A 285,528-nucleotide genomic window follows, 5' to 3' on the forward strand; every position below is an offset into this window, starting at 1 on the left:
AGGGCGTAAGCAATGGAGACCTGGAGACAAAGCCATTAATGAGTGAAGTGCCTGACGTCCTTGGCCACAGCTGTGATTTGTACCCACTGAAGCGGACGAAAGCAGCTCTTCTCTCTCCACCTCCCCAAAATAAAGCTAAAACAAGGGAGTCAGATGGGTTGAGAATCAGGGAGAAAAGTGGCTTTTTGGGCTCAATTTTCACTTTGCACTGGAGCTTGCTTGACTTCAGAGTCATGTACCATTTCTTCTGTGTGCTTAGCAAGACCTCAGTCATGTCTTTCATACTGATACTCCTAACACACAAAAACTGAGGGAAAGACAGGGCTGAGTCAGTTTGAAGAGAGCCTGATGCCCCTGATCTGCACCCACATCTCTGCCTGGTGAATCAGGCAGTCTGCAGACTGAATGAGAGTGTGTTCCTCTACCACAGAAGGCCAGTAAGATAAAAATAACCCCCAAAAGCCTACATTCAGCCTGGAAGCACAGTGCTGAGCCAGGGACAATGATAATAGGAAAACACAATAGTTCCTCAGAGCAGTCCTAAAATAATAGATTATAAATGGCAAAAGGGGAGGAGAAGGGAGTGAGGGCTATTTTGTCACTATTCTAAAAGCATGCAGAGGAAATAAATTTGGATTCACTTGACAGTTCTTGAAAGCCAAAATGTGCTAAATATAATGCTGAATGTCCCTAAACTCAAAATATGTCAGCAAGAGTCCCTTGGCCAGGGTGTTCTTTTTCCCCCCCTCCCCTGGTTTAGCCTTTGCCCCATGATGGTTATTTGCCTTTCTGGAGAGCTTAATCAGGAGCTATTAGAGACAGTGCTCTCTAAGCTGTATAATGTTAAAAGTCCATTAGCTCACCCCAAGCAAGGCTGGCAGGAGGGCGATGATGTACTTGCTGAAGTTGAACAAGCTATTTGCATGCTGAATACTTCTAATCACTGAGCAATGCCAGGAGAATGTGAACATTATTACCCTCAGCTGCCCAGCAACCTTTTGAACACCCTCACTTTAATACAAGACAAAGTGGCAAAATGCATCCAGCACTGAACCCACAAAAAGGGACAAGATGGATGTTTTAAAGTAATTCTATGCATGGATTATGCACACCTTTAAAAAAAAAATATAAGAAATAATCATTAGAAAAGTCTATCTTCCTTTCCCTCTGCCACAGTCACTTGAATTGTGCATGGCCACTTATATTATGCATGGGTTTAAGAAAATATGAGAAAGGTCTGCCTACTTTTTGTCTGACCACAATCAGCTTTTAGCCAGCAAAGTACACATGCTTTGTTTTAAGCATATTTTCAAATCTCCCAATGGAATTTATTATGACTGACACTTTTCAATGCTTGTTTAGTCAATTTTTAGCAGACACAAGCCTGTCTCACAGCCCTCCATGGGGAGACCAAGCAGTGGAAGGGCACAGAGCTCAGGTGTTCAGCCCAGAACCACCATAGCTGCCAAAAGAAGGTTGCTCTCCACTGGAAAAAGGCAATCGGGGAAAGTCCAAGAATCTAGCTCAAAATTAGTGCTATTTGTCACAATGACAACAGAGAAAACACACTACTAAAAACCAGCTCTTTCAGAGGCTTTTGAGGACTAGCTTGTATTTTGGGCAGTGCATGGTTAAAGTCCTGCTGGTATTTTGCTGCAAAGAGTGACTCTGATGCGCAGTTGTAGTTTTCTGGTTAGAGCACCAACACTTCTCCAGGCTAAAGTATTGGAATATGTGCAGAAACCAATTTATCACAGCCAGACAAGAGTGACTGAGACTTCACACAACATGCCTGAAGGAGCAGAGACTGCAGGCTGACACAAAGCTCTAGGTCTCTTGTTCCCTTCTGCCCTCAAATGAGTTCTCCTAACACAGCACAGAGAGTAACCCCCATTAGCTGGTGGTTCTGTCACCTCTGCAGCAGCTCAGGTGTCCTTCTGAAGAAGTGACAGCTTTTTCAGCACCTCTCAGAACTTACAACTGGAACCAGTCAGATTAGCTGCTTCTCCCACTGCCCTACTGGAGAGAAACCCTATGGAAAGAGAAAAGGCAAAAGCATGTTCAAAGAGTAGGACCAGAGCCAAGATGTCCAAGGAGGATCACACTAGGAGGTGGAAGTGGAGCTTCTGAAGGGCACTTTTCCTTCCTCCCCACCTTTCTAATGCCTCAAAACCAGACCCTTTTGGCTGGGACTCCCTCCCTTTTAACCCTGTAGTAACTCACAGACTCACAAAGGATTCATCTGACATGCCACCAACCCCTCACAAACTGTCTCAGTCTTTTTGCAACATCACTCAGGACAGGGAGAAGTCAGCAGAAAGGTGGCTAATGGGCAAAAGGAAAAGAAAAAAAGAAATCTTATCTGCCATAGCAGTGGGTGCAGAACTGAAGCTCCCAAGGAGACTCTGCCTCACAGCAGTGATTTGTCTCCTCTTGACATCAGCAGGGAAGATGCCTACATTGCTAGTTTAAAGCAAATTCCCTCTTATTTCAGTGTTTGTCAGATTGGCCAAGTCTCTAACCCCATGGGGCTGAGTGCTCTAAAATGCTTGTGTGAATGACTTTCAAGAACTCCCTAATAGGAAAAGCACCACGGTTTCCTCAAAACTTGCAGAGAGAAGTACAGGGTAAAAGGTCATTGGTATCTAAACCCACTGACTGCTTTGAAATCCCACACAGAGACTTCTGCACTTCACAAGTCTGTGCCAGTATATACTCAAAGGCAATAGGGGACAACGGAAAAGGAAGAAAATAGTCTTTTATATTCTCTAATACACAAAACATTTGTCACCTCTCGGCTGGCAGCTTGCTTCATTAAGTTAACTATAGTATGTGGAGAGGAGCAAATACTAGACAGACACAAATGTACTGCAGATTAGGATTCTGTCTCCTGGGAAGACAGATGATCCAGGTAGAGCATATAACATTCTCACAAACCTACCTGGAAAACTGCTTTTCAGTCCAGTAAAAAGTCACGCCTCCATTCCCCCACAAAAAAATCCCAAAAAAACCAACACACAGAATGCAGGAAGAACAAGGTGGATACTTTTCAAAATGTTTTTTTAATTAAAACCAAAAAAAGGAGCACACACCAGAGCTTGACATGGGCTAGTCAAACTGCTGGTCACCAGGAGGTTGAACTGGCATGAGGAAGGCTGTGTTTCTGCATATCTCAGGAGCACTGGCACAGACAATGGGTCTCCTGGGAAAGTACTCTGCTTGCCAGGCTACTGCTGCTTTGTGCTGAGCAGATTTCTCACGTGGTGATGGCAAACTTCATCCTGCAGCCCAGACTCTTCTTTCAACAAACAGAAGTCCCAGAGACTGGGGAAGAAACCATTTCAAAAAATCTGCATTTTTCACGCACTTCTGGAGAGGATTCCCTGTTGTTTCTCCTGCCTTGCCCAGGCAGGTTTCACAGGTTTATATGGAAACTCATCTTTGGCAATAGCCACACGGGTAGGACCAGCTCTGCTTCTGCTGAAGCCAATCCATGTCCTTTCCTGGACCAAACTGCAGCTGCACCGGGGCTCATGATCAAGAGCCAATTGTGCTTTAAGGTTAAATCCTCATCCACTCAATGAGGCCAGCAACTTCTGAGAGCTTCTTGTAAGTGTGTAGCAGTAAATTCAGGTAAATGTGAACATCTTGGCTATAGCAATGGGGTGAAGTTTTCCATTATGCCCAAGAGATGGAGGAGCTAAAATTTTAAGACATGACTTGGGCACTAGATCAGGTACTGAAACCTCCCTGCCATCTAATAAAGCAGTTGCCAAAGCTGTTGGTGTGCTGCTCCACCAGCCTGGTTTATTTACCACAAAGGCTGGGCTGAAAAAGTGACACATTTTTCATACACAATTTTTATCAGTTAGAATTTACTAGATATGCACCTCATTTGTCTGTCAAATATTTTAAAAATACTTCAACCTGCTCTAATAATCACATTTTAACACATGCATCAAGTTTGGATCAGAACAGCGTCTCTGGGATAATCAGTAAGCCCAAATTGCTGATTTAAGGCCTAAATATCAGTCACTGGCCAGCCAGCCACAATAAGTCACTCTATCCTTGAACTCTTGGAATTATTTTTGGCTCAGACTAACCCTTGTTACCATACATCTTAACCTACACACAGAAGAAAAGTGTATGTGTTTTTCAAGGCTACTGTTGCACCACAAGTTTACATACAAACACAACTTTTGCAAACATGAGACCAGAGGAAGATCTCCCACATCCCAGGGTGAGTCAGAAAGTTCTCAGGAGTCCAGGGAATGGTAACTGCCAGAAAGGATCAGGCCTAATACATGCATTAGAGAAGCAAGGTAGCTCCTTTGCTGGAGGTCTGGCTGATTCACTTTGCACATACCACTGCTTTAGCATTACATCCTTATCTAATGGTAAACCTGTTTCAACAACATGCAATACATATTAATGCAATATGCACTGCAACACACAATACGCATCCAAAGAAATATGCCAATGCAAAACTCTGACTGCTCACACATAGCCGGGCTAACAAGGAAGTCTTTTACAAAAGACAATCAAGAAATCACCTGAAACCATGAGACCGGAGGAGTCTCAAGCGATCAGCAATATAGAGACCTAACAACAGATGCTAATTCATGAAAGAAACACAAACAGTGGGACTGAGGTAATGGCAGAGATTTCATTAGTGCAATTACATTTAAAATGGTATGTTCTTTAATAGAATTTAAATAAGGCTTTGAATAATTACACACACTAAAACTAACATTCCATAACCTTATTCCGCATGGAAAAGCAGCAGAAACAACCCTCTGGACTGTACAAGGTCCAATTAATGAACAATTACATTCAAAAAGTAGATCAAAACAGAAACAACTCTTTCCCCAAAAAGCTGCATCATCATCTCTAAAGTTATCTTTCTCCCCTATATCAGAAATGTGAAGAACAGATGAACTGGGCTTCAGCCCAGTAGATTTGGCCTCGTCAGATTACCAGTGGTGCTTTCTAACCCAGCCTCTCCTCATTTCTTTAGGGTGATGGAAGCTCATGGAAAAAGAAGTGAATTTCTGAAGCAACAGAAGGTGAGTTGTCCTTTCTCCCAGCCCAACAATGTACATAAATTATGGAAGCTTGGATAAAACCCCTACATTACACTGTGGCTTGCGTTTACGATGCATGTCCTCCTTTAGAAACTACTCACAGACAATGGGGCAGGGTGGGTGAAAAAAAAAAAAAAAAGCAGCATAGGAAATAGTAATATACTGTTCCAAAATCTGCACTGTCCTGCAGAAACAGGATTTATAATTTGTTCAGATTGTTCTCAACAGATCCAATCTATGCTGGATATGTAGAAACCAAGAGACTAAGTCATCATGGAAAACCAAATTAAAAAACCTGCATACTGCAAGAGTTTTAAAAAACAAAACAAATAAAAATCCCAAGAAACACTGACGAAAGCTCAGAAAAATTTATCATCAATTCTGAAGTGGGGCCTTGTGACATCATCTGGATTAATGAAGACAGAGATGGACTTTCCAGGGTTCTCAGTCACTAGCTGTTGCAACTTTTTGGCTAACCGGTCGTCAGGCTGGTTGGGGTCCCCTCCGTCAGACTGTGGGGAGGGGATGCTGGTGGTGCTGCCCCGCCGCTGGAGCTCCAGGGTGAGCCTGTTGGCTGCCTTGACGTGCTCGATGGCAGTTCGGAGGTGCTCGGCAGGGTCGGAGCGCACCGAGGACAGCTTCCGTGCGTGGAGCATCACGGTGTCTTCGGAGAGGTGCTCCAGCATGTTGCACTGCGGGATGAAGTAGTTAGGGCACATCTTGTTGACCAAGCAGTGCTGGAGATCATCAATGAGACCCAGGAGGAAATGGGCTGCGTAATCCTCCTGGGCCAGGTAGCTGGCTGGCAGCCTGTCACAAGCCCACAGCATCATGCTCCGCAGGTGATATGGACTAATGGCTTTGGGGCGGGACAGCAGTTTGATGATGATGGCTTTGCAGGCCTGGTAGGCTTGCATGAGGCTGCTGGAGATGCACTTTTTCAGCTGCACTTCACTCCTGGCAAATGACAGCCTCCATTCATTGTCCTTCTTCCCCTTGTAGGAACATGCAGGCACTAAGTAAAACCCACTTATGACTTCCTCCTCCGTGATCTTCCCATCCCAGAAGTGGTTCTCCATCAGCCAGCTCTGTGCCACAGCTGGCCAGCCTTTGAAGGACACCACAGGGACAATGTCATACAGCATGCGGCTGCTGCCCACTCCCAAAATAATGGATATGATAGTCCCGTTCTTTTCTACCTTCTCCACCTTTGGCATCCCTCGTTGGGGCTTTTTCTGGATCTCAGAAAGCACAATGCTAATGGATTCATAGAACCAGTCTGCAACTTTTGTTGGGGAGAAGAAGTAATTGGTAGCTCCATTGATATGGTCCACGACTGTGCAGCAGTCCTTCCATTTGCTGATGGTTCCTTCGTCAAACAGGCGCAGGCTGAGCCAGGAGTGGCACAGGGCCGAGTGGCGCATGTCCAGCGTGACCGGCTGGTTGCGGTCGTGCAGCTTCAGCGCGGGCACCAGCAGGGTGAAGTCCATGTCATAGTCTGTGCCCCGGGCATAAACATTCAGCTCATCGAGGTCAATGTCCACCACACCTTCCCGCACGCCGCCTGACAGCAGCAGATACTCGTTGGCTACGGGCAGCTTCTGGTCAAGTTTCTGAACCATGCCTGAAAAAGACAGAGAGAGAAGTCCTTTCAAAAAAGGCAAACAGATCCAGGATCTAACCAGGATTAAAACCCATTCCATGCCCAGCAGGAAAAAAAGCAACCAGAGGTATCTATAACTTTTGGTGTGGCAAAAACATACATCAGGCTCAGCATTCGGACAACCTTTGGTCTCGCCTGACTCAGGGCAGGGCCTTCCCTGCATTCTAAACATCACATTTCAAGCAATGGAAAAAAGCAGCAGCCTCTGGTGAAACACAGCAAAGCTACTTCCAGAACTAAATGCAACTTTTTAAGCACCTACTAAACCAGTTTTTCACCATATTGACATTCATTTCCAGAGTATCCAAATGTTTCACCAACACTCCATAGAGAAAAGAGAATATTAATTGACTAGCTGTTCTTATTTTCTTTCTGGTGTAGAAAAAAGCTGGATCAGCATCAGGGAGTTGGTTTGTTCATGACTGAATGAATAGCTACAAATGTTAGTTCAAGCAGGTCTGATTTTACAATCTGCTTTACATCTACTGATGAACAAGGCAACATGAACAAAAGAAATGCATCCTTCTCTTATGGGCGAATGGAGCAGGTTAAATGATCAGGCAGTTAGAGAAGCCAGCTCTGAAATTGGCTCTTCAAGCTGAAATGAAATAAAATATCTGATCAGCTCCGCAGAACACAGACATGAAGACAGATTTTTACTTTCAGCACCAAAACCAGACACGACACTCACCCTGCAGTGCCTGTACCAGTTGTACAAAGCCAGCTTTTCACAGGGAATTCTATAAATACACCCCACGATACTGTGTCCATAGAACATGAACAGCAGACTGTGAAGAGACTCTACACAGAAGCTGAGATATTAGCACCTCATTCAGTGTTCAAATTAGGCTTAAAATTGAGCTCTGCACTTCAACTGCTCTGCAGTCTGCTCCTGCTTTCTGGGCTATTTCACTGCTGGTGTTCCTCTTGTGGTTAAATGCTTTTGGTTGCTTCCCAGCCTCAATTCAGCCACCACACCTCAGCCATGAGGGAACAAAGGCCAGTGGTTCTGAATGGAGATGCTGAAGCTGTTATAAGCACTGCAAAAGGGATAGATTTTATTCCTTACAAGTACAAATGCACTAGTTTCTGCTGGCATGCATTCCTGACTCTAGCTTCTGAAAGGCAATATGGTTTGTTTACATCAAGCATGGTCAAATGGACAACTTCCATTAAAAGGAAGCTAGTCTTAGAGAGACAGCAGGGGGAATAACTAGCCAGAGGCATAACAGAGTGAACCAGAAAGCTGCCAGTCACTCTGTCAGCCCAGAAACCACAGGCAGACACATCAGGAATGTGAAACACAAATGATCAGCACTACATCCTGTCATAGTCCCAGTGACTGCAGAGCCTTTCCTGAGGTAATGCATCCCTGTAGGATCACAGACACTGCCTGTACTGAGTGGGTCACCCTAGCAGAGAGCAGCAGCAGCACCCCAAGGCACCAAGGGCTGCACTAGGCTGAGTGGCACTGCAGTGCTTGCAGAGACACTCACCTGTCCTTTCCTGCATGCTAGGACAGCAACAAGGAAACACTACCTGCATGCACATAGGTAAACCATGACCAGAGCAAAACCTAAAGCTCTGTGGACACTGATTCTCTAGAAAAGCCAAGGAAGTGTGTGAAGCAGAATGCATCTTGGTGCAATATTCCGTGTACTTGAAACCTCTCATGTGAAACTCGTTGTTAAATACACTTCACCTGTTTCATTCCTTCCAAAAGCACTGGACCCAGTCCATTTTGCTGCACTGAGCTGGGATGATTTTCCTGCCAGGCAGGCAAGGACATAAACCCTTCCATTTCATGCAGCTCCAGGGGCTGCAATAGAAGGAAATAGCTCTAAAAGAGTGCTAAGAAACTCTTCCTGCTAAATCCTGAGCTAATCCCATTCTGCAATCTTGCCACATGCTGCCCTGTTCATCCTCAAAGGGTAATAACTAAGAAAAGCTTCTGTCAACCTCAAAAACATTTTCTGAGGCTTAGACACACAGTGAGCTATGTTACTCTGATCTGTGGAGCAGCGAAGTCTTGCACAGGCTTCTCTATCCCAGAGGCCAAATAAGTAGCAGGCTCTCTTTTCTGTACCCAGAAGGGGTTTTCTAATGGGTACCTAAATTGACATGACTTCTGCAGACACTACTGACACACTGCCTCTGAATCCTGTCCCTGAACCAGTGCAAGCAGCCTTAGTGCTTTACACCTCTGTTAGAAGTTCAATACCCATGAAGTAGAGTCTGGATCAATCACATCATAGGGACAGGGAGCAATTTTTTTTCCCCCAAAGATTAATGTACTACTGGCCCTCACTGTGGGGAAGCACAGCTATTCATGATATGGAGGGTTCTGATGGCCCATCCTGCCTCTACACTCAGCCAAAATTTCCCCTCAGGACAGTGGTCTGCAGCATCTGCCATGCAGATCTGTAGATGTTCCTGAGATAGGCAGACAAAATGTAATTATCCTACTGAAGAAAATGTTCAAACCTATAGGATTCAATAAGGGATGCATTTTTCTAAATATTTTTAAACTCAAAGGAAGAAAAATGCACTGCAGTGGGCCCTTTGCACCAGAACTTCTATCCCAGCGTCTTCAACTAAAAAAGAAAATCAGGATTTTTCTAAAGAGATTCCCCACTACAAAATCTGCTCTCTTGAGTTGCTCTCCTTGGCCTGAAGAGATCCTTTGTCCTTACATGGGAGCAATAGAGTTGATAGTCTAACCCCATTCAACCAGCAGCAAGTGGGACTCAAGCCCTGCCTTCTGTACACTGTCAATGAGTCACTTGATTTTCCCTCTCCAGAACTCTAGATCTACCAGCAGAAGAGAAATATTGAAAAATAGTAAGGAAACAGTTACAGGAAATTATCTAATATATCATCAATATCTCTCTACCTGGCTGGCTGCAGTTTAAATTCAAACCCTTGAGCTCTGCTTGGCACAGAATTTCCCCTTCAAGTCCTGAACCAGCAACATCTGCAGCTCTGCCACAGAACAAGAGAAGGAATTTTTGCTAAATGATCACAGCAGCATTGCTGATCCAACTGAAGTGGTGGAGCAGGGAGTTGAGATAAGGTCCCCTTGAGGAAATTATATTTAGAATATGCATAGAATGTTCTATAAATAGTTGAGCCGGCCAAATTCAGGATTACCCAAGGCTTTAGGGGTTTGCAATGTCTTCAAACTGACCCCCTTGCTCACAAATCTATTTAAAATGTGAAGGGATTTCAAGGAATCCCATCAGTCCACACTGTGTGCCACACACCACCCTGTCACAAAGCTTTCACCCCAACCTTCTACAGCCCATGAATGTACAACAGAAGTAGGCACTCCAGTTCAGCAAGCATGTAAGTGCAAATACAAAGAAAAATACCAAGACTGGCACTCAACCCAAGTACTTAATAACATCAGTGGGCAGTTTGAGCTCTGTTCTTTTCATCTCAGTCCCAGGACCTCCTGGGAGGAGGAGGCAATAGGGGTTACAGAAAAACTAATGAAATTTATAGAAGATCTGTGCAGTTGTCTGTAAAGACCAAACCACAATTTGTAGGGTCAATCACACAAAATGAAGGACCAGCTCTCATGGTATTAAACTAGGTTCACTGATACATAAGAAGCCTCTTGCTGCTACCAGGCAAAACACATAATGTGCATTAGTACCTTTTGTGACACTGAAAAGGTTGTTTGGCAAAGCTAAGTGAGAGACTGGTGTACCATTACCACTTCTTTCTAAAGGAGTTCTGTTTTTCTAGACATGTAACTAATTTAAGATCTTCCCAAGCTATTCAATTTGACATTCTAACAGGTGAGTATGCTTGCAAGCATGAGAAAGGCAAGGACTGTAAGAATCAGGAGCACCACCTGTAGGCCAGGCTTGCTAGTTGGTTTACTAAACCCGAATTCAGAGGAAAACAGGTGAGCAAGTGAGTTCTACCAACAGAATGTCATTCCTTTGTTGTTTCTTCAGTGTCAGGGAAAAAAGTATTTATTTCTACTTCAAGCACTAAGATACAAATAGAATAAAAACAGAGAAAAAAGATTTTTTCTTTATATAACACCTACATTTGGGACACATCCTTGAATGAACTGTGACTCTGATGCAGATGACACAGAGACTGTTCTTCCCATTAAAAACAAAAAAAAAAAAACACAGTGCAAAGATTACAGAATTTCAGATGAACAGATTTCATGACCATTGCAGTGTGTGCTGGGATCCACTACTATTTCATGACTAGCTTTGTGTAAGTAAGGAGGAACACACATATTTGTCTTTGCAGAAACTGATCACAAGAAAAATATTACATAAAAACTTATTTGTAACATATACATTTCCTAATTCTGGGTTCCTTCTTGAAGCCTTTCTTCCTGACACTTCAGATGTGCAACCATTGCCACCAAAAGGGAACATGGCAAAACAAGATGCTGTTCTGTTAGTCTAACTTGGTCTCATCAAACTGAATGGGGTGATGGTCCGGGCAGCCACTGAATTCAGGAGGCTTCTCCTGCATGGGAACTAGAGAGAGGTCAAAGGAGCAGTGGGGGGCTCAGAAAGGTTCCACAGAGGAGAATCAGCAGAACCTTGCACACAAAAGAAGCCTATCACAGGAATTCTTCTGAGAGCCAAGCCAGACCCAGGCACTAACTGGTGTATGCTCCCCTCGAGTTCCCTGGTAGCCTAGGGAGAAGATGTATAGAAGGGATCTTTCTTATATATGTGATCTGTTCTATAGGGAAAGCTAAGGACCACTCACATATCCTACTGTCTCCGTCTTTTCTACTACTGCTTAATCCTTCCACAGGACCCAGCATGCAAAGTCAAGGCTCTTGATTTTTCCTCACAGGTTCATCCTTTTTGATGCATAACCTTGAGAATGCCTTTTTTCTTCTTTATGAAATCATTACCATCCTGTAAATCCCAAGACCTAAGGAAGTCTGACCTCCTGGATGGTCAGACAATGGCTGCTCAAACGAAAGATTTCTGCAGAGGTCTCCCAGCTATGCCTGAGCAGTGTGTGTTGAATTTCAGAGGCTTCTTTAAGACAGGATGAGAGGCCACTCTGATGCATCTGGACTGCGCAGATTCTTCTGTTTCCCTTGGTAATTGCAATTCTATTTATGAGCAGCACAAGTTTTTGTTACGCAGGAGAACTGGAAGAGTCAGCTCTTCAGGGGAGTCTTTAGTTACAAAGCACATTTTGAGAGGACTGTTGGCGGAAGCAGGCAGGGGGTGGGAGAAGAGTGGGGAGACTGAACCATGTGATACCAGTTTAGTCAAATATGGGATGCAGGGGAAGGAAGCTGCTCCTTGCAGACTGATACACCAGTGTCCTACTGATTCTGCTCCTTTTAGAAATCTTGTGACATGGTGACAGAACACACTGCAGCGCGATAGCACCCCCTCGTAAAAGAAATCAGCTTCTTTCTCCAAAGTCTTCTTTAAAAACAATCTTAAAAGTACTGTCCCAGATTTTTTTCCATTTTTCATGTGTCCTGGTGGAAGCCACCCACCTCACTGAAATCCTGTTTGGCAATAGAAAGGGGTGTTTCATGGTGCAAGCAGGAAGAAAAAAAAAAAAAAAAAGCAAGAAAGAGCCCAGATTCAAAGGGTGAGCCTGTACAGTGAAGAGTGGTGCTGTCACAAACATCTAAACCCACTCTGGCACCAAAACCACCAGCAGTGTTTCTGTAGTGATCTGCTTGGCTAAACCAGTCAGGGCTCAGGGACCACAGCAGCAGGACCAGATTGCTCCCAGAGCTGGAACCAGCATTTTCAGAGGAGGCCCTGCACTGCTGTGCACCTCTACTCTGGGCAGGAAGAGTTTGAGAGTCAGTTCCAAACTCATGCTGGGTTTCCAGCATGCCAGTCTGCTTATTCAAGAGTCTTGTCTCCAGAGTCATATTAGCCAAACTAAGATAGGAGTGATGAAAGGTGAAAGCCTACATGGAATATGAAGTGCAAGTCAAAAAGGTGCTGTAGAGTCTGAAAAATGTGGGTAAAGAGGTCTGAGAGCAGCTGAGAAGCAGAACAGAAGGAACAGGCGACAGAGAGGATAGCTATAAGAACAACTTGCTGCTACACCCCAGTTAACACTGCACACTGTGTCCGTATTTTCAAATGTGCATAAGACATGAAATTCCCTTTGGAAATGGCACAAGATGCCATCTCTCTTGGAACTGCAATGCCAGAGACAAAATATGCCAGGGGACAGATTGTTTTAACAGTTCCACCCTCTGGGACTGAGAGTGCACATTTGGCAAGGGCTACACAGGGTCTAGAGATGGGCCATTTCTGCTCACACCCCTACAGAGCACTGCTAAATATTCGGCAAGACATTACCCTGGGGGAGACTCACCAGGATTCCTCTCTTGGATCTGATTACAAGGTAACAGTAGTGGGCACAAACCAGGTTGAGCATCTTGAGTACAAACACACAGCTTGCAGGAGGCTGTTTTGCCTTTGTTTTTCCTAGTTCCTTCCCTGTTACTGAGACCCTCACAAGAGCACAACAACCTCCGAGTGGTACATAGCATGTCCATCTACTGTAGCATCCTGGCTCAGGCAACTGCTGCTGAGGGCTTTCAGAAGAGCATTAAGAGCAAGTAAAGTACAGCATAATAATTTTCCCTCTGCAATCTCCAAGCATTCTCTGACTTTGCTATTTCCCAAACCAGAGGCAGTATTTGCAGCTTTGTCTTTAATAGCACTAACAGACTTACCTGCCTGGAACGTCTCTCATTGCTTTGTATATCAGTTATATTTTTGTTATAGTCAGTGCCTTGCAGCACCATGTTTCACAAAACACGTGTCAAAAGGACTTCCTTTTGCCAGCTTGCTAGGAAATGAAGAAAATCACCTAACCATGGCACCTTCCATAGATCACTGAAGATCTTACACAGCTTCATCAGTCATCTTTCTTCCACATTGAAAAGGACAACTTATTTAAACTTTGTTTAGCCAACTGTCCTGATCTGCAATTGTGTGGGCCCTGGTATTGCTACACTCAAGTGAAATGAGATGGCCAACACTTCATGACACATGAAAAGGTGACTGCTGGGTGAATGCCTTCACAGTCCTCAGGGAAATACCCCAGCAGCCTTGCTTGCTAAATTAGCCCCACTTCTCTGCAGGTTTGCTCAATGTAATGGAGTCCTCCTCCCCAGAATTTAGTTTCACCTTCAGGATGTTCCCCTTGTAAAAGCCAACACCAATCCCAACATGTCACAAGGGTTGTTGCTGACACTGCAAAAGGACTGTGGAAGTAGGACAGGGTAAGGTTTTGGAGACTGCACAGGGGAACAAAGTCCCCAGCCTCCCTCAGGCTCTCATCCCAATCTGAAGAGTCAGCTCCAGGTGCCTCTCACAGAAAACACGTGGCAGCTCTCCACTGATGAGCAAAGCCATTCCCTTCCAGACCTGGGAACACATTCTCCTCTCACTCCAGTCAGCCACAGGGGCACAAGTACATATCAGACAGAACTTGACTCCAAGGTTGCAAAAGCACTTTGGGCTCCTCTGGGATGGTTTTGTGTTCTCAATTACTGCCTGGTATCTTTTTCCCATCCTGAAAAGGCTAAGTTGCCACACCATTTTATGTTCTGGTGTCACTGGGCTACGCACAGAGGAATGCCACCACAACCTCACATCCTCTAAGTAACATAAGAGCCTCCACTGTAAATGCACTTTGAGCTTTTCTACCAAGACTCCTGCTTACAGCTATCCAACACACCAGAAATTCTCTCCCCAGCTGCTAAATTACCAGCTTGCTTTCTTTTCTTTTACTAGTTGCTTTCTACAAGGACAAGTCACAGCCAAGACAAATCACAGCATCATTCCTTATAAACTGGGTCTGAGCTAACACTGCTCATCCTCAGGGCCTGCCTTTTCTGTAATAACAGCTCTACCTTGCTGAAGAGCAGCAGGAGATTTGCCCTTGACTCAACAATTCTTCAACAAATCATCCAGAAAAGCTAAGCTTACATGTGGAGTACACGTGGTGACTAACAGCCATCAGGGAGTTGATGAATAACTACAACTGTAATTCATGTCCTTGATTTTTCCTTAAAACTTGGCTCCTGGGGTCAATGACATGATCAGAATGGCATCCCTTTCAATTGCTTTCATTCTCTTCATCTACCAATAATGAAATCTATTTAGGTTTATACAATGGGACAGGTCACAAAAAGAGGGAATGAAGGATGATTCCAGGAAACCAGCCAAGCACCAAAAGAGTGCTGGAAATCCTGAGTTCTCTGAGTACAGAAGGAAAGCATGTGTCTTCAGAAGCCTTTCTGAGGCATGTAGTGGAGAAAATTACATGAACTGAATCTTCTCTCCAGCTCTTACAATTCACTGTTCAGACCTGATCTGGCTCCTTTGACAAATCTGGTATCCAAACACTGGGAGAAAATAAGACAGATAGGCCAAATATGGCTGAGACAACCAATGCCAGAAGCACAATATAATTTTTCTCTGTCCTTGCACGTGGGCATGGATTGGACTAGCAAGATGAGGCAGGGAATGCAGATCCTTGTCAGAGAGTGCTGAAATCAAAAAGGCTTAAACAACACAGCTGTGTCTGAGACCATGAAGCTAAGAGCAGACTTTCCTGCAGTACTAACCAACTTCCCACCCACCACTGAGAACATGGCCAAAGCCATGTGGGGCTGGATCAAGTCACCCACAGGAGATGCTTTTGCCAAAGCCCCACGTGCAACATCAGCTGTACGTATGCTGGCTGGCTTTGACATTCATGCAAAATTCCTCTTCATCCACATCACAGAAGTTGATACAGGCCAAATTTGTTGTTAGCAGGAAACAGAGCAGCTCTCCTCAGGTGAATGGAAATGTCAAGAGCATTTCTCCTCGCTTTCCATGGGAGACAGGCAGAGGAAAACCTAAGCCCTCCAAGCTTACCTGTCCATATCCCATTGCTTCTATCATCCTGCTCCAGCTTCATCTTGCAGAGGTCATATTTGACAGCACACAAAAGCCAGCAGAAGTTTCTAACCAAAATCTCAGATTTTGCCAAGGGAAGCAGAAGAATCTGTGCAGTCCAGATGCATCAGAGTGGCCTCTCATCCTGTCTTAAAGAAGCCTTTTTTTTTTTTTTTTTTGCAGATGAGCACTGTCTTCTGTCAAAGACCACAGCAGGAAGCACTGTGTGGATTCGATCTCCATCAAGCACCAAGCCCACAGCCCCAGCAGCTGTCAAGGATCTCTTATCCCTGCAGCGCAGGCAGTGGCCAGGAAGCATGGAACCAAATAATTAGAGTAAAAGAGAAAGGGAATAGCAGTAGGGTAGAACCTGGACCACCTTATGTGAAGGTATGCAGTAAAATGCCACTGTCATTTTGGCACAGGACAGCAAAGGTGAAATGCAGCCACCTGAAGAAGGCAACAGTAAGAAGTCACATTGCCAGGTGGCCCTGAAAGATGCAGGTATTGCAACTGCCCTCCCTCCAGTGTAAGGTGTGGATTGGCTGGTGGGAAGCAGGAGCTCACTGGCCAATGCCCTGAAAGCATTTGGAGTGAGATGAAGGCTGTATTTTTGGAGCCATTCTCTGTTACCTGGAGCAGGGCTTGAAATGCCCTTTGCACAGAACTCCCATCCCGTTTTGCCCACTCTGCTCACTCAGGAGAAGTTCCAAGAGAACAACCACATCTGTTGCAAAGCCTTTTTGTGCTTACCTGGAATGAAATAAAGCCTCACACACATATTTATTTAAAGAAAGGCCTGGTGATCTCTTGGCTCATCAGGATGAAAGTTACATTGCAAGGTGAAGGAGGGAGGAGAAAGCAAAATTGTTGCTGATCAAATATAAAATTTGTGAAGTATGCTCCAGGAAGCTGTCCCTGCCAATAGCCTGGTCCCAAAGTAGTGTCTCATCTAAAAATCTAATGGAATACAGGCATGAGCAAGATTTGGGTCCAGAAACTGTCAGAAATGTATGCAAAAGACCTCACAAAGTAGGACCTCAAAGTCTTCTTGTAACAGAAAGCTGATGACAATCAAAGCTCATTCTTCAAATCTCATCTCTTGTCAGGGCTGCTTCACCTTCCTGACTCTGAAAGCCCAGGTGAGCAGAATCTCATTCACCAGTGCCCTCATGTTTCAGGAAGCAGGGTCCCCAGCTCAAATATACATGAAAAGACAGGCCATGAAATCACAACGTCTTCCTAGTTTCATTTTCCCCAGCCATTTTTGCAAGGTGGACAGAGGAAAGGCAACTACTGCTCAAAATCCAATAGAAATATAATTCAATAGAATAGAAAATTCGGTTAGCTCACTTAGCTTTCCCCTGAAAAAGTGAGAACTAGAAATGCTTTGTTTACACTCTATTTAACAGAGAATCTCATATAACTCTAGTAAAATGCCTTAAGGAAAAACTACAGTGTACTGGTAGAATTTGCCTACCTGCATTTCGAGTTTCTTTCAAAAATTAAAGTAGCTTCTTTATTGTCTTATACAGTGGTAATCTGGAATTTTAATCCTACAAATTTCCTTGTACATACAATCATGAAAAATGCTAAAAACCTTTGATCACAAATGATGATAAAGAAATCATGCTTAGAAGAGGCAGGTACATGAAGAATATAGATCCTTCAAATGGATTCAGTAATTAGAAATCTCACCTGTATTTTATAGATGCTGCTGTGAAAATACTTTGTAAAATTTCCGTGTGTATATTCAGCTCCTGCAAGGCTTGCTATCCCTTGCACGGAAACACTTCCCAGCACAACAGAGACAGATATTGTTTGAATACAGTCCTGCTACACAGAAAGTAATGAATAACACAGTGCTTGCTGGTTTCCCACTGACAGCTGGTCCCTACACTGTGATTAACAGACAAAGAAAGAAGATTACAGACCTCCTAGATTTGCTAACACAGTTTTCAGAATTAATTGCATGAGGTAGAAGCAGGAATATGAGGGTGTGAGCTGGTCCTGTAACAAGGGTGCTTGCCCCTGAAGTCAGACAGAGCTGAAGTACAGCTCATTTCCAGCAGAAATCAGAGCACAGTCCTACTTGTTTGTTCCTGGCTGCACTTTAGGAAGGGGCTGGCAGAGGCAGAGACAGAAAAATCCTGGTTTGTAGCTGAAGCCAACCATCACCAAAGCACAAATTGCACCCCGAGCTGTGCTGCTGCTCTGGCTGGTAGTGTCCTATCTGTGCCCAGGGAGACCTGCCGTGGATGATGGACTGGGCCAAGATCTGAGGCCCCTGAACTGTCCTATTCTTCTTGCTTCACAGACAACCCACAGGGAGAAGGAGTGTAAGAAGACATTTCAGATTTCCTTCCCGACTTGATGGGGTTTGGGGCACTTCCTAGTTAAGCTCAGGGATCAGCCAGCTCTTACCCACAGGCATAGCCCAGAGGAGGGCAAAAGTATGTCAGTTCCAAACAGTCTCTGGCATCCTCTGCCTATAGACAGGGCACCACTAGGAGGACCCTGCAAAATTTTTGTTGCTAAGACATAACACCCTGCCCCAAATTATATTCTGAGTATTCAAAAATTAAGTAAGAAATATTGCACAGAACTTTGTGTTTGAGGAAGAAGCAGCACTTTATCCCTTCCCAGAGAGATGGCTCATGAAATCCTAGTGCTGCTAAAACATCTCTGCTTTCCCAAGCTGAGGACATTCTACTTTGCTGCTGGTTCTATAGATCACCATATTGAGCTTTCAATCTGAAAGGAATGAGGGATTTGTCTTTACAAAAAAGAAAAAAAAAGTGTCTGCTGCTAAATAAAGCTAGATAATGAGAGATAAAAGAAACAATGGGAAGGATTCCACTAATTGATGAAAGGAGTGAGAGGGATTTGTCTTTACAAAATAAACTGTAGGTCTGCTGATAAATAAAGTCAGATACTGAGAGATGAAAGAAACAATGGGAAGAACCACAAATTCCATAGGAGTTCCACTGATTGACACAACGAAAAGAAAAGGAGGGTATATATTAGAAGGCAGCCTTAGTATTAGACACTCCGGGAATTCTGTACCTCTCAAGTACCTCAGCCAATGGGGAAGGAGAGAGGGACATGCGGCCGGGAAATGAAGATAAAAAGGAGGCTGCGTCCTCTAAAAATTAGTGAGACCCCAGGGGAATGTCCCATGGCCTCTCCCTTTATTCGACTAAAGTTACAGTACTACTCTGTCTCCTTTTCGGACATAAACCTCTGGTGTTTATGGATTAATCTTCCTGACAAATCTTACTTCAGACTTTACTGGCAGTTACCCAGCCGCCTTACCGAGAAGGCAGGAATCATTCCGCCTTGCTGCGGGCACGTTCCTTGTCCCGCCGCGCAGAAGGCGCCGCGGCAGCCCCGGCAGCCGCGGTGCGTGCGGCGCTCTCTCCCGGCAGCAGATGGCAGGAGCGCACCGGCGGCGCAGCGAGAGCCGCGCCCGGCCGGGACACAGCGGCGCCGCTCTCCCGCCGCCCCGCGACAAGGCACGGACACGCACACACACCAACAGCCCTCCCCGCCACCTGACAGGGCTTACCGTGCACAGCCAGCTCTGACACAATTACGGCTTTGAGACCGGCACCAGGCTACCAAACCGCACTCGCTCCATCCTTTTCACGGGGTGCACGTCAGGAGTCCTCTGGCGGCAATGTACGGGGGGGAGCGAGATGCGACTTTAAGAGGGGATAAGCCAGAAGATAGACACCAAACCTGTCTGCAAATCCTATTTAATGCCAGATTTCCAGCTTGTGACGACTGAAGGAAAAGGCCAGCATTTTGTCTAAGCCATCTGTACACAGCTCCTTTTGTGCCATTCTCTTTGAGCATTTATGCCACTTTGCACAGCAGCACAACTGAGCAGGCAGCGAGCACTACGGCTTCAAAGGAGAACAACTGCTGTTTATAGAAGCACTGTCAAGAATTTATTGCTGAAAAGAGAATGAATCATTGTAGGTAAATTTAGTTCAAAAATTAGATTTTCTATTTCTTCATCAAAAACCAAGTAAACTCTCAGCAAGCACAGAGCTGCCCAGGAGCAGTTCTTGTGTTCAGTGGAAGCAGGTACTTGAGTTTAAGGACAGAGCCCTCCAGAGAGTCAGATTAAAGGTGAAGTCAACATCTAACTAATCCGTTTCCCTTATTTATTTTCCTCCTCAGAACATAGTGAATACAAAAAAAAAAAGTAATCTAGCAGCATTCAAAATTAAATGCAAAGGGGATCATCTAGGAATGCACATACACCCATGTATTGAAGAGCAGGGCTGTGATTTTGGAACTGTTTCAGGGCAATAAATAGAGGGTCTATCTGGAAATGGGGGATGAGCAGAAAGCATTAAGGAAAAAAACAACAAAAACAGTGTTGTAAAGTCGTGTTTGCGTGTTTTAATCCAGTGTATAAAATTTCTGAACAAAATCAATTTAAAATGCACCTAAATAGCAGAGAGAAAGGAAGACAAAAGCAGCTTCTTAGTCAAAGGAACTGTATTTCTATTTTGTCAGTGTAACTTCCAGAGGTTTAAAATACAGACCCTCCTCTATGAGCAATCTGCTGCAGAAAAGGGAGGAGGTTACAGCATGACTCCACCTGTAGGACCAAGATTCATCAAACTGTCCATGTGTCAGCTGAGTTATGGGTCAGCAAAGGAACAAATACAGAGTGGGAAGTGGGTGTTTAATTTAATGTGTTTAATTAATTGAATGTGTGTGCTCTAACAGCTGTGAACATCTGGCAACACAGAACACATCTGGGATGAGGGAACATCAAAGGAACAAACCCAAGCACCCTTTGAGTTTACAGAAATAGCAAACTACCACCACAAGTGCTGTGCTGGCAACGCTGCCACTGAGAGAACTACAGCATCGTGCACAGGAAGAGCATCAGCTCTCAGGGGGGCTGGGTGTCTCCTACAGACACTTCTGAAGCTGCATTTAAATAGCTATTGTTACACCCACACTGTAGCTGTAGGCCAACAAAAACCTTAATGCAGGAGACAAACATGTATTTTTCTGCCCCAGAACACTCCCTAGCCTTTGACCACTGCTCAGACACTGTCATAGGAGACACTGCTGGGATACTCTCTTGCTGGCTCCACACATGCATATCCAGAAGCAGCCCACCAGCAACCCTATTTCAAGCCCTAGAATTTATTTCCAAGTATTGGACTGTGATGCAGGATGTCCTGTCATGTTCTTTCCCCCTTGCCCCCAACCCATATTCAGTCAGGAGTCTGAAAAAAAGGGAGGTGAGTGGTAATTCTAAATCTTCATCTCTATTTTCCCATTCCACTCCAGCTAAAAGGAAAGGGCCCAGCCCCAGCAGTCAGTGTGAGGGACAGGGCATTTGTTGCAAGGGGGCTGGGTGCAGGTCCAGTTTAACAATCATGGGAGGAAATTCTCTCCTGTGGGGAAGTCAGTAAGCAGGGATGACAAAAGGAACACATCTGGAAAACAGCAGAGGAAGCAGAAAAAGTGAATGAAGTGGCAAAGAGAGCCCTCCTAGGGCCATAAAAGTTGCAGATTCCATGAGGAATTCTTGTCAAATCCAATGGGATGTGGTCTGGTTTTAAAACAAAATGGTGGCAGTTCAGAAAACACACACAGGTTTTAAGCATTGAACAGCAACACTCACCAGAGCTCCTTAACTTTGGTGCTCACTCTGCCAAAGGTAGACGAGCTGGGCATGGAGCAGAGAGGGGCCAGAGACTGTAATTCAGAGTCATGCTTTTGAAAGCCCCAAGTATTTCATCTCAGAGGCCTGAGACCAGAGCTTGTGTAACAGAAGAAACAAATGTGGAAACAAGTGAAGCAAAGACTGGTTACAGCAGGGAGGAAATGCAGGAATTGGGCTTTGGGAGAGCCCACACTGCTAAAGAGCAATCGCTTGATTGCACGAAGGACGAATGCTGGGAGATGTCTGAGTCTCCTGCCTGCTTGAGATGCTCAGCACACAAACAGCCCTGGCTCAGTGAGCCCCAAGCCACAGCTGCATTCCCCACACCAGTGGATGAAGTGAGAGCAGCCTCTCTCACCTATTTCCTCTCCTGCTCAACTGAGCTGAGCTGAATTTGTGATCATCACGCAAGCCTTGTATCCATTGCAAGCTGAAGCACTTTTCCTGCTTTTCCCAACACATCAGCAAGGATCAGAGGCTACTCTGCCAACCCTTGTGTTCAAAACCTGGGACATGGACTTAGCCCATGGAAACATAGAAGGAACACAAGGTCCATTGCTTGGCCCCAAGCTACAAGCTGCCAGATTGCCTTCCTGACTTCCTTCCCCTGCTCAGAAACAAAGCTGGAATTCTCACAGCATCATCTACTGGCTCCAGAAGCTGAAGCTTTAATGACAGCATAAAATTTAACATCACACTTGATTAAAAAGAGAAACAAAAAATATGATTCTGAGTTGGCACCATTGCAAGGCGCCCAGGTGGCATTTTGCCCCCTGCACTGGAAGATGCAGGGCCAAGTCCATCCACTAGAGACTTGCACAAACACAGCTCGGGTGTAAACCCCCTTGGCCCCTGACTGCTCAGAGTAGAGTTGCTGTGTGATGGTGACAGCCAGCCTCTCTGCCCTGGCAGTGGCATGACATGCCAGCAGCCTCCAGGGTAACAGAAGAAGATATTTTTTACCTCTATTGTTTCAAATGTGTGTCTCCACACACCATCCCACTGTCTGCCCTTCAAGGTCACACACACACAACCACTGAGGCAAGGGCTGGGACAGAAAACCACACCACTGGCAGAATGGATGCTCTTCCTATTTTATGTCTCTTAAAAGCTGTTAACCCGAAGCAGAGAGAAAAGGAATCAATAAACGGAAGAGTTGCAATCTCTTTTGGGTATCTTAAGAGCATGGCTTTTGGCTATTTTCAGCAAATTAGTGTGGGGCTCTTATACACTTATTTCTGCTCTCTGTGAGGTGAAAGCAGGACTGCCGCCAGCTCTGTGACTCATACAAACACAGGGGAGGAAACATAAAACAAGCTGCCGGCTTGCTCTTTCCCAGGGCTTAATCACACCCTTTGTAACTATTTGATGTGCCTGCTCCAGCACATCCGAAGCTGCAGCATGAGAACAAGCAGGGCTGGGGCTGGGCTTCGACAGCTTTGGCACAGAATTGCTGCCAGAGCCCCATCTCAAACTCCCCACTGAACAGAGAGAGGAAAATGGAGACCTGCCTGCACTTTTGAGACAGTAGCTCTCAACAGTTCCTGCCATCTGGGCAGAAATAACTGTTATGTTTTGTTACAAACCATTTTTGGCTAGGACACACAAGAAGATCCATTCTCATCCATCACCTCCATCTACCAACCTAACAAATACCTACAGAGCTGTTCCTCCCTAAGTCTCCAAATCCTGAGCCATAGGTAAATATTTATACTGTATTCAAGTTCAGGTACTCAGCAAAGATGTGCTGGAGGTGCTTGAGAAATGCTCGATATTTGTTATTTGGCCATATTGCCAATTCTTGTCTTCTGTCTTTTTCTGAAAATCCAAGTTTCTGGAGTCCTAAGGCAGGGCAAAAATCTCAGCTTAAATTTATGAAAAGAAATTAGCAACTCCTATCCATCACAGCTGCAAATAACCAAAAATACCCTGAAGGAGATGAGTCTCACTTAAAAGTAGAAGAAAACAGAACAGAAATAAAAATACACCAAGAGCTTTTAATTTTAGAGTCCAACTCAGCTTCTCAAGTTTCACAAACCAGCTCACTCCTATTCCCTCTCAGCTTTCTTTTGGATGGCTCAACTCTCTCTACAAATTTATTGAGTAAGAAAATGGCAAAGTAAAACCCACTGGGTCTCATATAGGAAGGGAGATGGAGAGATGGCCCTGAGGAAAGGGACAAAAGGGTCCCATGTATTGTTCCCTGGGACAGTGATGTTCTGGAAAAAACACTCCAAAAAGGAATCTGCCTGCAGCCATAGGGATGGCAGGGGCAGGGGATATTCTTCCCTGGACAGCGAGCTTCCTCCTCTGGAGTGCAGTGCATCTTTTCCCAGCACTGGTCCCTGTCTTGTTGTGATCTTCTAAGTGCCCACTTTCACATCACGAAGTCTGCTGGATCTCTAACATCCCTTCAGAGTTCTTCCACGCAGGCAAACTCCCTCCAGACTCAAAGCAAAACAGCAGCAATGTACACTTGTACTGGAGGTGTTAGAAACACCAGAGTGAGCAGGGAAGAAAGGCTCTATTCCAGGGACCATTTCCAGCCAGGTCCTGCAGTGCAGCACAATTTGGGTGCCTCTGCCAGGGAAAGAGGTTTCCAGGAGCTGAGAGAGCCCTGACTTCCTCACCAGCTTTACTGCTGGGCTCCTTGCTTGCTTCCCTGCTCAGCATGAGTTAATTATTCCCACCAGAGCATAGTGCTTGCCCCACTGGGGCATCTGGAAGAAGCATTCACACAGGGTATTGCTGTGACTTAGTGCAAAGGGGGACAGAAAAGCAAGTGGAGTTCAGCAGTTCTTCTAAGGCAACACACACCAGCATATCCAAAAGCCGGCTCCTGCCTTCCCTTCCAGCTACTGTCACAGCTCTCACAACCCCACACCAGGCCAGGCCAGGCTCTGTCCAGGGCTCTGCACACCTCCAAGCTCCTCTACCTTCAGCTGATGTCCCAGAACATCCCCTGGGACACTGACCAAAGGAAGGGACAAGCCTGTCAGCACCCCACTTCACCCAGCTCTCAGGACTGCCAGAGCTCTGCTGATCCCCAGAGCCCAGCAGCAGCAAACCTCTGCAATGCCACGCTCTAACGCCGACAGCTGCAGCCTTCATCACTGCCTGAGGATTATCCTCCTCTGACCCCCCTCCAGCTCCTCTCTGTGATCTGCCCACCCCGTTCCACAGCCTGGCACAAGGCCAGGCTCCTCTGCCTCCAATCTCCATTACTCCATCTGTCCAAGTCCTGGCCTTTTCCAGCACCCTTCTGATGCTCCAGCGGCACAGCTGCTCAGCTCCAGAGCCTTCCACCCATCAGACATCCCCCAAAGGGCTCCTCAGGGGCTCACAGATAGTGACAAATAAAAATTTTGAACACCATGCTCCTTGAGACCACTCATTTTATCTTCTCCCCCATCTGTGTGCACACAGGGAGCCAAGAGCCTCGCTCCCTCGCTATTTCTGGATGTGGGCAGACCCTCCTCTGCCCCTGCTATTGAAGATGTCTGACATAGCAGACAGGCCAGGGCCTGGCATTTGGTTACCTTTCAGGCTCTCTGTTTAGCTTCTACCCAGAGATAACAGATCCCCGCCAAGAAACTTAGTTGTCTAGGAGACCACTTTCAAACAAGAGTTTGTTAGAAACGATGTAATTATCTAGGGTAGCACATCTCCACCGTGGAGCACTGGGGTTAACTGCCTGCTAGCTCTGCCTCAGTTAAAACACAGCCTTAGAGAGAGAGAGGGAGAACATCAAAATGAAGTTGGCAGCATAACCAAGTCCCAGAGTTCATAATTTCACATACATACAGGATTCCCTGGAGGCATTGCAAGGTCACCAAAGAGAGCTGTGTTCCTCCTAGTGTCATGGTTCAGCCTCCCCCTCACTCACTTACACTGATTTAATAATCCAAATTCAAGCCAAAATACAAAGAAACAGATCCTAGCCTTTCACTAACATTGACTGTATCTCCTCTGGGAACTGCATATTTCAGGTGGCAATATTTAACCTAGAAACAAATGAAAGCAGAAGCAGCTGTGCAGGGAGAGCACAAGAGCAGACAAGTGGGTTGGGATGGTGCTGAGCAGAGGGCTGGCAGGCGCCTAATGAAAGATGCAGCCGAAGGGCATGCAAAAAGTTTCACTCTGTGGATGCAGTGTTCTGGTTCCCACTACATGTTTCCTCCCTCTCTACAGCAATAAAAGCTCCTTTTTTTTTTGCCTCTGCCTTCAGCAATAACAATTCCTATTTTCTCTGTTTCCTTCTTCAGACACTGGGTTAGTTAAGAGGGAGAAATCTGCCACTTCCACCCCTCTTACATTACAAATAAAGCTCCCTCACAGCAGCATTATGAGCTACCAATAACTTCACCAACACTGAAAAGGCAGCCAGAGAACAGCAGCCAGGAACAAAGAGTGCATGTGGGTAATAGGGAAGAGTTACCCTGCACGTAATCTTCAAAACCAGCCAGAGATGAAGCAGTTGAAGGAAAGAAAGGCATTTGCAAAACTACCAGGTGTCAGCTGATCTATTTCTAATTGCCTGAAATGACAGCTCCTGACAGCATGAAGCTAATCTTACATCTCTGGAGAGGAGTTTCAAAGGTAGGAGATATTTCCTGGCACAGGGAAAAAGCTGAGCAGGGAATTCAGGTTATAAGGCACATAACAGAGTGGGAGCCATTTTAAGGTCTTCAATCACTTATTACAGCACAGAGCTTTATTTGGTGCAGCCTCTTCCGTACAAAACATGTAAAAATAGCAACTGGTGAGACATGAAAATCAAAGATAGTGAGCTTGTGCCAGAGACATTTAAGGGCAATGATGATCTGCTGTTATGGCTTCAAGCAGTGATTTAAGTCTCCATAATTAATTCTTTGCTCTACACCGGACATGAATGAGGGGGGAGGTATCAAGGGTTATAGTTCTATCTTCAAGATAAAGCAAGCCTGAAAATGCACTGGATGTAAAGGAACAAAATTTAGCAAAGAACTCAGAATATGAAGTTGAGAGTTTCATTCCATACCAAGTTTTTGCTCAGTCTCCTACCATAACAAAGACCTAGACAGTTTAGCATCTTATGCAGATTGTCTAGAAATGAAATTCAGCACCAGTTTATCACATGACAAAGTCTTCTCTGAAGAACCTTTCACTAAAAGAGCAGAAACTAATAGCAGGTAAATTCTTTTTACTATATACATTTACTGAAATCTGAATTCAGCCTACAGGGTCAAACTAAAGAATACAATAAAATTTTAAGCACCAAATTTATTTTCTCCTTTTTTTTTTTTTTTTCAGGAGACCAGTCACTAGATTTTCACACTTTCTTCTCAGTAATGTGCATTTAGCATCTCTGTCAAGTTGTATAAACTCTAAAAATTATCACACTGAGAGGCCCTCTATGCCCTCAGCACCATGGTGAATGCAGGGTGACTCGTTTAACCTAAGTCATATGTTTTTATCCTGGGAAAAGATGTTCATAGCCCAGCAGCAAAAGATCATTTGGTCCCTTATTGGGCCACTGGAGGCCCCTAGGATTAATGCTGAGTGGAGGGAGAAAATAACCTTAAAGAGGAAACAGCAACTCCAGAAATATGTTTCCAGTGAAACAGTGGGTCTTAGAAAAAAATAATTGGAAAAAAAAGGTTAAATTGTCCTCCTCTGTGCTGAATTCTGTGGTTTTTTAAATATCAAATAAATCCACAGAGCAGTACAGAAGACAGAAATCCACTATGGCCAAGACTGAAACATTCTGAAATTTGACTTCCTTTGGAGTTGAAACAAAGGACATAAAACCTCTGAAATCATCCACAAGAGGAAAAATCTAAAAATATTTCAGGTACTTAGGTACAGGAACAGCAAATAGAAAATAAACAAAACATTTCAAAAACTTTAAGTGCTCTGTTCCAGAAAAGAAACATCAAATCTCATTATTTTTCCTTTAGCATGGAAAATCAGGGCAATGCAGTCTTGTGAGTTATTCCACTTAGATGGAAAATGATCAAAGGTTTTTGCTACAGCTCTGCTTATCAGGTGTTTAAAACAGCTTCACTCATGCCCTCTGCCTTCCTGAGCAGGATGCTCTGGACTGAGAGGCCAAACCGTTGGCCAAGAGCAGCAAGGTGAATTTTTCATTTTGGTGACCCCAGAGGACACGTGTGTGCCCAAGGGAGAGGTGGTGCCCTGCAGACACGGGAGGTGGATTCCATCCCACAGCAGCAGAACCCCTCGGCCAGGCCTGGCGGCCCCAACGGGACAAAGGGAACAAGCTGGAACCCAGCCGGGAGCACTCTGCCAGAGCTGTTTGCCAGAGGGAAATCCCAAAAGACTATGGCCTGGAGCCAAGGATGTGAACACAGGGAACTAAAGAAGTCCATCTAAAGTTGACTGAATTTCCTTCTCTGCCAATTGTTGTGCAGTGTCCTCAGGACTGATGGGGTCTTTCTGTGGAACAGATGTCAGGATAAGGAGTGGAGCTCCTTTGGAAAAACCCAGGAGAATGGACAGAAGTATTTGTGAGGGTTTCTTGTCCTCAACACAAGCCACTCCTTGCTTTAATGACAAATGACCATACAAAGCACTGTTTCCACACAAAAAAAAAATGCCAGTGTCTTGTGCAGCTAAGTGACATATGAGCAGGAGCACCACAGAAGGACTCAGGAAAGATTTGGTGCCAAGATGGACATCAAACCACCAGTTTGGGACCATAAAACAGGACTGGATTTTCCACAGAGTGGAAAGGATCCAGACAAGACAAGTAATTTCTAATCTGGGAAAGTACAACAAAACCAGAGATTTTGGTATCCACAGTTCACACTAGGACTTGGCCCCCTTTGCTCAAAAAAAGCCCTAGAGATACTCAAACAGAAAGAAATGAGACAGGGAGATCAACCAAAACCAATTAGCAGACTCCAGCCAGAAGGCAGAATTATCCTTGCCATTACTAGCATGTTGAATTTCAGCTGCAGATGAAGGCTGGAAACTTTGACAGTAGGAGAAAATCAGCTTCAGGGCTTCCAACAGGCGGGTCCCAAACCACATAGTTAGATTTATTTAACAAACAAAATACATTACAACTAGCATTTTCTCTTATCACTGTTAAGTGGGGATTTTCCAATTTGTTTTTTTTTAACTCTTTGTAGTTTATTAAAAAATTCCAGTGTAGACACTGACTTTCTTAGTGAATATATAGCCTCCAGTAAGCTTGCTTCTCCCACCCATCTCTCACAAGCCCTGGAGCAGTTGAATATTCTTTTTTAAAGTTAATTGAGTTGGACTGAATGAGCAAGATGTCAGTCAGCAAAGTATCAGCATGTTCTCAGGGCTCAAAATCCAGAGGGGTGGGGCAGAAATGAAGAGCTGAAAAGGATGTGGCATATCCATCCCCAGGACTCAACAGATCACTTTCATGAGATACTTCCATGGCCACTTATCCATGCTCATGTATATGTGTAGGAAGTCCCCTTTCTCAAGATGCAGAGCAAATAGTAATCCCAAAATAGCTCCACTGACATCCTAAAGATTTCTCCATGAGTAAGATACAACTCAGTGAGAGAAAGGACACCAAAGATAGCCTATAGCAAGTCTGTAGCTCTCCTATCCTGGATTGATTTATTAATTTCTTCTGTGCTGGTGATTATAAAGAGGGGGAAGGGGGTGAGGAGACAGAGACAAGGCCCTTGTGTGCAATGAAATTAAATGCACAGCAGCAGCCATCATTAATGATGCATTATGGAGTAACAAAGGGAGCCTGGCTGATTGACACTCCCTAACAAGTTGTGTATAATAAACACTTCTCTCTAAACAGAAGGTTCCTGATTATGGGATATGTTCCCCCTCATGTTAATGATGATGTTTATTGTCATAAACGCACCCCACTTGAAAGGGGAGTGGCACCCAAAATAAAAGGAGGATTGACTGGGAGATGCTTGACTGAAGAAGCCACGAGGCCACCTTGCTGAGGAGGTCTGTACAGAGCAAAATGCACAAGGCTGAAAAGTCATCCAGGAAAATAAATGACTGTAAAACAAGTATGAAGATCACAGGCATGGATGCTCAGGATTTAGCTTCCTCAGAACAGGATCTGGACTGAATTTTTATGATCAGCTCTAAACAGGTAAGTATTAGTGTAGAACCTTGGTTCTACAGCACATAAGCTTCTACACAGAGCACAGAAGCTGCCTGGGGAACCTGCTTGGGGGTACAGGCAGCCCTGCTCACCCACACACCCAGAGGAGCACCCTGCCACAGGAGACAGGCTGCTTTCCTTCACTCAGCACCAGCCTGGCCCAGGGGGTGACAGAGCAGACCTGGAGCATCAGCACTTAACCAGGACTGCCCACTCTGAACTGGTGGGGATCCAACCAATTCATGCTGACACATTCCTGTCCCCCAGGATGTCACTTGGTCTCAACAGCTCATCCTTCTCTCCCCTGATAACTCTTAGTGCAACCACTGTCATCTTCCCTCATCCCTCTACCAGTACTCGCTTACTCTTTCCATTTGACCCTAATGATTAGAGGCTGCATAGAGCTCGTGAGAGTGCATGGGTGACAGACCACAAGCCACTACTGGCTGGGTTCAAGCCACAGCCCCTCAAGCAGGTGGAGTCCAACCCAAGGGCTGTAGGGTCCTTACAGGACCAGAACACATTCCAGGCCACTCAAGCCATGTAGAACCACACCAGTTCAGATTTCCCAAACCCTGTCTCAGCAGCAGAGAATTTGTCTCCAATATAAACAGGGTAATCTAGTGAGGGACAGAATTCTCTTAAAGGAAGGGCTAACTTCATTGCAGGGTTTGAACATCTTCTGCTCCTCAGGACTGAATCCAAAATGAAATGGGATGAAAGGACCCAAGCTCAAGAGAAGCAGAGGGATTATTCCTAACCAGAAATGCTCACATTCAGAAATGCATCTGAGCAAGCATCCCAAACAAGGCCATTTCCAGACTGTTCTACAGGCCAGAGGTTAGGCCCTGGAGCATATCATGTGGAAGGCTGCTGGCACACGTTGAACAGAGGGTGTAAACTCTGAGTTTCCCAGAGAGCAATTAGAAGAGAAAGGCAGGAAATTTGCAGATCTGTAATTAATGCCAGTGAGAAGTCAGAACAGAGGGTGACATCACCACAGCTAATTACAACTAGGGGGAAGGGTAGGACTAATCGTTATCCTGACCCTGTGATCCATATCTGACTTGCTTCAATTGTGCTGCTGGCCAGACTTCCCAGGATGACCGTGATTCCCATGGCATGTTTTTGGCTCTGTTCATGCCAAGCACGTGTGAGGCCAGGCTCCAATATATTTTACACAGCTATTTAAAAAGGAGAGTAGTCAGGAAGGAGTCTAGGGACAGATCATAGGGCTGCCCATGGGTCTTGCAGCAAGACAGTCCCTTAAAGCTTTTGTTGTAAGAAGATCCTGTAAGGCATCGAGGAGCTGCCAGCCCTGACCTCTCTTCCCCTTCCCGCATTTAACTGCCCAAATCCCTTTTTCCACACCCACCCCAGAGCTGGCATTACTCCAGCAGTCAGAAATAAGAAGACATCTGGCACGAAATGCGAGTGAAGCACTTCTGCACTCCTTGTGCCAAGACAATTCTCCCCAGGCTGTCACCATCGGTGGCCTGGAAGCTGCTATTTCCTCATGCACACAGGGGATGGATGGCAGGGCTCTATAGCTCATTGCCATAGATGGGGAGACGGGTCACAGAGCAAGAAAACCCAGAAAAAAGCAGGAGCTACTTAAGGAAGGTCGGCTCTCATCTACCAGCCAGACCTGGGAAGACACTGTTGATACATCTTGTTGTCCTGATGCCATCAGCGTTCTGGGAGGAGCCCATGAAAGGAACTCTGTGTCACCTTAGGAAGAAGTCAAAGGGATGTCCAGATCTGAAAAGCAACTGTTGTAGTGCTACACAAGGTCACTAAAACTTCAGGGTACCAAATCTTCAGCCATGGTCTTCAGCTGCCCCATTCAGCCATTGCAGCTGATCCTCACAATCTGTTTAACCCTCTGACTCAGTGGCATTTAGCTCTCCCACTGCCATGCAAAAGGATACCAGAAGATTGACAAGTGGTCTGCAAAAATGCAACATTACAGCAAAAAGTCCCTCTGAAACAGGAACCGAAACACAGCAGCCAGCATACTGCAGCTTGTGCCCTCCACCACCCTGAAGGGACATGCAACCACTCTGCCATGAAAAGGAAATGATTTCCAAAGTACTTTGAGTGAAATGGCATATTGGTACAGGGAGCTATCAGTTCCAAGGAAAACTAAACAAGATCAAAAATGACCCAAACAGAAAAAGAAAAGCTATATCCAGAGGAAAGGGAAGGGGGTGTTGCATTGTCTTGGTTTTATTAAGATTGTTCTTTACAGAAAACATGATGTTAGTATGTAGAGTCACCATTTTGGCATTGCATGAAAGCAACAGGCCCAGAAGCAGAAGCAGAGAAAGCAGCCAGTTTCTGATGAACTCTTCAGGGTGAACACAGTGCAGCAAGTTCAACCTGACAGCATAAAGAAAGGAAACCCACCACACAGAATTTTACTTTGAGTCTTGATACAGGAGGTATTAAAAACACACGAAGTATTTTTAGATGCTTTTCTAAACTGCTGCGTAAATGAAATCCTGCCAAAAATGTTTAACTACTAAATCGAAATATTGTCAGAGATGGTACATATTATATGTTAGTGAAAATTTCTTGGTAGCATTTAGCTACACTTCAACAATGCTTCAAGGATTAAAAATATGATGGAAATCTACAGCATGACTTCAGAGTAAGACATAAGTCAGTTTATACAGAAAACCACAGTAACAGACCTGTAATACCTAACTGCTAGTCTGCAAAGGTTCATTACAAATTCCTTTAAAAATCTTTCTGACATTCTTCTCCCCTTCCCCTATTCTTGTTTTCAAAAAGACTGCAGGAATCCCCTGGATTAAGGGAAAACTCATAGTCCAGTAGCATGCAATATTCAGTCAGTCCTAAGGCTATTACAGCACGCTGCTCCCATGCAGAGATAAGCAGTGAGTTAGAAAAATATCTGAGCAGTTCCAAACATCAAGATGATTTCACACCTCAATGGAAAATATGCAGGCTAATATCACAGCAGTCATTATGGCATTCAGCATACAGTCATGCTAAAATCCACAGAAGAATATAACTACATTCCTTCATAGGATTAGAAGACTGATCCATATACCACTGAAACCAATGAGATTTTTTTCCATTAAGTGGGAACTGGGCTGGATCCTATAAAACATTTATTCGGTGAGCTTTCACAAGACACAGAAGTGCAGAACAGCTCCACTGTCAATACCAAAATACACCAGCATACAGTGATTTGTAATGCACACTGCATGTGCTCATTTTCTTTCCTACTAGAAGAGAAGAGCTCATCACAGAATGGGGTAGGTAATGAGGTAACATAGCTGGGTATTGCAAATAATAAATAAACAGGAATAAATACATGAACTGATGACCTTCTAAGGAATAAAGCTAAGGTAAAATCAATAGCACCACTTTTGCATATGCCAGAAAGGTCATGCATGCAGCTTTTGAGGACAGTCACATGGTAATGTGATGTTTTGAGAAGAGAGTTTAGATGATATATATAAGCAGTCCTAGCAGAATTCAACAGCTCTTAAAGAGCTTTGAGTGGAAAGTTTTTGTAGCGTATAGACTATGTGTGAGCACATAGGCTTCTAAAGTCACAGAAAAACAGTAAGGCAGCCTGACACATATGTATGGCCTTAAAAATCAGCCCAGCCATCTGTGTCACATGCTGTTGGAGGTGAAGAAGCTGACCCAGTGAGTGTTTGAAAGTCTCACTCAAAGCCCTGTGGTGTGTGCTAAGGTGACAGGGGCAGAGCAAGGGCTGGGGCATCAGAAATAGAACTGGAATAGGAACCCAGCAACATTTTCTGTGTGTGCGTGTGTGTGTGAAGAGTTGGGTGGGAGGAGAAAAGCCAGCACTGAACACTGTCAGGAGGCCTTCGCCTAACAATCCTGGCCAAAAGATATCCAACTGCAGCAGATTTCCATGTGGGAAGTCTATTTCCATCCTGAGGTTTTACAGAATGGACACCAGAGCCTGGACCTCCTGCCATGGAAAAAGCCATTTCAACAGAAAGCTAATGAATGGCTGACAATATTCCTGTCTACTAATAAGTATTAGATAAAACTGATGAAAAGCAATTAGCAGAGAGGAGAGTGGGTGGAGGAGGGGAAGGTAGAGAAACACGCAAGCAATCAGGCCCACAAACTAAGAACTGTTTATGCCTGGTCATAATGTTCATTCCAGCAAAACAAGTTTTGTCAATTACATGTTTTGGATCAAAATCCTTAAGAAAGACTGTGTCCCACAGTCTGTTACAGAGCACACCCCGGTCTGGTCTCAGAGAGAGGGATCTGTGTTGTATGAACCACCCATTCGGACACTGGTCAAACAGCAGTATTACCTCCCTGTTAGCAGAACTCTTGAGTTCCATATCCGAACCCCTTAAAACCCTTAAAAAGAGGGTCTGAAAAGGAGGTGGATAATATACTTGAAATTCCACTGCTATGAGTAAGAGTTGTTTAAGAAGCCAGAAAACATGCATTTATCTCTTTAACATACTTGGAGATTCTTTTAGTCAAAGTGCTGGAGACAAGGGCTCAGAAAATTAAGAAGGAATGAGAAGGTATTGAGCTGCAAAATACAATGGCAGCCACATCAAAGAAGCTCACACACGTGAAAAAAGCCAAGCAGCTGATCAGTCTGCACAACTGAACGGCTGTGCCTTTTATTTTTAAACACTGTCATTGCTCATGATACTTGCATCTACTTTTCCTCTCTCACCCACACTGGAGCAGCTGCCCTGCTTGTGTGAAAAAGGAACTTGTGAGCTCCAGCACTCATTAGGGTGATGCCTCACACAGGCAGGCTCTGACTGGGATGCCAATACAACAAGTCTGTGTGAAAGGCAAAAATGACAAGGTGGGAGAGACGTTGCGGCAAAGTGTTCAACAACACTAGAATAACAATCCTGGGTCATTTCATCGACCATGGACTGTCTGACAGTGACAAGGAGTAGAAACTTCAGGGCAAGTGTGAAAAGGCAAAGTAGCCTACAGAAATACCTCTTCTGAACACCTTCCCTGGTTTTCAGCAGTGCGTGGCTTAGAGGTTTCTGCATGCAGCCTTGTAATTGCTCAACAATCACTTTGACAGGTAAATTATCTATGAATTTGCACAACTCCTTTTAAACCCATTTGTATTTTAAACTTCATGTGTCATGGGGCAACAAGCTCCATGCTGCAACTATGGGTCATGAGAAATGCTTGCATTTCAGTGGCTACCTGCTAAGTTTATTGGTTCCTGTAATTCTTTGGCAGCGTGGAAGGCAATCAAAATTCATATCATATCACCCTTTCCACTCCATCCACTGTAATTCCTTTCAGGGGAAAAAGGAGTAAAGCACATAGGGGAGACTCCTTCTGGACTGCAGTCACAAATGCAATGAGTCAGTTCATTATTCTAAGCTGTTTCTTTCCTAAAGGAATATCCTAACAGTTTGGGTTGCTCTATGGCTGCTTTACAAGGAAGAGAAAGATCATATTCTCATCCAGGCCTGATAATCAGAAAAAAATCTTCACTACCAGGCAAAATAGAAGTCTGGGCAGAGTGCTTCTGTAAATGGTATGAGTATTATCAGTCCAGACAAGTCCCACTGCAGAACAGAGACTGGGGCAAAGGGAGGAAGGCACCAGGGCACACACATCCCTTCTGGCACTGCTGGCTAAGAAACCCTACTCCAGGGGAAAGAACTGACAAACTGTGTCTGGCTCGTGCATTGCTAAATTAAAGCTGATGTATGGGAGACTTGTAAGAGCTGTAATAGAAGAATGTTGTCAGGACTAAAGGGAAGATATGGAAATTTGATAGTAAAACCCACTTTCCCTGTCCATCCCACCCTGCTATGTATCTGTCAGACTAGAGCTACAATGACCTCAGAGAAGAAGCAACTGCCTACTGAGCCCACCCTTCTGCCTGTAAAGCCAGCTGTCTGGTTGTTTCAGGAGAGGATGAAAGACTCTGAGGTTTCTCCTAACTGTGCTACCACAAGGCAGCAGAAGAGGATTATTCCTTAGAGCCTTCAGGGTGGCACTTCCCAGAACCTGCTTCCATCCTGGATCCCAGGCAGCCTGACAGAAGCACTGAGCACCAATGTCCCCCAGAGCAGTGCCCACCAGCTCTGTGGTTCCCGACATGGTGGCTGGACATCATGCTCTGTGAAGGAGAGCAGCTACTCACACTCCTGAGGAAGCATCTGACAGGGGTCTTACAGGGAATCTGGGGCCAAGCTCCCAAGGCTAGATTCCATCCCTACCTAGAGAGGTCTGTGGGCCAGGCAGCAGCTTCCAAGACACTACTGATACCCTTTGTTTGCTCTTCCTAGAAGCACCACGTGGATCTGCACCGAGCTCTGTCTTGAAAGGCAATGAGAAAGGAGAGCAGTGCTGCACAGAGATTTCACTTCCATGAAGTCAGCAGCATCATGAGTTATTCAAAGCAATTTTTCCATCCAGGACATTTCAGGCCCAAGGCTAGCACTTCACAAAAAGACAAAGGAGAGCAATACTTCACAGGTTCTGTTTTCCAGCCTTTTCTTTCAAGAGTTCTCTAAGTCCCAGCACACAGTAGAGTCCAAACTTACTAGTGTTGCATACAAATATTAACTCAGTACTGTCCGGAGATTGATAGAGGAAAGAAGAATAAGCCTGACCTATTCCAAGACAAACTCTCAGTACAGGCTGTATTCCTGGTGTTCACAGGATCACAGAATCATTTATGTTTAAAAAGACCTTTAAGATCATCAAGTATCACTGTTAACCTGTCACTACCAAGTCTGTCACTAAACTGTGTTCCTAAGGACCACACATACAATCTTTAATTATGTCCTGGTATGGTGACTCAACCACTTTCCTGGGTAGCCTGTTCCAATGCTAGACAAACCTTCCTATGAAGAAATTTTCCCTAATATCCAGTCTAAATCTTCCCTCCTGCAACCTGAGGCTACTTCCTCTTGGACTATTGCTTGTTACCAGGGGGAAGAGACCTACCTCCACCTGGCTACAACCTTTCAGGCAGTGATAGAGAGCAATAAAGTCTCCCCTCAACCTCCCTTTCTATGGTTAAACAACCCAAATTCCATCAGCCACTCCTCATAAGACTTCTGCTCCAGACCCATCCCCAGCTCCATTGCCCTTCTCTGGACATGCTCCAGTACCTCAATGTCCTTCTGGTTGCAAGTGTCCCAAAACTGAACATAGGATTTGAGGTGCGGTGTCACCAGTGCCCAGTTACTCCATGATGGTCACCACCCTGGTCCTGCTGGCCACACTATTCCCAATCCAAGCCAGGATGCCATTGGTCTTCTTGGCCACCTGGGTTCACATTCAGCTGCTGTCAACCAGCACACCAGGTTGTTTCCTGTGGGCAGCTTTCCAGCCACTCTGCCCCAGTCCTGTAGCACTGCCTGGGGTTGTTATGACCCAAGTGCAGACCCAGCACCTGACTTTGTTGAACCTTGCTCCATTGGTCCAGCCTGTTCAGATCCCTCCACAGAGCCTTGGTACTGCCCACCAGATCAATGCTCCCACTCAACCCAGTGTCACCTGCCACTGACAGAGGGTGCACTCGATCTCCTTGTCCAGATGGTTGATAAAGATATTAAACAGGACTGGACCTGGCACTGAGCCCCGCGGAGCACAAGGGTAGGAAACTTTCCCTTCACATTTTTAACCCGGGCCCCAGGGAGGCAGCAGACTTTCTTAAGAAGTAGGACTGGTCCTCGTATTGGGCTTTCCATTCCCTTCAGAAGGCAATCTCCGATGGCAGAGGCACCTCTCTTTCCCTTTATGGAAGCAGTTTTGACACAGGGCATAGGCTGACAATCTCAATGACACCTCCATGCTAGATGGACCATTGTACCCATTATTGTCCAGTTCCACTTGCTGAACCTCACTCATTTTATGCCAGGGCACCTGGGCAGGTGGGGCAGTCACAGAAGGGATGCACCTGCCATGCCAGAGAGGAACTTGTCACGTTGTCCCCTATGCTTTATGCCACTGTGTTCAACCAAGTGGAGAGAGAATAGGGAATCATCAGTATTGTGCTCCCTATCCTATATTGTGCTCCTGTTGGGTATGTCCCAGGAAAGGCAGGATACAATTCCACTATATCTCTCTCCTGCTGATTGAGCTTGCAGGGCTTGGCACCCCTCTGTGTGAACTGCTGCACCACAGCCAGTTTGCCCATCCTTGGAGGTGTTGGTGTTGGAGTTGGAAGTGCTCATTGGTGTTCCCCAGGGGCTTCTTTTATAGGTGTGTGTGGGGGTGCTCAGCCACTGTTGGTCCAGGCCCTGCCCAGGTCCCATCAGCTGCTGCTCACAAGCTGCAGGCTCCTGGAGGATCTCTCGGCTTTCCAGAGGTTTCCCCTGCTCGGTAAAACCCCCTCTGAGCACTGTACTGGAGTGTTCCACTGCAGATCATGCCAGCACTGGAGTCACCTGCCAAAGCAAATTCCTGTCAACTTAGAAGATCCTCACATGATTGGCTAGCCAAATCCATGGAGGCTTTTCCTCTGCCTCTAGGATAGGACATATGCTGTACAGTCATGTTGCACAGTGTTTGTGTTCCCAGAAATACTGCTTTAGTGAAGGAAGTAATTTATTCAAGCAATCTTGCAGTGTAAAAGCCCCCATTAAGACGACTGGGCAGTAATCTCTTTTAGGCAGTGTTGTAACCGCCTCTAAAAACAGTTGTGAAGACTGATCCCATGTAGTGCCTGAACAGATGAATAAAATTGGCTAAGCTTGCATTTTTTGTGTTCACACTTATTCCAGATAAGCAATGTGTTTCAAGGACGAGAAGAGCTCCTGAAGTTAGCACATATGATCCAACCTTTCCCAGACATCCCAGTAAAGCCTATCAGCCTGAATTCCTACTCATTGGGTAGACAGAGTATCCCTTTTAATCTAACCTATTCTTTGCTCTGCTCTGCTTTTTATCTCTGCTGAAACCAAAACCATCCCAGCCTAGGGAATGTGCTGCAACTTATTACAGAGAGATCTGCCACTCCCCTTTAACCACCTTAATGCATTTATTATAAAGGAACTTACTTTGACCTTAATTTCCTTACTTCTGTCCTGCTTGTCTGTGCTTATAGCTTTGCTTTTCAAGCTAAGCAAACATAGTGCTACAGTGGCCATCTGCATAATCACACCAGCTTGTGGTGATGCCAGGTATTTAATGACAACAGCTCCATCCCCAACCTCAAGAGGTTTCCTTGAAGCAACTTTCCTCCACTCTGCTGCTCACTTCACCTACACACAAGTACACACATGATGTTTTTGAGGGCTGTCTCCCATCAATTGCCTCATTCTCTTTGTGTCCCTCTCCCTTGAAAAGCTCTTGCATTCATTACACACTTTTGTGCAGGCAACAGGCAGTCTTCTGTTGTTTAGAGACACTTGCCTCCTCCTTTGGAGCTTAGTGAGGTAGGAGTGCTGGGTTTTCCCACCTAATCTCCTTGCTAAGGATGAATCTGTCTCCAAAGGCTCTCTGCATCACCCCGGGATGCTCCATGTCATAAGTGAGAGAAGGTGGATCAAAACACTGTGTGGAGAAACACGGGGTTCTTTCTGGTGGTTATTTTTTTCAGTCCTGCAGTCAGAGGGTCCCTGGGGTGTGGGACAACTGTGCCTATTAGGAACACTGCATTTAACACTTTAGTCTCCATTGCTTCATATTTCAAGTTGTATTTCTGAAACATACTCTTGTTTAGCTCACAAGATTAATTCAGTGCCAGCCTCTGCTCTTGCCTATTGCTTTACCAGCCTCACTTGCTCCTCTTCTGTCAATGCTTGGCTCGTTCTTTTTCATGCCCCTGCAGCAGCCTAGCTTTGCTACCTTGCTCAGCTTCACATTCGATGCACTGTTATGATGTGGTGCTCTCCCTCATCTTAATGCTATGTCACAAATTACAGTTTAGGGAGGTATTTGGGGGCCTCCTGTAGCCCTTCCTCACCTCTATTACATATGTTCCTATGGTTTATAGCCACAAATTAGAGAACCCCATAACTTTAAATCATATTATCATGCTCCAGTGCCACTTACAGTAACAAAGACCCTATTTCTCCTCCACTGTGTTGGTTTGGCAAACTTGCTCCTTGCATCATCACACAGAGCCATCTTTCTTCTCTTTAGCAGCTGCCTGCTTGTTATCTTTGGTTAAGGCAGAACCATTCCCACTCTGAACAAACATTCCACCTTATACCAGCTCTCAGATAGCCCTTCTCTGAGAGCTCCTCGTTAGCTATGGGAGAATGTCATGGAAGAATACAGACAAGACTCGAAATCCACAGCTGAAGAATGTCCCTCATCAACCTTACCAGTGCCAGCGTGTGCCACAGCCACTGGTTTATACCTTAAGACACTTTTAAGGGCCTGGAAAGGCTCATAAGGAACCATCTGCCCCTGCCTTCTGTGGCTGAGTTCATAGAAGCGTTTTTGGACAGATTTTATTAGTTTGAGAATAATAAATCACCCCCTTGGCATTTTTTAACAGACCTTTGTTTCCAGATATGACACTTAGAGGAAAACCTAATCTTCATGCAGGCACCTGCTGACACTCAGGAGGACTCAGAGTCAGTGGATGTGTGCAGCCTCATCTTTTACTTACACACTGTCCCAGGCTGGACAGAAAGCACAGCACAGCCAGCCAGGAGCACGGCCACTTAAACCCATTAGAGGGGTCTTTGCTGTGACTAAGCAGCACAATGAGATTAGGCAGCAGGCGTGGGGGGATGGGGAGGACCCTGCAGCTCTGTGTTACAGACACAAGATTTTAAGCATTACACATAACAAGAGCAAAGTGGATGGGAGGCAGGGCACAGGATGATTTTTTTATCTGCAGGACTCCTGTTTAGTTTGCTGCAGCCCTGATCATGGTGATACACAGGCAGTGAAGGGCTCATCCAGGAGATCAGAGCACAGTATCTGGGTCAGTACAGCTGAGGTGCCTACCCTGAGGCAAGGGGACAGCATGGCTACCACAGAGATTTGTCTCCTCTTTGAAAGGGGCACAAAGGGATTCTGAGTCTCCTGGATTTAAACCCTGGCAGAGGTCAGTGCCAGCTTCTTTTCAATATCTCCTAAGAAGGTCAACATGATAAAAGCTCACCCCCTCAGTACTCAAAGCGATTAGCAACCACTTGAACGGCACCAATATCTTCTCCTCCTCTCCCCTAGTTTTACTACCAAGCAAGTCTGTGAGTGGGTTCAAAGGAACAGATGTCTTCATTGTGCCTTCCCCCTCCTTTTGCTCACAGGAAGAGGTGGAGCAGAGAGAAATTAGTTTCCTCCAAATAATATTTTTTGCTTACTCTATCCTCTCCACTATTCAATGGTTACACAGCTAGGGAGGAAACTGCAAACTTCTGATATTTAAGCAACTTATTCAGAATGTGACTGAAAACTTTCACACTTGGAATACATGAAATAGCCTCTTTATCCAAAACAGCATCCATGCTGTTTAATTCCAAATCTTTGTCGTAAAAGTAATAAAAACTTGGTGAATTTTACTTCATCTTTGTATCCAGCTGGAATTGGGTTCATTGTTGCTGGGTGGTTTTTCACCTATGAAGGCACACCTCAGTCTGCAATATGCAGCATTTTACTGCTTAGGACCAAAGCATGCATGCACTTCTGAGTGAAATTCTAGGGGCTGCAAAATACTCTATCATTAAATAGAACTTGGCAACAACACAAAAGCACTATTAACCCAGCCCCTACTGCAAGCTCTTCCATCAGCATCAACAAAAAATGCAAGAGATGCAATTGAATTGCCATTAAAGCCCTGCAGCATGAGCCCAGTCTCTTTGCCACTTGGTGCCACCGTTTGCTCAGACACAGGCAAAGGTAGGAAAGAGCCTTCCTGGGAAAAAAGTGAAAGAACCTTGGCAAGATTTTGCTGACAGGGCCTGCCCTTACTAACCTGAAAGGACATCAAGCCTCCTGTCTTGAAAGCACCAGCCCCTGCACTTTGAGCTGCAGGAAAATCTCCTGTGGCTGGATAGAGAACAGACATTTTAAGCACAAAAGAAGCCAGAGCATAGCTGGGACCCCAACTGCCTTATTTAATAATTACATAGAAAGAGGCATGGCAGAGCGTGCAGACACTGTCCCCTCCCCAGGCAGCTACAGAGCGTGGAGAGCTCCACCCACTGTTCGAAGGACCACCATCTCCCACGGAATACCAAGGCCACCTAAAATAGCGTGCAGTGGCCCAAGCCTGCCACACTTGACTTCTTTCAAACTACCAGGAGCTGTAGCAGTGGCATCGAGTAGAGACTGCTTTTTTGGCTGCTCTGCTCACTGCCACAGGAGATCTGGTTTATAGACCACAGTCAAGAACCAAACAGCAATAAGGAGGTATCCTAATTTCTCATGGAAGGTAGATACGGTTACTAAACCATAGAGTGAGCTCCCAGAGGACAGATACTGAGAGAAACTATTGTGCCAAACTGTGAACTGCTTTCCCATGGGACCAGAATGACAACTCTGAGTTTCTCATCTCCACCCCCTCCTGACTCAGCAGTTCTTCCTATAGTTCTCTTTATGAAGGCAGAATGTAGTATATATTTCAGCAGAAGACTGACAGAGCAAAAGTTTTTTCTGGGAACATGAAGAGGAGGCAATTCCCACCATCCCCTGTAGACATTTCCTTCCTTTGATGCATCCATGAGTGAGGTCACTAGTACCCCATGTTCTGGCTGGTGGAGGCTGCTGGTATTCTACAAAGATTTTGCATAAATGTCTTCTCTGACAGTCATAGACACAAGACTATAGACTGCACATTCCCCAGTGCCAAGACTTGCTACATTGTATTCCCCATAAATGCCCTGTGTGCAATAAAAACCACGCCTTGTACAGCAGTTGTGATTAACTGCTGTGATTAACTTTGAATCCCTATTATGGGTTACAAAATAACCAGTTTCTCCTCCTTGGGCCCGACTTCCCAGGCACCACCATCAGAACACCTCACTTGGACTTCACCCATGCATAAACGTTTAACCAGCTTAAGGTTAAAGTGCTCCAATTTACAACATTAGCAAGGGAGTCCAAAGAGCCATGCTGGTAAGACATGCAGGCTGAATTTGATTAAGCACTTCTGCTCATTCTCTGCACTTCTCAGTCTACATATAAGCAAGTTTTAAACAAACAAATGTGTGTTTACTGTGCCAGACTTTCAGGCAACTGCCCAGTCCCATCTCTGGCATGATTCTATGTATACATACAGCCTTAGAAAAGCTCATTCCAGTGACTTTCTGGGAGACTGCCAAGTGTGACTGCAAAGGGAAAAATAGGTGAGCTAATCACATTCCTATTCATGAAAACAGAATTTTCTCCATCTCAGCAGAAAGTGGAAGGAAATACATTTGGCCAAGAGGACCCCGGTGATCTCTATGCGGATGGTATTTGACTATAAAGGAACGGTTGTAGTGGGAGAAGCACACACAGGCTGTGTGTAAGCACCTCCACACATTAACCAAGCCTATCACAAATGCATTTCTGTATTCCTTTCAGGCTCCCAGGCTGGCTGCACCCAGTTCTGGACACACATCTCCCATGACTTCCTGGCCTCATGACACAAGACCTCTGTGTGCACCCCTCATCCCATCACTCTGTTAGACCTTTGCTACATCAAAGGGAACTGTACCTGACGTGGCTGCAGTTATAGACACGGAGGGCAGAGCCAGCCCAACATTTCTATCAAGTTATTCCTTCTCTCAACCCAACTACCAGCTGAGAATTCTGGAAAATGTTTTGGCACCAGTCTTAGCTGAATCATCTAGCAATATAAGCCACATCTGTTCCACATGCATGATCTGGAAAACATCTTTTCTTTAGTAATTTCGCAGGAGGAGAAGGTAAAATTGATAGTGGCTTGGCTCATGGCCTTGAGCATGCTGCACACTAAAGCAATCAGCTTTTCTAGTCCCAGTTGCAAAAGGAAAATCAATCCAGCTTATTCTTCATAACTCACTCAACCACCTCAATTATTACTAGAAACAGTGAGCAAACCCCTGCCAAACCCCTCAAAAGAGGAACCTCTGGAAACTGACAGACTGTCAGCAGCGATTTTTGCTGAGATGCAAAGAGAAAAGAACAAAACACTAAGCAACTGCAAAAAGTCCAGTCAATGGTTAATACAACCCAATGCAAATGAAAGTTAACAAAGCAGTAGAAGGCGCAAGAGTACCTAAAATGCTTCTGCTACTTATATCCTGAAAATATGTCAAAGCAAAGGTTGCAGTTTTCAACTGATTTTTACACAGACTGTAGTACAAAGTCCCCCAGCCAAAAAGTCCTAGAGGTACTGGTAATATAAACCAAAAATCTCTATTTCAGCATGATAACCTGGTTTAAGTATTACTGCCTAGCATTAACCTGACCATTGTGGGATGGCTCTGCTGGATGTGTATCGGGTGAAACAATTCTGCTGGTTCACTCCCTGCCATCACCAGACAGTGTGGGTGCCTCGCTGGCCACAGCACCAGGAGCCACATGAAGATGTCTGTCAGCAGGTTCCTCTTTGGGGACAGAAATCTTGAGTAGCAAAGCCAGTTATTATGCTGCTTCTTTTCTGAAGTCTGACGTTTGCCAATCTGGCAAGTACAACCTTGTCTGCAGTAATCATAATGTGCATGCATCCTCTGGTGTCAAGAAGAAAAAACTGGGATGGAGGAACCCAAGGTCCTTGCAGAGTGCACAGCACCACCAGGCACAGTACACCATTCTAAATCAGTGACTGAACTCCCAGCTCTTTAAAAGGCAGATTAAAACTACTTGTTCCATTGGGACAGAAAAAAAAAATAAAAAGAAGGCTTGAATGGCTCTGCTCACTCTGAAAAAACGCTGCAAGGAGTTAAGTAGAAGTTAAGGTAAAGCTTAAGTTTTGCCTTCATCAACCTTGGCTGAATGTTTTCAGTGCCAACGAAGACACTGTAAGAGTTGGAAGAAAAATAAAGTGAGAACAGGCAGATAAGGGGATTTCACAATGATCCAAGCCAAGCACTGCTGTCTTGTACTGTCCTTGAAAAGAAGTGAGACATCTTTTTGTAGAGAGCACTAGAAGTACAAAATCAATATGTCTAGGAGCATTTTAGGTTGCAAAGGCCACATTATGACCTGAATTTAAAAAAAAAAAAATCATCTCTCTTTTCTCTTAAGTACTAAAAACAACTAAGAAAACTTGCAAAAAAGAGTCAAACCTTTCATGCACTTTCCTTCTTTCTCCTCAAACCCCATTTCAGTATCTCCTAGATCTACCCTTCCCTCATGGCAAGACAGCACAAAGAAGGGTTTAAGTTTTTTACTTATAGAGTGCTTAAGTATAGAGAAAACTGTGTCAGTCTGGACTGGAAACAAAATGTGTTATAAACTGCTGTGAGTGATTAAAATTACTTCAAGAATGGTCTTAAAAAATATAAACAGGATATACAACAACTGGTTTCGAAGTTAAGCTGCAAATGAGAATCCATAGCATCATTTTGAAGCTCGCTTCAAGGTGATGGGGATTCACATTAGGAAGACTGTGGTGACATGGTCAGGTCCTCCATTGTGTGCATCTGCCTTCTCAACTCTTCACTGTCATCTGTGGAGACTTCAGTTTGTCTCACTACTTGGAAAAGTACCCTTCACAAACCTAAATACCTGTCAAGAAATGCAGGAACAATCGCTCCATTTGCTATGCATCTTCCATAGGGAGAGCCCTGTATAAATCAAGATGCTGGGGACAGGAAAAGCTGAATCAAATACTGAAGACCATACATTATACTGATTGAGGAGAGGAGAAAATTCAATCCCAACCTTAAATACATCTCAGTGGAAAGAATTGCATCAGAAAGGAGACAAACCCCTTTCTGTTACAAATTGGAGCTAAACCTAAAGCTCGGGAAAAACCAGAACTTCCTCCTTGTTTCCAAATACATTTTCCTTTTTTAAAATTCTACCTTTCTTTGTTCAAGATTCTTTATATAATGGGAGAAGCTAGAAACTAATGTCATTTTTTCTTAGAAGAGCAAAATTGAAACTAAACCTCCACAAAGCCCCCCCAAGCTGATCTATTCTCCAGAAATTAGAAATCTGTATGAAGTGTCCTTGACCTGACAAAATCACAGTTTAGGAGAAGGCTACACAGCACCAAGGGAAAGTTAGACAAAAAAGTCTTATGATACAGTGCCATGTACATGCCATGCATCACAATCAGCCAACTGTTTTCATAATTAAACTTTTTTATTTGTGTCCAACAATTATCTATCCTTTCCCAATAGCCAAAAATAGTTATTTATGCCTAAAGAAATTTTGTTTCAAAATAGCCAAATCCAAAATTTGAAACATTGAAGAAAAGCAACAAGATAGTAGTTTGCAAGTACACGGGCTGGGTGAGGAGATCAGCATGCTAGAATTATTATCATTTTATTACTGAAAGAAAAGACTTTGCCTTTACAGAAAATAAGCACCATGCAGTTTGGACGGAAAGCAATCACACCTCTAGATGGACAGAGAAAAGGAAGGAGGGAGGATGGGAGAGAGGGTGAAGCTTGTGTGCAACCCAACCCTGCCTATGAAATGGAAACAACTGTTGTGTCTTCCCTGGAGGCTGAGGCTGGATAAGCAAATATTCACCTGCACATACTCCCTGGTATGTGCAGACAGATGTCACCAGGGAAGATGGAGCTACCTCTGTGTGGCATAACATACTTGTGGTGTGACAGCTTGGCTCTGTCAGGTGTAAATGCACTTCAGGTGCTCAGAGATCTTCACCTCCAAAGCAGACTCTAGTTGGGGTCAGCACTGCACATGTACCTCATTTAGGAGTGCTTCTGGCAATTTACAGGTAAGGAAAATATGTGTGCTGAGAAAAACAGGTTTAAATATAAAGACTGTTTAAATATAAAATAAAATGCCAGCAAAGTACATTTAGGGGCCACAGTAAGACCCTTAGGAATCCTGAGACACTTCTGACAGGTTGGTGGTAAGCACAGACTATTTTTCCCTCCCTCAGATAGCAAACAGGATCCAGCCCTTCCCACCACTTAAAATTTAATATTGCAAGAGACTGCCAACTCCTCTGTACATCAGAAGCAATGGGGGAAGTGAACAAAGCTGCTTTACTTTCTCTAATCTTTTTCCCTTGTGTGCCTGCACCAGATGGTGCTGAGCTGCAGGTTGGAGAGAGATAATAAACCCAGAGGGAAAAAAAAGGATAATATTAGGTTATAAAACAGCTGACCTTCAAATATGACGTCAGCTCCTGTTTAATTGATGGGACAGGTCCAGACAGACAGACGCATGCACCCTGGGATGCCCATATTCAGCAACTTCCTTTCTAATATGGGAAGAAGCCATACGGCAGCACTGGGAAAATGGACTGCTCAACCTTTAGAGGTGTGAGAATGAGCAGAGGAAAAGTCAGAGTCTCCTTTTAACTTCACACAGGCAGAACCACTTGTGGAAAGCATTCTTGCTGAAAGGGGTTTTGCTTAAACCCTGGTCCAGGATTACCAGTCTCTACTGATGACAGCTTGCCTTTCCCACCATAAGGGAAGTTAAATACCCCCGAGTTAGACGGCACAGATCTTCCAGAAGATGAAAATTATCAAATATTTAATGTTTTTAAGATTTTGGCTACTCTGGTCTAGAAGATTGCTTCCAACTGCCATCACTGCAGGCACTGCTATCAACAGTGATTTTAAACACCACATTAGGGACAGGAGTTATCTTGCTTCAGTCAAGCACAAACTCCGGAAAACTCTGCCACAGCATAAATTACAACACTGTAAATTTTTTCAAGACTTTCTCATATGCTGATGTTAAACAATTCCTACCAGCCTAGTCTTGGATGACTATTTTCTATGATGTCCAGCTTTGGGTTAAAGCAAAACACACAAAATGGTACTCCTGCTGATGAAATGGAAAGCTAGGTTGCCATGAGGAAGATGGAGCAGTGTAAAGTGCATAGACCTGAGAGTGGGAAGCCCTGGGTGGCTCTCTGCCTCCCCTGCAAATGCAGCACAGAAGGTGGCATCTCCCCCTCCTTGGCAAGGAAGACATCTCCTGCCCACCTGCCACAGTTGTCTGTGCATGTTCATGAAAAGGGCTTTAAGGCTATTAATTGACTTAAGAAACATTAGATTCTGTTTTAGTGCTGCCACTGCTCTCTAGGCAAAGCTGACAAACAACAGCCTCAGCTAGAACAGTGTGCATCTCATGCCATCCTAGAGGAAGCATTTTGCCAGTCTCAAGAGAAATCTATGCAGACTCCCAGCAGCAAGGGACAAAGCCACATTGAGTGACAACACTGAACTGTTCAGTATTTATTAGACATGTGCAAAAATAAAATAGCTTGTTGTAAGCAGCTCAGTGCTGAAGCACTGAATTCCAGTTTTCTTGCTGTGTCAAAGATACTTCAATCAGGGAGGAACAAAGCCAAGAGTAGAGACACTCAGTCCCTGTGTCCCAGCAGAGTGTCTGCACCCAGACACCAATACAAACATCCCTCAGTCACATCACAGCCGTACCAGGTCTGCCTGGCTCTGCTCTCTGGAGCCAGACAGATGCCTGGACACTGGCCAGCACACAGATCCCTCACCAAACTAGTGCTTCATCATCCTGTGAACAGCCTCCGCTCTCAGAAACCAAAGGTTACTGGCAGAGAAAATGCCTTCCTAGGAACTCAGAAATTCCGCAGAGAGATTGGAATTGGGGCAGCAGTGATTTAATATCTACCATTAAAAGCAGTTTAAAATTTTATGGTCAGAGATAATAAATCCTATCCAGACATTTGCAGCTTGCAAGCCAGGCCATAGGCAGGGCACAAATAGCTTTGCTGCAAGATGTCCAGGAATAAATTTAAGTGTGTTTTATATAGAACACAAGCCCTGGATTGCTTCAAACCCTTGCTTTGTCCAGCACCAAGATGAGTAGATGCAGGATCACAAAAGGAGGTGCTCAAGCAACCAATATTTGCCAGTTAAAATAGATGGGACCAAGAAATGAGGAATAAGGCAGAACAATGCTGACCTGTAGTGCAAAGCAGAGCATTATCTTCCTTGGTGCACAACAGAATAGCAGTAATCCTAAAAATGACCTTACATTTCCCTCCAGAATCACCCTGGGTTTTCATTTTGGTCCAGGTTGCTTCTCATACTGCATGTAGGATCTCAAACAGCTTGAATCACTACCTAATTATCAAGTGTGGCACTGAATGCCTGCACATGTAGGAATTCTGCATTAACACAGTTTGGATGAGACTCCAAGATGCACTGTTGAGATCTTTCAGAGATGCTGGTCACATGATTATTCTGCCCTGCTGAGGACACAAATTGCTTTGCCTTCCTTTGTCAGCTTCTTTTCAAAACAAATAGAAGGACCTTCAACTACCACCAGAAACAGAGACAGGGATGGACTGAGTGTCCAGGTTCCCCTATCTGCTACAAAACAAACCCACAGACTCCTGCTGCCTTGCTGTGTGAGACACACATGCAGCAAAGGCACACAGTTCACAGAGCTGTGCACAACGCCAAGCAGGTGGTGGGGCCTCTATGACCAGTTTCCTAACTTCCTCCCACATGGGTCAAGAGCAGACCTCCCACATCCTCCAACAGGAACTACTTAAGTGGCTGGAGGCTAAAGATGGAGTTGCATCAGCAAGGAGGGGACATCAAAAGAGAGAGGTTTGCACCAGTGATACTAGCTCTACCCTCCCACCTCTCCTCTTACTTCTTCAGATCAATTGCTCCTGTAATTGTGAGCAATACAAAACTAACTACAGTCTCTTCAATATTCCAGTCACTGAAGTTGTACTAACTTAAAAACAAAGGAATTGGGAAATGGGATGGTGAAGGGAAAGGGTTGAAGCTGTGCTGTGTCGGGGAAAGGGAAGAGGCCTTTCTCCAGCTCTTTGATGTTGACTCCTGCTGTTCTAAATGGAACCTTACCCAGGAAAATAAATCTTTAGTTAAAGAATACTGCAAACCACAATGGGGTTTTACCCTGGCAATACCAATCCCACACCAGCTTCTAAAGCTCTTAGTTGAACAGAGGGTGAGCAGTAGCAACACTGTGCTGAAATGCACATTCCTAAAATTCCCCAGCAAATGCAGGCACGCTCAGAGAAGGCAGCTTAGGGGTTATTAGCTGAGAATTCAGGTTCAAATGTGCCATGGGACAGAGGTCAGCGAAGTGATAGAACCCCCTGTCTCTCCTGCACATTATTTGAAAATCTTCAAGCATTCTCAGCACTCTCTGTGCTCTCACTACCCACCATTGCACAAAGCGTATTTTGCTCGTGTTCCTTCAGTCTGTGCTGTCTCTGGGGCTGGAGATCCACATGGCAGCAGCCTCTTGGAGATCTCATGGAAACAGCAGCCAGCAGCTCCTACCCTACCCCTGATAAGCACCACATATCTGTGAGGAAGGAGAGTATTAATGCAGCAGAAATCAACAAGCCTGCTTGTTTCTTATTCCAAAGCGAAGACAAAGGTGGGGTTTGTTCAGCTGAGCAGAACAGCCAAGCCTTGCAAGGAGGGCAGGAAAAAATGTGGCTATTTTTGATTTTGGCTTGGACCAAGTACCTTGAAACAGGATGGACATAGGAATATTTTCAGATGAAAAGTTTAAAATTTGAAATGCAGAAGAAAAAATTCAAAATGTTCTATACCCGTTCAGTAACACTGCTCCTCTGGAGACAAAGGGGACTGGGAGGAGGGGATAACACAGGGAAAAAAATCCAACGCTTCAAGCTTTTATTATCCTAACTTTAGAATAGAATGGAGTCACTAAACCTTTCTGAATTTAAGAGCATAAGGAAAATGGAAACAAACACTTGATTTTTTGGGTATATTTTAGAAAAAATATGGCACATTTAATACTTAAAAAGCAAAGCTGAAAGGTAGCAGGGACATAGACAATGAAATGTGAGAGTAAAAGAAGGTCCTAAATTCCACACATAGCAACTGGAGGAAAAGAACTGTGAAGGGAGGGAATTAATTCCTATTATTTGGTAGAAGTTTTCTGATAAATCCATTTGCTAATCAAATAACACAATTCTTTTTATTTAAAGTTATTTATTTACAGTGTTTAATAGGTACATTTTCAGCCTTAGACTCTGAGCTGCATTTGGCAGCTACAGTGCTAATAATTAACTGTTAAAATATCTTGCTCCTTCAGCTCACCAGCTCCCTTAAAATGTCTTGTGGCAGAAGCCAATGTGCTGTTTGACCAGGAAATCAGTTGTCTTGGAGACATCTTCACATGCTACAGCAGCTCAGTCAGTCACTTTGAGTGACGCCACCCAGCAATCTGCACATTACCTTCAAACACAAAATGAGGATATCAAAGCCACTGAAAGAGAAATCATCACCTGCAAGAAACATGCTGTTCTTCTCTCATGCACTGTTAGCTGAAGGAAGAGCTGTAGCAAGATGAGAGTTCTGATCTCAAAATGTTACCTGCCTGTGTAATTAGGTCACTAAAAGGCTAATGGTGCTCCTGGTTCACGCAGCAATTTATAGCAAAATTATACTCAATGTTGGTCTTGCAGAATCAGTTTCAGGTCAAACATGCAGGCATCATTTCTAAACCAGAAGGTTACTATAAGATTAGACAAAGAGGAAATTCAAAATGTGACCACTAGCTGTAACTAAACCTCTCAGATCAGAAAGAGTTACAACTGTAAAGCTATTCTGAAGCACCAGGCACCAATGTACAAAGACTACAAAACACTTATTTCCAAGGTAAACCATTAATCCCACGTTATATGACCTGATTAAATAAGATGCTTATCTTCTAGTCACCTGAATGGAATGCTAAAATGGTGCTATTCTTGGAAAGAAAATGTGGAACCAATCCTGCCCATCTTGAAGATGCAGACAGGGATGCATCAAACTCTCTCTCACCAGCTCTATACACATATGCAAAATGCCAAGGCAGAAAACGAGTCAAATGCCAGACAGATTAGACTCATGCCAGTGCACGTCTGGGACCCCAAACGACATGTTTGGGAATCAGGATTATAAATAATAGGGCATAATGTCTTTAATTGCCTTCAAAACACCTCTTACATGGCAATAGGCTTCTGTTGAGCTTTCTCCTGCCCCAAAAGACAGGTTGGTGGTCTAGCAGGTGCTGGATCTAGTGCACCAAAGCCACTAGGCATCCTCAATTTTCTTCAGCACATGGTGTGATGATCCATCATAGTCAAAACTGACAGAGACTTATTCTCTTCCTGAGCCTCGAGGACCACTAGAGATGGTGTTCCCTGAAGACCTTATGGAAGCACAGAAATATGAACTTAATGCAGCCACATCTTTGCTAACTCAATGACTTCTGAAACCACAAATCTATTAACCCTGGGTCTGCATATTTGCAGCACAAAATACAAAGAAAAGTCCCCTGCATATCTTTTTCATAGTATCACCTATGACTTGGGAGTGGTCCAGTTCCTGTGCAAACAGAGGTACATGCAAATGCTAAAAACCTTCAGGAAGAAAGACACAGGCCCTGTACAGAACATTCCTGCCAACAGCTCCAGTTAAAAGTAAAAAGAAAAGCTTTGTCCCAGCTGTAATAAAAGGTTCCCCTGGGCAGCAAGAGGAGTAGTTTTGCTCACAGAATATGTGCATCTCAGCTGAATTAGTTAATGTGTGTTGAACACACTGAAAATTGTGAAGTGGTATATAAATGCTAAGATGTTATTTATTATTGTCTTGGTGCACAACAGCGGAAACCAGTGCCATTTACAGACACGAATTAAGAACAACAGGAGGTCTATCAACATGCTGTGGGTCTGGGGATTTTCTTCATTTGTCTCCCTCACTCCTGTCTCCCTCAGACAGAAATCTTTTCCACAGGACTCCTACAGTCCTCGCCAAGTAGCGCTGGCCTTGGCCCAGTGAAGCCTGTCACACTGGAACAGCTCTGTTGAGAGGGGGTGAGACCTCCACACAGAATAAAACAAAGGCATATGCACATTTTAAGGTAAAGAAAGAGTCACTTAAAAGAAGTTGAGAACTCAGTGACATACACAGAACAATAGAGTGATTCATACATATACAAGAAATGTCTTACAAGACTGGTCTCAGCATAAGAGCAGATTTTTAAACACCTATTTCTTTACCTGAATTTTTAAGCAGCAGTTTAGATAAAAAGATGATTCCTCATTTTTAGGGTGAACAAGTGAGAGGGTTTGTCTAGTTTCTAAAGTAACTCATAAGTGCCCTAGTTCAGAGCCAGGATTTAGATTTAAGAGGATCAAAATGATTTTTTAAACTTTGATTTTCCAAGATAAACTTGTAACTTAACTCTGCAGCTCTGATAATATGAAAATAGTTTCGCTAAGTGCTCATATAGTACATACGAATCTTTCCCCAAGACAATAAAAATAACTGCCCAGAAACAATCTTTCTTTGATGTTACAAGACTGTGTCAAGGGCTTATTTTCACTGTAACATTGTTGCTTCAACTGTAAACTTTGCACATCCACAGAAATTCACAGAATATTGAGAAAAAATGCAGGTTCAGGGTCAAACTTTTACAGACAACTTATTACATAATGCAAGCCTCTGAGAGATGCTCAATCAAATTGTAATAGTTCCTTTTTCTCAACAATGCACTTAGATGTGCATTACAGCTTGCTCGTTGGAAAAAAACATGGGCATTTAATTCAGCTTGTCAGAGACATGCTGTGTTGGCAGAGAGACTTGCATTCCTCTTATTTTCTTCAAGTTACTGATTTCTTAGCACATGGTTGTCCTACTGTCTACAAAATACAGATATTTCAGCAACTCAAGCTTTAAGGGCCTTATATCAAGGGGCCAATATCAATACCTGATCTGCCATTCAGCACACTGTATTGCAACTGTAAAAGATGAATTTCAGAGGCCCTGAAGTGTTGTTACAGTGACATTTCCTTCTCTATTTGCAGAGCTGCACATTTTTTGTTTAATACCATTAAAGCAAAAGTTTATTTTAAACAGCAATTCACAGTCCATGCCAGAACAGAAACAAGCTTTGTTTGTTGTAGCTCAAGGACTAACTACTGCAGAGCAGTTTCTCAGCTATCCCTGCATACAGATTTGCATCCACACCCAGGATTCAGAATCACACAGAATGAAGAGGGGTGGGTTTCACAGAATCACAGAATCTGCTGAGTTGGAAGAGACCCACAATGATCAAGTCCAACTCCTGTCCCTGCTCAGCACCATCCCCAAGAGTCACACCATGTGCCTGGGAGCATTGCCCAAACACTTCCTGAGCTCTGCCAGGCTGGTGCTGTCACCCCTTCCCTGGGGAGCCTGGGCACTGCCCAGCCACCCTCTGGGGGCAGAACCTTTTCCTGATATCCAACCCAAAGCTCTCCTGACAAAACTTCAGGCCACTCCCTCAGTCCTGTCACTGGTCAGCGCAGAGAGGAGATCAGTGCCTGCCCCTCCTCTTCCCCTCAGGAGGAAGCTGTGAATGCAGAGGTCTCCTCTCAGTCTCCTCCAGGCTGAACAGACCAAGTGCCCTCAGCTGCTCCTCACAGGGTTTCCTCTCAAGGTCCTTCACCATTCACAGCCCTCTTTTGGATTCTCTCTAATAGTTTAGTGTCTTTCTTACATTGTGGTGCCCAAAACTGCCCCAGCACTCGAGGTGAGGCTGCCCCCAAGCACAGCAGAACACAGTAATCCCCTCCCTTGCCTGGCTGGTGATGCTGTACCTGATGGTAAGGTAATTAGGTTGTTACCTTGTCATAAAAGAAAATCAGATTAAACAAGCAAGACTTTCCTCTCATGAAGCCGTGCTGGCTGTGATCAATGACTGTGTTGACTTCAAAGTGTTTTTCAATACATCCCAGAATAATCTTCTCCATAACTTTACAAAGCACTAAAGTGAGACTGAGAGGCCTGTAGTTTCTGGGGTCTTCTTTCTTGCCCTTCTTGAAAATCAGAAATGTTTGCCAGCTTCCAGACAGCTGGGACTTCTCTGGATTCCCAAGACCACTCAAAAGTCATTAAGAGAGGTTTTGTGATAACATCAACAGGTCTTTAAAAATTCTTGGATGAATCCTATCAGGCCACACAGATTTGTAAGAATCCAACTGGAGCAGCAGATCCCATGGAATTTCATGGTTGACTGGGAGTTGATCATTGTCTCAGTCGTGGTCCTCCAGCTCAGGGCACTGAGACCCCCTTGGTCCATCATTCCCCCTTCCCAACTAGTGTAAAGCACTGTCAAGGAGCACCTCTGGATCAACAGAACCATGCCTTGCTCTGATTGCTGGCAAAGGAAGAAGTGCATTTAGAAGGAAATGAGGACATTTCCCTGCTGCTCACAGGACACCCCTTACTTCATCTGAAGCAGACAAATGTTAGCCCCTTTGTTTGCTCTCAACTCCAGATTCCTCAGTGCACCAGACAATCCTGTACAATCATGCTCAAGAGTGGCAATGTACAAAAGAAGTTTACATGAATTGGTCACAAAGTACCTACAAGAGCTCACAAGATCATGCAAAATGCCCTCTAGAACAGGTTCCTGTTGCACCGAGCTAGGGACAGACAGAGATTAGAGTTATCAGCTTTAACACTCAGCAGGAATGTGTCACAAAGGATTAAATCATTATTTCATGAAGTGTCAGCAAACGCAGCCTTCCTGCTGTTCTACCACTAACTTACACATTAATTAGTGAGGTACAAAACAAACACAAAATATCTCCAAGCACGTGCCTGTGGATCGGACACAGCCAGAGCTATTAGCACAGGATTCATCTCCAAAAGGAGTCACCCAAAGCACCACAGAGACATAGCTCTTCAGACTATTAAAATGCCAAGAGTAGAAATGCTGAAGGGAAGCACACAGAAGCTAATTGCAATGTTTGTCTCAGCATTTTTGATAGATGTTTAGTATCACTCTTTCACAACCTCAGAACCTAATTTTCTAAATCAGGTCAAATATGCACCACTGAATAAAAACATCCATCCTTGAGAGAGGGTTGTGGAGCAGTGCCAAAAGATCCCACAAACAGGAATGGGAGAGTTGAGACAAGACATTTTAGAACAAAAAAAAAAAAAAAAAGCACACTGCCTAGCAGATTATGCAGTAAAGCAAGAACTGACTTTGTTATTTCCAGATGAAACTGAAAGTGTTTTCTAGCTGCTCAGCAGCTCTGGACCAAATCATTTATAAACTGTCACTCCATCAATGGGGGGAAGAACTTCTGTATGGTCTGAAGCCACATAAAGAAGCCACTGCAAGCCACATAAAGAAGCTCTTGGCAGATCAATGACATCCCACACATAAACCTCTACTTTTCTCCTAAATTATGACCTTATAAGTGTGTCATGGGACAGGAAAAAAAAAATCACTTCTAATGGCTAGCCAAGCAGGATTTCTAGTTTTGGCCATGTCTTGTATTTTCCCCTTGCCTTCTGTCCCAAACTGCTGCTTTCTACTGAGTGACATTGCCTGACACTGCCAAATTGCATCACTATGCACACTATGGACAGGATGCATTATTTAAACTAATTTGTCCCAATTTTGCTTTGGGGTCCATTCAGTACAAAATAAGATTACTTACTAGAACTGAGTTAGGTTGTAATCTCTCTCATAGAGGTTGAATTTTACTTGATCTCAAAGCCACTAGATAACACCAAATGACAGGCCTTCATTATTTAAATACTTTTCATGGCACGACTCTTAGAACCAGACTTCCCTTTACATGGAGACTTGCATGATTAAACCACCCTGTCATGAAAAACTGCAGCACCACAATGTTCCACTCTTCCAGTACCACCCCATTTTTCACAGACTGCTGAAGCACAGGAGACAAGGAAGGCCTCTCACAGTACCAAGGCCCTACTACATATCATTATATTCAGAAACTTGCATAGATCTGTATAAATTTGGGGGCAGTTCAGAACAGAGGTCTAGGGTGTCCTCACTCTGACTCAGTGTTTCACCCACAGAATGATTTTCTTAGGTTGAAATAGAGGCCACCCACCTCCTGTTCTACCAGCTGAAGCCACCCAATGCTGTGAAAATGTCTGCCCACAGCCCTAAACATGAGTGGGTGGCAGCAGCTACCACTGCTGTGTCAAAGACATGGATATTATGAACCTTAGAGCAACCAATCACCCCCACTCAATGGTACTTGTACTTTTGACACCAGCATTCTCATAACAAAATACATTAACAACCTTCTAATTAAGTGCTTTAAATTAGGTTAAAATCAGACTGTCTGACAGTTGAAACAATGCATTAATAAGATTGTTGTAACTTTTTTAGTATCTAGTGTTATTAAAAACTCAAAAGTCAAATATGTTGGGGAGCAGGGAATCTATCTTCTTCAAACAGAATGATTCCTATACAACCACACAGTCACTGAAATAGTGCTTTGAAAGAACTGCAGAAAGTTTATCTACTGTAGAAGTACATGATTCAGAGACCTGTCAGTTTGGCTGAAGAACTAAGGCACAGATTAATCTACTCAGTCCAGGACAATTGCTATTTACAGTAAAAGGGAACACAACAGGATGGTAGAAATGAAAGCAAACAGTGGAGTTCTCTTAATGAAACACAGCAAAATCCATAGCTGCATCTGTCAATTGGAACATCAGCTGCTGCTGAAAGATTTATTTTGAATTCTCATAAGCTGCCTTCTAGTTCCATTAGAAAAAAAAAATCCCAAAAAAACCAAAAATAACCCACCCAAAAATACCCAATCAAAAAAAAAAAAAAAAACCACCAAGAAAAGCCAACTCCTATATTTTTGTTACTCAGACAACAGGAGATGTTTGTGCTAACAGAAGTCATAAAACTTCACTGGATATAAAATCCATAGTTAAGATAGGGAACGATGAAATATGGTTGTGAGTTCCAACAAAGCTACAGTTCAGCTCCTGAACTCACATGCTCTGCAAGTCACCAGGACAAGACTCGGACCAATAACTTGAGCCATGCAGCTAGAGGTCATTTTTCAGCTCTCTCACCCTTGCTCCCATGCAGGCTCACTGCTCTTTTTCCGGTAATGGACATTCTGTGAATTCAACCCCCAAAGCTGTTTTCCACTTAGCTCCTATGATAGGTCTTCTGCTTTTCCAAAGGAAAAATCCAGGGCAGATACTCTCCTTTCCTTCCCCAGAACTCCAGCTACTCTACTGCTTGTTTCATACCCCAAAGATAAGCAAATGAAAGACCGTCTAAATGTAACATAGTATGTTGTACACATGAAGGAACTGTCACTCTCAAGGAATTTTCTCCTTGTTCAGAGGATAGCAGGCCAATGGCCAGAATTAATGGTTTTCTTTTAGGACATGGAACTTACCACCCCAGCTGTTGCTAAGGGAAAACCCAGGAGATATGTCACCCTATATAATGCACTTAACTCTTAAGCCTCTCCTTTCACACCAAATGATCTACAGCTCTTGCTTCTCAAGTGAGCTTCATACATCAGCATCACCCAGACAAAGGTGATGGACTCAACAGCAGGTCATTTTTCTTAGACTCACAGAAACCTGACAGGTCTATTCCAGAGCCTCTACCTGCAGCTGCCAGCACAGAGTTTCACATAGATATGCTTGGAAGTGCAATTTGCCCTCTCAATCACTGTTCACAGTGTCATGCTGAAGCACCCCTTGCAACTCAAGACTCCTTGACTGGAGGGTAAAAGGCAATCTTGGCCTTAGCCACATCTCTCCCTGCCACTTTCTCACCTAACCAATCCTGCAGAGTACAAACAGGGCAGGAGAAGATTCCAGAGGTGTGCCTGGGAAAACCTTCTTTGCAGCAAAAGGACTGGGACACTCCCCTAAAGGTGCACCTCAATGCAAAAGTGCACACATCAAGGCCCAAGAAAAAGTGCAAAAGTTTCAGCTGTGCAGGAGACAAAGCAGGAACCTGGAATTTGTCAAATAAAAATTGCGACAGGCAGTCTCAACTGTCCAAAAAAAACCTGATCAGCTTGGAGATTCTCTGTGAGAAATCCAGGGAGGACTTTTACCCTTTGAGTTTCCTCAGGACTGGACACTGTCTATGGGCTACTCTAAGTCTCTGAGTACACATCCAACCTGCAGATTACCAAAGCTATAATAAAACATGTCCTCCAGCCTTCCTGAGAAATGTTGGAGTCATCTCTAATTTAGCTTCACCTATAAAAGTAGCCAGCTGCTTAAAAGAAAGTTGAACAACTGGTTTCTAAATAGAATTGCCCCAAATATTTTAGCATTCACGCAAAGTCACATAGGAAAGAAAAGGAAAAGTCAAAACCTCAACAACTCCTGTATCCTGGTTACCATCCTCCACTGTAATTATAAAATTGCCCTTGAAACATAATTGCATAATTGGGCTTGGCAAGTATTCTCCCAAATCTTTTACAAATATTTCCACAGACTGAAGGAACAGGCGGTGGGCAGTCTGACAAGCCTGCCATGAGAATTTGTGCCCTCAGGACATGTTCCTCGCTATTACACTAAATACTTTGCATCACAGACTAATGTTTCAAAACAGTAGTCGAGCAAGTAAAATACCAGCATCTTAAAACAAATTGAGACAAAGATTTTCAATCTATTTTCACTGATGACACACATATATGTGGACCAACAATCCCTTTGAAGAAAGAGACAGAGGAGGCTACCAAACCTTTTTTAACTAATTCCCAGTGAGATGAAATAGGTTCATTTCTGACAACCAAATAGAAGGGTTGTAGGCTTACCAATGCTTTGTAGGCTTACCTTACCAGTTTAGTACATTGTCCCCTAATTAGGAAAAACAAAACCACCAAGAAACCCCCACAGCCTCAAATGCAAATACAGAAACACGTGGTCTGTGGGGAGAGGAGACACAAGTGAAGCCAGAAATGAAATCTGTGATAGAGTAAGGTTGTTTTTAACAGCTGTGCATTATGCATTCAACAGCACAGGGAATGCCAGCAGGGAGCCTTTATTAACATAGGCCTCAGAGTACAGTGTGCTCCTATCATGATTGGCTTCTCTTGAGAGAAGGCGCACACACACAAAAGACTTAACCCTAGAGAGATCACTCCAATCCTGTTGCTATTTCATCAGCTTGACACTACAACAGGAACCAGAGAATTTCCATGATGTATCCTAGACACACACCTAAACAGGTACCACTTCAAACAATGCCTGAAATCTAATCTACAATAGATTTTATCAGCAAGTTATGGCAGGTAGGGAAGGGGAGAAAAAAAATGCCACACAAACCCACACAAGAGTCACACTGCCAATGCTGTTCTGCTACACAGACCTCAAGTAAAGGGGGAGACTGGAAAATTCTTTCCTTGTAGAAGCTGCTGATAAAGGCAAGCTATTGTGAGGACACCTGTGTTGTCAGCACAGCATTCTGCACCTCCACAGCACATATTTTAGGGGCTCATCAGTCCAGGAAACAGCTGGAAGCCTTGCTACAGATGCAGGGGCTCAGCAGGGTAGCTCACTCCATTTGGGAATCTGGTATTGGCAGCAGAAATGATTTGCTGATGCCAGCCCTGCTTCCACTCTGAGACTTGCCTCTATCACAAACACTTGCTAGCATGCCCAGCACAACACCAGAGAATTAGGAAATGATCTCAGAATAGGATCACCACCTCTCCTGTATCAGGCACTGAGACAAGCTCTCTAGAGGTCTTGTCAACAGCTCTAAGTTGCAGCTGGCTGCAGATGCTCAAAGTATGGCCTGCCCTGGTGGGCACTTCCCACAGAAGTAACAAAAAGATACACTAGAGGCTTTAAAACCCCAAAAGGCCACTTTAGCACCAATTTAAACTAGTCCTTTCCTTGATTTGATTTCTCAGGAAGGAGAATGGCATGAACCGTCCTAAGCATCTGTCTTCTGGCTCTGCTGAGAAGTCTTACAGTAGGAGATAGAAACAAAGCACCAAGCTAAAGAGCTTCAAAACTGTTCTAGATGACTGAACCCTGATGCGTACCTGGAGTGGAAAATATAGCTCTATATAGTCTGTACTTATTCATAGATCTTTGTTCCTTTCTCTTGTTACTATGTAAAATTCTAGAGTCAGTATTCCACATGACATGAGCTGGTTTGAGGTAGCAATAGCACTAGAAATTTCAAGGTGTTATTTTATATGCAATGTTCTAGTTCCCAAGAGCACAATATTTTTTTTTAAGCCTACCATGTCTGTGCATTAAAGCACTTTTTACTTAGGTGCTGAACAAGAAAGAGACAGGCAGTGTTTATTAAAGAATTTCCTGAAAGTACTTGTACTGCAAGAAAAATACTCTCTAGGTCAGGTACCCTTAAAAGGTTTTTAATATGACTGCTAGTACCTTAAAAAATCAAAATATCATTGACTGTATATCATCATTTGATAAAAATACTTCTTTATCACTCTTTAAGCACAAAACCCCCCAAAAATGAGTCACCAGGGGAATAAGTAGTTAGCTCCTCTCATGACCAGCAGGCAGAGACTTGGTCTCAGCCTCTCTTAGCCAGCCCTCTGCTCAGCACACAAGACTGTCTTTTCTTGGTTCCTGCAGCTTTTCCTTCCTGTGAAGCTTAATTACACCTGAATCAAAGAGACAAGTATTTATCAGGCATAGATCAGTGTGAATACAGGAATTTACCAACAGAGGCACCAAAATACACCTGTTGTTTTGGTGTAGGGTGTTGGCAAGACCATATGGTCTTGGTGGCTGTGAAAGGGACTGTGAATGTCCAGGAACCACCCACATTCGAAAATACTCACTTCCCCCACCAGAGAGATAAGTCATTTGCAGTCCTCTTCTAATGCTTGGGGCACAAGATTTTGGGCAAACACATGACAAGTAGTGCCTCTCCCTAATTTTCTCACAGTCCAACTCTTTAGATCTCCCAGAGTTCAGCTACTTAAAGCCAGGGCAAGACAACCCAGATCAAAAAGAGTTAATACAAATTAAAAGCAAAGTCTGACCTAGACGGCAAGCCATGCAGAGTACAAACATCTGAGAATCTTCACAAGGTCTCCTCACCTGTCATTCATCCACCAATTACACACCAGTGTAATTAAATCAGGAAAGCTATGTTTAATTTTCCTATCATCACCCGACGAGATAAGAGCAGTACATATGGGAGGGATCAGGCACAGGGGAAAGAGCTATTTATTAATAAGTTAAATCCTTTTAGATTTAAGAGCCTCTCATGCTAAGAAGGATCTGATCCACGAACACAACTTCTGGGTCTAATGCAGGCAAATCAGAAACCCATCTCCATTTCTGTCCTGGGCTCAGTCCTTAAGTCTCTTCTTTTATTCAGAAACAAGACTTACTGAAAATTATCAGGTACAACTTAGACAGAAATAAGTTTTTTTGTTGAAACCAATGGTTTAGCTATACATTTAAGACTGAAGAATGCTCATCTCCCACTCATTATATTAACAAAGACAACCACATTAATTTACATTACTTCTAAACAGCCTAAGGCTCCCTGTTTCATGAACAGCAAGGCATTAGGGTGCAAAAAGGCATGCTCCAGTTTATTCTTCTGTCTTTCTTCTACTGCCTTCTCCCACAAAAGGCAGGAAGGAATTATGTGATCCCTGTACCCTGCAAAGAGTATTATTGCTAAAACATGATCATACAAAGCTTTCTCTACTTGTTAGCCACACAGCAGCTATAGCTGTTTTCTTTCCACTCTTCTTTGCTCCATCCCATCCAGCCATGTTTCCTCAGCCAGTTATTTAAAGCCCTGATTGAAAAATTTATCAGATCATAATACTGGATGACTTCCATCAGATCAGGTTTTTAAGAACAAAAATCCTACAGGCATTGATGCAACCATGGCTTCACCACAACTTTTTTTGTTGTTGTTTAACTGGGAAGGGGAAAATATTTATAACTGCAACTATAAATATACATGCTACTGACTTTTCAACTTGTTGTCCTTGTTCTCAGGCTAAATTTAGTCTGCTATATCCTGTCCAGCCCTTGATGAAAAAGCAATACACATATAAAATTGTGCAAATCCCATACAGCAGGCAATTATACTTATCCAGGTACCTTACAAGATAACCAGTGGGACAGATAGATTCTCATTACAGAGCGTAGGTGTGTTCATGGTTAGAGAAGAAGAGTCTACTATAGTGACAATCCTTCGAGACAGAAAATAATAATTATTGCAATAGGACAGCTCTGTGTTTCTGGATGAGAAAAGTGATGTAGGTTATTCAGAGTGTACACGTAGACCATACACTTGGTTTGTGCCAAGTATGCTTTAAGGGTGTATGTGCACCTCTGAGCTACAAATAACCATTCACTGGCTACAGCAGATGTTTACACAAAAATGTTTGAGAGAATGTTTAAGACAATGATTGAAACTTGGATGACTGATTTCAAGGCCTAATCTGCATGTTAAAGAGCATCCTTTTGTATCCTGAAGGCTCTTACTCGGCTGAGTGATTTCTTAGTTAATTCACGGTAAATATTTATCAGAAACTGACTACCTGGAGAATCAGAGCTGTTAGTCATTCTACTGTTACTCTTAAGAAGCCTTAGTCATTCTAGAGCCCAGGTGATTTCCGCAAGGGCCAACACATGCTTCACCCCGGTTTAAGGATCCCTGCCCGCGATTCAAAGTTTTACACAGATGAAGACGCCCCCGCCACAATCTGACTTGCTCCACTCGCAGCGAGTTTTGCAACCTAAGCAAGAAAGGCAGTTCGGGAGATACTCCTGTACAAGCATCCGCCGGTCTAATAACCAAAATAAGCGGTCCATTAAAAAAAATTAAAAATCTGTGTTTCCTATGTGTCGACAGCTGGGGGTAAAAACAATAAAGGGTCGGACTCGCTTCGCCTGCAGCCCTGCTGGCTCGGCGTGTTTCTCGAGCACCGGTCAGCTCTGCGACCCAGCCTTTCCTCTGTGCTTATAAATACATCGCTGCCAAAGGCTAGTTGGACAGGACAGGACAAATTAGTTTCCTGGGGGTGAGAGCCGCCCTGAGGCCGGGGACCCCCAGCCCAGCGCGCCCGCGGCGCGGGGAAAGGCTCCGCTGGTGCCGCACCGCCGGGAGCCCTGCCCGGGGGTCCCCGGCCGGCATCGCCCCCGCCCCGCCCCGCACGGTCCCTGCCCTACCCAGCATGGAGAAGATGAAGTCCTTCGCCGTGTGGATCTCCAGGGCTCGCTGGTCGTCGTACTCCCTCTGATCGTGCTTGGTGAATTCCTGGATGAGTTTATTTAATTCCTCCACCCTGGCTCCCGATCGGAAATCCAGCTCCGGGAAGGGAGGCTTGCTGGTGGTGCCGGCGGACCCTGCCTTGCTGGCGAGAGGCGCCGCCATCTTCATGCAAAAAAAAAAAAAAAAAAAAAAAAAAAAAAAAAAAAAAAAAAGGAAAGAAAGGGAGAGGGAAAAAAAAAAAAAAAAAAAGGAGGGGTTTGCACTGTTGAAATGGAAGAATGCGAGCGGCGGCGCAGCGGCAAGCCCGGGCGCGGGGCTGGCCGCCGGCGCGGAGCCCGGAGCGGCGCCGGCCGCCGCGATCAACAAGCGGCCGCGCGGGCTCAGCCCCCGCCCGCGGCACCGCGGAGCCGCCCGCCCGCTGCCGCGCCGGGGGGTGCGCAGCGCAGCGCAGCGGAGCGGGGGCTGCCCGCGCCGGCCGGGGCCGCGGGGGGGGATTGCTCCGCTGCCGGCGTCACGGCGGGCGGGTGCTGAGGCTGGAGCCGGACTGCTGGCTCGGGATAAAATCCTCTTTTTTTTAAATTTTTTTTTCTTTCTTTTTAAAGTTAAATTATTTTTAATTTTTTTTTAATTTTTTTTCTTTCTTTTTAAATTTAAATGTATTTTAAACTTCAGCAAAAGCCTTGTCTTGAAAGTGGATTAATAACTGGCTGTGAACTCTGCTCCTCCCACATGTTCCCAAAGCATTCTGTGTTTATTCATTTTTAGCTTCTTACGCTGTCTTGTAGGTTGCTTTATATATACATATATGTATATATAAGAAATTATTTTATGGTATGTCCTAGGAGAAATGACCAAGATAAAGTACAGTAACTCCTGCGCTTGAGACCAGCCCTGCCTCGAAGCTCCTGGGAGCCACATAGACAAAGAGTAGGAGGGGAAATGGGATCTCGGAAGACTTGCCTGAGGTCAAGTAGCCTGTGGCAAGGAGCCCAGACCTCTGATCTTCATCCATTTCTCCCATCGACAACACTACACCCTTTTCTTCTGTATATAATTTTAATGCCTTCTAACTTTTCAACCTGCAGTGGTTTTCTTCCTTTAACCTGATCTTCTGTGCCTTGACCCATCATTGAACATATACAGCATGATCCATTACATATCTTAGTGCATCTGCTGGCAGAACTGTCTGTCTTTCTGCCCAGGAAGTATACAAGTGTATTGGTTTTGTCTTCTGTAGGGCATTTAAATGCCATGCCACTGATGCAAACTACTCGGATATGTATTATCCTCTCAAGATTCTTGGCAGGAGACAAAGCTTTCAGCTCAGTCTCAGACTATGGTAAAATGTGTCTACCAAAATCAGGCATGAGCATTCAGATAAATAATTGGAAGATAAAACTAATCTCAGTGTGAAGAGGTTACAGGCGGATGTGAAGATGTTACAGGCTGGTTTGCCTGATACATTGTAAATACAGATGCCAGTCTTTAAATCTGAGCTTAGGGATGTTACTTAGTTCCTCTGAACCATTACCTTGATCAGAAGTGGAAGTTCAGAAGAAGGGTAGGTTTGGACCCTGTAACAGAAACCACAAACCATTCAAGCAGAACGCCTGATGCCTCCGGCTTTGTCCTGTAGCCACTGACACCGTTTTGGGCACTGATATGCTCATTATCTAAGAAATTATGTCCCAGAGGTACAGGCAGGAGTGTGTGTGTGCCCTCTGCTGGGTACACGGGCCCCGTTGTGTTCAGACACTGTTCACAGCCGACTGACACACATTGACTTCATTCACCATCCGAGCCTTGCTGATCAGGTGCCTTGTCACATGAACCTCTGACTAGCACCTTGTCTGACTTTGACCAACTCTCCAACCTCCTCTCCTTTTTCTCCCTCCCCAGCAAAACCTACAGAAAAACAAAACAAAAAAAAAAAAAAAAAAAAAAAAAAAAAACCAAAAAAAACAAACCAACAATTAACTGATAGCACTAGCACAATGCAGGATCTGACTTGCAGAAGAGCAATTAGCAGTGTGTAGGCCTGCCCTGGGGGATTAGTTCGGCTAGCCCGGCTCAGCCCATGTCCTCCACGCTAGGCTGCTGTGGTCACTGCCTGTCTGAGCACTCGGGACCTCTTGCCTCCTGCCCCTGCCAGGGTCTGAGGGCCCTGCTGCTGTTTCCCTGCGGTGTTTCTCGCCGGGGTGACAATCTCATACAGGCGGACAGCTCCCTCTTGTGATAATGCTGCTCCCACAGAAGTCACAGTAGCTTCTGAACCCCAACCCACTTCAAGACCTGCCCTGTCCATCTCTGAACACCTCTAAGTCTCCTGTGTGCCTGTCATAACCATTTTTACCTGTGTGGGTATCCTTGTTTCCCTTTCACGTGGTGCAAACCTCCAGCAGCTCTGCCACATGCATCATTGGCACCACTTAGGCAAAGCAAACAGATCTTTTTATACCAGTTACAGTCTTCATCCCCAATCCTCCTGCCTCATCTTTTTCAAGCTGATGATCTCCACAAGCTTCATGGACCAGATAGCTTTCTTTCCTAACCATATCCTATTTGCTGCAACATATTTCAACACTGGAAGTTCCAGTCATTTCTTTATGACCATTTTGTCTCAGATTCTGTCTTTCAGTGGACCTCCAAATGGTCCCATCAACTCTCCACCCACGTCAACCATAGACTTATATTATCATTTTCTTCCCTGTTCATTTAACAGGTCTCAAACCCATTCAGTGACAACTTCATAGCTAGCTTTCATTGCCTGAATTCATGAAGCACCTATGGAAAACATGAAGTACTTCGGAAACAGCTAACACCAGAAGCAATGGCGATTTCAGTTTGTCTTTTTTAATGGCACATCTGCTTGAAGTTATAGTCACCTTCATACTTAGAGAAAATTTCCATTAGATCAGGCTCATAACTGCTCCATGCTTCTTGTTCATCTGAATTTGTTTTATTCCTGGTACCATACATTATTCAGAAATTGCTCAGATCCAAAAATTTGCTTCATTCAGTATGTCTGAGCTCAAACCAAGACTGTTCACCAAGAGCAGCATCAAGCAAGCAGCTTTAATTTTCTTCAAAAGTCTCTGACAGGTACTGCACCTCTCTACCTCATCTCAGTGCTAAGATAAATTTTGCTTCATGAAAAGCAGCTGTACTTGTAAAAGATCCTTCTTACCACCTTCTCTAGAAACCTTTGAATGGGCTTGGATTCCTCAGTGGCAATTGGCATCTGCCTCACCATCATGTGCTTGTTAATACCCTTGAAACTGCATCAGCTTGCAATTTTACCTCATCACATCAGTGTAATTTAAGATCTCTGAATAAATACACAGTTAATTCAAGTCTTACGTAAATCAAGCACTGGGGATTACTTGAGCAAATAAATGAGAATGAGATTGCAAGTAGTGTTGGCCCAGAGTTTTCTACCAAATCTTTTTTCTTTCTGAAATTGAACTCTGTGGAAAAAATGCAGCATTCTCAAAGCTCCTCTTGTGAGTATTATTTGGGACCTGGAAGGAACCTATGGCCTCTGCTGTGCTAGCCCCAAGACTTGCCAATGAGGACATTCACCTTATTCGGATAGGGGTTTAAAACCTGGATTACTAAACTGCTTCTCACCTGCACTAGAATCTGTACTCTCCCTCTCACATTCACCTTTCCTTTGTCCTGTGTGTTCTCTCTTTCCTTCAAACAACCTTCCTCTTTTCCTCCTTCAAAATAGACTTCCTCTTTTCTTGCAGAATTAATACCCTCTTTTCAGTGCCACTTCCAGCATTCAGAAATACATCATGCCACAGAGAAATGATGTGAAAAAGAAGAAATAACTATTCTCACTTCTGTAGCATGACCTGAGACCTCAAAAATCTTTTCACACTTGAATAGGCTGTCTCAAAAAACTGCTGGATAGCAAGTAAATATTAATACCATCATCCTAAGACCGGCAAAACAGTACTGCAGTAGCTATGAAGAGCAATTGGCCCAGGGTACCAAGGGAGAAAGACCAGGCAACTCATGGCCTGATGCTCAGTGCATTTCATTTAGGTGCTGTAAACTGTAGAGGGAATTAATTGGAGCAAGATCCAGAAATAAGATGGAGCCTGAGATACATCATCTTAGAATATTTCACTGCAGTTGGTAATTAGAGCATGATGAAAAATGAGCTAAATTCATCCCTCATTTCATGGAAATTGTACCCAGTTTTTTTATTTCAAAGTAGACTTCAGAAAGACCTCCCTTTTTTGTACTTAGCACCCCAGCAGCTGTAGCTCAAAGCTTCATGTGGCATGAGGACTTCACCAGGAACAAAATTGCTGACTGGAAGTGCTCTCTTTTCTCCATCTGGTGGCTGCAATTTCTGTTTGTATTATTGCAGTACCTTCTAAGCTGTCCAAGAGTCCTTTTTGCCTTGTGTTGCAGAAACCTGGTCCTGGCCTATAGAACAGGCTGTCTGTGCAGATAGAAGAGTGACAGAGCAGGGAAATGAGCTGCTCACATGGAGAGAGTTGCTCAGTGGCAGACCAAGGATCCTGCCGTGCCATCTTTCTCCCTCTCCTTCACTGGCTTTGTACTCAACTGTGCTCTTCCCATTGATAGCTGAATCCTGGCCAAGCCTTCTCCCTTTTCTTCTGCCTGTACACTTTCTCTGTGGGACCTCAATTCCCAGGTCTGCACCAGTCCCAGTAGGAAGGAGCCCAGACAAACACGAAACCTAGTTTCACATTAGTCAGGACCTCACTTTCATTGGACTGGTGATATCCTAGTGTACTTCAGCTGCTTCACTGCTCTTCAGATCTTTCCCTCCACTAGCAGTCCCTAATCTGGTTCTGTAGCAAGGCATTTTTGGGACTCCTGGACAGACCTGGAATGTCACAGAATGCCATGATGTAACCAAAGCACTCCTTGTGCTTCTTTGCGCCAGGTCTTCCCTTCCTTCCGATGCCAGAAACTTTGCCTGTATTTCATACACCCCCAAAATATCTTCAGAGCAACACTTACAGGTAGCAGTCTTCAGGCTCCACAAGGCTGGGATCTGCAAAAGCTGGGTTTAGTGCAGACTCAGAGCACACAGAGTCTTTCAGATGAAGTCTGGACTCATGATGTTTTCCTGGCTCTCTTGTCAAGTGGCATGCTTCAAAAGGGCAAGAGTCTGAGGAACTGCAGTCGCAGAGCCCCATCACAGCACTTCCAGGCTCTGGAGATCTGGAACTCGCAAGGAATTGGGCTCCTGTTTTGTATCCACAGTTCCCCCTTGATTTCCCCCATTTTTAGGGTAAAATCAGCTCAATTCTAATAACTAATGCCATGAACTCCATTAGTTTCACCACCTGGAACTGTCTCCACATGGGACATGTGTGGTCACACTAAATTGCCAGCCAAACTAGCATGGATTATACTCAGCTGTGTCCCTCTCCACACACCTAGTGTCCCCCAGGTGTTTCCCAGAGACAATGACAAGCTCTGCTTCCTCCTTATTTCCCCTCCAGGAACCACAGATTTTGTGTCTGTAGCTAAAACTCTGAATGATTTACATGCACAGTTTCAATATGCTAAGGATTATGTCAGGCCAATAGCATCCAGCACACACCACAATCTTCAGACAGTTTTAAGAAGGTGTGTGTTGCTTCCTTGACAGACTTAAAATTCTTCTCCAGGTTAAAAAAAAAAGCCTTCCCCTGTGAAGAGTTGTGATCTGCATCCTCCTGTCAGTAGAACACAGCATCGAGCCATCTGCATGGCAGAGGTGCTCATTAAAATTTCTTGAAACAATAGCATTGCATCTGTCATAGCCAGCCTCAAAGTACCCATAGTCAGGATGCTTAAAACATTTTCTAAAAGAAGAGCAGATGCTTTCAAGTAAGGTTCTAAGAAGCAAACCCCTGTTTCTCAACCAGCTTCAGACAGCAACTATTGAAAGTTCCCACGTGGATCATTTACTATCATTGCCTCAGTGTTTTGTTTTTTTTTTTTTTTTTTTTTTGGTTTGTTTGGGTTTTTTTGGGGTTTTTTTTTTGTTTTTTTTTTTTTTTTGGTTTATTTTTGTGTCTTTTTCTTTAGTGAAAATATACTGGTGATGTGTTAATCTCATTATTTTAAAGTGTCATTAGATTGTAGCCAGGCACCTTTGAAGATGATCTGAAAAACCTCATAGTCTCTAAGTGGCCTGGCTCAGGACCTCTTAAGCAATGTCTGTATAGGTTTCTGCTGCTCATTTCCTGGATTTATGTTAATTTTCTGTCCTTAGATTTATTTTGAAATTGGGATTTTCCCAAGCAGTAAAATTTGGATTCATATCTGAGCAGTGCTGAGTGTTGCAGTGCTGCACTGGAGCTAATGCTTTGGTACAAGGATATGACCTAAACATTAAATCCCTCATCAATGTGCAAATTTCTCCTACACAGTGAGCATGCAGATCTGGTGTTTGGGTTTGGTTCCATATGTAATAGATAAATTTTGGTGGGGCAGTTTGGGGAACACAAACAGTATGACATGCTCCTTTACACATCTATATGCATTATGTATAGCTTGTCTACTCATTGCTGTTGTTCATTTGTAGCTAATTGCTTGCATTACAATAATATCAAAACCCACAAATTATAATCAGGGCCCTATTGTACTGGAAACCAGATATAAACACAATGAAGAACTGGTCATTAGTACTTCTGTTTAATTTCCTTGTATGCTCAGAGACCTCACTCAGCGACTCTCTTCCCATCTAGGAGCTCAGAAATGTTCCCAGTGGGTCTGTGCCTGCAGTGATGTACAGACCCACAAGACCAAATTACACCATTTCTCAAGCCACCCCTCTGCTCACAAGGTGACTACCAGCAGCAGTTTAAGTTTTACATCAAATTCTGCAGCTCTTGAGCAGATTTCAACGCAGCATTTTACAGGCAAACTCAATAAAATAGCAACTGTGATGTAGACATACCTGCTACTTTGGAGCCTCCTAATGTACCAGTCTCTGCAAATCCCACATTGAGTTCACAGGTGGCTCAGTTCTCCAGGCCACTGTGTAATGGCCACAGCTGTAAAATGGCTGTAGCTGTAAAAGATGGATATTTCTCCAAGTTTGAAAACAAGAAACACTCCAACACCCAGACCCTTTCCTATGAAGAACACACTTCTTACTAGTTGTCATAAGGGTGTGAGAAAACAGAGGTTTGCAGGAAATGCTACAATTCCCTGTGGCAGCATCTACAAAAAGAGGAAAGCGTCCCTTGGTCATATGTTTAAAGCCAAAAGTCCCTTTCTTCTGCCTTTCCCAACATGATGCTTCCTGTTAGAATACCCCAGTCTGTAAATGATTGTCAAGCCACACTGACTCATATATCAATTTCCTTTTCATTAGCATGAGGATCTAATAGATTTCTTCATGTCTTTCTATAAAAATACATTAACATAAAATTAAATCCAAGAGGCCTGAGCTCTGTGCTGTATTTAACTGCCCTGCTTCACTAAAAAATCTCTCTACATCTGGCCACTGCAGATTTTTAAGAACTCGTTTTTTGTACTGTTGAGAACCAGCTTTCAGCACAGCTTTGGCTGATGCATGAGTTCATATCTGAGAAAGGGAAAATCTGAGCTGGATAAACAAAAAGCAGGAACAATCTATAATAACAAAAAAAAATCTCCTGCAATTCTTGTGACAGCCTGAAAATGTGTTAGATAAGACATTTTAGAGATCTATAATAATGTGTAGGAGTTTGTGTCCTGAACACAGGACTTGACTGTCACAAATGAAATATAATGAATGAATGGGAGGAGAGGAAAGGAAGGAAAATAAGGAAAATCAAGGTAATTGTGTTTTCATGAAAAGTATTAGTGAACCAGGACTTGGTCAGAACTGCAACACACATGAATGTTTTTTATAGCTTTAGTTCAACTTATAAATCCAATAACTAACATAATCTGTTTTCCACTTCCAGTACTGAGTGTGCTGTTTTCTGCTTTCTGCAATGGTCTGTATTTACTCTTCAGTGTTTTGTGTTAGCACCTGGCATATGAATATCTGCAATATAAATGGATTCCTGGAAAACGAAAAGCACCTTTTAATATGAGATTATCAAACGTATTTTGTCATGTGGACTTTAAATGCATGGGTATGCAGTGTTGGGGTATGCACAGGTATGCAATGTTGGGACACCTTTATAACATTTTCTTAATTTAATTTCTCTCAAAAAAAACCCCTCAGTATCCTTCAGTGCCAGAATCCCTCTGTGACTCCTGTGTGAAAGCTTGGCATGTTGTCACCTGGAAAGTCACCTAAAGTCACCATGTTTCTTCTTCTATCCTCACGTCTTTTGCAGAAACAAGCAAATTCTGAAGCTGCTGTTGACATCCTTCTTCTATTTTCCCTGCTGGGCACTTTTAAGGGGTGATTGAGGATAGATGCCTAGACTTTTTCTGTGACTTCTCTTGTTCCCAGATATGCAAACCCTTGCATGTGGCAGCTTTAACTGTACTGCTTAAACCCAGGATAACTCTGCAGCACACTTTGGAGTCAGGCACTGTGCAGCATGTTCCCCATCAGGTGATGAAATGACAAATCTGTTAAAAGCACACAACTACTCAGCAAGGTCTTTTCCTTCAAGGTCATATAAGAAGAGAGCAAAAGCAGTTAGCATAAACCAATAAAGGAACAGAAATGCCCATCAGAAATGGAAAACTCCCAAAGCAGATACTGTGTAGCTCTTACTGGTGACCAGGGGAATGGAAGAGGAGCTTCGTAGCACTCCCAAATACACAAAGCACCTGACAGTGCCCCACCACACTGCCATTGCGAGGATTCCTCGGATGCCTAAGCATATTAACAGTGAGACCAGATCTGTGTAGCAAACCACTGCACAACTAAGACCCAGTTTTCCCTAGGTTACAGTATTGATGTCTGTGAGGTGAAAGTGAGGGTGCCAGGCAGGGTTCAGGGAGTCCTTTTCTGTCAGTGTAACAAGTACTAGGGGAGAAAGAAACAGGCTATGTGCAGCACACTCTGCTCAGGAGGGAGCTGTGATTGCAGCTGAAAGACCTGGCTGCTGTTCAGCTGAAGGAAGTAAACAAGGATTTGATCAATTATTGCTATATTACACATGCAAACATGGATCCTTGAATACAAGCTTCCAGGATATGATCAAATTCTACAGTCACCTTCTGTGTTAGTTTATGGAGCTAATCCAAAGTAAAGCTCTCTGCATCTCCCTAAAGCTGCAGAGTTTAGATGGGAAAAGGTCTGCCAGTAGTAACTCCATGCAGAATGAAAACCTTAGCTTTTTTCTGCCTTCCTTGGCTATGTGATGCATTTTCAGAGGGTTATAAAGATGATGTCCTGTAATTTCATGCAGTCCTTTTTCCCAGAAACCAGATCACTGGTCTCTGCTGTCTATTTTTGCTCTTACTCTAATGAGTGTGCATTATAAACAAGGGTGAATAGCATAACAGAACCCTCTGGAAATATTTGTAAATAAAAGGCTTTTAGAAACCTTTCATAGGGAAGCCCTATAGACATTAATGGATAGTGAACACTTTTCTAGAGGCATTGTTATTCCACTAGTCTGTACAAGTCAATAGCAAATTATATTCTTGCTATCAAATCCCAAAGGATGATTCAGAAAACCATTACAAAGGATCTAATTCTCTGTAATTTTCTGCAGTAATTAAGATAAAAGCCTTTCAGGGTCTCCTCTATTACAGTGCGTGGGATTTTTCCACAGGAAAACAAATGATCAGTTTAAATTCCCCCTGGTTACTTAAGCAAAGTAAAGCCAGTAAATAATGAAGGTTTATTAAGATAAAATTTCCTTGCATTTCTGTGGGAAATTCACTTAATTTCAGGAGACACTGAGGGCCAAGCATTAGGTTCCCTGTATGTGATTTTATAACAGGACATCAAACTCCACCTTCTGCTAGAGGCAAAGAGTTTCAGTGATTTGGCCACATCTTCCATTTGGGCTGGCAGGGAAGGGATGCTCTGTGGAGGCATTGAACACAGCAGCAGGTGCCATTCCAATAGCACAGGGAGGCTCCGTGTAGCAGTGAACTCAGGGCTCTGAGAACCCTGGCACATCTGGGGAGCTGCAGAGTGCAAATTGAAACACCACTCATGTTTTCTCCCTCGTGTGCTTGGAAAGCTATCTGAGGACAGAGACACTGCATCTAGAATGTAGGACTGAGTTCCTGTGAAACCCATGTGGTTTTTTAGCCCTTGTCTCCACATTTGCTGCCTCAGGAAAGGCACTAATGACCTCTGCAGGGAGCTCAATGCAGAGCCTTAGGAAGAGGTCACACATAGAAGAGAAGAATGAGACATAAAAGCCATGGTGACATATCATAGAGCTTAAAGGCAAATATCACTCCACTGCCATGCTTTGTTGGAGCTCCCTTTGTGAGGTTGTGACCTATAGTTTGGACTACATATAGCTGAGGTCAGACGTTTATGAAATCCTGACCTTGATGACAACAATAAGAGCCTTTTCACTGACTTTTCTGGATTTCTGGTGTGAGAGATTTGTCCATAACTCTATTGTAAGTGTGGTCCAGGAAGTGCCCTCTCTGCCCATCCTGATGGCTTTTCCTCCAGCCTCCTCCACTCCACCCTTCTCCTCCACCACTCTTTGAGGCTGACAGTGAACTGCCCACAGTAAAATGACAACAGTAATAGTTTCTACTGTGGCATTTCTCATTCCCAGATCCTTTCAGAGCCAAATGTTTTAATATCACTGGCTTTTACATGCAGCTTATACCTAGTTCTTCCTTGGAGAAGCCAGAGCCAAAGCTGGGTACAGAATATAGCACTTTGGATTTAATTGTCTTCACTAAGTCTTGTACCTGTATCTTTCCCTGTCTCATTACTGCCTCCCAGACACAGTGTGAAAGGAAGATATTCCTGTTTCCAGGAGCGATGACAGGCCCCAGCTGATAATACAAAAGGTCATTAGGGGCTAGTAGGTCTGTAAGAAATCATCCCTTACCTTAGCAAAGAATGAAAGCCTGCAGAAAATGGCTTAGCAAAGATGTTCGTCACCTCTGCTTCCCAGTGGGCATTTGGAGGTGTTGGATACACTCACCAGTTACAAGACTTCCTGCTGGAATTGCTGCATCAATTAGCCACATGAAAATTTTCATCCTGCTCTCTCCACTTCAAACAGATCTTTCCTTTCAGTATGCAATGCTCTCTTCATCTTTATTCCAGAGTTATTTATTTCATCTGGTGGCACTTTGCAAAATTTCCTGACCTTGATACTTATTTTGCCTCCATGTACCAAAGTGTGACTTTGATAACGTCACTGTCCTAACCACTCTAAATTCTAGCCACTTATCAGTAAACTTAAAGTAAGTCACAATAGGTTCAGAAACAGATTACTTAAAAGATAAATCTTCAACTGTCAGACAGATCACCACCTCTAACATTAAAAAAAAAAAAAAAAAAACATTAAAAAGAAAAGTAGGATTGTCATAGTAGGTAGCTAACTCCCTTCTGAGGGGAACAGAGGGCCCCTCAGATGCTGGGTTAGGAACTGGCTGGATGGCCGGGCCCAGAGAGTCCAGCCTGGTGCTGCATCCAGCTGGCAGCCTGTTACTGGTGGTGTTCCTCAGGGGTCTGTGCTGGGGAGCTCAGTTCTGTTCAATATTTTTATTGATGACATGGATGAGGGCATTGAGTCCTTCATTAGTAAATTTGCAGACGACACTAAGCTGGGAGCGTGTGTCGATCTGTTGGAAGGTACGATGGCTCTGGAGAGAGACCTGGAACGGTTGGATGGATGGGCAGAGTCCAATAGGATGAAGCTTATAAGTCCAAGTGCTGAGTCCTGCATGTTGGCCACAAAATGCAGGGGTTATCCCCCTGCTATGCTATAGGCTGGGGACAGAGTGGCTATGCTATAGGCTGGGGACAGAGTGGCTGGACAGTGCCCAGGCAGAAAGGGACCTGGGGGTACTGGTGACAGCCGGCTGAACAGGAGCCAGCAGTGTGCCATGGTGGCCAAGAAGGCCAAGGGCATCCTGGCCTGTATCAGGAGTAGTGTGGCCAGCAGGAGCAGAGAGATCATTCTTCCCCTGTACTCAGCACTGGTGAGGCCACACCTTGAGTGCTGTGTCCAGTTCTGGCCCCTCAGTTTGGGAAGGACGTTGAGATGCTCGAGTGCATCCAGAGGAGGCAATGAGGCTGGTGAGAGGCTTGGAACACAAGCCCTGTGAGGAACAGCTGAGGGAGCTGGGGGTGTTTAGCCTGGAGAAAAGGAAGCTCAAAGGTGACCTTATCACTCTCTACACCTTCCTGAAAGGTGGTTGTAGTCAGGTGGGGGTTGGCCTCTTTCTCCAGGCAGCAACTGACAGAACGAGAGGTCACAGTCAAACTTTGACAAGGGAAATATAGGTTGGATATTAAGAAAAAGCTTTTTACAGAAGGAGTGATAAAGTACTGGAATGGTCTGCCCGGGGAGGTGGTGGAGTCATGATCCCTGGATGTGTTTAAAAAGAGACTGGATGTGGCACTCGGTGCCATGGTTTAGTTGAGGTGTTGGGGCATGGGTTGGACTTGATGATCTTGAAGGTCTCTTCCAATCTAGTCATTCTGCGATTCTGTGATCAGTGCCAGTACTGCACAAGCAAGTAAACCATAAATCTTCAGAGCACCACTACAGAATGTCACTGTACTACTCCAGAGACCAAAGGAAAGAGACCACTCTCTGAATTAGCTGATTTTGCTTTTGATAAATTTAATGGCTTTTGCTTGATATTTTATAAAATTACTGTAATTCATGAATGGTGCTTCTTCTTCGTTTAACACCAGGAGAGTGGGGAAAAGGACATGACTGAAGGGATTTTCATTTCCTCTAAACTAAGTGGTTCTCTGGCCTTAAGCAAGTCCCTACACTGTGGGGGCCTGATTGCCCACTTGCCAAGCAGGAGCATTTGCAATGAAGCTGAGTTAAGAGTCACTGACCTTCATTCATAAAGTCCCTTCACAGTTTGCCTATCTTTTGAGTTCTTGTGGAAGTCCTCTGGGGGATCTTGCTGTGGCTTTTGACCACAGTGGACTTAAGAGTGCTCTGAACCTCACTGCTAAAACTGGAAGATTCAGACCATGAGAAAATTTAATGTGGCCAAAAACTACCACTAGTAATTTCTTTTCTACATTAATTTTGATTAGGAGTTTGCACAAGGCTACAAAGCCCTCTTTTCACAATGAATATTTTTCCATATTCAGAGTGACAGAAGTCAAACTGCACCAGTGTCTTCAGAGTTTTCAGGGGACTTGTTTTATCTAGCTGTACAGTTATACATACCATTCAGCTGTAGCCAAACCATAATAAATTATTTCCTGCTATTTTTACAGACAGGTGTTTTGTTCCTATGTGACAGTGAGTCCCCACATTTTCAAAAGCCTTCTGCCCATAAGTGGTTTGCCTTCCTGTACAGTGGATGCATACAAGGGCTCTCTCACTACTCTTTGATGAGATTTTTTTCTGCACACGTCTTTTAGCAGCCCCTTTACATGAATGAATTTTATACAAACAAAATAGTTTCAAGATTCTGAGCTGAAAAGCACTGTGTAGGTGCCTAGGGTTATTTTCAATTAACAATATCTAATTCCAAGCATACCATGAATCACATTTTTCTTCTTCCTTTAGAGCCAACATGTTAATCCTTTGAAACAAAAATGGCTGCATTTTAATGAGAGTTTAAAGGGGTGAAAGTTCTGCTCTAGTACACTGAGTATAAGAGAATATTTTCGTGATGCATATCTCCCATCTACTCACTTTAATTTTCAGAATAATATCTGGAGAGCAGCCTGTTTTATCTCTGGGCTCTCCCCGTTCACTCCACTTAGCTTTCACTGTGTGTATCACAGTTAATTTGAAGTTGATATTTGCTTTTCCTTATGGGCACGAGGTTACAATAACATCAAAAAGATTACAGTGTTGTCCTCTCCAGGTTGGCTTGCACAACATATCTCAGAGAAGTATTAATTATAGTTGTGTTTTTATACTCTATTTCCATAAAATTAGAGTATAGAACATAAGAATTAGAACATAAGAATTCCTTGTTGGATTAAGTCCTGAGCTGAAGACGTGCAGTATTAGCACATGAAAGCCTCCCAGTGTCTGGCACAGACCCCATGTGGGTCTGCAGTGGGTTGGCTCATGTCTGTCCTTTGGTGATGGTGAAGCACTGTAAAGCAGCAGGCAAGGCTACCAGTAAGGATAGGAGAGAAGTTGGAAGCTAAGAAGGAAATTTCCTATCCCATTCATGCGAGGCCAATACCTTGTCCACAACCCCTCTCTGGTGTGATTTTGTGGCTTTCATAACCTGGTTCTCTGTTGCTTTAGCCAGTATTCAAGCCAGGAGTGTGGGGGGAAAACGAGGTGTCTAAAAATACCTCTGTATGCCCTTTTCCCCCTTTGTGCTCAGCTCTAGAGCTGAGAAGTCCAGGTAGCCGTTTATGTTGCAGATGGGGAGGGGTGGAAGTGCCCATGCAGAAGATTTTTCCAAATACTTATTTCTTATCCCCAGAGCTCTGAGCTGAAGTAGGTGAAGCTGGTGGATGACACCAGACACTGGCTGTGAGCCCACTGTGATCAATTCAGTGCAGAGGTTTGTGTTTCCCACTGATGTATAGACAGCTACAATCTGACTTCAAACAGCATTTTGAGCTAGGTAAAACTGGCTTCTTTTTATGGGAAAAAGGAGATTTGAGGAAGCCTGTATAACATTACTTCAAGCCTTGAAGAAAAAGCCTACCTTTAGGCAGAAAGTCAAACTACATGAATCGGGCATCTCACAACTTCCTTTGATTACTCTGATCAGGGCATGTAAACAGCATGCTGCTAGAGGAGAAGAAAATAAAGACTTTAAGTAGGAAGAAAAAAGGCTCTAACAGCTGCTCAGGAATGAATAAAATAGACATAAAAACCAGCAAAATATTATGGGTAAAGCTACAACGAATCATCCTGGAGCCAACCCAGCCCAGGTACTGAGTTGCCACCCACTGTATTGTCTCTTACAGAGACAAGCAGAGGTGGGCAGATCCAGAATGCAGAGGTGTTATGGAACTGGATAGACAGCTGGCTGACCATGTTTTGGCTGCAATGCACAGTGGCTGGTATCTCTACCTATCCATGCTCTCTGCAGGTAATTTAGCCCCTGATTCCTCAAGCTATCCTTTCTCAGTTCTGTTCAGTTACTGTCAATGAACAGTGACTTTTTAGTTTGCTTTTTAAGTATATTTACTCAACTTCCAGCAGGAAAGGTGTAATAGAAGCTGTGTCTGCAGCATGCCAGGAACGTGACACCGTAGACTGTGTATTAAAGTCAAAAGGTTGGTCAGTCAGTCAGCTTCTGTCCATCTCTGTAACACCAGCACATTTTACTGTAAAATTTGGAGAGCTGTCACCAGTCCTCCCCATATAGACCCCTACAATGAAAATGTCATGGGTAAGATAAATTTTATTTTCTTGCTGGCAGATTTCCTTAACTACACCAGTTTGCCTTTTCTAACCAGTCTACAATATGTTGGGGCATTCCATGCAGTGTGGCTTCCTCAAGCAGATCTATGTGAGCCTGCAAGAGTAAAGTTTTAAAGTGGTTTATCTGTCTGCTTGAGGGTGCTCCATCCCAGAAGGGAACAGTCAGCAATGATGCATCTCCAGTGAAAGTGGAGGGTGAAAAGAGGCCTCCAAATTTAAAATACAATTTTGTGTGTGCAAACCCTTGCAGATGCAAGAATTTTTACCTGCCTAGTTACCAAAATTAGGGATAGGATGAACTGTAGCTATAATGATGAAGTAGACAATGACAACACAAGAGCACCTGCCAGTCTTATTCTTATCCAGGAGCCATCAGATATTCTGTAGTTATATGTGATATGTGAACATGGGATAAGTGGACATATCCTCCATTAACAGTCTGATGAAATTTTTAGTCCATTTTGGATTATAGATGAATTTACAGCCTCTTGCATTATAAAAAAAACCCCATAAAATCTCATCCCTTCTTCCACTAGATTTAAAGATGGGCACAGTTCTCTCCTGGACTGGTTCATGGCAGTATCTCCCTGCTTCACTGCCGGGTCTGTACCTCTGCAATTTCCTTCTTCTGCCACATCCACTCTCCCTGGCTGCAGTCTCTCCAGAGGTGACTGATGTCACTCATGTCCGTATCAACTCAGGACAGGAGACAAGCGGTAGACAGAAAAGGACAATGTGTTAATATGCTTATTTGTAATGGTGGCTGAATTCTCATGGTTCATTTAGACAAAAGCAAAAGAAAATTAATTTGCTAATGGAAATAAACTCTACAGGCATAACAGAGAGCTTGCAAGACCTGATCCTTTTATCACTGAGGGATTTCAGATGCAATTTTTCTTGAGTTCAATAAAATTTCCTTGGTATTACCAAGGAAGATCAGGCCTTACTTTCAGCATGCTGTTTAAAATATACATGAGAATTCTCCTCTCCATTGTGGCAGAACAAAAGCCATTCTCACCACTCTAGCTGGAGAAGCTTTGGGCCAAAATGCATGTTAGCGTGTTACCTCAACTGACTGATTTTCTTTGCTGCACTGATGAGCAAACTAGGAGTCATCAACTTCAGCACATCACAGGAATCAGAGCACCTGTCCTCTTGCACTCTGTGCTCTGCATGAGATGAAGTAAAAAGCAAGTAGATCAGTGCTTGTGAAGCAGAGCAGCTAAGTGAGCACTGCAACAGCCTTGCAACACCCCTGGCCTGGCCTGGCCTGGCTTGACCACTCCCTCTTGACCCAGATTTACACCTCTGCCAATTCAGGTAATGAACATCAGTTCAGAGTTTCTACTCTCTGCTAACCAACATCTTCACTAACAGCAGAGACAGCTTGCTCTTAATAAGCAGGCAGTCGATTTTATTACTTTCATGGAGTGAAAGAGAAACTGGAAGGAAGACAAGAGTGCAGAGCATCACTTCCAGACAATGTTTCAGCATATTAAGTGTTTAACAGCCATACTGGTTCCCATACTCCACCAGTACTACTGCTCATTTCGATTCACTTGCTGCAATGAGCTCCCTTGGCTGTACAAGGGTCTGAGACTTTGCTTACTGGGCCAGTAGTGAATACATAGTTGCATTCTTTAGCCATTTTCTTTTTCCAAAAGCCAGATCAGTTCCCTGTTCTTGTTCTTAGCATGGGCCTCAGAAACACTTGCACTGATATAATTAAGTGGGTAGGCGGGATGAGATGTAGGCCATGAGTATTCCCTAGATCTCTGACTTTGCCACACCTTTGGAACATAAAACCCTGCCCCATAATGAAATCTCAAAGGGTAAAATTCACCTATACACAGAAGCCTAGCACAAGAGCAACATGCAGTTTTAAAAGTCTGATTTGTTCTTAAATATTGTTCATGTCAGAAATGTTTAGTTCTAGTTCACAAGAGCTGGTTATAAATTCAAACTTTAACATGTCAGATGCTGTGACAAAAAAGCATAAAAAAGAAAAAAAGAAAATAAAAAGTAGGATCTCTGCCTCAGAGAGCTCTCACACAGGCATGAGTCTGCGAAGAAACACAGAAAATGACAGATGGAGAGTTCTGCAATCACATTCACCCAGCATCACATTCCTGGTGTTGCAGGAAAGGGGACTTGCAAAAAAGTGAAAATCACAGGTTTATTTTATTTTTCCCCTTTCGTGTGGAAGGTCTATAGAAATATGACATTTGTATCATCCATCCAGGCTCACTGGCATGGTTTCAGTGACCTTCAGTGTTTCTGAACATTTTGTTGTGAAACTCAATTCATCAGGGACATCTTAGAAATTGTTATGCAGCCTCACCATATTTGAGTCTGATTACCCTTGACCAAGCTGGGTAACTTTGCAGACATTTTTCTCATCTCTTCTCACTGACAAGTACTGAAAAGTACAGAAACAGAGCCAGGCTTTGTCCACAGACAGTGAAAACACACACATACGCACAGAGTGAAAGCCCTAGGAAGTTTTCCAGAGTCACAAATGCTAATATTTACCTTGCCATATTTCAGTCATTAAATGCTTCACTTACATTGCAGAGCAAAAATAACTGTTGAGATTATGGGCATTAATGATGTATTTATTCACAGGTCTATGACCCATAAAGTAATACAACATTTCCTTATATTACAGACAACGAACCTCATAGCCAAACTTCTGTTCCTACAGCAAACAAATTCAGATGGACAGTTTTCTGCTCCAAACAAAATGTGTATTTTGACATCTTGGAAATGTCACTAATGTCAATCAGCTAAAGTCAATCAGCTAAAGCTCTCAGAAAGCTCTGGTGCTTCAGCCACATGCCTAAAGAAGGGTTTAGAAGACTAACCAGAGACACTTGGAAAAGTTGCCTGTCAAAGTTAAGACACATGATTTAGGAAGAGCCACCCATACATTTTGGAGCTGATCCAACACGCACTGAAGACCTCAAGGTAAATTCATTTATTTACTGCACTCTGCCAGGGATGGATTCTCATGACGAAGAGACCAGGATGGAGTAACAGAGTGTTATGATTAACAGAAGGGGATACATAGGACTCCTGGAAATCACTGCAGGCAGGATGACCTTGAGCAATGGAGCAGCCGTTTCCTTCAGCTTTGTGGCAAACAGTTTCACAGGACTCCTTCCCTGCTCTGGATCTTTGCCCTTACTATGCCAGTGGTGTAGTGTGAAACCGCAGGGCTTGCGGATCAGTGAAATTTTGAAAGGTAGCCTGCAACACAGTTAAGTTGCAGAGTGAAAATGGAAAAGTCATTCTTGATTCACTCAAGGAGGAAGTGCTAGTAACCCAAAAGCTGAATGTTTCCTTCTGAGCAACCCTGAACCTTATTACGAAACCAAACCAAAAGATGTTCATACTTGTATATCTACTTAAATCACTGGAATTTTGAGAGGTGGAGCTCCCATGGACTGTCAAAGATTTATGGATTTGAGAAGGTAAATGTCAGTACACTTTGGGTGAGCAGAATGGCATAGAATCAGATACAGACAATGGAGAAGTGTGAATTCAGCACTGAATGGATATTTCAGTCCCTTATCCATCAGGACAGCCCCTGCTTCTCTTTCTGACTGATCAGGCAATGAGGTGAAATGCTGGTATCAAGGGTAGCTGTTATTCACAGCTATATCTTGTGTGTCTTTGCATTCAGAAGCAATTTTATACATCTGTCAAGAGAAACAGGTCAAGATAAATTTCCAAGTTGTGTGGGAAGATGCAGCCATGAAACTCACAGCAACAAGGCCCCAGCACAGCAGCCTTGTGCTGGCATAAGCAGATGGCAAATGGGAGCTGTGAACTGGGGACTGGCTGGATGGGAGACGCACTTTTTTCCCTGCACCAAGATCTATAACAATCATGCTGCAACAGTGGGTGCAGAAGGTTAATTTTGAGAAATTACCCTACAAGTCTGACCTAATGAGATATAGAAGTGTCTGCGTGTGGCTTCTGCAGCTGCCTTGTCATTAGGGGTGCTCATTTCCTAGGTGAGCATGTGATTTCCCATTTCCTTGGGTTAGGAAAATAACATAATTATACTCTAAATTAAAATCTGCTCTGCTTTAGAGAGAAGCAGGGTCTGCATATTTTTGAATGGATGTCACATTGCCATTGCACAGGAAACAGTATTGATTTCTCTTCTGTGTGAATTTTTATTTCAACATTTCAAGACTTTCATTTATACTTAAAGTCCAGAATTAATCTTAGCAGAAACTTTGAAAAAAAAAAAAAAAACAAAATAAAGGCATCCCCAGTAGAAATTAATAGATAGGTGACCATCTATCTTCCTAACTTCTGTTCAAGGAGTCAGACCAGTTGCACTGTTGGCCACAGGAGCACAACTGTAATCTGTCAACAGATTTTCACTTTTGTGCAGGTTTTGGTTTTGTTTTTGTTTTTCATTTAATTTTCATTTTCTTTTCATTTCTTCATTTACTCACTTTGTACTTGACTGTAATTTTGTACTGTGGATATCTCATATTTGAAACATAAGTCTGTTATTTTCCTGTAAAACCATGCATAACTGACTTCTTTCTACAGCTCCCCCATTAAAATTTCACAGATGAGAAATTCAAGCACTAGACTTATGCAGACTTGAGCCATAAACAAACCCTCTGGATTGTAAAGCCCTAATTTTCACAGACACTTTACTCAGAAAGGCTTTGGGCTTAAAATGCCCATAGTTGAGAAATGGAAATTAGATTGTAAGTTGCTGGTTGGTGATATGCCAACTTTGTTCTGCTTTGCTTCCCTTCTGCTAGAGGATCATTGACCCAGTGTGGCCTTGAATTTGGATTGAGACCTCTCTTCAGCACTTCACTGTGTCCTGCTGTTCATGTGAAAGGGCACCATGTTTTATGGATGTGTAGTAGCCCACAGCCCATGCAAAGGTTGAGGATAACCCACTTTTTAGGGACCAGATCCTATTTGAGATGGCAGGGGGAGCTCCACAACTCACACTCCTCTCCATAATCTGCTTATATCCCAGCCAAGCTCTCTTGCTCCCTACACCCCCAGAGCAGCACTTGCTGCTTCTCCTATCTCCAGAAAGCAGAGCATATCCTCTTTGCAGCAGCACCCCACACTCCTGCCCCATATGCATGTGCAAGAATGTTCTGACTGCCTCCTTCATTAGGAAGAAGTGAAAGTCTCCTCTCTGTGCCCTTGAAACAGTGAGTCCCTGCTGGCCCTACAGACTGCCAGGACACTGAGTGCCATCACTCCTGCTGATTCTGTGGGTGACAGAGCTCTGCAGACATTCCCTCAGGCTGTCCTCTCCATGTTAATATGTTATCTGGACTTCTCCAGCTCTAAGTGGGTCATTTTCTCTCTCATTTGTCTCATCTCATAGAACCCTGGAGGTTTGCTCACATTTATTTTTGGCTCTGGTGGAACAGATTTGCCTGTTTCAGTTTGATTTACCTTCATTCACAGACATTTATATTTCTCCTTCTTAGAGAGGCCAGTATTAAACCAGCATGTTCTTACTGGTAGTACTTTTGTAATCAGCATTTTGCTCCTTACTCCTTGGGAAGCTGGATACCCTGTCTCCATCAGTAACCTACAAGTGGCTGGAAAGGTACCCAAACTGTGCAGACACCTGTGCTGTGAGGACAGTTCCCTGTGCAGCTCAGGTCTGGATTGTAGGCTCCTACAGAGCTAAAGCTGGAGGATGGATTTCAAGCATCAATAAAGCCAACAGTTCAGCCTTCAGGTAGGGAGCAGACAGTGTGGCCAAGGGTTGTTTGCCTTGATATAGAAGGGGTACCCGGAGAGCCACTGGGGGCTGTTCCCCTGGGAGTAAATGGTGGAACTGAGGCACACTCCACATTGTACAATTTGAGCTCTTCTGCAACTTGGTCAGACACAGACATTATCCCTCACTCCCTGAGATACATCTGGAGGATCCATGGGTTGGGCTGACAAGGATGCTACAAGTTCCTTCTGCTGGTAAGGGGTAACACTGCTCCCACAGCTGGAAGGCACAGCTCAGGCCCTGCAGGCAGAAATACTGAGCTGAATATTATTCCGCACATCTAGCTGTAACTTAAAGAGCAAGGGAGATCTGCTCCCTCCCCCACCCTGTGCTTCAGGATAGGGATTATAGTGTCTAAGGAACCATGAAGGAGAAAGTCTCTCAACAGTATTTCTAGTCTTCTCTGCAGCCTATTCTTGCCACTGTCCTGACAAGTGTAAATCATGTCTCCCTGTAAATATAGCCAGTACATCTGTCACATCCAGGTGGCAATGTTGGCTATGCTGTCTGTAAATCCACTGAGAATAATGTATTTGTGCTGTGGGATGACATCCCATAATGAGATTGTGATATTCCATAGCCCCAGATTTGCTGTTTGTGACAAAGATGGATTTCATGAACAGAAAGGCTGCTGGGAGATCCCCTAGACATAGGGGACATTCATAAACTGGGGATCCTTCTAAGCTACTCAGCCATAACTCAAATACAAGGGACATACTTTCTCTTGCTTTTGAAACCAACAAATAAACACCATTAGCTGCATATGTGGCCATATATTTGCATTCAAAACACAACAAAGCACAAAATAACTGCATGTAAAGAAGCACTGTCAAGAACTGCATATATTTACAAGCCAGCCTATCATATTGATCTAATTACACTTAATGTAGCAAGTATAATAGTAAAAAAATTATTACCAGGTCTAGAACAATTCCTTTTTTTTTTTTTTCTCAGAGATTTAGAATCCTTTTAATAATGAAATTCTGATTTTTTTTTTCTTTGCTTCCAGGTGTAGTTTATTTAAGGAAAGCTTAAACAAAAGTCTTCATCCTTTTTCATGAAAATATACATGTGCCACACCCTTCCCTCCTGTGTTATGAGCAGAAATTGTATATATGTGTATTTATGCATATGTAGAAATCTACAAGTAAATTCATGCCTCTCTAAGCCTCTTAGCAGCAAAACATCTTACACCTAAGTTGTTTCCTCTATCTATTGGGAATTAATCTAGACTAGATCAATCACCTAGACTTTTAAAGTAGGTGAATTAATATATTTATCAATAGAATTTATAAAAGCAGCCTTGGAAATGCTGATTTGTTCAAGGCCAGACAATAAGAGAAAAATTGTTAAAAACACAGCCTCTGTATAGAGCTCAGCAGAATTAGGAACTCAGCCTAAGCCTCTTGAGTCGCAATCTTATTTCTCTGTCTTTGAGACCAGCTGTCTTGTCTTTATTTAAATTATTAGTTATTCTAAAAATTATAAATTATTCTAAAAAATTATAAATTATTCTATGCTACTAGATTTCTTATTCTTTACTTACATCATCACATGTACAAACATGGAATAGAGTTTCATGTAAGTTAATAAAATAAAAAAGAGCCCAGGGTACAATGTGAACTCCAAACCCCTATCCATGCAGAGCCCAAGGCAATTCCTGGAAGCTGAAGTCCTTACTCAAGCTGGTGTGAAGCTAATGCTGCCTGCACTATGGGGAGCTGTACCCAGTGACTCAGGGCATACTCTTAGCCTTAATTTCTCACAGCTGGAGCACAGACACCCCATTTTACAGGAGGGCAAAAATATGAAAAAGCAAAGTGAAGCAATCTGTCTGTGGCCATACAACATGTCTGTGACCATGGAGATCAGGTCTCAGTGTCCCACAAGCCTGTCCTATCAGTCCCTGCAGCTGGAGCTGCGTGGACTCCTCCTATGCTGGGTACTGTATACTCAGATGTATAAGAAAATGTGTTTCTTTTGGCTATTTGCTTTGCTTCCCACATCCACATGCCCCTTAGTATAACAGCTGATCAGGTAAGAGAGATGCTTACACATGAACTAGCACATATTTGAAAGCTGCCATTTCCCAGGACTGATCTGGATATCTGGGACAAAACCAGCACTGGGAGGAGTGGACAAGGTTTCCCTTACATCATCAGTGTTTGTGTCTCCTGAGTCACAGTGCGTGCTTGGCTCACTCTATGGCCTCGATCAGGCAAAGGGCTTGTAAAGTGGTGTAAAAGAAGCATTGATGGGATTTAATATAAAAGGTAGAATCAGGCCACTGAAACTGACCATTTAAATCTAGCAGGTCACTGATTCTTTTGTCTTGATCTGAACTGGAATAATCAAAACCTGGCTGGGTTCCCCTTGCAGTCTCTCCATCACACCATCTGAATTTCCCTGCATTCAGAGAACATTCCCACCCCCTCTATCCTGCTCTCTGAAGGAAGAGTTAGTTTGAATTATAGGTTCCCTTTTTAACAACATTTTCTCAGAAATCCCAAATGCCAAAGACTGCGCATCAGCCTGTACAATCTCAGCCATTCACATGCACACATCAGTGATTTTTCCTATCTCTGATATATCAATGCTGCTTACAAAGATAATACTTACCTATCTATTATATCTATTTCTTACCTTTAAAAAAACTGTAGTACTGTGACTGCAGTGACAGCCCTACATAACTGCAGAGGTCCTGTCCTAGAGATACTGCTGCCAAGGGGTGAGCTAGCCTGTAAACAAGAGACTCATTCAGCCCATGGGTATAGTTTCTAACGCTTCTAGCATTAGAAGTCCCATAGGTTTTGTAAAGCAGATAATGGAAGAGCTTTTTTCCATGTTTTGTGAGCCATATTTCAGGTTTATAATTACCAAAGGACAGAAACCTCTTCTTGCATTACTAATTTTTAGGAAAATGTCATGGCCATCATCACTGAAGATACTAAAACCAAATTTATCACAGGAATATGGAAAAATGCCATTCTGGTGGTATCCTCATCTCTACCATGATTGTCCAGAAATTTGCCTGACACTGGTTTTCACTGCCCCAGGAGAGGCAGTGCAGTTGTGCTGGTGTACATCAGCTAACAGAGATCCTGCACCGAGTGTTCTGCAAAAGAGAAGAAAACCAGGGGAAAATCTTAAAAAATAGTCTTGGAAGACAATTTCCAAAACCATGGGGAGCTGCTGAGGAGCTCACAGAGTATTTTGAGCATCTATTTTGCCCAGTCCCTCTGATTTCTACATCTTATCAATATACCAGCCTGAAAACTTAGTAGCAGATATCTTTGGAAATTTGATGTTTCGCCTCTGTAATGTATCACCACAAAAGATGTTTGGAAAAGTCCTTTGACAGGACAAGAGGAAAAGGCGTCACGTCACACCAGGAGAGGTTCAGGTTCAGGCTGGACATCCAGAAGAATTTCTTCACTGAAGAATATTTATTTATTTTAAATCAAATTTCACTGGACACAACCCCATATATTCATCTCCATTTGCTATAAACTCCATGCTGGGAGCTCAGCATGGGACTGCAGAAGCAGTTCCAGTTGGAGACAGTGGGAACAGTGGGAAGGGAAAGACAACGGGCGCTAGCCAGGCTGCCAAAGAATTTGGCAATTTGGGATGACATAAGTAAATAAGCTGGATGGTTCTGCAATGTGATCAGCTGCAAAATGGATTGCTGTGGTAATAACTGTAGTAACTTGGTTGTGATAAATGCATGTGGATGTCCCAAAACTGGTTTCCCACACAGTTTATCATATCAGGAAAGCTGTATTTTATCAGTGACATATTTCTGAAGTTTTCCCCACATCTATAAGCGCTTGTGATACCTATACTTAACTGTATCTCTCCCTGCAGAGGAATGTCATGTGGCAAGAAACATGGAAGGATTTTGCTGGTCCTAGAGCAGGGCAGCACTAAGTAAACAGGCCTGAGTCTCTCAAAAGACTGCTGCCAACTCCAGTGGGACCAGTGCCTGCTTACATCAGCACTTGATTCACTCAGAAAAAAAAGCCTAGTGATGGGCTGGATTTTTTCTTAGTACAACTCTCAACTTCAGTGGAGTTTCCCTTGCAGTGAACTTGTTCTGACACACTCACATTGTTCAGTCTAGCAAAGTAGCAGAGGCTCTGGCTGGCAGGCCATAATCAAATTCCACTTCAAGTAACCCAGGCAGCCTGCTGCCAGGGGTTTGGAGCAAGGAAAGAGGCAGTGTGCCAAAACCATCTCCTACAGAACTGTGTTCTTCCCTATTATTTAGTTATACTGATGCTTAAAAATGTATTTTAATATAATAGTAGAAAGACTTGGGTTGGAAGGACCTTAAAAATCATCTAATTCCAATCCCCCTTCCATGGGCAGGGAAGTCAGCCCCTCAGCTGTTTAGGGCCCCATCAAACCTGGCCTTGAGCACTGCCAGGAGTGGGGCATCTACAGCTTCTCTGGGCAGCCTGTGCCAGCACCTCACTGCTGTATGAGTAAAGACCTAAAGAACTTGGCTCTAACATCTAATCTAGATCTCTCCTCTTTTATTTTGAAATAATTTTCCCTCCCTATCACTATCTGCCTGGGTAAAAAGACACTCTTCCTCTTTTTAAAGGCCCTCTTTAGGTACTGGAAGGCTGTAGTAAGGTCTCCCTAGAGCCTTTACTTCTCCAAGCAGAACTACCTCAGCTCTCTTAGCTTGTTTCGTAGGAGAGGTGCTCAAGCCCTACACTGTTCACAGCTCAGGGTGACTTCTGACTGAGTGGCCAGACCACCATCCGTGGAGTTCAGCATCCAGTCGCCTGCAGTGTTTGCTGTGGTCACGAGCAGCACCAGGACTGCTGGGAAGGAGTTTGTGCTGGCTCCTGTCCAGGTGCTGTTTGCACCTCTGGCTTTGGGAGGCACTCTCGCTCTCCTCTACAGACACCCTCTCGCTCTCCTCTCCTCACTGCTCCTGCTACTGAGTGTGACAGTGCCTCCCTTAGTAAAAGGAACACAAGACGAGTCTGTTCCAGGTTGCCAAGGAGATGCTGTGTAAGATATGCAAAGTCAATTACTTCACCAGAAAACAGCAGCATGAGGAAGAAAAATAAGCCTAAGCTCTTCTGGGATGAGCATGCTTATTTCTCAGAACATGGGACTAGAATGCTAGAATGACTAGAATCATTAGCAGTTTATACCTCAAATTCTGGTAAGATATTGTTGGAAAGAAATAAATGTACACTGTATTATGCCCTGTGATAGGAAATTTTATGTAGAAAGTGTTTGGAACAGATAGGCACAAGTCTACTGTAGGCCTAGTATGAACTACTCTATTTCCTTTAAAATGCTGGAAGAAATTACCTCACTGTGATTTGTAGGAGCTGAGGAATAAGAGCACTTCCCTTCACACACTTTCACACAGAAATTCTCTTCAGAATTTCCCATGAATAAGGTTCTTCCTTTCCTCTGACAAATTGTGACCAGCTCTCTCCTTGCCCTTAAGAAAGGGAAGTTGGCCATTGCCAATACTAAATGATGGACTTCACTTGTGGATTTCAATGAAAATAAAAGGACTATTTTTCAGGAGTGCTCCCATACACCAAAAATATTTGTGGGAGGTTTTAGCTTCCTCTGGCCAAGGAAAAAGCCCTCCCCTGTTGCTTCTCCCTCCCTTGTCCCAATTAGCTCCAACCATAAAACTTAACAACAAGCCACCACAGCATTCTCTTAACAGCCTGACTGGTGCCCAAGTCAGAGGAGGCTGACTTAGCTGAGTGAGATTTCTCTTTGATGAAAAAGTGATTCCTTTTCTTTTCTGTTTCCTAGCATAGATGGACGCAGACGCTGGTATCTCAATGGTTGCTTAGTTGCTGTGATTGCAGCAACTAAGTGGGTTTGGTCACTTTCAGGCTCCCTCCATGCTGGTGTTTCTTTTTCTGTTGCTGAGAAAAAAAAAAAATGAGATTTGAAAAACTGAACCTAAACTTTTATGATTGTAGCAGTGGGTATCCAAAAACTACTCCTGCATTCTTGGCAACATTCTGCAAATACTGTATCTTGTGTGAATCACAAGTCTTGACTGAGACACCATTCAATCTGCTCTGCTATGTCTGATTTGCATTCAGACTTTTTTTTTTGCTCTGTTTTTTTTCTTATGAATGCATCAGAGTAGTCTGTGTGCATCCCAGGATGGTGTACTGGAAGCTGTATCTTGAAGCCTGGGACTTAAAAAAAGCCAGCAAAATTTTTTTTTTTTTTTTTTTTTTCACTGACCTGAGCTCAGATTCCATTTTTCTCCATAAAAAGGTACACAGTTTTCTGAGCATTTTCATTTTTTATTATTTAAAATTAAATTTAGCTGTGGCTGAATAGGCTGACTTTATAGCTGGTGAAAATGTCACTCTACAGGTGCAAAGGTGAAGCTATGCAGTAGCTTAGTAATAATGTTAACTTCTAGATAAATGCAATTGTGATTTACAAGCCTGTGAAGCTTGGAAGTTCTTATAACAAAGGATTGTTTGTGTGTCTGTTGTTGTGGGAGTGCCTTTCAGAGGATATGAACTGCAGGGCCACTGCTTCTTATGGCAACCCCATGGTCCCTGGTTGCCAGTCCCAGCCCAGTGAGCAGGGATTTCACACTGTCACCTCCCAGTGCAGCTGAATAGGGACCATGATTTGATTGCTCTTGGGAGTCTGGGGGAAAGACTTCAGTCCATCTTAAATTAAAATCATAGATAGTGGAGGCAAACAAGTATGTACCAGAACATTAAAATCATCTTGGCTAAATGCCCTTCAGTGAAAAGATCTTTTATTTGTCTAAAATTAAAATCAGAAGGAGATATGACAACAGGTTTTCTAGGATAATGAGCATGCTTTGTTGCAGCCTGAGATAAAAGAAAATGATTACATCTATCACAATCAGAATCTCAGAATGGTTGACATTGGAAGGGACCACAGGAGGTCATCTAGTGCAACCTCCCTGCTCAAGTAGGGCTTCCTGGAACACGTTACTCAGGGCTATGTCTTGACAGTTTTTTTATATCTCCGGAGAGTGAGACTCCCACTGTGAAACCTGTGAGCAATCTATCTGGTGAAGGAGGGTCTCCCATAACTGGTCTCCAAGCATTCTTGCAGGAAAATGTGCTGGCCTGCTACAGTCTGGCAACAGTTTTTTTCACCATGCCTCCATCAGCATTTTCAGGAGAGTGTCCCACTGGGCCAATTCAGGATATGGGGAGAACAGAGCATAGTTGGAAGTGGGCTGAATCCCTTTCACATCATTATTATGATGAGACTTCATCTTTCTTCTTCTCCTACTCTGAGACTATTCATCTCTACCAATGCAGAGAAGATTGTTGGTTCAGTGCATCCCCACTTCTCTGTAAGTGAATGAATCCCACTGGCCTACCCTCTACAGAATGATAGAGTGCTATCCAACACCATACAAATTTACTGCAGTATCAGCAGGTGCAGCTGAGGCTGGGATAGTCATGCTTTGTTTATATAGTGGTGTGCTTTTGTTGCCTTGTTATTAGATAACAGTCATTAACTGGAAGGTTATTTGAGAGAGCTGATGTCTCCCACCAGGGACTCAAGAGAGAGAAGATTTCCTGACAACAAAAATCTCTGTCAAAGGCTTATACAGCCAGCATCTTCTTATGGTTATAAATTTCTTTTAGAGAAAAATATATTCTAAGAAGCAGGTCTTAATCCTTCAACTACTGCTACAAAAAAGCCTTAGAATAAGAGTTCCTACAGTATAACACTTTGGAAATGTATGTGCCAGCAGTGATAAAAAAAATGATACGTGGAAAACAAATCTGTTTCAGTTGTGTGCACTCAGACATTACTTCTGATTTGTTTAACATGCATCTTCTGTCCAGTCCATCTGAAAAACGACCAACTTAATGAAGCCCAAAGATGTAAGGCTTTTAGATCTTTTCATTATATTGTGGACGAAGGAAGAACTGTGGCGTGGTGAGCATCAGACAACAGAAACAACATTGATACGTGTCTTGATTTATTGTAAAGCAGCCATATGGCAAAGTTTTTTGTTTCTGAATAGACAGCAGAATTCTTTCAGAAGTTGCCACACAGGAAATCCCTAAGGAATACTTACAGCAAAGAGACAGGTGGCCACGAGCTGTCCCATCACACATGTTGCTGTCAGAATGGAAATACAACCATAACAGAGCTACAGCTCTCTGTCCCACAGTAGCAATCAACTCCTGCCTGCCTCATCTGGCATTGCTTTCTCCAGGAAGCAACTGTTCTTTCTGCTGTGCATTCCAGCTCTCTGGTTTGGCTTGGCTCCAGGGCAAAGAGGAATTTGTGGAAGTTGGCAGCACCTTCAGCTGCAATCACTGAGTACCTTCCTCATCTTTAGGCAATTAATTTTGTCATCTCCTCCTTTCCTGTTGGCATCATTTCTTGATAGACAGTGAAAATTTCAGTCATCTTGTGGATAGAACATTTTCCTGTTCATGAAACAAGCTAAACCTGATTTAAATATTAACATTTATTTGACTGCAAAAATAAGCTCCCCACACCCAATGACCTGTGCTCTATCCCACCCACAGACAGAAGCCTCACCCAAAATATAATTCATGTTCATTGTCCTCTCAGTGTAGACAGTCTTGTTCAATCAAGAGAGAATTTGACAGTCAAAGGCAGGGCCCTCAGTAAAACTCTTTTGGCTTCCAAATGGGCGGGTCTAGGGGAGACACTCTGCTTGATCTCTGTTATGATGACACACTGGCAGATAGGTCTCTGTAAGTCACAATGGGTCTGGACCTAAATGTTTCTGAGATCAAAATCAGTGGGTAAATTGCTGGTGCATTTTACTGAGTCATGACAGGAGACAGGAAAATTACATTAATTAGACCACAGATTTCCACCCACAGATTGCATGTCCCTGCTAAGGTCAGGCTTCACGTCAGAAAAGGAGTAGTAAAAAAGTGCATTGATAGATGGGCAGGGCCTGAAAGACCTTGAGTCCTGACAGATGAAGATGAGAGAAAGAAAGGATTTTTGTCTCTATGCTATAGGTAGACAATGGAGGATCTCCAAAGTGCATGCTGCTGCTCAGGGCCCTGAACCAGCTGATTACACTTGGTGTTACTAAAAATCATCATTTGAACAGGCAGAGGCAGCACCCTTTGACATTACCTTGAGATGGCACACCTCTCATCCTGTCTTCACAGAATCATGGAACAGTCTGGATTGGAAAGGACCTTAAAGATCATCTAGTTCCAACCCTCCTGCCATGGGCAGGGACATCTTTCACTAGACCAGGTTGCTCAAAGCCCCATACAGCCTGGCCTTGAACACTTCCAGGGACGGGGAGTCCACAACTTCTCTGAGCCTTACCACCATCACAGTAAAGGGTTTCTTCCTAATATCTAATCTCAATCTACTCTCTGTCAGTTTGAATCCATTCCCCCTTGTCATGTCACTACATGCTCTTGTACAAAGTCTCTCTCCATCTTTGTTGTAGATTCCCTTCAGGTACTGGAACATCACAATTAGGTCACCTCTAAGCCTTCTCTTTTCCACATGTAGCAGATTTACTAGATCTATACTCTGTGAGCACATTTAGATTGTTTCCAGACTAGACTGGTGATTGCACAGCCACTCTGGCTCTCCGACCCCCAGGTTTCGTTAATTTCTTGGTATCAGATTTAGTATGGCCAATTCAACATCTGGATGCACACTGGAACATCCACTCTTCTCTGTGTGTGAACAGGCTGCAAGGACCAGGATTTAACCATGGGTCTTCTGTCCAGTCCCTAACTGCAGTACCTAACTGAAAAGAAACTTTCCCGTTGAAGAAAAAGTTAATTTTCTGTGAAGTTTAAAATCCTTTCAGAAATTTGAGGGAATTTCCTCATTGACCTTTTATAGATTCCTTTTATATTCCTAAAGAGTGTTTTAGGTACCATCTTTTGTCCGTATATACTTCAGAGTATGTCTCTTCTGTATTGAGACTAGTTTTTACTCACAGGTTTCAGGAAGGGTTTGTGATTTGTGGTGCTCCTGTTTAAGGATCCTACCTTGCTGTACCTGGAAACGTTGAAAATATTAAGCTGTCTAAGATGCACCATCCATCACTTGAAGATGGGAATGACTATAGGGCCCCTGTTCAGCTTCCACTCTGCATCATTAACCTGAGAACCAGACAACTCTTAAGATTTCACTTACATGGTGACACTCTCAGTCCTGCAATGTCAAAGGGCACCAGCTGGAGTATTCCACTTATCTTTGTACTTTCTACAGCTAGTCTGAGGCAATTAAAGAACATGACTCAAGACATGTCTACACAATGCAGTGCAATGCAGAGATTTTCAGCTACCACTGATTCATCCTGTAGTGGAAGTTCCTCTGACTCACAGAAGTCATTAAAAACTATGAGATTATGTACACTTCCAGGGATGAAACTTCTGTTTCAAGACTTCAGTCCAGCTCCAAGTAAAAGGCAGTCCAAAAGACCAACAGACAACTGGCAGAAATTGACAATCTTCCATTTTACCGTGTTGAGTCTTCAGGATACTTCACTTCTCCTGCCTATCTTAGTAATACTCTGAGGAAACTTGGTTTTCAGAGACCATCAGCAACTCAACAGCTGAAAGTCTTGAAATGGAGGCAGTCAGAACAAACACTTACTTTTGAGAATTTGAGCCATTAAAAGTAGAACTCTTCTGCTGTCTTTATTTATGAATGATATAGCCAAACGGAACAGTTTGGGAGAACCTAAGCCTCAGGTTTGGCTTTTCTGGGGCACTCCAAGCAGAACACCTGTCATTTAAAAGCACCTCCCCCAAAATCAGTCAAATATTCTACTTTGCCTGTGCTTTAAAATTCTAGTGACTTTTCTTGTTAAAGGTTAGTATGTTCTTTCTTTAAAAAGTAATACTAATTTGCGTGTAGAGAACTGCATTTAACCAGAACTGTTCTTTTTTAACACCACATGTGTTCAACTTCATTACAGTTTAATCAGATTCCTGCAACTGAATTTCCTCTTCTGGCTGCATTTAGTGCATTTAGCAAGCTCTGGACCAACTCTATGTGAGTAAAGCCTCATTTACCCAGCACCAAAGTGCTTCTAAGGATTAAACAGGTAAATTATTAGGAAACAGATCTAGTATCCTGCTTTCTCTTCACTATCAAGCTGCTGCCTCAATTCCACTGGACACAGACACGTAGGAGAATACCCACAGCCTGGTCAGAGTGATAGGAACAGCAGGGCAGCTCAGGCACATGGAAGGTGGAACAAAGTGCTATGCTCTGCTCCTAGAAAGCAGCGGCCAAAGCAGTAGCAGATCAAATAGATGACCTGCATGCACTGAAACAGCTGAACTGTGAGGGACTAATAAAAGCCACTGGTAATGCCATGAGGCAGCAGAGCCACTGAGTCTCATGTCGCTGGTAACTTTAAGGTATCATTACAAAGCTGAGGAAATACTTCTCTTTTTAGCATATTTTAACAAGAGAGGAACTTACTACACACAAGAAAATTATTTCACCACAAGCGAAACAGTTTTGAAAAAAGTCAAAAACAAACCAAGGAAACCTCATGCCTTTATACAGCCTACAGAATCCAATATTAAGTAATTTCATAATGACATAATTTAAAGTACCTGGGCTGCTTCCTTCACTGTACTCTCATTCTCTGTATGCCATTTAAGAACATTTTTTAATATTATTTATCCAACAATATGTTTTTCAATATTCTTAGCTTCTTCTAACTGCTCTCTTCAAATTATTTCAATATTTTTAGCAGGTTTCTTGAACCTTTACTCCAGACTAAAATAGCATGCTTCAAATGAGCAAAAACGTTTAGTTAATTATAGCTGCCACAGCTGACTCAGTATTCCCAGCCCCACATCAGATCAGCCCTTCTGTTTGTGATATTGAATTCTGCTGATTTTACACTGTGAACATCCAGTTTGTTGGAAAACTTCTTTAGCCCTGTCACCTTCCTTGAATTATAGACTGTATGTTGGTAACAGGAGTAGAGCTGTGTATTTCCCTTAAGTGAACATCCATGTATATTACAAGCACTACAGATCTCTCTACCATCATTCTCTAGGTTGCCTTATCTAATATATCCATAAATGTCTCATCTGAACACCCCGTCAGTCATGATTTTATGGTTTCTTCCACATCATTGCTCAGACTATGAAACAGCATACACCCAAGAAATCAGCCTATGCTCCACACCCAGACTGCAATAATCCCTTGTTTATAGTTACCCACTGGGGTTTAGCAAATAATTCAGCTGGGAAAGGAACTCCTCAAGAATTAAAACATTCACACAAAACCATTTAGCACAGTGCATAGGATGTGGCTTTTCTAGAGAATTGCATTGACTTCCAACTGTACTGGCTGCCAGGTAGAGACCATGTAAAAATATTTTTACTTGTAAGGTTTACTCAGGTATTCACACATGTGAATGGCCACACACAGGTATCTTAGATGTCAGTTCTACAGAAGTACGGCATCTCTTTGAAAACATCCTCAGACATCTCTACAGCCTAAGGCATCAGCAAGTCTTTAATTAAAGCACCACAACACAGTTTGACCACAGCCATCATGTGCAGCATTGGGATTATTCAAGCATTAGTGTGGACTGGCTCTAATGGTGGCCCCCTCCTCACACTTTTACCCTAGCTTCATTTTGGGTAGCCTTCTTAGTGTCTGATGGTCTCTGGAGATAGTAGAGGTGACAAAAATTAGCAGGAATAGCATCAAACAAGATTAGAGAAATTACTGCCTTTCTTCTGTTATTGCCCACAATTTTGGTGCCAGGGTGTTTAACTCCATGTGTTTTGCTTCAATCTAGTGCAGAGAGAGAATTATTTGTGAAATTTAGGCCTAAAGTTTGGAAGAATATGAAGAAAGGACTATGCCTAAAGATATATGCAAGTGCAGAAAAAATTTTTTTTGCCAAACATTGAGGAGGTTTAGCCTCAGTTTCATAGAATTCCAAGTCTGAAGTCTGCAAAATGTTCAAGAAAGCTCAAAAGCATCTGAGGCCTTGGCTAGGCTTACTGAGATCAATAGGGCAAAACATAAGCCTGCCAGAAGATATTCTTAAAACTCTTACTGAACTGGTCTGAAAGATGAATATGATCTTATCCAATCTCAGGAAATGAATCCAAAGCCAAAGGCCATGTCTAGCTGGATATTTGACTTAACAAAAAAGCCCAAGATTTTCAGGCCTGTGCAAATCTAATACCAACATTAAAATCTAGAGGGATAACTGAAACAATTATTTTCTCATTTTTCTCATTTTGTCTGAAGATATTAAACCAGTTGACAGCTTTGTACAGGCATCAAGAAGAGGCGTGCAATGAAAAAGTAATTCCACAGGTTCACAAACAGGAACAGATGCTGGACCCCAGCCAGTTATGTGCCAGGCCTCGCTGTCACAGTGCACATCAAAGCTCATTCTTTTAACACCTGGTATTGTGAAAATGAAGTTTGAACTCAAGGAAGAAATCAATGCCATCAGCTTACTCAACAACTGAATTTCCCACTTATCACCGGACACAAGAAACGAAACTAGACTCTGGCACGAACAGAAAATTGCTATGGCATTACTGCAGGAGGCCCTGAATGTGTAAGCCCCTTACTGTGTAAAAGGTAAAACCATCTCAGCCTGGAGGATCTCTCCCTGTGAGGAGACATACTAGGGACCTGCTCACCATGGCTTCCATCCATGTACCAGCCTCTTCCTTTTCCCTCTCAGTGGGGGCACCATGCCACTGGCTGGCTGCAGCACAGGCCCCTCATGCAGCAGCTCTGACCCCCGGGCCCGGGGAGGGGAGCCAAGCCCAGGGACAGGAGCCAGGCCCAGGGACAGGAGCTGAGCCCAGGGACAGGAGCCAGGCCCAGGGACAGGAGCTGAGCCCAGGGACAGGAGCCAGGCCCAGGGACAGGAGCTGAGCCCAGGGGCAGGAGCTGGGCCCAGGGACAGGAGCTGAGCCCAGGGACAGGAGCCAGGCCCAGGGACAGGAGCCGGGCCCAGGGACAGGAGCCGGGCCCAGGGACAGGAGCTGAGCCCAGGGACAGGAGCCAGGCCCAGGGACAGGAGCCAGGCCCAGGGACAGGAGCTGAGCCCAGGGACAGGAGCTGGGCCCAGGGACGGGAGCCAGGCCCAGGGACGGGAACTGGGCCTGGATGCAGCAGAGGCTCTGTGGGCAGCCAGGACCCAGCCTACAGCCAGGCACGGCTGGGCTGCTGCAAGGCCAGAGAGTGGCCTCAGGCTGGGTTGCTTTTAGTTCAGGTTTGGAGTACCAAAATCAAGTCCTTGCTTCTGTTACCACCTGTAAACACCAGCTTCTGTTTCTGTATCTCTGGCACATGCCTCAGCCTGCTGGCAGGCAGAGGGAATGTCCTGAGCAAGGCCAGTTGTCCCAGGGGCTTACAATGGTGGCTCTCAGAGTGATTGACCATCCTGTCTCCCAAAGCACATCGTCTCCTAGAGAACCAGGAAAGCCTGGAAGTGCCTCAGCCATTTGCCTTAAGGAGAGAAGCCTCACCCTTCACCACACTTTCTAATGCACAGGTTTTTGTTTCCTCCATGGCTACCACAATGCAATTTGGTCACCTTCATGCCTTAAGGGCTGTAATGTGCTCATGTGCCCACAGGCTCCATCACTGCTGCCGTTTCACTTTGGTAAAACCTAGGTGTTTTACAAATCATGTGAGTGCTCCAATCCCTGAGCTAACCAGGTAATTTCACTCACATTTTTCCTCTACAGGCTTGCTCATTTTCTGTGAAGAATTAAATATCCCCAGTCCAGAAATCTAGGCTGACTCACATGGAATGCAGGAAACCAAGGTACAAGAACTCACCCTGTAGAACAGACATTTGAGATAAAGGGAAGGCCAGGTTTCCTTTCCAATCTGTGACATCTGACAAGCCCTATAATCTCTTACTCTTCCACCCTGAAAACCAGGAACAAAGCAGCAGCTCTGAAATCTCAGCATGAGGAAAAAAAAAATCAGAAATAAGGGGAAACCCTGTGTGGTTTCACTCAGTGAAACCAACTGCAGTAATTTATTGCACCTAGTCCCTTAAATACAGTGGTTTAGAGACCTGTTTCTGTATGTCAGCATGCAAAGATAGCTGAGAGAAACATTTTATAGCCCATGGTTGCTTAAAAGATTTTTCTAAGTACATTATCGTACTATTTTCTTCATTTTACTTCTCTCCTGGATTTGCGTGTTAACATAAAGCAACAGAAGAACTGTGGGATAAAATGAAAGCCATTTTCTATAGTAAAATCTTAACTGATTTGTATGCTTAATTTTTATTTAGTTTTTTTTTTTTTTTTCCATAAAGCTTTTCTCACAGATTATCCTCTGCTATGCTTCTATAGCAAGCCTGAAATAAAGAGAACTTGCCAGGACTCAGGGATGTCATGAAGTCTGTCTCTAAAAGGCTTATTAAAAACTACAAGGAAGATTTATGGGTTTGCTTTTCTTCAAAGCTGTGTACTACCAACATTATCAGTGAGAGGAGCATTGCCTCTGCTTCTGTTTCCCAGCTTTACTTGGATGTTTCTCTAACCTTGCTAGTTCTCCCATTTTGATCCTAGTCTTAAGAAATTATTTTCATAAAGTGAAAATTGTGGAATGAAGTGAGCATTTTTTTATTTACAGGTAGCATTTTGCTTAAAAAAAAAAAACTCAAAAAAAAGGGGGAAGAGAATAATTCTACTTCTTTGAAAATCTGATAATATAGCCCAATGGTGACCTGGAAACTCAGAGCATAGGGCACTGAAGGAAAAACAGAGTTGTGAGCTTTGTGATTATTAAGCCATAACACAATTAATTCTGAAGCCCAACACAAAATCTGGATACTTACAGTTTTAGCACTATGTACTATCCAGGTAAATATCATGACCTCTCTTGTCTGGTTCAGCTATCAGAGAAAGGCCTGTCTGCTCTTTAATTTGTTATTCCTGATGACTAGAGCACATTTTTAGACACTTCTGCATGCATTGCTGAATGTAAGTGTGAAGAGAAGCTCACTTCAAGATGGGTATCTACTCCTAATTATATTTTTAAATCTTCATAATGGGAATGGTCAAACACAGGAATCACAGAAGGACCCAGATATGTTGTGGTGTTTCCTTCTTATTTGGGCAAGGGACAGACCAACCTAATGTAATCTTGGAGTTACTTAGACTTTGAGCAGGGTGTGAACCAGGTAACTTTCAGAGCTTCCTTCTCCTTTTGATAATTCTGCAATCCGTATGCATTGCCATGGGCCTTCCCAGCTAGGGAACCTTGACTGATATAATTCCAGATGAATCAAGACATTGCCGTAATTTAACTCATACAATTACACACATGGGCATACTATCCTGAAATAAGGGTAGAATATTCTGATACTATTGATCTGGTTTGCAAACTGTGGTATTATTGTTCAATTTTCTTATGAACAGCAAATGAAAGAACAAAGATTGTGTGTGGTAGATATATCTGCTCTCAATGAGGCATCTCTGCTGGTGTCTCATAAAGAGTTTTCCAGCTCTGCATTTTAAAGCATGTGGAATTTGCTTACTTCCGTAGAAGCTTCTAGATTGCTGAGATCATATATGATTTTCTTGTAAGGACAATTTATTTTATCTTTCTGAATCATGTTAATAGCTACTTATGTCCTTGTTCTTATAACACAGTGATGTTTTTCAAGAAATAGGTATGTAATAAATCACTGACTTGATTGCCATGGCTTTGGCATCCTTGAATTCCAAGAACTGTTTGTTTCCTTGGTTTGATGTTCATTTCGCAATCCATATCCTCCATCCAGGCTTTCTTTCAGCAGTGAGATGCTACTTTGCCAAACCCTTCTATCTACTAAATGCTGAAATAACATATCCAGTGGCTTTTCTCTTCGGTCCATATCCACTGCTGTAGGCACTCTTTCTCCACAGATTATATTGTATTTAAAGGTTGAAAGATAATTTCTTAATCTAGATTTTAAAAGTAATTTATATGCATGCATTCTTTTTGATAATTAACATTTCAATTTACAGCATCTTAGTAGTTGATATTCTTCATCTTTTATCTATATGTCTTTGATTTTAATATTCAATGGCAAACAGAGATGCTTAGAAGAAATGTGTAAAGTTTGAATTTTGACCAGCAGAACCCAAATTGAAACATTTTCTCTTGATCAAAATACAGTTATGTTATCTAGAATGTCACACTTTGAGTGGACTCAATATGTTAGGAAATACTATCCAACTGTCTTTGGTTTCTAAAAATGGAAATCACAGTCATTCACTTCAAAAAAATTGTTTTCTGAGGTCAACTATATGTCCTAAACTTTGTTCACACAAGCTTTTATGTGTATATAGTTCTGCAAACACACCCAGGTGTCACCTGGAGTACTAAATGCCTTGCTGATAAGGAAACCTGTGTACCTCAAGAGACACAAGCCTTGTTTTCCTGCATAGATCAAAACTCAAGTACTCTAGTGTAAATACAGTTCACTCCAAAGCAAACAACAGAACCACTCTGCTCTGAACCCATTAATGACACAAGTGAGTTCCATTTCAGTTTTGTTCATTTCAGGTGTTCATTTCATTTCAAGTGCAGAACAAAGTACAAGTAGCAATGCATTCCACAACCTTCATACTTTGCTAGGGTCCAGAGTGGATTTGGTTTGTGATCTGTGGACAGACTGTGCAGCAGGTTAACTTTCCTCTTTCTCGGATTGTAAAAATGGCAGAGCTGCTGGACTGAAACTTTTCTTAGCTGAACTTGGTCACCTCTCAGTGTGTTTTTCTGTAGAGTGGGCAGGGAGTTATCTGTGATCTAGGTAATGGAGAGTACTGCATAACTCCAGTAGTCATGGAGTCAGAAAAGGCCATATGAATAGATTTTGTCAAGTTTCTTAATGTTTAAGTAATTTATAATTTTACATCTCTAAAAATTTACATAAAACTAAAATTGTATTAGAATTTTTTTGTGAAGCAACTGTAGTAACAAGTTAAAATATTTTAATTGCACAAACCATTTGCTATTCAGAGGGCTGTGTTACAGAAGGGGCTGTAAGAAGTGACCATACCTTGGGACTGTAACTTGAGAGGAAGCAGATTTATCCAGAAGACAGGGGATAGGAGAAGTCATCCTTTGTGAAATGACCAAGAAGAGTTAAGAGGCTTGCAGGATTGCTCAGTTCATGACAAGCTGGGTTGGAAGGCAAAGGTCCCAATTAATTTGGGCTCTGTAGCAAAAATAATCAAATAGACGCAGACAGCTGTTTAAAATCGTGTTCAAGTGAAAGGCTTGCTGAAGCCAGAGTGCTGATGACAGGAGAGACAATGCAGGCTTCATCAGCACCAAAGGAGTCTGCAGTGGTGAGCTGAAAATTCAGACCTCAGCATTCATTAAGCCAAGCCCAAGATTTCTAATTTTAGACACAGCTGCTGCTGTAATACAAGTTATATTTAAAGAATGAGCCAGGAGCCCCATTTGTTTAGATCACAATGAACCAGGACTACCACCACCAGCTTTAAAAGTAGAATTCTGGAATTGAAAGAGTGCAATAGTGGAATCAGATCTCCGTCTCTGTAGGTAACTTGGATTTACAAACCCATGGACAGAAATAAAGATCAACACTGCCTCTGAATGAAAGTGTTATTAGGGTATGGTCCCTGCTTTACTGCAGGTTTGCTGTGCACTGTAGATGCAATAATAAATGTAAAATGTATAAAGGTGCAGACATAAAATTACTGAACTTCAGTGAACCAGAGACAGTTCTTAGATTATCATTGAACCAAAAAAACCCCAATCCTATATAAAGAAGGCAGTTAAAGAGATAAATACCATCTATTTCCTCCTGCCAGAGATCTACTCCCAAAACACACATTCAAAATTGTCTTTTATGTCTTACCTATTATTAAGACACAGACTTGGAAAATTTCTGGGCTTTTATGAACTGATTTAATCTTATGATTGTGAGTGTAGCCCCCCAAAATTAAGAAGAGTTTTACCTATTACAGACTTTCCTTTCTTCAAATATCCCTTGGAATACCAGCAAATCCTCTTTTTTGCATTAACTGGGAGGAATTTTATGGTCTTTATCTCAGTATGCTGAAAATAAAATATATTGTATTTATAAAATGCAAAATATAAATAAAAATATATGTATATGTATAAATAAATATTAAATATATAAAATATAATAACTATAACTATAGCTATAGCTATAGCTATAGCTATAAATATAAATATAAATATATATAATATAAATAATATATATGTATTTCAGCTGAAAGTTAAGAAAGGTCATAGCAGTTACAGATTTAATTATACATTATACATATAGTACACATTTGTAAGCACTGAATAAACTCATGAATGTTACCTTGCAAATGCATTTCTTTTAGATCACAGTATAAGAACACTATTTGCCCTCAGGAATTTTGGCCCTAGGCAGTTGACTACAGAAAATACTGGCCAAAAAGCTGCAATCTTTTTATTTCAATTATCTCTGCATTGTTCAAACCATAAGAAAGAGAATGAAATTTGAATCTGGCATCTGTACTCTAGTAAGAATGCCACATTTCATTTCCAAAATTATTATAGATTTTAGACCAGAAAAGACATAACTTGAATTTCAAATCAAAGTTTCAGTTTGGAGAGCCAGTAGTTAAAAAAAACAACCTCAGCTTGTGCTCAACAGAACGCAAACACTTTACTCATCAAGCAAATATCCAGTTATAACACACATTTTCTGTGTCCTATCAGCTTATCACCATATATTACTCAACAGTACAAAAGTGAGATTAGTTACACTCCTGTATAATCTGAATTTATCTGTTTATAGATTTATGGGTGCTGATTGCTTGATTTATAACTTCTTGGTGAATGTTTCTCAGAGCAGTGACTTGAGTGTAGCTCAAACAGGAGTCCAGGATAGAGAGATCTCTGAAGGAATGGGACATCTATCAGTGCCTTCCACCCACAACGTCAGTAAAGGCAGAATGGAGCCATAGGTCAGTGAGAATTCCAGAAACAGTGACAGGCTCCAAGAACTGACTCAGTCATTTGTGAGGACAGAGGAAGAAATTATTAGCTGAACAGAAACAACAGGACGATCCTTTTATTTACACTAATTATGTCAATTAAACTGAAATTGATGGAAAAAAAAAAACCAGTGCAGTTAAATCTGTGCAAAGCCCAATGAGATACAATTACACTGTCTGAAAAACCAGATAAAGATCTTTAGTTTCTATGTGCAAATTTACAGAACCTAATGTATTCTAAATTAAGGGAATCTGCACAGAATTCTGCTACTTGAGAGCAGCCATTTAGTTAATTAATTTAAATTTTTTTCTAGATATAGCCTCAGACAGAATAAGTCTTGAGATAAACATGCTTCAAGTGCATCCCAACAAGACAGCAGCATTTCATATCAGGCAGTCACCTCTCTGCTTTGTGCTAGGTAGCAGTGTAAGCAGCCTCCCATAGTGTCACTGTGAGGCTCAACTGGCCTCAAACTGATGCCTTAGGAGAAAGAAGTTTTGTGTAATTTCCCCCATTCTTTAAGCTTTTCAAGCTCCCTAGCTTTCAACTGATTACAACACTACAGACTGAGCATTAGCTATTCAGTGAATCACAATTGCTATTCATCAGAGAACACTTGCATTCAAGAAAATGGGTGGAACCAGATTTAGGTACTTGAGGACAACTACATCTATTAGAGTAACTGCAGCAAAAGCTGCTCTAGACAGCACTCACTAGAATGGTTGAACTGCTGAGTTTGCTTCTTTTATTATTTGATTTATCTTGCTTGGGCTTTTTTTTTTGGGGGGGGGTTATTTGTTTGCTTGGTTTTTTGTTGTTGTTATTTTCTTCATTGCGCTGTCCCCTTGAGTGTGTATCAAGCTGATTCTGTCTCTTGGGAAACATAAATTCAGCCTGCAAAAATTAAGAGAGTGTCTTGAAGAGACCCTTTCTGACCACCACCCAGAAATAAAGTTGTATGCAGTATTATCTGTCATTTTGAGGGTGTTGCATGTCACACCAATCATTGACAAGCCCTATTATTGGAGTCTTCTGCTGCAGATTTAATGTGGGAAGTGTCTTCTATCACCTAAAGGCAAATAGTCCCCATGATCAGCCCCACTGTGCCTTGTCAACAGGCAGCAGGTGAGGTATCTAATACTGGCTGCAGATGGAATGAAATCTGCTGTCAGAATGAAACACAGCAGCACAGAACACTAATAAGCCAGTCATAGGCATCACCAACCAGGTGTGCATCACTCGTACCCTGAATTTAAGGCAGAAGTAAAACATAAACTGTTGGTGAGATTGCCTGCAAATGCCCTTCCTTAGAAAGAATTTTAGCTTCACTGTACTAGCAATTAAGAACTGATGTTGCTTTTCTTCCTCAGGTTACTGGTCAGTCCAGCCCAGTATTTTTATACAAAGGGGAGTGTCTCCCAGGCACTTTTCAGAGATACTAAGCATGCAAGTAGAGGAGAGAAATAGTGGGCTTGCAAAGTGATCAGTTTGACTCTCAGGAATGTAGGATACTGTCACATCCCACTGGAATAAAATGACAAGTAATTTCCTTGTCATTCTTTTCATATGGAAAAGAGGTTATTAATATTTGTCCCTCACTGAAAAGCCTTAATCCGTACTTCAGTTCACCTTTCACAGAGTACCTGAGATGGCAGTATGTTGAAGTGACAGAAAAGTCACAGGAAAAGTCACATAGCAAGGCTGGGGGGATGTTCATGGTGCTGCAGGACCTCACACTTGCTGTGGGTGAGGAGGGGTCAAAGAATGTGTGAATGAATGGATGGTTTTATCAGAGAGCTGCTTTCTTTCCAAGGCAGACACATCTTTTCAGAATTGTAGAGAGCAGCACCAGATTCAGAGCAAGCCCCTAGTCTGCAGAAGGAAAGCATGTGAGTACATGGAGGGCCCCCTGCTAAGCACGTCTATTGCCCACATTTCCACCGGCTGGACCAGAATCACAGGTGGTAAAGGATTCATTCAGCCCTGCTGAAAATGCAGTGTGCTCAATGCATCTGTGTCTGGTGGTCACTTGTATTCCCCGTCCCACTGTTATGAATGAAGTTCTATATGTCTAATTTAATAAGCAACAAAATTGAATTTAGCAGCAATTTTAATTTAACAACAATTTTGTATAAATGAATACAAATAAGTATATTAAATATAATCAAGCAAATACAAAAATTTGGCAGTGATTAATTCAGTATGATTAAGATTCATATAAAGCATAAGTAAAACTGACCAGGGTACAGGGAGGGCTTCTCACCCTGCCTCATGTATGAAACAAAGTAATCCAAACTAAACTTATGTACTGATGCTAATACATAATCATCAATAAATTTCCGTAAATCTCCTCCTATTTTTGATTCTTGAAATCTGCGTCACTACACTGCATAGTGCATGCTCCATTTGTTGCTGGGGGGTCTCCTTGCTTTTCGGTGGTCTTTTCAGAGGAAGGCTCGTCGTCTTCCTCGCTGCCCTCTGAATAACCTCACAGGCTGCACATGAACATTAAGCTTTGTGTTATGTTAAGTAAGCATTATGCTCCAAATTAGCTTTATTATTTCATAGATAAAACCACTACTTAGATTCCATATCTGGAATCATCCCAACTTTGCTCATCCCAAGGCCGATTCTACTTCGGGAATCATGCCAAAGTATGTTTATTCATTCCCAAGGCCGATTCTGTTTTGAGATCTGGCTTCTCTCAATACTACATCCTGTATCCTGTTTTTCATATATAATATCTGCAAGGAAACCTATCTGCTTTGTAACACTGATCACATATACTTTTCCTTTTTATTTTATAACAGTTATTTTCTAAAATATTAATATAGTTACAATTTAGTTAGCATTAATCATATCCATTTATTACACCACTGAGCTCTCCTCAACTGAACTGGAAAGTGTGGTCAAGGGTTTTTTGCAGGAAATTAGTCTCTTTTGTCTCTAAATCACAGAAATCCTCTTCCCTCTTTACTGGGTGGCCAAAGTACACACATTTGCCTAGGAAAATATTTGCACTGAAGAGGGATTATTAACAGTCAAATGAGCATCTACCCTCTTGCCTGGGAGGGGCTTGTGCGGGATATGACATTGTGGCAGAATGCAGGTCCAGGCCCATTATCAACAGATCCGTGAACTTCTAACTTGAAATACTTTTGTGTTTCTCCTTAGCCTCCCTTGATATTCTCCTATTTCTCTTGTTTCTATAAGTTGGCTCTTTTGTTACTTGTTAATGAGTAAGGCAAAAAGGAGTTGAAGAAATTCCAGACTTAATTTATGAAGGCTTAATGATTTAATCATCAGAATATAATAGAAAAGAGAAAGCTGTTGCAACAAAAAGGCCACTTTCACAGAAAGGCCCACTCCCAGACACATCCTCCTTTTAGATAAAAAAAAAGAGCCATGGTCTGAGGTTTCCTGGCAGTTCAAGGAAGCACTGTACACTTTTTGATACTCCTTTGACTCTCATCACTCACAAAACCCAAGTGGAGTAGGAATTGCAAACCCCGGTGCAAGAAATGCTGCAAAAGAACAGAACGGTAAAGGCCCAAGTGTCAGTGTGAATGATCCACCTGCTTTTTCTAGACTGCCAGCAACTGACAGAGACTTCATGGAAGCCTAGAAAATGACCCCTTATTTTTAAGCAAGACCAATATGGTATCAGTAATATTTCAGCAAGTTCCTGAATTATGCCCATGACAACTTGACTTTTGTAAGTAAATTGAAATGTTATCTGCTCTGCTGACTGCTAGTTTCAGAAAGGGAGAAAATTCAGTCAGAGTGATAAATCTCAAATAGATTAGCAGTAAAAGCTGGGCAGGAGTTTTAAAATGGAAAAAGTTGTCTTGCTATGTATCTCAGAAAAAAATCCCTTTAAATTTCCAGACTTAATTAATATAGAAGAGCTGCAAAAAATTCCAAAATCACATCAATTTCTCTAGCAAACAGCAAAGGGTGTCAAAGAAAGTGACACAGAGTATGAGTCTTCAGTTCATAGGTGCTTTTCTCAAGGTGGACAGCCCAGGGAACACACTACGTGGTTGGACAGATTTTTATAATCGCCTCCACCCTCTTGTCAATATATTCACATGCTTCACCGTAGGTCATCCCCTTTTCTTCCTTGTTCAGTACAGCTGGTGGATTACTATGCAAACTGAACTACACAGAAGATTTAACTTTGTCTTCTAGCATGGGAACCCCTTGGCACTTACAATACATTTTAATTTTACTCTGTATTTCAGTGCTGAATACCACAGGGTAAGTAGCACACAACTGAATGTAGCTTAATTCAGGAAGATTAGCTGTTAATGATTAATATCTTTTCTTCACTTTTAAAATGTGGAATGTTTCTTCCCTTTTTAAATTATGAATGTTGTACAATTGAACCATGTCATTTTTAAAAAGGAATAATTTAAGTTTGTGGTTACCTAATTCTGCTCTGGCTTCTGTCTGAGAGAGAAACCTTTAACACCTGGATTTCTAATGGGATGTCTGAAAAGAAGAGATCTGGACAAATAGCCACAATACTTATAAAACTCTCTTGACTATACCTACAGTAACCTTTGCTTTAGGATATGCCTGATGTGTAACAGTTTAAAGATAGCACTGAATAGAGACTGAGTGACAACTTTTCATGGCTTTCCCTTTCCCATGGAAGAAGAAATCCAAGAAGAAAAATGAAGAAAACTTTCTTACTTTATCTGTCTTTACATATTCTTTTTCTTCCTTAGCCTGAGATCAATCTGTTTTCCAGTTGCTTGCTGCATTTCATTGCATCATTTCACAATAAATTAATTATAATATTTGCTCCTAATCTCCCTAATTTTCTGAATGTCATTGCTTGGATTTTGAGCACTGCAGACATTCCTTGTGCTGCATTCACTTAAGGACAAATTGTCTATAATGTGTCAAGTACAATAAGGATAATGAAGGCGGGAGCACCACAGAGTTTGGAACAGAACCCTGCCTCCAGAAATTGGGGATCATCCCTTCCCTATGCAAAACACCCAAAGAGCAGAGCCATTGATATTGTCATCATCCCATCTGTGGTGGGATTTTGGTCTTGCGTCCACTCATCTCTGCAAGACTTTGTAGCACACAAGGACTGTGCATTGGTAACAGCTTTTGTTTTGCAGCATTTTCAGGGCATATTAGAAGAACTGCATGAAATGAAACCTTTGTGTCATGAGAGACTTGCAGGGATTAAAGGAAATATGTAGCCTTCCAGCATGTAACTGAGTTACACAGAGCACTGGCTTGCTGGCAATTGACACGCTTTGCTTAGCAACAGTGGGTATAATAATGCCATGGGCAAGTTCCTAGAAAGTCTTTGCTATTATCCTGGTGCTGTCCGAGCTGAGAGGTATCCATCCACCCCCCTGCAGCTCTCTGTGCCCAGGAGAACTCCCCTCTTCTCAGTTCAGTGGGATACAGAGCAGAGGAACCTTCTCACCTTTGACTCACTCTCAGAGCTTTGCCATGAACAAGTAACTTCCATATGGGAAGAGAAATTCAGACATGGATGAAACCCTGGGTCTATTCAGTTATTCAGTGAAACACTCAGAGGCATAAGTTGAGGTCCCAGCATTCTTACTTAAACAGTTTTTGAGTCACCAATTCCACAGAGGCTTCACTCCATTTTTTTCTTGACAGGATCAAGCAAAGACCAAGAGGTGGCTTGAGGACATGGGATCCTGAAACAGGTAACTGATTGGCATTGGTGCTGATAACCATCCAAGGTACACTTTGGACATGCTGGCTCCTCTTCCTCACTTTTCTGTGCTGTATTTCAGCTTACCTCACCAGATGTGATTTTAACAATAACTCAAGGCCATTCTGTGACTGGACTCAGCCTTGCAATATCAACCAGGGAATGTGGATACGAACCAAGCATGACACTCCAACTGATGGAACAGGTCCTGAGGGAGACTATCCTGATGGAAGTAAGTGCTCATTTGTGGCCTTGTTGATTCTCCTTTTCTGAAGACAGCTTGACTACCTTTATTCTTTTTTCCTTGAAAGAGAAAAGAGATTCATGAAGCCCTTTGAAATGTGTCTTGTTTCTTTCATACTGACACCTGTCTTCGACTTTTCATCATATCAGACAGGAGTTTATTAAACTGACTTGCACATCATAGATTGGATATCTTTATCAGTGCATGGAAGTAAAGGAAAGCAAATTGTATCACGCTTAAGGCCTCACAGAGAATATAGTGACATGGAACAGATAATTTTTCAAAAGAGGGTTTCTGGCCAAATTCCACTGATACCAGTTTGTGGCAACAAATGTAATGATTACTGCTACTGCACTGGCACAGGATAAAGTTCACCCCAGCTAGTTACAAAATCAAGTCTGAAATTGAAGAATATTTTTAAGAACCTTGTCATCTGATATCTGTGATTTAAAAACTGGAGTCTAACATGGTCACAGTATCAAACAGATACTCCACGGTTCCACCTCTGTGTGTTTGAGCTGCTATCCTTACCCCAGCAGATCCATTTAGGGGGATCAGTCTGCAGTCATACAGCTTCCTGTAATTATCCCAAGACTGAAAGGTCAGCTACTGTCAGAGTCAGTAAGCAGATTAGAATAGTATTACTTGGGATTGTTGCTAAATAATTTTCTGAGTTTTTTCTATTTTGATAATAATAATTAAAATTGCCTGTTGGAAGTAAAAATGAAGCATTTTTAATTTGGATTAACATAAACAATAATGTTTTGCTTTTTGAATTGACATAGACCATATCACTTTAAATGTGATTTAGATTTTCTTGCCAACTTAAATCTGTGACTGAATGTTAGGTACATTGTGTGCAGACATACTTTACCAGACAGAAATGATCATTAATTTATTCTTGATTATTTTCCATAGTCAAATGGGAGAGACTTGACTTTAGCTGCACTGGGGAAAGGTAACTTTGATCTTAGCCCACATGAAGCAAAAGATTTCAGCCCTAGTAAAGCAAGATCTGATTTCATATTGAACCAATCAGACTAGAGCATTTCAAATCCTAAAGAAACACTGCAAGTTCCTGAATTTTGAAACATTTTCTTCCTTTTCACAATGTCAAATTTAAATATTTTGAAGGAAATATCAGCATTGCTTTCTATTTCTTCTATTTTGAGATAAAACAAAATGCTGACAGTTTGGAATTTTCCTTGTGGCAAGGATTTACTCATCTTGAGACCAAAATATTTCTTAAAAAAATACATCCCACAAAAGAACATGTGTAGAAGATTGCCTTATTTTCCTTTGGGGAAAGTAGAAACTGAACACAGATCAGTGTGGCAGTGTCTGGAAGTGCTGTCTCTTGAAAGAGTCCCACGTCTTTAACTGTGATCCCAAAATAACTGTTCTTGTGAGATGAAATATATTTGCATTGCTCTCAGGCTCACATTCTACTTTGTGTAACTGCATGAGTTGACCATTGCAATGTGAAGTCCAAACACTTTTTGCTTTGCTTTTTTACACTGATAATGATGCCTTAATTTTTTCCAGATTTGGATTGTACTTCAGTTTTAAATGATACCTAATAAGTTATCAGAAGCTTCAACCACATTTTAATTTTTGTTTCACTCTGCAGAAGGTTATTTCATCTACCAAGAAGCAAGTAATCTGATCCCCTTCGACACTAACAGGCTGGAGAGCCCAGATACTGTAGTTTCTGGAAAAATATGCATAGACTTCTGGTACTACATGTTTGGATCAGAAGAGATGAATGAGCTGAGAGTGCTTGTCCAAGATGGCACAGGGGAGTCTGTGGTGTGGTATCGGAAGGGAAACCAGAGTTCCTTGTGGAAATATGGTGCCATCACTCACACTTTTCCAACACAGAGGAAGATAAAGGTAATAGATTTGCAGAATATATTTCTTTGTACAGTGTCAGCATTTGTTCTCACCTTGCAGGCTGCAAAATGTTGTGCATGTAAGCTAGAAAATATATCCAAGATTTGCTTGGTTTATATTTATTAAATAGAATGGCCTCGTGATTTCTGTCAATGAACTAAGAGAAGAAACCACCAACCTCCTAGTTTCACCAGTGCTGTTAGTTAAGGGGTAAAATTCAGTTTAGTTTTCTTTCTTTTTCCTTCCTTTCCTCCTTAATTTTATCATGAAGTTAAGGACTTCAGATGTCGTAATTAAATGCAGGTTTGTCTGCTGTGAGTTTCAAGGTTTGAACTTCGGGATGCCACCTGCATTGGACTTCTCTGTAGAATCCAGACCATTAACTCTCATAAATGATTTATAAGTCAGCAAAATAGAGGACAAGGTTTCTTACAGTCCTCACCTTATTACAGAACATATATTCCTTTAGCTGTTATAACCTCATTTTGCTGGTTGCAAATTTTAGCAAAAAAGCAGACAGGTTAGTTTGAAAACATGCTAAGAGAAATGGTCTTGTGTTTGCCAAAACATCCCTGATGCAGAGATCACTTTGTGTCCTGCCTAGGTAATTTTTGAGGCTGTCCGAGGACTGACAGAGTATGGGGATACAGCACTGGACAATGTGAGAGTAAGGGATGGACCCTGTGGTAAGTCTGTGTTTGCACCCAAGTCTGTGCTACTTCCTCCTCTCTGAACACAAATTTCCATTACTCTACTCCATATACAATATAGCAACCCCTCAGAACTTCAAACCACAAAAGAGAAATGGCAAAAACTTTACAGCTCACTTCATTTCAATGTTATGTGTTTTGCTGTAATTTCTTCCTAAATCTTTCCTCATCACCTCCAACATCCAAAACAAGCTTTCCCTTTCTCTACAAATGTGATCTTTTTCACCAGGTCCAGCAAAATTTACCTTCACTTCTAAGTCTGAAGTGCATCTCTAAACCTAGACAAGGCTTTGCACATTGATCTTGGCTTCCAGATTAAATGGTCTAATTGGCATTTTATAGCAAATATCAGCTCATGCAAGCTCATTAAATACACAGTACAACCATATGTCACAAAAAGAAATAACAATGAGTCAATAACTGAGTTACACTACCAGCTTTGACTATGAATCAGCAATTTGAGCTTGATCTCTGACCCTGTAACAGATCAGCCAAGACTAACACAAGCTGTGCATGGCTGGGAACCATTTTTACTGACAAGCATGAAATACCTACAGAATGTGAATTGACCAAGACATTTACTGAAAAACTTACAGAAAGTTTCATTAGGTCTCAATAGGTGTTGTTCTCTGTGAAATACTACTAAGGTAATGACATAACATGTTTCAAATTTACAATAGCTGTGACAAAGATTTCCTTTCAGGTCCACATCCTCTGATCATATGATTTTATTTAAAATTCCATGAAAAAGACTTGGGGCCTTATTTTGTCTGAGGGCTAGGGAGAGCCAGTTCTTCATTTTTCTAGTTGTATTAGCACATGATTCAGCCACTGGATGGTGCACAAAGGTAACTCCAAGAGACAAGAGCTCTGTTCATCTCACTCTTACACCTGCCAGCACTCGCTGAGAGTAGGACCTTCATGTGCCTTAACACACACCAGAGGGAGTCACACACCCAACTGTAACTACACTTCCAGCTCCCGAGAGGAGCCCGAGCTCAGTCACTGTGATCTAACTAGCAATCAGATGAGCTTGCTTCACTGGAGAACTTCTAACTTTATGCTGGTGAGGAGTAAGTGAAAATTCCTGTATGTTGGTGTGTAAATAGTGTTCACCCTGCAATGTTAAAGCTCATTGTATTGCTTTGTCTTTTCCACTAACAGAAGCTGTCCCTACACCTGTACCACCAACACCCACACCAACAGAACCTACACCACTTCCAGTGACAGGTAATTTTAGCTAATCACATATACTACTCAACGAGTTGTAGGACACTTACATTTTTTACTAGCAGTACTGCTTCTTTGCTTCAGTTAATTTCTATGGGTATTTGTCTACGACGTTGCTTTATGCCATACAAATCAGCCTTTTATGTTTCAGTTATTCCAGGTGTAATCTACAAAATGAGGGTGATTGTGCAATGGGAGGACACAAGAAGATGGGCTTTTGGGATGTGTCTGTACGTTAATGACAGCATATTCCCTTTTCCTGTCTGCAGAAGCTATTTGCAGTATACATGGGGATCCCCACTATAACACATTTGACAAGCAGCGTCATGACTTCATGGGCACCTGCACCTACACCCTCTCCAAGCTGTGTGAGAGCAACAGCTCCCTGCCCTACTTCAACGTGGAAGCGGCCAACGAGCACAGGGGAGGCAACACCCGTGTGTCCTATGTCCGATACGTGGATGTCGATGTCTATGGCTACAGGATCAACCTCGGTCAAAAAAGAGCTGTTAAGGTAAGGTTGGAGCCCACTGTCTATCCTTCATAACTCAGAGCATGAATGAAGATGTTGTACAATGACTACAAATTTCCAGCATCTATACAATAATTTTTAGAGGACAGTCAGATATTTAGGAGCAGAAGTACTGTGGAGTTCCTAAACATGGGAATGTCAAAACTGAAAGCATAGGCTAGAATTCTGTGCTATGTTGTTGAAAGGTGGGCTAAGAGCTGACAATCCAGGTGGGGTTGGTGGGCTAGACTACCTTTCTAACCTGCTCCCTCATGCTCAAGTTTGTCATGTAACAGAGAGAAAAGAGGCTCTGAATTAGCTGAGTTCATGCTGGTGGTCATTTCCCAATCCTGTGTGGTAACCTGTAATGTTGAACACTTCTCCCTGATTTCTACTTATTCCACTTCACTGTTAACTTCACTTAATATTTGGCTTTTGCCATAAAGCAGGGTCAGGTGGCAGTCCTGGAGTGACAATCTCATGACTTTCCTTACACTGATTGTACACCTGGCCTGCTATTGCATCCTAGGACTTCTTTCTGGATATTTTCCATAAAGGGCCAAGATAGTAGAAATGGTTGAGCCAAATCCCTTGCATATGAGCAGGTCACCTTGCTTCATTATTACCCTTCTTATAAGAAAATACAACAGTGGTTTAAAGGAGGCAAAGGATTAAAGGTACACTGAAACCTTTCCCATCTGATCTTAGAGACATAGAGAACTGATATGTCCTCATTTATCCAACAGCCTCTCTCTTTACCTTATGCCTCTGTTTACTGGTTTTATTATTAAAAATTATAGGTCTGTAGGCAGTTGTTGCAGACAGACCACACTAAGTCTTGGACTTTTGCCAGCTATGTCTGGCTCACCAAGACTACACTAGTAAATTATGTTGTAGCCATGCTGTTATGCCCTCAAGCCCTAGGTTATGTGGCCATATACACATATACATACATATACTAGCACAGAGTGAGTTCTTACTGCTCACTATGTCCATACAGGGATCTAAGAGAGTCACCATTAAAAATTACTCTTGTCAAGTGCTTACAATACTTATCCTCCTCTGTGCCTGCAGGTCAATGGAGTCAGCCAGGTGGTCCCTGTGACCTTGGTCCCAGGTGTCAGTATTTTCCTCAGCGGGCAGTATGTTGTGGTTACTACTGACTTTGGGCTGCAAGTCAAGTTTGATGGAAACCACAGAGCAGAAATCACTCTTCCTCGTACCTATATGTCTAAAGTCTGTGGAATATGTGGAAATTACAATGGGCAAAAAGCGGACGACTTTCTCAACCCAGATGGAGAGATGGAAGCAAACTCAACCAGCCTTGGCAACAGTTGGCAGGTTTACAATGACTCCAGGTAGGACTCCTGCCAGCACATCAGGTCTTATCTGTTGGCTATGCAATGACCAGTGTTTTATGCAACTCTTCTTTGGAGGCCAAAAATGTCTGATGTGGGATAAAATCTATCCTCGTCAGTGTTCTTACTTTATGCATCTGGGTAAAGTTTCACAGAAAATTTAACTGTGCTTAAAAAGAGAAAATTTCTTAGACTCTTAGAACTGTTTAGGCTGGAAAAGACCTATAATGTCGTTGAGTCCAACAGTTAACCCATCACTGCTAAATCCATCAAAAAACCATGTCCCAAATGCCACACTTAGGCATCTTCTCAATTTCCTTCTTCCCCCTTCAAATCTTACTCCACATATGCTTTGTGCCCAAAGAGAGTCCAGCCGGGGCGGGGAAGAGAGGAGTGTTTTTGTTCCCTCACATCATGATGATTCCTCAGGAAAATCTCAGGCTTTTGCTGGGCTCAGGCAGCCAGTACCACCCCTGTAGTCTCACCATGGGGAAGGGCTTTGTCCCTATTGTTCAGGGCTGGATCCTGCTGGGTGCTGGGCACTGCCTGCACAGCACCCATATCTTCACATCACATACCCCAGAGGGACCCCTGGGCCTGAGTTTTAGGGTTACTTACACCCTAAAAAACCTTACTGAGGTTTTTAGGAACAGCGGCCAATTAAATAAGAAAAACATCTATTTTGTAATGTCTCTATAAATGGTCTCTTCAGGGACCCTGATGCAACCCAGGGCACAAAACTGCAAACAAACAACAGTCCCATAAAAGAGACACTGCCTTTCACATTTGCTTTGCCTTGCTGATAGGAAAGAAAGGCCATGGGGGCTTCTTTTGTTCCCTGGTGCTGTTTGAGCAAACACAAAGAAAGAGTATGTTAAATACAAGCACAGGCCAGACAGGGAGAATGAACTGTGAGTTTTAGCATTGACTTGGCTAAATTCCTTTTGTACATTTAAATGTACATTTTAGTATTTGAATAAAACAGTGAAGATGGCCACTAAGATTTCAGTTATTGTTTTAGTTTATGAATGGTAATACTTGAAGATATTGTTTCAATTCTTTTGAGATACTTGACTTGTTATGAATTATTTCACAGTATTTTATTTAATGACAGTAGGATTTGAACTTTGAATGCTTTCACTTTCTAATTCCCCTTCCACGTAAACAGCCTGACTTACCAGAAAGCAAAAAATAAATACCTGGGTTTCATCCAGGCCTCTTAAAGATTATCAGGTTGAGATACTATTAAAATCTGAATTTCTATCCTAAGAGTCTGAAATAGAGGGATTGGAAATACATCATGTTTACTCTGAGAAGAGACCAGTAGTTTTGGTAGATGTGATTTCAAAAGCATCTCAGGTGCTAGTGAATCCAAAGTTGAACCATTAATTTTTCCACATCTTTTTTCTTTTTTTCCCTCATTAGGTGCTCACCAGATGATGGCCATACTCCAAACTGCACTGATGATGAAAAACACATGATCCAAAGCAATGCATATTGTGGTCTGATCACAGATCCAAGTGGTCCATTCCAGAACTGCCACACAGTGGTTGATCCACGGAGTTATTTTGAAGATTGCCAGTATGATCTCTGTGAACTTCACTTGAACAATGCAGCCCTCTGTGAAAGCCTACAGGCTTATGCAGATGTGTGCCAAACTGCAGGAGTCCACCTGGTGCCATGGAGAAATGCAACCTTTTGTCGTATGTATCAAAGATTGCTAGAAACTACCACTTGTCAGGAGGGTTTAATGAGGATTTCCTGACGACAGAGCCATACAACCCTTTTTTGAATTCACGTGACACTGAAAATCTTGAGTGATCAGGCTAAAGATGTCAAGGTTATATGTAGTTCCTCAGTTTGATTCGTTTGGGAAGATGCTAGTGAAAATAGTTCAGCCGCTTTGAATAAAAGGAAAGAATTCCATCTAATCCATCTTAAAATTGAATTGGAGACCTTTCCTTTGAATTCCCCTCTGCAAAGAGAGCAAGATGAAGGAGGAACTCTTCTGACTAGCTGAGCAGGAGATCTGGGATAAAGGGAAGACAGTGTTGTAAACACTGTCAGTGGCACAGACTCCCATGTGTATAAGAGAGTAGGGAGTGCTGACCATTCTTCCCAATTGGATGTGGAGGAAAGCATCGGAGTGTCCTGTACAGGCGTAGTCATTCATGGTTTCAGATGGGAAAGGAGCCAACACGGACAGGCAGCCTGGAATTAAAGGCTAGGACTGAAGTCAAAAGTCTGTGAAATGTATATTGTAACAATGCTACTGAGTGTGGAGAACACAGGGAGAGTAGGGAAGAGATGGAAGAGACAGAAGCACACAGAGGTACAAGACAAAATGTGTCAAGTATTAAAGTAATAGATAGATGTCTGTGCTAAGGAGTAAGTAGGAATAATGATTTTTCTTCTTTGAGTATTTACTCTAAAGAGTAAATAAAGAACGTTTCTCAAGCATTCAGGTATATATTATAGGAAGAAAAATCCATATTCCTTTTAGAACAGAATTTAAATAGAAAATTAATGCCTGAAATGCCTGAACAGATCTGTTCCCTCTAGAAACAATAAAAGGAACAGGAAATAGTAATTCAGTGACTCATGTGCCTTCTGCACTGAAGGAGATGGGGAGACTAAAAAGCTTGTATGAAAATACTGAAATTACTGAAGCCTATTTTTTTTTCTGACTTTTGTTTCCCATTTGACTTCAATCTCCATCTGGCACATTTTCTAGGCTGGGGACATTACTGAGGCTTTCTCTCCTAGAGGTTCCTAGAGGTTCTAGGGTTTCTAAGCAGGAGTGAGCTGTCTCTGCATCTCTTCTTTCTGCTGAAAGAGCTCGCAGGATCCCTTCTCCTTGCCTTGTGCCTATTTCCTTCAATGAACCTGTATATATTTTTGTGCTCTGCCAACCTCACCAGCTTATTTCCTGTAGAGCACCTGGGTCAAATTAAGTAGGAGGATGGGCAGAGAAATGTACAAGGTCATTATATTATTTCTGTCTCCTTAAAAAAGTAGGCTAAAGATAGAGTGAGAAAATATGCCATTAAAAATTGTCCCACATCATATAAACATCTGGAAGCTGAAAAAAGATTGCTCAGGAAGCTCCAGTTCTCAGATCTTCTCATCAGAATATGACAGTGTTTAAAACATCTAATTACAAAGGTTAGTTATATGTCATGCCTGTAACAAAATATAAAAATAGAACACAGCGTGTCTACATCCTGATTATTTAACAAACCTTAAGACCTCAGTGAAGTGAGAAAATAAGGCTTAAGACATTAAAACATGTCTGGAATCAAATATCAGAACTATAGGCTAAATATAGCATGTCTAGTACATATAGCTAATATGATATTGATATCTTCAGTCCAATGCAACAATTCAAGAAATCTTTGTGTCCTAGGAAATGCTCTCTCTGAGTAAAAGTTTAGACAGCCAAAGCTCAAAATAAATTCAAGTGTGGTAAGGAAACAAAGGCATGCATGAAAAGCTGCTAATTCCAAGATATTTATAAACATTTCAAAAGAATTCAGAATATGGTATTAAACAAACCCCAGTACTTGAGTAATCAAAAAATCACATTATATATCTGTATCTTTTCTTACACAGCATTGGCCTGTGCAGCCAACAGTCACTACGAGCCCTGTGCTGCAGCGTGCCCTGCCACCTGTGTTGACCCAATGGCTCCTGTTACCTGCAGCCTGCCGTGCGTGGAGGGCTGTGTGTGTGACAGCGGGTACCTGCTCTACAACGACCGCTGCGTGCCCAGCCAGCAGTGCGGCTGCTGGCACAACGGGCAGCACTACCCCGTGGGCTCAGAGTTCTGGACGGACGACACCTGCTCCTCCAAGTGCACGTGTCCCGCACGGGGAAGCAAAGTGCAGTGCTTCAATGCCTCCTGCCCCGCGGGCCAGTACTGCGGGGTGCAGAACGGGAAACCTGTGTGCCTTGAACACTCCTACGGCATCTGCCACGTGCACGGGGACCCCCACTACAAAACCTTTGACAAGGTGACGCACGACTTCATGGGCAACTGCACCTACACCCTGGCCAAAGTGTGCTCCAACACCACCTCCCTGCCCTACTTCAACGTGGAGGCCAAGAACGAGCACCGTGGCAACACCCAAGTGTCCTACGTGCGCGAAGTGGTGGTTGAGGTGTATGGAGAGCGCGTTGCCATCCTCAAGCAGCAGAAGAGCCACGTGCTGGTAGGCAGTGGGGCTGGCTCGAGTCGGGTGCGGCTGCAAGGCAGGGCTGCCTGCTGCTGGCAGGGCCAGGCATGTTAAAAGTCCCAGGAATGGGTGGGTTCACCTGGAGGCAGGAGGTTGCTTTTTCCTCCCGTTTGGGAGGGGCTGGAGGAGGAAGAGTCAAATGGGGAAGAACATGAGCCATGTTGAGCCCAGTGCAGAACTCAGCACACAGCTCTGCGAGCCCCAGGGGTGTTGGGGTGTGAGGACGTCCCAGGCAGCTGTTTGCCGTGCCTGGGCTGGCAGCTGCTTTCCCTGGGCAGGAGCAGCCAGGGAGGCCGGGGCCAGGCCCGGGGCCCACTGTGCTGTGTGTGCCGTAGGTGAACAACGTGCGCCAGACGTTGCCGGTGAGTGCAGCGGGAGGGGCCATCACGGTGAGCAAGAGTGGTCGCTACATCGTCCTGGAGACAGACTTCAACCTCAGAGTGTCCTACGACGCTGACCACTCGGTGGAGGTGAAGGTGCCCACCACCTACTTCAACCTGACCTGTGGCATGTGTGGCAACTTCAACAACCGCAGAGACGACGAATACATGATGCCCGACGGGCAGCAAGCCGCAGACTCCAATGCGCTGGGGGAGAGCTGGCAGGTCCCAGACAGTGACCCCTCCTGCGGTGTCCCCGTCCCCTCCCCACCCTGCAGTGCAGAAGATGAGAAGCTCTACCGCTCCGACCAGTTCTGTGGCATCCTGACCACCAGGCCTAGCTCTTTTGAGAAGTGCCACGGCGTGATCAACCCCCAGGACTACTTTGACACCTGCTTGTATGACCTGTGTGCCCTGAATGGTGGCCAGGAGTTCCTGTGTGCTGCTCTGGAGGCCTATGCTGACGCGTGCCAGGCAGCTGGCGTGACTCTTCTTCCCTGGAGGAATGCTACCTTCTGCCGTGAGTACCTGCCTTGCCATTGCCAGAAAGGGAAATGGGCCGCACCCTCTGCTCTGAACCTCTGGCCAAAATGTGTCTTAGGTCTTTCCCTTCCCACAAGGCTGTCCATGGTTGAAGTCTTGCTGGTCCTAATTTGCCCCTTCCCATTGCAGCCCTGCAGTGTCCTCCCAACAGCTACTATGACCCCTGCATGACCGGCTGTCCTGCCACCTGTGTTGACCAACAAGCCCCACAGAACTGCTCCAAGCCTTGTGTGGAGGGCTGTGCATGTAGCTCTGGCTTCCTCCTGAGTGGAGACACCTGTGTGCCCGAGGCCAACTGCGGCTGCCTCTTTGAGGGCAACTACTACACTGTGAGTGAAAACCCTGCCCTGGTTTGCCGACCCCTGCCAGGCCACTCCTCTGCCTGTACTTTCCTGCCTCATACCCTGAGGTTTGGTGTTTCCCTGCCTGCAGGAAGGCGAATCCTCCGTGAATGAGAACTGCACTCGCCGGTGCCGGTGTGAAGCCAAAGGCCAGATGGTTTGCTCTGCCTTGTCCTGTGGCGAGGACGAGGTCTGCAAGATCCAGGATGGCCAGAGGGGCTGTTACCCAGCCAGCACTGCCGTCTGCCACATCTACGGTGACCCACATTACAGCACCTTTGATGGGAAGCTCCACCACTTCCAGGGCTCCTGCAACTACACAGTGGTGACGGGCTGTGACAACTCCTCCGTTGGGTTCAGTGTCACCACCCGCAACAAACATCGTGGCAGCCAGAGCTGGACAGCTCTGAACTCCGTGGCACTGTCCCTCGAAGGCCTCCACATTGCACTGCGCGAGCACAAGGCAGTCTACGTAAGCCTCTCGTTTTTGTGCCTGGGAACAACAGACACACCGGACACTCTTAAAATACCCCTCTGTCCCCAGGGAGAGCTTGCCATTCCCTGAGCCTGCTGCATGCTCACAGAACAGCATGGCAGAGCTCTGAGTGGGGCCATATACTGTGTCTGCTCATGCAGACACAGATTCTTGGTGACTTTCCTGAGCTTTCAGTGTGCCATTGGTACAGTTGCTGCTGCCCTCGTTGGCCTGGGCAAGGTTTCTCATGCCAGCAGTGCTTCTGGCTCACTGGCACTGGCACTACCCCGGTGAGGAACAGTGACCCCTCAGTGGAGGGCACCTCTTACCGCTTCTGTCTCCCTCTGTTCCCCTTCTCCAGATCAACGGTGCCCTGGTCTCCCTGCCTGCTTCTCCTGCCCCCGGTGTGACCATTTCCCTGAGCGGCTCCTACGTGCGGGTTTCTACCAAGCTGGGCCTGCAGCTGCAGTTCAATGGGGACCATGAGCTCCTAGTGAAGGTGTCTGAGAAGTACAAGGGCAAACTCTGTGGGCTGTGTGGGACCTACACCGGGAGCCAGCAGGATGACTTCATGCGACCCGATGGGGTGGTTGTACCCGACTTCAATGACTTTGGAAGCAGCTGGATGGTGCCGGATGATGAGTGGCCGTGAGTCCTTGTTCCACACTGCAGATGAAGGACAGAAGGGAGTGTTGGAGAGGGGAGCTATGAGGGACATCAGGAGGGAGGCATGGTGATGGCAAGCATGGGGTGAGGGAGAAGAGGCGGGTTCCAGAGCCCTGGGAGAGTGGGCTGAGCCTGGGCAGGATGCTTTTCCTACGCTGCTTGCATCACAACTGCCTCAGTCGGTTGTTTCTGCCCACCTGAGACCAGGCAGGACAGTGGTGCCTGTGGGCCATGTGTTCCACCCTTTCAAGTGACAGCCATGGGTGCCTGTCCTAGTGAGGGATCTGGACTGCAGAAGCTGAGGTTATGGCTGGGGAGGAGGTCAGGAATTGCAGTGGCTGCTGTCAGCAGGCTGCAGGGAACTCAGGGCTGTTTGTCTGCTTTGTAGGTGTGACCCAGCCATCAGCCCACCTGCATCCTGCTCCCCTGCTGAAGAGCAGGTAGCTAAGCAGCAGTGTTCAATCCTGACAAACCTCAGTGGCCCGTTCCAGCCGTGCCATGCAGTTCTGCCACCCAAGACATACTTTGAGAGCTGTGTCTATGACCAGTGTGCCACGGGCGGCAGCACGGAGCAGCTCTGCAATGACCTGGGGGCCTATGCTGCAGCCTGTGCTGAGGCAGGCATTGCTCTGGGAGACTGGAGTGCTGGCACTGTCTGTGGTAAGCCTTCTGTTGACCACCTTTGATTTCCTTGAATCTCAGAGACAAGGAATGGGGCAGTTCTGGGGGCAGTACGTGGGGCAGAGATTTACCCATTTATCACATAACTAGCCACTCTGGTGGGCCAACCCTTGCATGAAGAGACTCTTCCAGACAGGTGGAATCCCTGTCCTGCACTTTGTTTGCAATGCTGTGGAGATGTATTGGGAATTGTGCAACATCCCCATTTGGGATCAAATCTCCATTTTCAAACATACCTCCTCCACTTCTGTTTCACTCTGTTTCATTCACCAGCTCCCCCAACCTCGCCCCCCTTGCCAAGCACTACAAAGCCGCCTCCACATACAACAACATCACCGTCACCTGGGACGAGCACAGGTACTGTTGTCTCCCATCTGAGTTTTTTAGTGGCTGTGCTATGCTCTTCCCCCTTGGCTGGCCACCCTTGCTTGTCCACGGGCATGCCATGGATGTAGCTGAGCCCTGCTGGAGATGGGGAAAAGGTGGCTCCACTCTCACTCTACAACCTCTGCTTTCCTTTCTGCACCATGTTCAGCTCCACCAGCAGACTGCAATGTTGCCTGCACATTTGACAAGGACTTCTGTGGCTGGGTCCAGGAAGATTACAGCAGCATTGACTGGATAAGGAACAAAGGCCCAACGCCCACGCCAAATACTGGCCCATCCTCTGACCACACAACTGGAGGTAAGAACAGCAGTCAGGACACAGGCAGAGGGGTGTCCCCACGAAGATGGCAACAAATTGCTAACAGCGAACAGAGACCACATCTTTGCTGGCCTTCCTCCAGAGCACTTTGTCCAATGTCCCTGAGGGCCAGAGGATTCCTTTGGGAGGATTTGAGGATTTCCAGCCCTGGAAATCAGTTTGTGCTACCACCGGAGCAGGCGAGGGCCTACCATGCAGGGGAGAATGTACAGCTTGATGACCTGTTGGTCTCTGAGGAAGACAAATGAGTCTGTGACTCTGTTACAAGATCCTGGCTTTTCCAGAAGGCAAAGATGAGGGTTCCCCAAATCTGCAGAGCTATGTGAGGACTGTGACAATACTATAGAGGTGTTGCCATGTCCCAGTCCAAAGCATACATCTGCCATGGCCCTGAGAGCACAATCATGGAGGCACTTGGGCCTGGGGAGGGATGTAGCTTGTGAAGGAACTGTGTTTGCTCTCCCCTCCTTTTGCCTGCCTGAAACTGCAGTCCTGGGGTGCTGCCAGGACTGTGCTTGGGTTGTCCTTGACTGCTTTGGGTAGCTCTGAGGCATCTGTGACAATGTGGCTCGTGCTTTGTTTCAGATGGCTACTACATCTTCCTGCAAGGGAGAGATGATACTCTCCCTGGTTTTGAGGCTCACCTGATCAGTCCAGTATGCAGCTGGGAAGGAACACTCTGCTTCCGCTTCTGGTACCACATGTATGGTGCTCAAACAATGGTCCTGCGGGTGTCCGTGCAGAAGGATAATGAGCAAGTGGTGGTCTGGAAAGAAGTTGGGAACCATGGAGACAGGTGGCACTTGGGAGAGGTCACAGTGCACACCACAGGAAACATGCAGGTAAGGCCACAGGCTCTCACTGTAACCTCAGAGGAACCATGCTTTCTAACGGCTCTTCACAAAAGCAGCTGGAGTTAATGCTGGGAACCATTCCTTCCCTTAGATTTTGCTGGAGGGAGAATGGGGTGAAGATGCACGGAGCAACATAGCATTGGATGATGTCTCCGTTGCGAAGGGATCCTGTGCAGGTACAAGGCTTGGCTTAGGGAAGGACAGCTTGAGACATGTCACTGACTGAGGTGGCAGGCTGGGCTAGAGGCAGGAGCACAGGTTGTCTTTGGGCACTGATGCACCTTGTGCTCGAGTCTCCTCTCCTCTGGGAGGTTGGGGCACTGGCATTGCCTGCAGTCACTGTTTTAGTTCACATGTTACAAGGCCCACGCACAAGACATTGACCACAGGTACAAAGTGCCTTATCTGCTGTTGTGACCCAGCTAAGCTGGTGGCTGAGCCATGGAGTGGGACAGCTCTGCCTGAGATGACGCTCTTCAATCCCTGTCCTGGCTATGCCTGGTCATGGTGTTGGGTACTTCAGAAGGGTGAGGGAACCAGCTGTCTGCAACAAACTCCCCTGTTGGTGCACATCTCCTCTAACTCTCTCTTTTGCTAGGTCCATCGACACCAACACCCACGGTCCCCTTGCCAGGTACCACAACACAGCCTGTAGTCACCACCTCACCAACAAGCCCCGCTCCGAGCTCAGGTACTGCCATGTTTCATCCCTGACTCCTACTGCTCCTTAAAAGTGTTTGTTTTGTTTCCTGCATGTCCATCACCATGGGGCATGTCTGTCTCTTCCTTCGTTCCATCTATGCTGGTGGAAGAGTTTTTGATGTGGAGTCACTGTTCTGTCTCTGTCCTGGGCATCCTGAGCCTTTCTGATCATGCTTTTTGGCTGTTTCTGATGAGTGGACGAGGTGCCTGCAACAAAACTCCCCTGTTGCTGCACATCTCTTCTAACTCCCTCCTGTGCTAGGTCCTTTGACACCAACACCCATGAGAGCTATGCCAGGTACCACAATGCAGCCTATACTCACCACCTCACCAACCAGACCCACACCCAGCTCAAGTACTGCCACCTCCCGTCCCCTTCTGGTGCTGCCTGTTGAAACTTTTCATTTTGCTTCCTCCAAGGCCCATGACATGGGATGTAGTGTGGGTACTGAAGGGTGGTGTGTCTCCTCCTATCTCCCAGCTCTGCTGCAGGTGGTAGCATTTTTGCAGAGATATAACAGAGCCATCCCTGCCCTGGGTCTCTCGGGTCTGTGTGTCAGCTTTTACAGGAAGGCTAGATTAGCTGCTTACAACAGAGGCCCACTTATTCCTCTGTGTCTCCATAGGTCCACTTCCTACTACACCCCCTACTCCACTGCCTAACGTTACAACACAGGCAACACCAAGACCAACAACACCACCAACAACACCTGAGATGACCTCAGGTATTATTTGTAGAGTCCTCAGTCCTCTTCAAAACCCCTACAGAGAACATGGTGCATTTACGTTTAAGGGCTGTTATCTGATTTATTTCAGTCTCCCTCAATACTAAGACATGCATTGAATCCTCTTCTGTTTCTAAGGGTTTGTGTGGGACAGCTGTGCTTCTAGCAATAGGACATTTGAGTAGCTTTGAACTGTATGTCTATAAAAATTAATACTATCGTGATATAGATCTATAATAACGCTGTTTGTCCTTAAAGTCAATAGACCAGTCATGCACTAGACACTGTTTGAGCAACGTGAGCTAGGGAGAAGAGGCAGGAGGGGGTGCTCAACTGAAAGTTTCCTCTGGTCTTTCCACTGTCAGGCACCTGTGTGGTGGAAGGAGACCCTCACTACCACACATTTGACAAGCAGTTACACCATTTCATGGGCACCTGCACCTACACCCTCTCCAAGCTGTGTGAGAGCAACAGCTCCCTGCCCTACTTCAACGTGGAAGCGGCCAACGAGCACAGGGGAGGCAACACCCGTGTGTCCTATGTCCGATACGTGGATGTCGATGTGGCTGACCAGCGGATAAGGCTGGGACAGGGTGGAGTGGTGACGGTGAGCTTGAGGGGGAGATGCTGTGGGGCACCGTGAGCGGAGAGAACTGTGCCAAATGGGCTGCTCCAATCCTGTCTGGGTTCCTGTCCTTCCAGGTCAATGGAGTGGAAGAGATCCTGCCTTGCAGCCCATCCGCGGGCGTGCAGGTCTTGTCCAGCGGGTTCTACACCATGGTCATGACAGACTTTGGCTTGAGAGTCAAGTTTGATGGGAAGCATCGGGTGGAGGTGACGCTTCCAAGCACCTTTGGGCAGAAGGTTTGTGGCATGTGTGGGAACTACAACGGGATAGCAGCAGATGACTTCCAGAACCCAGAAGGGGCAATGGAGCCAGACTCCACCAGCCTGGGCAACAGTTGGGAAGTGTCCAACAACAGCAGGTGGGTATGGCCCCAGTAGTCCTGGGGACACACTGGGCAAGGGAAGGAGGAGGAGGCACCAGAAGAAGTCCACAAATGACCCAGGGGCCCTTCTGCCTGTCTTTCCACAGCTGCTCAGCTAGACCTCTGCCCACCCCAGCCTGCAATGAGACCGACCAGCAACTCATCAGCAGCAGCCACTTCTGTGGGCTCCTCACTGACACCAGTGGCCCGTTTCAGAAGTGCCATGCTGTGCTGAGCCCCAGCAGCTACTTTGACACCTGCTTCTATGACCTGTGTGAGCTGGGGCTGGACCGTGAGACCCTGTGCAAGAGCTTGCAGTCCTATGCAGATGCCTGCCAGTCACTCGGTGTCCAGATACCTGCGTGGAGGAACTCAACCTTCTGCCGTAAGTCCAGACATGGTACCTGGGGCCGGTACTCCCAGGAAAACACAGGACAGGATTGGAAGAGTGAGCTGGGGAATAGGAACTATTCTCCCTATGGGCTGTCGGGATATATAAGTAGATATCAGTATTAGAGGCAGCATTTTCTGTTTCATTTTGATTGGGTCGGAGAGAGAATACAAGTAGAGCCAAAGAGACCGTAGAGAAAACAGAGCTAGTTACTTATTCAAACGGGATATTCAGCAGAAAATTACTTGTTCTACAAGTAATTTGCTGGGTCACCTGTCTTGGCAGCGATCACTTGTCCGGCCAACAGTCACTACGAGCCCTGTGCTGCAGCCTGCCCTGCCACCTGTGTTGACCCAATGGCTCCTGTTACCTGCAGCCTGCCGTGCGTGGAGGGCTGTGTGTGTGACAGCGGGTACCTGCTCTACAACGACCGCTGCGTGCCCAGCCAGCAGTGCGGCTGCTGGCACAACGGGCAGCACTACCCCGTGGGCTCAGAGTTCTGGACGGACGACACCTGCTCCTCCAAGTGCACGTGTCCCGCACGGGGAAGCAAAGTGCAGTGCTTCAATGCCTCCTGCCCCGCGGGCCAGTACTGCGGGGTGCAGAACGGGAAACCTGTGTGCCTTGAACACTCCTACGGCATCTGCCACGTGCACGGGGACCCCCACTACAAAACCTTTGACAAGGTGACGCACGACTTCATGGGCAACTGCACCTACACCCTGGCCAAAGTGTGCTCCAACACCACCTCCCTGCCCTACTTCAACGTGGAGGCCAAGAACGAGCACCGTGGCAACACCCAAGTGTCCTACGTGCGCGAAGTGGTGGTTGAGGTGTATGGAGAGCGCGTTGCCATCCTCAAGCAGCAGAAGAGCCACGTGCTGGTAGGCAGTGGGGCTGGCTCGAGTCGGGTGCGGCTGCAAGGCAGGGCTGCCTGCTGCTGGCAGGGCCAGGCATGTTAAAAGTCCCAGGAATGGGTGGGTTCACCTGGAGGCAGGAGGTTGCTTTTTCCTCCCGTTTGGGAGGGGCTGGAGGAGGAAGAGTCAAATGGGGAAGAACATGAGCCATGTTGAGCCCAGTGCAGAACTCAGCACACAGCTCTGCGAGCCCCAGGGGTGTTGGGGTGTGAGGACGTCCCAGGCAGCTGTTTGCCGTGCCTGGGCTGGCAGCTGCTTTCCCTGGGCAGGAGCAGCCAGGGAGGCCGGGGCCAGGCCCGGGGCCCACTGTGCTGTGTGTGCCGTAGGTGAACAACGTGCGCCAGACGTTGCCGGTGAGTGCAGCGGGAGGGGCCATCACGGTGAGCAAGAGTGGTCGCTACATCGTCCTGGAGACAGACTTCAACCTCAGAGTGTCCTACGACGCTGACCACTCGGTGGAGGTGAAGGTGCCCACCACCTACTTCAACCTGACCTGTGGCATGTGTGGCAACTTCAACAACCGCAGAGACGACGAATACATGATGCCCGACGGGCAGCAAGCCGCAGACTCCAATGCGCTGGGGGAGAGCTGGCAGGTCCCAGACAGTGACCCCTCCTGCGGTGTCCCCGTCCCCTCCCCACCCTGCAGTGCAGAAGATGAGAAGCTCTACCGCTCCGACCAGTTCTGTGGCATCCTGACCACCAGGCCTAGCTCTTTTGAGAAGTGCCACGGCGTGATCAACCCCCAGGACTACTTTGACACCTGCTTGTATGACCTGTGTGCCCTGAATGGTGGCCAGGAGTTCCTGTGTGCTGCTCTGGAGGCCTATGCTGACGCGTGCCAGGCAGCTGGCGTGACTCTTCTTCCCTGGAGGAATGCTACCTTCTGCCGTGAGTACCTGCCTTGCCATTGCCAGAAAGGGAAATGGGCCGCACCCTCTGCTCTGAACCTCTGGCCAAAATGTGTCTTAGGTCTTTCCCTTCCCACAAGGCTGTCCATGGTTGAAGTCTTGCTGGTCCTAATTTGCCCCTTCCCATTGCAGCCCTGCAGTGTCCTCCCAACAGCTACTATGACCCCTGCATGACCGGCTGTCCTGCCACCTGTGTTGACCAACAAGCCCCACAGAACTGCTCCAAGCCTTGTGTGGAGGGCTGTGCATGTAGCTCTGGCTTCCTCCTGAGTGGAGACACCTGTGTGCCCGAGGCCAACTGCGGCTGCCTCTTTGAGGGCAACTACTACACTGTGAGTGAAAACCCTGCCCTGGTTTGCCGACCCCTGCCAGGCCACTCCTCTGCCTGTACTTTCCTGCCTCATACCCTGAGGTTTGGTGTTTCCCTGCCTGCAGGAAGGCGAATCCTCCGTGAATGAGAACTGCACTCGCCGGTGCCGGTGTGAAGCCAAAGGCCAGATGGTTTGCTCTGCCTTGTCCTGTGGCGAGGACGAGGTCTGCAAGATCCAGGATGGCCAGAGGGGCTGTTACCCAGCCAGCACTGCCGTCTGCCACATCTACGGTGACCCACATTACAGCACCTTTGATGGGAAGCTCCACCACTTCCAGGGCTCCTGCAACTACACAGTGGTGACGGGCTGTGACAACTCCTCCGTTGGGTTCAGTGTCACCACCCGCAACAAACATCGTGGCAGCCAGAGCTGGACAGCTCTGAACTCCGTGGCACTGTCCCTCGAAGGCCTCCACATTGCACTGCGCGAGCACAAGGCAGTCTACGTAAGCCTCTCGTTTTTGTGCCTGGGAACAACAGACACACCGGACACTCTTAAAATACCCCTCTGTCCCCAGGGAGAGCTTGCCATTCCCTGAGCCTGCTGCATGCTCACAGAACAGCATGGCAGAGCTCTGAGTGGGGCCATATACTGTGTCTGCTCATGCAGACACAGATTCTTGGTGACTTTCCTGAGCTTTCAGTGTGCCATTGGTACAGTTGCTGCTGCCCTCGTTGGCCTGGGCAAGGTTTCTCATGCCAGCAGTGCTTCTGGCTCACTGGCACTGGCACTACCCCGGTGAGGAACAGTGACCCCTCAGTGGAGGGCACCTCTTACCGCTTCTGTCTCCCTCTGTTCCCCTTCTCCAGATCAACGGTGCCCTGGTCTCCCTGCCTGCTTCTCCTGCCCCCGGTGTGACCATTTCCCTGAGCGGCTCCTACGTGCGGGTTTCTACCAAGCTGGGCCTGCAGCTGCAGTTCAATGGGGACCATGAGCTCCTAGTGAAGGTGTCTGAGAAGTACAAGGGCAAACTCTGTGGGCTGTGTGGGACCTACACCGGGAGCCAGCAGGATGACTTCATGCGACCCGATGGGGTGGTTGTACCCGACTTCAATGACTTTGGAAGCAGCTGGATGGTGCCGGATGATGAATGGCCGTGAGTCCTTGTTCCACACTGCAGATGAAGGACAGAAGGGAGTGTTGGAGAGGGGAGCTATGAGGGACATCAGGAGGGAGGCATGGTGATGGCAAGCATGGGGCGAGGGAGAAGAGGTGGGTTCCGGAGCCCTGGGAGAGTGGGCTGAGCCTGGGCAGGATGCTTTTCCTACGCTGCTTGCATCACAACTGCCTCAGTCGGTTGTTTCTGCCCACCTGAGACCAGGCAGGACAGTGGTGCCTGTGGGCCATGTGTTCCACCCTTTCAAGTGACAGCCATGGGTGCCTGTCCTAGTGAGGGATCTGGACTGCAGAAGCTGAGGTTATGGCTGGGGAGGAGGTCAGGAATTGCAGTGGCTGCTGTCAGCAGGCTGCAGGGAACTCAGGGCTGTTTGTCTGCTTTGTAGGTGTGACCCAGCCATCAGCCCACCTGCATCCTGCTCCCCTGCTGAAGAGCAGGTAGCTAAGCAGCAGTGTTCAATCCTGACAAACCTCAGTGGCCCGTTCCAGCCGTGCCATGCAGTTCTGCCACCCAAGACATACTTTGAGAGCTGTGTCTATGACCAGTGTGCCACGGGCGGCAGCATGGAGCAGCTCTGCAATGACCTGGGGGCCTATGCTGCAGCCTGTGCTGAGGCAGGCATTGCTCTGGGAGACTGGAGTGCTGGCACTGTCTGTGGTAAGCCTTCTGTTGACCACCTTTGATTTCCTTGAATCTCAGAGACAAGGAATGGGGCAGTTCTGGGGGCAGTACGTGGGGCAGAGATTTACCCATTTATCACATAACTAGCCACTCTGGTGGGCCAACCCTTGCATGAAGAGACTCTTCCAGACAGGTGGAATCCCTGTCCTGCACTTTGTTTGCAATGCTGTGGAGATGTATTGGGAATTGTGCAACATCCCCATTTGGGATCAAATCTCCATTATCTTCCTCCACTTCTGATGATGTCTCCTTTGAGAGGGGATCCTGTGCAGGTACAAGGCTTGGCTTAGGGAAGGACAGCTTGAGACATGTCACTGACTGAGGTGGCAGGCTGGGCTAGAGGCAGGAGCACAGGTTGTCTTTGGGCACTGATGCACCTTGTGCTCGAGTCTCCTCTCCTCTGGGAGGTTGGGGCACTGGCATTGCCTGCAGTCACTGTTTTAGTTCACATGTTACAAGGCCCACGCACAAGACATTGACCACAGGTACAAAGTGCCTTATCTGCTGTTGTGACCCAGCTAAGCTGGTGGCTGAGCCATGGAGTGGGACAGCTCTGCCTGAGATGACGCTCTTCAATCCCTGTCCTGGCTATGTCTGGTCATGGTGTTGGGTACTTCAGAAGGGTGAGGGAACCAGCTGTCTGCAACAAACTCCCCTGTTGGTGCACATCTCCTCTAACTCTCTCTTTTGCTAGGTCCATCGACACCAACACCCACGGTCCCCTTGCCAGGTACCACAACACAGCCTGTAGTCACCACCTCACCAACAAGCCCCGCTCCGAGCTCAGGTACTGCCATGTTTCATCCCTGACTCCTACTGCTCCTTAAAAGTGTTTGTTTTGTTTCCTGCATGTCCATCACCATGGGGCATGTCTGTCTCTTCCTTCGTTCCATCTATGCTGGTGGAAGAGTTTTTGATGTGGAGTCACTGTTCTGTCTCTGTCCTGGGCATCCTGAGCCTTTCTGATCATGCTTTTTGGCTGTTTCTGATGAGTGGACGAGGTGCCTGCAACAAAACTCCCCTGTTGCTGCACATCTCTTCTAACTCCCTCCTGTGCTAGGTCCTTTGACACCAACACCCATGAGAGCTATGCCAGGTACCACAATGCAGCCTATACTCACCACCTCACCAACCAGACCCACACCCAGCTCAAGTACTGCCACCTCCCGTCCCCTTCTGGTGCTGCTTGTTGAAACTTTTCATTTTGCTTCCTCCAAGGCCCATGACATGGGATGTAGTGTGGGTACTGAAGGGTGGTGTGTCTCCTCCTATCTCCCAGCTCTGCTGCAGGTGGTAGCATTTTTGCAGAGATATAACAGAGCCATCCCTGCCCTGGGTCTCTCGGGTCTGTGTGTCAGCTTTTACAGGAAGGCTAGATTAGCTGCTTACAACAGAGGCCCACTTATTCCTCTGTGTCTCCATAGGTCCACTTCCTACTACACCCCCTACTCCACTGCCTAACGTTACAACACAGGCAACACCAAGACCAACAACACCACCAACAACACCTGAGATGACCTCAGGTATTATTTGTAGAGTCCTCAGTCCTCTTCAAAACCCCTACAGAGAACATGGTGCATTTACGTTTAAGGGCTGTTATCTGATTTATTTCAGTCTCCCTCAATACTAAGACATGCATTGAATCCTCTTCTGTTTCTAAGGGTTTGTGTGGGACAGCTGTGCTTCTAGCAATAGGACATTTGAGTAGCTTTGATCTGTATGTCTATAAAAATTAATACTATCGTGATATAGATCTATAATAACGCTGTTTGTCCTTAAAGTCAATAGACCAGTCATGCACTAGACACTGTTTGAGCAACGTGAGCTAGGGAGAAGAGGCAGGAGGGGGTGCTCAACTGAAAGTTTCCTCTGGTCTTTCCACTGTCAGGCACCTGTGTGGTGGAAGGAGACCCTCACTACCACACATTTGACAAGCAGTTACACCATTTCATGGGCACCTGCACCTACACCCTCTCCAAGCTGTGTGAGAGCAACAGCTCCCTGCCCTACTTCAACGTGGAAGCGGCCAACGAGCACAGGGGAGGCAACACCCGTGTGTCCTATGTCCGATACGTGGATGTCGATGTGGCTGACCAGCGGATAAGGCTGGGACAGGGTGGAGTGGTGACGGTGAGCTTGAGGGGGAGATGCTGTGGGGCACCGTGAGCGGAGAGAACTGTGCCAAATGGGCTGCTCCAATCCTGTCTGGGTTCCTGTCCTTCCAGGTCAATGGAGTGGAAGAGATCCTGCCTTGCAGCCCATCCGCGGGCGTGCAGGTCTTGTCCAGCGGGTTCTACACCATGGTCATGACAGACTTTGGCTTGAGAGTCAAGTTTGATGGGAAGCATCGGGTGGAGGTGACGCTTCCAAGCACCTTTGGGCAGAAGGTTTGTGGCATGTGTGGGAACTACAACGGGATAGCAGCAGATGACTTCCAGAACCCAGAAGGGGCAATGGAGCCAGACTCCACCAGCCTGGGCAACAGTTGGGAAGTGTCCAACAACAGCAGGTGGGTATGGCCCCAGTAGTCCTGGGGACACACTGGGCAAGGGAAGGAGGAGGAGGCACCAGAAGAAGTCCACAAATGACCCAGGGGCCCTTCTGCCTGTCTTTCCACAGCTGCTCAGCTAGACCTCTGCCCACCCCAGCCTGCAATGAGACCGACCAGCAACTCATCAGCAGCAGCCACTTCTGTGGGCTCCTCACTGACACCAGTGGCCCGTTTCAGAAGTGCCATGCTGTGCTGAGCCCCAGCAGCTACTTTGACACCTGCTTCTATGACCTGTGTGAGCTGGGGCTGGACCGTGAGACCCTGTGCAAGAGCTTGCAGTCCTATGCAGATGCCTGCCAGTCACTCGGTGTCCAGATACCTGCGTGGAGGAACTCAACCTTCTGCCGTAAGTCCAGACATGGTACCTGGGGCCGGTACTCCCAGGAAAACACAGGACAGGATTGGAAGAGTGAGCTGGGGAATAGGAACTATTCTCCCTATGGGCTGTCGGGATATATAAGTAGAGATCAGTATTAGAGGCAGCATTTTCTGTTTCATTTTGATTGGGTCGGAGAGAGAATACAAGTAGAGCCAAAGAGACCGTAGAGAAAACAGAGCTAGTTACTTATTCAAACGGGATATTCAGCAGAAAATTACTTGTTCTACAAGTAATTTGCTGGGTCACCTGTCTTGGCAGCGATCACTTGTCCGGCCAACAGTCACTACGAGCCCTGTGCTGCAGCCTGCCCTGCCACCTGTGTTGACCCAATGGCTCCTGTTACCTGCAGCCTGCCGTGCGTGGAGGGCTGTGTGTGTGACAGCGGGTACCTGCTCTACAACGACCGCTGCGTGCCCAGCCAGCAGTGCGGCTGCTGGCACAACGGGCAGCACTACCCCGTGGGCTCAGAGTTCTGGACGGACGACACCTGCTCCTCCAAGTGCACGTGTCCCGCACGGGGAAGCAAAGTGCAGTGCTTCAATGCCTCCTGCCCCGCGGGCCAGTACTGCGGGGTGCAGAACGGGAAACCTGTGTGCCTTGAACACTCCTACGGCATCTGCCACGTGCACGGGGACCCCCACTACAAAACCTTTGACAAGGTGACGCACGACTTCATGGGCAACTGCACCTACACCCTGGCCAAAGTGTGCTCCAACACCACCTCCCTGCCCTACTTCAACGTGGAGGCCAAGAACGAGCACCGTGGCAACACCCAAGTGTCCTACGTGCGCGAAGTGGTGGTTGAGGTGTATGGAGAGCGCGTTGCCATCCTCAAGCAGCAGAAGAGCCACGTGCTGGTAGGCAGTGGGGCTGGCTCGAGTCGGGTGCGGCTGCAAGGCAGGGCTGCCTGCTGCTGGCAGGGCCAGGCATGTTAAAAGTCCCAGGAATGGGTGGGTTCACCTGGAGGCAGGAGGTTGCTTTTTCCTCCCGTTTGGGAGGGGCTGGAGGAGGAAGAGTCAAATGGGGAAGAACATGAGCCATGTTGAGCCCAGTGCAGAACTCAGCACACAGCTCTGCGAGCCCCAGGGGTGTTGGGGTGTGAGGACGTCCCAGGCAGCTGTTTGCCGTGCCTGGGCTGGCAGCTGCTTTCCCTGGGCAGGAGCAGCCAGGGAGGCCGGGGCCAGGCCCGGGGCCCACTGTGCTGTGTGTGCCGTAGGTGAACAACGTGCGCCAGACGTTGCCGGTGAGTGCAGCGGGAGGGGCCATCACGGTGAGCAAGAGTGGTCGCTACATCGTCCTGGAGACAGACTTCAACCTCAGAGTGTCCTACGACGCTGACCACTCGGTGGAGGTGAAGGTGCCCACCACCTACTTCAACCTGACCTGTGGCATGTGTGGCAACTTCAACAACCGCAGAGACGACGAATACATGATGCCCGACGGGCAGCAAGCCGCAGACTCCAATGCGCTGGGGGAGAGCTGGCAGGTCCCAGACAGTGACCCCTCCTGCGGTGTCCCCGTCCCCTCCCCACCCTGCAGTGCAGAAGATGAGAAGCTCTACCGCTCCGACCAGTTCTGTGGCATCCTGACCACCAGGCCTAGCTCTTTTGAGAAGTGCCACGGCGTGATCAACCCCCAGGACTACTTTGACACCTGCTTGTATGACCTGTGTGCCCTGAATGGTGGCCAGGAGTTCCTGTGTGCTGCTCTGGAGGCCTATGCTGACGCGTGCCAGGCAGCTGGCGTGACTCTTCTTCCCTGGAGGAATGCTACCTTCTGCCGTGAGTACCTGCCTTGCCATTGCCAGAAAGGGAAATGGGCCGCACCCTCTGCTCTGAACCTCTGGCCAAAATGTGTCTTAGGTCTTTCCCTTCCCACAAGGCTGTCCATGGTTGAAGTCTTGCTGGTCCTAATTTGCCCCTTCCCATTGCAGCCCTGCAGTGTCCTCCCAACAGCTACTATGACCCCTGCATGACCGGCTGTCCTGCCACCTGTGTTGACCAACAAGCCCCACAGAACTGCTCCAAGCCTTGTGTGGAGGGCTGTGCATGTAGCTCTGGCTTCCTCCTGAGTGGAGACACCTGTGTGCCCGAGGCCAACTGCGGCTGCCTCTTTGAGGGCAACTACTACACTGTGAGTGAAAACCCTGCCCTGGTTTGCCGACCCCTGCCAGGCCACTCCTCTGCCTGTACTTTCCTGCCTCATACCCTGAGGTTTGGTGTTTCCCTGCCTGCAGGAAGGCGAATCCTCCGTGAATGAGAACTGCACTCGCCGGTGCCGGTGTGAAGCCAAAGGCCAGATGGTTTGCTCTGCCTTGTCCTGTGGCGAGGACGAGGTCTGCAAGATCCAGGATGGCCAGAGGGGCTGTTACCCAGCCAGCACTGCCGTCTGCCACATCTACGGTGACCCACATTACAGCACCTTTGATGGGAAGCTCCACCACTTCCAGGGCTCCTGCAACTACACAGTGGTGACGGGCTGTGACAACTCCTCCGTTGGGTTCAGTGTCACCACCCGCAACAAACATCGTGGCAGCCAGAGCTGGACAGCTCTGAACTCCGTGGCACTGTCCCTCGAAGGCCTCCACATTGCACTGCGCGAGCACAAGGCAGTCTACGTAAGCCTCTCGTTTTTGTGCCTGGGAACAACAGACACACCGGACACTCTTAAAATACCCCTCTGTCCCCAGGGAGAGCTTGCCATTCCCTGAGCCTGCTGCATGCTCACAGAACAGCATGGCAGAGCTCTGAGTGGGGCCATATACTGTGTCTGCTCATGCAGACACAGATTCTTGGTGACTTTCCTGAGCTTTCAGTGTGCCATTGGTACAGTTGCTGCTGCCCTCGTTGGCCTGGGCAAGGTTTCTCATGCCAGCAGTGCTTCTGGCTCACTGGCACTGGCACTACCCCGGTGAGGAACAGTGACCCCTCAGTGGAGGGCACCTCTTACCGCTTCTGTCTCCCTCTGTTCCCCTTCTCCAGATCAACGGTGCCCTGGTCTCCCTGCCTGCTTCTCCTGCCCCCGGTGTGACCATTTCCCTGAGCGGCTCCTACGTGCGGGTTTCTACCAAGCTGGGCCTGCAGCTGCAGTTCAATGGGGACCATGAGCTCCTAGTGAAGGTGTCTGAGAAGTACAAGGGCAAACTCTGTGGGCTGTGTGGGACCTACACCGGGAGCCAGCAGGATGACTTCATGCGACCCGATGGGGTGGTTGTACCCGACTTCAATGACTTTGGAAGCAGCTGGATGGTGCCGGATGATGAATGGCCGTGAGTCCTTGTTCCACACTGCAGATGAAGGACAGAAGGGAGTGTTGGAGAGGGGAGCTATGAGGGACATCAGGAGGGAGGCATGGTGATGGCAAGCATGGGGCGAGGGAGAAGAGGTGGGTTCCGGAGCCCTGGGAGAGTGGGCTGAGCCTGGGCAGGATGCTTTTCCTACGCTGCTTGCATCACAACTGCCTCAGTCGGTTGTTTCTGCCCACCTGAGACCAGGCAGGACAGTGGTGCCTGTGGGCCATGTGTTCCACCCTTTCAAGTGACAGCCATGGGTGCCTGTCCTAGTGAGGGATCTGGACTGCAGAAGCTGAGGTTATGGCTGGGGAGGAGGTCAGGAATTGCAGTGGCTGCTGTCAGCAGGCTGCAGGGAACTCAGGGCTGTTTGTCTGCTTTGTAGGTGTGACCCAGCCATCAGCCCACCTGCATCCTGCTCCCCTGCTGAAGAGCAGGTAGCTAAGCAGCAGTGTTCAATCCTGACAAACCTCAGTGGCCCGTTCCAGCCGTGCCATGCAGTTCTGCCACCCAAGACATACTTTGAGAGCTGTGTCTATGACCAGTGTGCCACGGGCGGCAGCACGGAGCAGCTCTGCAATGACCTGGGGGCCTATGCTGCAGCCTGTGCTGAGGCAGGCATTGCTCTGGGAGACTGGAGTGCTGGCACTGTCTGTGGTAAGCCTTCTGTTGACCACCTTTGATTTCCTTGAATCTCAGAGACAAGGAATGGGGCAGTTCTGGGGGCAGTACGTGGGGCAGAGATTTACCCATTTATCACATAACTAGCCACTCTGGTGGGCCAACCCTTGCATGAAGAGACTCTTCCAGACAGGTGGAATCCCTGTCCTGCACTTTGTTTGCAATGCTGTGGAGATGTATTGGGAATTGTGCAACATCCCCATTTGGGATCAAATCTCCATTATCTTCCTCCACTTCTGATGATGTCTCCTTTGAGAGGGGATCCTGTGCAGGTACAAGGCTTGGCTTAGGGAAGGACAGCTTGAGACATGTCACTGACTGAGGTGGCAGGCTGGGCTAGAGGCAGGAGCACAGGTTGTCTTTGGGCACTGATGCACCTTGTGCTCGAGTCTCCTCTCCTCTGGGAGGTTGGGGCACTGGCATTGCCTGCAGTCACTGTTTTAGTTCACATGTTACAAGGCCCACGCACAAGACATTGACCACAGGTACAAAGTGCCTTATCTGCTGTTGTGACCCAGCTAAGCTGGTGGCTGAGCCATGGAGTGGGACAGCTCTGCCTGAGATGACGCTCTTCAATCCCTGTCCTGGCTATGTCTGGTCATGGTGTTGGGTACTTCAGAAGGGTGAGGGAACCAGCTGTCTGCAACAAACTCCCCTGTTGGTGCACATCTCCTCTAACTCTCTCTTTTGCTAGGTCCATCGACACCAACACCCACGGTCCCCTTGCCAGGTACCACAACACAGCCTGTAGTCACCACCTCACCAACAAGCCCCGCTCCGAGCTCAGGTACTGCCATGTTTCATCCCTGACTCCTACTGCTCCTTAAAAGTGTTTGTTTTGTTTCCTGCATGTCCATCACCATGGGGCATGTCTGTCTCTTCCTTCGTTCCATCTATGCTGGTGGAAGAGTTTTTGATGTGGAGTCACTGTTCTGTCTCTGTCCTGGGCATCCTGAGCCTTTCTGATCATGCTTTTTGGCTGTTTCTGATGAGTGGACGAGGTGCCTGCAACAAAACTCCCCTGTTGCTGCACATCTCTTCTAACTCCCTCCTGTGCTAGGTCCTTTGACACCAACACCCATGAGAGCTATGCCAGGTACCACAATGCAGCCTATACTCACCACCTCACCAACCAGACCCACACCCAGCTCAAGTACTGCCACCTCCCGTCCCCTTCTGGTGCTGCTTGTTGAAACTTTTCATTTTGCTTCCTCCAAGGCCCATGACATGGGATGTAGTGTGGGTACTGAAGGGTGGTGTGTCTCCTCCTATCTCCCAGCTCTGCTGCAGGTGGTAGCATTTTTGCAGAGATATAACAGAGCCATCCCTGCCCTGGGTCTCTCGGGTCTGTGTGTCAGCTTTTACAGGAAGGCTAGATTAGCTGCTTACAACAGAGGCCCACTTATTCCTCTGTGTCTCCATAGGTCCACTTCCTACTACACCCCCTACTCCACTGCCTAACGTTACAACACAGGCAACACCAAGACCAACAACACCACCAACAACACCTGAGATGACCTCAGGTATTATTTGTAGAGTCCTCAGTCCTCTTCAAAACCCCTACAGAGAACATGGTGCATTTACGTTTAAGGGCTGTTATCTGATTTATTTCAGTCTCCCTCAATACTAAGACATGCATTGAATCCTCTTCTGTTTCTAAGGGTTTGTGTGGGACAGCTGTGCTTCTAGCAATAGGACATTTGAGTAGCTTTGATCTGTATGTCTATAAAAATTAATACTATCGTGATATAGATCTATAATAACGCTATTTGTCCTTAAAGTCAATAGACCAGTCATGCACTAGACACTGTTTGAGCAACGTGAGCTAGGGAGAAGAGGCAGGAGGGGGTGCTCAACTGAAAGTTTCCTCTGGTCTTTCCACTGTCAGGCACCTGTGTGGTGGAAGGAGACCCTCACTACCACACATTTGACAAGCAGTTACACCATTTCATGGGCACCTGCACCTACACCCTCTCCAAGCTGTGTGAGAGCAACAGCTCCCTGCCCTACTTCAACGTGGAAGCGGCCAACGAGCACAGGGGAGGCAACACCCGTGTGTCCTATGTCCGATACGTGGATGTCGATGTGGCTGACCAGCGGATAAGGCTGGGACAGGGTGGAGTGGTGACGGTGAGCTTGAGGGGGAGATGCTGTGGGGCACCGTGAGCGGAGAGAACTGTGCCAAATGGGCTGCTCCAATCCTGTCTGGGTTCCTGTCCTTCCAGGTCAATGGAGTGGAAGAGATCCTGCCTTGCAGCCCATCCGCGGGCGTGCAGGTCTTGTCCAGCGGGTTCTACACCATGGTCATGACAGACTTTGGCTTGAGAGTCAAGTTTGATGGGAAGCATCGGGTGGAGGTGACGCTTCCAAGCACCTTTGGGCAGAAGGTTTGTGGCATGTGTGGGAACTACAACGGGATAGCAGCAGATGACTTCCAGAACCCAGAAGGGGCAATGGAGCCAGACTCCACCAGCCTGGGCAACAGTTGGGAAGTGTCCAACAACAGCAGGTGGGTATGGCCCCAGTAGTCCTGGGGACACACTGGGCAAGGGAAGGAGGAGGAGGCACCAGAAGAAGTCCACAAATGACCCAGGGGCCCTTCTGCCTGTCTTTCCACAGCTGCTCAGCTAGACCTCTGCCCACCCCAGCCTGCAATGAGACCGACCAGCAACTCATCAGCAGCAGCCACTTCTGTGGGCTCCTCACTGACACCAGTGGCCCGTTTCAGAAGTGCCATGCTGTGCTGAGCCCCAGCAGCTACTTTGACACCTGCTTCTATGACCTGTGTGAGCTGGGGCTGGACCGTGAGACCCTGTGCAAGAGCTTGCAGTCCTATGCAGATGCCTGCCAGTCACTCGGTGTCCAGATACCTGCGTGGAGGAACTCAACCTTCTGCCGTAAGTCCAGACATGGTACCTGGGGCCGGTACTCCCAGGAAAACACAGGACAGGATTGGAAGAGTGAGCTGGGGAATAGGAACTATTCTCCCTATGGGCTGTCGGGATATATAAGTAGATATCAGTATTAGAGGCAGCATTTTCTGTTTCATTTTGATTGGGTCGGAGAGAGAATACAAGTAGAGCCAAAGAGACCGTAGAGAAAACAGAGCTAGTTACTTATTCAAACGGGATATTCAGCAGAAAATTACTTGTTCTACAAGTAATTTGCTGGGTCACCTGTCTTGGCAGCGATCACTTGTCCGGCCAACAGTCACTACGAGCCCTGTGCTGCAGCCTGCCCTGCCACCTGTGTTGACCCAATGGCTCCTGTTACCTGCAGCCTGCCGTGCGTGGAGGGCTGTGTGTGTGACAGCGGGTACCTGCTCTACAACGACCGCTGCGTGCCCAGCCAGCAGTGCGGCTGCTGGCACAACGGGCAGCACTACCCCGTGGGCTCAGAGTTCTGGACGGACGACACCTGCTCCTCCAAGTGCACGTGTCCCGCACGGGGAAGCAAAGTGCAGTGCTTCAATGCCTCCTGCCCCGCGGGCCAGTACTGCGGGGTGCAGAACGGGAAACCTGTGTGCCTTGAACACTCCTACGGCATCTGCCACGTGCACGGGGACCCCCACTACAAAACCTTTGACAAGGTGACGCACGACTTCATGGGCAACTGCACCTACACCCTGGCCAAAGTGTGCTCCAACACCACCTCCCTGCCCTACTTCAACGTGGAGGCCAAGAACGAGCACCGTGGCAACACCCAAGTGTCCTACGTGCGCGAAGTGGTGGTTGAGGTGTATGGAGAGCGCGTTGCCATCCTCAAGCAGCAGAAGAGCCACGTGCTGGTAGGCAGTGGGGCTGGCTCGAGTCGGGTGCGGCTGCAAGGCAGGGCTGCCTGCTGCTGGCAGGGCCAGGCATGTTAAAAGTCCCAGGAATGGGTGGGTTCACCTGGAGGCAGGAGGTTGCTTTTTCCTCCCGTTTGGGAGGGGCTGGAGGAGGAAGAGTCAAATGGGGAAGAACATGAGCCATGTTGAGCCCAGTGCAGAACTCAGCACACAGCTCTGCGAGCCCCAGGGGTGTTGGGGTGTGAGGACGTCCCAGGCAGCTGTTTGCCGTGCCTGGGCTGGCAGCTGCTTTCCCTGGGCAGGAGCAGCCAGGGAGGCCGGGGCCAGGCCCGGGGCCCACTGTGCTGTGTGTGCCGTAGGTGAACAACGTGCGCCAGACGTTGCCGGTGAGTGCAGCGGGAGGGGCCATCACGGTGAGCAAGAGTGGTCGCTACATCGTCCTGGAGACAGACTTCAACCTCAGAGTGTCCTACGACGCTGACCACTCGGTGGAGGTGAAGGTGCCCACCACCTACTTCAACCTGACCTGTGGCATGTGTGGCAACTTCAACAACCGCAGAGACGACGAATACATGATGCCCGACGGGCAGCAAGCCGCAGACTCCAATGCGCTGGGGGAGAGCTGGCAGGTCCCAGACAGTGACCCCTCCTGCGGTGTCCCCGTCCCCTCCCCACCCTGCAGTGCAGAAGATGAGAAGCTCTACCGCTCCGACCAGTTCTGTGGCATCCTGACCACCAGGCCTAGCTCTTTTGAGAAGTGCCACGGCGTGATCAACCCCCAGGACTACTTTGACACCTGCTTGTATGACCTGTGTGCCCTGAATGGTGGCCAGGAGTTCCTGTGTGCTGCTCTGGAGGCCTATGCTGACGCGTGCCAGGCAGCTGGCGTGACTCTTCTTCCCTGGAGGAATGCTACCTTCTGCCGTGAGTACCTGCCTTGCCATTGCCAGAAAGGGAAATGGGCCGCACCCTCTGCTCTGAACCTCTGGCCAAAATGTGTCTTAGGTCTTTCCCTTCCCACAAGGCTGTCCATGGTTGAAGTCTTGCTGGTCCTAATTTGCCCCTTCCCATTGCAGCCCTGCAGTGTCCTCCCAACAGCTACTATGACCCCTGCATGACCGGCTGTCCTGCCACCTGTGTTGACCAACAAGCCCCACAGAACTGCTCCAAGCCTTGTGTGGAGGGCTGTGCATGTAGCTCTGGCTTCCTCCTGAGTGGAGACACCTGTGTGCCCGAGGCCAACTGCGGCTGCCTCTTTGAGGGCAACTACTACACTGTGAGTGAAAACCCTGCCCTGGTTTGCCGACCCCTGCCAGGCCACTCCTCTGCCTGTACTTTCCTGCCTCATACCCTGAGGTTTGGTGTTTCCCTGCCTGCAGGAAGGCGAATCCTCCGTGAATGAGAACTGCACTCGCCGGTGCCGGTGTGAAGCCAAAGGCCAGATGGTTTGCTCTGCCTTGTCCTGTGGCGAGGACGAGGTCTGCAAGATCCAGGATGGCCAGAGGGGCTGTTACCCAGCCAGCACTGCCGTCTGCCACATCTACGGTGACCCACATTACAGCACCTTTGATGGGAAGCTCCACCACTTCCAGGGCTCCTGCAACTACACAGTGGTGACGGGCTGTGACAACTCCTCCGTTGGGTTCAGTGTCACCACCCGCAACAAACATCGTGGCAGCCAGAGCTGGACAGCTCTGAACTCCGTGGCACTGTCCCTCGAAGGCCTCCACATTGCACTGCGCGAGCACAAGGCAGTCTACGTAAGCCTCTCGTTTTTGTGCCTGGGAACAACAGACACACCGGACACTCTTAAAATACCCCTCTGTCCCCAGGGAGAGCTTGCCATTCCCTGAGCCTGCTGCATGCTCACAGAACAGCATGGCAGAGCTCTGAGTGGGGCCATATACTGTGTCTGCTCATGCAGACACAGATTCTTGGTGACTTTCCTGAGCTTTCAGTGTGCCATTGGTACAGTTGCTGCTGCCCTCGTTGGCCTGGGCAAGGTTTCTCATGCCAGCAGTGCTTCTGGCTCACTGGCACTGGCACTACCCCGGTGAGGAACAGTGACCCCTCAGTGGAGGGCACCTCTTACCGCTTCTGTCTCCCTCTGTTCCCCTTCTCCAGATCAACGGTGCCCTGGTCTCCCTGCCTGCTTCTCCTGCCCCCGGTGTGACCATTTCCCTGAGCGGCTCCTACGTGCGGGTTTCTACCAAGCTGGGCCTGCAGCTGCAGTTCAATGGGGACCATGAGCTCCTAGTGAAGGTGTCTGAGAAGTACAAGGGCAAACTCTGTGGGCTGTGTGGGACCTACACCGGGAGCCAGCAGGATGACTTCATGCGACCCGATGGGGTGGTTGTACCCGACTTCAATGACTTTGGAAGCAGCTGGATGGTGCCGGATGATGAGTGGCCGTGAGTCCTTGTTCCACACTGCAGATGAAGGACAGAAGGGAGTGTTGGAGAGGGGAGCTATGAGGGACATCAGGAGGGAGGCATGGTGATGGCAAGCATGGGGTGAGGGAGAAGAGGCGGGTTCCAGAGCCCTGGGAGAGTGGGCTGAGCCTGGGCAGGATGCTTTTCCTACGCTGCTTGCATCACAACTGCCTCAGTCGGTTGTTTCTGCCCACCTGAGACCAGGCAGGACAGTGGTGCCTGTGGGCCATGTGTTCCACCCTTTCAAGTGACAGCCATGGGTGCCTGTCCTAGTGAGGGATCTGGACTGCAGAAGCTGAGGTTATGGCTGGGGAGGAGGTCAGGAATTGCAGTGGCTGCTGTCAGCAGGCTGCAGGGAACTCAGGGCTGTTTGTCTGCTTTGTAGGTGTGACCCAGCCATCAGCCCACCTGCATCCTGCTCCCCTGCTGAAGAGCAGGTAGCTAAGCAGCAGTGTTCAATCCTGACAAACCTCAGTGGCCCGTTCCAGCCGTGCCATGCAGTTCTGCCACCCAAGACATACTTTGAGAGCTGTGTCTATGACCAGTGTGCCACGGGCGGCAGCACGGAGCAGCTCTGCAATGACCTGGGGGCCTATGCTGCAGCCTGTGCTGAGGCAGGCATTGCTCTGGGAGACTGGAGTGCTGGCACTGTCTGTGGTAAGCCTTCTGTTGACCACCTTTGATTTCCTTGAATCTCAGAGACAAGGAATGGGGCAGTTCTGGGGGCAGTACGTGGGGCAGAGATTTACCCATTTATCACATAACTAGCCACTCTGGTGGGCCAACCCTTGCATGAAGAGACTCTTCCAGACAGGTGGAATCCCTGTCCTGCACTTTGTTTACAATGCTGTGGAGATGTATTGGGAATTGTGCAACATCCCCATTTGGGATCAAATCTCCATTATCTTCCTCCACTTCTGATGATGTCTCCTTTGAGAAGGGATCCTGTGCAGGTACAAGGCTTGGCTTAGGGAAGGACAGCTTGAGACATGTCACTGACTGAGGTGGCAGGCTGGGCTAGAGGCAGGAGCACAGGTTGTCTTTGGGCACTGATGCACCTTGTGCTCGAGTCTCCTCTCCTCTGGGAGGTTGGGGCACTGGCATTGCCTGCAGTCACTGTTTTAGTTCACATGTTACAAGGCCCACGCACAAGACATTGACCACAGGTACAAAGTGCCTTATCTGCTGTTGTGACCCAGCTAAGCTGGTGGCTGAGCCATGGAGTGGGACAGCTTTGCCTGAGATGACACTCTTCAATCCCTGTCCTGGCTATGCCTGGTCATGGTGTTGGGTACTTCAGAAGGGTGAGGGAACCAGCTGTCTGCAACAAAACTCCCCTGTTGGTGCACATCTCCTCTAACTCTCCCTTTTGCTAGGTCCATCGACATCAACACCCACGGTCCCCTTGCCAGGTACCACAACACAGCCTGTAGTCACCACCTCACCAACAAGCCCCGCTCCGAGCTCAGGTACTGCCATGTTTCATCCCTGACTCCTACTGCTCCTTAAAAGTGTTTGTTTTGTTTCCTGCATGTCCATCACCATGGGGCATGTCTGTCTCTTCCTTCGTTCCATCTATGCTGGTGGAAGAGTTTTTGATGTGGAGTCACTGTTCTGTCTCTGTCCTGGGCATCCTGAGCCTTTCTGATCATGCTTTTTGGCTGTTTCTGATGAGTGGACGAGGTGCCTGCAACAAAACTCCCCTGTTGCTGCACATCTCTTCTAACTCCCTCTTGTGCTAGGTCCTTTGACACCAACACCCATGAGAGCTATGCCGGGTACCACAATGACTGTGCTCACCACCTCACCAACCAGATCTCATGAAAGCAATACTCAATTTAGGTTACAGAAATGATATGAGTACCAAACCACAGACAGCTGTTAGTGCATCCGTCTATTCTGGCTAATCAGCCCTGTAAATTTTTTTATTTAATTTTTCCTATTTAGTCAGAAAATGCCTTTCAGATATAGCCACTAAAAACTCAGTGCTCTACTTATGTAACCATGTCTTAATGCCCTTTACCCAACTTTCTTCATCAACCTCTGGCACAGATTTCTGATGCACCAGAGTAGATTTGTTGTGGGTCCAAAGATAGAAGGCTGGGTTGGCCTTTGGAGTCTATTGACTGATGTCATCACTGTTTCATCTGAGCAACAAATACAACATAAAACAAACAAACTGGAAACCAAGCAGCTGCAAAAGTCTGGTGAAGAGTGAGAGGGACTTTTTCTTTCTTCACAGGTCGTGCTTCCTGCAGTGCCTCTGGGGACCCACATTACAACACTTTTGACCACAAAGTCCATAATTTCATGGGAAATTGCACTTACACCCTCTCCAAAGTGTGCACTGCCTCTGAGAGTCTTCCATACTTTGATGTGTCCACAACAAATGAGCACAGAGGAGCCAACACCAAAGTCTCTTATGTGATGTCAGTGCACGTTGAAGTCTATGACAATCAGATTTCTCTGCTGAAAAACAAGAAAGTTAATGTAAGAAATTACCTATTTAAAAAAGATATATAAATTTTAACTGACATGCAGGTAATTATTATCTCTGTAGAGTTTATAACAAAACTTTATCTTTTTATTAATTATATCTACCTCTTTTAAAGGGATCTCCAACAAACTTGCTCAGATATTCTTTAATCAGTTCCAGTTTCCCGTTGCACAAGATCCTATCTTTCAGCAATCTGTATTAGCTGCTGGTAGTTTTAGGAGTCCTAACAGCCATACACTTACTTTCACAACTTGCTGTACAGGTGAATGGTCACAGAATGAACTTGCCTGTATTTATTGAAAAGAAGATCAGTATTCAAAGCAGTGGTGGATATGTTCTCTTGGAAACTGACTTCGGACTGTGGGTGAGATATGATGGAAACCACTATGCAGAAGTCTCTGTGCCCTCTAATTACAGTGGTGTGCTCTGTGGCCTCTGTGGTAAGTGATAGCTAGTGATTACTTAAAATTTTTTTCCTTAGCATGTAGAAATTGCAAGAGTAATTTGTCTTGTGAGTTTCTGATTGTTCTTTGGTTTGGATCATCTGCAGTTTTCTAGTTCAATTATCTCTTCATGGGTTTTTCACACTTTCAATTCAGGAAATCTGCCTAAGAATATAATGATGCAAATAGCACTGCTTAGTTTTTAGTCCAGTGTTCTACATGTAGGATGCAAGAAAATGAGTAGGGTTTTTTTAGATAAGTTTTTTCTTGGGTGTAAACTAGTTACATAGCAACTTACAGACTTCCTGCTTCAAATGTCTGAGCAGCAGCTCTTGTCAGCAATCAAAACACAATTCTGCTCTTATTTTGCCCAGTACAGATTGATATTACATATATATTCTCCCTATCTCATTTTAATTTATTTTACAACTTGAAACCTAGTTTTTTTTCTACAGGTTTGAACTTCATAAATATCTTTTTACTCTTACAGGTAATTATAATGGTGATCCAAATGATGACAATATCAAGTCCAATGGTGACATTGCAAGTGATTCCATTGATCTTGGAGAAAGCTGGCTGGTGCCTGAGAATAACACCGTGTATGTAAAATCATTGCATCCTGTGGCATTTGCTGAGCAAACTCTTAAAATCAAATATCCATCTACTCGCTGGCTTTTTCCCCAGTACCATTCTACATTTTCCAGCTGCCCATTAGAAGTAGGGAGCTGGACTTTCACATAAACCAGTGAATGATAAGAGGCTTATGTCCTTTAAGTCTCATTTTCCAAAGCGGGAACTGTTTGTTGAGTGTGAGGGGGGATGGTACATCAGTCCAGTTCCCTGACTGGAAACCATAACTGTTTGGATCCCATAGCTCTTTTTTTTTTCAGCTAAGAATAAGCCTTTGAATCACCCAGAAGGGATCAAAAAAGGAGCCCATTCAGTGAGAGAGCTGACATCAGCTTTTCAAAGAAGCTGGATAAAGTCTTGTGACAGAAATAAAATGCACTCTTTTGTGCACGGTTGTCATTTATTAATTTTCCACTGAAAATCTGATAGTAAAAGATGTGAAACACATGTTTGGTTTGCTTGCTTTCCCCAGATGCTCCAGTGGTGAGAAAGAAGAGCAATGTGATCCTGTGTTGGAAAGTGAAGCAAAGAAAAGCACAGCATGTGGCATGATCACAGACCCAACAGGTAGATCTCTGTGCACCATGTGATGGAGCGTGTTCTAGCTTGTTTTGTCCCTTCTCTATAGTCTCTTTTTCTGAGCTTATATTGGAAGCATGTAAAGCCTCTGGTGTGAATGGCGAATGTAAAACCCATAGGTGCCTGGCTAGAATATACCATCTGTTCAGACAATGCCAATGTGTCCATCAATTTTATCTGAGAACCATAGCTGCTCTTTGGGTTATAGTGACTTGTACTCTGCTTGCTAAAAGTAGTTCAGATGAACTGTCAGTGTGTGTATTACAGACACTTTATCTGAAATTCTGTACATGTTCCCTGCAGTTGTCTAGAATTAGTGGTTTTCCTAGGCAGCAATGCTTAATTTATTTAAGTTCTGTTGTATCAATTATGCAAAAAGAAGAAAACCTGATCCAGGGAGCCCATTCTCATACTGCGTGTTGTGTATCCATTTCAAGTAGTAGATTAACTTAACACAGCCTGGAACACCCACAATGCATGTGCTGTGACAGAAAATATATGGTGGTCAGTCTGAACATTCCAGTGGGTTGTTTCTATCCTTACATATATCTTTCTTGATTTACACAGGAATCTTCAAGGACTGTCACACCAAGGTGCCTCCACAGAATTTCTTTGAAAACTGTGTTTATGACATGTGTTTCACTGGGGGACAGGCAATATCCTTATGCTATGGACTGCAGGCCTATGCTGAGTCGTGTATCAATGCTGGGATATGCATAGAGTGGAGGAATGCTACTCTTTGCCGTGAGTGTTTTGATATAAATATCTATTCTGAATTTTAACTTCATTGTCCTCTACCTTCTCCATGCATGTTATTTCAATTTATGTAATGTTCTGAGTATAGTCTGTCTTTTATAATGTCTTGAGCCTGCTTCAGATTCAGAACCATTCCAGGATTTGTATAAGCCACTAATTTTGAGAACATTAGGATGCATGCAGGTTAAATTCTTAAAGATTTATAATATTTATAATTTGCTATTAGTTTCTTGGAAAAGTCTGATTATGTTCAACTGCGTCTTATGTGAGCTTCTGCATTGAAGAAATAAGTTCCTTTCCTTCAGTGAAAATCTACCATCCTCAGTGTAAGTAGAGCTGGTAGTACTCCATAACACATACTTATCAATGGCCTTTGGTTAAAAAAATGAGAGACCTTGAAAAGCAGCTGTTCCTAGGAAGTGTCTATTTCTCTCTAAAGCAAAGAAATTGAGTACTGTCAGGTCTCAATTAATTCTCTTCAGAATGATCTTATGGCATATTTAATATAATGAACTCATATTTCTTGGAATAAAGCTTTCCAGGAGTTCCAGTGGTGCTGATTCTAAGCAACACTGGACAGCTTTCTGCTTGTCAGACATACAATCATAGAATCATAGAAAGGTTTGGGTTGGGAAGGACCTTAAATATCATCTAGTTCCAACGCTCCTGCCAGGGGCAGGGATGCCCTCCATTAAAAGAGTTTTCTCAAAGCCCCATCCAACCTGGTCTTGAATAATTCCAGGAAGGGGGCATCCCCAGCTTCTCTGGGCAGCATTTTCTAAAGGACATTCAAGTCCACAAACCACACACCTGGAGAGAAAAAACAAGTCCTCTAAAGGTCAACCATACTTAAATATACCATAATTGTTCTCTATGCTTTTTTGTCTTACACTGATTTTTATTATACCAGTTACCACTGGATTACCTTATGCAGATCTGTACCTTTTTTTCTTTTTCTTCTTTTCTTTTTTTTTTTTTTTTTTGATGTGATCAACAATTAGCTCTGCATTTAAACTAAACCATAAAAAAAATGGATAGGTTCTAGTAGCTGGTCAATTTGGAAAAAGAATTACTGTGATAAAGCACCCAGTAAGTCAGCCCTGAGAGGACAGAGCACAGAGAATTTTTATATAAAAAGAAGATAGAACCAGAAATGAATGTTTAACTTTCCAAATCAGATTAAAGCTGTGGACAGCTTTAATCCATACTCTGAAACTATAGCCTAGGACCTAAATATCTATGGCTTCATTATAGTAATAGAGAAAACTCAGTAACATTAGAAAGATTGACACTCAAGTGCTCTCTTCATCAGTGATTCAAATAAAAATGCAATTAAAGTCCTGAGCAAGGGAAGGAAATCTGGCTAGATGACTGGAGATATCAGCTGTAATTGTCTGACAGGACTAAGAGATCCTGTTGTAGGGGTAGAAATGAGAATCATATGTAGTGATTTATAACAGAATCCAGCGAAACTCATGTTTTTCTGTGTTTTTTTAGAAAACAGAAATGGACAAATACTTCAGGATTTCTGTAAAATATAATGTTATCCCTTGGGACCGTGTTTTGAGGAATAGAAGCCCAATTCTATCATGAGCAGGAGGGGTGTGAAAGTATATTGTTCTCAAGGAGTCTCAGTGAAAGAGTGTGATTTTTAGTTCTATTTTGGAATATATAGCAGATGCTTAAATAGTAACTGCAGTAATGGGGACATATCAGCTGGTATGGCAAAAGATTCTTCTATTCCCATAACTGAGTCACTTTATGCCTTTAAATCAGCAGAAAAAGGTTTGTACTCAGCACTCTCCTGTCAGACTTTCCAACAGCCATTTTGCATAGTTTCAGGAGCAAACAGTGAAAGCATCAAGAAGACCTTTATTATGATTTTGCCCTTTTGAGTAATCTTTTTTTTTTTTTTTCCTCTTTATTTAGCAATGTCCTGTGCTGGAGGCAGCATCTACAAGGGCTGTGGTACTAGGTGTCCCTCTACCTGTTTGAACATCTCAGCAGTTGATTCCTGCAGTTCTTTGCCAGTGGAAGGTTGCTTCTGTAAGGAAGGCTATGTTTTGAGTGGAGACAAATGTGTGCCAGAAAGCAACTGCGGTTGTGTTGATGAGAAAAACCAGTATTACCAGGCAAGTTACATCAGTTATTTAAAGAAAAAAAGGAAGAAACCAAAACCAGGTGGTCTCATTCTTTACTACTGTGAGGGAAAAACCATGTTAATAACACTACACAATTCATATTTATACCATTCATAATTTCAAAATAGACTTACTTTGCCAGCTTTCTTCCATAAACTGCATGGCTACAATTGCCCAAATGACTATATATCATGAACATTCAAATACTAATAATTTGATTGACCTTTATGGTTTTATCTTCCTATTTATCTTACAATATATACTTCTACACTCCTTTTTTTTCCCATGTAGCTGAATGAAAGCTGGTTCACCCATTACCCCTGCACTGAGCGCTGCACCTGCAAGGCAAATAACACCATTGAGTGCCAATCCTGGGAGTGTGGAGTCCAAGAAGAGTGCAGTATTCAGGATGGTGTGCTGGGCTGTCATTCCAATGGTGAGTCCTGCCTGAAAACCACCACAATGTCAATTCCATCATTAGATCCTCTTCTTCTTCTAGCTTTATTATAAATATATTTTCATATGGGATAGTAAAGAAGTCCCAGCTGACTGCTGCCAGTGTTAAGAGATGAAAATGCATGATGTTCTGTCTTGCAAGCACAGATGCATCCTGTTGTAGTGGATATCAGCAAAAACTGCTGCCCAAAAGTTTGCATGGTTGTTTGGATTCTATTTGTCCTGATAATGAAAATTCAAGTCCCATATCACCCGTGCTGCAAGCTTTAAATTTGGTTGCATTTCTGTAAAAATTGTATTTCTGTGGGCCTGCATAATGACAAGTGCATTATGTATTGATGTATATAGATGCAATCTTATTTGCTTTATATTTACAGCTATATTTATCCCATTAATTGGGTATTTTTATATAGATAAGTAGAAAAGCTTTGTATTACTCTCACCATACTATAAATCATAGCTACAACAGCATATACAAGTGTATACAGAAGTTAATTTGCTGCCAAGTTGTCCTTTTGTATACAATTTGCAAATTAAATTTAGGAGATGCTTTCTGGAAACTTCTTATTTACAAATAAATGCCATTGGCATGAACCTGAGATGCCTCTCTGAAAGTTTGCCCACATAATAATGAACAGGATGAGGTTGCTATACTAATGCAAACTGCTTTGGCCAACTGAGTCCATGGTGAAATCCAGTACAAAATTCTTAGATCATTTTTTTCGCCTTCAGGTCAAGCAATATGTCAAGTGGTAGGAGATCCCCATTATTTCACTTTTGATGGAATGAAGTACACTTTTGTGGGAACCTGCACCTACACTTTGGTTGAGGTTGTCAACACTGCCACCAATGTCATTCCTATAACCATACTTGGCAAGAATGAAGACAGAGGACTAAAAGGGGCCACGTACCTGAAAGAAGTCTACATTGATGTGTATGGTATACGAATCACCCTTCAGAAAAACCAAGGAATCCTGGTAGGTGGTGGTGCTCTTTTTCTCTGGCAAGAAGTATCTTAAAATCAGCTCACTTAGAATAGCTGTAGGAAAAAGGATCTTCATATTTCCTAAGGAACATATATGAATATGCTTAACACTTGTGGGCACCCCCATTAAGTGGATGTCATGAGGAAATATATTTTCTCACTAGTTCCCAAGGCTTCTGGTTTGGGTTTCCTGATCTATTGTCCTTATCTCAGAGTTTAAACCCAGGGCCTCCAGACTGGGGAATTGTTGCCTGAATTAAAGTATGAGACTCCCCACTTCAACAATTTTTATCAACCCAGTCACCTATAGAGAGCAAGGCATAATGTATCAACCTAGAAAAACATGGGGAGGCATGGCAGGGAATCTGCCCCAAGGGTGAAAAAGGGTTTGCTCTCAACCAGGGATTTTTCCAGCTCCCTGTTAAAGGCACAGCATATGAGTCCTGCCCAGCCCTCCTCAGCTAAAAGGTTGATTCCTGCCACCCATAGTTGGAATATGCAAAGGTGGAAATGTAAAGAGCTAAAACTGTCACAGAGAAATCTTCAGCAGTGCTAGGAATATAGACTGTGAGCTTTCATGGAAGAATGTCCATACTGACAAATGACACATCTCTCCAGCTGAACAGTGAGAGAGTCTACACTCCAGTGCAGAACCGACTGCAAGGTGTGTCCATTGGAAATGTTGGCAGATTTATAGTAGTGGAAACTAACTTTGGTGTGATAGTGAAATATGATGGCAATCACCATCTGGAAATCACCCTCCCACGCTCTTATTTCTCACAGGTAAGATTTAGTATACAAACATCTGGAGTTTTTTCAAAACTGCTGGTTTGTGCATTTACTTCTAGTTCCTTTTATTCCTGTGTTTTGCTGTTGCATCTTTCTTTGTAGCTGTATTGTGCCAAATGTAATTTTTTTCCTTTCTGTTTTTTTTCTATTCACAACAGTTTCTTTGTGTTCCAAGGGGGTAGTTAAAGAAAATTACCTGTCTAGGGGAATTCTTCCAACTTAGAGAAATAAACAGCTTGAAGCCCTAGGGAATTACAGATTTACTGTAATTTCTGTTTTGTTTCTCCATGGGTGTGGTCAGAATGTCTGAAATGTCTGGTACAGGATTGGTTGTTGGTGGTGATTTAGTCACATTATTTCATAGGCAATGAATAAGAAGTTATTGGGGAAGTTGATGCAAAGAGGTCATGCTTAGAATATGATTCTTTTCCATTTGCAGGTGCATGGCATGTGTGGCAATTTCAATGGTAATCGTGAAGATGATCTGTCCCTGACCAATGGTACAGTTGTCACTGCCCCACAATTTGGAAATAGCTGGGAAGTGGAGATAGACAGTGATAAGGGGTAAATATTAAATAATTTTCATACCTCCCGCCTTGCTTCAGGAACACAGTGAATTGTTTTTGATTGTTTTTAATGTCTGCTACTTTGTAACATATAAGCACTATATACCAGATTGATTTTGTAGCTCAAAAAAATAGCCATCTCCACAGGAAACCCCTGCACAGGCCAGAGGAGAATCACAGCTGTTCTATCAATCTACATACACACTTGGAGAATGAGTCTTTGGGGTAGTCCACAGTGTGGACTCTGTTTATTTCACACTGGTAACACCCAGAACTAGATGATGGTGCTGGAGAATGGTGAGGGCCAGCTGCTCCCTGGATGACAGGGAGCCATATGTGACATACATATGTGACAACACAGCTGAAAAAAATGTGGGCTCACCGGTGAGACAGGGTCCATCCCACTCTACCTGAGCAAGGCAAGCAGGGAAGCCCCACAGATGGTAGCTAAAGTCAGCCTGGCTCAGTTCAGGTCACCACACAGAAATTTGCAGTGACGAGACAGATCAAGGTCAAGCTGTGAAGTCAATCCTCCAGTCAGGGTCAAGTTCAATGAAAGTAACAGGTGTCAGACACAGCATGGTGGTTGTCAGGAAGGTCTACTTCTGCTCAGTCTTTAATCCATTGACAGAAGGAAGTCATAGTCTCCAGCCTCTTCTACTTTTCAGCAGAAAGAAACTGTTCCGTTTCAGTCTGTCTTATAGCAGCCTGTGTCTGTGCTTTCTTGCAGTTGTTTGCCAGACTTAAGAGAAGATGATGATCCTCCTTGTACTGCTGAGAATAAACAAGTCATTGAAAGACAGTGCAATGTTCTAAAATCAGACAAATTCAAAGTGTGCCATAGTCTAGTCAACCCTGATGACTTCATAGAGATCTGCATCTATGATATGTGCCAGTATGATGGCATGAAGTCTGCTCTCTGCAACATAGTTCAAGTCTATGTGGACACCTGCAAGAATCATGGAATCACCATTAAATGGAGGAATAGCACATTCTGTCGTAAGTACACAAGCAAGTGAAAAAAAATGAAACCTGAATGACTGATAGCATGAAAAAAATAGCACAATTAATTGAACAAGTAAAAGAAAATGCAATCTAAGTTATCACAAAATGCAATTCTACTATCACAATTCCATTGCTCCACTGAACTGTGTTCAGGTTCAGATAAACCCAGAAATAACTCAGAACTAGACAAGTTATGGATATTAATGTGGAGTTAGCATTTGCAGCTGAACTGGAATACTGAATCTGGTGCCAGGTGGTTCAATCATACCTGTAATAAAACTGAATAAGCAGTTCCAGAGAGCATTCTTTGTTCTGTTTTTTGTTGTTTTGTTTTTGGTTTTCTTTAACGTAAACTATAAAAATAAAAACCAGCTGATGGTCAAAATCAGCTATTAAAAAACAGTTCTATACTACCATTCCATAGGCCAAGGTGTAGCTTTCAGTGTTTGCAGTGTACTTTGTAAATGTATTTAATAACGCTGGCTCTGTTCTTCCACACAGCGCTGCCCTGCCCATCCCGGAGCCACTACAAAGACTGTGTCTCTGCCTGCCCATCAACATGCAGTGACATTTTTGCCTCTTCCCTTTGTGAGAAGACAGAAGAGTGCACAGAGGGCTGTGAATGTGATGATAATTATGTGCTCAGCAATGGCAACTGTGTGCCTCTCAGCAGTTGTGGCTGCAGGGATGATGACAACAATTACTACAGTGTAAGTAGTTTAAGGAGCAAATCTCTGACTTCAAAACTTGTAGAAAATTGGTCTCCTGCCCATCTTAGTATGAAAGAGAGAGAGAGATCAAAGACTTCAGGATCTACCTCTTAAATACCTTTCATCTGATTAGTAAAAGCTGCTGCCTTGTGTATTAGGAGATACAAAGCTTGTTTGGTACTTTGCACCCGAGACCAAAACTGAGGCCTATTGTAAAACAGTCTATTGATCAGAATTATTCAGGCAATCTGTCCTAGTCCAGTTTTGCGTTCAAATTCTTATGTTGAAGACACTAAGATAAATGGACTGAGATCCCCTCTCACAGGCTCTTGGTGAGACTACACTTAATCAAGCAGTTGTGGAATTGCCAACTGGACAAGGTTGCACCTAGCTAGTGTCCACACCCATGGCTTTTGAACTTCCATTGCACTGCAAAGCTGAGCACCTTGATAACCTATTATTAACACAATTTGTGTCCAGGCTGGAGAGACGTGGATAACTCCACACTGCACCAAAAGATGCCAGTGCAAGAAGAACGGTGTCATCAGTTGCAAGAGCTACAGCTGTGATTCTAGAGAAACCTGCATGATCAAAGATGGAAAATACAAGTGCAACCCAACAGGTATGTGCAAGCAGGTCTTCACTTGGGTTCACTTGAGGGCTGCAGAAGGAGGGAGGATATGGGTGTACATATTTTGTTTCATGGCAATTCCATTCTTTCACTGGGAAAGAAGGAAACTCTGACTGTTTTGTTGACAACATTATTGAATACAAAAAGGCCTCCGTTCTCATAACAGAAGGTTCCTATTCCATGCAGAGAATTTGTAGAGGGAAATGGATACCTGGGTATAATTTACTTATATCTAGAAATTTGACAGTTCAGTCTGACTAGCTTGACTAAAATTTCTTTTAAAAAAATCCCACTGCATCTACTGAACCCAAAATTCAGTTTGTGAATCCCATCACAATGACCCTGTTTTTTCCATTGCATGTTAATTTGAGAACAGGAAAAAAAAAACAAATCAAAAACCGATAAGCAGAACCAGAACAGAGCAGATCTGGACAGACATATGATAGGCCAGTCAGAGGACTTTGGTGCTTTCCATTCAACATTTGTGTTGGCTAGGCAAAGTTAATCCCATATTCTCTAGGTAGGTTGGGTTGATTAGGAGAGAGCTTGTTGCATAGTGTCCCTACACTTCAGTTTTGAAGAATAGCATAGCATCAGTCCCACTATAGTGAGATTCAATACAAAAGCATAAGGCAAATTCTGTGTCCCCCTGCTATTTTTTGGAAAAATACCTGATCAGAGGCAACCCTAGCAGTTTTAAGGATATGTAATGTAATAGGCCTTCCTATGCCTTGCTCCTGGCATAATGGTTTACCCTGTGCTCAGTTGTCAAGGAGAATACATAGATGATAGTCACTGTATCTGATTGTTAGGTCTGGTAAACCCAATGATCAGTTTAGTAACCTCAGCAGAAATCAGTAACAGCACTGAGTCAGCCAAATTTAAACATTGCTTTTCAATTTTGTAACACATGGCAGAGGTTATGAAAACAACATCTCTTATTAGGCCAGTTCAAGCTGTGCTTGTGTCAGAGTCATTCCTCTGCAGAGGGCCAATATGCACAACTTAGTCTCAATAAATTCTATAAACCCTAATGTTCTGCTTCAGCTCAGTTGGCTCACAGTGGTTCTCAGCAGAGGAATGAGTTTCTCTGTCCATCTCTCCATTTGAGTATCTATTCACTAGAGTGAAGCCTGAGTACCCATTTTTACTTTCAGACCTGCATGCTAGCAGCAATCATTTTTATCTAACAGTGTGGACCAATCCAGGCATGGTATCTGGCACATGCACATTTAGACTAGAGAGTAATGAAGCTCTTCCCTTGCAGGTTTTGGGAGATGCCAGATCATGGGCGACCCACACTACATCACCTTTGATGGGCTGGTGCACCACTTCCAAGGGAAATACACATATATTCTGGCTCAGAGCATCCCTGACCTACCTGACACTCTGACACAGTTCAGCATTGAAGGCATGAACTACCCTTTACGTGGAATTCGACACATTACTTACCTGAAAGAGATGCTCATCAATGTTTACAACCACACAGTGCGATTCAGGCAGAACAAGCAGGTTCTGGTAAGTCCCTCCCTCACTGAAGAGCACAAGGAAGGCCCTCCCTTGGAGTAAAACACTTTTGAATAATGGACTTTTTTTTTTTTTTTTTTAATTAAAGTATCAAAGGGAACTGTATTATTACAACAGTGCTATGAGGTAACCACAAATGAGATTTTCAGTTGTGTGGAGTCTTTTCTTCTCCATAGCTATGAAAGATACAATTCTACATCAAACAAAAAAATCAATAGATATAATTTTAGCAATGAAACCCCAAATATCCCAAGGCTTACAATAAAGCCACACCAATTTTTATTAATGGTAAGGAAAGATTTGTTTTATGCTAGGATAATTTAATTTCCTTCCTCTTTATTGGTGTGTAAGAGCATACATAGCTGCTATATTGTATTTTAACTCAATAATAGAAATTTCTTTGGGTGATATGAAAGTGCTTTGTTCAGATCACTTTCCTCAATACATGATTTTGTTAACTTAAAAAAAATAAATGCTGTTAAATTTTCTGATATATTTATCATAAAACCAGAGAAGTATTGGATTGTTGCATTGACCTGTACAGAAACCAGATTTTAATTTAGCCTATATATATTTTTTTTTTTCATTCCTTGTTAGTTGGATGGTGTGAGAGTGAGGCCCCCTGTTCGACCTCATGAGGGTATTCATATATATCAGAGGACAACAAGAATTTACCTGGAGACAGATTTTGGCTTATATCTGAGCTTTGATGGCAGTCAAAATGCAGGTAAGTGGTGCTATAAAACTTTGCAGAAATATTTTTGCACAGCCCCCAAAAATGTTCTCATTCCAGAGGAGGTCTAAACCCAAAGCAAAATTTGAAATCTTCACCCTTTGCTCTTATGGTCCTTTGTGATATAAAATATCAGAAAATAATCAGAAAATACCATACAGAAGTGTTTCCCAGAAACCAGAAAAAAACCATAAAACTGGCATTTCTCTATCTGGATCCCACTGAACTTAGGAAAAATGAGATATAGTCAGACTGTCATATAGTTTTTTCATGTTAAGAAAGGTCTGAATGATAAAAACAAAATCAAATCACTTTAAATTGTTAATTGGGATGATGGGGCAAAATGGGGATCTGCCCCTTTGCCAGCTGAACCTAGTCACAGGAGTTGTAGGACTGAGATCCTCAAGCTCTACGCTGTGAGTGTATCATTTTGCATGCTTCCTGTCAAGCCTACTCCAGATAATCCCATTCTTTAGTGTTTGTCAGGATGGTCATGTATACACAAGTCACTCATGTCAGCTGGACACATGGTACCTCCTCTGCTCAAAGCACAGCTACTCCTGATTTACAACAGCGTATAGTGTCGTATTTCTGAGTGCATGGTGAAAGTGCCAGGCTATGCATTTATATGGCCATCTTTCCAAACCCTGGAATTCCAAGTGCAGAAAGCAAATGTCTGTCAAGAGAAATTCTGTTTCTCAGTGATCAAGTGGATTGTAAGTGAAGGGCAAAAAGTGGGTGATGCATTCCGTTTGTTGCAAAGCAGCAAGCAGCATGCACTAAGAGCACCCAGGCAGTTATTTCATGCTATATAAAAACTTGTGAAAAATTACTTTTTTCATGGTCCACATTGCAGAGCACAGAAACTGTGAATACATGTATGAACAGGTATGTTCAGGGCTGTGCTCTTATGCTACGTATTAAGTCCATGTCATATTACCACCTGCAATCTGAATCATGACATGTGGCACTTGACATTGATTTCTACCTCTTCCATACACTCAGTAGCAACAATTTCTGTGTAACAACTTTTTTTCCTTCTGATTTTGCCTAGACATAAAGTTGGCTACCACCTACAGAAGCAGAGTGGAAGGCTTGTGTGGTGATTTTGATGGGAGATACAGAAATGACTTCAAAAATCCAGATGGTGTTTGGGTGAGGAATGTGAATGTATTTGGTGAAAGCTGGAAAGTTCCTCTGAAAAGAAGCTCTCGTCTCAGGTACTCGATTTTCTATTTAATATCCACAGCAAGCACTGCCACTAGAAGTGAGTGAATTAAGTCATAATTAACCTCTAGGAATAACTACACTGTCTCATTTCTCTTATCTTTCTTCTTCCCTTTGTTTGTGTGTATGGACTTTTCCTGCTCATCACTAAGGTGAACTATCAGTGTCCTTCTATCTGGCCAAAAAAGGCCTGAACTGTCAGTGCATGACTCCAGTTCAGTATCCCTCTTTGGAGTCACAGCCATTACAACTGTTAGGGCACAGGGGTGAGTAATGTCCTTGCCAATCTTATTGTTCAAAGATAAATACATGTGCTAGATGGGCCTGAGTGAGTGCAAATCCTGATTCAGTGTCAGTCTTTCCTCTGGAACATGAAGGTAGCATTGAAATCCATCAACATAAATTCACAGTTCCTTACATAAAAGGTTCTTGAAGAGTCTGATTTTGTTGTTTTCATATTTTGTTTTCTGCCAGTACACAAAAAGTAAGGATGTTCTTTTCACCGTACATGAGCATAATATTTGTGGTCAGGAAAATTCTGTGCTAATTAGTCCATACATAACATTGAAAAAGGTTTTCCTTGTTTCCTTAAGGTTTCCTTCCTTCCTGCTTTCCTGCCTTCCTGTTGCTTTGAAAGCCCTTTGGAAACTGCTTAGCCACTAACACATTGCTTTTTCAGAAAGTAAATGGAACTGTATTAGCTGTCTGGATATATTTTGGCTGCAAAAGTTTGCCTACCAGAATAGCAGAAAACAGTATACAGGGCAGAGTTGAGAATAAAGGGACTCTGGAGTCTGTGTCCATAGGAAAAGTCTGGCATTTCAGGCATGCAGCCAGTTGTTCAGTGAAGGTGAACATATATCCAAGAAACAGGGTTTTATTCCAGCTGCATCCTTCTGACTAACATTCAACTTTTATTAAATAGATTGGATGGAGTAGGCAATGGATAATGCATGTATCTTGCAGAATTTCCAAAGAAAACTACAGATATCCCATTTACTTTAAATATCCATAAATCTCTGAGATGGTAGGAAGTGTTCCAGTGCATCTTTGATTTGCTGTATCTCCTTCCCATTCAGGATAAAACATGAAAGATAAATAAGCTTACATTTACACCACAAGGCAGAAGAATTCTTGCAGTGTTACTCAGAGCATAGTACCATGAATGCTGGATGTACACAGAACACTGATGATTTCACAATGACTTCATTTACAGACGAGATCTCAACTCAGAAAATGACTCTGAGGAGGAACCAGATCCAGGGCTTTTCCAAGGTTGCAACGAAAATCAGCTGGAGCAGCAAAACACAACTTCAAGGTGTCAAATCCTGACTGACATGAATGGTCCTTTTGCCAAGTGTCATTCTGCAGTCCAACCAGATTTCTATTTCACGTAAGTGTCTACTGCAGACAGTTGTTCTCCCCATTTGCAAAATCATTTTGGCAATAGTTTCTGACAAGAACTATCTTCAGTCATCTGGAGTCTCCAGGCTATTACTAGGAGCTGAGGATAGTAAGTGTCTTTGTAGGAGTAGACCCAGTGATTCCATTATTGATATATTTACATCCCCTTATTTATTTTTAAATAGTTGTGATTATCTTTCTTTCATCTATTCAGCGTTTCACTTCTCTACTAGTTCTACAAAGCAGCTTTCCTCTTTTCCCACACAGATAAAGCAGCACTCAGTGAGACTTTAGAACCTGGGTCTATTGGGTAGCAGTTGTAGCTTCATAAAATTTGTATTGTGCCATATTCAAAGGCCTAAGCTGTCAGTGACACTTCTTGAATTTTTCATGGAGAAGTAGAAAAACCAGATTAGTGAAGATTAACTAAATTGATATTTTCAAGAAAGTTCCCTCTTCTGTGTTTCAAGGTTGCTCTGCCTCCTACATATACAATTCCAACATACCTAATTCTGAGCTATATTCATCCCCACGTTCATCTTTCATGCTTCATCCATCATCAGTCACAAATTTGCCAAGTAGCTGCCAGTTTTCTTTAGTTACATAGTTGTGCCTAATATTTGAAGACAGATAATGCCCACCCCAAAGTTCCTCTTATCTGGGAGAAGAATGTTACAGTACTTTAAGCCAAATAAAGTAGACCACTATCCTGATTCTTAACATAAGCCTACTTTTCTCCTCACTCTAGAAATGGATTGGGCAGTCTGCTCTACCTGCTTAGTGGTTGCCCTGATTTTTCTGAGGTGCTGCATATTTGCAGATTCCATTCATCTTGGATCTCAATGCCTCTGAAAATCAGACCATGAATACTCAAAGGATGAGCAAAACTGAGAAGGTAGCACTGGCAGACAAACACTGGATAAAACAGAATTCTGTATCAACATTTAAGGCAGATGGACATGGGGAGGGTACCCATATATTGAAAGAGGAATGTAGTTCAGCTGTAAGACTTAGCAGGACTAAAAAGTGCTATATAAGCAAGATGTATCCTGAAACAGAAGCAGAGGGCAAAGAAGAACTTACTGTGTTAAGTCAGGTAACTGTTTATTGCTTGGTCCAAGGAAGACTTAGATTGTATATGAGGAAAACTTTCAATTTAGGGCCATAGTTTAGTAGTGGGCCTGGCAGAGTTAGATTAAAGCTTGGACTTGATGATCTTGGAGGCCTTTTCCAGTTTTAATGATGCTATGATCCTATATGGACACCTCCCACAGCAGCAGCAGCTGCACAACAAATGACCTGATCTTCCCAATTACGTGCTCGGGGTGTCTTGTACTCCTCTGTTTCCTGTCAGCCAGATAGTTTTGTTGGAAAACAAAACTTACTCAGAGTCAGTCAGAAAAGTAGATGAAAACAACCAATAACAAATGTACTGGGAATTAATGTTTTCTCATGTTGCACAGGAGCTGCCTGTTTGATATGTGTGTGGAAGGAGATCAGATCTTGTGTCGCAGTCTGGAGGAATATGTGCTGGATTGTCAGCAGCAAGGAGTCAGCATGGATGGCTGGAGGCAGCAGACAGACTGTGGTAAGCACAGGAAGAAACAGGAAGTAGGGATTCTACCTACAGGACTCTTAAAATCTGAAGTTTAAGCCTTTTCCTATATCAAATCTTCTCAGGGAATAAAAACATGTTGATTCACACTTCACTCACTCTTCACAGTTAAGCACACTTGTTTTTCTGGCCTCTGACTTGCATTTAAACCCCAGCTTTGAGAGATAGTTAGGAAATCAGAGCTGTCAACTCTGTGTGATCAGAAGTTTTGTGAGTGAAAAGATGTCCCCATTCCCAATGGGACAAAAAGTTTACATTTTGGAGACCTTTACAAGCTACAAATCTGAAAGCAAAACATTTCATTCTGAACTTTCTTTAAATCTACAAAATATTCTAATTATCTTTTTTGCCTATGAAATTTCAAGATTAAAAAAGAATTCAACTGAAAACTCAGAACTTTTCAGCCTAAAAAAAATGCTGAAGTAAGACTAATAATCATCTCAAACATATTTTTCCTCTTTTTTTTTTAAGTTTGGAGATTCATCAAACAATGTTTTCCCTGTGTCTGCTATGGTTAGATGACTTTGTATTTCTGGTGAAGCACAGTTTCCAAAGTTGTGGAACAGCTCTGGCACTTGCAGGGATGGCAACCCTGAACATGTGAGCAATTTTTTGAGATCAGTGTATACCAGGAACGAGAGCACAGTATACAAATAGCTTTGATGATGCATTTCCTGACTTTGGAGTGCTTTACTTACAGCTTCAGAACTATTATACATGTATGCACATCTGTGTGTATATTTATTATATTGCCTCCTACACAATGGATCAGAAAGGGAATTCTGTAAGTAAGTATCACACAGCAGCCTGGTATAACCGGGCTCCTTATTTTTGCAGGTATGTCATGTCCTGCCAACAGCAAGTACAGCTCATGCATGTCTGCATGCCCAGCATCCTGCAACGACCTGACCAGCCCCTCTGAGTGTGAATCACCCTGTGTTGAAGGCTGTGAATGTCTCCCTGGTTATGTTCTTAGTGGCTTTGACTGTGTGCCTTACAAACAGTGTGGCTGCACATACCTTAACAAATACTATGAGGTATGGTCTCTCTGCGGGTCAGACAGCTCCCACAGCACTAAACAGTATTTTCTCTTGTTAGTTATTTTGACCATCTTCTCATAATCCTCAGCATGTAATTTTGCAGTAAAAACATTAGAAACAAAGAGCAATTGTTTAATAAAATTCTGGTTTCTGGAGAAAGGGAAGAGAGGTCAAGATCTCTTGGTCTCCCTCTAAAACTCTGAAATGGCAGATAGCATTTCCATTGCCTTGGAGGTATTATGTGATTCATTTGCCACTCATACCAAGCAGCAGTTGCCCATTTTTGGTTGCACACCCTGCCTGGGGCTAGGATCTCATGCCCCAAACTCTTATTTTGCTTTCTTTTTTGGGCCATCTTCGAGTTTCAAAGAGCTGCAAAAAGCTGTCTGCTTTGGTTGTTTTACAAACTACTTTTAAAAAACCCGATCTGCCCTACTGCCATTCATCAGGAAAGCATTGGAGAGAGAATAATGAGGGTTCCAGTGCTACACTCATGTTGTTTTCTGGCTGATTTTATTTGATCTTTTTTAACATCCAATTCCTGTGCTTCCAGATTGGAGAAATATTCACCACTGACGACTGCTCTCAGAAATGCCAGTGCACAGAAAGCTCCACTGTTTTCTGCTTTGATGAAGTGTGTGGGTCTGATGAAATCTGTGGCATTTCAAACTACAGTCGTGGATGCTACAGGAGTGAGTCAACCACTATCACATTGTCTTTGATGCTATGAAGTCTTGACTAACTTTAAAGGGCATCATTGGGTTAGGGACAGTTGCAAGAGAGAGTGTACAGAAGAAAACCATGCAAGGGATCTTGCTCTGATGTTTCACTGGAGAAACAGTGTTTCTTTCCCTTATTCATGTTGTCAGATATAAGAAACATGCTAAAATACAGGGGATGTGCAGCATTAGGAGTCAGCGTAATCTATGCAAGAACAACTCTCTTCAGGGGTGGATTATCTGAGAGTCAAGTGTTTCTCCTTTTTTCCTAGGTGGCCCATGTATGCCAAATCCTTGTAAGAATGATGGCATTTGCTCTGAAACTTCCAGCAGCACCTCCCTCCACTTCTGTGAATGTTCAGAACTCTACACAGGACCAAACTGTGAGGCTGAAAAAATAGGTAATAAAACTATTCTGTATTTCCCTGTCTGCATTAACACATCACATCATTTTCAAAATCACATCATTTTCAAAAATGTTGTTATAAAGAAGACTGGGTTTGCTCTTCATTTTCATGATGTAGGTTAGCAACCCAGTGGGTGAGAGCCTGTGGTCATCCAAGCAGAGAGAAGGGTCAAAAGTCCAGTAGAGAGGTACCAGAAAGCAGCACAGCAGAGCTCGGTACAGCACACAGGACCTGGGTCTGGCACCACTCCAGAAAGCTACAGAGAACACAGAAAAACCAAACAGACAGACAAGGGTGGAGAAAAAACATTTCTGTTCACAGCATGGTTAGCTTTCAGTGACAGGGCTCTTGCTTTTTCTTCAGCTGAAGACCCTGACACAGAGGATTCGGATCATACAGTTGCCATTGTCATTGGAGTTGTGGCAGGTGTAGCTGTTATTGTCATTCTCATCTCCTCTACAGTGTACCTGGTCAGGTAAGGCTTTTCCCAGCTTTGCTACATTCAGCAAAGACACCTCTTTTAACATCTGTAAACCTCAAAACTCTCATCAGTCACATACCTGCAAGAGCAGAAAGGAGCCACAGCATTGGGGATCTCTTTTGAGGAATGTGAGGGAAAACTTAACTTTTTTTATCAGGAATTAACACATTCCATTTCTTTTACACAAGACCTATGCATCACTTTTCATAGAACTCTAGCTTCTCCAAAACCCAGTCCCATTCATGCTCACAGCATTGTTTGATCTCTCACTATAAATAAGAATTGAAATTAAAATATGTTGTTCTTTTCTTCCCCCCCCCTCCCATTGTACAGAAGGAAGAGAAAGATGGATACAGTTACAATAACAAGGGATTCTTCTTTGAAAAGGTCCAGGGATAAACTGGATGCTAGAGAACGTGAGCAAGATTATGGCTGCATCGTGAACAGTGCATTTGATCAAAATGAATCCCCAAATACGCATCCATAGTTAACAATATTATTCCTATTGATTTGTCATACTTTTTACTCTTGTATATTAATCATATTTCTAATACTTTGAGAAGAAATTATAATAAATTTATCATTGCATTTGTTGAAAACATTTGTAATTGTTCATTTAAAATATCTCTCAGATATCACATTGTAGGCCCAAACTGAAATATGTTCTAACTGACGGAAGAGAATCTGTTGTCTTCAAAGGATGTTTGAAAAGCACGAATTCCAGACAGACCTTGATGGCACAACATCACATACACACCTCTGAGAGATGTACAAACCATAGACTGATGTGATCAGAATTCAAACTGAAAGAGAGTAGGTTAAGGTTAGATATCTGAAAGTAGGTTTACATTAGATCTTAGAAAGAAATTCTTTACTATGAGGGCGGTGAGGCACTGGAATAGATTATCCAGAGAAGTTGTGGATGTCCTGTCCCTGGAAGTGTTCAGGGCCAGGCTGGATGGAGCTTTGAGCAATCTGGTCTAATGAAAGGTGTCCCTGCCCATGGCAGGGGATTGGAACTGGATGATCTTTAGGTTCCTCCCAGCCCAAACCATTCTATGATTCTACAAACTAGTTATAGCATCCCAGGCAGGATGAGACCTGATCTCTCTTCATGAGATTTTATCCAAATCCTTCCATGGGGAGGGGATTAGTTGACTGACATGGACGCAGTTCTTTACCCCTCTTCTGGCAAGGCATGTCCAGCTGGGGAGAGAAAGAAACAAGACACTGAGCTCACCTGAGGACAGATGTAATAAAAAGGATGACCTCCAGGTCAAGAAGCAGGCTTGTCATCAGTCCCCAGCCTGTGGGGGCTAAGTAAGAGCAGAACTTAACAAAAACTTTCTGAAGAATGAGATTGCATCATAAACTCTCCTTGGGGGTCTTTGCAAACTCAGAAGCTGCTACACTGATTAATGTGAGAGGAGCTCTGCATCAACTCAGCCCCAGACCATACTAAGGAGTCCCCTACATCAGGAGACCAAAGGTATTTGCAGCAATGCCTAGTTACATGCTGTGTGAGAGACCCACCCCATGACAGACCACTCACAAAGCTCAGGGACTGAAGCATTGCCTGAGCCTTTTTCAAGCCCAGAACGGATTAGCAGGGCTATGAGTGAAGCTTTGAGATATAAAGCACCATGAAAATATTTCTGGTGCTTTTCCAGTACGTTGCAGGTTTCTTTCTGATTGTTGAGGAAGACATGTACTGCAGATAGCTCGGTGTGGAGCTGCACTGTAAGATGCAGATTGAGCTCTGGGTGGCAAGGCCTGACTGAACTGGTGCCAACCCTTTACATAACAAAGGGCAGGGGGACCTGTGACACAAGCACATGTAAAGACACTCAGATACAGCAGCAGCTAAGGACCCCAGACTGTGAGGGTACAAAATCTACAAGGTTTCTTTTGTTTGGGGTTCCTCCTTGGAGGCACCCAGCTCAAGCTGTTGTTTTGTTGTTGCACCATGATTAATTTATTTTAAGGATCCAGATGTTTGAGACTCTGTTATGGCAAACCTGGGACTGCGCAGGTGAGAAGCCTTTGAATGTGTGAGTGTGAGGTGTACAGGGAATCAAGGGGGGCACCTCAAAGGAACTCTGACAGGGCCTCAGTCCCAGCTCAAGTGCAGCGAGTATGACTGCCAGAGTGGGTCCTGGATGGTCAGACAGGAGGGTTTTCTTAACAGGGCTTGCTGGTTTTTCTGCTGTAATGTTTGTTATTATTTAATTACTTTTTTTTCCTTTCCCTTGTGCCCATAAACTCATGTGTACTGTTAGCCAGAGAAGTTTTTGCGGTCTCCGTGGTGAGTCAGGTTATTCTGGTCCATTCAAGAGCACACCAGCTGTCCATACACACAGGCTACATCTATTTTGGGAAGGGTATGAATAGAAAGGGTCTTTCAACCTCATTACACAATGAAAATGAATCAGTGAGAGAGACCTACTCGTGCACAAATGAACTGTCAACTTTATGCTGGAATTTCACTGTGTTTATAATATAATCTTTGCTGCTTGTTCAGTGGCAGTTTCTATTGGACTCTCGTGCCTGCCACGGCATGATTCAGTGACTGCCAAGCAGTGCTGACTACACTCACCTCCCTTTGCACTGGGTGGGACACAGGCCAGTCCCTCCCCTGCAGGATCCCAGCTCAAGCTCCCCTAAGCAACAGGACCTGCTGTGCCCAGGTAAAGCAGATATTTGGGTTTCCATATATATGTTTGGGTTTTTTTCCATACCACAAGAATTGCCTTGGTGATTAAATTTCCACTGCAAAGCTTTGCAAATAGTTCAGATTTTAAAAAGGGGATGATACACAAAGCAGAAGTGCTGTTCAATGCTCCTCTGAATTAACAATTAATGTCACTGGAAGACAGAAAGATGGCAAATCTTCCACTGCTCTCATCTTTTATATCAACCAGCTTGCTAACTAGACTTCTGAAATGCAAGGCTTTAAATACCACTTAGTTCAACTTACCCAGAGGACACTTTTCTCATTAGTTTTAACACACTGTGCCAGCACCAGTAAAGAAGATGGCTCTACTGGCTCAGCTGTGCTTATCTCTTGGACCAGGACCCTTGCTGGGCACAAACATGAAATTCTTCTGCTGTCCCAAAGGAAATGTCCAGGCCACGTTATAAAAACACATCCTAAAAATCCCTTTGCCCTAAAATTATTTCACGCAGAGCTCCACCTTCTTTGCTTCTCATCACGGTGAAGAAGTAGAACGGCAGCAGCCCATTTTTCTCTCGAAAGGTTTCCTGGATGCTCACTCACCGCTCAGCCGAGCGGGACCGGAGCCACTCTGCGACTGGAGGGGCTCGAGGGGCCGTGGCTGTCTCCGGGAAAGTGGCAATGGCACTTCCTCCTCTGGGACAGGATCGGATTTTCCAATAAACCAGCGCTTTTAGCAACAATCCCGGGAGCGGAGCGACCGGACTGGGAGGGGCGGTGGGAGGGAGAAGGAGGGGGCGGTGGGATGGGACGGGATGCAAGAGGAGACAGAGAGGGCAGCTCTCGGTCAGCGTCGCCCGTGAGCCAAACAGGATCGGCGCAAGCGCCATCTTCATCCTATTTATAGCGGGAGCAGCGGGCTGGAAGCCCGGCCACGACAACAGGGGAACAGGCGCCGGGGTGAGCGGAGCTCGAGGGGATGTGAGCGGGCGTTCCCAGCAGGATGAGGCCCCTCCAGGCTGCCGGCGACGGGCACGGCTCTGCCGGGCGGCCGGAGGTGCCCCAGGGCCCGGGCACGGGCTCGGCACCGCGGGCATCCCCGGGCAGCCGCGTCCCGGCACCGGAGCGGGCCCGGCCCGGCCCCGGCGGAGCCCCGAGCGGAGCGCGGCCGGGAGGGGAGCGCGGGCACCGCGGGCGGGCGGGCGGGCGGGGGCAGCCGGGGACGGCGGCAGCAGCCGGACGCCCGCCCGGCCCGGCCTCGGCCCTCGGCGGATGCGCCGGCTGCGAGCGGGGCCGTTCGCTCCCTCGCCCTGCGCCGGCGGGCGGCAGCGGCCCCGAGCCGGCTCCGGCCGAGCGGGGCCGCCGCTCCGGCAGCCGCTGCCCTCGGGGCCCGCCGCTGACACCCTCCGTGCCTGCGCTCCCGGCAGCTGCCCCTGCACAGCCCTCGCCTCCCCGCCGCGCTCTGCCCTGCGCTGAGCCAGCCCAGCTGCAGCTGCACGTCCTGACTGCGCGATCCTGAGATGGCAGAAGGCAAGTGCCACCCCCAGCCTGGGGACCTGATCGAGATCGACCGGACAGGTTACCAGCACTGGGCCCTGTACGTGGGGGATGGATATGTCATCAACGTCACACCTGTAGGTAAGGCTTGTGCCGCCTGGCGAGGCGCAGAGTGGGTGTTGGGATGCCCCAGGAGCCCTGTCTGCTTCCATATCCTGCTGCTGGTAGACCCTGTGTATGTAGCTGACCTTTCTAGGAGCAAAGGAAACCCATCTGAGGTCATGGAGAGGGTCTGCCTGACTGCCTTATCTCCTACCTGACTTCCCCAGATGAAGGAGCCCCATCTCTGTCAGTGAGCACCACATCAATATTCACCAGAAAGGCCAAGGTGAAGAAGCAGCTCCTGAAGGTGGTGGTGGGAAATCATAAATGGCGTGTCAACAACAAGTATGACCGCTCCCGCACTCCTCGCCCTGTGGAGGAGATCATCCGGCGTGCTGAGCGATGGATTGACAGGGAGGTGCCATATGATGTGCTTACCAGCAACTGTGAGCACTTTGTGACAGAGCTTCGCTACGGAGAAGGAGTCTCTGAGCAGGTGAGTGCCACGGGTGAGCCCCTGGGTGCCTCCCAGAGCACCTCCTGGCTGCTCGCTGTGAGCCGCGGCACTGGGGCACAGCCTGCAGCCCGCATGGGGACAGCCGAGTGCCAGGCGTGGGCTCCAAAGCAGCGCTGCCTCCCCAGAGCCCCTGCCCCTGGAGGGTCACTGTGCTCTGTCTGCACCCTGACAGTGCCCTCTTAGGGAGTGCCACCTCCTGGGGCTACAAACCTGGGTGCTACCCCTTCTGCTATGGGGCAGAGAAGCCTCTCACTGGTTTATTTATCCTCATTATCCCTGCCTTTTCTATATTCTCATGCTAGGGGGGTGTAAATATAAGTGCTCCTCATGTTTCCAGCCTGTGTTTTACTTTCCCTTTGTAGGTCACAAAAGCAGTAATTGGTACTACAGCAGCTGTAGGAGGTATCATTCTTGCTGGTCTTGCCACCGCTGTTGTGAAGGGCTTGTTTGGGGACTCATCCAGGAGGGAGAGAAAGTACTACTGACTGGCTGTCAGGAAGAGCTCAGAGCAAGGCAGGGGAATCTCCTGGCCACTGTGGTCACTGGTCAGCTTTTGCTGCACCTGCCGTCAAGGATTCCTTGCAACTGTGCCACCCTTGCTGTAAACATTAAATAAGAATAATAATAATATAACAAGAAATAATTAATATTTAATTAAATAAAATGTTAGAAATCTAAACTTTAATTGCCCTAAAATATTCTTTTGTCTAACTTTGCATCCAAGTTCAACTGTTTGGCCTTGCTTTTCCCTGCTATCTCATTAAGAAGCAAAATGTCAGTACCAGTTACTGACCTCCAGCAGCACTAGCCTGGTTGCCATATCTCCTTTTATTTCATTGCCTGTGGTGATTTTTGTGGTAGTTGGGGTGCATTTGCACTGGTGCAGGCTTTTCATCCATTTTTATCAATTGGTTCCTGTAGGCTTTTTCTGTATTTCTGTGATTTTAATCTCAACTTTCCCAAAAAAGTAAAAAAAAGTACTGCTGAGGGTTTTCCAGCTGAGGCTCTATGTAGGCGGGAAAGCCCTGGCTGCAATATCTGCAAAGGAACAGGCAGGGCATGTGCGCTGCCTTGGAGTCTGTACTTGTGCTGCTTAGACTGAGAAAACTCCTGTGAGGTTGGGAGGTCAGAGGGAAGGTCAGCTGTATCCTTCAGAGTTTTAGCATGATGGTGTTCTGCTTGGTTTTTCCCTGCCTACAAAGTGTTTCCAAATATACTGAGCCATGCCCTTTCCTTGTCACTAAGTTGATGTGAGCATTGCATTGGAAGAAAACTGTTCAGGCTGAGTGTGCTTTATTTACCTTAGTCTGGAGGATCTGCCTTAAGTGTTTGGAGCCAAGTTACCTGCACGCCACCTGTGAGACACAGAATCCTGTGTTGCTTTTCTTACAGGCACCTGCCTGGACTGCAGGGACAGGTGAGAGCAGAACAGCGGTCTGTGAGAGGCTGGCTGGCTCTGTCTGCTCTGAACAGTTTGTCCAGGTTTAACCCCAGCCAGCAACAAGGCACCAGGCAGCCACTTACCCCTACCCTGCCAGCCCCATCAGGGAGGGAATCGGAAGAGTAAAAAACTTGAGGCTTGAGAAAAAGTTGGTTTAGTAGGTAAACCAAAAGCTCTGCATGCAAGCAAAGCAAAACAAGAAACCAATTTATTGCTTTTTTTAATCAGCAGTTTTTCCATGTTTGAAATAACCAAACCCAAGTTTCCAGTTGTACTTTGTACTGCCCTTTCTTATTACAGCTGAAGAAAGTTCTTCGTTTTAACACAGGACAACACATAATAATCAAACTGAAACTCCTGTCTGGATTCCTGGAAATGGAATTGAAACTTCTTTCATGGTTAAGCTATTGAGGTGGTTATAAAGAACTTCTGAACTTTTCTGCACTCAGGGCATTCTCTCTGCACACCCTGACAAGAGACCACCATGTGAGGGCAGCATATCGACCTCTCACATCTCTACTTCGTCCTGGAATACAAGAGAACTGGCATTATTTTATCTGGGGAATTGTCTTCTTGTTCTTGAAAGCTGCAACATTTCACAGAATGCAGAATTTTGCATTTGTACTGTGCTTCTCTTTCCAGTCAGGGTGATGTTGCTCATTATGGGATGCCTTTCCATGGAGCCTGGTGGGTGCATTGACAGGACTTGGTGGAACACTGCCCAAAACCATAAAGTGAGAGTGTGAGGAGGAGCAGCAAAATCCATTGCTTGCTACATTCTGCACTTCTGAACCTTTCTAGGAAATGCTGGCATGGCAACTGTTTGAGTTGCCATGGAGTAGAGTCAAGGCTGTTCTTTTCCCAACAGCTGAGAGAACTCTCAATGCCTGTGCAGTGGGGCACACCCAGCACAAGCACAGTGTGTCCCTAAAAAGAATGGCATTGTAGGACATTAAACAATCTGAATCTAGTTCACATCATAGGATGAAAAACTGGGTTGATTCAGTACAAGACAGGGAAACCCCAGCATTGTGCAGCCCTGAGTCTGGCTCAAGGGCCTCACCTGGTCCTCTACACTGTGTTTGTAGGTGGTGTAATGTAAATCTAATCCATCAAGTTGTTGCTGCAAAGTTTTTTGCATTTACGCAAGGCCATTTGCACTGGCCATTTACATCCTCTGCTGGGTTCAGAACTGGTTGACTGGTGTGCAAGCCAGATTATAAACATGATTCAGAGGTTGTTGTTTTACAAGATGATATCCTGCTATGTGTACAGGAGCAGTGTCAGGGTTGTTGCCTGCCGTGGAACAGAAGGACCCCTCGAGGGCAGGGGCATCTCGCAAAGAGGGGGTGGCCCAAGTTCCAAGGTGGCAGGATCACATTTTTCACCCAACGATGGTTTTGGTAACAAGCTCGAGAGCAGAACCATCCTGGAGCAGGTGGTGAGTGTGCCCCGATGGGCTAGCTCCGGGGCAAAGTAGGCAGTGAGCACGGCGGGTTACACCCAGCTCCTCGTGCTCCCCATTTATAGCGGGTAGAGGGGACTTTGAGCCCGGCCACGACAGAAGCGGGACAGGCGCTGAGGTGAGCGGAGCTCGGAGGATGTGAGCGGGCGTTCCCAGCAGGATGAGGCCCCTCCAGGCTGCCGGCGGCGGGCGCGGCTCTGCCGGGCGGCCGAAAGTGCCCGAGGGCCCGGGCACGGGCTCGGCACCGCGGGCATCCCCGGGCAGCCGCGTCCCGGCACCGGAGCGGGCCCGGCCCGGCCCCGGCGGAGCCCCGAGCGGAGCGCGGCCGGGAGGGGAGCGCGGGCACCGCGGGCGGGCGGGCGGGGGCAGCCGGGGACGGCGGCAGCAGCCGGACGCCCGCCCGGCCCGGCCTCGGCCCTCGGCGGATGCGCCGGCTGCGAGCGGGGCCGTTCGCTCCCTCGCCCTGCGCCGGCGGGCGGCAGCGGCCCCGAGCCGGCTCCGGCCGAGCGGGGCCGCCGCTCCGGCAGCCGCTGCCCTCGGGGCCCGCCGCTGACACCCTCCGTGCCTGCGCTCCCGGCAGCTGCCCCTGCACAGCCCTTGCCTCCCCGCCGCGCTCTGCCCTGCGCTGAGCCAGCCCAGCTGCAGCTGCACGTCCTGACTGCGCGATCCTGGGATGGGACAGGACAATTGCAATCCCCAGCCTGGGGACCTGATCGAGATCGACCGGAGAGGTTACCAGCACTGGGCCCTGTACATGGGGGATGGATATGTCATCCACGTGACAGGTAAGGCTTCTGCCACCTGGCAAGGTGCAGACGGGGCGTTGGCATGCCCCAAGAGCCCTGTCTCCGTCCATAGGCCCCTGTGTGTGTAGCTAGCTTTTCCAAAGGAGTCAGAAACACATCTGATGTTCTGAATGGCCAGAGAGTCTCTACACTCCTGCATTATCTCCTCCTTGGCTTACACAGATGAAGGAGCCACATCCTTTATGCTTAGCAGCTCTTCAATACGTGCCACAACGGCCAAGGTGAAGAAGGAGATCCTGAAGGATGTGGTGGGAAATGATAAATGGCGTGTCAACAACAAGTATGACCGCTACTGCACTCCTCGCCCTGTGGAGGAGATCATCCGGCGTGCTGAGCGATGGATTGACAGGGAGGTGGCATATAATGTGCTTAACAGGAACTGTGAGCACTTTGTGACAATGCTCCGCTACCGAAAAGAAGTCTCTGAGCAGGTGAGTGCCACAGGTGAGCCCCTGGGTGCCTCCCAGAGCACCTCCTGGCTGCTCGCTGTGAGCCGTGGCACTGGGGCACAGCCTGCAGCCCGCATGGGGACAGCCGAGTGCCAGGCCTGGGCTCCAAAGCAGCGCTGCCTCCCCAGAGCCCCTGCCCCTGGAGGGTCACTGTGCTCTGTCTGCACCCTGACAGTGCCCTCTTAGGGAGTGCCACTCCTAGGGCTACAAACCTGGGTGCTACCCCTTCTGCTATGGGGCAGAGAAGCCTCTCACTGGTTTATTTATCCTCATTATCCCTGCCTTTTCTATATTCTCATGCTAGGGGGGTGTAAATATGAGTGCTCCTCATGTTAACAGCCTGTATTTTGCTTACTCTTTTATAGGCCACAAAAGCAGTTAGCAGTGCTGCAGCTGGTGTAGCAGCTGGGGTTGCTGCTAGTGAACTGGGTCTGCCTGCTGTTGGTGTTGCTGCTGTTGCTGGCTTTGCTGTTATTGCTGGTCTTGCTGCTGCGGCTGCTGGTGTTGCTCTTCTTAGGATGACGTTGTACAGGAGCGCGTCCAGGAGATAGTGATATTGACGGGCTGTCAGGAAGAGCTCAGAACAAGGCTGGGGGGATCTCCTGGAAACCGCAGTCACTGGTCAGCTTTTGCTACACATCCCTACAAGCCTTCCTAGGAACTGTGCTACCCTTGCTGTAAACATTAAATAAGCCTTAATAAAATATCTGAAATCCACATTCATATTTCCCTGACATTCTCCTTTATCTAGTTGAGTGTAGCTTTGTTTGCCAGTTTAACATTTTAGCCATCCTTCTCCCTGCCATCCCAGTAAGGAATAACAAGTCAAGATTGTCACCATTCAAGGTGATCCCCAGCAGCACTAGCCTGCTTGCCACGTGAGTTTTTATTTTAGTGTGTTTGATGGTATTTGTGGTAGTCTGGGAGAAACTGCAAGCGAGTTATTCATTCCTTTCCCATCCCACACACCTCCCCTCGAGGGGAGGGTTTGTTCAGCACGGATGCAGACTTTTCTGCCTGTTTTGATCATCTAGCTCCTGTAGGCTCTTTCTGTGTATCACTGAAATAAAAAGGACTGCTGAGGGTTTACTGTGTTTTCCAGCTGAGTCCTGGTGTGTGTGTGTGTGTGTTGGTACAAAAGGCAGAAGATGGCAAATGAAGGCGGGAACCTTCCCGGAAGAGAAAGAAGACCCCTCCTTCCAGATGATTATGATTTCGAAAGTACGGGTCTTCCCGGCAGAAATGAGGAAAGAGGAATCAGAGTTCTTCAGTGGAAAATGCACAGCCCGGAGCGGCCAAGAGCCCAATCCGCGGAGCGCGCAATCCGCGGAGCGCCGCTGTCCCGCCCGGTGCCGCCCTGCCCGCGGGCTGCAGCGCCGGCTGCGGCCGGCAGGGGCGCTGCGAGGGCGGGCGGGGCACGGGCGTGCCGGGGCCGGGCCGGGGGAGCCGCGGGGAATCCGCGCAGCAGCGGCGGCACGGGCGGGCACCGCCACACCGCGGGGCCAGAACACAGCACCGCCACCGCCACACCGCGGGGCCAGAACACAGCACCGCCACCGCCACACCGCGGGGCCAGAACACAGCACCGCCACCGCCACACCGCGGGCCAGAACACAGCACGGCCACCGCCACACCGCGGGGCCAGAACACAGCACGGCCACCGCCACACCGCGGGGCCAGAACACAGCACCGCCACCGCCACACCGCGGGCCAGAACACAGCACGGCCACCGCCACACCGCGGGGCCAGAACACAGCACGGCCACCGCCACACCGCGGGGCCAGAACACAGCACGGCCACCGCCACACCGCGGGGCCAGAACACAGCACCGCCACCGCCACACCGCGGGCCAGAACACAGCACGGCCACCGCCACACCGCGGGGCCAGAACACAGCACGGCCACCGCCACACCGCGGGGCCAGAACACGGCGCAGCCAAGTCCCAGCACAGAGCGCACCACTGCCCGCGGCAACCTGCGACGGCTCCGCGTCCCCCGAGCGCAGGAGAGCACCACCAGCTACAAAACTGCCAACCCCCCATTCCACTCCCCAAACCATTCTTTTGAATGCCCAGAGCTATCAGCCAATTCCGTTATAGGACTTATTCACCCGCCATTCCACCTCCACGCAGTCACCCTCTCCTACTCCCAAGTTTTTCACCATGACAAAGGGAAAAATTCACTAAGAAGCCTCAATCCATAAGAATGGGAAAGTCCTGGGTGCCCGGTCTGCAAAAGGACAGGCAGGGAATGTGCCACGTCTTGAGACCTTAGGCAGCTTGTGCTGCCTTAAGGGAGCAGCTTCTGGGAGCTGGGGAGATAGGAAGGAAGGGCAGGTCTTACAGTATCCTTCTGTGTTTTACAGGGTCATTCTCATTTTGGTGCGATGGTGTTTTGCTCCGTTTTTACCTGCCTACAAGGTGTTCCTTTCCCTGGCTTTTCTGGCTCTCTTTGGCTGCAGCAGACCCCCGGCATTGGGAGGTCTGACAGGAAAACCCCAGATACCTTTTTGTCTGTTAGCTTTCTTCCACTCTGCCGTCAAAATTTCCCACTTCACCCCTGTTTGTGTCGTGATTGTTGGCCTTGATCCTGAGCAAGCCTGCTAGGTGATTTTTATGATCCCTTTCAACTCTCAACCCATTCTCGGATTCTGCTCTTGGAGCTGCCAAAACACTGAAGGGCTTAAAGAATTGCAAAGGCATCCAGGAGCCTTTAACCCTCGGAGCTGCGGCCATTCTCTCTTCAGTGACCAAATGTTGATTCCACAGCGTTCACAAGCGTTCTAAAGCACCAGATCAATCTTCCCCCAGCCAGCAGGAAGGCAAAGCCAGGGTTCCTGCAGTGCTGGGGGGGAGGGATGTGAAGAATGAGCTGTGCAGCACCAATGCTTCATCTCCCAATGTACTGAGCCACACCCTTTCCTTGTCACTAAGCTGATGTGAGCATTGCATTGGAAGAAAACTGTTCAGGCTGAGTGTGCTTTATTTACCTTAGTCTGGAGGATCTGTCTGAAGTGTTTGGAACCAGGTTACCTGCACGCCACCTGTGAGACACAGAATCCTGTGTTGCTTTTCTTACAGGCACCTGCCTGGACTGCAGGGACAGGTGAGAGCAGAACAGCAGTCTGTGAGAGGCTGGCTGGCTCTGTCTGCTCTGAACAGTTTGTCCAGGTGCACATCAGAGGATGAAAACTTGGGCTGCTTCAGAACAAGTCACGGAAGCCCCAGCACTGTGCAGCCCGGGCCCTACTCTCTGTGTTTGTGGGTGGGGTTAGCATAAATCTCCACCATCTCCTTTTTGCTGCAGAGTCTTTTGTGTTTACCCCAGGGCATTTGGGGTCCTTCTGCATCATCCTCTGCCATTTCTGGTAGCCAATGTTTGACTGGTACCCAAGCCAGCTTTTAAGCATAGACTTGTGGTTGTTGTTCTACAAGAAAAGGTCCAGAGGAGTGAAGGGCACAGGGTCAGGGCTGTTGCCCATCAGTGGACGGGAGGATAACTCGGGGATAGACTCTCCCCATAATGAGGCAGTGGCGCCACTTCCTCGGCAACAAGATCACGTTTTCCAGTCCACAGGTGGGTTTTGGCACTACCCTAGGGAGAGGAGCCTTCGCGCTGCACGGGATGGGTGGTGCCAGACGTGCAGCTGCGGGGGCAGGAAGAGCGGTGACCGCAGAAGGATTGCGTAATTGCCCCTACAAAAGTTTTTACAACGGGAGGAGCGTGCCGGAAGCCTGGCTACAACAGAAGCGAGACAGGGGTTGGAGGTGAGCGGAGCTCGGAGGATGTGAGCGGGCGTTCCCAGCAGGATGAGGCCCCTCCAGGCTGCCGGCGGCGGGCGCGGCTCTGCCGGGCGGCCGAAAGTGCCCGAGGGCCCGGGCACGGGCTCGGCACCGCGGGCATCCCCGGGCAGCCGCGTCCCGGCACCGGAGCGGGCCCGGCCCGGCCCCGGCGGAGCCCCGAGCGGAGCGCGGCCGGGAGGGGAGCGCGGGCACCGCGGGCGGCCGGCGGGGGCAGCCGGGGACGGCGGCAGCAGCCGGACGCCCGCCCGGCCCGGCCTCGGCCCTCGGCGGATGCGCCGGCTGCGAGCGGGGCCGTTCGCTCCCTCGCCCTGCGCCGGCGGGCGGCAGCGGCCCCGAGCCGGCTCCGGCCGAGCGGGGCCGCCGCTCCGGCAGCCGCTGCCCTCGGGGCCCGCCGCTGACACCCTCCGTGCCTGCGCTCCCGGCAGCTGCCCCTGCACAGCCCTCGCCTCCCCGCCGCGCTCTGCCCTGCGCTGAGCCAGCCCAGCTGCAGCTGCACGTCCTGACTGCGCGATCCTGAGATGGGACAGGACAATTGCAATCCCCAGCCCGGCGACCTGATCGAGATCGACCGGAGAGGTTACCAGCACTGGGCCCTGTACGTGGGGGATGGATATGTCATCCACGTGACAGGTAAGGCTTCTGCCACCTGGCAAGGTGCAGACGGGGCGTTGGCATGCCCCAAGAGCCCTGTCTCCGTCCATAGGCCCCTGTGTGTGTAGCTAGCTTTTCCAAAGGAGTCAGAAACACATCTGACGTTCTGGATGGCCAGAGAGTCTCTACACTCCTGCATTATCTCCTCCTTGGCTTACACAGATGAAGGAGCCACATCCTTTATGCTTAGCAGCTCTTCAATACGTGCCACAACGGCCAAGGTGAAGAAGGAGATCCTGAAGGATGTGGTGGGAAATGATAAATGGCGTGTCAACAACAAGTATGACCGCTACTGCACTCCTCGCCCTGTGGAGGAGATCATCCGGCGTGCTGAGCGATGGATTGACAGGGAGGTGGCATATAATGTGCTTAACAGGAACTGTGAGCACTTTGTGACAATGCTCCGCTACCGAAAAGAAGTCTCTGAGCAGGTGAGTGCCACGGGTGAGCCCCTGGGTGCCTCCCAGAGCACCTCCTGGCTGCTCGCTGTGAGCCGCGGCACTGGGGCACAGCCTGCAGCCCGCATGGGGACAGCCGAGTGCCAGGCGTGGGCTCCAAAGCAGCGCTGCCTCCCCAGAGCCCCTGCCCCTGGAGGGTCACTGTGCTCTGTCTGCACCCTGACAGTGCCCTCTTAGTGAGTGCCACCTCCTGGGGTACAAACTTGGGTGCTACCCCTTCTGCTATGGGGCAGAGAAGCCTCTCACTGGTTTATTTATCCTCATTATCCCTGCCTTTTCTATATTCTCATGCTAGGGGGGTGTAAATATGAGTGCTCCTCATGTTAACAGCCTGTATTTTGCTTACTCTTTTATAGGCCGCAAAAGCAGTTAGCAGTGCTGCAGCCGCTGCAGGAGCTGGGGTTGCTTTTGTTACCGAAGTGGGTCTGCCTGCTGTTGCTTGTGCTGCCGGTGTTGCTGCTGTTGCTGGTGTTGTTGTTATTGCTGGTGTTGCTGGTGCTGCTGCTGGTGTTGCTCTTGTTAGGATGACGTTGCACAGGAGCGCATCCAGGGGTTCGTTCTACTGATGGGCTGTCAGGAAGAGCTCAGAACAAGGCTGGGGAGATCTCCTGGAAACTGCAGTCACTGGTCAGCTTTTGCTACACATCCCTACAAGCCTTCCTAGGAACTGTGCCACCCTTGCTGTAAACATTAAATAAGCCTTAATAAAATATCTGAAATCCACATTCATATTTCCCTGACATTCTCCTTTATCTAGTTGAGTGTAGCTTTGTTTGCCAGTTTAACATTTTAGCCATCCTTCTCTCTGCCATCCCAGTAAGGAATAACAAGTCAAGATTGTCACCATTCAAGGTGATCCCCAGCAGCACTAGCCTGCTTGCCACGTGAGTTTTTATTTTAGTGTGTTTGATGGTATTTGTGGTAGTCTGGGAGAAACTGCAAGCGAGTTATTCATTCCTTTCCCATCCCACACACCTCCCCTCGAGGGGAGGGTTTGTTCAGCACGGATGCAGACTTTTCTGCCTGTTTTGATCATCTAGCTCCTGTAGGCTCTTTCTGTGTATCACTGAAATAAAAAGGACTGCTGAGGGTTTACTGTGTTTTCCAGCTGAGTCCTGGTGTGTGTGTGTGTGTGTTGGTACAAAAGGCAGAAGATGGCAAATGAAGGCGGGAACCTTCCCGGAAGAGAAAGAAGACCCCTCCTTCCAGATGATTATGATTTCGAAAGTACGGGTCTTCCCGGCAGAAATGAGGAAAGAGGAATCAGAGTTCTTCAGTGGAAAATGCACAGCCCGGAGCGGCCAAGAGCCCAATCCGCGGAGCGCGCAATCCGCGGAGCGCCGCTGTCCCGCCCGGTGCCGCCCTGCCCGCGGGCTGCAGCGCCGGCTGCGGCCGGCAGGGGCGCTGCGAGGGCGGGCGGGGCACGGGCGTGCCGGGGCCGGGCCGGGGGAGCCGCGGGGAATCCGCGCAGCAGCGGCGGCACGGGCGGGCACCGCCACACCGCGGGGCCAGAACACAGCACCGCCACCGCCACACCGCGGGGCCAGAACACAGCACCGCCACCGCCACACCGCGGGGCCAGAACACAGCACCGCCACCGCCACACCGCGGGGCCAGAACACAGCACCGCCACCGCCACACCGCGGGGCCAGAACACAGCACCGCCACCGCCACACCGCGGGGCCAGAACACAGCACGGCCACCGCCACACCGCGGGGCCAGAACACAGCACCGCCACCGCCACACCGCGGGGCCAGAACACAGCACGGCCACCGCCACACCGCGGGGCCAGAACACAGCACGGCCACCGCCACACCGCGGGGCCAGAACACAGCACGGCCACCGCCACACCGCGGGGCCAGAACACGGCGCAGCCAAGTCCCAGCACAGAGCGCACCACTGCCCGCGGCAACCTGCGACGGCTCCGCGTCCCCCGAGCGCAGGAGAGCACCACCAGCTACAAAACTGCCAACCCCCCATTCCACTCCCCAAACCATTCTTTTGAATGCCCAGAGCTATCAGCCAATTCCGTTATAGGACTTATTCACCCGCCATTCCACCTCCACGCAGTCATCCTCTCCTACTCCCAAGTTTTTCACCATGACAAAGGGAAAAATTCACTAAGAAGCCTCAATCCATAAGAATGGGAAAGTCCTGGGTGCCCGGTCTGCAGAAGGACAGGCAGGGAATGTGCCACGTCTTGAGACCTTAGGCAGCTTGTGCTGCCTTAAGGGAGCAGCTTCTGGGAGCTGGGGAGATAGGAAGGAAGGGCAGGTCTTACAGTATCCTTCTGTGTTTTACAGGGTCATTCTCATTTTGGTGCGATGGTGTTTTGCTCCGTTTTTACCTGCCTACAAGGTGTTCCTTTCCCTGGCTTTTCTGGCTCTCTTTGGCTGCAGCAGACCCCCGGCATTGGGAGGTCTGACAGGAAAACCCCAGATACCTTTTTGTCTGTTAGCTTTCTTCCACTCTGCCATCAAAATTTCCCACTTCACCCCTGTTTGTGTCGTGATTGTTGGCCTGGATCCTGAGCAAGCCTGCTAGGTGATTTTTATGATCCCTTTCAACTCTCAACCCATTCTCGGATTCTGCTCTTGGAGCTGCCAAAACACTGAAGGGCTTAAAGAATTGCAAAGGCATCCAGGAGCCTTTAACCCTCGGAGCTGCGGCCATTCTCTCTTCAGTGACCAAATGTTGATTCCACAGCGTTCACAAGCGTTCTAAAGCACCAGATCAATCTTCCCCCAGCCAGCAGGAAGGCAAAGCCAGGGTTCCTGCAGTGCTGGGGGGGGAGGGATGTGAAGAATGAGCTGTGCAGCACCAATGCTTCATCTCCCAATGTACTGAGCCACACCCTTTCCTTGTCACTAAGCTGATGTGAGCATTGCATTGGAAGAAAACTGTTCAGGCTGAGTGTGCTTTATTTACCTTAGTCTGGAGGATCTGTCTGAAGTGTTTGGAACCAGGTTACCTGCACGCCACCTGTGAGACACAGAATCCTGTGTTGCTTTTCTTACAGGCACCTGCCTGGACTGCAGGGACAGGTGAGAGCAGAACAGCAGTCTGTGAGAGGCTGGCTGGCTCTGTCTGCTCTGAACAGTTTGTCCAGGTTTAACCCCAGCCAGCAACAAGGCACCAGGCAGCCACTTGCCCCTCCCCTGCCAGCCCCATCAGGGAGGGAATCGGAAGAGTTGAAGTGAAAAACTTGTGTCTTGAGAAAGATTGGTTTAGTAGGTAAACCAAAAGTTTTGCAAGCTAGCAAAGAAAAAGAAATAATCAATTCATTGTTTTTTTAAACATTAATTTTTCAATGTTTGAAATGATCAAGCCAAGAATTCCTGTTGTTTTTCTGGTGCCCTTTGTTATTACATCCCAAAACATTTTTTAATTTTAATAGAGGAAAACATGATCTAATCAAGCTGAAGCTGAAACTCCTTCTTGGATTCCTGGAAATATAATCAAAACTTTTTTCGCAGCTAAAGCAGTTAGGTGGTTTTGCAGTTGGCAATAAGTACAGTCAAGGCTGTTCTTTTCCCAAAAGCCAAGAAAAATATCCATGTATGTGCTCTGAGGCACAGCCAGGACAGGCACAGCCTCTCCCTAAATGGAGGGGCTTTTGTAGGGATTTCAGCCATGTGAATCTGGTTCACATCAGTGGATGAAAACTTGGGCTGGAGCCCCAGCACCGTGCAGCCCCGAGCCGGGCTGTAGGGTCTCACCTCACTCTCTTTACTGTGTTTGCAGGTGAGTTGACTAAAAATAATCCATGCTTTTTGCTGCATAAAAATAATCCATGCTTTTTCTTGTGCATTCATATGGGGCCATTTGAAATCCCTCTGCAGCATCCTCTGCAATTTGTGGTACTGACTGTTTGACTGGTACCTGTTATAGATACATATTAAAATACTGGCTTTTTGCAAATATTAAGATGGATTTTATATGTGTGATATTAAAGTAACTTTGTTATAAATATATAGTTTTTATTTCTGTTGTTAATTAAGCTTAGACATTGTAGAGAAATAGCTATGTGTGTGTTAAAATGCCTGCTTGGATGGGATAACATCCAATTAACACAGGATGAGGACAGCTGCTACAGATATGCCTACTATCAGCACTCACCGTCTGAAGACAGTGTGGACTAAGGCCCAAACTGGAAGTGATAAAGAGAAGGAGCCAAAACCACAGCCAAGAAACACACATTATCTAAAAGGGCAGACCCGAGGAGGGAGCGTGTAAAATAGTTCCTGGAAAATGTAAACTAGTTTATGGATATGCATAAGGTCCATGAATATGCAACGGGCTGATGTAAGGTAAAAGGTATTTAAGGGGTACCCTGGAAGGTAACAGGGTGGTCTTGGCTGAGTGACAAGACACAGCCAGCCATAATAACCTTTGTTCTATGGTCCTTGTCTCCTATTGTCCTTTATTAAACTTTTTAAATTTTCACAGGAGAGTGAATGTGTTTTTCACAGTACCCAAGGCAAGTTTTAATCAGCATCCAGGGGTGGTTGTTCTGCCAAGTAATGCCCTGTGGAATGACAGGGTTAGTGCTGTTGCCCATCACTTGACAGGAGGACCACTTGGGAACAGAGGCTCACTGCAATGAGGCGGCAGCTCGGCTTCCTCGTGTACAAGATGAGATTTTCCAATCAACAGGTGATCTTCTTGGTACCACGACTGGAAGCGGAGCCTTCTTCGGAGTGGGCGTGGAGTGTGATGGGAGAGGCCGGCTGCGGAGCGGTGCTGGCAGTGAGCCCAGCAGAATTCGCGGAATTACCTCTGCCGTGACATTTATAATGGGAGCAGCGGGCAGCGAGACACCACGGCAGCAACGGGACAGGGGCTGAGGTGAGCGGAGCTCGAGGGGATGTGAGCGGGCGTTCCCAGCAGGATAAGGCCCCTCCAGGCTGCCGGCGACGGGCGCGGCTCTGCCGGGCGGCCGGAGGTGCCCCAGGGCCCGGGCACGGGCTCGGCACCGCGGGCATCCCCGGGCAGCCGCGTCCCGGCACCGGAGCGGGCCCGGCCCGGCCCCGGCGGAGCCCCGAGCGGAGCGCGGCCGGGAGGGGAGCGCGGGCACCGCGGGCGGGCGAGCGGGGGCAGCCGGGGACGGCGGCAGCAGCCGGACGCCCGCCCGGCCCGCCTCGGCCCTCGGCGGATGCGCCGGCTGCGAGCGGGGCCGTTCGCTCCCTCGCCCTGCGCCGGCGGGCGGCAGCGGCCCCGAGCCGGCTCCGGCCGAGCGGGGCCGCCGCTCCGGCAGCCGCTGCCCTCGGGGCCCGCCGCTGACACCCTCCGTGCCTGCGCTCCCGGCAGCTGCCCCTGCACAGCCCTTGCCTCCCCGCCGCGCTCTGCCCTGCGCTGAGCCAGCCCAGCTGCAGCTGCACGTCCTGACTGCGCGATCCTGAGATGGGACAGGACAATTGCAAACCCCAGTCCGGAGACCTGATCGAGATCGACCGGCGACGGCATCAGCACTGGGCCCTGTACGTGGGGGATGGACATGTCATCAACTTGATACCTGTAGGTAAGAGTATTGCAGACTGGCAAGGTGCAGGGTGCTCCCGGAGCCCTATATCCCTCCATGGGCTGCTGGTAGACCCTGTGTGTGTAGATGACCTTTCTAGAAGCAAATTAAACCCTTCTGAGGTCTTAGAGGGGCCACAGGGGGTCTGCTTGCCTGCATTATCTCCTCCCTACCATATACAGGCAAACAGGACCTAAAGCTGGGAGACCACAAGATGCCAGTGTTCATCAGAAAGGTGAAGAAGCAGCGCCTGAAGGAAGTAGTGCAAAAAAAAAAATGGCGTGTCAATAACGAGTGTGATCAGTACCACACCCCTCTCCCCGTGAAGGAGATCATTCAGTGTGCTGAGCATTATATTGACAAGGAGTTGACATATCGTGAGTTTGGTAGCAACTGTGAGCACTTTGTGAAAAAACTCCGCTATGGTGGCCAGGTGAGTGCCACGGGTGAGCCCCTGGGTGCCTCCCAGAGGACCTCCTGGCTGCTCGCTGTGAGCCGCGGCACTGGGGCACAGCCTGCAGCCCGCATGGGGACAGCCGAGTGCCAGGCGTGGGCTCCAAAGCAGCGCTGCCTCCCCAGAGCCCCTGCCCCTGGAGGGTCACTGTGCTCTGTCTGCACCCTGACAGTGCCCTCTTAGGGAGGGCCACTCCTGGGGCTACAAACCTGGGTGCTACCCCTTCTGCTCATGGGGCACATATCTCTTGTTGATTTAATTATCCTGATTATCCCTGTCTATTCTCCATTACCATACCTGGGGCTAAATGAAAGTGCTCCTTTGTTTCCAGCCTGAGTTTTGCTTTCCCTTTACCTGCCAAGATAGCAATTGTTTGCATGCTGGCAGTAGGGTCTGTGCTGTTGCCTTCACTGTGTGGGTGGGCTTGCTGGGGCTGAAATCCAGAGACAGAGAGCACTGATGGGCCATCAGGAAAAGCTCAGAGAAAAGCTTCAGAGGGAAAGCCAAGGGATTCCTTGGCTGCATGAGGTCTCTGCCCTGCTTTTGCCATCCTTACAGAAAGAATTAAATGAAAGCTTTAATAAAATGTACATACCCAAACTCATAATGCCTAGAATCTTCTTCTACATGAATACAGGTTTGTGTGCAAGTTCAGCATTGTGGCCTTTGCTTCTCCCTGCCGTCCCATTAAGAAATACCAAGTCAAGCATATCGTCGATTCAAGGTGATCCCCAGCAGCGCTGGCCTGTTTGTCACATCTGCTTTTACTTTTTGTCTGTGATGATTTTTGTGGTAGTCTGCAAGCACTTGGAAGCAAATTCTCCTTTCCTTATCCTGCCACCTCCCATCCAGTGCTTTGCTGAGGACTGGTGCAAGCTTTTTACTCTCATCCTTGTTTTATCAGCTACATCCTATTGGCTCTTTCTGTGGAAAAACTGATTATTTTAACTTTAACTTTCTCACCAAGTAAACTAAATTTCTTTCACACCAAGTAAACTAAATTCAGTGCTGAGTGTTAACAGTGTGTTTTCCAGCTGAAGGCTTTTGTAGCTGGTGAATTGCACATTCTTGATATGACAGAAGACACGGATTACCCCAACCCTGGGGACCTGATCGAGATCAAAAGGGGACTTTACACACACTGGGCCCTCTACCTGGGGAAAGGATATGTCATCCATGTGACTGATACAGGTAAGGCTGGTGCAGCCCGGCAGGGTGCAGAATGGATGCTGGGGTGCTCCATGAGTCCTATGTCCTTCCATGGGCTGCTGGTGGACCCTGTGTGTGTAGATGAGTTTTCCAGGAGCAGTCCGAAAGCCATCTGAGGTTTTTGGGGGGGCCAGAGAGGGTGTGCCTGCCTGCCTTATCTCCTCCTTGCCTTCCTTAGATGAAGGAGCCCCGTCCCTGTCAGCCAGCAGGAAGTCAATACTCACTAGAAAGGCCAGGGTTACGAAGGAGCTCCTGGAAAAGGTGGCTGTAAATGATGACTGGGCTGTCAACAACAACTATGACCGTTTCCGCACTCCTCTTCCCGTGGAGGAGATCATCTGGCGTGCTGAGGGTTGCATTGGCAAGGAGCTGCCATGCGATGTGCTCAGCACAGGCTCTGAGGATTTTGTGACACAACTCCGCTATGGTGGCCAGGTGAGTGCCACGGGTGAGCCCCTGGGTGCCTCCCAGAGCACCTCCTGGCTGCTCGCTGTGAGCCGCGGCACTGGGGCACAGCCTGCAGCCCGCATGGGGACAGCCGAGTGCCAGGCGTGGGCTCCAAAGCAGCGCTGCCTCCCCAGAGCCCCTGCCCCTGGAGGGTCACTGTGCTCTGTCTGCACCCTGACAGTGCCCTCTTAGGGAGTGCCACTCCTAGGGCTACAAACCTGGGTGCTACCCCTTCTGCTCATGGGACACATATCTCTTGTTGATTTAATTATCCTGATTATCCCTGTCTATTCTCCATTACCATACCTGGGGCTAAATGAAAGTGCTCCTTTGTTTCCAGCCTGAGTTTTGCTTTCCCTTTACCTGCCAAGATAACAATTGTTTGCATGCTGGCAGTAGGGTCTGTGCTGTTGCCTTCACTGTGTGGGTGGGCTTGCTGGGGCTGAAATCCAGAGAGACAGAGAGCACTGATGGGCCATCAGGAAAAGCTCAGAGAAAGGCTTCAGAGGGAAAGCCAAGGGATTCCTTGGCTGCATGGGGTCTCTACCCTGCTTTTGCCATCCTTACAGAAAGAATTAAATGAAAGCTTTAATAAAATGTACATACCCAAACTCATAATGCCTAGAATCTTCTTCTATATGAATACAGGTTTGTGTGCAAGTTCAGCATTGTGGCCTTTGCTTCTCCCTGCCGTCCCATTAAGAAATACCAAGTCAAGCATATCGTCGATTCAAGGTGATCCCCAGCAGCGCTGGCCTGTTTGTCACATCTGCTTTTACTTTTTGTCTGTGATGATTTTTGTGGTAGTCTGCAAGCACTTGGAAGCAAATTCTCCTTTCCTTATCCTGCCACCTCCCATCCAGTGCTTTGCTGAGGACTGGTGCAAGCTTTTTACTCTCATCCTTGTTTTATCAGCTACATCCTATTGGCTCTTTCTGTGGAAAAACTGATTATTTTAACTTTAACTTTCTCACCAAGTAAACTAAATTTCTTTCTCACCAAGTAAACTGAATTTATTGCCGAGTGTTTACTGTGTGTTTTCCAGCTGAAGGCTTTTGTAGCTGGTGAATTGCACATTCTTGGTATGACAGAAGACACGGATTACCCCAACCCTGGGAACCTGATCGAGATCAAAAGGGGACTTTACACACACTGGGCCCTCTACCTGGGGAAAGGATATGTCATCCATGTGACTGATACAGGTAAGGCTGGTGCAGCCCGGCAGGGTGCAGAATGGATGCTGGGGTGCTCCAGGAGCCCTATGTCCTTCCATGGGCTGCTGGTGGACCCTGTGTGTGTAGATGAGTTTTCCAGGAGCAGTCCAAAAGCCATCTGAGCTTTTGGGGGGCCCAGAGAGGATCTGCCTGCCTGCCTTATCTCCTCCTTGCCTTCCTTAGATGAAGGAACTTCAGCTCTGTCAGTCAGCAGTAGGACAATACTCACTAGAAAGGCCAAAGTGAAGAAGGAGCTCCTGAAGGATGTGGTGGGATATGATGAATGGTGTGTCAACAACAAGTATGACTGTCAGCGCATTCCTTTCCCAATGGCGGAGATCATCCGGCGTGCTGAGCACCAGATTGATAAGGAGGTGCCCTATCGTTTGTTTCTCAAGAACTGTGAGCACTTTGTGACAAGGCTTCGCTACGGAGAAGGAGTCTCTGAGCAGGTGAGTGCCACAGGTGAGCCCCTGGGTGCCTCCCAGAGCACCTCCTGGCTGCTCGCTGTGAGCCGCGGCACTGGGGCACAGCCTGCAGCCCGCATGGGGACAGCCGAGTGCCAGGCGTGGGCTCCAAAGCAGCGCTGCCTCCCCAGAGCCCCTGCCCCTGGAGGGTCACTGTGCTCTGTCTGCACCCTGACAGTGCCCTCTTAGGGAGTGCCACTCCTAGGGCTACAAACCTGGGTGCTACCCCTTCTGCTCATGGGGCACGTCTGACCCGGATTCAATTACCCTGATTATCTTTGCCTGTTCTCAGTTATCATGTCTGGGGGTAAATATAAGTACTTATAATATCTCTAACCTGTGTTTTACTTTCCCTTTACAGGCCAAGAAAGCACTTCAAAATATCAATTCCATTTCTTCTGCAGTGTCAGCTGGGATTGGAGCTGCCAGTCTTATTGCTGTGGCCAGTATTCCTGTGTTTGGGCTTCCTCTTATGGCCTGTGTTCCTTTTGTGGCTGCTGGTGGTGGTGGTCTTCTTGCCAGTATTGGTTTCGCTTCCAGCAATATTGCTCATTCCTTCACTTCTGCCAAATTTGAAAAGGCAGGGAAAGATATACTAGAACAGAGTTGCTGTTAGGAAGAGCTCAAGCAAGGCATGGAGTCCCCTGGTCACTGTTCAGCTTTTGCCACAAGTGTAATGGAGACTTACTAGCAACTGCTGTGATAATTAATTCAAAGACCTATTAAAATGTAAAAATCCAAACTCATCTGGCCTAAAATCATCTTTTATCTGTTTGAGGATAGCTTTGTGTGCAAGTAATTTCTCCTTATATACCCTCCTCCACCTGCCTAAGACACTGACTTCTTTCTCAAGTTTTTGGGTGTTTTTTTCCCAAGGTCTCCCAAAGTCCCATTTTATAGCAAACCCTCTTTCTGGGCCTTCACCAGCCAGCTAGGCAGTACTCAGACCCTTCTAGCTCCCTTTCTTCTTTTGGAAGAGATAAAGTTGTATTATGGGGCTTTTTCCCAACTCTCAGGGTCCCTACAGTCAATCTATACCCTGACTGTAATTATACAGCTTTTCAGATCCTTTTCAACTTGAAGCCCTGTATGGCCTTTCTCCCCTGCTGAGTGATACCAATAAAGATAAAAACCAATGGTGAGAACCATGTACTGATAAACAGTGGGGATGCAACAATGACTCAAAACACCAGAATGGTACCAACAAACTGAATCAGACCCTTAATAGTCAGGTGTTCAGAGCAAAGCAGAAGCTTGACCTTCCCTGCTCAAAACAGAAAACACAAATCCTACTTTCAGCTACAGTACTGTGGGTTTAGTGCTGCAGATGGTTTCTGTGTTTAGGATCTATGTTTAGGGTCTCTCAGAAGACTAGAAAACAGTTCAAATTCCATAGACAAATATTTTTGCCTTAAGGTATTGCAGAGCAAATTAACTACCCTTCATCTGCAGCAGTTTGTTTCTTTTGTTTTATTCTGCAGCTAGAATTTTAATACCCAGATTAAGCTGCTGTTGTTTTTACATTACTAATTTGCTCAACAGTTCTGGGAATCAAGCACATTTCTACACAAACAGGTAATGATCTTCACATACATTTTGTTAAAAGGCATTTTTACTGGCTGCTCCATGACTGTCTGCAGCATCTGGATTGAAAGATTTTTAAGTAAGGGCAGGCAAATCTATTCTGTGGTCACCATTATATTTTGCCCTTTCCACTTCTGTACCTGATTGAGAAATATTAGCTACCATGCACAAAGCTCTCCTAACATCACAAAAAACCTCCCAGAACTGAAATTTGAGGGTCAAGCCCAATTCAAACCCTCATTCTTCTATATTTTTTTACAGTTCCTGAGGAATTAAGCTGGTTTATCAGCACCTTTGAGAGCTGTGCACTCCTGCTCACAACTCCATACACCTCAGAGCAGGCAGCAATACCCTGTGAGCAAATTCACCAGATCAGCTCCAGCAGACACTGGAGGTTGGGGACTTTGGAGGTGAAAGATGAGGTCACAGACACATCCTGTTCTAACATTGATATCACTGCATGGACCACTTTCAAAGCCTGAAATCCATGACAGTCACAAGGTGGAAAAATATCCTTCCCACCTCATAATTAATAAACAATGAACTGTTTTTTCAGAAAGGTGTAATGTCTTGTTTATGCTTAATATGCAATATCTGTAATTAGTGGGGATTGAGGGAGAAAGCTTTCCTTTGGGGGATGTGGAGGAATATCTTTGAGCTCACACCCCCAAACTATGCCAGGTTCTTTTCAGCTCTGTTAGGCCGCTGGACAGCACCAGCAACCATGCAGGAGTTGCTGGAGTTGGGGCTATTTGTAAATGTGGGGGTCTGCCTTGGCATTTTGCTCTCAGCCTCATTTAGTGCTGCCTTCTGTGTCGTGCTGGAGAGGGGCAGTGGCTCTGTCTGGGTGAGGGGTGCTGGTACTCCAGATGCAGAGGGGTGCCTGTAAGGGAACTGGCAGAGAAGCAGCTGTGAAGGATGCAAGGGGGGATTGCTTTTGGAGAAAGGGAGGGTGGGAAAGATCAGCCTGGAGCAGCACTAGATGGGACAATCACACTTCAATAAAACACGTTATTGATTTGGTTCCAGAAGAAAAAAAAGGGGAACCTTACTTGAGTTCTGAAACCCTTCAACAAGGCTGGATTTCTGGCCAGGGACATCCTGCCAGAGATAGGCACATTCACCATTAACTGCAAGAAAAAGCAATGGGCTGCCTTGGCAGTATTTGTGCTTCCATTGCTCCACTGAGGCAGGATTAGACCTCCCTGGTGGGTCCCTGGCACTTGTCCTAATCCCAATTCTCAAACCTTGACATTGTTTTGCTCCCCTTAGGGTTTAGCTCTAACTGAATATTTATCCTGCTGTTTTCTGCCTCACCTGTTCTGTCAGAGGTGCTGAGAAGCCAGTGATCACCACATGCTCTGCAGCAGCCTTTAGAGCAGCCAGGCATTGTAAGGGTTTCCCAAGTGCAGAACAGATTGTTGATGACAGCAGCAATAACGCTGCTCAGCCTGAGGTTTCTTCTACCTGAAACTCTGGCTAGAGAGTACAAAATCAGAGAATCTGTCCCAGCACTAGCTGTTTTATGGACTGAGTGATAGGAGTTGAAGATCTCTGCTGCTAGAGGTGGTTATTTCACATTTCTGATGGCCCTGCTGAGCAAGGCCATTGCTGGCTGTGGAAGTGGCACATGGTCATGGGGTTGATGTTTTTAATTAGACTGGAGTTGAGGAGGTGACCATGGAGTGACTCCATTATGCAGCTGCTCATAGCACCACAGCCATCCCTGTCATCTGAGGTGCTACAAGATGCTGAAAGCAAGCTGTTCAGGTTAAACCTGAGGCAGAGTGGGACCTTGCCTGGAGTTGTCAAAATGTGATGTTACAGCTGCTGACAGAAAAATACTTTCTCCCAACAGAACACCACTGACATAAAATAAAATAGGGGGACAAGTAAGTGCATTGTTTTCTCTGAACCTACTTTGGCAGCAGCCTGTAGAAGTGATTGACAATTATCTGAGAGGACCTTCCATTCATTGCAAAGCAGTTTCAGGCTTTTTCTTCCAAGGTGATCTTTACCTCACTATGAGCATATACTTACTAGAAATAAGACAACATTTAGTTTCAGACTGAGGTCATAACATGCCATTTTTCTTCCATCTTGTCAGCCTCCCTCCAGGAAACCAGGGATACAGCCTTCTGCAATATCCCTTTGTAAAACTTTCACCTGGCAATTCTTGATTCTTTACACATTTTCACACATACCAGCCTGCTGTTAGCCACAGGCTGCTAGTTCAGACACTGAAATTTGGTCCAGCAAATTGTCACCCAGACAAGCATGTATAACTGCATTAGTTCTGCACACGTCAGGCATGACTGAGGTAGCCAATGCATCTGCAAAGCCTTGGCAGTTATTCATGTAATAATGTCACAAGTCCTGAGGAAACAATTACTCTATTAATGATTTCTCCCCAGTGGATGCATAGTCCTTACCACACTTCCATATACCCTGGGGTAGATATGAACTAACCCCTAGGTTTCCTCTGTTCCTCAAAGCTACTTCTGAATCCCCAGCAAGGAGACAGTTATTAGGCATTAAAAGCATTAAATTCCCTCTGGCACTCAAAAGCAACCATCCCTGGCTGTGCTTACATAGGGAGCAGCTGTGTTTGCTTTGCATTTTTCTGCCAATCACCAGGCAATGGAAGCTGGAATGGAACCCTCCAGTTTGTCTGTTTCAATAAGCCTGACTTTGCTGCCTGTTAGCAGTAAATCACATGACTGAAGCAATTGCTTTAATGCTTATGTGTTAATGTAAGAATTCTTCTAAATACTAAATTTTCAATTTTCTGATAATTCTTGTGATTCTAAAAGCAAAGAGTTTCTTTTAACTCTGTAGTATTTTTCTGCATATACTTTCTACTACACACTGTAATCACAGCTTTACAGTGTAGTATCTAATGATTAATTAAGCTGGAATCAATAGAGAACCAATCTAGACAGGATAAGAGGAGATATTGAGAAACCTAAGAAAGAACATAATTTTGAAGACATATTTCTTGCTGCTGTTAGCTTGTTTGGAGGATTGTGTCATTAGATCTTATGTGGTTCTAAACCAAATCTTTCTATTGTCTGTTAAAACTGTTTTCACAGAATCACAGAATTGTTATGGTTGGAAGGGACTCTAGAGATCATCCAGTCCAACCCCCCTGCCAGGCAGCATTACCTGGAGCAGGGGACACAGGAACCATCCATGTGGGTTATGAACATCTCCAGAGAGGGAGAACTCCATGACCTCCCTGCTGTCCTCAATAGAAAGAAGTTCTCCCTCATATTGAGGTGGAGCTGTCTGTGTTTTAGTTTATGGCCACTGCTCCTCCACTGGAAGGACCTTCCTCTTGACACCCACCAGTGGGAGGATGGATTGTGAGAGAATAGAGATTGTGCTGAAGGCAATCTCAACCCTGAGGAGTTGCAGCTGTACTAATTACCAAGGAGTAGGAACAGCCTTGCCCTTAACAGGTCACAGCTGTGTCCAACAAGGATGGCCTAATAAGGATGGGTGTTATAAAAGAGTGGATTAGCTGGTTGGGAGGAGAGTTGGAGTCAGTTGGTTGTGCTGTGAGGAGTAGGGGTCAGGTGGAAGTCAGCTGGCCATGTGGAAGGAAGAGATGAGGAGTCAGTGTTGGGAGGAGCTGCCTGTGAGCACTCCCAGAGAGATGGTGTGAGAGTTTTACAGTAGGATGATGAACCGATGGTGACAGTCAGCTCCCATCCACCATCGACGGGTGCCAAGCACCGATGCTGACACCCACCTGTGAGATGTTTATCTTAATTAATGAGATTTCCTCTCACTTGTCCCCAGACTATGCAGGCCCAGCTACCACAATTTCTCCTCATAAGAGAGATGCTCCAGACCCCAAATCACCTTTGTGGCCTTTGCAGTACTCTCAGGTAGCTCCTTGTCTTTCTTGCACTGAGGAGCTCTTTGCAGGTCAGTGACACCTAAAATAACAGACCACAGAGCCATAGATCATTGATTCTGTGTTTGCTTGGGATTGTTTTGAGGTATTCAGTGAATCACAGGAGTGACCTGAGTTTCAAATTTGCAGACAAATTTGAGTACAAGCCTATAATATTCTTGATAGACAAAAAAGAAAAATCTGTGCTTATTTGCAGTAAGAGGACAGAAGCCTTGGCTTGAGTATTAATATCAATTATCCTTAATAACAGTAATTTCCATGTCCACAGTGAGCTTTGCACTGCTAAGATTTAAAGCCTTTACAAGTCAGTAACTCAATGCTGAATTTAAGGCAATAAGTTAGGAAGAAATTTAAGTGCTTGTGCAGCACAACACGTTTGATGTGACACATGCAATTACCGTGATCCTACATCTGCTCTGGATATTTTGACATATCAGTATTACTTAGGCACTAAATCTTCAGCAGATGCAACTCAGCTAAGAGATATACAGCAGCAGAACTTCAGGCTGTGCATCTCTCTAGTTGTTGGGCTGTGTGCATCTTTAACTTACAAGCCATGAAAACTTGTTTGTAGCATTAACTAATGACATTTAATAAGCCCAAGGCTTGTTTGTGGGAGGAGTCACATACATGCAGTCGCAGTGGGGCCAGTGGAAATCGTTTTAGGATTTCAGCTCCAACATAAACTTGATTAAAGTTTTGATTTAGGTCAAAAACACTATAAAGTTGCTCTTTTTGTATGAGTATAGAAACTCCGCATGAGTGCTTTGTCTGCAAAGGCTGGACAATATTTCTGGTGGTACTTTCATGTACATATTTTACTGTTCCTCCCTGATCTTCTGTAAAACAATGACTATTCTCCACAGCTCAGAAGAAAATGGGAATTGAGGTAGAATTGCTATTCCTTCCACAGGAGCCCAGAAGAGGTCAGGAAAGTGAGCTATTACCTGGGTCATTAATTACCCAAACCAATTCCATCCTGAACTTTTAGTCTTTCTTGATAAAGTGAATTATTAATAACAGACAGCTGTTTTGTTTTTGACAAATCCACATCCTCTGTCTTCTGGCTATGTAATCAGACCACTGATTTCAAGTTTATGAACCATTGTCTCAACAACTGTCATCTCAGCATACTTCCCAGGTATCTGGGTATTTTTCTTTGTATTTCACTTGTTTTCCAGTCTTTGTCCCAGCCTTTCTCTTAATAAGCACACATTAATGCAATATTCCTGAATCTATAGTCCTGGAAAACTGGAAACTGAAATTTGCTGAGTTACAGTGACATTGTCATGGGAACAGAGCAACCTTTGAAACAAGACTGATTTAATTGTTGCCATGGCATTGTCTTCCTGGTATTGCTACAAGAAATCCTGCTCCTTCTGCTTGGAAGAAGCTGGTTGGGTCTACATTTTTAGCTTTCAGAACATAGAGCTTCCCAAGGCCCTTTGAAGATGAAGTCCATTGTGTGGTCTGATCATCTTTCAGCAAGCAGCAACCAGGCTCTCCCTCCCCTGCCTTAGACTCCAGTGCTTCCAAATCAAAAAAAGAGAGCAAATGCAGGCAGCCCTGAGTCACTCAAAGCCCTTTCAGATCCAGGGGATTTCCCTGAATCTCCTTATCCAAAACAACCAGTGGATGACAGGTTTCCACGCCTTCACATACAGTTCCCCAGGCAGAGGATGGAAACCTAGGGTTTTTCTGAAACTTGAATATGGAAAGCATATTGTTAATGGGACTGCTTTTAAGAGGGCCAAATAGTACTCAATGATTAACTCTCATGAGTTCAGCTTGACAGGAAAACACTCTGATGGGCTGGGATAGGAGTCCTATTTAGCAATTGCTGTTTGAGCAGAAACAGCCCTGTTGGAGAGGAAACAACTCACAGCGGGGATCTCAAAATATCCTGGTGATGTGCCCTTGGAGAAGGGTTGTGAGGCTGCAGTGTGGAAAGGGAGTGCATCTGCTTGGGCTGGTGCTGCTCACTCACAGGGCTGGATAAGCACTGTTAGCCTGCTCCCAGTGACCCTGGGAGCAATTTGAAAGCCATGAGGAGCCCTGGCTCCACTTCCAGACTTTACATCTGCGTAGCCACAGGCACCTTGTCCCTCCCACCTTGATGTTAAAAATGGGTAAGTTGTTTAGGCCCTTTTAATACCATGTCTCAGAATAACTCGAAGATTCATGGCCCAGTCTCTGTCTATGAAAGAAACTGCTTTCTGTTTCTTTCTCTTCTCTTTCAGCCCAGCCTTGAGGTTTATTCCCTCCTGGGCATGCAGTTCAGACTGAAGACATGCAAGGCCAGGCTGTGTGAAGACACTGTAATTTTCATAATTGAAGTTAATTCCCCCCTAAAAAGCTGCTGGCTGACAAGGTGTGTCTGCCAGACCACAACACAGCCCATCACCATTTAGTCTGGCCTGTTAAGGAGAACTTTAAACAGATATATTTATTTTTGATCACCACTAGCATCCCCTGTTACTAGCACAGGCACAGTGAAATTAATCTCGAAGCAATCAACTCTATTAAAAACCACAATGAATCCAGGACCTGTTGTGCCTCTGGGCGATCAAAGCCACTTCTGTTTCCAGAAAATTATACCTTGTTCTCAGCCTGATCATAATTGGCTTATTAATTAATTAATACTTCAGAGACACTGTGAAGCTGCTAAACATCACATAAAACCAACAAATATTTATATCTTATTAAACATAAAATAGGATATTTTGTAAGTAGAATTAAATTCCTTTACTGCCTCACAGTTTTGAGCTTAACTGACAGCTAGTCTTACAATACATATAAAAATGTGAACATTTAGGAAAGAATAATTATGCAAATAGACTGATGAGATCCATGCACACAGCAGTAGCTCCTCCTTGTGTTCTTGGCAAGAGGTTACCAGCACATTCTGAGATGGATATGCATGGGACACATCTGCAAAAAGAACTTTACATTGTGATACCTTACAGAGGATGGTTTTAATTACATGAATTTATTCTGACACGTGGATCCAGTTTTGTTCTGCTGCTTATGTGAGATGGTGCCTGCAAGGGTACCTTGGTGAAAATCACTCTGGCACTGCTTGAGCTGCCTGCCCTTTGGTGGGCTGGGAGCCTGTTCAATATGCACCTCCTCAGTGGGGCCTCCCTGGAGCACTGGAGGAGGGCCAAGAAGAGATTGTACTATGTGCCTGCAGTCTGGTCCCACTGGAGGAGTATTTTATTGGTTGACACTTATTAATTTAATCTCATTAATTTGCATCAGATAGTAATTTCCTCTCTGCTTTCTTAAGAAGTATTGGGAATGTGATTATTCTCCTCTTGGAATGAATTTCTTCTTTCATTCATTATGGCACAATTATCTCTGTGATGTTGAAGTATCTGGTGTACTAATAACTACTAATGATCCTGGGAGTTGATATGGGGTGTATGATTTGTCCTGGCCACTGGAAAAGATTAACACTTTGAGTCTGGCATCACAGGCACTGAAGTGCTGAAGTCTGTTATTGTATTTTGCAATATGAATTAAATAGTACAATGTTTAATATAATCAACTTTCATGTTTATATGGTTATTCCTTTAGGATTTCAATGGTCTTTAGGCTTGGAATTGAGATGTAGCCTGCCAGGGTTTAGGGAAGTCCCTAAAGACATGTGACCTTTGCAGCTCTGATCTGTGGTGTCATGAATTTTGCAGAAGGTAGGTGATATTTGACAAGTACCAAAATCAGCAAGACTTAATTTCAACAGAAGGAGCATTATCCTAACATTTACAAGATTAAGACTAACATTGACTAGATTAAGAATATTTATTAACAGTGCTGAGAATGACATAATTAGACAGCCCTGTGCACATTCTCCTAATGCCCTCAGGGTAATTAAAAGCACTCAGGCTGCTGCTGAGTTCTGTTTGCCTTGAATTAGCAGCCTCCTTTGTGGCTACACCTGCCACAGCGGTGCCCCCAGGTGTCTTTCTCAGAGGGAAGGAGCTGAGTAGGAAGCAGGAACACCCATTGCACTCTGCCTCCCCAAAAACACCTGGGTGTCTCTCTTGAGAAAAAGGTTGACAAGGAAGGAGTAAAAATGACAAGGTAGTTAACTGTAGAGATCCAGAACTACTCCAGGCCGGGACATGGCATAAAGAAGAGCAGCTCCTTTCCTTCTCTTGCCTCCTCCCACCCATGGTACAATAGGTTCTGTACATTATGTATGAAGAGGTTGGGTCACATTTTGTCCATGAACCAAGTTTATGCTTTGCGTGTCTTGATGTTTAGGGCTAACATTGGCCTCTCTGCTTTGTGTGCTTGAGCTGAACTGCTGCAACAGCAGAATCTAAAAACTAAAAAAATACATATTCTGTCAAGTAACTCCATTTACTTATCTGTACATTTTCACTTTCTTCTCCTAAGAGTCCATAATTGCTACTTGTTTTTAATGTGGATAAGAAAGTCACATTACACGATGACAGTGTCCAAAAGCTTAAGACAACTGTGAATTATGCAAGCCACAGTTTTTCTCCCTCCTGCTGCAAACTACACTAATAAATAGTGAATAATTTGCTGTCAGAACAGATAGAGACACATCCTTTCAGAGAACCTTAGCATTTCTGTCTATCTCCAGTGCTGCACCTGAGAACATCCCTTCATTCATAGTGCAGCTTCCATCAATCAGGACAGCATTACAGGGGAGACAGAACCTTTTTCCACCTAAAAGAAATGTGTCTCCAGGGCCTAAGTAACAAGATGCCTGTAGACCAATACAAAAATGAACTTTACTTGTGCACAAGTTTTGAGCAGTTAAAGTCTCAAGACACACACAGTATCAGTAATCTTCTCCACTGTATTATTTTAAACCAGTGCTTCTTAGAAATAATATTGGCTGAAAAACAACAGCTCAAAGATCAGCCCTTTAAACCTGTCCAAGTGAGCATGGGTGAGGAACTGAGGCCAAGAGAGAAAGCACATACCTGGATGGGAGCCATGTGTCTAGACTCCTTAGAAACCACTCGCCAAACTGCTTGACAAGATTGTGTAATCAGCCTATAGCAGAGCCACGAAGCAGGTCTTGGAAGTCCAGAATTGATATCTAGTTGTTTGTTTGTGAAATTAAATTTCCAAGCTGTTCTAGACTCTTAACACAAATTATGGGTTTCAACTGTGTAATGACAGATGCTGCAGATACAGATGCATCATTACAGCATCAGACAGGCTGTGTCCATACTTCTTGCTGCCCTGCCCACCTCACCTGCTTCTGCCCCATTCCTCCTTTGCTGTGCAATTCCAGATACATTTCAACATGTTAGTTCATTATACAGGCTGCTGAGGAAAATAAGATTCAGGTGAGTCACTCCTCTCTTGGTGCAGATGGTAACCTGAACTTTGTTATGCTCCTCAGCAAGGTGGTGCAGCTTGGGAGGCTGCTGTGGATGGGAAAGTGACTGCAGCAAGGCACCAGTAGTCAACAAGAAACAGGAAGTTACAGTTCTGTGCTAACAGCTCAGAAACTGAACTCAAAGTTTCCCAGGCAGGTTTCACATCACTCATTAAAAGTCAGGATGTGAGTTCATTGAGTTAACATAGAACAAGATGCGGTGGGAACGTGGATCCAGTTATCTGTTTGGTTCCAATTCATGCCCCTGTATCTCCCTTGGCCTTCAAGGAGCAGTTCCTGCTTCATGCCAGAGTCAGTCCCCTTAATGTAGCCTTGCTGTCTGCAGTCCCTTAGTAGAAGGTTTATTTGTGCTCAATAGTTGCAGGATATCAACAGAACTACCAAGTTGTCAAGACTATCATTACAAAACTGCCATTGCAAGAAGAAATGCAGAAATTCTAATTTAGTTGGGTATCTGAGCTTTGCCAGTTATTGCAATCTAATTCATACAACTGGATCTCCTGAGATGATGAAGTTAATGGTCATTGCAAGTCCATTAGACAGAATGCTTTATCTTGATTTAAAAATTGCGATTGCAAAAATGATGGACACCAGTACTCTAAGTACAAAGGTACACTGGCATCTCTGAGCACTTGTTCAGCATGGGAGTGCTACTCATCCTACAGATACTGGAGATGTAAAAATGTGATGCGCAGCCAACACACCTGTGCTGTAAAAGCCCCAGCTTATCACATGGACTTTGCCAAAGTCACTGAGAGGCAGCAATAAAGGTTCTCCTGGGCAGCACTCCACAGACAGCACTTCAGCTTCTCAAGGAACCTCTCAAAAGGCTGGTTCTTGTCCTTGCCCCACAATTCAGCTCAAGAACAACAATTTTAGCAGTGAATTTGGAGGCAACGTAAGCTGTGCCTGGCTCTAAGCAGCACGTGATCTTAACAAACAGGTCACTGCACCTCAGAGCTGCCATCCATTCACTCCCTCCACCACCTCTAATCACATCATGCCATCTTCAGGAATTGCAATTCTCAGTGTTGACCTCCAAGCCTTATGTCTTCCTAAAGATTAATAAAACATTTGTCAGGTGTCAGGAGCCCCCTTGCCTGGCTGGTGATGCTGTGCCTGGGGCACCCCAGGACAGGGTTGTTCCTCCTGGCTGCTAGGGAACAGCTTATCAGCGTACACATCTGTGTAACTGGAAAATCTTCTTCAGCAACTATGTTGGAAACTGAAAGTCAGACTTTGTCATGACTATAAGTCATGTGATTTCCCAGCACAGCCATCTAACAGAGGTGGCATTTCTGATGTTATATAAGTGCTACTCAGGAGACAGTACCTAAATAATGGGGAGAGAGAAGACTAAGTTAGCATAAAAGAAAACTTAGATATTTTATGATTTAAGAAAGTCACTGTGAATATGAAATATATTTGAAAAAATGCAAACCTAATTGTCTGTGAAGTCAGCAGTAATCAGCCTTAGACTACTGCTAAAATGATGGTTTGATTTCCTTGTACTTCTATACTTCTAGCTACTCTACATTCTGTCAGCCTTATAACAACATCTCTCACTTTTATGTTTTATGCTAAAACAGGCCACAAGCCCCACAGATATCTGAGAGCAGAATTTTGGTTACTGTGGTACCTAACTAACAGCAAAAGGTTTAGATGACATTTTTTGAAGATTTACTCACCACTCAGATTCTCTGAAGTAGTGTCAGACTATTCTGTAGTGCTCGTGGAACTAAAATAGCCATTGAAAGTGTTTTCTGCATAAAGATTGGAACTGAAATGAATTATTCATCTGACAAATTTGGTCCCCCATTGAAAATTGAATGCATTCTTCAACATTCACTAGAACAAAGAGACAGACTCTAAATCAGGGTGCCAGTCCTTGGACACTGAAGTTGTATCTGGACTGAACTACCACAGGCTTATGAGGACCAGTCTGCCTCCAGGCTCTACCATTAGTATTTCAAACATGAAGTTTCAGCCTTGGATGGAAGTGCAAAGTTCAAATTTTCAGAATGCCACACTGGAGTTCTCTTCAAAACTTCTCTCCAGAGGGCACTGAAAGGTTGGTAACATAAAATCATCATTTCAAGAGCCCTGGAACTTTTCATTAATTTTGTAGGGTTTCAAACATACTTCAGGAAAAGTTCAGGCACATACTAGTTTAGAGTCCCAGCATTCATAGGTGTCTCCCATTTTAAGGACACTCATGTAGCATCCATAGCCCAGTAAAGTGAACACAGATGGCACGATAATATCCTGTATGCAAAAACACATGCCTGGCATTTCTATATGCAATCTCAGCAAGTAACTATCCATAACTGTTTCCCCTCTTATCCACAAGATGTGTTTGTTTTGTCCTTTGTAGAGGAAGATCTGTCCTGCTCTGTGTCCTTATTTATGCAAGAAAAAAAACATCCTGTGTCTGTCATAGGAGAAAAGGAAGGTATGAGGTGAAAAAAGCAATCAAAAATAGCAATTTTGCAAATATTTCCCTCTGTTCTAAAACACACTTGTGCTTTACTCTGCTGTTGAGGCCACAAGCAAGCCCAGCAGCAGCATTTCTCTGGTGATTTGTAGTCTCTGGACTACTAAACCAAGGCTGTTAAAGAGGAATGAGAGTGCCTTAGCTGGACTAAAATAAAGATCATTAGCAAGAGCCTCCATGAAAGGGCAGCTATGATTTGGCTGTGGTTCCAGCAGCTGCAAAAAGCACGAGCACTCCAAGTCTGTGTCGCTGTTCAGTCAGGAGACAAGATGTCCCTGTCCACAGGAAAAATTCTGTCAGGAAAAAGGACCAACAGCAGAAGAGAAGGACATCAGTCTTTGACAGTACTGCTCTCCAAGAAGGGACACAGTCATCGTAAGGGAAATATTTAGCTGTTACAAGTATGTAGCACCTCCTTAGCTTCCTATCATTCCCTGCAACCTTCTGCCAGGAAAGTGTGCTAATAGCCAAAGAGGTTCTGCAGCTTTCCACCATGGATTATGTCTATGACGTATCAGTCACCCCATCCCAAAGCATCCAGGTGAAATCTTTATAACTGTACCCCCAAGTGCTTGCCTGACTCACTGCCCTCTTTGAAAAGGAGCAGAGGTGATTACAGTGCTTAGAGTGGCAGAGGTTAAACATTACCTAGCACCTGAATTCTGCTCTCTTGCAGGTAAGGCTGTATTTCAGCAGCAGGCAAGCAGTTCTTTATCTCCTCAACCCAACAATTACTGCAGGTTTACCAAGACTTGATACTTTATAGTGTTAGTGATATCTAAACATAAATCACATGCCTGGTCTGCAATGCTACTGCTGCTGTCACTGTATCACATGAAGCAACATATTAGTTTTGTCAGGGAGTTCATAATAAGACAGTGAATTTTGTCTTCAGAAAAATGTTATTTTACGTAAAAGACAGGATGTCAGGAGTAACTCCACTAAGCCTGCTCTTTGATGCCCCAAGCTGTAAGGAATGCAGAGAGCATCTATCTAGCCTTCCCCTTCCAGTGGCGAGCTGGGAACCCGTGAAAACTTTGGAGACGCTTCTAGGAATTAAAATGAAATATTTCTAGTTTGTATCAAGTTGTGTGGCTTTGTGACAGGCATTTACTGTTAGGTAAACTACTGTAGGCAGGAAAGTATTTACTCCACTTGCTTATGTCAAACTTGTTAAAAACAGATGATAAAATTGCTTTGAGTCAAATAAATGTTTTTTTCAAGTTCAATCAAATATTGTTTGGTTAAGTTTGTTGGGGTTTTTTTCCTTTTTATTCTTAACTATTATTTCTTTATTTTCTTAGTTATTTTTAGGTTCAGGCTAGATTATTTTCAGACTCTGCTCTGGTGCAGATATGTTGACTCAAAACAATTAATGATTTCTTCTGATTTGCTCTCTGTTTCCCAAGCTGATTTTTAAATCTGAAAACCAAACAAGTTTTCCCCATGATTCCCAACTTGCCTGTTTCCTGGCTTTTTGTGGCAGCACATGAGTGCTTCAGCACACAATGGTGGGAAAATACAGTTTCCAGTAATAAAGTGCTTCTCAGCCCCACCCAGTAAAAACATAGATTAGCTTCAGCTATGGAAAACAAACTATGAAGTCAACTCAGAAGGCACAGCTGCCCTGCACACCTTATCCACAGGAGGAAGTGTTCCTCTCGATCCAAAGCCCTTCTGATTGACTATCTTGTTGTTTTATCCAGCTGGGGACCAAAATTGCAAAATGCGGTGAGGAGAAAAGCAGATTAACATCAGAGATTAACATCTCAGGGCTAAGAGAGTATGTGAAGGTAGAAGCTGCTTTTTTTTTGACTAGGTAACTCTTGCAGGAATGTGCCGTGTTGTTTCATTTATGTATGGCAAATACAGCACAGCAAAGTGAATTAATTCTTCATCAAAGGTTAACAGATGAGGGATATGAGCTGATGATTGAATTGCTGATGATTGAAAAACCAGAGACTAAACCTCAGATGGTTCAACTTAAGAGCATGCCACAGAATTTTAAAAAATTATTTTGAGACCTAGCTGGCTCCACATCTTTTATTTCACACCTTAGGTCCTTGAAGTTAATAACCCCTTCAATGTTTGCTTCTTTTAGCACTGGTAAAACTGATGCCAGGAGGCAGCTCAGCTGTGCAGAACCTGCCCTGGTAAAGCAAGCTCACACCACAAGGGACAGCATGTCCTTGAAGGATGAGATCATAACTTGTAATTAATACATTCTACTCTATATTTTTAATGGATATCCTGAAAAAAACACCTCCTGCCCCCCCAAAAAATAGTTAAATAATGAAATAGTTCTGTTCTGCAGGTCAACAATTTTTTACACATAAAATGCAAATATCACTTGCTAAAAACTAAGAGGGCAAACAGGTTTCCTGGTAGCAGTGAGCTAGCAAGACAGTGCATCTTGTTCCCATCATAGGACAAGCACAATGGTGCTGGGAGTGGACACTTCCAGAAAGGTTTGGCTGTTTGCAGCTTCTTTCAGCTCTGGAAGCCAAGTATTGCCAGAAGGGTTAAAACCTCCAAAAAAAAGCAAGACACTGAGTAGCAGTATCTGAAACTCCACGAGGAATCCTAAGAACGCCTATGCTCAGCAGCCTCTAGCAGCAGTTCTACTTGTTTTCTCAAAGGGGATCTGCCCAGAGGAGTGCTGCTATTGCAATTAGCTACTTTTCATCCGGAGCATCTCCCACCCTTAGGGCCTGCATAATACAGTTCAACAGAGGGACACAGCAATGGGGTGTTCCAACCACAAATACTTTACCAACATTCAGCAAGGTGTTCAATTTACAGCTGGCAGCCATTTGTATATGGGCAAGGGGACAGAGGAAACATCATCGTGGTTTTATGTCACTGCAGCAGATTTTATGCTTCCAGTTAATTTAGATGTAAACAAGAGCTGGTTACTCCTAGAATGGGAGAGTCAACCCTTCCTCTTTTTAAGTCACTGAGTCCTTTTAAGATCAAATGCAACTGTCCTGGACATGTGTCCACTGCAGTTTCCTTCACAGCAAGTCCTCACTGCTGTCAAATGTTGGATTGCTATGGCCTCCCATATTTCCTTCTACTGTTACTGCCACAGAATCTGAAAAGAAGGTTTCATTCAGAGGTGGCCAGGCTGAGTCCTGCTCCAACACCTGCTGCAGCCTCTTGTAGTGGCTCTTTGAGCGATACCGGAATGTCTTTTTCAGAAGCAGCCACAGGGATCTGTTCTCAATGACAGCTTCCTGTAAAGGTAAAAGCAAAAAGAGAGTTTAAGAGGACCTGGACAGCCTTTTACTCTTCATCCAGAGTACAAACATGGGGCAAAGAGTGGAGATCCAGATCTCCCACCTGCCCTGCTCATCCATGGCCCTTAAGCAGCCTTTTATTGACCACATTTCATAGCAGCTCCTCCAGAGTTCTCCACCAGAGAACCGTGACCAGTTCCTCCTGAGAGTCTTCAGGATCTGAGCAGAAAACACCAAAGACTGCCTGTATTTTTCCAGCCTGGGGCAGGGCCTGATAGGTGCCACTCACCAGAGGAAAGAAAAGGTAGCCAGGCCTTATCATTCAGATGGAGTGCTTAAAGAAAAGGGAGCAAGGGTGAGGTAGCAGCAACTACTCCTGTTTTACTAGATATTCCCAAATTGAGGGAATATCAAGGAGGGAGAAAGAGCAAGACTAGCCCATTTTTCCACTCCAGTTAGTGCTGACCAGCACATCCAACGATCCACACTCACCTCGACAAGGAAGGACACAGCAAACGTCACTGCAAGCATTCCCACCATGGAGATTCGCCACGTGGTGGGGGTGCAAACAAGCTGGGGAAAAAGCAGGAGAAGCATTGCAAAGCATTGCCAAGTCCACCATGTCCCTAAGTGCCACAACTACACTTCTTTTAAATACTTCCAGGGATGATGGCTCAACCACTTCCCTGAGCAGTTTGTTCCAGTCTGTAACCCTTTCAGTTAAAAATTTTTCTCAATCTCCAGTCTAAACTTTCCTTGGCACAACTTGAGGCCATTTCTTCTCTATCACTTGTTACATGGGAGAAAAAAAGTGGCTACAATCTCCTGTCAGGTAACTGTCTCCCCTGAGTCTCCTTTTCCTGAGACTAAACAAACACAGCTCCCTCAGCCATTCCTTACATGACTTATGCTCCAGATCTTCAGCAGCTTCATGTCATAAAAAGCCAGACTCCCAAACTGGCTTACCCTGCTGATGAGTTAATACTGCTATTTGTCTTGAGGAATTACTGATAAAGATGCTTTTAAATCTATGATGCAGTAGAGAAAACAGAGAAAACCATTCTTTAGAACTGCAAGAGGAAATCTAACTGCTTTTTAATTTTCTAATATAAAGAAATAATTCAAACTAAATATTTCAGCCTCAAATCCAGTTCCAACTTCCCTGAGATGGGACTGGCTTTCTGGCTGTAGCTGAACTGTTTTTGGAGATGCAGCTCAGATCCACAATTTGGATTGGCATTTTCTCCAGAGCTAGGCTATTGCAGAGGTTTTTATTGCTACTCCCTCCTTTTCTCTTCTCAGCAATTCCTGTAAATTCCCTCCAGGCTGCTCGAGATGGGAATTTTGCAGTTCTCCCCAAAAGCATTTTATCCCCTTGCAGCTGCAGTGCTGAAAAATGTCCTGTGCCACCACATTCCACAACAGGACGGTGACTTGCTTTAAAGTGCCATCTCGTGGCAGGTTCTCTAACTGGGTCTGCCTGCTGAGCCGGGCTCTGCAGATAGTTACAGGCAACAGTGGTAAGTGGGCTGTTTGACATTTAAAATCGAGACTCGGACTTGATTTTAAATTACTATCTTTTACTATCTTTCTTTTTACAAATTCCATTAATCCCATGTCTAAACAGACTTGCTAACAGGCATGCTAGCATACAGGACTGGAAGCTGCGTTGTGTTCAGCACTTGTGGCTCAAAACCACTGCTCTGTTTGCAAATGTACAGAAAAAAATAGCTGTGACGTGCTTTTCTTGTTTTGTTCCTGTGACTCCTACAGCAAGACTGTGAGAGTGTCACAGCAGAGGAGGTTAACATCTCCCAGCCTCAATATACTGATTGTCAGCTCCACTGACAACCCCATCCTTCAGCTGATGTAGATCTTATCCTTCCCTCACATTTCCCTTGGGATGGATTTGCACGAGACAACTCCCAGCTTGCATTCTGCCAGACTACATAAGTCAAGCCTTATTGGTATTTTTTAATCAAGGATCAAGACAGATACTCTCTTGCCATGGCAGCCACACTAGTCTTTCCCTACAATTGTTCTAAACCCAAATCCTGCTTCAGGAAACTGCAGGCTTTTTCAAATTTAAATGGGGAGCCTCAAAAGATTGGGGACTGGAACTGAAAGTTGCTCTGAGTGCCAACTGGCAGATTTTGGCAAGAGGACCTTTGCTCAGATTAGCACAGCTTGAGAAACACAAGCATGGTACTTTATTTTAAACTCGCAGAGCCCAGCCCTTATCTGCTCCTGGCTTCACAAGCCACCAACATACCACACACAAGCTTAGTGATGTTATCTTCTGTTGCTTGGACAATGTGCTGAAACAATCAAAATTACATGTGTAGCTGTCCCACTGAATGAACAGATAGCATTCTGTAAATGCACATGACTGTATTGTGTATTCTGGAAATACTTCTGTATTTCCAGAAGTTTCTACAATCCACCTAAATCTAAAATCCACCTCTTTAAATATTATTTGTCTTTAGAGGGGCCATGTCTCCCTGCAAAAGTCTGTGCCTCTTGTTAAAACAATCCCAGTGTACTTATAATGGACTGGCAGTAGGAAGAAAAATCCCCTTTGGAACAATACTCACATCCATCTTGGAGTAGAGATCATCAATGTCAGCAAACATCAAGAAGAGGCAAATGCCCAGCTGCCCTGTGAGCACCAGTATGAACACATCTGAAGGGATAAGAGCAAAGAAAGAAACCCACAGGTTTATGAGCAATCTCAGCTGTTTGCCTTTACTATAGAAGATTGTAATAATTTTCTGTTACACAGTCATCAAAAGAATCCATGACATAGAAAGGAATTTTCAACTAAAGAAAAATGAACAGAGTAAAACTCCAGCTTTTTTAAACTACTTAATCAAGTGGCTATACATGAGTGTGGGACAAGCATTGTAGCCACAGATTTAAAACACCAAATGGGTATTTTGAACATTTGATTTGACCTTTTACATCTGAGAAGCTTCATAGCCTTCCAGTGAGTTCTCTCTCTGATCACAGTATATCCTGTGATTCAGATAAACAGCCAGGATATAGTCTTGATCTTGTTAACATGGTTAGGAATGCTGCCTTCAACTTCCGTGATGTCAAGACTTTGCTCTTGATCAGGATCTAAAGAGTCTAAGTAATGGAGAACCTATTACCTTCTCCATCTGTAGGTAAATGTTCCAGTGATGTAAATTCATTTTCTCTTCAGTTGGCATGCACCAAACTTCATCCTCCACCTACTCATTTGTGTTTTTCCTTGTTCTGGGAGGCTGATGACCCATTTTTCTGCTCTCTACAAGGAATGTCCCCTCCTCACTATTACTATACTGAAACATCAAAGCCATGAAACCTGCAGAATTATTTTAACTCTTCAGTAAAATAAAATAAAAAAGAGCTGAAGACAGTTTTGTCTAAGAGCATGCTGCAGGATTTGTCCCAAACAGGAAAAGAACAGCTCTTCCATGACTCACTGCATCTTCTGGAATTGTCACAAACATATGTCCTCATCTTCCCTTCACATAACAGTTTTTCTCCTGATTTTTTGGCTGACATAATTTTGGTCAAGTTTAATTTTTCCCTGTTAAACTGACCTCCTTATATAAGTTGACTTATATATAATTTCTTCTCTCCCCATACTTACAGTTGGTGTAGATGGGTTGCCTGAAAGGCTTTCCCTTGGAAAACACCAGTGCTACAATGAGGCAATTGACGGTACTAAGCAGCCACACTGTGGTGTTTTCATAGCTCTTGAAGCCATTGTCTATTTGCTCATGGGCTCCATCTCTCACCCCATGGAGCCCCAGGCTGGAAGATGAATTCCTCTCATAGCTGTTCACTGGCAGGCAGGCACTGAAAAAGAGTGTCACACTGCTCAGGGAATGATCATTGTCCTGGTTATTTCCCCCAGCTTCCACTGTCAACTATCACAAATCCTCCTTCACAGCCATGATATTGGCAATGCCTTCAGTCTCACCACTGGTTGAGCTGGGTGAACTGGTTAGACCCTGAGCTCAAACCTGGTCTCTCCTGCAATCAAATCCTCCTCTCTGTGCCCAGCAGAAGCATTCTCACCACATGAACTGTGTGTGGCAGGTTGCTGGAGAGCTTAGGGACCTCAGACAACACTGGTTAAAGTGTTTGCACCCTGTGGGCAGCACAGGGTCTGCTGCAGCTGCTCATCAGGCCTGCAGTTCAGCTGACAAATAGTTTCACGCAGACCTGCCTCACTAGGTCAACCCTGTGGTACCCAGAGTCCCAGAAAGGTGTCCTACCTGTGTATGTCGGTCTTGGAATACCAAGGCTGCTCCTGCACCACCACAAACCCGAAGATCTGCATGCCGAGGCTGAAGAGGATGTTAAGCACAACAGAGAGCAGCAATGGGGGTGAGATGAGCTGGCTTGGAGGCCTGTAGGGGACCAGCTTTGGATAGGCACGTGTGAAACTCACTGAAATATGCACAGATGTGTTTACTAGTGTGTCCAAAATACAAGCAGTGATGCTGTGTAATACTGACTGTATCAATGGCACTTTTGCAGTCTGTAATATTCTTAATAAAACATACAAAGATTGTATCAAGTACAAAACACAGAGTTGTTTTCTTACAAAATCATATTGACACAGAAGAGGTTAACTAATGTCATCTATCATGAGGTATTTTGGAAAAATAAAATGTTGGCTTTTTATTTTATTTGGCTACTGTCAGGCCCAAGATTATGAACATTTACTTATGGTCTTCTGTTCTCTTTCTGTTACTTGTCAGCTGTGGCTTGGGATTCTTTACTGCCCATGTTCTGTTCATCTTCCTGAACTAAACACCTAACCAGGTTATTTGAGCTGGAGAAGGACAGCATTAGCTGACACAACAGGTTTTCCTCTGTTCTTAGGTTTAACAAAATTATCCAGACTTTGAGTTCAAGAGTTATGCACAAAACTTTGATGCAATTCCAGATAAACTACTTACAGCAATGTAGATTTTGGCACCCCAGTGTTGTTGTGGCTGACCTTTTAAGGCTTGATTTCATCAAAGTCTTTTCCTGTTGTCTGTGTTCCAGCATGGGTGGAACCTACCAGGATGTGGTTTTGCTATATGCTTTTCATGGCCCTGTCCTTGCTATTCCTGCTTCTAAAACTCTCCCTGCACTTATTCTGTCTCAATAACATTGTCTTTCTCTTTCTGCCTCAGCACTGGTTTCCCCTCTTATTCTTGGCTTACAGCTCCCTGCTCTGTAGTGTCTAATACCTGTCATTTCTTTCTTCTATTTTCACCTCTTTTCTTTCAGGGCTCTGGTTTACACAGCTTCAAATGTGAGCTGGACTCATAAAAGCTAATCCCTACTTTTTCATTTGGGCATGGAGTCAGGTGTCTTCTTAATCTACCTTCCTAAGTCAACAGGAAAGTGCCTGAATAGACTTTCTACTGCACTTGCTGTGGGTTTACTCCTTGGTCCTAAAGATAGCATCCCCAGTTAGCAACAACCTACACACTCAGCAAATGCACCACTAAGTACTTCCCATCTTTAGGGCTTTTTTCAAACAAGATCCCTCTCCTACTAATCCAAACATCCTGTATTCTACATAGAGGATGATTAGTCTGCAGAAAGCTTGGTCTCCATTTCCTTTCTTTCTCTATGCACAATTATGTATTTCCAAGGAGGAGAAAAATATTTGAGATCATTCTCTCATTAATACATAGGATGACTAAGGGGCTTACTTGTCACACCAATTACGGTGGTAATAGCCAAATCTTGGAACAAAAATTGGTAATTCCCAAAGGCGTTTAGTTGCTGAAAAGAGGAAAACAAAGGAAAAAAATCACAAATCAGACATTTGCCATGGACACGTTTCTATCATCTCCAGAAAGCCGTATTATATCCATGGAGCTACTGCTCTGCTCATTGTTCTGAAATGCTACTCTGCAGATAAGGAGACTACACATTTTACCACCCTGCCAATAGGTTCCTCACCATTGGGTCTGTGGTGAATATTCTCATTTTGCACATTGTTCAGACTAACTACACTTTCAGTTCACTCCAGGCAATAGAAGAGAAGAATATTTGAAGAGACTGCTTTCTCACTGCTGGGTTATTTCTGAGCACAAAGCCCTCCTATCCATCTGGGAGAAAGCCATGAAAAAGTGGTTTAAGGCACTCCAGGGGATTTGCTTACTGTCTAAGCTAATTCATGCTTTAAATGCTGAATAAATTGTAACAGCATATGCTTACACCAGATTCTTCCTTTTCACAGACATATGCCCTCATCCAAAACACCATTCAGTATCTCAGCTTTCTTTCTGGCTGGCTTGGATCTTGAGCCCTCTGGCTGAAGTTAATGGGAAGAACCTTGCCAGTTTTCTGCTGAGGTTACAGGAGGACCATATGATCACACCACAGAAGTTTGCACCTCAGGTAAAGGTAAATCTCCATCTCCCAGTTTCATGTGGCTTTTATGCCCTATTTCTCCTACAAGGAAATAGTAGCTTATGCAGTTCCAGCCAATGTGTTCCCAGTACGTACCCAGTAAAGCAGGAGAACACCAAGGTACTGAATTATGCTGTACAGTGCCATGTACTTGAACATGCAGAAGGAAGTGACAAGAGCAGCACGGCCTTCCCTGTGTGAAGGCACAGATAAAGTACAGCAATTAGGTGGTGGGTCTGTCCTGGTGCCAGTTTTCTCAAAAGGCTGTTGAAAAGAAGGCATGTGTCACAAGCAGAGAGGCCTCTACCAGTATCTTGCTGGGAGGTGAAATAAATAAAATCTGACCTAAATGAAAGTAAAGACTTCACTTGCCGATATCTTGTTCAATGAAATAGCTTGATTCCAGTCACCTGTGTTCTTTAGACTACAATTTACCCCAGCAACCTTTTCTGCTGACATTAATAGTGTAGGTAACAACTCCAAATGAGGAAAAACTTGCAAAGCCAAGCAGCTGCTCAGTAAGCTCAGAACTAACAAGTCCTCTCCTCCTATAGTGAACATACAATATCCAATCAGAATAATGCTCTCTCCCTGGCTCCTCAAACACTCCAGTAAGCAAAATCAGGATCCTGGCATAATAGATGTCATATTTTACTAGCATAGGGTATCAGAGGTAGGACCTAAAATTTTTGTACAGGTTGGCTGGTGGACACTTGATTAATCTATACAGAGCATTGTTCATTTTGTTATTTCTTTTGCATATAAAATATTTTTGATGACATAAAGCTCAACACCCTCCTCTTGTGATAATTAATTCAGATAGGGACTAGGCAAATGGCAATTTCAAGGTGAAAGACATTTATTTTTCTCTAGATATGTATATTGTGACTCGATGGGAACACCCAAGCCTAATGTTTGAGAGGAGTGGGAACTTTGTTCTTTATGAAGTAGGAAGCAAAACCCCATGCTTACCTGATTAGCTCTGGAACACAGGCTATGCTGGGCGTTCGGGATGTGAAAGGTGAAGCCACAGATGCCTCCTGCTCCGACAGTGATATCCCTGCATGTGCCACTTTCAAAGCCTGAAAGTCACATTCCTCCTCAGTGCTCACCAGGAAGACACAGCAACTTACATGTCAGCCAAGCAGTGACCCCCTTATTACAGGATGTGTTCTGTGGCAGCAGTCCCTCTTCACTCTCTGGGTGTGCTCCACCCTGAGGGTTCCTCCAGTGAGATGGCAAGTCCAGGGAAAGAATGGGGATGAGAGCAAGGGAAAATTCATTTTCCACAGACCCCACAGCCATCCACTACCAGCTGCAGAAGACAGGTTTGGCTCTGCCTCCTTTTTTAGCACTTGTTTATTCCCACACTTTATGCAGCTAGTCTAAGTTCTCTGTTTGCTCCCCCCAGGAGAATCTTCTGGTGGTTTTTGCAAGGAAAATGAATCAGTCTTTGAGATCACAAATTGCAAAAATCTCTGCATAGGACAGCTCTTGCATGGAAAGGACCACACAGTGGGATCAGATCCAAATCAATACTGGTGATAGTACAGCTGCTCTGTGAATAAGTGGTACACTCCCATCTCCAGCATGTGCTCAGTTTGGAATATTCTACTGGCATTGCATTAATTTCTCATTTTAAAAATATATTGTGAAAAAAATTCACTTACCCCACAGTCATTGGCTCCATCTCCACACATGCCCACAAAGTAACTAAAAAATAAAGTGATAAGGCAAATGAGGAATCAGACCCTGCTCCATGCAAGTCATTTATGCAAGTCATACAAGATTTTTGTTAAAAACCTTTCTAGAAAGTTAAAGCCTGTCTGGCCAGACAGCAGTTGAGGTGTTCACAACTGCACACACCAAGTTGATAATCTGAAATGGCTTAAAGTTCACCTTGCTCTAGAACAAGGCCTAGGCCTAGCTAGGTGAAATAAGGGTGAGGATCTTCAAAAGACTTGGGAAACAGCTGAACAACAGGCAACAAGATGCTTGTGACTCAGGAATCTCTCTCTCTCTCCCTTTCTCTCTCTCTCTCTATATATATATATCACTGTGACTGTGAACAATCCAGACTGCCCTGCCACATTTTCTAACCCATCACACTGAGCCAGCAGTAGCACTGTAAAAAGGCAGCAAGTTCAGAAAAGCTGCAGTGCTGGGAGAGATTCTTAAAAATCTTGGGGAGACAAATGTCAATCATTCAGGCTCAGAGAGAAATAAAGATGAAGGATGATCTGAATAAAAAAAAAGCCAGGACCATTGAAGTATTTAATCTTTGACAGGTTGCCAAACCAGAATTGAGTTCCGTCTCTTTTTTAATGGACTTTTGGAATTTAATTGCCAACTTGCAGATGTGTGAAGGTTTCAGTTTTGTGCAGTTCCACAAAACTCTATGCTAGACAAAAGCTAGCTCTTACTGGACTCTTTTCAAGCCTGGAAATTCAACAAACAATTTCAAATTCATTAGGAACTTACTCCAGCTTTTGAAACTCTTCTACAAGGCTGGATTTCTGACTAGGAGACATTCTAGCAAAAACTGTTCCATTCAGCAAGAGCTATAAGGAGAAAAATAGGAAATTGTTTTTAAAACAATTGAAGTGACTTCAGTAATAATCTGAATTAAAATCACTAAATATCACATTTATAAACAACTGATTCTAGACTCTGAAGCAGGAAAGGCTGATGGTCAAAGATAAAGGGGATATTAATAAATATTTTTTAAAAGTAACAATGACAATAAGGGCAAGAGGCCTGGTATGCCATTTGAGTTACCTGATTAACACAGATTGCCAGGCAGCTCTAAGAAGAGAATCCATGAGACTATCCTGTCCATGGAACAGACAAGCTATGCTGAATTGCACCATGTATAATATCACATTTTCTCCTGTTCTCCAAAACAGGTCAGAGTCAGTGCTGTGCAAAGGGTAGGGATATGAGCACAAATGTTTTAAATCATGTCCGCACACCTTAAGGCATGCCTGCTCCTCTAATGTGCAGAGAAAATGACAGGGATTTTCAGATCCTTCCCCATATAATAATATCAGAGATTCATCCAGCCCATAAGCATTTCAGGGTTATAATTGTTCCCAAAGATGTCCTGATACAGGTCTCTTCAGCTAATTGGACCAGGACAATTCATATCTCCTGAATGGCAAGGCTACTCCAGTTACATAATCCAGATCTTACCTTTGGAAGTAAGTGCCTGAAATGCTGTGCTACAATTTGGTAAGATTTTCCACTCATGGCAAAATGATACTGGCCTGATCCCAATGACAGCCTGATTCCTGGCTCAGTCTGACTGTCATCCTCCTACAAAATGAGACAGAATGAGTGCTGTGCCCAGACCCTCAAAAGCTATTCTGCATTTGCACAGACACTACTACAGACAAAGTAAAGGACATACTGTGAAGAGGGTGTTTTGAAGGCTCTGGGAGACTTGGATTCAAGCCCCCTTGCCTTTGCTTGGATTTGTAAAGGGATTGAGGCATATAACGCCAGTAACTTCAGTGTTAACTGGGTGTTCGTTGCATGGATTGTTGCATTTGGTAGAATTCATGCAACAGTGCCATTCTGGTGGGCTGCACTGGAGATGAGAGGGACTAAAGACAGCAGATGTGCACCACATCTAAGGAAGTCTTTGTGCAGTGAAACACAAGGCACAAGTTGCTCAGGCTGAGGAACCACTGCAGATATTCCCTGCCATCTGCCTGACTCTGGGCTTCCCAGAGAAGGGTCAGCACCTTCAGACTAACTCTTCTAGAAAGTAACTGGAGAAAGGAGAAAGTAACTGGTCTTTTTCCCAGCTTCTCTGTGGAGATGCTTGATGAAATAAATTTCTTAGCCTGGCTTGCCTATGATTCATTGTGTATATGCTATTTCTCAACAGTGGGTCTGTGTTTTAATTCTGCAGGTATGGGAAAGTGCTAACACTCTACCTGCTTGAACAGGGCTGGTTCATTCAATGCAGCTCCACAGATTTTAAGTCCACATCTACACCATCAAATTTGTCTTGTAGGAAAAGCAAGCATTTATACTGGCATCAGCTAAGCATGCAGGCTAGAGACAAATCCCAGAAATCTTTCTGAGATTTCTTCAAAGCTGGTCTCAAACCCAGCTAGGCAGTTAGCAAAAATGCGTTCACAGGATAAAATGCTAGGAAGTAAGCTCTAGGGGAGCATATTTTTATAAATATCCCCTCTTCATAAACACTCTTCTAGCATATATTCTGGTGGTGAATGGCAGTTCTCTGTTATACTACCATAATCCCATTCCTTGTTTAAAGCATTCCATCCTAGTTTGTTTTCCTGCTGCACAAAACCTGCTTCTGATATGCTCACCAGGCTTCTGTAGTCTTCAATTTTGTTTTCTTCTAGGGATTTCCATGTTACATATGCTGAAAAAGATCCAGGCACTTTATTTGCTTCCACAAGAATCACTCTGTGTGTTGGAGCTATCATGCCAGCATTTTTGGCAACTGTTATAGCTGTCTGAATGTTGTCCCCTACAAAAATCAAAGGAAGTGTTATCTAAACATTTCTGCAGTGAGGAATTGTTTATTCATTAGCCTGAATTCTGAGTTTTCAAATATATCCAGAAGAATTACTAAAATTTCAGTGTCTGTGCATAAGAAAGTTTTTGATAAAAATTAAAACTTCACAGTTAAGGTTTGTCTCAATCAATAAACATATTTTTATTTGGAAAAGAAACATTTTGATCTGGACATGCAGTATGTTCATATTCAGCTCAAAAAAATCCATATGGGGAATGTGCTCCTAGATTATTTGTTTTAAACAAAAAATAGTAAGGGGTCCAGTGCTAAGTTGCTGCTGGTATCTTTGATTCTCATTTATTGGCTATGGTGTATGTGGGCTGAAAGGGGTGAGGCCCACATCTTTGGACAATGGAAAAACTTGGGGTTATTTTATCCAAACCCTGGTTTGGATAGAATAGCCCTTCAAGAAAAAAGAAAAGAATAAAAAAAAGGATAAAAAAAAAGGATAGACAGGTACTGGTAGGCATGAGTTACAGATGTCAAAAGGTTTGGAGATTTGTCCTGAGCACACATGCCCCATTTCTGCTCATTTCAGGAGGCCCTATAAAAAAGGGATCTTGCATGACAAGCCTTTATTAGAATCAGACACAGCCTGGTGAAGTTACCAGGGACAACATGCTTCACCTTATGTCATTATTAAGACACAGATGCTTCTTGGATTAAATATCCTTGCCTGCCTACCAGTGGGGTTGACAACAGCAGACTTTTCACTTAAACATTGGTGGACTCCCTATCTGGGCCAGTGACCACAAAAATAATCCACCATTTTTAGATACCTGTGACCATAACACTCCTGATGCGGGCAGCAGTGAGCTCTTCCAGAACAGGCTTTGTCTCTCTCTTTAATCGATTCTCCATTATCAGCAGACCCAGGAATGTCAGATCAGATTCCACCTCCTCCCTAACAGTCAAAAAGACACAGACAGATTTAATCATTTATTTTACCTTTATCACCACTGGATTTGGTGATAGCCAGTTATAACTATCAACCATCCCACCTAACTCAAAAGAATTAAAATAATTTGTCGATTTTCTGCAGTCCCAGGATGTCTGTCTTTTGTGATGCTATTTCAATACCAGCAGTGCTAATTCAGTACCAGAACCCGAATTTCCTTCAGGGCTCCCAGACTGTGGTGGTCTGATTTGGAAAGTCCCTGCACACTAGACCTTCTCATTTGAGGACTGCACAACAAAGAAACACACCTTAGTTAGTGTCTGCTCCTCTTGACAGCTGGACTTAAGCAAATAGCCAGTGGCAATTTGGAAATTGTTCCCCAGTTTCTTCCAATTCTGTTTCCCCCTACATTTTTCTTTTTGCCTGTGCTATTGCTTTTCTGCAGTTGAACATATGCAGTTGAGAACAGAATTGAGTAGACACCCCACCCCTGAGTCATGAACTAGGGGTCTCTAAGGGACAGATTCTCTGAAGAATCTGAAAAGAAGAAAAGCTTTCAAGCACTCATTTTAGACACCAGGGAGATGCCAAACACTTGCATGGCAGTCAGAGTAGCTGAGTCAGGTGGTGCTTGAATGGTCACTGCTTTCACAGCAGATCTTGTGTTTGACCAGCAGTTTTCTCCTTTCTCTTGGCAGCATAAACATCACACATGGTGTAACTGCATACACAACTGCAAAATCTGGGCCATTTCACACACATTTGCTCATTGGGTTGGATAGGTCTGTTATGACACCAGTCACAAGAGTGAAATAAGCACTTGCACTCTGCCTCAGTGTCATCGGCCCTTTCAGCAAAGCAAAAAACCTCATGAAAAAGCAAGTGACCCTCACCTGATTTAGGACCTACAGCTAGTAAAGAGAGGAGATGCTCAGTAACTGCAGATGTTTCAGAAGTGGTGTTTCTGGAGTATCACATACAAAAGCAAAAGGGTTTTAGAAAAAGCTATATGAATTCACGTGTAAAGGGCTCTTTTGTGACGCTCAGTTTTTACAAAACTAATACCACAAGCATAATAGAAGAGTTTGCTGACTTCTTTAGTAACTAAACAGAGCAAGCGCTAGAAAGCTAAATGATTGAACTAACAGAACAGCAAAATATAGTTTGCTCTGGGCTTTGTGGTTTTCAGAATGCTAACCCTAGCCATAACCCTAACCCTAGGCAGAGCAGTAAAGGCAGCCTTGGGCTAAGGCTGGTTCAAAGGAGAAAGGTGTGGAACAAGGGATATTTTTCCAGTTCTGTCTTCTCATTGGCATGCCTTTTGCAGCTGCAGTGTGCTTGGATCTCTGGGCTTTGTGGTTTTCAAAACCCTAATTCTAGGCATGACCCTAACCCTAGGCAGAGCAGTAAAAGCAGCCTTGGGCTAAGTGTGTTTCAAAGGAGAAAGCTGAGAAGGAAGCCATATTGTTCCAGTTCTGTCTTCCTCTTGGCATGCCTTTTGTAGCTGCAGTGTCCCTGGAGCTCTGGGCTTTGTGGTTTTCAGAACCCTAACCCTAAGTGTAACCCTACCCTAGGTTGAGCAGAAAAGCAGCCTTGGGCTAAGCTCAGTTCAAAGGAGAAAGCTGTGTAGGGAGCCATGTTGTGGCAGTTCTGTGTTTCCCCTTGGCATGCTTTTTGTAGCTGCAGTGTGCCTGGAGCACTGGGCTTTGTGGTTTTCAAAACCCTAACCCTAGGTATAACCCTAACCCTAGGGAGAGTAATAAAAGCAGCCTGGAGCTAAGGCTGGTTCAAAGGAGAAAGCTGTGGAGCAAGCCCTGTTTTTCCAGTTCTGTCTTCCCCTTGGCATGCCTTTTGCTGCCTTTGGGCTGGAGAACAGTAATGGGGATCATCTGCTGCCTTTGCTTAATGGAAGAGTGTGGATAATAAAAAAATTTTGAAAAGACTTCTCTTCAACCGAAAGCATGGGTAAATCTGCAAGGAGAGTAGCGTAAATGATGGAATGAACAGGGGGCATGTGCTAGTCTTCAAAGTCAAATAGGAATATGCTTTCTCTGTAAATTCAGACTTGAGAAAGTTAAGAAATGTGCAAGGATTCTGTGCATGTGCCATAGGAGTGCCCTCTATCTAGTCCCAGACCTATATCCAGATTTAAATCAGATTCCCACTGGCCTGAATCCAACAAAACTCTGTACTATGACTCTGCTCTTGGCAGGGGTGATGTGGTGATGGTGCTTTGTGAGGCACCCCTGGCCCCTGGCTGAACGTGGCCAGGAGCAGTGTTTTTTATGGCTTACCTTGTTAGAGCAGCAGGCAGCTTCCCTGCCTGCAAAGACTTACAGGCCAGGCCAATGACCCGAAAGCCCTGTGCTGTGTAGAGCAGGAGCTTGCTTTCGAAGTTCGATGGGACTGTGCAAAAGAGGAAAACACAGTTTATCACAGCATTTAACTGCTTTCTAATTAAAGGAACCCTTGGAGCATGGAAGGTTTATGTCCCAGAGGACCTGTACACCTGAAGTCTACCTATAGGCCAAGCACATCAAAGAAAGGAGCTTTTGTTCAAAGAAAGGAAATTTTGTTCAATAATAAAATCTTTTCCTCTACTTTATAATTTTGGTCCTAAACTGCAAAGACGTACCTTCTTCCAGGGTCTCATGAATGATATGTGCTTCTCTAAGATGCCCTCCCAAGGTCTGGAGGAAAAAACCCAACTTTTTTGAGGGAGGTGGTCCTGTAGACAACTTTTCCAAATATCTATTCTGCCAGAGACTGTACATCTTATAAAGGAGTTGGTAGTTACTTTTATCTCTTATCTCTCTCAAAACCCTTCTTTGTTGAGAAGGGCTGTGTGAGAGCTTAGCCTTAGACTTGGAATACAACACAGACACTTTTCAGGCTTTACTATAAAGTCTTAGACAGAAATCTCATTTCAGCCTTCCATTTCATTGCCCCATCCAAAGTCACTTATACATATATGTTTCTAGGATGCATTTATAAATGTTTATTACCTGTTTCTGCTCTACACAGCATGGCTACTGTTTCAGGAGCCCCTTTTATGAAGGCCTGTGGGGCCCCACCAATTTCCTGGGCAATGACAGACATTCTTTGCAAGGCCGAAGAAAATGGGAACTGATGCATAATGGTAATTCCTTCCACAGGAGCCTAGGAGAAAAGCAAGTGGATTACATACTCTAGCAAGGATTTTAAACTCAGACTGAAGGATTTTAGGTCTGTCCTTTGGGCCATAGTAAGAAGCTAACAATGTATAATGGGCTAATTTGTTACACTTCGACAGAAATGACTGGTACCTAAAGATGAGATTAAATTTGTGCAGAAATATTTAGCTTAAGCAGTAGGAAAAGTTTGTCGACAATTTTAGCAGACTACAAAATGTAATTTACTGAAAGGAATTTACTAGTCCTATTTCTTTAATAAGACTCTGTTAGGTCTTACACTGGTCTTGCAAAGGGAAAATGGTTGTCAGAAAGTGTCCTACCAGTGTATGTTACCAGTAAGGGTCTGACATCAGCCACCAGACTCCACTGCATTCCCCACTCAGCTGAGCTCAGACTGAGTCTCAAGCCATGAGGACAGGCACATCCCTGAGCTGGACAATCTCTAATGCAGCATCCCCCTGTTTCTCGTGCAAGCAGCAAGCTCCCCCAGGCATCTGTAATCAGAGCAAGGCAATCTCTCTGCAGGCAGTACAGGAAAGTGGGGAAGAGCTCTCTTGGACAAGGACACCCAAGCTTTCCTATACTGAAAGGTAACCCTTACACCGACAGTCTAACTTGATCGTGGATATGAATCTTGCAATTAACTTACAGTGGTGGCTTTAAGTCCAGGTCTAACAACAGTGGCATGTGTGGATCCTTGACCTTCATTCTGGTGTCCGCTGGAATCATCTATCACCTGTGCAGTGAAAGACAAAAATATTTCAGACTGAAACACCAGTACAGCTGAAAGGAATGTCAAGGATCCATTTAGAGCTTTTCCTTGCCCCTAAACAAGGTATCTTGTTCATTCCTGGGAGGGGTCTCTCTAATGTCAAACGAAACACTTCCAATAATGGAAAATCCACTGCCTCTCTCAGCAACCGAGTAGAAAGCCTCAGCAGGTTCACTAAGACACTTCTGTACCCTTGCACAGCAAATAGACTATGTCCTCTCATTGACAATAAATCCTTTATTCATTACAACAAAATTAAATAAAGAAAAATCTTCAGATATAGCATAGACTCAATGAGACAATAATACACAAGAATTTATATTAATGTAGAAAGCTCTGCTCTTGAAGTATTCCACAAATAATATGGATTTTTTATCGTCACAACATGATTGTGAGGAACAAAAATATTTTTTGGTGTCAAAAGAAACCCAAGTTATTTAACAGAATTCCTGAGTTTTTCATAGCTTTGATAGGTATCTGGCTAAACCTGAGATGGCAAGGTTATCTACCCACTGTTTGCATAACAGCAAATCACAGCTTTACCCAGTTAGTGGCCTCAAACATTTTCACATCCAGTGGGTCTCCTTGGATCTTGCCCTCCCAAACAATTAATGAGTGACAAACTGCCAGTGCTTTGAACACTGGCCCCCAAGGCAGGCCATGGTCTGCAGGGAAACTCTGAATATCCTGAAAGCTAAAGCAAAAAAGAACATAAAAGTTACTCTCAGAGAACACCAAACAACCTAAGACTAACAGAAAAAAAATCCTAAATTGGGGGCAGTTAAAGTCTCATCCTGAGCCCACACCACACAGATGTTCTGGGGAATTGTCCTCCCCCATGAACTGCTCCTATAAAGGCTGGGATACACATGCTCAAACCAGGTATGTTATGCCTTGTTAGGAAATCCAATGGGATGGAGAGAGGATCAGATTATTATAAAATATCTTCCTCGAGGCTTGTGCAAAGATTCTTTGAGTTCTGAAGCTGATATAAATTTGAGCAGCTCTGTGTATGCACATTTCTGGAAATGTAAATGGGCAAAATCAAGGCCACTGAAAGAACAGAATGTCAATCTTGTGGGTAACAGTGACTTCATGTCATAAAGGGTTGGGGTTACACTGCAGCTTTGAGATCTAACCCAGACTGTCTACTGAACGCTGCCCAGACATGCTGTGCCAAATACTGGCAACAGTGGTTGTATCTTTTCATGTGGAGCAGGACTCCTGGGATAAGGCAAACAATTCATTTTCCAGGGGAAATGGAAATAAAATTTCAAATCTAAACATGGGAAACTTCAAACTGCTTAACTGTTTAACAATAACTGTCTGTCACATTTGGTCCTTTGTCTAGTAGAAGAATCCAATCACTAACCAAATTTAGATGCTATTTGTGTGTCAAGGAGCCTTACCAGTTTCTTTCAGAGGGCAGCAAGCCCCAGAGATCCAGGCCATCTTCTGTTAAGGTGCCAGTCTAAGTTAAAATGTACACTAAAATTAACTTCCCACATGAGAGCTCCAATAGGAATAAAAAACAATACATATTTTACGAAGTTACTGCCCAGAAAATACCAGCACAGAGCAGAGTAAAAAGACTACCAGACAATGCCTAGGTTCCAAGAAAAACAAGAAATTACCACAGCTTCTGTTCAGACAACAAGAACTAAAGTACAGAGCACTGGTCATTTTGTTTCTAAAATACAATGGAAATGCTCAATCAAACCCCAGCCTCCCACTCCCAGCATGGCTCCATTACCAGTGAGGGCATAACCACCACATAGCCATTACTTTATCAAAGCAGACAAGGTTCAGCTGTCCACACATGTTGATCCTCTGTGGGCTGATGCAAAAGATGCCCTTTTTCTTCAACCTCTGCTGGGTATAAATGACTCCTGTTGTCAAGGCAGCTGGCAGAGCTGGTGGGACAGCAATAGTGATAACATCCAAAGCCTTCTTCACCACTTCTCCTGTCTCCTCCTGACATAATAACAAGGACAGTTATCAGGAAGAGAGTGGCAAGGAATGCTGCTTGCACGGAGCCCTCTTCATTGCTCCTCCCCTCCACTGCAGGTGCTCCAGGCTGTGCTGTTTTCTGCCCATGGTCCACCACATATTCATCTCCATAAGAAATTAATAGGCTTGATTTAACCAGAGGCTTTAAAGCCTCATCACTGCTATAGAGCAGCCTCCAGGCCTTCATCCATTCTCCATGCAAACAAACCTGCCAGCCTCCGTCAAAACACATGTGTTCAGACATGCCAGCTAGATCATTGCACCCTCAGTCAAACCCATTTTCCCATGACACAGCACACAGGAATCTGCTGTCTATATGGGCATTCATCCAAATGCCTACAGGCACAGCTCTGGACTCCATGTTAAGGTGACAGGTGAGACATATGGGATGGTGATGAAAATGAGGGCAGAATGTATGAGCTAATGATTTCTTCTGACCTTATGTTCTAGCAGTTGTGAAAGAAAATTGCTTTTACTTGCAGGAAGAGACATGGAAGTAACAGTTACCTTTGTAAAAGCAATCTATAATTTGGGAGCTTAGAGGTCAGTGTAAAACCAACTGCCAGGATGCTAAGCGTGGACACCGTTATTCTGGGCACTTGATATGAATGCTAAAGAATTAAATGCTTTTCAAACTGGGGTCCCAGGACTGAGACACTGTAAACTAAAGCAAATTTACAGTTCAGAAGTACTTGCAAACTCTCATAGAGATCTACTATTACTACTTCTGAGCTTGGGACTTTGACCACAAATCATGCTGCATTTGATGTACTGAATTTCCGCCATATTCTGGTTCTCCCTTCGTTCATATTTTCTCAGACCACAGAACACACCAGTTTGATCATATTTTGTATCTATTTTATGTTAGAATGAAGTACTTACCATCCACTGTTAGATAAAGACTCATAGAAGAGAAAGCATTTAGTACATCCTATGATTCGATCTTAAAAGTTTGACAAGACAATTTCAGTGGTTGAGATAGCATCAGCATGTATTTACATATTACAATGGGGAAGTTAAATTTAAAAAAAAGAAAAAACTGCAAAGCAGATACAAGAATATGTTCTTAAATATGCTTTCTTTAATATCATAAGGAGAAATAATATTCTGAGCTAATTGATTGTAGATTATTCCTCAGGAGGAAAATTATTCAAAAGCTGAATTACAGAATCAACCTTGCAACTCGTGACTTGGATTTTACATTGGCAGATAATTATCATGGCATGAAATGATTTCTTGAAAGCTTCTGAAAAAGTTCTAAATCAATTAGGCTTTAAAATTTGCAGAACTACTATTTACAGCATAAGTGTTCTCACATTGACTTTGATACATAAGAATGAGTAAACAGTTTTAAAAGGGTTTCAAATGAACCATTTCTCCTGCATATACTCTCCCGGAGTAACTCACCCCATTAAGTGCAAATACACACACTGTGTAGATCATTCCAATGGCTGCAAATGCTATGAGGCACATCAGGAACCGGAGGGCATCTCTGTACAGCTTGAAGTTCATGGGTTTAGGGTAGAGAATGGACCTCACCAGATCTCCCTTGGCTGTGTTGAAACCTGGAAAGACAAATTAAAAGCATTCCAAGGGGAAAATATTTCAAAAAATTCTCTGCAAAGAATGGAGGGCTTCAAAATCATTCATAATTTCTGCAATGTATGAAGGAAGGCCCAGGTATTTCATTTTATTGTATGTGACCTTATCTGCAGAATATAGAAAAGAGTTATTTTTGTCTTAGGGGGAAGGATTTTTTTCAATGTCTTAGAAGCAAAGCAAAATTCTTCTTTGTAATTATATGCTGGCAGTTTTTGTAGAAGTTATGTCAAGCAAAAAGAAACAATGCATAATAACTTAGCCCAGCCCAAGATAATGATTCTCCATTCTCCATCTGTCTGTTGTAAATATGGATTAGTGCCTTTAACTGAATGTGATTTGATACTTTGTCAGACTGTTCCAGTGAAAAAATCATGGAAGGAAAAGTGAACTCAAGTGTTGACTGACCAGTCCGCAGCACCACAGCTTTCACTACTCCTCTGTCATCTGCCTTGGTCTGGATGACCTCTGTTCCACAGAAGAGGACATGTTTTCTGTAATCCTCTGCACAGTACACTCTCCAGGGCTTGAAATTATCAGCTCTGGGTAGGTGGATCTTTGTTACAGGAATACTTTCTCCTAGGGAAGATTAGCTCAGATGAGGAAAAGTACAGTACACTTAATAACAGCCTGCTGACGTTCAAATAAGTACCTAGACATCTAGGTGGTAAGTTAAAGGTATTTACTAGAGAAACCAGTTTACAGAAATTTTACTTTTATATTTTGACATCTTCAGAGTGAATAGAGCTTAAAGCCTAGCAAACAGACTGCCAAAGAGTTTTCCTTTGCATCAGTACAGCAGCTTCATGTAAGTCTGAGAAATGAAAGCAGTCCAAGGACTCCAAAGCCTGACTGTACATGTAAATACTTGAAAAGAGGCCTGAACTGGTGTTGCATGACTGCCTTTGAATGGCCACAAGTTGTTTACCTAATTTCATCCTCATGTGTAGGTCACTACACATTCCCTCAAGCAGATGGGAACATGATATCCCCTATTCTCCCTCTCTAGTAAAAAGGAGAGCCTTTAGCTCAATTCTTGACAGGTGACAACTACCCTATTTATGTCAAAGCAAACACTAAGGTGAAGAAGAAATATTTTGTGACAGATGAAGTTTTCTAAATGAAATGTGTTTCTGGAATTTCTCATTTATATGAAATTTCAGAACTGCCAGTTTCAGTTTGATTCAGACCAAGACCATATTTAAAGACAAGAAATAGAACTGTGACCTCCTCCTGCACCAAAAATCCTGCTTTCCAGTGACCTCTCCCATCCACTGTGTCCTTCACTGCTATCCCAGGAATGTGAGTGTCTGGAGGGCTAGACAGACACTCCACAGTTTGGAGACATTGCAGTGATGAGACATCCAGTGAGTGACAGAAACTCATGCAGCCAGAGTGGACTGTGGGCGCTGTGTAGGAACAACTTTGCTTCATATCCATTTTCTTCTCCTGTCCTGCTCACTTCTCTTCACTGTCCACTCTTTCCCTTCTAATCAGATCAGCTCTTCCTAAATGCTGTACCCCATGAAGGTAGGAAAGGATAAATTGCCCTTCCTAAAGTTCATATTGTGTTTAGACAATTAACAACAATTCAATCTCTATTATATCGAACCAAAAGAATCCCCTGCTCGGCCAGCTCTGGACTGTCTCACACAAAGAGATGTACATGATAACGCCATCCGTCCTGTGTCACTGGCTGAAGCCATGGGGCAATGATGGTGTTCAGGTGGCAAACCTGGGAGGGATGAGCTGTACCTGTCAGCATGCTTTCATTTACAGTGCACTGCCCACTGATCAGGATGGCATCACAAGGCAAAAGGGTTTTGCCCTCTTTCAAAATCAGCATATCTCCAGGAACAAGATGGTGTGATTCCAGCTCTTGGAAACCTGAAAATTACAAGTAATGCAAACTTTGTGCTTCATATATTTCTCTGTAGCAAGGGGGGAAAAAAATACGAGGAACTAATTGCTGAATAGAATTCTTTATAATGGCTGATAAACAAAGGACCACAGCAGGACCTATGTATACAACCTCCAATATTTAAGAAAAGCCTAGGCATTAGTTCCAATTGTAGAATTCCCCCTTATCTACCCAGGATCCCAACCAATGGTTACTATTCCATTGCATTGACCTAACTGAAGAGCCTTGGATCTAAATTTCTTCATGTGACTTCATCTCTTTGGACTGCGCTCTAGATACCTTGACAATGAACAGATTTTGCATGGAGCAATTAGGCGGGCTCACAGGCATTTAATGGGTATGTTGTTGGCTATGTCAGTACTGCTTTAAGAAAAATTACTTAGTTTTCCTTAAATTTTCAGCTAAGGCTGCACTCAATTATTAATATGTTTGATATGCCACAACATATTTCTAAGTCAAATTAACTCTATGTGCAGAAGTAAGTTAACTGAGCTGAGAAACAGAAGATGAAAACCACTTTAGAATAAATCTGGTACTATACATGCATTATATAAATTGCTATAGAAACAAAGTACATTGAAAAAAAGAAGCATAGAGGAGTCACCTTCCTTATTTCTGCAGACAGTGACCATGACGTTGTTATGAGACTCAACCAGTCTGTGCAGTTTAATGGATTGCTATAAATTAAAGAAGAACACACAAAAGTGTTGCATCTTACTTATGTGATACAATTTGTCCACTAACAATTATTTCCTTTTGTTATTTGTGGTTATGAGAGCCTTCAGAAACTGGGCTCCGGCTCTACCAGGAACTATACAACCACTCAGAGAAAGAAATTCCCCACCCTAATTACGGAGAGTGTAACAAAATGTTACCAAGTGAAGCATTGGAATGGGGAAGGGAGGATGTGGGTAAGGTACCACACAGAGATTATGATGACTGGGAGGCCAGGCCATTGCACCTGCTACTACACAATGTCACAGGACTAAACCTCTGAGTAAGTCTTGTAGCACTGTGTGCATGTTGTAACATGCTGGCCTGTCCCAGACATTAAAAGTAAATCTGCCTTGTGGAAAGTGTGAGGTGTCTCACCTTTCTAAGTTCATATACAGTCAAAAATATTGAGAGGAGAGACATGAATATGATGGCATTGGCATACTCCATGTAATCTTCAGCAAACCACAGACACACACTGAACAGCTGGAACACGTAAAATGGATTTAGGACCTGTTTGGAGAGACAGCAGCAGTAAAGAGCTGGCCACATTTAAATGGCCCCAACATACTTAGACAGTCCAACCTGTTAGAAAAGGTTTGAAATAAGAGACATTAAATATTGTGACTTCTGACCCCCTTTGTAATTTTCTTACTAGTCACTTTAGTCTAATCAGATTGGACCAGCTTTATCTGACAGAAGGGACAAATAATATGGACCAATAGGATATTATTTGGGATGTGAATGACTCGACCCAATCCATGTTTTGTTAGCTTCTTACAAGAAATGTAACAAAGGTGAGAGAAGAGCAGATTGTGCTGTGAGCATGTAGCTCATATACGATAAGCACAAAACACTCTGTTTAGGCCATATATAGGCTGTTCCTGTCTGAAAGAGATATTGGTGCTTTGTGTGGTGCTGTGTCAAAAATCATGAGCCCATTGGAGCTCTCTGCAGCCATAGGCATGTACCAGGTACTGCTGTTCACTTAACCTCTGTTGATTAAGAGACAGCCCTTGTCTGGAAGGTTTGATCTCCAGTGCAGCTCGGAACGAGCTCCCAGGACAGAGATACATAGAAATACCAAGCAGACACAGAGGTATGAAGGTGGAGGATAGAGAAAAAGGGAGAATGAAGGAATTTATGATGATTTCATAGAACAGCTTTCAACAGGATTTGAAAAAGAAATGTGCTTGAAGAATGAGTAGTGGGAAGTTAAATCAGATATAGAATCAATTATATGTACACATGGCCTTCCAAGCAGCTTAGAATAAAAGCAACAGAAATGCTTAACCTCTTTGATGAGTAGTTTCCAAATAGGGATCACTGGAACATCAATAGTGTTTGGCCCACATATAACTCTCCTGTTCAGGATAAAGATACATCACTCACAGATAAAATAGTGACAATGTCACTTGCTCAAGAAAATACAGATTTCAGTAGTCCTGAGAGCTTCTTTTGATCCCAGTTTAAAGGCTGGGAGGATATTTTTTTCAAGAAAAATATTTTAAATGTCCCTACAGTGCTTATGACAGAAAAGATGGCTGTACCAGCGACATTTACTTTTGCAGACAAGAGATGTAACACAACCTATTAGGCAAATGTTTCCATCATACAACAATTACTTTGAGAGACCATAAACAAAGGAATTCTGCATCTAAAACTAAAAGATCCAAACCCAAATAATTTTACAAAAAGTTAAGAATGATTGGAATATAAGATTTTATATGAGCTAAGGTCAGGAGCTGGATTTTCAGTATTCAATCAAGTGAAGATTATTTCTCTATAGCAGTTTCATAAATACATGTTCTGTAACTTGCTTAATGATACAGTAGTTTATGAAAATAAGTTCAATGACTAGAATGAGTTGATTTGGAGCTCCAGTGAAGAAGCAAACACACAACTTATCTGCACTCTTCCACAGAGACTTTCTCTTCTCCAAATAAGAACTGCTTAAGGTTAGTTACAGGACATAGTTATTTCCTGAATGAGAACAATAACTGAGACACTGAGATACTTCAAAAACTTTGACAAGGAATAAATAACATTCTTTAGCCCATTTCATTCAATATTTCTATGCGTGGCTGTTTCATCTAAAATTATGTGCATATTAATAAATACTCAAAAAACTCATGGGAAGTGCACCAACAGAAGGAATTTACATCTCTTTGAAATCGGTATGTTGGGTGTTCATGTTTTAAAATGAGTACCTGACATTCTGTTCATTGCAGGTGAGACCGGAACCAAATTTATCATGTATAGCTGAGCAGGTGTACTGGTCTTCTAGGACTCTAAAATAGAAAGGGAGTGTGTTCCTTAGGACATTATTCACAAAAACACTTGACTTCTTCAGAGACTTGTGCAACCAGTGCAGTGAACTCACCCAATTTTCTGGAACTGTTGTGCACAGACATTCCAGACATAGCGGATTTTTTGTACTTGGATAGTTTTCACCTGGAAAACAAGACAGGGACAGCAATGCATGCAACACAGCATGAGACTTGGTCACAGAGTTCATCTAGGCATCCTCACTGGGGTCAAGTACAGGTAAAGGAAATTTTGTGGGGGCAAGGAGGGAGAGAAGACAGGATTACATACAATGACACCCTAGTTGAATTACAGATTGGGATCCCCATCTCAGTGCGGGTTCCAGTAAGCTTTACAGATCTTTAGGTCAAGCAAGTACAAAGCAGTGCTCTTTCTGAAGAAAGGAATAATCTTCACTCTGATCTCACAGAATAAATGTAAGAGATCACTGATGACATGGTGGATACAGAGGCAGCTGAAAAAGACTGTCTTCAGCCAACAACTCCTTTGTCTTCTGTCTGGCTTTGGTGAAAGCAGGGGGTTTTGGGCCATTTCCAAGCATGGTGCTGAGTCCTTCAGCTAAACAGATGTGCCAACAGACAAGAAAGGCCATCCCAGGATACTGAGTCACTGCTAATGCTAAGCCCTTGCAGAGCAGTTACCCATTAGGAACACACGCTGTCATTTATAACTTGCAAGAGGAGTCTGTCCTGTCCTGCACAACAATAACAAAGCCTATTAGAGATAATGGCACTTCCTATCAGCTGGCAGAAGGCAGGGCTATACACCTGTACACATGAGTGATAAAGAAATCAGCTCCAGGGAACTCTCCCTGCCCAGCGCAATGAGCATTATTATGGGCCAATGAAATCTAGACTCAGCTCATCCACCGACTCAAAATGGAGCTATAGCCACAGTCATTAACTTAACAAGAGGTCTGAAGTTAGGATTTCATGCAGTAGGAGCTGAAATATCTGCAACGCTAAAAACTGGAGTGAGAAACAAGGGATCAGTGCCCTGTCGGAAGAGGTCCTTGGACAGCTCTTGGGCACTACACAGAACTCTGTGCACTTAGGTAGCTTAAATGGCAAAACCACTTTATAATTGACTTACAAGTAGGGGCTTTTGAATTGCTAGGGAAGGATTAAACTGTTCTCTCTTTGCTGCTTTGAAATCTGGTCTTTTCTATTTAGATGTTTTGATTGATATGAAAGTGGTGTTCAAAGGGCCTATTATTTGAGGCTATATTTGGCTTTTTTATGTTACTAATTTGATCCTCAAAAGAATGTTACAGACCTGTCTCCACTTTCTTCATATTGTGCCAGTTGATTAAACTAGTTGGCTCTACAGTTTCCTATGTACATTAATATATATCCACAGCAGAAATAACAACAGCTTTGCTCAGCTAAAGTTAGCTTTATATTGAAAATATTTACTAAAAAATGTTGTAGATATAAAAAGAAATTTTAGTAAGCTAGAAATTTATTTCCTGAAAGAGAAAATAGCTCTTTTCTGGATTCCTCAGTGCAGTGCTCTAGTATCTATAATCAAGAGCCAGATATTAGTAAACATATCATTTTGCATTCCTATTGCTCACACAAACTTAACATGTAATGCTAAGCAAGGCACATAGCTGAGCCGTCTGGTACATATTTTAGACATGGAATAATTACATTTACTCAGCTCATGAGGGACATTGAGATCTGCTAGGATCAATCCATCATCTACCTTCTCCCCAGTGTCTCACTGGGATCTCATATCTATGGGACTGGCAGACACCAGAATACATTTTTGCAAGAACAGTTAACAGTGACTCAAGTTAACTTGACTCCAGCAAATGCTCTTTAAAGAAGAAATTGGTGCACACAAAGGCAAAGAAGCAAAATGTGTTGATGAAATGTTTCTGGAAATACTGATGTAGCTCAGGTACTTTTCTATTCTATTCCCTATCAGATGCATTCATCCCTGTTTTCATGTTACTGGGGAAGCTGCATTCAGTTCTGCACAGTCTCCTTTCAGACACACAGTCACCCCTAAATTCCCTGATTCCTATGCCAGGAATGTTTTTTTTTTTTTATTTGGAACTCTGATTCTCAACTGCCATCCCCAGTCTCCTGAAGCTCTCCTACTTATAACATAGGTGTTCTCTCAAAAATAGTGAGAATTCTCATTTCATAACCCTCCTCAGAATAAGAGAGGATTTTTACAGAGGTGAGTACAGTTGAGTACAGTTCTCTTCTTTTTCCACAGCTCACTGTGTTCCTCAAGCTGCAAGATTCTTAGCTGCATATGTTTCACAGCTCACTTTTACTTCATGAAGCACGGCTGAGATTTGCCATCATCTCCCAGATGCTGCAGAAAATACTTTACTTACTAGCAAACTTGGCTTCATTATGGCTTTGCTGAAGATTGAGTCCTCCTCAGTGTTTGGATAGTCTGATCTACTTTTGATAAATGCAGACACAGAGATCCATGTCACAGTCTTACGAGAATAAGTCCGAAAATCATCCTGAGTGGGTATAGAAGAGTAATGTCACAATTTGCCCCAAACACAGACCAAATTCACTTTCACCATGGAGTCAATGATTACAGTAGCCTTTCTAGAGGACTACTCTGGCTTTTTTAAAGGATTAGCCAACAGAATCCTCCCAACACTTGTGGTTTAGAGAAAAATCATTAGAATAGGAACAGAACCACTGTCCTGTTGAAATGTGAGTACTGCAAATACTTCAGTGACCACAGGTCTGGTGTTTGGCTTGTAAGGATGGAACGTGAACACCCAGGTCAAGATCTAAGACAGGCAAACAGCAAAGGACAATCTGAGATGCAGTGACCGTGCTGTAAAGGGAAGATCAAAAGGAACACAGTGCTATGCTGCAGAATGGATGTTTAGTGCCAGCACCTTTACAGTCACTCCTGAGTTAACACTTCATTGGAAGAAGTGTCAGCACTTCTGGCACCTTAGACAAGCTTTCACCACAACTGAGTTCACGACCTTCCCAATTTTTATAAAGCAAACTGAACATCAGAACTATCTGATAACAAGGGTTGTAGTACAGTCTGAGAAATTAGAGCGACTACTGTAGTGAGTAGCCCCATGCTAAGTTTCCGTCCCAAACACTGAACTACATGCATTAAGGCCAACTATGAGACTGACTTACATTCAGTGTGTGAGCAGTTTTGCAGTTAGGAAACTTTAATTGGAAAAGGGAAGAGTAAAAAAGATTTCTGTACCAAATATGAGTCCTTTGGAATAATTTAATTATTAAAAGAAGAACTTAAATAAAGTTTATATATCTTATTTGCCTGCTTTTCTTCTTAAACTGGTCTTTTGAGTAGAATAACATTTATTTTCTGATATTTATCTTTAATTTAGATTTCAGAATGAGTAGACATTGGTATGCAGATTGAGATGGGAACCAGTGAATAATACAGGTGCTCATCATTTGAAATAAAGTGAATCAAAATTCAATAACAAAAGTGAGTTAATAGGCTCTTATATTGCAAATGCAGAGATAATGATGACTTAAGAATTAAGGTTTTATGTGAAGCAAAAGATAATTCCAAGGATCACGCTGATGAGATTACTTGTATCCTCATTAGAAGTAGCCATTACATTTGAGAATGGATATAATCATAATGTAGAAAAACAAAACAAAACTGTCATTTTAACAAAAAGAATCATGAAGGAAATCTTAAACACTTAGAGCACATTTGAAAAAGCTTCTTGATAACAAGAATATACAATATGATTCAATTCCTGTTTAATTACACAAAGGATCATTTAAAAACTCATTTATTTGAAAAGTGCTTGACATGGCACATCTTTTTAAAATTGCACACAAGAATAGGTAATTAAAAATGCAAACTGAATTGAAGATTAAGAAGGGATATTAAGCCTAATATGATGTTTTTAATAAAAGAAAAAACATACCCTCAGACTATTAGGATGCAGATTGTTTCATTATAAAGTATTCAACAGGCAGATCTGTGCTTTTCGAAACCTGGGATTTTAACTGCATACTGGTCTGCTCATTTAAGAAGGCAGGTCAAACACAGAGGCAGTAAGTGATCCATTTTGTAATTGCAAACATTGAAAATGCCATTGTTCAGGAAGCTTTGAAGCAGAACAAATCAAATTTCTGGAAGTAAACCAACTCTGCCAGCTCCTGGAGTATTCAGTCTCAGCTGGGATTCAGACCCAAGTCTCAGTTTACCTCTTTAGTGTTGCAGTAGCTTCCATGAAATAAAACCAAGGGTTTGCATATGTTGCAGTGCTTCACTACAGTCCTCAGCAGGGAGAGACCTTTATCAGGAAACTACTAGCAAAATGTGCCAGCTCTGAAAGCATTAACTGCAGGATTGCAAGCTTATTAGACATGGGGAAGGGCTGATGGAAAATGGAAACACAGAGCCAAAAAAGCAGTGTAGGCTTGGCCTCTTCTGTGAACTGATCCCTCATAACACACTTGGACACTGCTGGGGACACTGCTAGACAAATTTTTAATTTGTCCCAGTAGATAAATTTTGGCAGAGAAGGACATCTTCTCCAGAACAGCCAAGTGAAGGAAATGGGATCTGCTGTATACTGCCAAACAAACAGATGCTTTAGAATCTGGAGCGCAAGGCTACAATGTAGAAAGCACAGGGATGGTAGAAGGGAGGAGGAAGGACTGAACAAACAACAGTCTTGAAATGACAGATATTACAGGTTTTATCAGCTCAATGTCTTTCACCTTGTCTGATCAGCTGTTACACTCCATTCCCATCATCAACATCCACATAATTTGTGGGATATTTTGAAGGTCTTTAGATCAACAATGTTACACATAAGATATTATTGCAGGAAACCAGCAGTGTAAGAGATTTCAGCTAACTGGATATTTACAGTTAACTCATGTTCCAAATAGCCACCTACTAGGGACGAATTAAAATATTAAAGCAGACACCTACTGTTGTTCTAAGCAGAACAATATCCGCTTCTTCCAAGCTGCATCGGATGCAGTTTATCCACACATCCCACTCTGGCTTCCAGTAAAACAGCAGCCTCAGAGCCCCACAGGACAAGATGTATCCAGCAATGCACAAGGCCCTTCGCCAGCCTTGAGTTTTGTAGCCAAATATGTCCTGTACAGCAAAAAGAAGGCAAAAATCATAACTGCTTCTCCTAAAGAATTGGCTGGAATACTATACCTTCCTGTCACTCGCTGCTCTCCCATAGCTGCTGTTAGGTATGGTACTGTGAGAAACATCCACCTTCACAAAATCCATATTGCTGTAGCCTGACCACCATTTTTATGTAGTTGTGAAACTCACCATGAGACATCGTTGTGTGTGTGCATAAGCAGGAATGATAACAAAATATAGAGGTTCAAACCTTTATTCCAAGTCAGGAATTCAGATTTGATCATCAGCTTTTTTAAGGGTCAGACAGCTGAAGAGCTTAAGTACATCTGCACCAGGGGATGATGAGTGATCAGTGCAGAGCTGCTGCCTTAAAAGGGCTGCTCCCCTGCTCTAGCAGTGATCTGCAGTAATGCACCTACACTTCAGAGACTCAGCCAGTGTCTCTGCTTGGTGCTGAATGACACTGTGTGCCTGCACCAGCTGGAGCTGCTGTGCACAACTTGACACAGACACAGCTTTTGTAACTGTTACCCTCTTCCATGACAGCTCCAGTATGGGCATTTTGGAGCTTGCCAATATGCCATTGGCCTAACATCTAATGACAATAATAATAATAATAATAATAATAATAATAATAACAACTGTTAGGAAGAACATCTAATGAACACTTGCAGAAAGCTTTACATGAAGGCCAAAGGAAGCTACTTATTTTAGTTGTATGAGTATGTATTATTATTCCATTTTTAAAGCTGGAGAAATTGTTACAGAGAGGTAAGATGACTTGTCCAAAACATGTCTGTCAGCATTACATTTTAAGAGCTGCAGGTCTTGGTGCCATGGCCAAATTTCCTCTCAGTACTGCTAGCAGGGACTCAGTAAATGTGAAACAAAATGTATACAGTGAATTTATAGAAAGATGCAGCCTAAGCTAAGATGGGAGATTCCACGGCTGCAATTACATCAGGTGACCAGGAGAATTTGCTAGCATAAGCGTTAAGGTTCCTCAATTCCTTCTTCTGAGTATGTTTGCAGCAACTGTGCAATCTGCTTCTGAGGATCAGATATCTGCAGCCGCAGATATTGCAAGATCCATTTATAAGGTGAGAAGAAAGGCAATGTAATTGTAAGGATGACTAATGCATAATTCCTGGCTCTGTGCTGGTGTCTTTGCTTGTTATGTGAAATGCAGGCCCTGCCCAGTGGTTCCACACGCTGCCTCAGCACACCTGCTCTGTAGTATTCTCCAAAAGACAGACTCTGTCATCCTAGGCAATCTCCAAGAGGTTTCTAAGGAGAAGAAGTTGGCAACTGTGAGGAAAAAGTATGGTAAACAACACAGGAGAGTGGTCTGCACTGCACAGAACCTAGTTATGCCACCTGTGAAATGCACACACAGCATTTTCAAAGGCTTCTATAATTTCTGAGCAGACCAAGATAATAACTCTGCAGCAGATAGAAGGAAGTCCATGGAGGATAGCAGACAGGCAAGCTTGCTAGGAGGTAGTTGGTGAGGCAGTCATGTGCAATTAATATTCACACGCTCCTACAAGAAGGTAAAGGTCTCCATTCAACTCTCTCTAGCTGTAATCTGACTAAAAAGGTTAAAGAAACAGTGTCAGCACCAGCATATAGAATAATACATAGGACAATGTGAACTTACTCTTCACAGCAAATGCTTACTAGCAGGATCCAGATTGCTTACTAGCTTGGATCCAGACTTCACTTGTCAGCAAGGCAAAGGATCTCCCAAGGAGACAGAGACACCTAAGGGAAGAACTGTTAAAAGAACACACCTTTGGACTTCCTTCAGTATATGGCTGGACCTGGAATAACTGGAATAGTATTTTCAAATTGGGATGGGCATGAATATCAGGGTGGGGAAGAACAGGATTACTGCCATGTGCATCTAGCTTCTGCCCGTGAATCACTCCTTTAATTTTCAGTTTTTGTGTCTTACACCCAATGTCCGAGAAGTCAGTAAGTCTGTACTAATAGAATTAAGAGAGAGGGTGGATGCTCTGAATATGATTGGCAGTCATTTGGGATCATCATCTGTTGGCAGTGTTCTTCACTGAAATGTTCAATGGTTTCCCAAGTCTGATACAACAACGTAACCACAAAACCAGAGCAAACTCTGTATTTCTCTGTATTTTTGCCTAAGAAACAATTCACCAATATATGAAAATATGTATCTGAGTCCCCCTATGCCAGCATATGTTTTAAGGCCTTTTTTCCAGAGTAGTTTAAACTCAAAAAGTTATTTGAATCCATAGATTCTAAGACACTCCCCAGAACCAAGCATGCATCAGTATTCCTCATCTTGAAATACAGGAGAGGCAAAAAAGGAAAACAGCTCATCTTGGAAGAAAAGACCATGCTTCTTAAGATATCCATTACGCTGTGTGCTGGATCTTGCTGCTTCTCACAAGGGACTTCCCTGAGACAGACAGAAAGATAGATAGATAGATAGATAGATAGATAGATAGATAGATAGATAGATACCATTGAGCTGTTCTGATCCTTCAAGGGCATGATTTGCCATATGAACAGAGGTGTTGGTTCAGGTTTGTTGGTTCATGTCTTGAGGAGTGTGACATTTCTGAGTACAGCTGTTTAGGAGTTCTACAATGAGTAAGGTGGGAAAGAATAAACATCAGATGTTAACTGATGCATCTAGATGTCCATGAAGGAATCTAATGCCAAAGCAAATAATTTCCCACATTTTGGAAATGTCTGGAATGGGTCACCTGGGCCACGTCACTGAGAAGTAAAGCTAGGCAGGGAAATAGACTGAGTTCCAAATTTGACTTGTGCCAAAGTCCACTGAGCCAGAACCTTTCAAGCTTAACTTCAGTACAGAATGTTCTGTTAGGTTGAGGAGTTTTTTTCTGGCCCTGTGCTTTCAGCTGGAAGGATTATAGCAATGAATGCTGCATTCATAAAAAAAAATTAATACATGAATGACTCCTTGTTGAAGCAGAAACTTCTCACAACTCAGATAAGTCAAAATGAAATCCTTTAGAAGAATTCTTAAAACTATTATCTTCCATGAAAAAGTGAATATTAGACCCATAACAGAGGTATCCACAATGTGCATGAAGAAGGGAGGAACAGGCACACACATGGTTCAGGTTTGTTTAGCCACATGAACGACTTGTAGTAATTAGGGTTTAGAAATTCTTGATTCACTCGGCCTCTGCTAAAAGGATCTCTAAGCAAATGCATGTCTACTATGGCAAACAATACTTTCAAGGCTGGCAGAAGTCCTGGTGAGAGGATGCAGTGAGGGCATGTCTGTCAGGTTAGTTTTATGTTGTTAAGAAAATTACTTTTGCTGTGTTACATTTCATTGTGCTGGTGCAGACATGCTTCTTTTGAAGAGGATCTGATTAATACAGATTTGCACTTTGACAACTTTTCTAATGCATAAACAAGTTTTTAGAGTTAAATGAGTACATTTGGCATATTAAACAGTTCACAGTCAAAATTCTGGGTTCTTGAGTGTATCAAACTAGAAAATGGTGGAAAATAAAATGAAGATTAGCTGTCTGTAAAACTCCTCATGGGAGGTAACACCATCTACAGAATAGGTTGGTATACAGTGTTCATCTCATCGCTATAGAATAATTTTTAATAAATTGTAATGTATAGTAAAATTTTGTTTCCTCATCTGTTAACATCTCTTTTCTCTTGAGACTCACAACAGTAGATGAGTGATTGTAACAAAATGGTTTGACTTGTGAGTCAAGGGTCTGAGAAGGGGCCAGGATTATTGGACAGAAAAAGCTGCCAGACCTGCTCAGTTGGCAGGTAAGGTTCTTAGCTGCTTTTACAATCACACAAAGCCAGCATTCAAGGGCTTATCACTCTAGTGTCCAGCAAGTCTTTGTTACTTATGTTTAAAATAAAAATTGCCTCTAACTGCAAGGTCATCTGCACAGCAGAATTTAAATGCAAATGTCAAACAAATTCAGGCACCTTTTTCTTTAGTGAAAACAAAGCCCATAGCTACCATCAGGGAATCTAAACAGTGGCTGTGAATGGTCATATTTCTGGCAACCTCAACATCAGGTACCCTATTATGAACAACCTGTTGCTATAACAACAGATAATAGGATTAGACTTGAAAGACTGGCTAAGTTTCACAAGCAATTTAATAACTGAATCTCATTCTTACCAACCAGAACCTGTTTCATCAGAGGTTTCTTCTTGTTCTCTCCGAAACCAATAGCAACATTGACTATTGTTCCATTAGCAACAAGATTGTACCTTTCAGATTTTATTGCAATTTTTAAAGTTACGTTTTTCAAATTCAAAGTATATAAAATTCCTGTATCAGATTCCCTTCAGAACTGCGGCATCTCAAAGGAGGCAGACAGCTGCCAAGATGCAGTGGTAAACTGGGGTGCACCAGCTGACTGACTGCAGTTCTCCCATTCCTTCAGCCACAAGCAATAGGGGAACACATGCTAAAGACAGGCTGCTGGCAAATCCTTCCCAAAGCAGCAGCCTGTCAAAGTCTATCACAATCTTCTGCATTGCAAGACTTAATCTTCACACTTTAGGTTTTGTGCAAAGGGAATGATTATTCCCAAGCTGTGCAGAGAAGAACATCAAATTGGAAGAGGGCATAAAGCTGTGGTTTTCCTTTCTCTTCATATTACACAGTAAATGTAGTTCTCAAAATCTTCAAGCAGATTTTTCTGAAGGGAAGTATACTATTAGCCCTCTCTGAGGCAAGCTGCTGTGTGCAGAGTTCTCTCACACTACTAAGTTCTTTCTGGTACTACAAATGGTTATGGAGAGAGAGTTTATCTCGTGCTCTGAATACACTTTGTTAAGTTTTAGCTGCATAGCAGAAGAGTGAACTTTCATTCAAGCAAATGTTCTGCAGAAATTGTAAAGTAATCCCAAAGACATGCACAAGAATATACAGGATAGATTTCCTAAGTCAGAGTGATTACTCTTAAATCCAGGACTATCTAGCACCTCAGATGTACCGAGAAATGGAAATACTGAAGAAAACTTCAAAGCATTTCTTCTTATTAGAGTTCCCCAGCTTTCCTCAGCAAAGAGGACAGCTGGTTCAACACAGGGAAGCATTACACATCCAGAGTTCAAGTGAGTTACTTATATGCTTTCAAATTACTTGAAGTATTCCACTCTGGAAGAACTGGCACCTGCACAGCGTCAGCTGTTACATTATTAGACCAAGAGATCTGATCTTGTCTGGAAAGTTAAGAAGTGCTTGTTAATAATTTGGTTCAGGTAGATTAAACTGACTGTTGAAAACAACATTGAAAAAATATTTTTCATGGCTTTGAATTTTAAAAAAGTAATTCTCTTTACTTCATGTATTCTTCTTCACTCCTCTACTTAAAGAAAGCCTTCTTCTCTTTCTTCACAACTCTCATTTACATACTACTTTCTTTTTTCCTTTCACACAAATACACACCTTAGCTGTTCTCTTTTTTCTATACACACATTGCTTTTTTTATCATCCTCTTACAGTACCTCATACATCTTCAGGGATATATTCCTCTATCTCATACTTTTTTTCTCTCTTACATCTATGTAACAAACATACACACATTCCTACCTAATTTAGCATAATTTGGCTACAGTTTTAATTGCATTTTCTACTCAAGTGCTTTGTAAGTATTTTTTCTTCAATTTCCATTTGGATACCCCAGGTGAGTGAGCACTGATCCTACTCACTGCAGGCATGGAGAGCATGGCAACTGCCAGACACTGGATTCACAGACATTCTGACTGACTCAACACTGGGCACACACAGCAGCTGTGAATGGAAAACCTCAGATTCACAGATCCCTGAGCACCAGATTCAGAACACATGGGCTCAGTATGATACTGCTGAGAAACAAAACCATCCTTGGGATAACTGGCTCCATACAACCACAGCTTGGGCATCCAGCTGGAAGTGCACAGCTGGAAGTGAACATTCAGGGTACAATAGTGTGACTGTACGCAGCACCAGACAATCCACTTTAACCCAATTAGCTCCAGCTCAATTCTGGCATTGCAAGAGACAGCACCAATAGTGGTGAGAGCACAACAGGGTGTTTATAGTCCTAGAAGGACAGGGCAGGGTGAAGCAGAAGCACAAACCCAGCAGCTGTTTGGAGCTGGGGAGCAGTGGCACATCAGCACCAGGGCTAGAGCCAGGAGCGGGGCGCTGCCAGCAGGTTTAGTAACTGGCCGGCGGAGCCAGTCGGGTTCTGCATTGCACGGAGCTAATTAGTCCCCACCCACGGAGCCAGTGCCTTCCCGCACTGCTCAGTTCATGCTGCTGGGTGACTCTCTACAGCATTCCCCAGGTCTGCATTACGCAAAATGTGGCACCTCCCCTTCCCTGGATGGCTGAGAGAGCTGTCTGAAAATCTACATTTTTCTTTGCAAGACAACAGGTATCCACGTTTGCACATGACACAGTCTCTTTCACTGGAACAGGAATGTCAGTGAGGAGATTTTGAAGACTTTTCCAGGATTTCTGAAAGTGAACAGTTGTGTCAACTTGTAAGTGACTGTGGTTCAATAGCTTTGCTATTGAAATCCTGCAGGCACTCACAGCAGTGCTCCAGTGGCTCTGCAGCACAGGAATTATGAGAAGCACTCCATTTACCAGATATGCCCAAGAACTGTTGTTGTACAGCTGCATGGTGGATCTGATATCTCCAGCAGAATCTATTAGAGGGACAGAACCCATGTGAACAGCTGACTCATAACACACAGTAATGCCAAAGCAGCTCAGCAGCACTGCATTCACTTCATTCGTGTACTGACATTACTATTTAAGAGCATTGCCATGCAGGAGACCAGAGATTTTGTCTAAACATAGGACTTATTTCCAGATGTTACAAAATGCATGCAAACATATTTCTCCCTAGGCAACTCTAGAAAGAAATATAGTATTTCAGTCTTTAGGAATCCCAGCTTCTGAGATAGTGCTGGCAATTCAACAGACTGCATTTATCAGTAATTTATGCAAACATAACAGGTGTTTTTATGTTTTGGAGAAAGCCAAGGTTTCCAGTTCTCTAACCGGAGCTGATCCTGAAGACCCAGCTGTCAAATGGTTGGGGATGCCAGTCTGGCCCATCCCTCAATCTCATATTAAACCATCTCCATCTAGATTTGTAACATCACATGAATAATCTGTTGAGCCATCATCCCCTGTTGGAAAGAATAACCAGTTAAATCCAACTGACACAACCAACCTTCTTTTCTTTCTGCTAAAAAAAAAAATAAATTATATCCCCTTCTAACTGTTATGTTTCTGCCAAGGAAACACTCCAACTAGCAATAACTCAATTACAGTCTGTAGCATTTTATTGCAGAACACGTGCCACCTTCTGCTTCAAGCTAAGAAAGACCTAGACAGAGATACAACTCACCATCTCATTCTCTTCTCCCTGGTTAAGCTGTGCATAATGGTTCTTGGCAGGATTTTCCCCCATGAAATGACCCTCTGGAGACTTCCTACAGCACCCTCGAGACAGGTCTTCAGCATAGTGTGCTTTAACTTCTACATTGAGGAAGTGCTCTAAGTACACACCTTCCTTACAATTCTGATGATGTTTGAAGTAGGGAGCTCCTCCCTCTCTGGGGTTAGCAGGTAACACTTTATCCCTCCTCCCTCCATTCTGTTGTTGGAGTTTTGCAATTGTGAGGGCTCATGCAGAATTCAGTCAAAAATGCAAGAAAGAAAAAGTTCAATCTTAAAAGTGTTTTTCACAATATGACTCCAGAGCATAACTCTGGTAGGTGCAAGCAAGCGCTGCTGGCACAAAACTTTTAGGGGAGGGCAAGAGGGGAGTATTTTTCTTCAAGAGATTATGGAATCACTGGAGACCAGGAGTGTGTCCAAATAAGAAACAAAATAGCCATTGCTGTTGCTAACATTCTTAGCAACCAGTCTGAGTTAAGTGTCCAGCAGTGATCTCCACACACGCTGTAGAAAATAAATCAAGCTCTGGCACTGTAAAAAGGGGCCCCAGTTTGTGCAGGTGGATTTATACACTGACTGTGTGTCAGAATTCAGCCAGGTAGGAGCTGTAACCAGGACCTTTATTCATTATTGAGAATATCCTCATAGAATGTCTTCTGACCTCACCATACAGTTTTGGGAGATATCACTGAGGTTATTTACTCACTCCTGCGGAAAACTGGAGCTTCGCACTGATGTCAGTAAACTGGATAAGATGTCTCTGACCTTTAAATCAGAGCCAAAAGGAAGCTGGCAGAAAAACAACACTGAGAGTTTTGCCACCTCTTTTTTTGCATTTGCTGATTAGTCTTGTGATTCATTCCCATTCCACTACTATTTCCTTGTACTTTGCTACTTTTTAAGAAGTTACACAAGAAATATTTTAGGAGTGAGGTCAGGAAAGGCAAACCTGTTCTTCCAGCAAGTATGTTAAGAAAACTAAAACATACTTCTAGGGTGACTGAAACAGATCAAGAGGTATCAAGTTAGTTCCTATTCCTCAGCATTTTGCTGCCACGAGGCATGGACTTGTACAAGTCCATACCTCAAGTGACAGGAAAGACCACTGCCTATCCCCGAGTGGGCAGGCTCAGAGAAACTGAAACAGAGAAATGCAGGAAACAGAGAAGAGAAATGAAGGAATTAGGTCAGGTAATACAAACAGATGTGCACCCCTGCCCAGCACAAGGACAGATGTGTTTGAAAATGCTGGTGTGATAAGCACTGGAGGCAAGTTGTTCTGCCTTGACACCTACCACACCTCCAAAAGGAGCCCCGACCAGAAGCTGGACTGACAAGGATATATCTGTACTAAGCTGTGTAAGGGTGATTTATTGCACAAGATCAAGGGGGAAGAAGGTTCTCTCCAGACCCAACTTCAGTGCTACTCTCTCCTTCCTCTCACTGCAACTTGCTCTGAGCCTCTCAACTTACCATTTTATTCTTCTGAGACCGAGCAAAGGGAACTCCAGTTATTATATGAGAGTCACAGTATAAACTAAAACTAAAAAAGAACATATTAAATTCCATTTCTGCTAAACCTGATTACATGGGGGAAATGAGCATTGCTATCTTGAAGCTGTAACAGACAGGAAACAACTGCAAAGGTGCCTTTTCTAAGGCAGGCTGATGATTTTGGGAAATGACTCATTATTTTGGGAGGTGCTAGGGGTGAAAAACAGGACGGTCACACATGCTTTTTCTGCCTGGTCAGCTTTTGCTGCTTTCCCAAACATTGCTCTTTCTAGTGTCTGTAGCAGACTAGGGTGCAGCAGGGGTCCTTGGATGCTCTGGCACAGAGAAGAGAGATGCAGAGCTCCCACGAAAGCAGGGTCTCCAGGGAAGAATAAAGGCTCATACAATCTTTTCACTATTTGTAGTTTTATTCCAGCTCCAAGGTGTTCTGCACTCCTAGAGAATACCCTTGTAGGAGTATTTATACCTTCACAGCTGAAAACAAAGAAAAAACAGGTTAAAGGTGCAAAACATTAATCATTTCCATAGTCTGACAATCTGTCATAATAATTCATCAAAGTGTTAATCTAGAACCAAAGAAAATAGTGACATTTGTTCATTTTCTTAAGCATATTCACCATCACCTGGAGAAAGAGCAGCCCAAATTGGAACCTTCAGGAATATGATGCTCTCTACTGTTTGGAGTAAGAATTACATAGTATATATTCATAAAAAATTATTTGTTAGCATGTCCTATGGAGTGTCATCATTCATATTTTTAAATTGAAACTTGCCTTAAAAAATCATAGATAAATTGCAAAAAGAAGTGGTCAAGCTAAAATATAAAAGCAAAGTAGGATTTAAAATATAGTCCCTTAAACTTATAAATAGTCACAAAGTAGGTAAGCAAGAGACAAAACCACGTGCCTTACCTCAACCCAACTTTTATCCCAGTCCTGAAAATACATGTATGTATTATGTCATCCTTATACAATTTATTTTGCTTTGAAAAATCTCACAGTATAAACAGAAACCTGACCTCTAAAGCACCCCAAATCTCATTTTGTTTCTCAGTATGTGACACCCAGTTCTGGCCACATCACAGAAAGGAAGCTGTGAATCGACTGGTGACATTCCACAGGAGAGCACAGAGAAGAATGACAAAGGAGTCATAAAATATGGAAGAGGTACTTAGTGTTGTTCTGTCTAAGGAAAAGGAAACTGAGAAGAGTCAGGGCAACAGTCTTCAAACACCTAACTGGAGAATGGAATATTATCCATGTCCACTGTGGACATGTTACAAGAAAGATTCAGATCAGGCACAAGGGAATACTTCCTATTAAAGTCAGCAAGCACTGGCATTGCCAGGTGAACACTCCAATGTCTGTGGTCTTTAGGGACAGGTGTGGCATGCACTGCTCAGAAATGACCTAACCAGAGGTGATCCTGTGTGAGCACAGATGGACAGAGCTGACAAACTCTTCTGGTGCCACCTCTGCCTCCTGCTTCATTGTGGCCAGAAAATAACCCCAACAACTCACAGAAGCCCAGTGGGAAACACCTTGTGTTTTCCAGCTTTCAAGGCAGCGCTGCCACCCATGTCATGCACTCCCCAGGCACAACAACAGCTGGGGACTCATCAGAATCTCATCTGTACCAGCGTGGAAGGCCCTGGTACCACCATCCGGGCTGGGCTTCACCTCAGCACCCTCTCCAGGCCTGCCCTGCCGGGCCCGGCCGCGCTGGGATGCCCGAGAGGAGCCGGGGCACAGGGACGAGACCCCGAGGCGATCACGGGGGTGTGGGGGGGGATCCAGAACCCAGCGTGAGGCATCCATGATCCAAGTGTGAGGGACCCCTGATCCCAGCGTGAAGGACCCCTGATCCCAGCGTGAAGGACCCCTGATTCCAGCGTGAGGGACCCCTGATCCCAGCGTGAGGGACCCCTGATCCAAGCGTGAGGGACCCCTGATCCCAGCGTGAGGGATCCCTGATCCCAGCGTGAGGGACCCCTGATCCCAGCGTGAGGGACCCCTGATCCAAGCGTGAGGGACCCCTGATCCCAGCGTGAGGGACCCCTGATCCCAGCGTGAGGGACCCCTGATCCAAGCGTGAGGGATCCCTGATCCCAGCGTGAGGGACCCCTGATCCAAGCGTGAGGGACCCCTGATCCCAGCGTTACAGACCCAGCACTCCTGGCCGACCAGCCCCCAGCCCTCTAAACCCTCCCTCCTTCTCCGCAGCCGAGCCCGGAACCTTTGCGCGGTGAGGCGCGGTTTCCGGCGGGGCGGGTCGCGCGGACCGCGGTGCCCGGAAGCGGCTGCCGCTGCCCTTGCCCTCAGCCCGGCCGCGCTCCCGCCGCTCCCGGGCCGCTCCCGCTCCCTCCCGGCCCTTACCATGTGGCGGACGCGGGCGGCGGCGGCTTGGTAAGCGAGACGAGCCCCGGCGGGCTGCAGGCGGAGCAGCACAGCGGGTTGGGCTGCGAGGTGCGGGTGTGAGTGGCGCAGGGCTGGGCCTGCGGCTGCTGCAGGCGACAGCCTGGTAGCCCCGGGCTGGGCAGTTTCGCACCCTCCAGCTCCTCTGGGACCTGGGGGAGGCGGGTAGGAGGGGGCTGCTTCTCCCGCATTCTCGCCCTGGGGAGCTCAGGCCGCTTTCGTGCCCAGGCGTTGTCCCTCCCAGCAGCTGCCTTGCGTCCCGCTTGTTTTCCACCATTCTCCTACAGCATTCCCGGCTGGAGCAGTGGCAGTGACTGGTGGATAATAGCACGATGTTCCTCGGAAAATTGCATAGAGTCGTGGAGTGGTTTGGATTGGAAAGGGAACGTGAAGATCATCTAGTTCCAACTGCTATTTGGGAGCAGCAGTGGGAGAATAAGCGTTGTCTAGTGCTGAGTGAGAAAGAAAATGCCACCGTGCTGTTCGCTGGGTTACGTTTGCTTGGTAGTCAGAGGCATAGCGAGCCACTTTTTTGTGTTTTGCAAGACAGTTATAATCTCAGCACAGTGTTACAGGTTGCAGGCCTGTAAATCAGGCAGAGCCACTCGTGTCTGGAAGGATGGTTTTTGTTATTGTTAAAACCAACGTTGCAGAGGCTTGAAATTTGGACCTCATTCAGTGCTTCATTTAATAGCATTGCTCTGCCATTCTTTTCAATCTGGCTGTACTTTTCGTTGAAGAGCTCAAAGTGATTTTTTTGGTCAGCATTCATCAGGAGATTTAGCAGCAGGAGGAGAGAGGAAATAGAGAATGGAAGTTTGGGTGTGATAGAGGAGTAGTGGGGGTTTTAATGAATTACAAAGTTTTGGATGTGCAAGTAAAGCAGTTGACTTTGAAATATGCAATAACACTCAAAAGGAAGTTGTGGATTGAGGTTTTGCCAGACAACTGTAATAGAATTCAATTTTCTCTTCAGTTTAAACACACAAACAATGCTGTAAAACGCAATGTGTTCCAAAAGAAAAGTCACAGAGAAGAAAATTAAATAATACTACAAAAATGCCTTTAGCTCAGGTGAAGATGAATAATGAGGTGTGACTGCCACAGTATGTGGCAGTCTCTCTGCAAATAATGGTCTCTCTGCAAATAATAAATATCTGAAACGGTAATGACTGCAAAACAAAATAATGAACTGCCCAGTCATTGGCATGCTTCATACAGGCTTATCACACCCTGATTTAAAAACCTGGCTTCAAAACTGGGAAATCAAACATTTCAAGTGTGGAGGCATTTTTCTATTGGTTCTATTTGTAGCTAATTTCTGAGCCTTTTTTAATTCCATGTCCAAGAGGAGAAATGCTAACAAAATTGCCTCCAACTGTTGCAGTGTGCAGATAGTGTAATCAAAAGTACACAGGTTTTATTCCAGACCACGTGTTTGTATAACATAGGCAGGATTGATTAGGCTCCTCTGTTTTAACATGTGCTTTTTATGGCTGAACTCTGCTTTCAGAGTCAAAACTTCCAGAGTTTTCCCTCTTAAATCTGAATTCCTTCATGAAAGCATCATTGCACATGATGCAATTACCTCGAGAGCTAATCTTGTCTATGCATGACCCAAGACAAAACCATAGTCTTGTATTCCTAGAACCACAGCAAGTGAAGGGAATGAAAGATGTCATTAAGCACATGCTTGGCCTAAATAGGACAAATGTATTCTACAAAGAATTATTTTCTGTATATTGGGTTTTTTTAAAGTTTGGAAATCCTCTACTAACTCATGTTCTCTAAAAGTTCATTTAGAGAATAAGACAGGCCAAACTGTTAAGTTTTCTTCTATGTTGGAAATCTTCTGTGGACTCTTAGCCCAAACAATGCTTTATCACACGTGTTTACTGCCTTATTCCAGTGTGAAAGTTAAATTTAATCCATAACAGACTTCAGAATTTGTAGTTAAGGTTTTGTGTCTGTAATCACTGGAAATACTATACCCATTAACAATGTTTGCAGCTTTTTATTTTCCTCATAAGTATAGCAGTAGTGGCTGGAAATTGTGGATTCAAGGTGATGTAATAAGGTGATCTGTAACCAGCTGAAATATAATGTGGATTGCTTCTAAAGAGGTTTGAGTTAATGATGCGTTGAGGAAATCAGTTAAAGGTTTTATTTTTTTTCTCTTAGTGTCATCTGCCGGAGTCTAGCAAATAGCAGCTATGGAATAAAGAGAAAATCACCACTTCAAAACCTGCATCTGGTTTCCCGAAGTATACATCATCCCTACTATCCAAGTTCAAAGCTCCAGAGACCTCCCTTAAGGATATCCATTCAGCAGTTCTCTTCTCTGAATCGTCTTCCCCTTCACAAAACAAAACTTTTAAATGTAAAACATGGATACCAGTCCCACAGGAACTTTTGGCTGGCCAGATTGGCCTCAAGGCTTCTCAAAGTTCGCTATCTCATCTTAGGATCTGCAGTAGGAGGTGGCTACACAGCTAAGAAGGTATTTATCTCTGGAAGATACTTTATGCATTTTGTCTTTGTTATTACATACTTCAGAACAGGAGTTCTTGTTATAGCCACAAAAATAGGGGATGCCATTGCTTGGTTAACTGATAATAATGAAGATGAGTGAATATGGAAAACATCGCTTAGGAAACAGCAGTAGATCTTAAAAGATCAAAATACTACTCATATCTAAAGATGGTGGGTTAGTGTGTTTTATGTGTAGGTAGTAGTTGCTCATACACTTCTCTATGCACATTTCCTTTTCGATGTCTACCATGATTTTTTTCCTTTCTCTGTTAGACATATGAGCAGTGGAAGGACATGATGCCAGATCTCGAGGATTATAAGTGGATTGTTCCTGACTTCATTTGGGAGCTTGATGAACTTGTTGACTTCGGTATCACAAAGCCATGATGTTACTCTGTCTAAGGACTGGCATGTGTAAAACTTAAACATAGGAGTATAGGTCCTCAGGGCCTCACTCCAGGAGTGGCTTTTCAGATGTAATTTGAGTGGACTTTTATTTTTGGAGTTTGATGTGTGTTTCACCAAAGCATTTGTATCAGTGTGTTTGTAAGAAGAAATGAAGCTCTGTTTAGCATGGATATTCCCTAATGCATCCTTTCATTTGAGAATGTTCTTGGTCCTTTCATAAAGCCATATATTCCCATTAGTGAAAGGAGAGTTGCAGTGTGATCAAGGGGACTCACACAGGTTTTGATACTATTATGCAGAAAGTGTTTACTTTCTATATGCATAACTTACAAATGAAGATATAAATAGATGGTAAAAAATATGTGTGAGTAAAAGATCAGTTGAAAATGCAGAATAGTGAACCTGCCTATCCACAAAATTATCTTGAAGATACAGAAGAAAAGAAAATGAAAAATAGAGACTTGCTTTCCTGAGCCTTCAGGTTGCAATAGAGACTTTTGTGTATTATTAGCTGAAATACAGAAATCTGAAAATCAAGCACTGACTTAATATTTTTATATGCAGGGTAGAAATGTGATTTTTTTTTTAATCATCTCTATGAAGATTCTACTGCATAGAATTGTAGAATGGTTTGGATTGGGAGGGACCTTATAGATATTTAGTTCCAACCTCAGTGCCATGTGTGAGAATTGCATAGATGTATGCAGCGATTGAAAACTGATACAAGTTTTTCTTGTTCTTACTGGAAATGGACACTGCATTTTTATAGTACTGTAAAGCTAATGATTTTTTACTTTTAAGGATCACAAAATTGGCTTGTATATTAAATTGAAAACTAAGCTTTTCTTAAAAAGATTAAAGACATGAGCATAGTTACAGTTTCACGTAATTTTAAAACATTCTCTACAAAGTATGTGAAAGAATAATGAATGAAATATGGTAAAATGCAGCAATAAGTTTTTGGCAATTATAAAGTACCTGAGGCAGCCAACTTATCAGGAAGTTCAAAGTCTAAAAAAGCAAGTGGTTTTTCAGATCTGATAGTCTTTCCCAACAGTAGTGGGGGGAGGTGCACGTGGAAGGAAACTTCTTCATACTTGTTAAAAAAAAAAATTAAAAGCCTGAAACAGTTGCTAGGTTTTGTAGCCTAAGCCTTTTTTTCCCCGCAAAAATAATAGAAGAAAGCCCAACTCACTAACTGTTGTACTGTTTTCCTAGAAAAACTTCTCAAAGCCCTCCCTGATGCAGATGACCTTGCCAAACTTCTGCCTGACTTTGACAAAATTGGAGAGAGCCTCACTTCACTGAAAGGATTTCTTTCTCCTGGTGAGAACAAATTTTCAGCTAAGTTTTAATTTCAAAAACTGAACCTATTTGATGAGGAGGGTGTAGGTATGTCCTTAGACGCTAAAACAAAGCAGATCCTGAAAGTGTTTGTGTTTGCATTGAATATCTCTTCTGAAAGAGTTGTGGACACAGGTAAGTGTAATGTATTTTTAAAAGCAAGAATTCTAGTAGCAAGTGCAGAGAACTATATTGTGAAATTGAATAGAAAACTAGAACTGGTGTACAACTCTAAACTAACAGCTTGAAAGCTCAACTCTTCAGTGAGTCAGAGAAGCTGGATGTGTCCAGCTAAAACATGGTGAGAGTGTCACTGGACAGTAGCAATATCACAGCTGTTACAGGAGAAAAGAGTTGGATTATTAAGAGTGAAGGTTCTTAATGTTGCAAGCATGTGAAATAGATTTGTAACAGAGGTATTCTTCTGGGTTGAATGATGTTTTCCATCTGGTCATGCACCCAGGAATATTTGCTTGGAGATTTAGGTTAGGTGGGACAGTGTTTCAAAGGAGCAGGTGAGTTTTAAATCCTTCAGAAAAGGCACAGGGATGGTTTGTCTATTCAGTGTATCCAGGCAGTAGCAGGCTTAACAGTTTTCAGGTTTTAGCAGACTAAATGAAACATTTCTGTCATTGGGCTTTTAAAAAGTGAGAACAATTAGATTTGATCATCATTTCTGACTTGTTAATGAACACAGCTCAAAACTTCATTCATTCTTATAATAAACTGCAAGATTATTTGTATTTTATACCTTAGTAATTGTCAAACCTCATAAATCTGTACTTATGAAAGAGTCTATCTGTGAGGGGTTAGATCATTGTTCTAAGTGTGTTTGAAAATATTTTCATATCAGTGTGCATTAAGAAGTGTGTTTTTTTTTCTTTGAAATACTTTCAATGGCAGAACTAATCTATTAATCTTGCAAACACAGCAAGAATCTAAGTAGGGACCAAGTTCAGCAGAGTGGCAAGTAGATTACAATCTCCTATGTATTTTGACTGTTTAAACCCTTAACAGTTTAAAATTGTGTTGTTATTGACTGATAGTGAGATGTCACCTATTACTTGTTATCATACTCACACTGGCATAGTGGCCATTTATGATTGTGTGGTCCTCCAAATGAAAAAAAAATCCCTCATCTTTATTTTGCATTTTGTTTTGTGTTTATAATTTTTATTTCCCCTCTTCTGCTGATTTTTCACAGGTTACAATTTGGTTAGTGAAGTCATAGGAGCTTCTGATCTACTTCTGTTGTTAGGTGTGTAAAAGCCCTTTTTCCTGCCCTTAACCTGCCTTTTTACAGCAAACTGTTAAAGCACTATATACTAAGAGGAGTGAATATCAATACAAATACAACTATTTACAGCTACTTAATATGAATTTATAAATACCTTCCAACTATTTTAAAAATACTTCATGGAATCACAGAATATGCTGAGTTGGAAGGGACCCATCAGGATCACTGAATCAAACTCCTGGCCCTTTTCAAGGATATCCTAAAAATCCCATCATGTGCCTGAGAGAGATGTCCAAAAGCTTGTTGAGCTCTGCCAGGCTTGGTGCTGTGACCACTTCCTTGGGGAGCCTGTTCTAGTGCCCAGCTACCCTCTGGGTGAAGAACCTTTTCCTGACCTAGGTCCTCCCCTGTGAGAATGAATAGATGAATGGTTGATATATCTCTGCCACAGTCCTTAGCAGATGCTTTTTATTTCAGGCTTGTTCCAGAAGCTTCTTTTGAAAACCTGTCATTACAATAGGAAAGGTTTTTTTTTTCTCATTACAGTAACATCAGTGGATTTTGCATTATCCTTCTGTCTTTCTCAAAAACTAATTCTACAATATTTTGAGAACTTCTAATAGTCTAACTGAAGCTCCCTGCTTCCTTGTGATATAATTAATCTGAGTCATAAACTAGATATAAAATTTTCAGATGAGTTTTAAACTGATTTTCTTCTTCAATTTAGGATGAATTTTTTTTATAGGAACTTCAAAGATTATTGAATTACTAACTCATAGGGGTTGAAGCTTTAATTTTCTAGTAACTGTAGTTTGAGAATTTTTAAGTGCCTTTTGCATCTTATTATTAGTTTCTGTAATTGTATCCTAGGTTCTCCAGGGGAAACAGCATTCCGGGCTACTGACCAGGGATATGACAACGACAAACAGTTCAAGAAGGTAATTACTCACTTGCAAACCTGAAAATGTCTCTATAAACAGGTATTTATTGTTTGAGAGTGCATCAGTAGCCTATTGCAGAAGTTCATTTGAAGCAGCTTGAAAAGAATTTATTGTTGAAAATTAGTTCAGTATGCATTACTACTTTTTGTATATAAAAGTGTTGCAGGGATAATTAACATTTTGGTGTAAGGAAATGCAAGGCAGACATGAAAATGTTTAGTAATTGCTTTATTAAGAAAATTGGTCCATAATAAGAATGTGATTTTAGGTATTATATGTGCATTTGCAATTTTTCAGGGCATGGTCCCCATGGCACTTGAGTTTATAACTTGTTACTGAAGTTGGTTTAGGTGTTTATATTTATTTTTAAGCATTTCTGCTTGCAACCTCATTTCTCTTGACGTTTTCACAGTTGTAATTCTTACTTAAGAATTTCTGCCTTAAAGAATTTCCATTTCTTAAAGTAGTCTGTTTTTTACTTTCTTTATTTAAATAAGGCATGCATCATATTTTTGTTACTGTTTTCTGAAAAATAATATTACTGTATTTTGATAACTTAATGTTTTAGCACTTTTTTTCTTAAAGTCATGAAGGTGAAGTTTTTTTTTGTTTTGTTTTCATGAACATTTCTGTTAAATTCTTAAATTGTCATATTGCTTGTTCTTTAAAGGCTTTTTATTTTTCTCATGTCTATTTTTAAAAATTGTTTTACAAAAATTGAAGGAAAACAATATATATCAGGGAATTTGTAAATTATCATATACTTACTTTTTGAACTGAAACTTTCTGAACTATAACTGTGGCTTTTCCATAAACAACTTTTCTGTATATGCAGGCATGTATACATTTATTCTACATTAATTCTGCATGGTAACATAGTGACACATGTACAAAGCTCAGATCTTAGAACCATTTTTCCCCCTGTAGAACAGTGATGGATTTTTATGTGAGAATTAACCTAGCTTTTTATTTCCCCATTGTCTGTAAACTGTCTATATTTTTCTCCAGAGTGATTGCTTAGCACAGGTTTCGCTGTATAAAACATAAAGAACACCTTACTACTGATTTGTGAAAAAGTGGCCATCTTAGTTTATTGTCTCTGATGATTGAAATAACTGGCACTTCTATTGAATACTAGTAATATCATTAAAACTTGTTATGATCCTGTGGTTGTTTTGGATGCAGTGATATCTGCATTTTAACTTTGACTGTGGTGTGGAAAAGATCACCAGCTTAAATTAATATGATTAAGAAAATTTTGTCTGGTCTAATAATTTTATCTGATAAGAAACTGTTAATTTGCTAATTTATATGATCAGTTTGGACGGACTATTTCAAACTAGGCACATATGAATACCTAACAGAACATAATCACCAAGTTTGTTGGCAGGCAAAATTATTACTTTCAAGACAATGGATAAGATGGCCTTTTTGCATTCAATGCTTACCGCCGCCAACCACTGCTAGTTTAAGAACTGTGATTGTATGGGTTTATAAAGTGATTGTATGGGTGCTATATGATATTAAATGTTTCATTGTGAAGAGATTAGTAACTGATAAATCTAGAAATTATCTGTTTGGAGGAATTTTCCGAAGAATTGTTATAGGATGTGATCCTCAGACAGGTCTCTAAAAGCTTCCAGTAGAATGAGTGAGAAACCAGTTGTGTATAGTTCTGTGCTATTTAAGGTTCTTAATTTTTTTATATTAATTTATTTTTTCATCTAAACCAGTGAATTAAGAACTAAAATATAAAGGAAATAATAATGCAATTATTGATAGATACAAAGAAGATAATGTTACAGTGAAGTCTTTTAAATGACATTTTTATTTGAATATTTTATTAAATGGTGTGAGTGTACTTGAAAATTATTCTTGTCATACTTTATTGTGGAATAGAAGTCACATGTACCAGATGTCTTTGAAAGGAATTGCTAATTAAGTAATTAGATTTAGTGACTTCAAACTTCTGTTACATTTCCTGTTTAAATGCTGAAAAGCCTTCATGGCAGATTTTGTTCAGTGTTTTTTCTTGTATTTTTGGACCCATAGCATAGTGTTTAAAGGGAATGTGTTGGGTCATACTGAGAGTTTCCTTGTCTGCAATGTATTATTATTGTTCTTCTAATACTAAATGTAGCCATGAGGCTTCCTCTCCTTGCTGCTGTGTGGGAGTGAAATCTTTTGCCTGAGTTCCTGGCTCAGTTGTAGTGCATTTGCTAGTCTGGCATTAGAGGCATTTATTAAAAATGAAAGTGGTTCAGTAAAATGCAAGAAGATTTTTCTATGCTTCAAATTATACAAATCACTGTTTAACAAATGTTTATATTTGGTAATTTCATTGTGTCTCTCCATTTATCCGTTCTCTTGTGTTGTTTATCCTTATGTGTACATGCCTGTGTGTGTATTTCATGGAACAAATGTATACCTTGATGATGGATGTCTTGAATTCTTACACCAAAGTTCTGTTTCAGAGCTTGTTTTGATTCCTGAAGTTCATTTTTGAAGCATTTCATTTCACTGAGTGTTTTATTAGAAGATGTAGTATTTTTTTGAAGAGCTTTGTTTAAATAGTTCATTAATATTCTTCTCTACATTCTCTGAAATAAACAGTTCATAAGTTTCCAGTAGAGGCTGGCATAGTATTTCTCAACCAATTTTGAAAGGCAGCTCACCATTATAGGATTGTGTGGTGTGGAGGGAGAAGAGAAGAAAACAAAGCTTTGTGGAGATGCTGAATGAGTAAAAGAATAAGCATCAAGTCTTAGGGATTTTTGGAATGATCAGGAAGGGTTATGACAGCATGAATTTAAATTGCAGTGTGTTACAGAAGTGGAGAGGGAACTTTTTCTTTTTTTTATGCTCGAGAAACTATTTTTCTTCTGCTAGTTTGAGAAAGTTAAGTAGCAGGCAAAAATCGTCTTTTTATGTATGTTGCTAGGAATAAAATCAAAGCAAAAAAACGCTAAAGAGCTTTTACTGACAAAGCTGAAATGAACAGTGGCAATACTTTGAAGCTGGGATAGTTGTAGATGGAATTTTTTAAATATTTAGATGCTTAGTTAAATTTGACTATAACTGTAAAATGTAGTTATATGTTGGTTGCTTTGTTCTACCTGGATTTGCAAAATGCATGGTTTTGCTGGCTCTGTCCACTCCAGCTAGCAAGAGATCTTGCTAATGAAATTTCACTTGCATTTGAACTGACCTGTTCATACCTGTTTTTCATCTGTCTTTGTCATGCCTTTTGGTTTAACTTTGTTCTCCTTACACCCCAAATTTTTCCTCTCCTTTTTATTATAAACTCACGGCAGGGCCTGCTTGGGGAACTCATTCTGTTACAACAGCAAATCCAGCAGCACGAAGAGGAAGCACGCAGAGCCGCCGGCTTCTCTTCCCAGCAGAAGCGAAAGGTGATGCCTTAAGGGACGATATGTTCTGCATTCACTCTAATCCAATACTTCAGCTCTCTGCATTTGAGCTAGAAAAATCTAACTAATTAAATCGTGGATGCAAGTAATTGGCCAACTTCACTACAGATGTGTAGTCCTGTTTCAGTTTAACCAAATTGCATTTAAAGCATGATGTTAAAAGCAAAACAGGTACTTTGTGTCACTTTGAAATTGTATTATCTCTGCCTTTATAAAAACTGTTACTTAAAGTTCGTACATGAAAAATGCATTTAAGGAAAGTACATGAATTAATGTCAAACCTGTTTACTGTTGTTGTTTCTGGTAGCTCTGTCTTGTAAGAGTGTAGCTATTTACAGGGAATATATCTCTGGGAGTTTGTCTCCCCTACTTTATAATGTTGCCAATCTGAAAATGACAGCAGCTCCTTAGTAATAATTTTGCACAGACAATAGAATACTGGTGGTAATAACAGTATCTACTGTGTATTCATCAGTGGTAGTCCCTTGTCTGTTTTCCATCTTAAAGCAGAATTTTTACAGAATTGTTGCGCTTGTTGAACATCTGTACTTCTCTTTACTTAATTAATTTAAGCTCTGATCATTTTGTTAATTAGTATATGCCTGATTGGAAATCCCTCTTAAATTGGGATATTTTAGTTGTCTGATCTGTTGCAATCTGTAATTCTTGACTACGTTGCTTTGTTGGCTGCTTTTGTACCTCCTTAAAAGCTTTCTGATTAGTCATACATTTCAGCAGCTTTGGAATTGAGCACTGAATGCAGAACTTGATCTTCTGTACATCTGAAGATAAATCCCACAGAAAGAGGAAAGCACTAAATATGAATTAAACTTTTAGACATATTTTCATAGCTGTAATTGTCATGCTTTTTAGTCCATCAACAGAGGAAAATCAGTGTTCTCTGAAAGTATAGTAGTACTGCAATGTTTTATTTTCTTGCCATATTATTTTATATGGTTTAGAGTTACAAGCTCCCTTGTCAGATTGTATACAGTTTATTGAGAGAGCTGGAGTATGGAATAATAGATTGAAGTAGTAATAAAATGTATGAACTTGTAAAAATTGCTGGAAAAACAACATAATATTTCATATATAAAAATTTATCAGCCTAATAAACACATTCGGGAAGAAAAATGAGCTTGATACATTTGTTTAAGATTGAGATTCTGCTTTTTTAGTACTTTGTTGCAACTAATTCCACAATTCCCAAGCTGTGAGGAAACTGCAAGGGCTGTCTTTGTAAATGTTACCCTGTCCTCCATGGCAGGTACTGTGTCTTCAGAAGATTGAAGATCTACCTTCCTTTGCATGTAGAAAGTTTTCACTTAGGATTCAATGTGCTGCTTGACATACATGCCTTCAGACAATGAATGAGTCTTGTTTGTCACACTTTTATATTTGAATCAATTTGAAAGAGATGGTAAACTATTTTCTTTAATACCTTGATATGAAGATATGGGTCAAAGAAGCCAATTATTGATCCACATTCTCTTTTGGAAGAACAAATTGTGACTGTCATTGAAATAAGTCATTGCAGGCCCTTCTGACATGGCATAAACTAAACCTTTTTATTTTTTAACTGAATTGGATTGCTTGCATATCTATAAGAAAACATGATATTTTTATTTCTGTTCTTGAAAGTTTTGTTGCCCAATTTGCCTGCTTATTTTTCCATTTTAATTTATTTACTCAATATTAAATCTACTGCAGTTGTAAATTGAGTAATAGTACAAACCATCTCACAATCAGAAGATACTAAAAACAAAAATTTAATCCTTTCCTGTTGATTTTTTTTTTTTTTTGGACAGCCTGTTAAATATTTAGCAGTAAAATTGTTTACAACTGCACTGTGCTTGGCTGCTTGAATGCATTTTGTCTGGGCCTTCATATTTTCATTTAAATTATTGAAAATCGTTGTAGTTCTGCACATAATCAGTTTAAAATTATTTGCCCTGTGTGCAAGAGCCCTTGATTAAAAATAAGTCTCCAGTATTATTTTCTCATAATTCTTTATGGTGGCAATGGGGAAAGAGGGAATAATCTTGAGTTACAAACCATATTGAATTGGATTAAACAAATACTCATGTGCCTGTATAAACATACTTTAATAGCTGGTTTTTTTTTGGGGGGGGGGATAGAAATCCTGTCTTATGTGACTGTTAGTACTTCAAATTGATATATTAGCTTTAGCTTTTATTGGCAACTTAAAAATTTCTAGCAATATTATGGACCACATATTCAAAATACTGTATGTACTAACATTGAAATGACTGTTTCTTGGTTTTGACATAACTTACCTAAAGTCCTTGTTAGAATTAATCATCTAGTGCTAGATAATTCTTTGCTTCAGATCTCGCAATGCGAAGCTGTGCATTATTTTGGCTTTCTGTGTTGAACAGAAGCATCAGCCCACACAGACATTGCCCGTGGTTGGAGGTGTCTGTCGGGAAGCACTTCAGAGGTGCATCATGGCCCCACAAGTCCTCTGAGAACAGCAGAGAGCAGGAAAATGTTACCTCCTTTGAAAGTCTGCAGCACATGGAAACACTTTGTTTTCCTTTTCTTTCCTAAATTTTCTTGCTTCTTTTGGCTTTCTACATGATTCTCTTGGCCTCCTGTTTTTATTTTCCCCTTATATCTCTGAGGTGTTGGAGGTTTGTGTATATGTAAATGTTTATTTACATATAGCAGCTTGTGGCTGCATGCATCAAGTCCTCTGTTCAACTAATCCTGTTTCTGATGTACTTTTGCTACCACTGAACTAACAGCAATGAAAAGTTAATTTACAGCATTTTGTCTTTGCTCTTTATGAAAGAAAATAATGGCAATAAGATGGAAGTGTCAGCTTGGATTTCTTTCTGTAAAGTCTAGGCATAATTCTTCAGGCTCAACAGCTAAATTATATTGACCACTATGAATAATTGTGGATTATATTCTTGTAGTCTGTAACAACTGTTGTAAAGTTTTAGTAATGGAATTAATTTATGTCTAAATAACAGCTGTTCTCTGCATATTAGAATATAGTCTCTTTGAAGCCAACTTGAATTGTAAATGTCACATGGGCTTTATCACGTGAACGTCATTTAAATATTGACACACTCAGTAACTGTTTAGGTTATCATTTTTTCTAAATTGGATATTTCATCAGTCAACCATCAGATTTTATTGTTTATAAATATTTACATCTAAGAATTTGTATTCCCTCATTAATGCTTTTTGTCTTTGTGTTATTAAAAGGGGATTGTTTAAAAAAATCTGTTTACTGCATCTTGATGAGCACATTTTAGGAACATTTGGCTTAGAATATTTCTTAGTGCTTGATCTTATTACATTAATTCCTTGAATCTCAAAATCTCTTGTACTATAATATCCTAATTTTTCCAGGTTTAATGTAATTTAAATAATTTTGAAATAACCCTTCAAGACAGTCCTGCCTATCTAAAATGTATGATGTTGTGTAGCACGTTTAGAATTCTGACAAACATGAATAAGAATGCTTATGAATATGCATTAATAGTGACTACTCACCTGAAAGTATTTTCTATAGGAAACAGGTGTTCAGTGATTTTATCACTTTAAGATGGTGCTGATTCAAAAAGTGGATATACAAGATCCTGAGAGTTTGACCACTAAAACTACATTTAGTTCAGTGGCCAGAAATCTCAGCACCATAGGAAGCTGCTTTTCCTTAAGCCCACTTTCTCAGTATTAAGTCTTGAAGGGTTAATTTTTACATTTGCATGTACTGAAATTCAGACAGTTCTTCAATGTAAAGCTCCTGTTGCAGATGGGGCTTTCCATCAGCTTTAAATTTCAAATGCTAATTGAAGAATATTACTTGCTGTAAAACGCATGTCTAGTCACTTATGTGAAATGAAGCTTTCAGTTTCTAATCTGGTTATTTACAGTGCTTAAACTAAACAAGTGATGGTAGCCATGATTATTTTTCTTTGTAGGTTTCTGACAAAGAGAAGATTGATCAACTTCAAGAAGAACTACTACGCACTCAGGTGACTTTTCTGAGTTACTGATGCCTTAAGTAGTGATTTATGTGCAGCAGACTCAGATTTACTAGACAAAAGCACACCTGAAGTATACTTGGTAAAAATGGAGTGTTTTTTTCAATCTCTGAATGTATCAATGCAGAGTCCCCTCTGTTGGCACAGACCAAAGGTCAGTCTAGTCTGTTCTTCTCTGACAATAACTTACAGAATGCAAGACCTCATTCCTACCAAGTTTTAATCTCTCCTTGATTAGCAAGACAGAACTAGTTCTTTGTAAGCTAGATTTTTTCAGGGATGATGCACATTAGTCATATTTGTCAATGTTTTGATTTTCTTGCTCACATTAATGTACAATTAATCTTTTATCTGCAGGCTTCTAAATTGATTGGCTCTTTGGCTCAGCTACGTTGTTTTATAAGGGCTTTCCTAAACTCATTATATATTTGCTAGTTTTGAGTGCGTTTATTTTATATTACAGTATACTTACCTTTTTTAAATAACATATTGAAATTTGTTGTTTTTTTTTTTTTTAAGTACATTCAGGCCAAATACATTTCCACATTGTAGAAAAACATTTTCAGAGTAGATATCAAAACTATACACATCTCTCATATTCAGAGTACTACTGCAATCTCCTAAACAGGGCTAAGCTGTTACAGTTGTCTTGATCTGAGGTTTTATGCTGAAGAAAGGGTCTAAACAAGGCTTGCACATTTACATTCAAGCTCCATTTTGGTTGAATGGCCAGTTCCCACTGACACTGATTTCTTTCTGGTTCCATATGTGTAGCTTCTTTGAAAATGATGCATTAAGATGCTTTAATATTGATTTTTGTGTCCTGAGCTTTGAACAGTGTGGTCTTATAAAAACTTTTGAAGCAAAAGTGTTGCATTGCAAAAAAAAAGTAATTCTAACACTCTTCTCTTGGTGACCTTGTGTTCTTAATACACAAAGTGATCACAAAGGTGATTCTTAAAACCAGTGATCACGAAGGTTTCTATATTTTTGAAAGATTTGCCTGAAAGATTATAAGTTTTTCATAGGTAAAACTTTGTTCATGTGACTCTACCATGTCCATAATTACACAAATATGTTTGTACTACTTTTTATAGCTCAAATACCAAAGAATGCTTGAGCGATTAGAGAAGGAGAACAAAGAATTGAGAAAATTGGTACTGCAAAGAGATGACAAAGGAATTCATCAGAGGAAGTTAAAGGTATGTGTTACAAAACCACATTGAAATATAATTATACCATAATTTCCATTATGCTATTCTAAATTGCATTTGTTAATTCATATATAATCTTCTAACATTTGTTTTAAGATACCTCTGTTAATTTTTTCAGTCATCAGGACTTTTATACATCCTTTATTTTTTAACTATATAACTTTTGGAAGTGGCTTCAATTGAAAACCACAAAGGAGTTACCATGTCTAACTAAATAGCTTACCTAAGTGATTGGCAAATGTGGCTTGGTTTTTTCATGTAGCTTCACTGTATTTTCAGATAATCTTGCTTCCAGCTCTTCTTGCACACACAGTCTGATACCTTTGTGCTTTGTCATAGGCCTCACTGAGTTTGGTAGGAGTAAGTTATGGGGTCAGGGAACATAATTTAATGATTGTATAAATCCAGTGAGACTGGCTTTTGTTTTTGTCTGCCAACATCCTGAGCATTTTTAAGATAGATGTTTTCTACTTCTCTGTGTCATTTGTTAACCAATATGGATCTTACTCTTTCCTCTGGGATCTGAAAGATGAATCTTACTTGTGCATAATAAGTTTGATAATTCTGTATCCTTGTTAATGTTTATCGTTCATCAAACTGAATAAGTCTAGATTTTTAATGGGAGAAACTCAATTTAGCTTAACTTGAATGCTGCAAAGTTTGCACTCAGTTGTTCTCTTACGTACATAGGAGCTCTCATTTTCCTCCTTCATCCACAGGAGTCAATGAATGACTTTACTTTGTATTGTATTTCATAGAACAAAGATCTGTGCTGCAGTATAGATAGCTGTGGTTTCAAACCATCAGGAGAAAGTAAAAACATTTTTATACCAATTTACAGAAGAAGTAGTCTGAAACCTTTGTTCTCTTATTTGGCTGTTTTCTCTCTGTACTTCTTTTTGTAGAAGTCATTGATTGATATGTATTCTGAAGTACTTGACATCCTGTCTGATTATGATGCCAGTTACAACACTCAAGATCACTTACCTCGAGTAAGTAGATAACAAGTTCAATGATTTTTACTGAAGCACCAGTTTTACAATTAAATAGAGCATTTAATTATATTCCAGAATAATCCAGAGTTAATGCCAGGCTATTTTCTTGTAACTCCACCTTTTTGCTTAAGACATGTCTTTCATTTTAAAAGCAGTAAGATAATTTTGAAAATAACCAATTTAACCAGGCTAAGCCTGTTTTGGCTCTTAGATAAACCCTGTCTAGATTCAGTTACTGCTGCTGTGCTCAACTTTTTGTTTTAAATGGTTTCAGTCTGTGCACCCCATCCTCCTCAGCTTTGCAAAATGGTTGTTGTTTCCCACTGTGTGTGAGTGGAGCTGAGCAAGTAAGGTGCCCTGCCCATCTCCCCACAGCATGCTGCTGTTGGGGGGAATTTGGGAAGGAGTTAGCTTGACTGCTGGTGTAAGAGAGAGCCAGGAATGTTTCCTGCTTTCACAACCACCTGTAGCATTGGTAGCTTCTATAGGAAGCCACTAAGATGGAGAAACTCAGGATTCAGCTATTTCCAGGCAGAAGCTGCATCTACCAGATGAGTAATGTTTTGCCTGCAGAAGAGAAGAGCTGCCTGCCATGAGAGCAACAAGCCCTCCCTTTCTTTCTTCATTAAATGCCCTGGCAGGGTGCTTTGTGGGCTGTGCTGTCTTAAGCACAAGTCAAATTTTTTGCTTGACTACAAGTTAGTACTTCTTCAAAGATTCCATCTTTAAACCAATGCATTTATTATCAAGCAGAATACAGCTGGTGTTGATACAGATTGTCAGGTATGTCTTCCTAGTCAGCTTTTGTCTAAGCTTCCAAAATATCCTTCCAAAAGCCAATGACTGTTTAAACTTTCACTTAAGGTGGTGGTGGTTGGAGACCAAAGTGCAGGAAAAACCAGCGTGTTAGAAATGATCGCCCAGGCCCGCATATTCCCTCGAGGGTCTGGGGAGATGATGACACGTTCCCCTGTCAAGGTAAGAAACATCCTCATCTCTGAATCAGCATTTGCTGTATTGTTCTCCCTCTGATTATGACATTGTTTGAAGCATACATGTACATAGGTTTATAAAATGGCCTGTAAGCAAGGCAGTTGTTTCAGCCAATGGCAGAAGCTCTGCTGGTCTCTGATCCATGTGTACTGAGTAGTAGCAGTGCCATTTAGTAATTTTGTGCTAAATAAGCATTACATATAATTGTGTTTCTACAGAGGAGAGTGTACATATGCCATGTACTTCTCATGTTTCTTTGTGTTAGATTTGCTATACTTTCTCATTAAAGCTTTTAACATTTAGGTGACCCTTAGTGAAGGTCCCCACCATGTGGCTTTATTCAAAGACAGCTCTCGGGAGTTTGATCTGACCAAAGAGGAGGATGTAAGTATAATAAAGTGACTGGAAGTTAATGAGACTTCTAGTGATTCTCTGAATAATTTTGTCTGTGATCTCTAAGCCCCTGTTTAATTAGAGTGAAGGATGTTTAGTGGGCAAGGCATTGTATTAGTTATTAAATTATCTCTTTGGCTGGCACTGAAGTGGATAAAATGTTGAGTGCTCCTTGTGCCAAGACACTTTTTGAAGCATGAAGGGATCTGCAGGTAATCTGTCATTTAGTGCCCTCCACATTTACCAGACTTACTAAACATGCATTTGAAATAATACTTACAAACTGAGATTTTCATCCCTAACTAAAAGTGTTTTTCTGTGTAGGTAGTTTTTCTTCTATCATAGTTATAAAGAGTTTTGTGTTTGATATTTTGCTTTTCTTGTAACAGCTTGCAGCTTTGAGAAATGAAATAGAAATCAGAATGAGAAATAGTGTGAAAGAGGGGTGCACTGTTAGCACTGAGGTAAGACTTTTCAAATAGTTCATGGTAAATATCTGTATGTGTATATGTTTTGGAAGTATTCTTCAACTGGGGGACTGTGATGAATCCAGTCTGCATATACATTGTATTTTGCAGTATACAAAATGTATTTGGACTGTTAAAATCAGTTTTATACAGTACTGCATTTGTACTTGCATTAAAAGTTGTACTTCCTATTTAAAATGACAGGTTGTTGCTGAATAAAATGTGTGTAAATATGTGTTCATATAGTTTAATATATTCTGTTTGTCTATGTAACTGTATTCAAAGTAGATGGTGTATAAACTTCTAATTTCAATTTTATTTCATAGACCATCTCCTTAAGTGTGAAAGGTCCTGGTTTGCAGAGAATGGTATTGGTTGATTTACCTGGAGTCATTAGTGTGAGTATGCAATAATTTAAAAAATGAAGACATGTAAATGTGGTAGTGTTATTGATGAGAACTTTAGCTGCTGGGGGTTTTTTAACATGTTGGTTTTTTTTTTTTTTCTTTGTTTAAATATTTATCTCCATATGCATATTAAAGACTGTGACATCAGGTATGGCTCCAGATACAAAGGAAACTATCTTCAGCATCAGCAAGGCCTACATGCAGAATCCTAATGCCATCATCCTCTGTATTCAAGGTACTAACAGTCTAAGCAATTATTCATTTATGTTTTTAATCATGATTCTTATGTTACTCTGGAGTCTGTTCTTGTTGCAGCGTGGCAGGGTGGTATTTTTCCTTTTGTGATAATTTGTGTAGTGTACAAAACAGCATGCTGTGAATGTCTGTTTATAAATTAAGGCAATCTGTGCAAAATTTGTGGCAAAAGCAACTTTTTGCAAAGAGTTTTTTTAGCATTAAAGAAAAATGGTCGTGATAATAAAATTCAAATTTTCCACAGAAGTGTTTTTGGAGGTAGCATGCAATAATATTGAATATTATACAATGTTGAATATTTTGAGTAAGCTGGTATTTGTTGAAAACTTACAGAACTACAACAAACTGCTTTGATTTGATTCTGGGAACAAAGCAATTTTTCCAGTATGTGTATCCAAAAATGGAACATAAGTCTACTTTTACTGCATTAAATTAGTAACATGAAACTTACTTGATGATGGCTACTGTGTTTTCAGTACTGTTAGATTACATAGTCCCTAAAATAAACTTTGTATTTGTTTTAGATGGGTCAGTGGATGCAGAACGCAGTATTGTTACAGACTTAGTCAGCCAAATGGATCCCCAAGGAAAAAGGACAATATTTGTACTGACTAAGGTTGATCTTGCAGAGAAGAATGTGGCTAGTCCAAACAGGGTGAGTTGAAACTCTTTTTCTCACACATGGTAAAATGCTTGAGATGCTGGCAGAGATATTGGACCTCACCTGTGTGCTCTAGATGGTTTTGAGTGCTTACTTCTGTATTTAGTATGATGATTTTTTTGGTGGTTGTTGTTTTAATCTCTCTCAGGCCTTGCTTTTAGTGATCAGCTATGGGACTTCAGTCTCAGCTTGCTGTAATACTGATTCCTTTCATGAAGGTGACCTGAGCAAGTTCCATTTCCCAAAAAGGCTAAAGATATTCCAATATAGTAATTTTTGTTGTGTTTTGTGTTCTGCTGTGTTATGCCTTTTTAGATTTATGCCTTTATTTTTTTTCATTTGTTTTGTTTTCAATCTCAGTAGAACTCATAGTCCCACGACAAGCTGCTTCCTGCTGTGGTCTGTGCATAGCTATGACTATATTTGGCCTTAAAACTGTGCTGAAGGAAAGAATGTCTCTGTGCAAAGTTAATGATTTTTTTTAATCCTTTATTTTCATAGATCCAGCAAATCATTGAAGGCAAACTCTTCCCAATGAAAGCTTTGGGTTATTTTGCAGTTGTTACTGGAAAAGGTAAAGAGAGCTCTAGCTCTGCTTATTTTGTCCTTGGTAGCCCAGAAAGCTGTCTAAATGGAACTGTTGCAGCACTCTTTTCTTTCTGCAGGAAACAGCAGTGAAAGCATTGAATCCATTAAAGAATATGAAGAGGAATTTTTTCAAAATTCAAAGCTTTTAAAGTATGTTGCTATTTTATTATTTCTATTAAAATGAGCTTCTGTTGGTAAATGCTAGCATCAGTTTTTCTTGTGGAATTTAAAAGGATTGCAATGTGGAAGCACTAATTGAGATTTAATAAATTAAGTATCATGTTGAGGTGACCAATTTATCCTGGTTTCCTAATGCTTGCTGTAAGTCAGTGGAGACAGACGGGCATCTTCAGGCAGCAGCTGATTCCACTGCAGTTCTGGGCCACTCTTGCAAGGTTTGTGTGTCTCTCCATCAGCTCTACAAGAACTAAGTTTCAGCCTGTCTAAGCACTTAGAGCTGAGAGGAGTGAATCGAGCCCAAAAGTGAGTGTTAGTGCCTCTAAACGTCAGTTGTTGTGGTGTGACCGTATTGTATTCAAAGGGTTAGCTGGTATTCTGAGGGAAGCTCACTGAGTGGAGTTTTGATTTCACAGGCTGGTATTCCTCAGGAAAGTACAGTAGATGATCTTTGGGCCTGTAGTACCTGCATTGCAACCTCTAGAATAAAAACTTATTTAGGATGGGGTTTTTTGTTCCTGTGTTTCATTTTGGGGATTTTTCCCCTTGCTTTGGTGATGATCTACATGGAATATTTTAGAGTAAGAGACTGGAATTCGGGTTAGGTACACAGTTATATGTTATTTTCTGCTCTGAGAAGCAAAGCTTTATTCTAGAGAGGAGCAAATGGGGATCCGAAAGCATAGATACGCAGAGAACTTCCTCTGGCTGTCTTACTTTACAGGACAAGTATGCTGAAAGCACATCAGGTAACAACCAAAAACTTAAGTCTTGCTGTCTCAGACTGCTTTTGGAAAATGGTGAGAGAGTCTGTGGAGCAGCAAGCAGATGCTTTTAAAGGTAAACATGTTTGGAAGAAAAAGGGAAATAGCAACTTGCTATTAAACAATTGTTTCTTCCATATGCATATGTTTTGTCAGCATGCTTGTGCAATTGTTTCATATGTTTTAGATGATCAACATTTCCCATTACTTGATAATTGCCCCGGGTAATTTCTAGAAAAAAAACCTAAAAAAGTAATTTATGTTGCAAAGTACTACTTGCTCTAAAAACCAAAGGAGTAAAAAAGTATGAAGAATAAAAATCAAGTTTTTTTGGTTTTTTTGGTTTGTTTTTTTTTGTGGGCAAAACACAGTTCTTCCACTTCCACTTTAAGATGTTTAAAATGGCTTCCTATATAAATGTACCATTTGGTCAGCCAGGGCAGAGCTGGAAGTTGAATGACTCCGCTGTGCTTTTTTAATGCATGAATTTTGCAATTTGTAGACAGAGTATCTTGGCACAGACAGAAAAAAATTCTGCTCATTTGCAGACACACTTAAAGTTCTTGGAGAGTTTTTCATAAGCAACATTTGTGGCAATTTTAAGACCTGCTGAACTTCTAAGGTAGTCATGAAGTGCTTATGGACAATTAAAAAAACAAGGCCCTGTTTCTGATTTTTGCAGCCACTCGTTTCAATCTTGAGACAGAATGGAAGAATAATTACCCGCGGTTGCGAGAGCTTGACAGGGTAAATTATACTACTGCTATTACTGTGTGCTACAAAGGGTTGAAGACTATGAATTAAAATGTATGCCTTTTAATTTCATTTATAAAGGTTTCTTAAAGTTACCATAAAGTACTGACATTTCAAAATGTTAGGAGAGTGTAAATTATTATAAGGGAAGGAAATACTGTTCTTCAAAATTGTGATGCTTCAGCACTTATGTCTTTGACTCTTCTAGTATACAGTTGCCTGGCCTAGCTTGCCTCCAGGGACAGGTCATTGTTTCTTTGTGATCATGACAGAACTGGCAAAGAGAAGTTACATTCCCTGGTCTACCAGACAGAGTAACAAAACAATTGGGATCTCATTTTGTAATTCTTTTACAGAGATCCTGTATATTGAAATGCCATGCCTGGACAAAGGCATGCAAGAGATGGAGGGGAAGATGTATGTTAAACCAGGGTAGCTGATGATATGCACACACATTGTTTAGAACATGACCAGGAGGTATCATTTGATGCTTAAAGGCCTTAAAGAAATGGTTTTGGATTTTTTTCCCTTTTGTATGGAGACATGATCAAACTACACTTAATCTTATTATTTCCTTTTGCACAGAATGAACTGTTTGAGAAAGCAAAGAATGAGATTCTTGATGAAGTCATAAGTTTGACTCAGGTCACACCAAAGCACTGGTACAGTAATTTTTTTCTATATTTTTTTTCGTAATTTACTAGGAGAAGTTTGCCTGTAAAATGGATTTCTAGTAAACAACATTCTCAATTATAAGTAAGAAACTGTTTTTCTTGGACAATGTATTGTGTTCCTGTGATCTGTAGTCTTGTTTTCTGTGTTCCTAACAAATTGAATGCACACCTATTAGTCACTTGTGTACTGGAAACCATCACATGTGTTACAACTCTCATTTTAGGGAGGAGATGCTTGAGAAAACTTTATGGGAAAGGGTATCTACTCATGTGATTGAGAACATATACCTGCCAGCAGCACAGACTGCAAACTCAGGGACGTTTAACACCACTGTGGACATAAAACTGAAGCAGTGGACTGACAAGCAACTGCCTAATAAAGCAGTAGAGGTGAGAATTTAGTTACTTAAATTTAAAAAATCAAATTAAAACTTAATTAAAATTTGAAATGAAAGTATAATTCCAGAGAAGTAAGGTGGTGTTTGAATGGCTGACTGCAGTTCTTTTAACTAGCTTACATGTCAGAAAAGGCTGGCAAGATCTTGATGTCCCAGAACCATTCAGAGCAAAAAACATTGTATTTTGCTCTTCTGGTGAATTTTGCCTATTAAAGAAAAAAACACCTATTTTTACAAGGTTAACAAACCCTTCAGGTATGTATATTCACATTTAATAGATTTATGCAAGTTTAACAGAATTCTGCTTGATACAATACAGTGAAGCAAAGTTTAATGTTGCTTTTATTAGTAGTGGATAAAGCAGCAAAGGAAAAGTCAGTGATTTATGCTTGCATGTTTTTTTTGGAAAGTCTCCAGATTTTCATACTTGGAAGAACTGTAATAAATGTTCCTTTATCAGCTGGTGCATTGTGTAATGGTCCATTTCAGGAGAAATTGTTTGCTAACTTTCCAGGTGGCATGGGAGACTTTGCAAGAAGAATTTTCCCGTTTCATGACAGAAAAAAAAGGAAAAGAGCACGATGATATCTTTGATAAACTGAAGCAAGCTGTCAAAGAAGAAACTATTAAGCGACATAAATGGAATGAGAGAGCAGAAGATAGCCTGGTATAATGTAGTGGGTTTTTTTGCCTTGAAATGTTTTATTAGAGTTGAATAATCAGTATTTTTGCATTCTTTCACTGTAATCATAAAATGATTGTTGTTGTGTCCATCTCACATTTTCTATATTATGTTCTAATTCAGTGTTTCTCATTTCATTATTATCTTTTATTAGTTATTGCCCTAAATAGTATTTAATAAAACTGTTTTGGTTGGTTCATGAACGTCCTCCATAACCCACTGGCTGCATAAGGGCAGCCTGGTGAGAGTTGCTTGGCATCAGCTTATTTATTCTGTTCAGTGTAGCCCTATAAAATAACATAATTTCATTTCCTTCCTTATAGATTCTGTAATCCAGAGAGATTTCATATCTTTTGCTTTATTTTTTCCATTATTTATGCAGGCTGTAGAAAAGAGTCAGAGGCACACAAAATAATTTTGACAATGCTTTGAAAGATACCTCTTGATTAGCTTGTGTGTGCCCAATATAATCTGTTTTGGCAGACATTAAAAAATGAAAAGAATACTAGAAATGGGTTATTAACTGAATCCTGAATAAATGATTTCCTGTGTGCTAAGGTGACATTGTGTATTGCAGCGGGTGATCCAGCACAATGCTTTAGAAGATCGGTCAATATCTGACAAGCAGCAGTGGGATGCAGCCATTCATTTCATGGAAGAGACGCTCCAAAGTCGGCTCAAAGACAGTGAGTGGTGTCATGTATTCCACTCTTCTTCCCTTTTTAATCTGAGCCAGTCTTGATAGCTCACTTCTCTGAAGGGCAGCCTTTTTATCAGCCCAACTGACACAGTGGTGACTGCTTGCAGTGGTACTGAAACTGGTGGAAAATTTAGCAAGATACAGCCTCAAAAGCTCTCATGCTCTTGCTCTTAAAAGCAACTGAATGAGAAGCAGTAGAGATCTATAGAGTCAAAAAATGGTCTAAATGCACATGTAGAACAGAATAGATTTGAGGAAAATAGTTGGTCTGTTTATGGTTTCTAACATAATCAATTTTGATGCAAGTTGCAGCCAAGGTAAGATTTTTTTTCAAATGCATGACTTGGGACTGGGAGGGTTGTCTCAGTAGAGGGTTGTTGTGTTTTTTATGTAGTTCTTGAAGTATTTACTTGGAAGTATTTTTAAATTTTAGTAAAATACATCAACGATTGCTTGAAGTAAAATACACCTGACTTAACTAAGTGTGATATATTTTTTATGTTCTTCAACATAAAATGTTCATTCTTGCTCACATACTTAATTTTGAAAGTATAAATTTGGCTGGTTGCATATATTTTGTTTGATAGTATCATAACTCCTTTTTCAGCTGAATCTGTTATTGAAGATATGGTGGGTCCAGGCTGGAGAAAGAGATGGTTGTACTGGGTAGGCCGCACCAAAGAACAGGTAAAAGAAAAAAAAAATAATAAAGAATTTAGATTATTACTCAATAAGTTTTCAAACTACCAATTCTCTTTACACTATCTAGATGACTACAAAAAAACCTCACTTGTCATTGTTTTAAATAGTATGGAGAATTTAGTATACTTTTTCCGTGCTCCATCTACAGAGTAACTTGTAAAATGTTTTCCATTTTTCATCTGAATTACATCTTTGCTATTATGCCATTGACCTGTGTATTGAAGTTCTTGCTGTAGAAAGAAATCAATGAAAGCAGTGGAAACTGGGCTATTCTCTTCTATACTTTTCATGTCTGCCTTCTAAACAGAAGTCACATGCAGTTTTCTGTCATGCTCCATTTGGATTTAGTTAGTATGTGATAGCATTATCAGTTGCATTATAATCACAGTTGTATATTCTGATTGGCCATATTCATCGTAACTTTTGGAAATTTCCTTTGAATTTTAATTGCACCTTTTTTTCGATGCCCAGAGATGATGGGCTTTTTATATTAATTTTCCTAGATGTTTCTCAAACTGATTCATACTTTAAAGAAGTAAGCAGAATTTAAAAGGATAGAGTAGGAAGTAATTGTTTCAGAGAAAGGAGTTTTACAGTCAGCTATATGCAGCCAGCATAGTTGATTAGTTGACTATTATGAACAGCAGCTTAAAGGTATGAGCTCATGGAGAGTTCCTGCTAATTAATAGTCAAAAATTACAATTTTAATCAGTGTCACAAGTGGCATATGAATGTGAAACCTTCTAGGAGATATTCATGTAGGGAAAAGGGGGTTGACACCTATGGTTTTTTTTTTTCACCCTTCTATTCTTGTTCTGCATTTCTGTGTATAATGAAAAGGGAAAAAAAAATTGAATTATCCATTAAAATGCTATATTTGATCTGTCTTTGCATAAATTCCTTTTGAAGTAACTTAAAAGTAATAGTTAGTAATGTCAAAGATTTTTTCTGCCCTGGCTTATTAAGCAAATAGAGTGTTTATGGAGGAGGTGCTGACGATCTCTGAGTCAATAATAATTCCAACTAATCATTCCTATCCTAGAATATTCGTAATGAAACAAAAAATGAACTTGAGAAATTAATCAAGTGCAATGAAGATCATCCAGCTTATCTGGCAAATGATGAAGTGACGACTGTCAGAAAGAATCTGGAAGCAAGAGGAGTAGCAGTGGATCCATGTCTGGTGAGATGCAGAATTGTAACAAGACACATGGAAGCCCCCTGTGAACATCTGAATGTTTTCTAGATGCCAAAGAAAAGATTTCATCTGAATACTGAGTTTGTAATGCAGATGTTTCCAAACAAATCACTAAGTGACTGCTTGCACGCAATTCACACACTTCTGTTGGCTGGCAGAGAAATGCTTTGGAATCTCTCCGTTTAGAATGGAATCAGAATCTGCTGAGCAGACTTTATTGCCTACATTGTAACAAAGCTTGTTAGAAATTATTGTTTAGATGTAATCAAGGCCTTTGTGAGCATGTTACAGTAAAAACATACTGTGTATCCTAAAGCTTTCAGTGTGGTTGTATGTGAAGTTGGCAGATCACTGGTATAATGAAGAGAGAGAATTAAAAAAAAAAAAACTTAGAAAAAGGCAGGATTTTTTTAGAGTATTCCACGGGTTTGTATTGTACATCTGAAATGTTCTGGAAAATTACATATCTCATTGCAGTGAAAGGCCCCTAAGGGTAATTAGACCTCTCACCTAATTAAATGTGAGATTTTAAATAAATGAAAATTCAGACATTAATAAGTAATAGATGTAGATTTTCTATAGCGGTGATTTATTTTCTGCAATAACTTTGGCTACCTTTGCACCATTAATACATGCACTTCTTCCAGGAAGAAGAGTTGTTTTAATATCTGCTACTCCCTTCCTATGCAGCACTTATCATTTTTTATAAAGGTCATAGTAGTGATCCACATCCTCTGCATGAGGAGGCTGAGTGCAAATTGAGGTTTTTTTTTTTAGCTAAGCAACTGATTTTCTTAATTATGTTTTATGAGTTTTCCAGAGAGGCATCTTGATACACAGGTTTAATTTTGAAGAATTGAAACTAATAAGCCTAATGAAGAAAAGTTATAAATGTTTGTTTACGTAAGACCCATTCAATATTTCTCTACGCTTTAATCTGGTTTAATTTGTAAATTAATGGGTACAACTCAAAAATGTGTTCTCAGTGTTAATGTAAAGAATGTTTGCTAGTATATAATTTTAACATGTTTTGGCCACAAACAGTATTTTTAAGCATTCAGTTATGTTCATGGAAGAGTAGGATTTTAAATTGACAAGTCATCTGTACTGTTTGCCAAGTGTAACTAGCACATTAATCATATCCCGGTTGCCAAAAATTGCTGAGAAATATTTAGATGTCTGTTACATGATAGGAACAGTGGAATTTGGAGTTACATTTTAAATTAAATGCAATCATTAATCTAAGCACGATAGTGAGTTTATGCATTTATTTATTTAGTCTAATTTAAATACTCTTTTCCTAGATTAAAGACACATGGCACCAAATTTATAGAAGATACTTCCTGAAGTCTGCTCTGAACCACTGCAATCTATGTCGAAGAGGCTTCTATTATTATCAGAGGCATTTTGTGGACTCAGAGGTAAATTGAAGAACAGATGTTCTTCATCTCCACTGGTGTTTTGCCTTAATATTTCTATTTCAGTTGAAAAAAGAATCTAAAAATACTTCAAAGCAGCCTGATCGGATAGCTGGTGATCTCAGATATGTTTTACATGAGGCTTGTAATGGATAAAATGCCATCCTGGTGGTAATTATGTAAAATGACCACTAGGTATCAGCCATGACCTAAACATCTGTTTCTAATTGATGTGTATTAAAAATGCACAGTTAAAACCAGTAGTGTACAGCTGTTGATATGTTTTTGATAGCCATTTCTCCTGCTTTCCCATTGATAGTTATTTACTTCACTTATACAAAAAAATTTAGAAAACATCCCTATGGATTTATAGGAAAACTATGGTCAGTAAATGTTTATAGTTAATGCTTCAAACCATGTGTGATCAGTGGGGAAAAAAAATGAACAGCTATGAAGTTTCCAAACACGTCTTTAAAAATAACTTTTCCGGTTTTGTGAACCCAAGCAATAAATGAGAGTATACATCAAATAACTCAAAGAATACACTATTTTCTTAACATTATATTTTAAATCAAAGAGAAATTGCTGGAAAGGTAGAGCTCCTCACTTTTTCTCTTAATGAGCCATGAAGCCAGAAATATTTGTTACTTTAGAAATACCTTTGCCTGTAAGAGATAAGAGAGAAGGAGATCACAATATGGAGAGCTGCCTCTTCATGACACTTAAACTCCTGATCATGTTCCTGTCTTTTTTAAGGTGCCCTAATGTGAACTTAACGCTCCCTCCTGTCATCCTTGCAGGTGTAGAAACTCTCTTCTGTTGTTAACAAATACAGCCCTTGGCTGAGGTCTGTCTTCAGAAGCATTTGTCATGCAGGGAGGCATAGCCTGGAGCTCAGCTGTTGTCTCTCACTATATTTGCTACCAGCAGTGGTGTCCAGTGAGCATTAGGTTACACTCCCCAGCCTGCATTAAGTGTGTGCAAATTGTTTTTCCATGGTTTCCCATCATACAGCTCTTTCTGTTGAAAGTAGCAGATGTGAAGGTGATGCAGTAGATTAAATAAGGCTGATGTGATTATTGTGAAGTATTTTTGATGTGACTCTTGTGAAGTATTTTTGATGTGTTTCCTTGTTACCTACCCCAGTAATTTTGTGGAATTTTTGTCTGGATATGTACACATGAGGTTACAGTTGCTGCTAAAAGTGTCAAGAGATTCTTGTGTGTGTAGGATGCTCTCTGGACATCAGAGGTCTGACACCACAAGTTCTGTCGTTCCAGCTCGAATGTAATGACATCGTCCTCTTCTGGCGAATACAGCGAATGCTGGCCATTACGGCAAATACACTGAGGCAGCAGCTCACTAACACTGAAGGTAAGGCTCAGTCAGTGGAAGGGCTTGAAACAAAAAGTTATCTCCTTCTAAAAAAATCATCCAATAATAATTTTGCTTAGAGGGGAAATAGCCTTTGAAATTTAAAGATCTTTCTCAAAGAATTTCCATTTTTAATGGCCCAAAAAAGTGGCTTCTCTGTTCAGAAGTTTGCTTTCTCTCCTGTCAGATTAATAAGTATGGTAATATATATTGTGTCTCCAAAAGACCTTCCCAAAATTCTGTCCTTAGGTCATTGGAGTTGCAAAAGTGTTGCCCCTCACTTTTTTTTTGGTTGCTTTGTTGTTTTGGTTTTTTACAGTAAGGCGCTTGGAGAAGAATGTAAAGGAAGTGCTTGAAGATTTTGCTGAAGACAATGAAAAGAAAGTGATGCTTCTAACTGGCAAGAGAGTCCAGCTTGCAGAGGATCTCAGTAAGTACCCACTCTGCAGTGCTTTGGAATGAGCTTGAAATGAAGCAAATTCTACCGTTGTCCTTGAAAATATTCAGTGTGTGAATATTTTCACACACTGAAAACATGAACAATGCGCTGGCATGTGCTGGCATTTATTTAATATCATGCAGATTTTTTCCTAAATACAGTCAGATCTTACTGATTCTAAGGTGGACATGGGTAATATAGTGTGATAATATAATTTACACTAGATGTAACTTCACTTACATAAATATATTGAAAAAATATAGTTAGAACAGAGTAATAGGTAAAGAGAGATTCCCCTTCCAGAGGGATTACAGTAGTTTAATGCTCTGGGTAACTCAAAAAGTGCTCAAAAACCATTAGGGTTTTATGATTAATATAATACAATTTTAAACAGTGAAAGTTTTTAAGGTGACAGTCCAGGTTGAGGTTGTCTCCTGTTGTCTGCCTGCACATCCAGTAGGGTTTAGACTGACTTTTAGCTGATGGACCTTGTCTTGCACAAATACCATTGTTTTTTTGACAGTATTCTGCCATTCTGTGAGACTTCCACTTAAACCCCAGCTGGGCACCTGGTCCGGGAGGGGAAAAAACAGTGCTGTGCAAAAGGGAAAAGAAAAAAAAACTAGTGATAAATGAAGTTCCTGTAGTTACATAAATATCTGCATGTTCACATCACAGGTGACAGTTCTTCTTAGACCTCTGTCTTGTGCTTGATGTAGAAACTAATTTTTGTCTTAAAATATTACTTGGGATAGTTAATTCAGAATAAATGAATATTGTGATCAGTGTTTTTTCTTTCAATTAGCAAAGTAATTAGGAAAGTTCTTATATCCAGGGTTCAGTGGGACAGAGAAGCCTGCAGTAGCTGTTAGTTACCTACGTGTGAATCTTTTTTTTCATTTTTTACATCCAAAATGTAATATAAAGTAAATGTTTTGCTTAAAATAAACTCAAAATCTAAGTATTTACTTTTAATAGTGCTGGTTTGGCTACACTGAAAATACTGTCTTATTGGAAGTATTGTTACTGAAATCCCAGTGAATTGTGTTTGTTTTCCTTTAGAAAATGTAATATTTTGGAATTGTGAATAGGAGTTTTGGTGATCTAGGGCAAATTGCCTGGGTTTTCTTGACTGATCTCTGAAGCAGGTGCTATGACTGTATAATTTTCATATAGATACATAATTTTTTCCAAACATCCTGTGTTGCTTTTGAAATCCTGTATGAACCTTTATGTAAACTTTTAGAGTAGGTAGAACATGTTTTACAGCATAAGAGGTTCTCCTCCTCTCTATCTATGTTGAGGTAAAATGAGTGGTAGCTGCATAGTAGGATATAGACTTTTATTGAGGAAGTTCTCTTTTTCAAGCAATGCTGCTTGCTTTATTGCTTTGATGCTGGATGCTGATTTTTTGGGCTTTTTTCCTGTGCAAACGCTGGTATGGAGTGAACCTTGGTGGTTTTGATTTATCCTCAAGTATTCCATGTTTTAAAACAAAATTTAAAAACCCTAACACGCCCATGATGTTTAAATTAACGTGTCTTTATTTTGCACTGAAATCAACTTAGAATTTTTGTATTGTCAACTTAGCTTTTCCCCAGCCTCAGTAATAGGCTCCCATTTCAAAGCAGTGGCAGCTGAGGTCACTATTTTGTAAACTAAGACTAGACCTGTAGGAGCAGCCTGTGTGTGTTCATAACCTGAGGTGTCAGTGCTCTGGTATAAATGCTTGGAAGTGTGTAGTTTGCATTTCATAAATTACTGTGTAGCAAAAACATGTCACTGCACTGTATTTCTTTAAATTCAGGAGGTCAGAGATCCCCCCTGCATTATTCTAAAGAAATAATTGTTACTCAGTACAAAACAATGTATGATGACATGTTCTGCTTTATTGTACCTGTGGGAAGATTTTAAAAATACCACTGCTTAGCTCTGTACTCAGATCAGCTGTGTTCTTTCTGCATGCTTTTATTGCTAAGTGATTTTTATGGGAATATGACTGAAAAAGGGGGTTTGTTTGCCTTTCCCTTGGTGAATAGAATGCTTTTCTATGGTGCAGACATTTTTTTTATATCCCTGAGACAGATTTTGATAGCATAGGGCATTGAACTCTCAGATGGCTGTAATTTCCTTCTTGTAGCACTTAGTAAAGTTCAGAACTCTCCTAAAGGAAAAAATCCTGACTCTTGAGACACATGTTCATAAAGTATTGGTATTTTAATTAGGAAGGGAAGTGATCTCCTGAATCACGAAGTCCAGTCTCTCTATTCCATGCAGCTGTGTTTATATAACCCAGCTGATTCAAACATCTTGAGCTCTGTCTTCAAATCAGTTATTTGTTGGGGCTCACTTATTGACACTGAAAATATGTTCCAGGATGTCATTCTTCTGGTGGTTACAAATAGACTTCTAATTTCCAGTCTAAATTTATAAATATGGGGCTTGGATTCACTTCCTGATTAGAAACTCTACTTGCAAATGTAAATTATTTATATACCTGAGGCTGGGATGGCTCCTCTTGATGCTGATTATATGGGAACAGTCTCACTTCTGTTACATCAGCCTTTCAGCGCGGAAGCACTGAAAGTGTTTTATTGTTTATTCAGGATACTGGTTAATGGCTATTACTAACGTGGGTGACTGAGTCTGATGATGAGAACTCACATAGGACTCAAAATTTACTTGAGCAGGTTTTTTTGTTTGTGTTCTACAGCCATGAATGGTACTTTAATCCTTTACAAGAATATTCCTTACATGAAATTTATGCCCTGAGTCTTTCTGCTTCTCACTGTTCATATCTCAAGTTTTATTCAAAGTATTTCAAAGAGTGTAAACAGATCTTTGAAACAAATTATTAATTTTTTAATGTACTGAAGGTTGCTTTTTCTTCAAAAACATACTTTAAATGTAATGTATATGTGTTCCTTAATGTAAGTATTGTCATGATACTTGTACCAGTGAATGGTTACTAAGTTTATGGAAATAAAGAAGCCCTAGGATTAGAGTCCTTTGGGAAGAAAGGATCATAAGGTGCAAAAAGGGGCAGAGGACAATATGAATAGTTGAACTGGGAAAATTTACTTCAAAAATGTCCTAAAATGCAATCACTCTATAAGAATGCTTGTACTGAAAGATACACCTGTGGTTGATGTATCCCAGAGTCCTGACCCTGGCAGTGAGCAGGCGTGGGAACAGCATAACCATACAGTAGTACTTGCCTGTTGTGCTCTCACAGCAGCCCACAATCTGTGGTTCCAAGATTTCCTAATCCTGAGGTAATATCTGTGTGATTAATAGGCATTCATGGAGGTTTTTTTTTTCCTCCTGTGAATTTCTCTAATTGCTTTTTGAACTCATGTAAACTTTGGCATCTGCAACATCCTGTGGCAATTAGTTCCAGGGTTCAACTACACATTGTGAGAAAAAGTACTTCCTTTTGTTTGTTTCTGAGCCACCTGCCAGTTTCATTTGGTTCTCCTTAGTTCTTGCACTGTGAAAAACATTCAGTAATCTTTTTCCTTTTCATTTTTTGCCATTCATGACTTCACAGACATGTATGCTATCTGCACTTGATGTTCTTTTTTCTGATTTGAAAAGTTCTCATGGTGTATCTGCTCTTTGCATGGACATTGTTTCCTGTTTTCAATCAGCCTTGCCACTCTTCTCCTCTTTCTTAGTTCCACTAAACCCTTTTTGAGGTGAAAGAGCAGACCTTGCACAAAATATTTGAAATGTATCTACATTATGGATTTATATACCTGTGTTATGATGCTTTCTGGATTTTACTCTGGTCTTTTTACAGTAATTCCTTTTAGTCTGCTTCCTCTTTTGCCTATTACTGAACAGTGAGCTGATGCTGCAGTGGTCTATCTGCTACAACTCCCAAGTTCTTGGGTGAAAAGTAACTGCCATGATACTTTCCTTTTCTTGTCATGTTTTAAAACTGTAGGTGCAGTTGAGATGTGCTTATTAGTTTTTCATTATGAGGATTCAGAAACAATAGTAATTTGCTATTAGTCTCTTACATGTCTAACTGGATACTGTAGGCTTATTCAGCAGTTGATAGGAACCTGTTTTAATGCAGTTGTTCACAGCTCCCTCACAGCTTTGGGGCATTATCTTTATTGAAGTTCTTCACCAAAGTTGTCTGCCATTTGGGGAACACAGCCCTGACTTGGATAGCTTCACCAGAAATAGGAGGAATTACATTTACTTTCCAGTTGGCACCTGCATCTTGATTGTGCTCACTGCTGACGGACACAATACTTTGATTTGAAATTTATATTTCACACAACTACAGTATTTGATTAGCTATATCAGTATCTTAAATATGCTGCGTTTCATAAGAAGTAAAATGGGATAGAGGGAGCTAAAAGTACAATGGTGAACATTAATATTTTAAAAGAAGAATTTCACAGGAAAGCCTCTAGGCAAGACTGCCCAGTTTGCATTGCAGGCTTTAAGGCACTCCTTTGGGCTGGAGGGAAGATCTAATGGTGGCAAGTCAGTCCCTTCAAATTCCTGCAGCTGTTACACACAAATGTGTGCACCTCTACATCTTTCCACTTGCTCTTTTTTTTTAGGCATTAATTACCCTTTATTTCTACAGTACCTTTGAAAATGGATGAGTCAATATATATCCTTAATCAGTGAACATTTGCAGTATTTGCAAGTTCGTACTGTTTTCTCCAGTAATTGTGTTTACCTTTTCAAAGTGAATGATACTGAACATTCATGCAGGCTGCCTCTGAAGTTACTGAAGGTTTTAAATGTTACGTGTATTTTAAAATGCCAGCTTGGTTGTTATTTATAAAAGACAGTTATTTGAAGTCACACCTTCCCTAGAACTGTATATTTTTAATTACGTTCTTCAGTATTGGGCAATACCTTTTTTTAAAGGAGAATAATACATAGGTGAAAGACTTCCATTTCAACATGAATAATGTATTTTCTGCTGTTTTATTTTTAACACAAATGACAGACTGATAATTTCAGCAGAAATACCTGATAGCATGTGATAAATCATACCTTTCTGTAGACTATTTATAACATGGTAACTTTTGGAAATGTTGAGCTCCCAGTAAAACACTTCGGAGAAGTACCTCACTGATTGCAGGCTCTCTGTGTGCTGGACGTGCTGTTTCTCCGCGGGGCTGGAGCAGCTGGGGCGAGCTCCGGCGGTGCCGGTGCCGAGCGCGCGGTGGCGCTCCGCGGCCGCGGAGGGGGCACGGGGCTCCCTCCGGGACTCCCCCCCTGCCGCCCGCAGGAAGATGCGCTTGCCTGTCCATGTCCCTCTTGTTCTGCGCTCCCCCTCGGCGTTTTCTGGTTTGTTTGAATGACATGTAATTTACGAAGATTATAAAGGACATTCATTTCTTTTTCTCAGCTGCACGTTTCTGGTCAGCAACTGCATGGAAAGTACTAGTTTAGTAAGCTTTATTAAGAAAAGATTGTTAGGAATTGAATCCTTTAATCATTTCAGAAAGGAAGTGGATCTTCCAGTGTCTTATCCTAATGCTAAGTGCCATCTCTGCCTATTGCAGTAGCACCTGAAGCATGCTAGGTGGTGCACATAGATGTTGAATGCTTCAGGTGAATCCAAGCTTCAGGCAGGCAGCAGGAGCTTTGCCATTCACTTCATTAGAGTTGAAATCTCACTGACTCAAAAGAAATACATATGTCCTATCTTCATTTATTTCTTCTCCTTTTAATCCTTTTGGACAGCAAAACTGTATGTTGCAAAGCCACAGGATAAACAATACATAGTACATACAAAGCATCTTTCCTAGGTCAGCATTCTATTCATCCAGTATCCTGTGTCCTCACAAGCTGGAAAAGAAAACCCAGTTCTTCACCAAATTATAAGTAAAACCATGTGCACAGGAGAGTCATTGGCAGGAGGTGGGAATGCCTGTGGAAACTTGATTCTGAAATTGCTAGGAATGAATGTGAATGGATCAGCCTCCAAGTTCATTTATCAGTAATGTTGACACCTGTACAGGTGTCATGGGCTAGCTGAGACTTTGTTCTTCACAAAAGCTTTTTGAAACATTTGAGGAGTAAGCCCTCACATGAAGAAAATACAGCTTAGGGCCATTTGTTTCAATTCTGTCATACGTTTGTAAGCTATGAAATGTAATAGTTTGCAGAACTTAATTATTTTCTTGTAAAGACTAAAACATATGAAAACTAAGCAAACCAGAGTTACAGTGAAATACTTTCAAGTTTTATATCTAAAGTCATTGCTTTGCAGTCACAGCATTAAATTTTTTATTTACTTTTTCTTTTGTTGAATGTAAGCCATTTGCCAGCTTGGAGCATGAATGATTTAATATCATATAGTCATATAATAAACTGGCCATTTTAATGGCGTTAGAAAGCTAAGGTTGGCACTTCCATATGCAAGTTGCTGACTCAGGACCTGAAGTTCCTGTGATTTGGCTAAGCTGAGTGGGTTCTGTTGTGTCTGTTCTGTGTAACAAACTGGTTTTAATCCAAGTGAGTCCCCTTTTTTGCTATGCATTTATTCAAAGTTGGGGATAAAGTCTGTGAAGAGTACTTTGCATATAATTACTTGCTCTGTGGTTACATTTTTTCTTTCATTGCTGTTAGCTGTAGAACAAAAATGTTGCGTGAATGTAATCCTATACTGTGGTCATTACTGTAGCCTAATTAAATTTCAGTTCCTTCAGATGACTGCCAATCGTGTTTTGATTTGACCTCTATCTTTCATGACATTGTTGATTACATGTGCTCCTTAAAATCAGGCTTTGATTTGGCTTTCTAAAGCCTTTACTTCCATTTGCTCTTCTATTATAAGCTTTAACTTTTTTTTTAAAAAGGTCACAGTGTTTCATAGGGGCAAAGCTCAGCTGTAGGGGGAAAGATCTCTCAAATAAGCAGATCATAGGTAATTTTCCTGTAGAAACTAGAGGCAGACAGAACAGCTCAAAAGACAGTGGTTAGTAGTTCTTAAGTCAGAACCAGTGTGGTTTTCAGTGTTTAGATGATACAGAAAAAGGGTATAATTTTCAAGACATTTGAAGGTAGTGCCCAAATGTCACCCCTGCTGCCCAAAGACAGATATAGGAAAGAGAAAAGCAACTTAGGAAATGCACATGGAGGAGTAATTTTATTAGAATCTGATTAATTAGGGTTATTTTGTGTTCTTATTTCTTCCACAATGCCTAAATATTGGAGTTTTAGAAGCTACTTAAGTAAAAATATGGTTTTTGTAGTTGTAAGACAATTCCAGAGGTGTCAGCAGTCTTGCTTTGATCTCGTTCTCTTTTCACCTGGTCATAGCAGCAAGGAACACTCACTCATCTCATCCTGGGCTGGCAGAACATTACACCAGGAAGATGGTGTGACCTTCTACCCAGAGAGACGCACAGCAGCCATTTCCCTCTGGGAATCACCAAACAGATCTCCAAGTTCTGCTAAGCATGTGCAGAGTAGCTGCTGTCTTCACAGTCCCCTGCCAGCAGCTTCCCTGAGGACATTAGTATGGCCTGTGTCTTATCAGGGGCTGCTTGTCATTTAGAGCACATTCGTTTAGGCCCAGATCTCAATCAGTCACAAAGTGTGGGCTGTCTGTTTCTTAACGAGCTCAAACTTGTGCTGGTGTCACCAGTGTGCTGGTGGCAGCACGACTCCTGTGCTCCCTTTGAGCTCTGTAGAGGTCCTGGTGCTCCATGACGCAGGACCTTGGGGGACAGTGTGCTTGGAATCAGTCTGTATGGTCGTATCTTTGATTTCCCCTAATTTTGAACCCAAGCAATATCTCACAGTAGACTTGCAAACTTCCTGTTAGAATGCAAATTAATGATTTTTGCATGACTATCATGTTTTTAATTCCCTGTAGATAATTAAAGAAACCAACCCAAGCAAGTGTACTTTGATGTGAAAGACATTGATTAAATGTTCAAGTTCTTCTTTTTTTTTCTCTTGAGTTTTGAGGCAGCAGCATGAAACTAATGAATTAAAACCAGAAGAATGTGTAGGATGGTCTGTGTGTCAAAGTGCAGATAAGGTAGTTCCTGCTTTGTGTCATGGCAGAAAGTGCTTTAGAAAGCTGCATCTTCTCACAGAGGGAAGTAATCCTCAAGGGAGAACATACATCACTTGCAGATATCCTGTGATGGAGTGATGGTTTACTTAACTTAAGAATCCCAGATGACCAAAGCCTGTCTGCTGTGATTTCTTAGTTATTGATGAAGAGTTAGGCACTGATGTCCAGGTCCTAAAACGGATCCTTACAAAGTTCACCACATTTGTCACTGACTAAAAGAAGCCTGTCACTTAAAGTTGACATTGAAAAATAGTGATAAACTGCTACATGAATAATGACATATTTAATGCCTATTAATCTTTCTCTAGACCCATGTCTCTTGTACTTGAGGGTCATTGTGGTGTTGTCTGCTGAATTTATTTTTTTTCCTAAAATTTTCTGAATGATGCAAGGATCAAAACATCTAATTGGATGCTATTTTCTCTTTAGTACTGGTTCCTTGTGAGGGTACTTATTAATCAAAATTTAAGTGCTTATCATAGAGAGATTTACTTATCATGGAAAGATTTAGTATTGGTATAAATTACAGGCTTGTAAACGGACCAATATATGCTTTTGTTCTAAAGTAGTATGGAGCTCTGGAATGTAACATTCCCATTTCCAAAAGCTGGAGAGGTCAGTGTCATGTATGTTGCACATTGTCAATTGTAGTAGACTCCATTTTGCCCATAGGAATGATAGCAAAGAAAAAATAATAGAACCATTTGGATATGGTGACTTAAATTTCTGACTATTAAACATTATTGTTGTGATCTAAAAAGTCATCTAATCACCATTTCATGTTCTGTCATATTCTAGAAACACTTTAACTTAAATAGTCCTGATGGCATATTACTTCATTATTGAACTGAGTATGCTTTCTTTTGGGTGGAGAAATGCCCAAAAATGTATCAGTTATTTTCTGTGTTAAAGTCTATAC

At 43.7% G+C, this 285,528-nt stretch overlaps 8 protein-coding genes and 1 long non-coding RNA gene across 19 annotated transcripts in view; 7 read left to right on the plus strand and 2 right to left on the minus strand.

Moving 5' to 3' along the window:
• Positions 1 to 4,647: 4,647 nt before the first annotated feature.
• Positions 4,648 to 87,585, minus strand: MB21D2 (Mab-21 domain containing 2). Of its 3 annotated transcripts, none has more exons than XM_053952325.1 (7): positions 87,503 to 87,585; positions 80,138 to 80,240; positions 79,682 to 79,767; positions 78,347 to 78,429; positions 70,539 to 70,652; positions 63,556 to 63,760; positions 4,648 to 6,708 (listed from the first exon to the last, which is right to left on the minus strand). In XM_053952325.1, the coding sequence occupies exons 6-7, from the start codon at positions 63,758 to 63,760 to the stop codon at positions 5,444 to 5,446; spliced, it is 1,470 nt and encodes a 489-aa protein (XP_053808300.1). In that variant the 5' UTR covers positions 70,539 to 70,652; positions 78,347 to 78,429; positions 79,682 to 79,767; positions 80,138 to 80,240; positions 87,503 to 87,585; the 3' UTR covers positions 4,648 to 5,443. The 3 variants fall into 3 exon arrangements, with proteins under 3 accessions (XP_053808300.1, XP_053808299.1, XP_053808298.1); XM_053952324.1 differs by having other exon boundaries at positions 78,347 to 78,432; XM_053952323.1 differs by lacking the exons at positions 70,539 to 70,652; positions 78,347 to 78,429; positions 79,682 to 79,767; positions 80,138 to 80,240; positions 87,503 to 87,585 and having other exon boundaries at positions 63,556 to 63,766.
• A 10,962-nt stretch (positions 87,586 to 98,547) lies between these two features.
• LOC128792972 (uncharacterized) lies at positions 98,548 to 100,330 on the plus strand. Of its 2 annotated transcripts, none has more exons than XR_008432618.1 (3): positions 98,548 to 99,404; positions 99,601 to 99,680; positions 100,185 to 100,330. It is a non-coding gene; the product is annotated as an uncharacterized LOC128792972 (long non-coding RNA). The 2 variants fall into 2 exon arrangements; XR_008432619.1 differs by having other exon boundaries at positions 98,548 to 99,122.
• Positions 100,331 to 114,279: 13,949 nt separating this feature from the next.
• FCGBP (Fc gamma binding protein) lies at positions 114,280 to 167,342 on the plus strand. Its single transcript, XM_053951905.1, has 72 exons — positions 114,280 to 114,292; positions 114,944 to 115,188; positions 116,260 to 116,543; positions 117,969 to 118,045; positions 120,156 to 120,754; positions 121,114 to 121,678; positions 121,831 to 122,030; positions 122,134 to 122,514; positions 122,879 to 123,165; positions 123,572 to 123,843; positions 124,400 to 124,549; positions 125,156 to 125,366; positions 126,023 to 126,115; positions 126,389 to 126,507; positions 126,753 to 126,851; positions 127,217 to 127,458; positions 127,554 to 127,837; positions 127,948 to 128,225; positions 128,517 to 129,115; positions 129,475 to 130,039; positions 130,192 to 130,391; positions 130,495 to 130,875; positions 131,240 to 131,526; positions 131,933 to 132,204; positions 132,747 to 132,825; positions 132,923 to 133,015; positions 133,289 to 133,407; positions 133,653 to 133,751; positions 134,117 to 134,358; positions 134,454 to 134,737; positions 134,848 to 135,125; positions 135,417 to 136,015; positions 136,375 to 136,939; positions 137,092 to 137,291; positions 137,395 to 137,775; positions 138,140 to 138,426; positions 138,833 to 139,104; positions 139,647 to 139,725; positions 139,823 to 139,915; positions 140,189 to 140,307; positions 140,553 to 140,651; positions 141,017 to 141,258; positions 141,354 to 141,637; positions 141,748 to 142,025; positions 142,317 to 142,915; positions 143,275 to 143,839; positions 143,992 to 144,191; positions 144,295 to 144,675; positions 145,040 to 145,326; positions 145,733 to 146,004; positions 146,288 to 146,300; positions 146,724 to 146,816; positions 147,090 to 147,125; positions 149,390 to 149,484; positions 152,260 to 152,384; positions 152,685 to 152,829; positions 153,582 to 153,826; positions 154,453 to 154,617; positions 155,063 to 155,187; positions 155,920 to 156,188; positions 156,696 to 156,904; positions 157,385 to 157,526; positions 158,803 to 159,053; positions 159,660 to 159,789; positions 160,850 to 161,015; positions 162,239 to 162,415; positions 163,890 to 164,014; positions 164,879 to 165,078; positions 165,635 to 165,773; positions 166,073 to 166,201; positions 166,571 to 166,682; positions 167,022 to 167,342. The coding sequence occupies exons 1-72, from the start codon at positions 114,280 to 114,282 to the stop codon at positions 167,173 to 167,175; spliced, it is 16,944 nt and encodes a 5,647-aa protein (XP_053807880.1). The 3' UTR covers positions 167,176 to 167,342.
• Positions 167,343 to 170,178: 2,836 nt separating this feature from the next.
• Positions 170,179 to 173,894, plus strand: LOC128793124 (phospholipase A and acyltransferase 1-like). 2 transcript variants are annotated; one of them, XM_053952135.1, is made up of 4 exons: positions 170,179 to 170,322; positions 170,790 to 171,000; positions 171,189 to 171,457; positions 173,220 to 173,894. In XM_053952135.1, the coding sequence occupies exons 2-4, from the start codon at positions 170,883 to 170,885 to the stop codon at positions 173,328 to 173,330; spliced, it is 498 nt and encodes a 165-aa protein (XP_053808110.1). In that variant the 5' UTR covers positions 170,179 to 170,322; positions 170,790 to 170,882; the 3' UTR covers positions 173,331 to 173,894. The 2 variants fall into 2 exon arrangements, with proteins under 2 accessions (XP_053808110.1, XP_053808109.1); XM_053952134.1 differs by lacking the exon at positions 173,220 to 173,894 and adding an exon at positions 171,841 to 172,157.
• A 592-nt stretch (positions 173,895 to 174,486) lies between these two features.
• Positions 174,487 to 176,728, plus strand: LOC128793123 (phospholipase A and acyltransferase 1-like). The gene is made up of 4 exons (XM_053952133.1): positions 174,487 to 174,502; positions 174,965 to 175,169; positions 175,353 to 175,621; positions 176,005 to 176,728. The coding sequence occupies exons 2-4, from the start codon at positions 175,058 to 175,060 to the stop codon at positions 176,188 to 176,190; spliced, it is 567 nt and encodes a 188-aa protein (XP_053808108.1). The 5' UTR covers positions 174,487 to 174,502; positions 174,965 to 175,057; the 3' UTR covers positions 176,191 to 176,728.
• Positions 176,729 to 179,764: 3,036 nt separating this feature from the next.
• On the plus strand, positions 179,765 to 181,273 carry LOC128792710 (phospholipase A and acyltransferase 1-like). Its single transcript, XM_053951344.1, has 3 exons — positions 179,765 to 180,071; positions 180,255 to 180,523; positions 180,907 to 181,273. Exons 1-3 carry the CDS (start codon positions 179,960 to 179,962, stop codon positions 181,114 to 181,116), a joined length of 591 nt encoding a protein of 196 aa, XP_053807319.1. The 5' UTR covers positions 179,765 to 179,959; the 3' UTR covers positions 181,117 to 181,273.
• A 3,933-nt stretch (positions 181,274 to 185,206) lies between these two features.
• Positions 185,207 to 191,999, plus strand: LOC128792709 (uncharacterized). Of its 3 annotated transcripts, XM_053951341.1 has the most exons (8): positions 185,207 to 185,398; positions 185,861 to 186,071; positions 186,254 to 186,504; positions 187,560 to 187,716; positions 187,913 to 188,169; positions 189,227 to 189,383; positions 189,579 to 189,847; positions 190,224 to 191,999. In XM_053951341.1, exons 2-8 carry the CDS (start codon positions 185,954 to 185,956, stop codon positions 190,476 to 190,478), a joined length of 1,464 nt encoding a protein of 487 aa, XP_053807316.1. In that variant the 5' UTR covers positions 185,207 to 185,398; positions 185,861 to 185,953; the 3' UTR covers positions 190,479 to 191,999. The 3 variants fall into 3 exon arrangements, with proteins under 3 accessions (XP_053807316.1, XP_053807318.1, XP_053807317.1); XM_053951343.1 differs by lacking the exon at positions 186,254 to 186,504 and having other exon boundaries at positions 185,861 to 186,067; XM_053951342.1 differs by lacking the exon at positions 185,207 to 185,398 and having other exon boundaries at positions 186,021 to 186,067.
• Positions 192,000 to 205,993: 13,994 nt separating this feature from the next.
• Positions 205,994 to 243,474, minus strand: ATP13A4 (ATPase 13A4). Its single transcript, XM_053951340.1, has 30 exons — positions 243,393 to 243,474; positions 235,804 to 235,977; positions 233,225 to 233,359; positions 230,927 to 230,997; positions 230,754 to 230,834; positions 229,838 to 229,907; positions 228,922 to 229,056; positions 228,434 to 228,506; positions 227,664 to 227,795; positions 226,317 to 226,487; positions 225,717 to 225,874; positions 224,085 to 224,273; positions 223,709 to 223,770; positions 222,843 to 222,993; positions 222,177 to 222,263; positions 221,360 to 221,513; positions 220,649 to 220,760; positions 218,236 to 218,360; positions 217,245 to 217,408; positions 216,094 to 216,216; positions 215,383 to 215,462; positions 214,572 to 214,614; positions 213,874 to 213,983; positions 212,998 to 213,094; positions 212,196 to 212,268; positions 210,756 to 210,930; positions 210,125 to 210,333; positions 209,082 to 209,170; positions 206,980 to 207,060; positions 205,994 to 206,484 (listed from the first exon to the last, which is right to left on the minus strand). The coding sequence occupies exons 1-30, from the start codon at positions 243,453 to 243,455 to the stop codon at positions 206,263 to 206,265; spliced, it is 3,609 nt and encodes a 1,202-aa protein (XP_053807315.1). The 5' UTR covers positions 243,456 to 243,474; the 3' UTR covers positions 205,994 to 206,262.
• A 3,799-nt stretch (positions 243,475 to 247,273) lies between these two features.
• Positions 247,274 to 285,528, plus strand: part of OPA1 (OPA1 mitochondrial dynamin like GTPase) — a 48,379-nt gene continuing 10,124 nt past the window's right edge. Inside the window, exons 1-29 of one of the 5 annotated variants that reach the window (XM_053951571.1) lie at positions 247,274 to 247,365; positions 249,556 to 249,874; positions 250,180 to 250,276; positions 251,533 to 251,640; positions 252,863 to 252,916; positions 253,766 to 253,833; positions 257,151 to 257,249; positions 261,224 to 261,277; positions 262,384 to 262,488; positions 263,406 to 263,492; positions 264,360 to 264,473; positions 264,792 to 264,872; positions 265,271 to 265,345; positions 265,675 to 265,746; positions 265,891 to 265,990; positions 266,535 to 266,665; positions 267,173 to 267,245; positions 267,337 to 267,409; positions 268,161 to 268,276; positions 268,883 to 268,947; positions 269,539 to 269,615; positions 269,852 to 270,017; positions 270,540 to 270,692; positions 271,285 to 271,393; positions 272,015 to 272,094; positions 273,152 to 273,292; positions 274,612 to 274,728; positions 276,006 to 276,099; positions 276,419 to 276,529. In XM_053951571.1, coding sequence (XP_053807546.1) covers positions 247,337 to 247,365; positions 249,556 to 249,874; positions 250,180 to 250,276; positions 251,533 to 251,640; positions 252,863 to 252,916; positions 253,766 to 253,833; positions 257,151 to 257,249; positions 261,224 to 261,277; positions 262,384 to 262,488; positions 263,406 to 263,492; positions 264,360 to 264,473; positions 264,792 to 264,872; positions 265,271 to 265,345; positions 265,675 to 265,746; positions 265,891 to 265,990; positions 266,535 to 266,665; positions 267,173 to 267,245; positions 267,337 to 267,409; positions 268,161 to 268,276; positions 268,883 to 268,947; positions 269,539 to 269,615; positions 269,852 to 270,017; positions 270,540 to 270,692; positions 271,285 to 271,393; positions 272,015 to 272,094; positions 273,152 to 273,292; positions 274,612 to 274,728; positions 276,006 to 276,099; positions 276,419 to 276,529 — 2,968 coding nt within the window. In that variant the 5' untranslated portion in view covers positions 247,274 to 247,336. Of the gene's footprint in view, positions 247,366 to 247,523; positions 247,540 to 249,555; positions 249,875 to 250,179; positions 250,277 to 251,532; positions 251,641 to 252,862; positions 252,917 to 253,765; positions 253,834 to 257,150; positions 257,250 to 261,223; positions 261,278 to 262,383; positions 262,489 to 263,405; positions 263,493 to 264,359; positions 264,474 to 264,791; positions 264,873 to 265,270; positions 265,346 to 265,674; positions 265,747 to 265,890; positions 265,991 to 266,534; positions 266,666 to 267,172; positions 267,246 to 267,336; positions 267,410 to 268,160; positions 268,277 to 268,882; positions 268,948 to 269,538; positions 269,616 to 269,851; positions 270,018 to 270,539; positions 270,693 to 271,284; positions 271,394 to 272,014; positions 272,095 to 273,151; positions 273,293 to 274,611; positions 274,729 to 276,005; positions 276,100 to 276,418; positions 276,530 to 285,528 lie in introns of those variants that run through there. The other 4 variants (XM_053951575.1, XM_053951573.1, XM_053951572.1 and 1 more) reach the window with 4 other exon arrangements.

The sequence above is a fragment of the Vidua chalybeata genome, chromosome 10 (assembly GCF_026979565.1).
Source record: "Vidua chalybeata isolate OUT-0048 chromosome 10, bVidCha1 merged haplotype, whole genome shotgun sequence".
Classification (NCBI taxonomy): Eukaryota; Metazoa; Chordata; class Aves; order Passeriformes; family Viduidae; genus Vidua; species Vidua chalybeata.

Coding starts and splice junctions, on each gene's coding strand:
- MB21D2 (XM_053952323.1), bottom strand. CDS start 63,766: ATGAAGATGGCGGCGCCTCTCGCCAGCAAGGCAGGGTCCGCCGGCACC. Junction 6,709..63,555: donor CTTCATCTTCTCCATGCTGG/GTAGGGCAGGGA, acceptor TGTCTTTTTCAG/GCATGGTTCAGAAACTTGAC.
- FCGBP (XM_053951905.1), top strand. Junction 125,367..126,022: donor GTTGGGAACCATGGAGACAG/GTGGCACTTGGG, acceptor CTCTTTTGCTAG/GTCCATCGACACCAACACCC. Junction 155,188..155,919: donor GAGATAGACAGTGATAAGGG/GTAAATATTAAA, acceptor GCTTTCTTGCAG/TTGTTTGCCAGACTTAAGAG.
- LOC128793124 (XM_053952134.1), top strand. CDS start 170,883: ATGGCAGAAGGCAAGTGCCACCCCCAGCCTGGGGACCTGATCGAGATC. Junction 171,001..171,188: donor CATCAACGTCACACCTGTAG/GTAAGGCTTGTG, acceptor TGACTTCCCCAG/ATGAAGGAGCCCCATCTCTG. Junction 171,458..171,840: donor GAGAAGGAGTCTCTGAGCAG/GTGAGTGCCACG, acceptor TTCCCTTTGTAG/GTCACAAAAGCAGTAATTGG.
- LOC128793123 (XM_053952133.1), top strand. CDS start 175,058: ATGGGACAGGACAATTGCAATCCCCAGCCTGGGGACCTGATCGAGATC. Junction 175,170..175,352: donor ATATGTCATCCACGTGACAG/GTAAGGCTTCTG, acceptor TGGCTTACACAG/ATGAAGGAGCCACATCCTTT. Junction 175,622..176,004: donor GAAAAGAAGTCTCTGAGCAG/GTGAGTGCCACA, acceptor ACTCTTTTATAG/GCCACAAAAGCAGTTAGCAG.
- LOC128792710 (XM_053951344.1), top strand. CDS start 179,960: ATGGGACAGGACAATTGCAATCCCCAGCCCGGCGACCTGATCGAGATC. Junction 180,072..180,254: donor ATATGTCATCCACGTGACAG/GTAAGGCTTCTG, acceptor TGGCTTACACAG/ATGAAGGAGCCACATCCTTT. Junction 180,524..180,906: donor GAAAAGAAGTCTCTGAGCAG/GTGAGTGCCACG, acceptor ACTCTTTTATAG/GCCGCAAAAGCAGTTAGCAG.
- LOC128792709 (XM_053951341.1), top strand. CDS start 185,954: ATGGGACAGGACAATTGCAAACCCCAGTCCGGAGACCTGATCGAGATC. Junction 187,717..187,912: donor CATCCATGTGACTGATACAG/GTAAGGCTGGTG, acceptor TGCCTTCCTTAG/ATGAAGGAGCCCCGTCCCTG. Junction 189,384..189,578: donor CATCCATGTGACTGATACAG/GTAAGGCTGGTG, acceptor TGCCTTCCTTAG/ATGAAGGAACTTCAGCTCTG.
- ATP13A4 (XM_053951340.1), bottom strand. CDS start 243,455: ATGGGGGAAAATCCTGCCAAGAACCATTATGCACAGCTTAACCAGGGA. Junction 222,994..223,708: donor CTGCCCTCTGAAAGAAACTG/GTAAGGCTCCTT, acceptor TTTTTGCTTTAG/CTTTCAGGATATTCAGAGTT. Junction 214,615..215,382: donor GAAGAGTTTCAAAAGCTGGA/GTAAGTTCCTAA, acceptor TTTATTTTTTAG/TTACTTTGTGGGCATGTGTG.